The sequence below is a fragment of the Amblyomma mixtum genome, chromosome 9 (assembly GCF_055824585.1).
Source record: "Amblyomma mixtum isolate Tamu chromosome 9, ASM5582458v1, whole genome shotgun sequence".
Taxonomy (NCBI): Eukaryota; Metazoa; Arthropoda; class Arachnida; order Ixodida; family Ixodidae; genus Amblyomma; species Amblyomma mixtum.
The window spans coordinates 79413051-79698741 of NC_143020.1; the positions used below are offsets into that span (position 1 = coordinate 79413051).

General features: G+C 45.6%; 8 protein-coding genes across 21 annotated transcripts in view; all 8 read left to right on the plus strand.

The window, feature by feature from the left end:
* LOC149329850 (uncharacterized) overlaps nucleotides 1-21246 on the plus strand; it is a 27178-nt gene extending 5932 nt beyond the window's left edge. Inside the window, exons 3-22 of the mRNA XM_089560579.1 lie at nucleotides 789-893; nucleotides 3367-3441; nucleotides 5867-6004; nucleotides 7571-7621; nucleotides 7709-7765; nucleotides 8136-8198; nucleotides 8299-8361; nucleotides 8591-8653; nucleotides 8898-8960; nucleotides 10817-10843; nucleotides 10945-11001; nucleotides 11589-11615; nucleotides 11717-11773; nucleotides 14616-14642; nucleotides 14727-14783; nucleotides 16196-16255; nucleotides 16325-16396; nucleotides 16700-16759; nucleotides 18445-18501; nucleotides 21058-21246. Of these exons, the coding sequence (XP_089416705.1) occupies nucleotides 789-893; nucleotides 3367-3441; nucleotides 5867-6004; nucleotides 7571-7621; nucleotides 7709-7765; nucleotides 8136-8198; nucleotides 8299-8361; nucleotides 8591-8653; nucleotides 8898-8960; nucleotides 10817-10843; nucleotides 10945-11001; nucleotides 11589-11615; nucleotides 11717-11773; nucleotides 14616-14642; nucleotides 14727-14783; nucleotides 16196-16255; nucleotides 16325-16396; nucleotides 16700-16759; nucleotides 18445-18501; nucleotides 21058-21204 (1326 nt within the window). The 3' untranslated portion in view covers nucleotides 21205-21246. The remainder of the gene's footprint in view (nucleotides 1-788; nucleotides 894-3366; nucleotides 3442-5866; nucleotides 6005-7570; nucleotides 7622-7708; nucleotides 7766-8135; nucleotides 8199-8298; nucleotides 8362-8590; nucleotides 8654-8897; nucleotides 8961-10816; nucleotides 10844-10944; nucleotides 11002-11588; nucleotides 11616-11716; nucleotides 11774-14615; nucleotides 14643-14726; nucleotides 14784-16195; nucleotides 16256-16324; nucleotides 16397-16699; nucleotides 16760-18444; nucleotides 18502-21057) is intronic.
* A 15731-nt stretch (nucleotides 21247-36977) lies between these two features.
* LOC149329851 (uncharacterized) lies at nucleotides 36978-75240 on the plus strand. The gene is made up of 16 exons (XM_089560580.1): nucleotides 36978-37056; nucleotides 44628-44875; nucleotides 53563-53667; nucleotides 59089-59163; nucleotides 61679-61816; nucleotides 64164-64226; nucleotides 64330-64392; nucleotides 65839-65865; nucleotides 65964-66020; nucleotides 69635-69661; nucleotides 69746-69802; nucleotides 70749-70808; nucleotides 70882-70950; nucleotides 71307-71366; nucleotides 72103-72159; nucleotides 74893-75240. Exons 1-16 carry the CDS (start codon nucleotides 36978-36980, stop codon nucleotides 75049-75051), a joined length of 1344 nt encoding a protein of 447 aa, XP_089416706.1. The 3' UTR covers nucleotides 75052-75240.
* Nucleotides 75241-80184: 4944 nt separating this feature from the next.
* LOC149329852 (uncharacterized) lies at nucleotides 80185-109335 on the plus strand. Of its 4 annotated transcripts, XM_089560581.1 has the most exons (28): nucleotides 80186-80433; nucleotides 83845-84082; nucleotides 85140-85244; nucleotides 85528-85602; nucleotides 87449-87550; nucleotides 88829-88888; nucleotides 92301-92354; nucleotides 92877-92903; nucleotides 92988-93044; nucleotides 94078-94104; nucleotides 94171-94227; nucleotides 95043-95069; nucleotides 95161-95217; nucleotides 97382-97408; nucleotides 97492-97548; nucleotides 98011-98037; nucleotides 98121-98177; nucleotides 98833-98859; nucleotides 98944-99000; nucleotides 99616-99642; nucleotides 99727-99783; nucleotides 101548-101574; nucleotides 101654-101710; nucleotides 102950-103009; nucleotides 103088-103156; nucleotides 105418-105477; nucleotides 106700-106756; nucleotides 108398-109333. In XM_089560581.1, the coding sequence occupies exons 2-28, from the start codon at nucleotides 83849-83851 to the stop codon at nucleotides 108509-108511; spliced, it is 1662 nt and encodes a 553-aa protein (XP_089416707.1). In that variant the 5' UTR covers nucleotides 80186-80433; nucleotides 83845-83848; the 3' UTR covers nucleotides 108512-109333. The 4 variants fall into 4 exon arrangements, with proteins under 4 accessions (XP_089416710.1, XP_089416707.1, XP_089416708.1 ...); XM_089560584.1 differs by lacking the exon at nucleotides 85140-85244 and having other exon boundaries at nucleotides 80185-80433; nucleotides 108398-109335; XM_089560582.1 differs by lacking the exon at nucleotides 88829-88888 and having other exon boundaries at nucleotides 108398-109334.
* A 1753-nt stretch (nucleotides 109336-111088) lies between these two features.
* LOC149329853 (uncharacterized) lies at nucleotides 111089-148137 on the plus strand. 2 transcript variants are annotated; one of them, XM_089560586.1, is made up of 15 exons: nucleotides 111089-112030; nucleotides 113256-113393; nucleotides 116929-116980; nucleotides 117652-117677; nucleotides 126370-126429; nucleotides 131013-131069; nucleotides 131994-132056; nucleotides 134717-134779; nucleotides 135744-135803; nucleotides 137616-137687; nucleotides 138364-138435; nucleotides 139681-139752; nucleotides 141980-142144; nucleotides 143841-143915; nucleotides 147578-148137. In XM_089560586.1, the coding sequence occupies exons 2-15, from the start codon at nucleotides 113265-113267 to the stop codon at nucleotides 147704-147706; spliced, it is 1095 nt and encodes a 364-aa protein (XP_089416712.1). In that variant the 5' UTR covers nucleotides 111089-112030; nucleotides 113256-113264; the 3' UTR covers nucleotides 147707-148137. The 2 variants fall into 2 exon arrangements, with proteins under 2 accessions (XP_089416712.1, XP_089416713.1); XM_089560587.1 differs by lacking the exons at nucleotides 116929-116980; nucleotides 117652-117677.
* Nucleotides 148138-150371: 2234 nt separating this feature from the next.
* LOC149329854 (uncharacterized) lies at nucleotides 150372-168670 on the plus strand. Of its 3 annotated transcripts, XM_089560588.1 has the most exons (15): nucleotides 150372-151553; nucleotides 152725-152962; nucleotides 156056-156160; nucleotides 157013-157087; nucleotides 157848-157985; nucleotides 159093-159143; nucleotides 160685-160747; nucleotides 160847-160909; nucleotides 162051-162077; nucleotides 162175-162231; nucleotides 164271-164297; nucleotides 164391-164447; nucleotides 164603-164662; nucleotides 166746-166840; nucleotides 167619-168670. In XM_089560588.1, the coding sequence occupies exons 2-15, from the start codon at nucleotides 152729-152731 to the stop codon at nucleotides 168160-168162; spliced, it is 1596 nt and encodes a 531-aa protein (XP_089416714.1). In that variant the 5' UTR covers nucleotides 150372-151553; nucleotides 152725-152728; the 3' UTR covers nucleotides 168163-168670. The 3 variants fall into 3 exon arrangements, with proteins under 3 accessions (XP_089416714.1, XP_089416715.1, XP_089416716.1); XM_089560589.1 differs by lacking the exon at nucleotides 156056-156160; XM_089560590.1 differs by lacking the exon at nucleotides 150372-151553 and having other exon boundaries at nucleotides 152826-152962; nucleotides 156085-156160.
* A 1348-nt stretch (nucleotides 168671-170018) lies between these two features.
* LOC149329855 (uncharacterized) lies at nucleotides 170019-200173 on the plus strand. 5 transcript variants are annotated; one of them, XM_089560594.1, is made up of 17 exons: nucleotides 170019-170173; nucleotides 173668-173905; nucleotides 176258-176362; nucleotides 177470-177544; nucleotides 178518-178655; nucleotides 181311-181370; nucleotides 181496-181570; nucleotides 181647-181703; nucleotides 181788-181844; nucleotides 183124-183180; nucleotides 187212-187274; nucleotides 190858-190926; nucleotides 193918-193944; nucleotides 195592-195639; nucleotides 196101-196160; nucleotides 197325-197381; nucleotides 199757-200173. In XM_089560594.1, the coding sequence occupies exons 2-17, from the start codon at nucleotides 173672-173674 to the stop codon at nucleotides 199850-199852; spliced, it is 1278 nt and encodes a 425-aa protein (XP_089416720.1). In that variant the 5' UTR covers nucleotides 170019-170173; nucleotides 173668-173671; the 3' UTR covers nucleotides 199853-200173. The 5 variants fall into 5 exon arrangements, with proteins under 5 accessions (XP_089416720.1, XP_089416722.1, XP_089416723.1 ...); XM_089560596.1 differs by having other exon boundaries at nucleotides 181499-181570; XM_089560595.1 differs by lacking the exon at nucleotides 170019-170173 and adding an exon at nucleotides 173138-173321.
* A 113-nt stretch (nucleotides 200174-200286) lies between these two features.
* Nucleotides 200287-228131, plus strand: LOC149329856 (uncharacterized). Of its 3 annotated transcripts, none has more exons than XM_089560599.1 (13): nucleotides 200652-202319; nucleotides 205709-205811; nucleotides 209333-209407; nucleotides 212224-212361; nucleotides 214292-214333; nucleotides 214441-214467; nucleotides 215779-215835; nucleotides 219387-219449; nucleotides 220681-220707; nucleotides 223203-223250; nucleotides 224287-224346; nucleotides 227058-227114; nucleotides 227751-228130. In XM_089560599.1, exons 2-13 carry the CDS (start codon nucleotides 205749-205751, stop codon nucleotides 227883-227885), a joined length of 792 nt encoding a protein of 263 aa, XP_089416725.1. In that variant the 5' UTR covers nucleotides 200652-202319; nucleotides 205709-205748; the 3' UTR covers nucleotides 227886-228130. The 3 variants fall into 3 exon arrangements, with proteins under 3 accessions (XP_089416727.1, XP_089416725.1, XP_089416726.1); XM_089560600.1 differs by lacking the exon at nucleotides 200652-202319 and adding an exon at nucleotides 202338-203352; XM_089560601.1 differs by lacking the exon at nucleotides 209333-209407 and having other exon boundaries at nucleotides 200287-202319; nucleotides 227751-228131.
* A 9316-nt stretch (nucleotides 228132-237447) lies between these two features.
* On the plus strand, nucleotides 237448-261364 carry parvin (beta-parvin). Of its 2 annotated transcripts, XM_089560591.1 has the most exons (14): nucleotides 237448-237675; nucleotides 239639-239987; nucleotides 241987-242378; nucleotides 247027-247283; nucleotides 249343-249432; nucleotides 250718-250891; nucleotides 252597-252740; nucleotides 254958-255073; nucleotides 255339-255397; nucleotides 256636-256655; nucleotides 258210-258271; nucleotides 258352-258420; nucleotides 258664-258838; nucleotides 260883-261364. In XM_089560591.1, the coding sequence occupies exons 1-14, from the start codon at nucleotides 237638-237640 to the stop codon at nucleotides 260954-260956; spliced, it is 2019 nt and encodes a 672-aa protein (XP_089416717.1). In that variant the 5' UTR covers nucleotides 237448-237637; the 3' UTR covers nucleotides 260957-261364. The 2 variants fall into 2 exon arrangements, with proteins under 2 accessions (XP_089416717.1, XP_089416719.1); XM_089560593.1 differs by lacking the exons at nucleotides 237448-237675; nucleotides 239639-239987; nucleotides 241987-242378; nucleotides 247027-247283 and adding an exon at nucleotides 248670-248828.
* Nucleotides 261365-285691: the final 24327 nt, after the last annotated feature.

Below are 285691 nucleotides of genomic sequence, written 5' to 3' on the forward strand. Positions count from 1 at the left end.
GTCTTATAGAAGCTATTACCAAGACCAGTATTAAATATGGTTCATTTCCAACCAGAGGCTTTTTTTTAATGGAAAGTATTTTATTCAGTTTCTGCCTGAAGAGCTGTGTTATATATTTTTGCTTTTCAATGAGCATTAAAGGTGCACTGAAGAGGAATCTGAACTGGTCTTTTTGCCGCGGGAACTCAATCTGCATGTTCCGAGCATTCTTAGAAACTTCGATTTATTGCCCTGTGTGGCCGATTTCCCTAATTAAATCGAATTAACGTCCGGCTCCCGCCTTTTTTTTTAAATTCTGCCTCGTACGGTGGGCGGAGTCGACCGACGCGGGGAGTGCCTTTCAGCCAGCTCCGTGGAGGCTTTGCTTTCGCTTCATATTGTTTTTTAGGTTTCCATGAATAAATAGTTTCATTTGCAGATAATGTAACCGCAAAATAAGCCCGCAGAAATAAAAATACGCGCGGACTATTTGCTTCTACGGACTACTACGTATTACTCCGCCGATGGCAGAGCGGCAAGCCGCCACGGGACTGGGTGAAAGGCACTCCCCGCGTCGGTCGACTCCACCCACCGTACGAGGCAGAATTCAAAAAATAAAGGCGGGAGCCGGACGTTAATTCGATTTAATTAGGGAAATCGGCCACACCGGGCAATCAGTCGCAGTTTCTAAGAATGCTAGGAACGTGTAGATCGAGTTCCCGCGGCAAAAAGACGAGTTCAGATTCCTCTTCAGTGCACCTTTAATAAATATAAGCACTGATTACTGTCGCTAAATATTTGCATTAAAGCTCAGAGAAGACAGATCGACAACATTGAGAATTGAGGACACGAAGATCATCTGCCCGAAAGCAGTCGAGGGGAAACCTGTGCACATACCTTTCGGCGAACTCAAGGTAAGAATGGCCCACTGCTTCCCACCTTATTAAAACTCGTCACTGCTCACTTGCTGCTGTCAGTCGCACTCGCTGCTGAAACCGTTCTCGTGTTCTAAGACAGAAAACTACAATTGGCCGATGTGGATCTATATATAAGCTGTATAAATGTCTGTGTGTACATGAAAACGTTAGTTGGAAGTCAACGCTCGTATTTTGCAACTTGTCTTGTCTCGTCTTGGAGTGACGCTGTAGGAGTAGGTATGAATGAAGAATGTGACCGCAATACACAATTAAATATACATATTCTCCACAGCTGATGTACGCAACAGTTCAGATGTCCCTTTACCGCATGACTTTCCTCTATATCCCAAGAATCGTTTCGTAGTCGACACCAATCCGCCCAACCACACACTGTCGTCAATTGCATGAAGAACATTGTGCGTCACAAGTTCCCAAGCCAGAGGTTCTGCTTTCCAATAGCACATTCTCGCTCTTGCAAGTACCGTAAAGCTATCAAGATCCTCAGAGGTAGGAAAGATGTCTCTCACCCCTCGAGAGATTTTTAAGTTCATGTTTTCGTATTAACCCCACTACACAACATAAAAGTAGACGCCGTCACCTAGAAATTCCTGACGGACGCCATTCATGGTAGCAGTTTCGACCACAGTAACAATTTCACTACATTATCGCAGTTATTATTACCCTAGGGTACTAGAAAGCAACGCAATTTGATGTTAATCATTGGATACAAAAGACTAAAGTCTTGTCACCTCTGACCATACTTGTCTGTTAGAAGGAAAGTTCTCGTTGCTGAGCAAACAACTTCGCTGATTCGGCGGCATGCCCTATGTCACCTCTGCCACCTTTTCTTGGAAAACACAGAAAACAGTAACGCTGTAAAACGAGCGCAGGCTTTGGCGAAATGTTCTAAGGAAAATGCGCCACCAGTCCTGGTAGTGCACCAATGTTTCCTACTTGGCATTTAGCTCAAAGAGCAACCTTCTTCTTTTTGCTTTTTGATGATGCATCCGTTGTCTGAGACAGAGCGGAGTGCATCCGTTGTCTGAGACAGAGCGGAGTGCATCCGTTGTCTGAGACAGAGCGGAGTGCTTTTTGAAAACAAACACGCGCTGGCAATCCTTGTCAAAGTCGATGGATCGACTCTCTGCGTCATAGAGACTGGTCCGTTGTGGTGGTGAAAATGTTTCATTTCAAGTTTAGGAGATGAACTGAGGTGATAAGTGTCCCTAGTCTGGGATTTCATTGGCTGTTGCCCGTGCTCCTGGTCCTTGAGACTTAAGCTGAACAGAGGCGCCTCCCATCTTTCATTCGTTGGCTGGGATACTAGTTCGATTTCCACTTTCTCCCCGCAGAACCAGCATCTTTTACTAAACGATACTGGTTACATGGCGGGTAATCTAGAAAGTTGAATAAACATCTGAGTTTGAAGTACCATAAGGGAAAGCTTACTGCATTTGCTGGGGCCTTTAGCTGGAGGAGAACACCTTTTGCGTTCGAGTCTGTGGTGTTGCGGTATATCTGCATATGTTATGACCAAGTTTGAGTACTATCTCACCGGAAAAAGAAAAAACTCGGGAGAAAATGCTGAGGCAACTGTGTATAAAAACTCATTCCCCCTCACCTCTTTATAGCTAGTTAACCAAACTAGGGGTTTTATTTGTGCTTTGTGCTTGCGAATTGGTGAGTGTGTAGTAAGGTTGTGTGGGTCGCCGCTAAGGCGACGGCAGAGTCCTCGGCTTTGATGTGGAGCGAGCCTTATTTTGTTGCTCAAACATTTTGTCAGAGAAACGCTATAATTGTATCGCTGCGCTCTGAGTCTTCTCCTAGGCGCCTTGAGGGACTACTTGTTACAAATCCTGGAGCAAAAGCATCGCACTTTAAACAGTAACTGTGATGCCAAAAGAACGAAATAAGAGAGTGGGAAAAGAATAACGTCGTATTTCTTGCGTCTCGTAACTTGCTTTAAGTAGCTTCTTGAAGAAAATAATAAACATTCTCGCTAGCTTCTCTACAAAGCCCTTAATTGAGCCTGATAAGACTGTTTAGTATGGGTTGTTAGGAGATGTGGGTTCCAGCACGGTCGTCTGTGAGCTACAATTCATGGTAGTAATTATAAAAATTGTTGCGCCATCTGACCCAACCATCTCGAGTTTTGCAAAAAAATTAGGACGATTATTCGTAGAATTACAACAAATAACCCACAACATAGGAACGCAGTGGCATTATCGGTCAAGTGTAGAAGCATTACGTGTTCGAAACTTGTGCATAAGTTTTCCCACCACATTTCTGCTGCGATTTCATTGGGGGTGGACTTCGGCGCTGTAGTCTACGGGTAAAGTAACTGCTCTTTCCCGAAATACATAAAAAGCATTAATTAAAGTGGTCCCCTCTGCGTGACTCTATCTTCGCCGCTGCCAAAATCTCCTCGTACTTCTCCTAGGAGCATCTGACCTTGTTGTTTTTCTTCCAGACACACCTTAAGTGGTGTTCTTGCAACACAAAGGACGATGCTACTAAAGACATTGATCACCTACCTTCCGTACCGGTAAGCTTTGATTACAGCGGTTGCCGTGACTCAGTGGCTTTGGCGTTCGGCTGCCCATACCTAGGCCGGAGGTTTTATCCCGACCGCGGCAGCCGTATTTCCATGCGTGCCAAATTATTACCAGCAATTCGGGACAAAGCTCCGCCCAGTGCCACTAAGCCTATTGGTCTATCACACTCTTGTTCTACTGCTACTCGTTCACTCGCTTTTCTAGCGTCAAGGATCATGTCAGTGCGCTATTTTTCATTGTTAAAAGCCATGCACCACGCGGTGGCCGCCAAGAAAACTTGAAGCGCTTGTCTGTAATTCCTGGTAATCACAATGACGTCCGTGCGCGCGTTAAAGAACCAAAGATGTTCTAAATCACTGCGAAACGCATCGCTGTGACGCTCCTCAGTGCCCATGCGTGGCTGTAAAACTTTGAACGCCACAATTGACAATTCGTTCTCAACCTAGATCATTAACGCTGGTGTTATTAGTGTCATGGTCCTCAGAGTAATACATCCATGCAGACTACATGGTAATACAGACTACGCTTTCAGGTTGCTGAAGCGGGAAAATGTGAAGTAAATGCGCGTAGAGTAGCTGTCTGCAGCCACAAGCTCTTCAACGAAGGCATTACGGAAGAAATCAGCTCTTCACTTTTAGCTGCGAGTATCATCAGGCAAATTTTTATTAATTTATTTCAATTAAATTCAGTCATTAGTTCGTCGTGAGGACCTCAACGACGAGCTAGCATGTGCACTAGTATAGTGGCCTGTTGGGTTCTCACTAGTAGTGTTCTGTAACTATAAAAATACAAAGAACGCATATCTGTTCATTTTCATATGTTTCCAGGCTACTTTCACGAAGCGCTCGAGTGATTCTATTTCGGGATTTCCGTGTTCACATCTTCTATGTTCATTGTCCAGAAAGGTTTTCAAGCATGAATCCGACACTTTGAGACTGCGATATCGGTGTTTAGATTTCACCAATTCGTGCTTTTTATTTTTGCCATCATCGACAATATTTCCATTGGTAGACAATTCAAAAAAGCGTTGCGAACTATGGCTTAGGTAGCGGTAAAAAACAGTAGACGTCGAGATAGCTGAAACTAATCTTCCCCATTGCTGCCTCAGATCTGTTTCAAACCACTTCGATGGTGCAGTCTCCGCGCTTGCTCAGTGGTTATGGTGCTCGGCTGCTGACCCGAAAGATGCGGGTTCGATCCCGGCCGCGGCGGTCACATTGCGATGGAGGCGAAATTCTAGAGGCCCGTGGACTGTGCGATGTCAGTACACGTTAAAGAACCCCAGGTGGTCTAACTTACCGGAGCCCTCCACTACGGCGTCCCTCATTGCTTGGGCAGCTTTGAAACGTTAATAAGCGCAAACCAAACTTCGATGGTCCGTAGGCCCGTACAGCGAACTTTTAAAGGACCCCGATTGCATTTCTTTTTCAGAAGTTGATGTTCTTTAGTTAGTTTTCGCGTCATCGTTACACTACTCGTGCTTTAGTTGACGCTGATTGTACCTCACTAGCCGGATTTATTGTTGGTACCTAAAAATACCTACAAGTGTCCCATTAATTATTCCGCTTCGCCTCCCATAGTTTGCATCTTGTCAGTGCTGTTGAGTAAATTGCACACTGAAGCACCGAATACGTTTGTCAATCGTAAGGTGTAGCGCTTCGCAACTTGCTGTTTGGACGAACACAAGACTAGAACCTATTTTTCCCAATTTTAATATTCTCGTATTTCTTAGATCTCTGATGAGAATTCCTGCATTCTGCAGACTTTTGTTCCAAAGCCATTGTTTTTAATAATGACTGCTCAAATTAATTTCTTTGGCTGCTTTAATACGGAGTACATTATTTCTGATTCCTTCTGCTAACTTAAGCTTACACTTAAAGGTGCTGTTGGCCTTTAGAATATTACGAAGCGCGGAGCCCTTTACAGGGCCTAATTTGTGCATTGGGAAGCTGCCATTACCCTAAACACTCCTATTGGGCCTGCATTCACATTCAGCAATGCGCTGTCAACGACTGAATAGACGAGCCGAAAGACGCGGGTTCGATCCCGGCCGCGGCGGCTGGAATTTCTTTGGAGGAGAAATTCTAGAGGCCCGTGTACTGTGCGATATCAGTGCACGTTAAAGAACCCCAGGTGGTAGAAATATCCGGAGCCCTCCACTACGGCGTCCCTCATAGCCTCAGTCGCTTTGGGACGTTAAACCCCATAAACCAAACCAAACCAAACCAGACGCTATTGTTAGCCAGGAAGCTCATAATGCGTGTGGAGCGTTTTAATTGATCTGGTGGCCGCAAACTGGGCTGTAGCGGAAGTAAAATGGGTGCTGCAGCTGAATGGTTCTATAGCGAAATCCGGCAATTTCGAACACTGCTTTTTGCTGTGTAGCGCTCTCAGCTTTTATTCTCTCTTTTGCAGGCCTCTGAGAAGATATGTGCATGCCCCATTTGCAAGCAGAACATGACCAAAAAGGAAGTATCGCAGCATGTGAAAAACTGCCGAGAAAAACATAACGAACTCCTTCAACAACGACTGCACGAAGCCTTCTCCTCTCAGGTACCAGTCTTTCTTTTTTTCTCGCATTACTTCTAAGATACTCCCTCACAAGTTGTTTGGAGGTACATTCGTAAAAGGTGCCGTTGCGTCACTATAATCTTATTATATAGAGCACTGAATACTCCTTGAGGCTGCTCAAATGACTATTCTTCGCTATAGGCCACCACGATGGCTCAGTGGTTATCGTGTTCGGCTGCTGACCCGAAATAAGCGGGTTCGATCCCGGCCGCGGAGGTCGAATTCGGTTGGAGGCGAAATGCAAGAAGTCCGTCTACTTTGCGATGTCAGTGCAAGTTAAAGAACCCCACGTGGTCGAAATTTTCGGAGCCCTTTACTACGGCGTCTCTCAAAGTGTGAGTCGCTTTGTGACGTTGAACCCCATAAAACCATTGAACAACCCATTTTCGTATAAAGCTGCAAAATTTTTGAAAATCGCAGGGTGCAATTCCACTGCCAATTCGAACTCTTTTTAAACTTCGGAAGTAAAACACAAGAAAGTAACTGCCGATTGTTACTGTTGTTCACCTTATGTCTACAAAATTGTCTACGAAGGTAAGGGACATATAGTGTAGTATGCCTTAATTCTGAAAGAAAGTTGAAAATTTCTTTCACCTGATTACTTGTGTCTTCGTGAGCGTTATCGCCCTAATGAGACTCAGTCTAGCTTGAGACTGCGGCTATAGTGGTTAACTTGGCATACCGAATCGCGGGTGGTTTCAATGTAATTGCATCATATTTAAGTGTTCATTTAGGTATTCATTCAGGTATTTAGGTACAGTGATTACAATCAACACGAGAGTACAAGTCAATTGTGTAACTAGTAGGAACAACTATTATAATCTTTGGCGGTGATTTATTTTTTTTTAACACCCACTGCACTACGCAAGCAAAAGCTAAATTTGTAGCTGTAACGCACTACACAAAACAAGCACTCGCGGAGTCTAAAGAAAGCGGCGTTTCGTTTCTAATTTTACAGCCAGACTCATTAATTATGCTTCGTAGATATCCTCTCGGCTCATCTGCTGACTAATGGAATAAGGAACACGCAAACATGAGAAAGTCCTCGCCTTCTTCTTGTAGTCCCGCGCAGCAATTTTCTCTTAGTACTACACTGCGCATTCTGCGTATGAAAAAAAGCTACATACCTACCATCGTTTCACAGCTCGCGAGCTGCTGTAAATACGTTGAGAAAAACGTGAATCGAAAGGAGGTTCCAAAACCATCAATACTCTCTCTCGCACCGCGGTGGGACTTTGGGCCATTGAGAGTAAAAACGATACATATTATATATATACCTTGATTTTTTCCTGGCGTAATGCAGTTTTCTTTGAATGTAGGAGTATACAAGCAATAAACAACCTGCAAGCACTTCAGTACTTTTTTTTTTCTGGAATCGTCTTGTAGCCAGTTTTCTCTTTTGTACTGTAGGTAGGCGGGCAATATGATGCCAAGACTACCAGACACCACACTGTGCTATATGTGCTAATCTAATTATCTACGCTTTCCGTGCTTTTGTATTCTGGTCGTAAGTTTTTTACTTAATCATAATTTCGTCTATCCGCATAGCAACGCGTGCCAGGCCAAAAGGTTTCCGACCTAAATGTTCCCTACCAACAGGTAAGTTAACCATCAGCAAAGGATTGTTTGGACCTCGTTACTTCACCTAAGGTATATAATCCAGCAGTTATCTCTGCTTTCTTTCAGGTTAACACCGAACAAGCTGGCGGAGTGCGTCCGAAGGAGTGCACTGGTTCTTCAAATGTAAGGGTTCCAAAGGCCATCTCCAAGATAGCGAAACATTAAAAGACAAAAATTCTGGAGACCACGACTCCGAATTTTTGCGAACTACTCTTAACGCTTCCGTGCAAATGGAAGGGAGCGGGAGAGAAATGTATAAAACTATAACTATCCTACTATACTCAATGAACTTTCGCGGAAATTTTTGTTTCACTCACTTAAATCATATGCCCATATCAGCTGCTGCGATACCCTTTTTTTCTAGGCATACATTCAAACTAGTACTAAGTGGTCTGCTGAGCGTTTAATTAAATCTGCCAAATCAAACACATGTGCCTATCTTTGTCAATAGAATTACATATTTCTGTTGTGACCGGTCCATTTCATATTTCAGCCTGAAGACAACCGGACTGAAATGCTTTCAGAGATTAATAATATGAAAAGTGAAATAACCAAGGTACGTTGACATCTGCGGCGTGCAATTTTATATTTTTTGTTACGAAAAAAAAGCAGCTGCGCTCCATGCCTTGAAGCTGTCCTTGCCTTTTGTTTTGCAGATTTATCTGCTGTATGCGGAATCCCAGAGAGTGGTCAGCGATCAAGAAAAGAAAATTGCAAAGGTATGAGGAGCGGTCGACCGGAGTTCAGTACTCACCCACCACTGCTGCTTACGAAAATATTTTAAAAAGGCTCGTTTAGGAACCACAGCTTATTAGCCAGTAGATAGAGGACCTTTACGTATGCCAGATGTGCCTATGCGACCTACCAATAAACTGAAAAAATAGTTTTTGAAGTAAAGAGACTTTTTGGGGTAAATGCCTGAAGCAGTCCTTGCTTTTTATTTTCCAGATTTCTCAGCTGTGGGAAGGATCCCACTCAGTGATCAGTGATCAACAAAAGAAAATTGCCGAGGTATGTGGAGCGGCCGGCCGTGCACAGTTCTTAGTTCAGTACTCAGCCACCATTGCTGCTTACGAAAATATTTTAAAAAGGCTCGTTTAGGAACCACAGCTTATTTAGCCAGTAGATAGAGGACCGTTACGTATGCCAGATGTGCCTATGCGACCTACCAATAACCTGAAAAAATAAAGCTTTTGAAGTGAAGAGACTTTTTCAGGTAAATGCCTTGAAGCCGTCCTTGCTTTTTATTTTGCAGATTTATCAGCTGTGGGAAGAATCTCAGTCAGTGATCAGCGATCAACAAAAGAAAATTGCCGAGGTATGTGGGGCGGCCGACCGTGCACAGTTCTTAGTTCAGTACTCAGCCAGCACTGCTGCTTACGAAAATATTAAAAAAAGGCTCGTTTAGGACCCACAGTTCATTAGCCAGTAGATACAGCACCTTTACGTATGACAAATGTATCTATGCGACCTACCAATTACCTGAAAAAAAAATGGTTTTTGAAGTAAAGAGACTTTTTGAGGCTAGTGTTGGTGAACACCAGAAGAGAGGTGAATGAGGTCCACCAGTGAAGTAGTTAAGAAATTTCTAATTATTTACTTTTAGCCGCCGCGGTGGCTCAGTGATTATGGCGCTCGGCTGCTGACCCGAAAGACGCCGGTTCGATCCCGGTCGCGGCGGTCGAATTTCGATGGAGGCGAAATTCTAGAGGTCCGTGTACTGTGATATGTCAGTGCACATTAAAGAACCCCAGATGGCCGAAATTTTTGGAGCCCTTCACTATGGCGTCTCTCATAGCCTCAGTCGCTTTGGGATGTTAAACCCCATAAACCAAACCAAACCAAGCCTAATAGTTTATTTTATCTATTACACATGAGGGCCTGGTTGCAATTATAAATTAGTAGCTGGTCATCCTAAATAGCCACATTAGCTGTTTACTATTCAGAAACCGGGCCTACCGTCGCTGCTGTGGCTAACACATTTTGCCATCTCTCGCGCGCTCGAAAAGCTCGCGCCTGCGGCCCGCATGTACAGTGACGTCCATAAAACCGGGTCTAAATTCTTAAAGACATGCCACGTGACCTTCTCTGTCTCCCTCTGCTGGAGCAGCTCGGAGCGGTGGTCACTGTTGCACAGGCTTAAAAGAAAATGGATTTGTTTAGAGCGCTCGGATTGGTGGGTGTCGTGGTGCAAGATGACTGCAGGCGCTCCTCATTGTGAGTAAACTAAGGAGTCACGCAATACCTTGAGGTACTCATAAGGTTTTGTACAATTACGCTACTCCACAGTCTTTTGTTGTAAAATTTTGGCACTGGCAAATTTCCCGTCTCTCTGTATTCTACGTTACTGTGAACAGGCAGCCCAAAATTTATCTGCGCATGTGCATTTGCTTCGAACGTTCTGCGCTTGATGCACTTTAAATGGTAACCGATCCTAGGCTGCGCCAGACTAAGCTGACTCTGCGGTCACCGCCCGCGATAGGCCACAGATCAGTGTGGATACAGGGTTTCAGGCGCGTTATTCCCCGACTCTGGGTTCCCTGCGTTCATGAATATAATGCTAATATCAGTCCACTACTTCAACATGTAATTGTGGCACAAATTTTTTTAGTTTATCAATATTTTCTATTTTGTGAACTTGAGCGGTAGAAATACCCTTGCGAGCGCTTCTAAGCACTACTGTTTTTTTCTAATATTTTAAGCGTGGGCAAATACACCGTCTGTGTGCCGACTATGGCATGCCTTTCTTTTAGAGCGAAAAGCTCTACTCCTGCCATGCAGATCCTGAAGGTCATCTGGCGTTTAGATTTGACCTCTAACGGGAGGTGCGGCGCAAGTGCAAACTCGCCCTTCTCCTCGCCAGTTGTGGCATGTGATGTGTCACGTGATTCGCTCTTGCCCTTGGCAGTCACGTCTGCCTCTGCGCCGACCGCAGCTCTGGACTCTCGCTCTTGCACTTGTGGCACGTAATGCATCAGGTGACTTGCTCTAGCTTAAACAATTTGGTCTCGCTGAAGTCTTGAAACCAAAAAAATGAACCAAATCTAAACCGCGTTTTACCAAGCTTAACCGAGCTTTCCCTCTGTATACCTTGGTTCAGCTGAGATGAGCTAGAGGCCCTTTTTTTTAGCAACCGGATGTCAGCTTGTATTGTTTCTTTCGTTTCCTTTTCAGCTAAAAGAGGCACGTGGTCAAAAAGATGTGAGTCACCCTGCACAATCTGACCTATTCTGCGCCAACTAATGTGCAGAAAAAAATGACCCTCGTGTCAGACTTGCTAATGGCCGCCACATTTTTTGCAGAACGACATTCAAAAGCTAACCGAGAGATTACAGTCGACTCAAGTTCATATGGCGAAAGTAAGTGTTGCCGACTTTTCGTGGGATCATATATCTTTTCGTGATATCCGTACACTTTCAACACGCGCTCAAGCAAAAGAAGGTGAACTCTGTGTTCGGCGTCTATTAAAACTGCACCTGACTAGAATCTTTCGCATTTTATTGCACTAAAAATGTCAACACAACCTTTGAGGTACTTTCACAAAGCGCGCAGAAATTTTCATTTAGGAAGCGCACAGCATGAATTAATCAGTGTATGTTTAGCGAGCTCAAGTGATGGCCCACCTTAATTCAACTCAGCTAGGTGCGATCACGTATTGATATCGCTGTTAAGTACTTTTCAAATAGAACGTCGAAAAGGTTCCGAAGGTAGCGTGTTTCCTCGAATGGGAAGCCTATCCTCAAGCGTTTCTTTGCCCCAGTCGATGGCACAGGTTGCCGTATACCGTCCAAATGACAGAAGATCCCTTAATAGCGCTTCTAAGCGCCACTGTATTCACCCATGTTTAACAGTACGCAAATACATTACTGTCTTTGCCGACTATACTTTCTTTTTACCTTTCACAGCAAGATGTCAGCTTTTATCACTTTTTTTGTTCCCGTTTCAGCTAGAAGGGGCACTTGGTCAAAAAGACGTGAGTCACCCTGCACAAACAAACCTATGTGGGCCACTATATGCGCAGAAATGCTATTATTCTGTCAGAGTTGCTAATGACCATCACGTGTTGTTTTGCAGAACGAGATTCAGAACCTATCCAAGAAAATACAGGCCTATGACGCTCACGCGATGAAAGTAAGTCTTGCCTCACTTGTTCTCACGGTTCTATTGCATCGTTTTCAAGTTTCCTAATGCTATGCTTTAAACAAGCAGTGAGGCAAACATACGAGTTCTAACTCTGCGTTTATAAAAATTGCATTAGTTAAGGTTCGTTTCCTTGTATTGCGCAGAGAAAAGCAACGCAACCATTGGCATACTCGCAGAAAGCGTGCAAAGAATTGGATAGAAGAAGTCCGCAGTGCGAATAAATCAGTAGATTTTTAGCGTGCTTATGTGAAGACTCACTTTGATAGAGTCAGGCACCATCAAGCACTGACGACTTTGTTAAGTATTTTTCCCACAATTTCCCAAAGATTCCCATGGTACCGTGTTTCCGCTAATAGGAAACCTGTCCAGAAGCATTTATTTCTTTAAATAAATTGTTTGCACAGATTACCGTGTCGCAAGCCGAATTCAGAAGCCCACAGCACCGTTCCGCGGTGCTTGTTACTAAACTCAGCAGCAGATGTAATAACAGTACTCTTCCTCACATATCATAGGCGAGGAAATGAGTGAGAAGGTACGGCAGTTGCACTCGGGTGGGAACCAAGGAAATAGAATGTGCGAAAAGTATGCGGGGATACCATTGATGCTTGAGGAGGATACTTAGCTGGGAGGCCTTGAGTTCACTGGCTTCGTTCAACTGCATCTCGTAGGGTGCCTTATATGGAGCGTGCCCTGCAGATAATTTTTATTTAACTTGAGCAAACCAGTTAAAGAAAAGCAGTTCAAGGCACTGACCCCCGGATTGTGATGTTCGCTCTACTCGACAGAACGCTTACGCACGATAATTTGTTCTCTCTCGACGCAGCATTAGTACCTCCTTAAGCCATCCAGCGCGCGAAGAGTCTCTGGCACGAATTAGGAATATGTAGTTGTGTGGATCCTAAGAGGATGGCTTCACCGTTACAAAAACGGTCTATCAATTTTCTATAGACTTCTTATAGAAGCTATAGTTTTTCCACACATATTTTCTTCGGCATATTCCTAGTTTATACGACTTCTATAGACAATAATCTCCGAAAAGTGTATGGCCATATATCTAGATTGCCTATGGGATTTTTAAGGCGGAAGCCTTTAATGTCTCATCGTTGTAAGCAGCAGTTGTCGACAGAAAATGTCACGCTTTTCAATTGGTGGAAACGGTCGTGACGTCACAGTGCGCGAATTTCAAACGGGGCCAATTGTACTTTGGCTAGTAACCATGCAACCACTTGAAGGGATCGTATAGTAATGCTCCAATTAAGTGGGACTGAGCTTAGTTAATTGCTTAATTACCCAATTAGCTTTACTAGTCAGGTCATATAATAAATAAAACCGATTAAGAAATTCGTCGAGCTCAGGAATCGAACCCCGGTCTTCGGCGTGAGAGACGAGCATGCTATCCACTCCGCCATGCCAGCTCGATGGTTTGGAATGAACAAAGGCGCGTCTAGTGAATACGGTGTCTTCACTCACTCTCATCCTCCTCCATTCCCTTCCGGCGAGGTTTAGGTGTTCAACAAATCAGAGACAGGTACATTTCCTTTCCTCAAAAACCAATTTACTGACGAGCGAGGCGTAGAACCGAATGGGCGATGGCGTTCTATGGACTCCTTGGCAGCGTTGCAAGACGCTGTCGTGTTCCACTCTTAGGGGCATCAGTGACCACACTTTAGGTCAAAAAAGTGCCCCCCCCCCCTGAATTTTGTGAGACAGTTACTGCGTAATTTCCTTTCCTCAAATACAATTTTCATTTTCTTCATTACGGCTCCTCTTTATCTATCTTCTTTCACTCCCACTTCCTCCCTTCCTCTACGGTGCGGTTCAGGTGTCCACCGAGATGACAGAGAATTACTGCGCCATTTCCTTTCCTCAAAAAGCGTTGCGTTCAAAGGGCAAGGCCTCGCGCTGAACGGGTGGTGTTCCGTGGACTCCCAGGCAGCGCTACAACGCGCTGTCGCGTTCCACTCCTAAAGGCGAAGCTTAAGCGTAATTAATTAGCAGTTAATTACTATTCAAGCATTAATTAGTAATTAACCATTATTAGTTAATTGTCATCAATTAGTAATTAGCAGTCAATTATATGTGACGCCACCGGTGCCACAGAAACAGCGAAGGTGGTGCGGAAAACGCTTCCGCCTCTACCCACTTTAGACAGTCAAAGTGCCCCATGAATTTTTACTGACTATAGACAAGTCTAGAGGATTGGTATAAAAACGTCTATAGACTGATTGGTATAAAAACGTCTATAGGGCACCAGTCATCGTCGGGTCTCCACAAATATATTCGGCTGGACGCGCTCAGCCAGCCTGGCACGGATCAGCGCGCCGCCGGCCTTGCCGTTAAGCAGCCACGAAATCCAGTCTGCGCATGCTTGGCAGGCGTACTCTGACAGTCATCGTCCTTTGCTGCCGGACCACGATGGCACGCTACAAGACTATTGACAAGTCTGTGGACCGTCTATAGACGGCGTAAATAAATTCTTTAGAGGGTTGTAGCCTATCGGTGGCGCAGGAACGTGGCGTTTGCGCAAATAAGTTGAAACTAATTGTTGATGCTGTCAGTCGCTGGAGCAATCATGTCTTTCGCTTAGCACCCCAGCTTTCCAATGAACCTTTTGTTGTGGCAACAGTGCAGTCTGACGTATCCATACCTACAATGCTGCTGTTCTTTCTCTCCTGCTTCGCAAGTAATTGGGAGGTAAATAACATGTACGTAAATATATTTAGCAGTCTTAGGGCCGCACTAAGCATTTAAAATGATCTGTTGAGCAGCGGACGTTTTTAGTCCCGCCGGATGTAAATCGTAACATTTTTTTTTTTCATTTTTTTTTCAGGTGCAGGAAGCACTTTCGCAACGAGAAGTGAGTTCAATTACATGCGTCACTTTCTGCGTAGAATTTATGGCATTCTCTTCGTGTTTCTCATGATTGCCACGATTTTTGCAGCGCGACAATCAAGTGCTGACGGAGGCAGTGAACTCGATTCAAACTGACATCAACAGCGTGAGACATCTTTACTTACTTGTGCTTTTACGGTATTAGCAAGGCATATTCATGCTTCCCTTTCAAAAATTTTTCGTGCAGGTAAACTTAGCCTTCGACGAGTTTAATCCAAGGGAGCTTGGTTGCCTTTTTTCAAATTTATCTGAGACGCGTAGCCCCCGTCTTGGTCTCTTGTACCAGCATAATCAACGTTCTCTGCATAACAGCCGGTGTAACAGCACCAAGCTGCGTAGAAATTGTTTGTTTAATTCCCAACAATATCTACGCAGCTTTCTTCTGATGCAGCATGCTGATACCGGCACGTTCTGTATGCTGAAATTTGAAGCCTGTGCTTTCATGCGGCGTGGTGAAGTGCTTATAGCAAGTACTGGTGCATAGTCCCCTGAAATAAAGCTTAGGTGCTTTTTTTTGTATTCCCTTCTCCCTGATCTCGACTTTGATTATGCAATGCCTTGATATTAACTGAGGAGCTGAAGATTCAATTCTATTTGGAGCACTTTTTCCCATTTTTGACCTAAGCATATAAGAGGTGTTTTCTCGCTGGTTGTATATACATCCAACTGGAGAAATGTATTGAGGGCATGTCTTGCTGCCATGGCTGTTAGGCTGGCGTGGTATGAGCGTTTTATCCTGAGCACAGCAATCACATAACAGTGGTCACCATGACCAAATAATCAGGGGCGTTCGTGCATTATTAGAAGGTGGAATGGAGATATCACACCTCGTACTGCATCGATAAACGCCTTCGATGAACTAGCTACATCGTTATCTCTAACTAATTTGTTCGTCAGGCGCTCAGCAATTTTCCGACTGAGCAGATTCCTGTGTACATTGCATCTGGACATATTATCTGAAAGCTACAGTGAGCCGCCGCGGTGGCTCAGCGGTTTTGGTGCTCGGCTGCTGACCCAAAACACGCGGGTTCGATCCCGGCCGCGGCGGCTAGAATTTCTTTGGAGGAGAAATTCTAGAGGCCCGTGAACTGTGCGATGTCAGTGCACGTTAAAGAACCCCAGGTGGTCGAAATTTCCGGAGCCCTCCACTACGGCGTCTCTCATAGCCTTAGTCGCTTTGGGACGTTAAACCTCATAAACCAAACCAAACCAACCCGAAAGCTACAGTGAGCATTATATTAAGGTTTAGAAAGAAATAAAGACTATTAAATTACTGATGAATTGTCAATAAATTACAGCTTCATTCGATAAGAAATGAGACATTTATTTCCATCGCATCGTTGATTTAACATTGCCTATGCGAAGGGTGACATACATGTGTTCTTCAAAAGTTCGTGCCTCTGTTCTGAGCCCGAGCGAGAAAACCATCGCAGCAATGTCCACTCTTAAATGCGGGCGTATGCAGCACTAAGCTTTTGAAGAGGGCAAAATTGTAACGTGTAAAATTTATTTTTACAGGTCAAAATTCGGTGCGACAAGCAGGATGAAATGGCAGAAGCAATGATCTCTTATATGAGAGTAAGGGTACCTACTTCCCCGCCAGCGAGGGCCACTGACTTCGAATAACAGGAGCACATTTTTTTTCAGCAGGCAATGGACAACTCCCGACGAGAAGCTATGTCCACCATCACTGAAGAATCAGAGAAACGAATGCACCTGGTATGATGAACCTTCAAAGCTATTTAACAGTTAGGAAAATCACGCGTATCACCTAACTTCCGCCTACAGCTAAGCTTTCTTTTTATAAAGAGACAATAATCAAGAAGTTCCTCAAACTGGCACGAATTCTTAAACTCATTCAATGTGCTAAAGATAAAGCCAATTAACTAATTAAGGGCCTTCGAAACCTCGGTAGAACATACATATTGATAGTAGTGTTGTGTATTTCTCTGTCGTCACTCAAAGGAACAATCTTCTTTCTCTTTTATTAAATAAGTTCTTGCATATTCACTTATTCCTCAGATTGAAGCATCACAGAAGAATATGATGGACAGTATTGCGGCAGAAATCGACAAATTGCGAGTAAGTAAACGTGTAAACATTTTTCACGTTCTCTAGGCAAGGAAATCAGTTTTCTTTTTTTCTTTTTCTTTTTTTCATACTGAAATGGTTTCCTCTAAATCAGGCCACTTGTCGCAGAAGTCAGCTACCACACAGTTTGGAGTCCCGATATCAGTGAAGGCTGGCGTTTCGTAGTAGCTTTTATACCTGTATTTATTTATTCAAGGTACCTACAGCGCCTTGAGAGGCATTATTGTAGAGGGGGGGGGGGGGGGTAAGTACATTAACAGTAAAATTCAATGCAGCACAAGACAACAAAACAGAATTTAAAGTTACAGAAAAATGTTAAGAACTTCCAAAAAGATAAAAGCATTCTGATTTCACCCGACACGCAGAACCAACACTGACAACAGCATAATCAGATTATTGCATGGTCAATTGCAGCCTGGAAACTCTCGCTCTCAAACACTTCATTAGGCAGCAGGTTCCAGTCACTTATTGTGTTGGGAAAAAATGAATATTGAAATGTATTAATCCGGCAGTTATACCCTCTAATTTTCATGGTATTGTCCCTTCTACTCGAAACGTAGTGAGATTGCCTTAAATAGAGGCTTTTATTAATTCCTGTTTTATTATTGTAAATGTCGTACAAAAACTTTATTCTAAAAACTTTTCTTCGGTGGGATAATAACTTGCAACCAAGAGCTTCCCGAAGTTCAGAACTTCTAACCTTAAAATTATGATTCCCAGTTACGAACCTTGCTACCCGCTTCTGAACTCGTTCTAGCTTGTCTTTTAAAATATTTGTTAACGGGTCCCAACATACGCATCCATAATCGAGAATTGGCCTGACATTCGTAACGTACAATGTTTCTTTTAGGTGTGGAGTTGTATGTTTAAAATTTCTTTTAAAAAGGTTGAGAACGCGGGAAGCTTTGGCAGTTATCGCGTCGACGTGTGCGGTCCAATCCAACTTTGCTGTAAATGTGATACCGAGATACTTTACTCTGTCCCTTGTCTGTACAACAGATTGATTTAGATTATAGTTGCCCCATATCATCTTTTTTTTGTTTTTGAACTGCATGAGGTAACATTTACTGGTGTTGAGAGTCTCATCTTCCATTTGTCACACCACGAGAAACTGACTCGGAATTTCGACCTTAACCTTTCTTTACGCTGCATGTCCCATGCGAGAGACTAAACCGCAGACGTCACACTTAGTTTGAAATGTGCGCCGCAGCATTCCTGAAAGAACGGAAAGCTGCACAACAGCGAGGCGATAACTAAGCCACACGCTTGTCTAGAGGAGTCAAGGGAAGGGAAAAGATGGGCGCATTATGACGCAGATGGCGGAACCGAACAGGCACATAAACCAAGAAGCATAGGGGATGGCTTTTTTTTTTTAATTTGTGGTGTTCGTGAATTGGAGATTCATGGGGTAATCATTTTTTAAAGATAATTTATTAGAAAGCCGAAGAAACAACCACATGCCACCGGTAGTGTCCGAACCCAAGGCCTTCGAATTACCGTCGGATACTCCACCAACTGAGCTACGGCGACAGCTATCCAATATTCTGCTTTCGAGAGTTAGTTATGTATTCGGTATAAACTGGTCCCGAGCTATGTAGCCCCTATCGCCAATTGCATTGAGGTTTATCTTCATATAATCGTCCGCACTAATTGTTCGCGCAATATTCTCTTTGTAGGAGGAATTCAAACAATCAAAAGGCATCGCGGAGCAATCCTATCTCGCAGGCTGCCGTGTAAGTATCAACGTTCGTGTTTTCAGTGCTGAACTATGGTGTCAGACTCCTCAGCTTAAGTTAGGGAGCTTACTTGCTGAAAATCTGCTGACTGAGCGATTCGCCGTGTGGCGCGAACGAAAAGCAGTTCTAATATGCTTATGCGTCCACAACAGCATTTGCAGGGACGGAGGCTATTGTCAAGCATAATTCAGTACCACAAAGACCATCCACGAGGCGCTGTTTCGATTCATTTGTTTTAAACAGCTTGCAGTCCAATAAGACATTGTGTAAGGGGCATCTAGTGTATTTGTGAGCAGGAACAGGAATTAAAGTAATGGTGTGTGTATAGATTATTCAATATAAAATGAATCCAGAAGAAGGCGTGTTCCTGATGCTTTTTTATTGGATCTGATTCCAAGTCCATATCCTGTACAGTCTTGTTGTTGCGTGCCGCCGCAGAAAGACCGGAAACGATGTGGACAGGACGTAGATAGCATATAAATAGGATATAGATATGATGCCGATAGGGTATAGACAGGATATAGACAGGAAATAGACAAAAAAGGACTTTTTGGACGATGTAAACACTTTTTGTAGTGTAACTGAGCAAATTTTTGTAAGATGTCAAGACTTCCTGTGGTGGTGTAACTGAGCGAATACGTAATGCGGGTTGAAAATGGTTTTCACGTGGTAAGCCGATGTCAGAAAATGTTGTGAAACAATTTTAGCCGATGCTTTGCTCTGCGTTGGTCTAATTTATTATTCATTCATATTTTTTATTATTTGTACCTCAAAGGGCCCATTAAAGGGGTATTACATGAGGGGGTGGAATATTCAGCAGTACATTTCTTCGATGGACGATTTTAATGATGATGAGTCGGTCTGATCCACAATGGCTTTTCGCAGGTCATTCCAGTCCCTTGCTGTATGAACGAAAATGATGACAGATGCGCATAACTGCGGGCAGGGGGAGGATAGACGGCCTTGCCGTGCTTTGTGCGATTGTAAATGCGATGTGCAGGGCTGATAATGAGTTTAAGCTATGGATGACAATATAACTTATGAAACAGACGCAGTCTGGAAATTTTTCGGCGGTTTGCTAAGGTTGTGAGATGAGCATTGCGTTTTAGTTCAGTTACACTTACATGATAAGAATAGGCTGCGAAAATGAAACGAGCTGAGCGATTTTGTACAGATTCGAGAGTAGTGGAAACTTTATTTGCATGAGGCTCCCAGATCGCGCATGCATATTCTGATTTGAAACGAATAAGTGTTAAATAAGCAAGGAATTTTACTGCTGGGGGTGCTAGCCGCAGGGTTCGTCGCAAATAAACAAAAAAAATCTTATTTAATGAATTTTTTTGCTAAGGTGGCAGTAAAGTTTCGACCTTTGGCAGGCATTGTTAAAACGTAGTGAAGTGCCAATAATCGAACTGGTTTCTAGTTTTTCTTTATCATTTATGGGAGGAGGACCTCATACAATCGGGAGCATTATAAAGAACCGATCGTGCATTCGTTTTGTGAAAGGGTTACGGGCAGCCAGTGGAAAAGAACACGTATTTCGGCACAGATATTCTAATGATTTCCAGGTCTTCCCAACAGCATTATCTACGTATTGATGACAAGAGAGTGAGGGGGTAAAATAGCCTCCTATTTATTTATGTTCATGTACTGTCTTGAAATTCGTCTGATTTATAGAGTTGCTGGATTCTTGTATTTTTTAGAGCGCAGCTCATAAGCGCCCATTCTTAGGCTGAGCCACATGACCACGAAGGTGTAACCGAGCCAAGCCATGAATAAATTTTAAATAAGAATAGGCACTGCTGCGACTGCGAATCGCACCAGCGGCGCCACAAACAGGCCAGCACCGCTAGGCACTGCTCAAAAGCACAAGGCTATCGCAGCAACCGATCAGCCTCTCGTTAAACTGCAACACGCCCTCTCGCTGTGCATTGTACAAATCATCTCCTGCAATTAATATTGATATCGGACTAATATACACATTATCTCACGCTGTGAATTGCACATCGTCGTCTTCATCAACTAATACTAGTATCGAACTAATATCGTTCAATATTGAATAATATTATTCAATAATATCGTTCAAGACTCAATAAAGCAAGACAATGAGCCTACAGAGACTGAGAGCAATAGGCCATCGTCGCTGCCGACCACGCCTGGTGTTGAACTGCGACGCTCTCTGGCGTTGTGCAGTGCGCATCGTCGTCGTGTGCTACTAATACTGCTATCGAACTAATATGCACATTGTAGCCGCTGTGCATTGGAGCTGCGCTGAAGTTTCGCATTAGGGAGTAAAGTAATCATCCATAGCATCATTTATTTCGAAAACGTAATAGACATTTTTCAAGTAAAGTTGCATGTTTCACTCTCGCCCCACCCGTTTGATGTGTAGATTTTCTTGCAGCGCCTGATGATCAGTACCAGTGGTTATAGTGGTCTGCAAGTTACACTCGCCTGCGAGCGTCTTATACGGGATTACATTGATTCACTAATATTAGGCTATAATTCTCATGTCTGCCAAGCTGCATAAAAGTTTCTTTTTTTAAATTTCAGCTCAAAGAAATCGTCTTGAACCTAAAAACTTCCCACGACTACCTGCAAGCTTGCTTCGACAACTTGCCCACCATGCCTTTGCAGCGGAGCCGAGACCTTGGCACATGTCCTCAGGCAGGGGATGCAAGTAGAACAGGCTGGGTCTGAAATATCAATAAAACTGTTCCTCGGAGCCTTTCTTAGTCCGCAGCGCGACCTCCTGCTTGACGCTTGTCACCTTTGCCGTGGGAAATCCCCTCCCCGATTTTGAGAGTAAAAAGGGACACGGGAAATGCACGAGGAAAGAGGGGAAGAAAGTGTTATGAAAGTGGGAGGAATAGCAGAACAGAGGAAAAAAGAAAATGTAGGGAGGTTGAAAGGCGACTCGTGGCCTAGTGGCTTGGGCGTCCGTCTCGGGTGCAGGAGGTGTTTGGTTCAAAACGCACCGAAACCCACAGGAGAGTATCACTGTATTCATGGGCATATGTGGATCTACCTCTCGCTGTCTCACTTTGTAAAGAAAAAACATGCCTGACAAAATGTCCCTTATGGCCTGAGCCGCTTTGGACGTTAAACTCCATAAACTATGCCTGAAAAATTATTCGCTCTCCACCGCAGCTAAAGCTCAAAACATTGCGTTACGCACTCGTTACTATCCGGTGTTTTTATTATGCCTATAGAATGATATAGGCATTCCAACCAACTTGCAGAGGCTTTGTAAACACGGTACCGTAGTCGTTACACAGGAGGTGAATATTTCCGAAGACAAGTGGCATTTTGAACCTGCTATGCATTTTGTATTAAAGAACGTGAGTCGCCAAACGCCTGGAGCAAAATGTTTGTTTATATTTTATGAGGATCTATCGACCCAAAGTGACTCAGTCCATGAGGGATGCCGTAGTGAAGGGCTCCGGAAATTTCGACCACCTGGGGTTCTTTAACGGGCAGGAATATCGCACAGTACACGGGCCTCTAGAATTCCTCCTCCATCGAAATTCGACCGCAACTGCCGGGATCGAACAGGTGTGGGAAATATCTGCATCCCTACATGTTTCCTGCCTTCCTACACGCGATATAAGGCCCATTTCAAGCGAGTAGAAGTCAGCTTTTTTTCTCAGGTACCGGTTAAATGAGCTGAAAAATTTCCAGGTTCCCTTTTTTACATTATGGTAGCTGCGAAGGAAGCTTTAGTTCTTCAACTTCAAGCGGAATGAACAGGCAAAGCAAAAGCAGGCACTTCTTCTAGCAAGCACAGTCGCCTATAACAGCCATAGTGAACTATTGCTGTCACCATCTGGAGCCCAAATCCGAAACCTGGACGAACTTTATTTTAAGGTGTGGAGCCTCCTTTCTATACAACTGTTTCCCGCGCGAGTCGACAATGTCCTGATGAGATCTACCAAGGACTCCTGTATTCATGAGGGAAGCCAGCAACACATACCTTTCCGCGCTGTACACTGGACAGCACATAAGAAAACGCTGTGTATCACCCCACACACCACGTGCGGAATACAGCGGAGACGATGCCAGAGCCGTCTTATACATGCAGGCTAGTGTACGAGCAGAGCCCGTGCGAATGCGATGTAGCAATTTGGCCCTTTATCTTTTTAGTCACTTGGCCACACATTTAAAGGGCAGAGTTTGAATCTGTAAGCATCACAACAGGTTGAACCGCACAGACGCTTTGCATGCATAAAGCCGCCTCAGTTTCAACGCGCTTTCGGCTGTTGCAGAGGGAGGGCACGACTTCACTAAAGCGCACAGATCAGGCAGTGCTCAAAGAAGGAATGTGAAAAGCTGCTGCGCTAGCTCCTCTGGCCTTATTCACAGAATCATCAGCGAAAATTTGAAGATGACGGACATGCTTCTGAATGTGCCAGTACGAGAAAACTCGTTGAGGCCAAAGGAGAACAGCGCTTAGCGTGCATTTTAGGAATAGAGACCGTACAGTCGAGACTCGCAAATGACCAGGGTGGTTTCAACCGCTTGCTTTGTCTTTGAACATCAAGGCCCAGGGAACTAAGAGTATTAAGTGCGGCATAGGAGGCGCTGCCTCCTACTGTAAGGGAATGCGAACATCAGTAATATTTTACAAACTAAAAGCATTGTACTTCTCAACCAAATATGCACAGGTAAAATATTGTAACGTGGCGGCCGTCCCGCGCCACTGCCAGCTTCGTCTTCGTCACACTACCCGGGGCCTCCGAGCGATCGTCCCGATCGGTGACGAACAGACGGCGAAATGGCGATGGTCTTGAGTGAAGGATCGGACAATATGTAGAAGATGGTGCAGTGCTGGCCGCCACGATGAGAAAGATGAGAGAATGAGCCCCGGTCCACGAAGCATCCGGGCCGTAGGGTGCCAGGAGCTGACGGCCGAGGTCTCTGGACGCACCGAACGGCAGGAGCAGGGGGGCGGTGTCTTCACGTTTGGGTCTTGGGTCAGCGGGGTCTTGGGTCGGTGGGGTCTTGGGTCGGTGGGGTCTTGGGTCGGTGGGGTCTGGGGTCCGTCGGGTCTTGGGTCGTCATGTCGTGTGGTCCGGGTGGGGGACGGGGCTGGGGTGAGCGTCGAGGTCGGTTTAGGTCGGGCGGGCAGGGGCACGGCCGTGCGGCGCTGACCAGGTACTCACGGCCGACGTCCACGGCAGGCCCAGGACGCCGAAGCTCCGTGACCAGGATGGCGATGAATGGACCCCAGCACCTCACACCAAATGTAACGTGGCGGCCAGCCGAAGAATGAGGCGTGATGAACCATGAGCAGGAGATGATTTAATGGCCGCTGGCCTAGCGCGAGCGCTCCGTCCCGCGCCACTGCCAGCTTCGTCTTCGTCACAATATTTTTGAAATCAGAAATTAAAGTTCTATTTTAAATGATTATTAATCATGAAGTGTAACCAATTATTCCTTTGTTAATTTTGTTTGGCCGCTTACTTCATCTTGGCGCTTCATTTCCGCAGCCTCACTGTTGTCGCTAGCGCTTTGTTCTAGACCGCATTTCAGCTGCGCCTTCGCCAGTTACTTATATTGACGTAATACAGGCGGCCATCTGGGCGCACCTCCTCCGACGCGAGCGTCAGTAGCGAAACAGACTAACGGCGCATGCGGAATTTATCAAGTGTGTTACCGTGTCACGTGGGCACGTGAGAGGAAGGGCGAAGATTATTCGTCATTCCGCGCACTCTCGCAGTGAGCTATGTCACTGGAAATAGCAGCGTCGCGATGTGGCCCCCCTGCTGCTCCTGCCCAACTCGCTCCTGGTGCCGCAGAAAGAAATAAAGGAGACTCAACGAGCGCCTTCTAGGAGATGTGTACGTAATCACCTCTCTTCTCTTCCAACTTTTCCTTGTCTCAAGGGTCTCACTGAAACTCGAGACCTTCAATCAATTTTTTCTCGCCAGATAACACCTATAGTATGAAATTGTTTTTTTTCTTTTTTTAATTAAGACATTATTGTTTAGGTGTCCACTCAGTACAAAGATGACGCTCCCTCCACACCATAAGCTACCACTTGGGTGTAGCAGTTTATTCACCCTACCGCAACATTTTGAACGGAGGAGCTCCCATACTAGCTACAAATCACCTTGGCGTGTTGCCAGGCTCGTTTCCAGTCGACACAAGCGTAGTAGTGCAAGTTCGGCCTCGAGAGTCGCCGTTTGGCAGCCTCTCAGCGAACGAGAACATATAACCGGACTTCGCGCCTGTTATCACTTCTACCGCGTTCTAAATCGCGCACGAAAGGATTAAAGAAACTGGAAGCATATCGTTGGTCGCTAGGGAGACCGGCGGTCAGTACCGGCGCGTAGGTAGTTTCGGAGTCAGGCTATACGCTTCGCTTCGAGGCCAAGAAGGAGGTACACGCGGGGACAGAAGTAAACGGAGTGCGCCGCACAGGAAGGAACTGCGTGTCAGCGCCGCCTAGCCGAACCAGATGAAAGCTCAAAATCGCCGCGCGCATGTGCAGGCCCCCTACCAGCGCGATCCTCTGGTTGCTCCGCTTGCCTCGCATTCGGCCCGCGTCTATGTCACGCTGATGATGATCGCAATAGGGTGGCCGCTCCATGTGTAGAGAGCGGGCCGTTCGGAATGCACAGGCAGAAAAACAAAAGATGAACCTTTGGCTCACCCTTACAAACTATGAACGGTCGATCTTCATTTTGAAAGCCAACGTCCTTGAAGAAACCGACACTCCCTAGCCAACGCGTGAGTTCAAGGAGTATGCTGCACATGCGTTAATAATAAATTTGCCGTAATCTTAGTCTTGGTGTGTGTCTCTTTTAAAGACAATAATTTGAATTTGTTCAGTGACATGTACCCCAGCCTACTCTAGTTTTTTAACGCAGCTAAAGATTTCCAAGGTCTCGCACGCTGGTTCTTCAAATGCGAATGCAATAAGGTGAAGCAGTCTATGTCTGGTGAAAGCTGTTTTGTTGTCTAAGTTCAAAACCTGGTAAAGCAGAAAATAATACTATATTTTAGGCAGATAAGGAAACCCATATGCAAAGCACTTGTTTGTATACAAAGCACTTCTTTCAGAAGCGTCGAATGTATTCAGACCTTATAACTGTGAACAGTAAAGAACCTATTACAACTAAAGGGAGTCCTGGTATAAGTTACAAGTTACAGCTCGCACGCTAGCTTTCTCCAGAGCAAATTTCCTCAATCAACTTCAATTCAGGCTATTAAGCCATCAACGTGATCTTATATGGAAGCAAAAATAAAACGTACAGCTATAAAATAAACGCGCTCTTTAACAATATACACTGTTGTGACTCTACACCCCCTCCCCTTTGGTGCGTTCCCGCCACAGCCATCTTCACTTAAGCCATTGCCAGAGGCAGTGCAGGTGTTACGCTCGACTCCTTCCGCTAAAGCGCCGAAGCATCGGAGCGGCTCCTTGGTGCTGTATGTGTTAAAGACGGGGAAGCGCCAGGCAACAAAGAATCTCCAGACATCTGGAAACTGTCAATAGACAGGACTTCGGAGAGGCGTCGGCGTGGCGGCCCCGGTACCCCGAAAGCAGGGAGCGGCGTCAACAAGGGGACCCCCTGGTGGTTTACGGGGGGACATCCGCTGCACGGGAACGGTCTTCAGCTCAACGCCCATTAGCGGTGCCAAACCCAAACGCAACGCGACGGCATGGTGGGTCGGCGGCTGTTCTGTGTTGTTTGTGGCCAGCGCGGGTGCTGGCGTGCTCGCGCTTCGGTAACGGCTTCCGGTCTTCCTGGAACCTTTCGGCGCAAGTGCGACGCCGGCCCTCCGTCCCCGCGGCTCGCTGTGAAGTGCAGGCGTCGGACTCGTGTTTCGGCTGACGAATGGCTCGAACTCAACGGCTTGTCATCGTTGCCGCGAGGGATCGGCCGGACAGCATCTTCGAAGAAGTGGCGAGGGTGAACTGGGGGACGTCCTTGTGGGCGGACCACTACGAATGGACACGTGACCCAGTTCACAGTGATTGGACACATTTTTGATTAACCAATTTCCCCAACTAGGGACCTGGGGACAGGACACCCTATTTAAGCCGCTGTTCGGCATGGGAAAGAGGCTTTTTTCTTCAATCTTGTAACCTTGTCTACCTACTTTCCTTCTTGTCTCACCTTTAATCATGTATTAAACCTTTATATTTTACCTGTTACCTTGTCTGGGAAGTTCGTTCTATGTGCCGGCAGAGAGATGGAAATTATGGTATGGTAGGGAACACAACTGGCGCAGTCGACAGTACCTGCTTAGGCTGAGCGGAAGAACTTCACCGGGGACAAGCGACAACGACGACGAGAGTGGCGGAGGGAGCGACCGAGCTACCAAGGAGACCCACCAGACCTCCAGGCTCATATGACCCAGCCGGGGCACCGACAGCGACGCTTCGGTAGCTAGGCGAGTACCCGTTTGGTTTCTTGTGTTTGCGTGTAATGTCAAAGCCTTGGGTTTTGAGGAGTGACATCGCTAAAGAAACCATAATGGCGAATCCGGGTGTAGATGGGGAAGGGGGAGAGGTGCCGGCGCTAACAAGCGAAATGGTAGAAGGCCGTAGTAACGCCTCGCTACAGACGGCGTCCCTGCAGCAAGAAAGGCTGCTGGAGTTACAATTTAAAATTGCTGAAAGGGTCCTAGAAACAGTACGTTTGCAATCGCAAAGTGGAGTCGCGTCCGTCGAGGGGAGCAGCCGCTCAAGTGCGGATATGCGGTTGGAGGAGGACCGGAGACTAAAATTTGCTAGCCTGTTGAAGGGGGTACTCGCGACAATGCCTACTCAAGAAGCACTAGTGCCGGGTTGGTTCGAAGACATCGAGGCAACATTGGAATCCTACGATGTACCAACAGAGTGGTGGGCCGGACTTGTGTTGCCGCGACTCAGTGAGAGGGCGCGGGGACTCCTTACACGTCTGTCTTCAGATGAAAGGCGAGAGTACGCCATTCTAAAAAGCAAAATTTTGCAGGGACTCAGATTATCAACTGCGGAGTACAAACGCCTTTTCCAATCATCCATCAGAAAACCGGAAGAGTCGTGGGAGCAATTCGCGGTCAGATTAGAGAATTATTGGGAGTACTATGTCGAAAGCAGTGAAGCAAACTCGTTGGAGAAAATTAAACAGCTGGTAGTCTCAGACCGTCTGAAGGATTGTCTCAGCGCAGACGCAAGAGCACACATTGTGCTAAATCAAAGCCAAAAGCGAGGATTCCTTAAGCCCGAAGATGTTGCTACGATAGCACAGGCATTCGAGGAGAGTGTCAGGTGCAGAGTAACAGCGGGAAGGACATCAAGTGCGAGCGAAAAGCAGAAAGCTGAAGGGACACTGACATCGCGGCCTTCAGAAAACACTAGCCCCCATTCGCGGCGCCGGAAACAATGTTTTAATTGCCACAGCTACGGGCACGTAGCAAAGGAATGCCCGCAGGGTGCATTATCAGCGAGGGAGGCGACAAAGAAAAATTGTAGCGAGAACAGAGAGGTCGTTGCTCGGGTAGCCGCACCACTTGAGGCGGGGGACGCGCCAGTGCGAGTAACAGAAGTCGGCGGGGCCAGCACAGTTACGATAAAGAGTGCAGGTCGAACATTCGACGCGCGAATAGACTCTGGGGCGGACGTAACCGTCATTCGCAAATCACTATGCCCAAGGTACGACAGCGCGGGGTCGACTATCAAACTGACAGGCGCGTTTGGGGAGCAAGTAGTTGCCGAGCTGGCATACGTGCCGATGTCGACTACGGAGGGCGCTCCAGGTGTCTCATTTTACCCCTCGGAGAAGGGCATACTGTGTGCAATCACCGACAAGTTGGCAAAGGGCATAGACGCGCTGATAACCCCTAATGATTACGAGCAGCTCTTGGAGGACAGAGTGGCAGCACCACCTATCGGCGAGCCTGAGGGCGAAGATGAGAACTTAGACCCAGGGCAGGAATCGTGCGAGAACGAGAGCGAGGAAGTAGTGCGCGCAGGCGAGGTGACCGTCGAGAGCACCTCGCAAGAGGCAGCGCAAACGACGCGGCAGACATTCCGCGAGGCGCAACGGATGGACGAAACGCTGAGAGAAGCATGGACACAGGCGAAGGAAGGCACGCACGGCATGCTCGTGCGCGACGAGTTGCTTTATCACCGAGAGCACGTCGCCGGGCACGAGGGCTGCCAGCTCGTTCTGCCATCAGAACGCCGCAAGGAAGTCCTAGAAATGGCCCATGATTGTCAGATGAGAGCCCCTATGCGAACACAGGACCGCGTGCCGATCTCACCTTTAGCTAGACCGGGCGTCGCATTCCAAGTGGTAAACATGGACTCTGTAGGCCCGCTCGAGCCGCCTTCCGCTAGAGGACACCGTTATGCTGTATGTGCAGTGGACGTCCATTCAGGGTGGCTAAAAGTAATAAGTTTGAAGGCCTTGACTGCGGGGGCTACTTGCGACGGGTTACTACAGATATTTGCGCAACTAGGTGTCCCAGAGACGATCTGCTGCGATCAGGGCACAAATTTCACAGCTAAATTGACTCAGGAGCTCCTTGCAAAGCTAGGCCCAAAGGGCATTCGACGAGGTCAAGGCTAGGCTAAAGTCCGCGACAGCGCTACGCGCGCCAGATCCCACGCGAGAATATGTTCTCGCCACAGACGCGTCCGACCTCGCCGTCGGCGCGTGTCTAGCGCAACTCGACGAGGAGGGTATTGAGTGCCCCGTGGCCTTCCTGAGCAGGAAACTGAGTCCGGCCCAGGCCCGTTGGGCCACCATTGAAAGGGAGGCTTATGCCATCATTTGGGCACTAGATAAACTCGAGGAGTGGGTGTTCGGCACTAAGGTGCGAGCATCACCGACCATAACCCTCTTCACTACCTCACCCTTTGCAGTCCACATAGTGCTAAGCTCACTCGACGGTCGTTGGCTCTGCAAAAGTACAACCTCACAATAGAACACAAAAAGGGGGTCCAAAATGCCAACGCCGACGCCATGTCAAGGCTTGTGGGTGCCGGCTAATCTCCAGCGGGATCTCTGTGTGTACGGGGGAGGGGTCAAGTAGTTTTTTTTTTCTTTCTCTCTCTCTGTCTCTCTCTCTTTTCTTTTGCGGTATGGGGAGATAAGTGGGAGAAGGCTTTGACTTTGCACGCGGCGCGGGAGGCCATCGGGAACTCCCGGCCGCCGGGGCTCGGGCTTGTCGAGCTATTCTGGTGTGTTGTGTTGCACGCTAGGAAAACCATGCAACACAGTTGGTGCGGAGGTGTTACGCTCGACTCCTTCCGCTAAAGCGCCAAAGCATCGGAGCGGCTCCTTGGTGCTGTATGTGTTAAAGACGGGGAAGCGCCAGGCAACAAAGAATCTCCAGACATCTGGAAACTGTCAATAGACAGGACTTCGGAGAGGCGTCGGCGTGGCGGCCCCGGTACCCCGAAAGCAGGGAGCGGCGTCAACAAGGGGACCCCCTGGTTGTTTACGGGGGGACATCCGCTGCACGGGAACGGTCTTCAGCTCAACGCCCATTAGCGGTGCCAAACCCAAACGCAACGCGACGGCATGGTGGGTCGGCGGCTGTTCTGTGTTGTTTGTGGCCAGCGCGGGTGCTGGCGTGCTCGCGCTTCGGTAACGGCTTCCGGTCTTCCTGGAACCTTTCGGCGCAAGTGCGACGCCGGCCCTCCGTCCCCGCGGCTCGCTGTGAAGTGCAGGCGTCGGACTTGCGCCGAAAGGTTCCAGGAAGACCGGAAGCCGTTACCGAAGCGCGAGCACGCCAGCACCCGCGCTGGCCACAAACAACACAGAACAGCCGCCGACCCACCATGCCGTCGCGTTGCGTTTGGGTTTGGCACCGCTAATGGGCGTTGAGCTGAAGACCGTTCCCGTGCAGCGGATGTCCCCCCGTAAACCACCAGGGGGTCCCCTTGTTGACGCCGCTCCCTGCTTTCGGGGTACCGGGGCCGCCACGCCGACGCCTCTCCGAAGTCCTGTCTATTGACAGTTTCCAGATGTCTGGAGATTCTTTGTTGCCTGGCGCTTCCCCGTCTTTAACACATACAGCACCAAGGAGCCGCTCCGATGCTTCGGCGCTTTAGCGGAAGGAGTCGAGCGTAACAGCAGGGTTCTGCTAAAGTGCTGCTTCTCCGAGTACGCGCTCCCATGCGACCTCCTGGAAAGAAAGCTGGCACCCGACACGAAGGACGGACGGAGTCTAGACGACTCCTGCTTCCACTTGCCTCCACTGCGGCGTCACTGTCACCACCTGTTTTCCCGACTTAAGGGATTTCCTTTAAATGGGTGGAGACACCACATTTTGAGGCTATAAACAGCGTGCTATGGGATTCCTCTGTACGCAAGGGCACTCAAAACCAGGTGTTCGACACAACGAACGTATAAAAAATATTTTAATTCGGTTTCAAAGATTACCTAAATGCTCACCCTCACGATCTAGACCTATCGCTAGCGCAATCAACGCGGACGTCACTACGCTGGTAGAGTAACCTAAGTTTTAGTGACGTCATATCAAAATACAGTGCCGTACGATGAGCAGGGCACAGCCGCCGCCATGAGGCACGAGTGACGAGCCACGTGAGCGCAGTTGACGCATCAGCGAGCCGCATGTGCTGTGAACCTCCACTCGCTCGCCTAGTTTTTGTCAGCGTATTGCCGAACTAGCCATGTTTACTGGCATTTGGAAAGTACTTCACATCCTCACGCGAACCCGCGAAGGCGATATTAGCTTGCGGTCAAGAAAAAGTCGATGTCCTCATTGGAATCAGATTCGTCAAAATCCGAGCTGCTGGCACTAGCCAAGCCATAGTTTTTCATGCGCTGGTCAGCACGTATATCAGAAAGCAGGCGATGCAGCAGTAGGTGCGTCACAAATTTGTGGGCCCACGTGATCAGGCAAAGTAGTTGAGCATCCTAGATAGTGACATCACTGTCTAACTCGGAGGTCAGAAACCGAAACCGACAATCGTTCACCTAAAAATGCAACATTAAATTATTCATGATTTGAACAGCGCGAACTACAAGGGACAAGAAAAGAAGGGACACAGGACGAGCGCTGACTCGCAACTAAAAGGTTTATTCACTGAAACCTTCTTATATGAAGAAACAATCAAAGGGAAGAAACAACACAAAAAAACCAAAAAGCATGAAACGCAACATTCGTCAGGTGCTCCCGAGAAAATTCATCTCCCTATCGCAAAGGAAAACAGATGGTTTGCTGACGCAATTCAGCACCTGACGAATGTTGCGTTTCATGCTTTTTGGTTTTTTTGTGTTGTTTCTTCCCTTTGATTGTTTCTTCATATAAGAAGGTTTCAGTGAATAAACCTTTTAGTTGCGAGTCAGCACTCGTCCTGTGTCCCTTCTTTTCTTGTCCCTTGTAGTTCGCGCTGTTCAAATCATGAATATCTACCAACTCGCCCAACTGAACGTTTTATTAAATTATTCACTGTGAATATATGAGCCTTCGAGTGTGTGTCATGCTTCGTGGAGCAATAAGAAACGCTTGAAACACAGAACGCGCCAACCACAAATTTGGTGTCTCCACCCCTTTAAAGGCTAGCTGAAGCAGTTTTTTTGAAAATTCGAGGTTATTCAAGCTTCTCTGTCAAGCTTCTAGATAAAGCATGAAAAGTATTTTTGCACTAGCATTTAAAATGGTGTCATAATCATGGATTAAAACCACAACGATGTTTAGACGGGTCAGTACTGAAGTCAGTCCTGATGTTTAGTCCTGAAGGGTCATCAGCTTACAGCCCAATTGTGGGTTAGAAGGTGACCTGATGAAGTGTCACTGTCGGGAGATGTATCCCACTGACCCAGCCAAGGAAGACGATGAAGAGGGGAGCGCCGTTAATGATTATCCAGCTTCGGCAAGCTTGTAAAGCCAGCCAATGAGCGTCGTTGGCTCCATCCAAAGGCGGCGCCCAAGACGAAGTCCCTACGATTGGACAAAAAGGCGGGACGACAACGGAAAAGGCTATTTAAAACGTCCGATACGTTCAACGAGCAGCGTTTCCCTGAGACCCTTCTCAGCTTTTACTCTGTCATTGATTGCAACTAATGGTGTAAATATATGAATATAGTTTTCCCTTGTTTCTCCTACTCCCCGTCTCCGGCCCACGTTCCTTCCTCAATCGGTAAAGCGGCGGTGTTCCAGGACCCGATGCCTGGTGGAACACGCTACTATCTCGGCAAAATATATCATTAAAATGAGGCACAATGCGCCGTTTTTGCCACGCCACTTGCGTCGACATAGCCTGCGATGCCGCAATGAGCAGGAAACATTTACAGCATAAAGCAATAACGTAGTTCTCAATCTACTCTTAGTAGTCTCCTGATTTCTGTAAGCTGCTGCTGAGTGCGTGAACGTCTCATTTTACAATGCTGCTCTAAGATAAGTGAAGATTACCCACAATTTAAATGGGCGCTTGCTTACATGTTCTAGAGAGCTCGAGGAGCCTCCAATTCTGTATCAGCAGCAGATGCTCCATGGCTTGGTGGTGTCAAGATTGGGGGCGCGTGTGGATGGAGTGAAAACGGCATCTGCAGATTACTGGGAAATTGCGGAGCATTAATTAAATTATCACCTCAGCATCGAAAATATGCAAAAGGAGTCCATGCACGTGACCTACAAGTGCTCACCTCTGATCTATGATAAGAAGGCGGTATAACAGTAAAGTATTACAACCACAAATTTTTTGCGAAATCAGTGTACAAAAATATTTTCATTCACAGATTTATGTGCTCAGGAACAGGCAGGTAGTGAAAGCGTTCAAGTAAACGTGCACATCGAGGTTCCGGAACGTAGAGCCATGGATTTCGCCAACTGTTCCCGAATATTTGGAGGGATATAAAGCATACGAACGGTCGCGGACAGAACAATATGTTAAACGCTTCCGTTTTCAAACTCTCCGGTCGCCTTTCATAAAAGAAATACAAATGTTGGCTTCCTCGATAGGTAAGGTCAAAAGTAAACATTACTTGCATGTGCATCAAATATCAATTACTTTTCAGCACGAAACGCGTCAGAGGACTTTGGCCACCGAACTGTGGTACATATTAATCTGTCCGTGACTATGCGCTTCGGACCACCGAATGGTCGTGCCACGCAAGGTCTGTTCATAATATTTTAGGCATTAAAGCATTGGCAGGTGCAAGTTGGTAGTGCCATTGCTGCCCCATGAACATAAGTAAATGTAAATTGCTGAATTGGCAAATTGGTTTTTGAGGAAAGGAAACGGCACAGATCTCTCTCACAACTCGGTGGAACACAAGTAACTCTTATCCCTTATTTCGTTCTTATTTTGTCCAGTGCAGTGAATATACCGCATAATCATTTCAGTCCAATTTACACATGGAGTGAAATGAATGATATTCTGAATGGAACGAGGTCTTATTTACAAACCACCGAGCGATCATCCGAGAGTCACATCTGACACCTCAAACACAGGCGTTTAAGATATTTTTCCGGCTGCTATATGCGCCCAGTTACAACGGCATACCAGTGTACTAAATTGACTGTAATGATCTACAGTCGCATTGTGATATCAGCGGAGCAGTTCGAGCTTTCGCACGTTCCAACGGAGTATCAATTCTCCGCGCGCAGTGCGTTCTTTGTCTCTGAACCATATCGCCTTTTCGAGGGCAGCAGCGGCAAAACTTGCAATACAACGGTGGCCGGTGTCTCAAAAAATCAAGCGCGCACATGTAACTGACGAGAACGCACCTCATGGCCAACAAATAACCAGCACTTCAAATTTACGCTGATTATAAGGCGAGTGGCTGCATGTTCCGACGAGATTAACTCAATCCGGCCAAACCCGTCAGGTAGCTCTCTGACCAAGGGTTCTAACACAACAACGTTTTTATGTAGAGAAAACTGTTGTTCTTTGCAATGAAGTGTACATGGCGAAAAGCTTTTAGGCCGGAGCAACCATATCTTATTTAAGATTGCCGATGACAAATATCAGCTTAAATAATTTCTTTCTAGTGTTTGTCCACTGCACCATTTTGGCGCTTCAGTTACAAAGCCGCTAAATGATGTCGCTCGCACTTAGATGAGACCGCATTGGAGCGCTTGGCCTTGGTGACCTGTGCCACTTCACCTCGGTTTGGGTTTCTTACCTGTTTATATCTAGCGTGGAATGTTCATCCCTGAGCCACCCAAGCGGAGGTATCGACATTACAAAGGCATAAGTACCAGAAAGACTCTCGCTCCCCACCGTTTTTCCTGTATTTTCTTCAACCGTCGCTATTACTGAGCTTTCTTTTTGTATTGCATGATTTGAATTGTTCACTACCCCATATGCCCCGGAATTCCTTCCTTAGGCGCGCTTCTCTGCGTCTCGGTACCGATACGGCTACTGATACGGCTCGGTAGCCAGCGTGGTGGATCACCAGTTCAGGGAAATCAACTGCGCTTCGATAAAAACCAACATCCTCGTGGCTGAGGAAGCAGTAATTGCACTCGCCATCACCCAGCAAGCCCCATGCACACATCATTACAGACTCTCAATAGGCGTGCAGAAGGTACAGCAGTGGACGCATATCCACTGCAGCCATCCACATACTCAAGGTGAGGACCATCACCTTTACGAGATGCTTCATCACATGGGCAGAAGGCCATAAGTCTGTCATAGGTAACCAACGTGCGGACGCCAACGTCCGAGCATACGCCAACCGAGAGGCGCGCACCGAAGGGAAACTGGACGCAGTCACTAGACGGTATGGAGCCATCTTATAACACCCACGAGCCTTCAGGAGGACCTACCCCCTCCACACAAAGACCTTGGTAGAGAGCAGTCGGTTGCCTGGAGACAACTGGAGGCTAATGCATACCCCAATCTGAGTTTACTAAGCAAAATCTATCCTTCCACATATGACAGCAAATGCCCGCTATGCGGTGAACACCCAACGCTTTACCATCTTACATGGGCCGATAAACAACACACCAACACCGGAGCAGTGGGAGGCTGCGCTGTCCGGCTCGAAGCCTGAAGAGCAGCTCAAGCTGATGGAATGGGCTCACAAAACTTCAAATGCCACTGGGGCCCTGGACTGAGGGCTCCACCTGCGCTGAAAGAACCCTTATAACAATAAAGTTTTTCATTCATTCATTCTGCGACCTAAAGCAAAGTTGATGACTTCTATCAGCTTCCTCTTTTTTTCAAGTTCAAGTTGTGCCACATCCCAGACCTACATTTGCAGTTTGACTGCAAATCACGAAACACTTTTTTGTCCTCCTATTCTATCAATCCCACGATATTTGCATACGTCCATCTGGAACTGGGTTTTCTGATGCACACGCTTCATTTTTCGTTTCTTTCGACTTCTCATTGGAACCTAGAAACACTACCTGCAGCTCAACAGCCGAACCCCTAAACCCCGTCCCATTTTTCGGAATAAGGTTTTATACTACTGCTACTTCGACTTCTCATTGTCTTCTGGAGCCTGCGTATCGTCTCTTCTACCTTTTATCCACACCACACGGCATCTGCAAGCCTTAAACAGCTGCAAGTTCTCCGATTTAATACGGTTTCACTCTGTACTACAGGCCAGGACAGCAGATGTCCCCCCCCCCCCCCTAAATTGGTCATCTGCGGTGAAGTAATGTTGTCCGCCATGAGGCACCTATCGACAATGGAAGTAACTACTGTTGCAGCGTCGCAACAGCGACGGACGCAAATCGTAACTGCACCCTCTGCTGACAGAGGCCGCAAGCAGACACGACACCTTCCTAGGACTCGGCGGTCAACTCTACACCGCATCAGCGTCTGACCGAGCCATCTGTTTGTGCGATTAGATAAAATCTGAACTCGGCTGTAAACTCTTCATCCACTTAGAGACTAGCACCGCCTCTACGGCTGTGATAAAATTTCAGTTTGTATTTTTCGCCAGTCTAGCCATCTAGAATCAGGAGACATTCGTTACTCATTTTGAAATGAAATAAAACAAGGAACCACCGTCAAGAATAGGGCTGTGTGAACACCGGAAGCCGTCACGACCACAATCTTTTTTCTCGGAGTGCTGTTTGTTACGCTAACTTGACCAGCAAGTGGTGGCAAATTACGTTCGTAAAATACTGAAAACACTGGAAAAAAACCTACCAAAATGTTTTGGAAAGGCTTATTATCAACTTGAGCAGACATTTGCTCTTGTGTGCAGCAGTGAGAGAAAAGTAGCACTCGAAATGCTGTGCCTAATATGCAAAAAAATTCTTTAACCCTTTCAATAAAAATGGCCTGCCGCATTCATTTCTACGGCCGAAACAATAGACGAGCCCGCCATATTCTCTATATTGGCTGACCACGATGCCGGTATATACCGATCCTACATGAGCGAGAAAATAGTTCCACTTGGACATCATCGCGTGGCGCTTTCCAGGCAGGAACGGATGAGCGAAGTTTCTAATCTGAACTGTTTCTCTTGATACAACGCGGCTAGACGTGTGCAAAAAGAGCGAGATAGGAAAAGACCGTTGTACGTTTATCACTCGTTCCCATGACGACGGAACGGCCGTGTCAGGCTTCGGCGTTTCCGCTGTTAGACTCGCGGCAGCGTTCCGACACGCCTAAGAAAGGTGGGTTGTTTTCTCAAATACTTTGCGCGCACAACATCACGCGTTTGTCGTCTGTTCTTATTAAAATTAAGGTTGCTTTCCACGAGTTTTCCGGGTGTGCAGTCATTTAAATGAGTGTAGCTTCAGCATTCGGCTACAGCGGCGCACGCGACAGCTTCCGCTGCTCAGATAACGCACGTCGTGTCCCTGATTCCAGCATCGATCCGTTTTTTTAGTCAAAACATCACGCAAAAAAGGCAGAGTCTGCTCCCGATATAACACGTCACTGCTAATACGTCTAAACTTACGAAAAATTCCGAAATGAGCTTCTTCCATGGTCTTCAAGATACATAATAGCTACTCAATGCTTGACTCGCTGAAGGTTCTCCCCTCTTGCGCCGCCTAAACATCTACCGTTGCGATTACCGTGTTTCTTTATCCGAGTGCGGGATATATTTTTTCCCTTGTCTTTATGGAGGCCTTTAGAGGGCGTGCTCACAGGTTTCAGCGTTTTGCTATAACTTTCATGGTTCAGGAGTGACCGCCTGCAGGCGTGGCTTTAACTAAACCACATAAATCCAGTAAACTGGCGTAGCAAAAGAAGTGGAATAAAACTGCATTCGAAGGTGATCGCCGCGAGTTCGCATTCGCAAGGGGCAGTGCTTGGGTACTGTTTAGATGTGGAGTTCGTTGTGGGGCGCATCCGTTCTGCTTCATCCCGGCATGAGTCACTAAATTTTGCGAGCGGCAGTTTGGGCTGATAAGAAATCATTTATCGCAATTAGTTTTGGGCTATGTGTTTCTGGGCACGTCGATTCTGTGCGGAGGGATTGATATCAGGGTTATTATCATTTTACTGCACATATATGCGGCGAATATCAGTACCTAGATGGATGCATTTTTTGCATTGATTTTAAAACAGCGTGTCTCTCTTAGGCAATTAGACAGAATTGTGGAAAATTAATAGCAATATCAAGCCTAATCTGGGCACGGTGCTGAGTCCTACTAGTAGCGGGAAGCTACCACATGGCCGGTGTTACAAGAGTTTTAATAGGCTGACAAGCAAATTACCCACCCTTAGATTGCAATCGTGTCACCCTCGTAATGCCATCTTCTATGCTCTTCGATATGAGAATCACGTCGATTTCCACTTGGTTTCCCACTTAACTCGCAGCATCTTATAACGCTCGATTGAATACATGGAGGCGAGAGATTTTTCCAAGTGTTCTCAAAAAAACAGATGTCATGCGGATATCTGACAGCTGACTTTCAGGGGGTAGTTTCAGTGCTTTGAGAAAAGGCCCTCTATGTTTGAGGCGGCCCCAGGAAGAATGAGGCGTATGTGGCAGCGGTCGGAGTACGGGGCAGGCGACCTCGTTACGTGCCTAGAACATTGAGGAAGCCAAGCGTAAGGAATGGTCGACACTCAGTCTGGAGCGATGGTTCACGAGATGGTTCTGCTCGAAAACAAATTTATAGTCCATCTATGTTCCTCTCATGGTGAAGCATGCACGACTGCTTAAATATTAATATTTATTTGCAAATACTGCCCCCTTCGTTAAAAATATTGAAGGATTGAGTACTACAAAAGTACTACGCAAAAGAATAAGGTATTGGAAAATAGCGTGCAGAAGTATTCTAAAAGAAAACTTTGAAAGTGACCCACTGCTCCCGAAACCACCACGGAAATTTCAGTTCGATGATCATAGGGGAAAAAATGGTCCAGTCTAAACGAAACGCCGAAAGGGCGCAATAATCTGCACGGAAGCGTTTCAGGTTGAACTCTCTGAATGATCAATGAATTTAATGAGCATTGCAATGGTTGTTGATGCCTGGGCGATCTTTCGCAATAGGGCTCAGTGGTCCCCGATGCATGTGTATCTTAATGGCTGCAGGAATATTTCATTGGCTTTTGACGAGCCCGAAAAGTTTCGGCCAGAATGATTCATAAACCAAAGTGCTTTATTCTGTACAAACTCCACCTTATCAATGTTACTAGCACAAGGAGGATCCTGAGATCAGACGCTTATCCAAGAACGGAAAACATAAGGGCTGTGTATTTATCTTGTCTCCTCTACTGGGTTTTTATGAAGTACTGGGTTTTATGAAGTACTGGGGTTTTATTGTTTTCTGAATGCCATAGCCCTTATGGTACTTTTTTGCCGATTTTGGTTAGACTCGAACGTCACTCCCGGATGTTTTAATTCCTCCATGCCTGTTAGACGCATTTCTTGTTATAGTAGCAAGCAATGTTTGCTTTTCTCAGAAGACGTCATGATTATTGTTTGCTTTTCAAGTGTTTTGCCATCTGCCATTTGTCGTGCCGTCATAAAATAGAGAAAACGGGTTATGTAATGCCTGTTGGTAAGCAGGCTATTTGGAGTTAGAATTCTGTGCAGCCACTAGCTTATAAACTCAGCTTTAAATATGTGTTACCAGTTACATTGATGGTTTTATTTGTGCAATAATTCAAGAACTTCCGTCCCAGTGGTCAGCTGTGGAGTACATCAGATTTCGCCCAAACTGCAACGCATGCTCTGGCGCTAAACGGTATAAATTGTGACCTGGTAGGATTCTCAGGCGAAATCCATGTGTCACGGGACTGAAATAATTTTTCTTGCACTTTTTCAATTTTTCTCATACTATGACGGTAATAAAACAAATAAAGAGCCAAAATAACACTTACTACGCATAATTTTGGCAGGAATGCCACGGAAAAAGTACATGTTTGACAAAGACCAAAACATTCGATCAGCAGCTGGCAGGATAGTTGATCAGTGGATGTGTTGCAAGAAAAAAGTAGAACAGGATACACGTATGGGGAAGCACGATTTGATATTCCAAACATTCCTTCGCGTTGCCATGATTAAGCAGGGAAGTGAATAAACGTCTATTGAAGAGTATGGTGGCTTCAGCACATGTGGGAGGGCCCTCAGCCCAGGCCTCCGGAGGCTTCTGCCGACCTTCTGGCGATGAGAGGGAGCGCTGCCTGGTCGTCGAGGCATGCGCTATTAAAGAGGCAGGTTTACTTCCTCCATATCACTTGTTTAAACATAAAACACGTGTGAATTTTCTTTCTAGAAGAATGAAAATTTCATCCTCGAAGCCTTCTCTATTATTCTCACCTTGTCTGTGCATTGCAAGAATAACAGCGAAGACCCCTTCTTCCACGCAGTCCTCTAGTTGCTGGTAGTGGCGAGGAGCCATGCGAGTATGATGATTAGTGTCTCACTTTGCAACCCTTTTCTATTATTACTAAGGATTGGATAAGAATCTTTGACTCGGTGCCGCCACACCATGGTGTTACTTCTAGACCCTAGTGCGGGTGGGTGGTGGAAACATTTATTGCCAAGCAATGCAGAAGGGGCAAACCCTGACTCCCCCTACGCGGCACGAGGCAGCCCTTAGGGGGTTGCCCTTAAAGGGCAAAGGACAGTCCTTGGTGTCACCCAGACTTCGCGCACTTTTACGTGGGAAGCTCCCAGACACCCTTAGAGCGTGTGGGGGTAGCGGTCTCGGACTCAAAGGAGATGCCCTCGACTCGGCGTGGCAAGCTCAGCGGAGACCAGCTACCAAGTGACAAGAGGTTTTTGGGCGTTCGGTGCCCAGCTTTCGCTGGTCGCAAGCCAGAGAATGGGTCGGAGCCAAAGGTTCACAAAACAAAACAAAGTTTATACAGCAATTGAGACGATACAGAGGATTACACAATCACTAGTACAAACACATACCAAGTGATTAACAAACAATGCAATTCGTGCAAAGTTAAACTCGAGAGAGAATCCAATACCAAGGCAATATTGCACCTAAAGTGCACTAACGCAAGAGAGAGAGGTAAACAAGCAAAACACAATTTGTTCACCGGGCACTGCGGCAGTCCGACGACCAGAGTTCCATGACGATGCCGTCCCGCAGACTGGCGACCGTTGCCTCGTTGGTCCGATGCTGGCCGAGTGGTGTTTTTCCCGGGAATCGAACGGGCGCGCTTCGATGAAGCTTAAACGGCGGTCCGGACTGACTGATAGCGGTCAACGCCTTCTTTTATAGGCTCGCTTCCACGTCTGTTTGTTCTACGCGCCAGAGTAGGCGCGCACATACACGCAGCATTTGCAGTGCTGTCTCCCTTCCTTTCTCTCGCCGGCCGCGCGTCCTCATTGGTTAAAGTCAGGAGTCGTTTCGCGAAGGTTCCAGCGTGTTCTAGCGTGGCGCCGTCGTGGCGGCGTAGCCGACGTCCGAGTGCAGAGGAGGGCGACGTGACTTAGTGCACGCAAGGCTACGCCGTTTTCCTCCGGTCAGCAGTAGAACCGACTCGCATGCTCGAGAATCTTCGGCGTGGATGACTCATTCCTTCGGCGCACGCCGTGGCGATGGAGAGAGAGGCACGCGCTCGGCGGGGGCTTTCCCTCTCTCCCGTTGGGCTCGCGCCGGCGAGACGCCGTGCGCGCGGCGGTTTTTCTTTGTTTGTTTTTAAAATGCGCCGAATTTTGTGACAATTCTCCAGCTTACCAAGGAGCAGAGAACACACAGCTAGATGAGGACATCTCGATAGCGGAGGTATGGAGAGCAATGGAGGTATGGAGAGAGAACTAAGAACCACGTCGGCAGCGGGGGCAGATGGGGTAACCAACAAAATGCTAAGGAACCTAGATCTAGTCTCGGTCACGGCAGTCACAGATTACCTAAATGAGATATGGAAACGAGGTAGTCTACCTTCACAATGGAAACATGCCAAAGTAATCTTTATTCCAAAACCCGGGAAGAAACTTGAAGTGGGCAACCTCAGGCCGATATCGCTAACGTCCTGCCTGGGGAAGCTGATGGAACATGTCATATTAAACAGACTCCAGGAATACGCAGAGGAAAGGGAGGTATTTCCTGAAACGATGCTAGGCTTCAGGAGCAAGTTGTCCACGCAGGACGTCATGCTCCAGCTCAAAGCAGACATCATATACCCGCCCAACAAAGGGGGCGCCAAAACTATACTGGGCCTAGACCTACATAAAGCCTTCGATAACGTCAAACACGAGGTCATACTAACTAATCTGGCGGAGATTACCCCTGGAAAGCGGACCTACGATTACGTAAGGGACTTTCTAACCGGAAGAACCGCAGAAATAAATCTAGGAGATATCCAGTCAGAAACTATTAAGCTGGGAGATAGGGGAACTCCGCAGGGCTCAGTGCTCTCTCCTTTCTTATTCAACCTGGCGTTGAAGAACCTACCGCCGCTATTGAAGACTGTCGAAGGTATAAACCATACGCTATATGCGGATGACATAACAATATGGACGCATACAGGAAACGATGGGGAAATAGAACAAAATCTCCAACACGCGATCGATATTGTCCAGGAATACGCAGAATGGGCAGGACTAAAATGCTCGCCAAGCAAATCCGAACTTCTGGTGATCCGGGGGGCTAGCAAACGCGATACCAACGCAGGAGGCATTCACGTACTGGTAAATGAGACTCCGGTAGCCAGAGTTGACAAAATCAGGGTCCTAGGACTTATAATACAGGACAATAGAAAGAACACAGAGACAATAAACAGGCTTAAGTCCACAATTAACATGACAACCAGGCTCATAAGGCGAATAGCTAACAAAAGACGGGGAGTCAAAGAGAAAGATCTCTGCCGAATGGTTCAGGCTTTCGTGATAAGCAGAATAGTTTACGCCGTTCCCTACCTCAAGCTAGGGCTGGCGGAACAGAACAAAATAGATGGGATCATAAGGCAGGCATATAAAGCAGCATTGGGGCTGCCCCACTGCACTCCTACGGAAAGACTTCTTAAACTGGGGATCTACAACACCACCACGGAACTATGCGAGGCACATATATTTGCGCAATTAAGGAGGCTTGCGACCTCACCCCCGGGGAGAAAGATCCTGAGCAACCTAGGATTACATGATAAAATTCCGGAAAGAAACGCGCAGGCAAAATTACAGACCAAAGTTAGAAAATTACTCACTATTAAACCACTTCCAAAAAACATGCACCCTGCTTTTCACGAAGGCAGGAGGAGAGCCAGAGCAAAGGCCCTTGAAGCCAAGCTCGAAGGCTCGGAACACACAACCTATGTAGACGCGGCGGAATACGAAGGAGGCGACTCCTTTGTGGTCGTGGCCGTGAACGACTCGGGTGAAACATTAACGGCCGGTTCGGTCAAAACAAAAAACTCAGGGACAGCGGAGGAGGCGGCTATCGCCATGGCAATGGCCAGCACCAAAGCAGTCACCATAATTAGCGACTCCAAGGTGGCTATCAACAATTTTGCGCGGGGTATGATCTCCCAGGAGGCAGAACGAATATTAAGACATAAAGACTGGGACCAAAGAGAGGTGGAACTAATATGGGTGCCGGCACACTTGGGGAACAGGGGAAACGAGTTGGCTCACAGTATAGCTCGAGGTTATGTCAGCCGAGCAGTGAGCCGGGTCGAGTCCCCAAATTTCACGAGAGATGCATTCATATCATTTCACGAATACACCAATCAGTTTAAACTGGAAAGGAGGATCTATCCGCCACCAGACAAAAAGCTCGACAAAAGCCAGGAGGTAACGTGGCGTCGGCTCCAGACGCGAGCCTTCTTTAGCCCGTCGAGACTAGCACACATGTATCCAACACAATACAACGCTACTTGCAAACAATGCGGCGAGATAGCCGGATATGACCACATTTTATGGAGCTGCAAAAAGGCGCCGCCACCGGCGGACCTACTACCAGTCCCTTCTCTAGAGCGGTGGGAGGCTATACTGGCCAGCTCAGACCCGTTGACGCAAGTCCGGGCCACTGAGTGGGCTCACAAGGTCGCCAAGAGCCATGGGCTCGAAGCCACCTAGTATAATACCCACTAGGGCTCAGTGCTGACAATAAACGTTTTCCAATCCAATGTGACACTTGGAGAGGTATCCGCTTCAAGGCGTTAGTAATTATCTGGCGCTGGTCAGCAGCAGCGCAGCTGGCCAGGAGAGTCTCCCAGTGTTACTCCGCCGTGGTTGGGGATGGAGGGTGTGGGAAGGTAGGGCGCGTGAGAAGGATATGAATAAAGTCTCCTGGCTTCACGCAGACCTTACAGGAGGAAAAGGACTGATCGGGGTAGTGGGTATGGAGAAGAATAGGGTAGTAAGCAGTACGGGTCTGGAGTCAGCGCCAGTGGGAGGCCTGGGTTAGGGTTAGAGAGGGAGCCGGTGGTGCGTAAACGCGCCGGGTATCTCGGCCTAGAGCGCGTCTCGGCTCTCACATTTCGTGCCTGCATATAAAGCATATTCTGACGAAACTTCCATTTCCCGAAGCTTCGGAGCCCTTCATCTTCATTTAGCTGCTACTGCTTCGACTGACGCCGGGTAGCTCTCTAGTTATGGCACTCGGCTCGGCTGTCGCATGCTGTTGGGGCGAAATTCTAGAGTTCCTCAGGTTCTAGAGGCCCTCATGTTCTAGAGGCACTCAGTTCTAGAAACCTCAAAACCGCAGCATACACAGGCTTCACAGTGGGGACAGCTTTATTCTCACATTGATCGGCATCACTGGCGCTGGGTTATTGGTCCTGTGGCACTAACGCGATACTTACCTGTGAATCTCGTCTCTTTGCCCAGAATCGTGCAGTGCGATTCCCTTCAAACCAACGTTACGAGGATTCGGACCTCTCATACCTGAAGACTTCCAGGTGATCTTCCACGATAACTTGCCCCCGGATGTTCTCTGCGCAAAGTGCGACAACGTGTCCGCCCTGCTGCACCGAGATCCTCGAGGTCATGGTTACTGTACTTCCTGCCTCAACATGTGCACCAACCTTGGCCTGTTCCGGTGTTATACATGTGAAAAGGCTTACCGGATACCAGAGGTAAGAGGGATGCCTCAAATCCTGTGCATTTACATAAAACTGGTTGGGATTCAACAGCGTCAACTCTGACAACGAATTAAGTTCTCCGGGCTTCACGTAGAGCAGCAGCTTCGGCGGCAGCGAAGAAAATTCAGGGGGCACTTCGTCTGTCTAAAGTGCGTAGAGTCGAAAGCGTTTTCCGCCCCACTTTGACGGCCTCTGTGGCACTGGTGTCGCCACCACTGGACGACGCCACACAAAATTTATTACTAATTACTAAGTAATGAGAAATTATTCATTAATGGCTAATTGCTGATTAATGACTAAAATTCAGGGGGGGAGGGGGGCACTTTGCTGCGGTGAGGCGGTGAGGCGAAAGCCGCACGCGCGGTGTTGCCGCTTGTGTCACTGATGTGTTGTTAACGTTAGGCTTCGTCTCTAAGAGTGAAACGCGACAGCGTCTTGAAACGCTGGCAGGGAGTCCATAGAACGCCATCGCCCGTTCGGTTGTACGCCTTGCTCGTGGGTAAATTGGTTTTTGATGAAAGGAAATGTATCCGTCTCGCATATCTGGGTGGACACCTAAACCTCGCCGTAACGGGAAGGGAGGAAGATGGGAGTGAACGAAGACACAGTATTCACTAGACGCGCCTTTGTTCATTCCAAACCATCGAGCTGGCATGGCGGAGCAATAAAGACAAAAAAAAGTGCTGGCATGGCGGAGTGGTTAGCATGCTCGTCTCGCACTCCGGAGACAGGGGTTCGATACCCGAACTCGACCAATTTACTCGGTTTTATTTATTCATCTGGCCTGACTAGAAGTTTTAATTAGGCTAATTGGGTAATTAAGCAAATAACTAAACTCAGTCCCACTTACTTGGAGCATCACTATACGTTCCCTTTAATTGGTTGCATGGTTACTAGCATGGTTATAAATTCGCGCACTGTGACGTCACGACCGTTTCGACCAATTGAAAAGCGTGACATTTCTGTCGACAACTCCTGCTTACAACGACGAGGCATTAAAGGCTTCCACCGTAATACTAATTAACTGCTAGTTAATGACGCTTCAGCTTCGCCTTTAGGAGTGGAACGCGGCAGCGTGCTGTTGCGCAGGGTGTCCACGGAACGCCACCACCTGTTCGGCGCGATGCCTTGCCCTTTGAACGCAACGCTTTTTGAGGAAAGGAAATGGAGGAGTAATTCTCTGTCATCTCGGTGAACATCTCAACTGCACCGTGCAGGAAGGGAGGAAGTGGGAGTGAAAGAAGAAAGAGAAAAAGGGGTCGTAATGAAGAAAATGAAAATTGCATTTGAGGAAAGCTAATTACTCAGTAATTGTGTCACATACCTCGGTGGACACCCGTCATCCGTTTGTAGAGGAGGGGAGCAAGTGGGAGTGAAAGATGAAAGAGGGGCCGTAATGAAGAAAATGAAAATTCTATTCGAGGAAAGGAAATTACGCGCTAACTGCCTTACAATCTTTTCGGGTAGACGAAGGAGGACAAGAATTAACCAGCGCAACGATAAACAACCCAAACATAGAAGCAGCTGAAGAAGCCGCCATTGCTCTGGCAATATCGCACGGCAACGCAACAGGACACAACCTCACTATAGTGACGGACTCCTGGACATGAGGGGACGAGGGGCAACGTGGCAGCAGACGAGTTAGCTCGAGGATACATCAACCGAGCAGACTCAGCACTTTGCACCACAGGCACCTTTGACCCAGTTACCCCCACGTACTCAGATATACTCGATCATTACAGGGGTCAGCGGAAACGCTACCCAGCCCCACACAAAAGGCTCACCAAAGAGGAGGCGGTAGACTGGCGCAGACTACAAACCGGTACCTACCCACACCTGCACAAACTACACAAGATTTTCCCTACACAATATGCAGACGAATGTCCGTGGTGTCAGGGTAAACCTACACAAGAACATATCACATGGACCTGCCCTAAGGCAGACTTAGAGCCAAGAATAAACCAGAGTGTGATGCAGTGGGAGCACTTGCTGGCCAGCGAGGACGAGGAAGCGCAACGATTCCTTTTGCGCCGAGCCACGATGGCAGCAGTCAAGTGCGGCATCCGGGACCAAGGATCGACCACGGCGCCCAGTGACCCGTAAGGGTCAAGAACACCAATTTATTGACAATAAAGTTTTTTCATCCATGCATCCAATCTTTTCGGGCCCCAAATTCCACACTAACGAAGAAAGTTGCAACGAGAACGGTAATAACATACTCTCACCGGGCCTGTGAATATTATCGTGCAGGAGAAATATCACCTCTTGCCCCCAAATTCTAAGACGGACTCCCGCCGATCCAACTCGCACAAACGAAATCTGGGCTCCTGGTCACCAGGTTCTACGAGGCAATGAGGCCGCTGATGCGGCCGCCCGAGCGCTCACACACCGGGCTCCTCATCCTAGCTCTCCTGGGTCAGAAGCTCATAAACCACTTCTGCGGTTCCGCGAACTATTAATTCATTACTGCGACAGCCACCGCCTCTATCCGGCACCTGCCAAGGGGCTGAGTAACGCGGAGGAGCGAACTTTGCGGCGCCTGCAGACAGGAACTCTTCTCTGTCCTGCCATAGCAAAACATTTTGATCCCAACGTTAATGGGTGCTGCCCGCACTGTGGAGAGATCTACGACATCTTTCACATGGTGTGGGCATCTACTCAGAATCCTCACCTTCCCTCTTCCCCCATCCCAACCCGAGAGGCATGGGAGACTGCCCTCCTCAACTGCTCTACACTGGAGTCCCAAAGGGCTCTAGTAAAGCGGGCGCGAGACGGGGCCTCGTCGTGCGGTGTCGCGGACTAAGGATACCGACCATGCAGCGGGGTTTTCTCACCCCCAAACTCTCTTTGAGTATTAAAGTTCTTCGCCACCACCACATCTCGGTGGACACTCGTCAAAAGCGTGAACACTCTGCTGACAAGCTTCTGCTGACTGCCTTCTGACAACAACGATGAGGAATTAAAGGCTTTCTTTCACCTTAAAAGGACATCCTCGCTCATGCAAGTGCCCCGTGCACGCAGCCCCGGATTCCCGCTACCTACGTCGAAACAAGGTGGCGCGCTGGGTCGAAAGAAGGCGCCGCCAAATGCATTCAATCGGCGCTAAAGAAAACATGCTGAAATGACCATACGGTGTCACATCCAGCGTGCCTGCGGATCAACAGCCGCAACAGTTAATATTAAGGCGCTGGCGGCGGCGTTCGACATCAGTCGCGTTACAGGATGATCATGGGCGTATAGTCGCCGCGTCTACCATAGGATGGAGCCACTATTGTAAGGGGAGTCGAACTGAGGACGTACACTCTCGAGACGCTGCCCGAAAAGCCACTGCACGATAAGATGCTAGAGTGAGGTTGATTTGTTCCTTATTTTAAACAAAATATCATTAGCTGACGTTTGTTCCATCAGTAATTCTGCACTCTTCCTATCTGTCAAAGTAACGCCTGTAATTCTGCTTTCCATATGGCTCGCCGCGCAGTCCTGAACGTAATCTCAATCCTTTCCGTTTGCCGCCAGGTTCCCGGCCCATTCGTTGGTCACTACTAGGGTGCCTCGATGCCAGCGCTGCTTTTCAGGGTGGGGACACCCACTCCTTTCAGCGCCATCTTGGTTCTTACGAATGCGCTGGGTGCGTTGCGGCGGCAGGTTAGCTCTCGGTCAGAGAAAAGGGGGCGGGCGTGTAAAGCCAATAGCACCGTGATGTAAATGCAAATTTTCTTCTTTGCCGTCTGGTTAGCAGTCTGCTTACATAAACAGTTAGTTTCCAAAGAGGGTGTGCGACACACGTCCCGTGTATCGCAACCTGAAGGTGGCAATATTTTCTTGCGAGGTTACCCCTTTTTTTGTAAACTTTCTTCACTCGTACGCTTCCCACAAACATCACTGGAATTATTAATACAATTATTATTACACTTGGATGGAGTTTTGAGTTCCCAGCTCTTGTAATAATAATTGTGTTTGTTATCATGGATTTCTAATCATATTTGTGTAACTAGAAGAAAAATGAAATGTTGCATGAGTAGACCGACAGCAGTTCAAGTGCCTATCGAAGAGGAAAAAATGACTAAGAACATTTTCCAGCAATCAAACACAATTTATTTACAATATTAAGTAGTCATTTCACCTTATAAGCTATCAGAAAAGTTGCCTTGTTAAAATGTGCTTGCCTTATTGTAGGCTCGTAGCTGCTACAGTCTTGCTAGCAGAACACTCGGCTGGTTTTTCAGGAGTGTTAAGCCATCGCAGATATATGCGAAGCCGTGTGGAGACAAAGCGCTCAACAATTTTTCCCATCACATCTTTGTGGGGACAACGTGGGTTTTCTGGCAAGGTTACATGCTTTCCAATAATTTCCTTCAGTGCTTTCAAAGGCATTCTCAGACTGGTTAGATCTTGAGCTTCAGCAAAGGACTTGAAAGCATGACAGGGGCTCTTGGCAGTGTTCGCGGACATGGAGGCTTTCTATGGCTGGGCCGAGCTGGAAAAATTAAAAATAATAAAAATCATGAAAATGCGACAAAAGTATAAGAGTGAGCTGGAAACTTCCCTGCCCTGAAATGTAAATATCAGGTATACAAATGGCGATGTTCCTAACCATTTGTCCGCGCACAAAGAAAATGTTATTTTTAAATGTACATACAAAGTTTTACGAATTGGAAAAAACAGCGCAATGAAAGACGACACAAGAGAAGGACAAACACCAGCGCTTTGTTGCTTTGTTGCTTAACAAAGTTGCTTTCAAGTGGCTATGCAGCAAATGCTTGAGCAGACTTATGAATTAGCATGCTACGAAGAAACATTATCTTCCACAAAGACCTATCAGATCTCTATAATGAAGTTTCATCTCTCAAAGCACGCAGTACCACGCAGGGCATTTCATTTTGCTTCGATATTGGTTTGCTCCTGGGGAAGCTGACAAAACATAATATACTGATCATAAGTATCTATACCCCTTATAGACAGAGTCGCTTTGGGATATTCAGTTCATTTCAGTTCAGTGCATTTATTTCAGTCATGTACAATGGCTGAGGCGAAAGGAAAAAAAGCCGCGGAATATTAAAGCCCATATTCCCAGGAATATTAAAGCCCAGGAATATTGAAGCCCATAACCAAACCAGACCATCTATGCATTATCAAAACATATCTAAAAACCACCTAGCTGAAGCTTCAAATCTTGTACGAAGTTTGTGCAGTCTCAGGACATTATACATAAATTCATGGTGAAAAAAATGGAGGACAGCAACTTTGACAAAAAAGCCTGCTAACAATTAAAGCAACAAATACATAAAAACAAAATGAATATATGCTTGCACCGCTCAACTCGCTTGTAAGTTTTGTTAAACGTATTTTGTTTGTTAAATATGCACATTACATGCGCGAAGAAACCTTAAACGACTGTAGTCGGGGGAAAACAACAGCAATAAATTTGCACACGAACCATGTACTGCATTCAAGAATTGATAAGAGAAGAAAGGGAAAAACACTTCAAATATGGCTCCACTGTTTAGAAATTTCACACAACGTTGATAGTTAAAAAAAAATTCAGATTTACGTACGCCTGAAATCGAAGAGAGCAGGCAAGGCATTCCACTTGAGGAGCCGTCGTCCATCCTGACGATTCGATTCAAATTAATCCTGCTCGAAGTGGAGCTGTAACAATGGCAAACCAACCACAGTGTGTCATTGTACGACGAACCAGAAAGCAGAATCGTAATGCACTTGCCTCACGCACACCGGAGTCGAACAAATAAACTACTAATGCCTTTACAAACCAACAAACGAACTCATCAAAGAAACAAGTTCTCAAGTTCCCCGACACTTCTAGCTAGAAAAAAAAAGCTCAGTTCACAACCGTCTAGTATAAACCTACGCTGTTGTAACAAGTCAAACCGATCACACCATACTGCCGCCTTATTACTTCAAAAGGCACGCCAAGATTACATTCTGCTTCTTTATGAAAATTAAAATGAATAGAAAGGGACGTAATCTTAACGCTGTGTCACAAAATCATGTACCTTACCTCGAATATTTTCGTTGTGTCCGTCGGTGCCCAGTTGTCGCGTTTTACTGCGCTGCCCATTCCTTCCTTCGTTCAGAGTCGCGGGGGAAACTAAATACCCGTTGCCCTCTCGCGTTCGGTCCAGTGCACAGAGGGACACAAGAGCCAGTCATGTTTTGTTAACAAGCACGCACATCACAAGGCGCTACACAAAACACGAGCTGTCGCTCCACAACGCCACCAGGACAGTGAAACAGAACGCACGCGCGCAGGTTCGTTGAGGTCGACGGCCGGCGGGAAAGAACCAACATGGCGCCGAGAGGCGGCGCAGGGTGATACAAAGGCTGTCCCCACCCTGAAAAGCAGCGCTGGCATCGAGGCACCCTAGTCACTACTGGCGAGACTGAGATTGATACTTCTTATTCAGACTGTAAAAGGTGGTTTTGGTTCTGCTGAATTTCGGTCACTCGCGACGTTCGACGAGTGTCCAGACCAAGCTTTCGGTGTTGTTGTTGCCTCTAAAACGACGGCAAATACCCACGGTGGGGGATTGGCCAGGGTTTGGTGCAAATCCAAACTGGAAAAGACTCATCCAGCGTTCGGTGTGCAAGCGAGTTTCACATCTCGGGATCGTCGTCTTCTTTCACCAGTGACTGAGCATGGCTGCTACGATACTACAAGACAGTGGTCGAGACGAGGGAAAAAATGGAGAAATGCCTTTTGCCTGATCAGTCCTTGCCACCAAGAATTCATGGCATGCCAAATGTACTCTACTTAATTCTTTCTCTCTTGGTTATTTCATTCGGTTATCCCTCGTAAGCGGTGACTATCTGCCCTAAGATTATGTCGGGCAGCTTCCAGTGCTTTTCTTCTTATCATAAACTGCCCCGCCCTACTGAGAATATGAAAGATTAGATTAAATTTCGTTATAATACATTCTAGCCCCTCTGGTGAGCTTTCCTTAGATAGGTCCTCCATCATTCTATGCCACTTACAACCTTGTTACTTGCCAATGCTGTGTAATCAGAACATGAGAATTCTAAGGCATGTCCAGTTTTTATTCTCAACTCTTCCCTATCCAGATCACTGAACATCTCCTGTACATGTCCTGAACACCTCCTGTATGGGAGAGACCATGCCTCTATAATGGTGGATTATACTTCCCGGTACGTTTATATGCGCCTCTTTGCACCCTGGTTCCGCAATGCCTGCGTGACGGCTAAGGCTTCGACGGACGATGCAAATGCATTTTCTATGAAGGCCGTACAAGGGGGTTTGATTAAATTCGGTGCATTTCTCTATATATATGCAATAGTTGTCACGCTGCTTACGTAAGGAGGATGTAAATGCGATTATTGACGTCATACGGATATAATAGTAAGGAAATTAAATGTGTATAAATATTGCTTAAAAGGCACCACCTTCTCTCTTCAGACTGACCGCCGACGTTTTTTTGTTTTGAAGCTACAATTCGTTGATTTGAGCTCATTATACTCTTCATTTATCATTTAAAGGAAGACGAGAACAACAGGGTCTCGTCTTTGTTATCCATAAAAAAAAATTCCCCATCTTTATCGTCATTTGCTCCGAAGCAAAATACGTATTCATTAACAGGAAAACGATTTCAAAAAATTGCCGACGATTGCGTTACTTCCTAAGGCGAAACTTGAGCGCAGCTCATCACCTGTTTCAGGTTTTCGATTGATTTAGGCAAAGAATTCGACGGCGGCGATTGTATGCTTCTGCTTCGGCGGGACGCACCTCTGGATTCTGGCAGCGACGGCGCTGGGCCTCTGCTCTGGCAGCTCGTTTAGTAGCAGTGGCACTCGAAGGATTTCCCCCGGCTGCCTCGCTCATGGCTCAGAAAGAACTGGCAGAGAATAAGCTTTTTATATAGCCAGGTGGGTCGCAGTGGCGAACGGCGGCGGCTATGCCTTTCGGCTCGGGCGGTGCACATATCGAGATCCGCCGCCACCGATCCTGCGCTCTCATTGCCGTCGCACAGGGGTCGCATTGGAGGAGGAGCGAAGAGAGCAATTTAGTTGTCGGGAGATGGCGCGAGGAGCTCGCGCAACTAGAGCAGCGCGGTGCTCCGGCTGCGGAGCTGGTCACGACGGACAACGGCAACGACAGCGCCGCGAAGCGCAGAAACGGGCGCCAAAGAAGTGAGCTCTAAAATGGAACGTTCCTTTTTTTTGCTACGCGTTTTAAACTACTCCCGCGAAAACAAAAATTACTCCGTGTTCGTCGTCTGGAAGTGAATGGCAGTGTAGCTCTGTCTAAGAGATGCGTGCCAGAAAAAATGGCTTAGCTCTGCCGAAGTTTGCTTTTTTTTTAATAACCGGCGCCGTCGAAACCTGCATTCCATTCTTTCTTACCTTTCACCGCTTACACAAGCTTTGTTCCCGGAGAAGGCGGCGTTTTTGAAAAAGGCTGCGATATATTGGGTGCAGCTTCAGTTGGTCATCTTCAGTAGAGGGCAACTTCAGCTGGTTATAAGTGTCTTATAGGCGCCAATACCAAGACCAGTATTAAATTTGGTTCAATTCCAACCAGAACTTTATTTTTTTATTGGAAGGTACTTTATTGCATTTTTGCCTAACCAGCTATGTTATATATTTTTGCATTTCAATGGTCATTAAGAAATATAAGCACTGATTAATGTCAATTATTTGCATTCAAGCTCAAAGAAGACAGATCGACAACACTGCGAATTGATAACATGAAGATCATCTGCCCGATGGCAGTCGAGGGGAAACCTGTGCACATACCTTTCGGCGAACTCAAGGTAAGAATGGCTCACTGCTTCCCATTTTATTAAAACTCTTCGATGCTCACTCGCTGCTCTAGCTTCCTCGCTGCCGAAACCGTTCTATTGTTATATGACACAAAAGTACAACTGGCCCATCTGGACTGTACGGGCCTATATGGAAGCTATATAAATGCCTGTGTGTGTATTAAAACGTTATCTGGAAGTCACCGCTTGTATTTTGTCAGTCCTTGCGTTTGTCTGGGATTGGCACAGTAGGAGTAGCTGTGGATGAAGAACCAGACCTCAATACACCAATAAATATCTACATATTCTCAACAGCTAATGGCTGCAACATATCAGATGTCGCTGTATTGCATAACGTGCCTCGATATGCAAGAATCGTTTTGTACACGGCATCATGCATTCAGCCCCACCACGCAGTGTTGTCAAATAATATTGGTGGCAAGCCACAAGTTCCCAGGCCAAAGGGTCTGCTTTTCAGCAGCCCATTATCGCCCTTGGAGATGCCCATAAAGATACCAGGGTCATCACAAGTACGAAGGATGCCTCCCACCCCTTGAGAAGTTTTTAGGTTCGGGATTCTCGTATTAGCCCTGCTACGCCGTTTAAAAGTTGCCAACGTCACCTGGAAATTTCTGACGGACGCCTTCATAGGAGCAGTGTTGACCACAGTAACAATTTAACCCCATTTTCGAGGTTGTCAACCCCTTGTCCCTTGTGTATTGCAACGCCTCGCCCTTTGCTGTTAATCATTGGGTACAAAAGACTTGCTGAAGATTTGCGGGGTCGCAGCGGAGCACCAGAGTAATACCCCTGTCACACGGGCAAGTTTAGTGACACTTTCACGAAGTGCACTTCTCCAGAACGAGTGACACTTTCGGGGCGCGCTGCTACACGGAAAAATAAAGTGTCATTCGGAATTGATGGTGGTGACGATGGCTTTTCAAGTAAGGCACAAAAAATATTACTTTTCGCGCTTCAAAGCTTTAATGTACAGTTAATGTACACTAGATTGCAAACTGCAAGCACTTTTTTATGATTATCAAGGAGCTTTGTGCAATATTGTAACGGCTGCACCGTCACACCGAAACGGTTGCAGATGGTTGCTACGGTCGCCACGCTAGCCGCCATAGCCATACCGCTGCGGCTGCCTAAAAAATTATTGCAGTTGAAAACAAGAATGTTGGAATGTGTGCAGTATATATATTTAATGGCAACGCAAATAAGTTTACATGAACAAGAGGGCAAAAAAAATTTAGCTGCGTTCAATAAAACGCCATTTTTATTGCCGACGTTGTATTCTAATTTCGAAACGCTGCTACCGAGGCTATACACTTCGCCCCTCGGGAAAAGTGAAGTGAGTTCCCCAAACTCACTTCTTGCCGAGTGCGTTCAGCAGCGAGTGTCATTAAAGTTCATCGTGTGACACGATGCGAATGACACTACAGGCGAGTGTCACTAGTTGAAAATGACACTAAACTTGCTCGTCTGACAGGGGTATTAGATGACCAGCGTGGCAGGCTTCTAGTTCCGAACTGCCAGTGCCGGGCGTGCGCTCCGAGCGCGCGCTGTCCATCTTTATTTTCTTCTATCGCGGGAACGCCGATCTCAGCGCCTGCGCTTTATAGCATCGCCGGGCGCTATAGGGCCCCCCGCCTAGACGGAGCGTCGAAATGTACGCGACGACGGGGCAGAGATGCAGTATCCACGGAAGGCGAGCAGGCGGCTATAGAAACAGTGTCCCCACTGGGTTGCTACAAGGTTCGGTAAGTTCATGTCAGAGGCCGGGAAGAGCTGTCGGGTGGAGTGCGCGGGCTCAGGTGGACGAGCCTGCCTGCTGCGCAAGGGGCGAATGATGCAGGGTGCCGAACTGACAATGGACATGGGGGCAGGGGAGGCCATGGTCGGGCCGTCACCGACTGTAGTGCTGCCCGCTGGCACAAGTGTCATCAGTGTCGGAACGTTGTAGGTGATGTCGATGGGAATCTGACGCGCCGTGTACGCGGTCACAAGCACAGGAGCGGATGAAACGGCTCCATGGACTGACAGCAGCTGTGATGTGACCGTCGACACAACGGTGACAGCTGTGTCGATGCCGGAGCAGGTTGCTGGGCTCAATGCCAGGTGCTTGGGTGAAGCGGGAGTGACAGTCCGGAGTAACTGGCCAGTGCTGAGTTGCGGGTGGGCATGGTCGGCTGTGGGTGGCGGGAATGGGCATGAGGTGGCGGCCCAGCTAGCGGTGTCAGGCTGCTTTGAAGATGGAAACACCGGCGGAGAGCAAGAAGAGCCCACATCAGTGGACTGGTCGGGCTTGAGAGCAAGCGCTGACGCCGGGTCAGGAACCTTTTCAGGTAAAGTGGGGCTGGTGGCAACCGCCATGCTTGTTACTGCTGTCACCGGGTTGGCCTTCTCATCCTGCTCCTGATGACAATTAGTGTTCAACAAGGGGAAGCTTTGGGCCAGTTGGTCAGACATGTTGGGGAGGAGGGATAACCGCAAACTTGACAGGACTGAAGATCGAGAATACCGCTCGTCCTGTCCTCTTCTCGATCTTCAGTCCTGTCAAGTTTGCGGTTATCCCTCCTCCACAATTAGTGTTCTGCGGACCTTCTGAGGGGCTGGGAGTGTGACAAGCAGGCTTGGTCGTTGTCGAGGGCTCTTTAGCATCAGCGGGCGTCGGCTTCAACCTCGCAGCAGAGGCCGGCAGAGCTGTTGGCGGTAGTGACGAGGTAGATGGAGATGCCGGAAGCCTCGGCACGGCTGCTGCCGCAGAGTCGTCCTTGGCTGCAGGAGGCTCTGGCGACAACGCCACTGAAGCGCAAGGAGGCAGGACCAGAGACGCGGGTAGGATAGTAGTGGGAGCAGGACGCGAGGCGAAGCTCGTGCGGATCCCACCTGGTGTGGCGTCGAGAGGGACGGCCGGGCTAGAAACGCTGTGCAGGAGTGGCGGCGAGGCGGCGAGGGGCTGCTGAGGCGGGCCGGGTTCTGATGAAGGCTGAGTGGGCGCGAGCGAAGCCGGTGCAGGGCCAGAGGCTGGCGGCGGCGAAAACGGGTCCGCTGCGTCGTAGAGTGGCGGCGGAACATAGTAGGCGCCGAAGTCAGCCAATACGGCCGCACGCAGCTCATCGTATGGCCGGCAGCCGAAGGCAGAGTAGGTGAGCCGACGCAGGAGGTCGGGCGGGAGGATGTCGCAAAGGATGGCGTGTTTAAACGGCTGGATGGTAATGCCGTTCAGGTACATCGCAGCCTCCAGTTGGGCGAACCACCCGCCGACGCCTGCAGGCCGGAACGCTGGGAGCGGCGGGCCGAAACTTGGGTCCTGCCAGTACGCCATGCTAGGACGCCGCTGGGATAGAAGGCACGGTTCACCGAGTCACCACTGTTGAGGATTTGCGGGGTCGCAGCGGAGCACCAGAGTAAGATGACCAGCGTGGCAGGCTTCTAGTTCCGAACTGCCAGTGCCGGGCGTGCGCTCCGAGCACGCGCTATCATCTTTATTTTCTTCTATCGCGGGAACACCGATCTGAGCGACTGCGCTTTATAGCGTCGCCGGGCGCTATAGACTAAAGCCTTGTGACCTCTGAAAAAGCTCGTTCTCTCCTTCCTTGTCCGTTTCGAGGAACGCGTTCGATGCTGCGCAAAACAACTACGCTGATTTGGCAGCCTGCTCTATGTCACGTTTGCCTACTTTTCTTGGAAAACACAGAAAACAGTAATGCTGCAAAACTAGTGCAGGCCTTAGCGAAACACTCTGCCTTAGTCTTACATTGGCAGTGCAAAAATGTTCTCAGCTAAGCATTTCGCTCAGAGAGCAACATCTTTTTTTTTTGATGATGTGTCCGTTCTCTGTGAGTGGGCGGAGTACTTTTTGAGAACGGCAACACGCGCTGGCAATCCGTCTCAAAGTGAACGCATCGATTCTTTGCGTCATACACTCTGATCTGCGGTGATGGTGAAAATGTTTGCTTGCCATTTTGGGAGAGCAACTGATGAGTGTCCCTATTGCGGTATTCCATAGGCTGTTGCTTTTGCCCGTTCTGTCTCAAATAGTTCCTCCTGGTCCACGATATTCGAGCTGAATAGAGCCGCGTCCCACCCTTCAGTCGTTGGCTGAGTCATTAGTTTGATTTCCGCCTTCCCCAGCAGGACTGGCATTCTTCACTCAATGATTCTGGTTACGTGATGGGTAATCTACACGAAGGACTAAAGCTCTGAGTTTGAAGTAGCGTGAGGAAAACTTCCTGAGGATTCTGAGGCCTTCAACCGGAGGCGGATACTTTCTACGTTCGAGTCTGCGGTGTTACGGTATTTATGCATATGTTATGACTATTAGTATTCTAGCTGGCCGGGAAAAAATATTGATCGGGGGCGAAAATGCTCGGGCGACCGTGTATTAAAACCCTTTCCCACCCCCCCTTGAGAACTAATTACCCAAACTAGGTATTAGACCTCTGCATTGAGCTTTGTGTTACCGGTAATAGGCGCTGCGAGCGGGGTAATCCTCCCTTCATCGATTTTTCGGTATGTTGCTTGTGAATAGGTTATTGTGTTGTAAGGTTGCGTGAGTGGCCGGTAAGCTGATAGCAGCCTCCGCGGCTCTGGTACGGAACACAGCTTTTATTTCTTTGCTTAAGCATTTTCTCAGGGCAAGAAAACTTAACTTGTGTTTCTAAGCTTTGTGCTTCATCCCTTGGAAGACTACTCGTTATAAATTCTGGAGCGAAAGCACCGCACTCTAAAGAGAAGCCGTTACGCCAAGAGAACAAGGTGAGACCAAAGCACCACAGGTAATCGGCCCATTATTGCAAATGAATGGCTTCACTGTGGTCTCTTGTAGGACCGACATTTGCCAGTACGTTTCCAATATTGGGCGAATTACCTATGCTGTTTTGGGAGAGGTTCCCGAAAGTAACGGCAGATTGCTTGTGTCTGGTGGCCTCTTTATTGAGGCATTTTGCAGGACAACATTATACATCCTGACTAGCTTCTCTGGAAAGTTCCTAATAAAACCTACTGGAGATTGTTTTTTTTTTTGTACGCTGTCAGGAAAGATGGGTTGCAGCACAGTAATTTGTGAGCTAGAATTCATTGTCGTTATTAGAAAAATTGCATTCAACTTCTGGAGAATTACAATAAATAATCCACAACATCAGCCACACAGCTGCATTATCGATGAACTGTAGAAGCATCACCTGTTTGAAAGCACATGGTTGAGTTTCCCACCAGATTTCTTCTGAGATTTCATTGTGGTTGCACTTCAGCCCTTCAGGTTAAGTTACTTCTCTTTGACGAAGTACCTAACAGAGCCAAAGTTGTCCCTTCTTGAAGGCCCCAGTAGTACTTCTTATGTCCCTTCTGCGTCACTGCCTTTTTGCCGCTGCCAAAAACACTTTGTACTCCTCCCAAGACTATCTGATCTTGCCCTCTTTCTTCCAGACTCACCTTAAGTGGTGCTCTTGCAACAAAAAGGACGACGCTACTAAAGACGATGATCACCAACCTGCCGTACCGGTAACGAACATTTAGCAATAGTCATTTTGAGTATACCAGTCGCAGTGGATCAGTGGTTTTGACGTTGGGCTGCCCATAACAAGTTGGGAGGTTCGATCCCACCCGCGGTAGCCGTATTTCCATGCAGGACAAATTACTACCAAGAATTCGTATCAAAGCTCCGCCCAGTGCCGCGTCAAGGTTGATGTGAACGCGCTATTTCTCAGTGTTGAAACTGGCAGCCAAGAAAACTAGAAGAGCTTGTCTAGAATTCCTGGTAATGAGAGAGACGCCTGTATGTTGTGCGCACGTGTAAGAAACCCAGATGTTCTAATCACTCCGTAACGCACCGCTGTGGCGCTCCTCAGTGCCCACGTGTAGCGGCGGAAAGTTAATTAAATCCCCCTAATTCACAATTCTTGTTGAGCATATAACATAAGCGCTCGTGGTATTAATGTGATCCTGAGAGTAATACATCCACACTGACTGCGTAGTAACGCAGACTACGCTTTCAGGTTGTTGTGGCGGGAAAATGTAAACTGACTGCACCTAAAGCAGCTGTTTGCGGCGGCCAGCTCTGAAACAAAAGCACAACAGAAGAAATCATCGCCTCATGTTTATGGTGAAAGCATTCTCCGGCTAAAATATTTATTCATTAAATTCAATTCAGCCATCACTTCGTCTTGAAGACCAAAACAACGAGCTAGCATTTGCACTAGTAGTGGCCTGTTGGGTTCTCGCTAGTGATGTTCTGTAACTATAAAAATACAAAGAACGCATATCTGTTCATTCTCATATGTTTCAACATTACTTTCACTAGTCAGCGCTCAAGTGATTCTATATCGTGATTGCCATGTTCACATCTTCCATGTTAATTGTCTGGAAAGGTTTTCAAGCATGAATCCAACACTGTCAGACCGCGACACTGGTGTTTAGGTGTTCACCAATGCGTGCTTTTTATTTTTTCCATCATCGAAAGTAATTCCATTGGTGCTCAATAAAAAAAAACGTACTATCATTTAAGTAGCCGTAAAAACAGCAGACGTCGAGGTAGTTGAAACTAATTTTCCTCATTGCTGCCTCAGCTGTGTTTCAAACCACTTCGATGGTGCAGTCTCCACGGTTGCTCAGTGGTTATGGAGCTCGGCTGCTGACCGGAAAGATGCGAGTTCGATCCCGTCTGCGGCGGTCGCATTTCGGTGGAGGCGAAATGCTAGAGGCCGGTGGGCTGTGTGGTGTTCACGTTAAAGACCCCTAGGGGGTCGAAATTACCTGGAGCCTTCCACTACGGCGTCCCTCATAGCTTGAGTCGCTTTGGAACGTTAAGCCACATGAACCAATAATCGATGGTCCTTAGCCGCGTACGGCGAACTTTTAAAGGACTCCGCATGCATTTCTTTTTCAAATGCAGATATTTTTTAGTTATTTTTCGTATCATCGCGGCACTGTTCGCGTTTTAGTTGACTCCGATTGCACCTCACTAGCCGGATTTTATGCTGGTATCTAAAAATGCCTACAGAAGCCCCAGCAATAATTTCGTTTCGCCTCCCATAATTTCCATCTGGTCAGTGGTTTGGTTTGGTTTATGGGGTTTTAACGTCCCAAAGCGACTAAGGCTATGAGAGACGCCGTAGTGGAGGGCTCCGGAAATTTCGACCAGCTGGGGTTCTTTAACGTGCACTGACATCGCACAGTACACGGGCCTCTAGAATTTCTCCTCCAAAGAAATTCTAGCCGCCGCGGCCGGGATCGAACCCGCGTCTTTTGGGTCAGCAGCCGAGCACCATAACCGCTGAGCCACCGCGGCGGCATCTGGTCAGTGCTGTTGAGGAAATTGCACACACTGAAGCATCGAATAGGTTTGTCAATGATAAGGTGAAGCGCTTCGCAACGTTTGCCTAATTTAAAGATTCTCGTGTTTTTTTTTTTAATGTCGACTAGAATTCCTGAATTATCCCGCCTTTTGCTTCAAAGCCACTGTTTTTAAGAATAACTGCTCCAATTCGTTTCTTAGCCTGCTTTAATGCGGGATAAATTATTTATGATTTCTTCTGCTAAGTTAAATTTGCAGCTAGACGTGCTGTTGTGACTGTTCCAGTTAGACGGGTTGGAGCCCTTTGCAGGGCCTCATTTGCGCATTGGAAAAATACCATTAGCTTAAACATTCCGATTCGATCTGCGTCCGCGTTCAGGAGTTTGCTATGAATCACTGAATTGGCCCTCTTGTTAGCAAGTAAGCTCACAACGCGTACGGAATGATTTTAATTGATCTGGTAACCGCAAACTACACTGTAGCGTCCTTAAAATGGGTGCTATCGCGAACTCCTGCAATTTGAGACACTGCTTTTTGTATTGAAATATACCTGCGCTTAAAAGACACGGACTGAAAGATAGAGACACACACACATAGCGCTCTATCTTTCAGTCCGTGTCTTTTAAGCGCAGGTATATTTCAATATGGCAAACCAACTCGCCCAACAAACCACTCTGCTTTTTGTAGTGCGGGAGTCCTCAGCTTTTATTCTTTCTTTTGCAGGCCTTTGAAAAGAGAAGCGTATGCCCCTTTTGCAAGGAGAAGATGACCAGGAAGGAAATATCACAACATCTGAAAAACTGCCGAGAAAAAGATAACAAACTCCTTCCACAACGACGGCACGAAGCCTTGTCCTCCAAGGTAGCAGTCCTCGCTTTTTTGCATTACTTCTATGATGCACCCTCACAAGTGGTTTTGAGGTACAGCCTTTGTCAAAAGGTAGGAGCCCAGGGGGTTTGCTTTTGAAGCACACTGTCTGGTCCGTAATGCATCTCCAGCGCTCCAAATTTGCTGAAGGTAAGAAGATTTCTGGTCCTGCCTCCTCCAATGGGTAGGACTACCACGAATGTTGCAGGAGTCCCACTGCGAGGCTTAGAAGCAAACCCCCTGGGCTCTAAACTTTTGACAAAGACTGTACATTCGTAAAATGTGCCGATGCCCCACTATAATTTTATTATATACAGTACTAGGACCCCTTGAGACTGTTCAAATGACTATTCTTCGCTATAGGCCACCACGATGGTTCAGTGGTTGTCGTGTTCGGCTGCTGACCCGAAAGACGTGGGTTCGATCCCGGCCACAGCGGTCGAATTTTGACGGAGGCGAAATGCAGCAGGTCCGTGTACTGTGCGATGTCAGTGCACGTTAAAGAACCCTAGGTGGTCTAAGTTTTCGGAGCCCTTCACTACAGCTTCCCTCATAGCCTGAGCCGCTTTGTGACGTTAAACCTCATGAAACCATTAAACCACACATTTTCGTATGAAACTGTAAAAAGTTTTAAAAATCACTGCCTATAATTCCATTGCCAATTATACCTCTTCGGAAAATTTCAAATTAAAACACAAGAAAGTAACTAGCGATTGTTACTGTTGTTTAGTTCATCGTTAAAAAACTCTGCAAAGGTATGGGCCATATATAGCAAGTATGAATGCCAGCAGAAAGCTGAAAACTTACTTCACATGATTGCTCATGTCTTCGTAGTAAACGTTATCGCTCTAATAAGATTCCGCCTAGCTTGGCACTGCGACATTGATGACAAACTTGGCACACCGAATTGCGGGTGTTTTCAATGTAACTGCGTCATACTTAAATGCTCGTTTAGATGCTAATTGTAATAAATGTCACCGTGGTTACAATGCTTACAGTCAACACGAGTGTACAAATCATTTGTGTGAGTAGTAGGAACAACCGCTATATTCTTTGGCAGTGATTTATTTTTGTTTCACACACATTGCGCTGCGGAAGCAAAAGCTAAATTTTTAGCTGTAACGGACTACTAAAACAAACGCTCTCGAAGTCTAAAGAAAGCAGCATTTTGTTTTTAATTTTAGAGTCGGACTCAGTAATTATGCTTCGTAGATATTCTCTCGGCGCAACTGCTGACTAGTGGAATAAGGAACGCGCAGACATGAGAAAGTCCTCGCCTCTTTCTTGTAGTCCCGTGCGGCATTTTTTTTTTAGTGCTACACTGCACCTTCTGCATATAGAAAAGGCTACATACGGGTCATCGTTGCACAGCAAGCGACCTGCTGTAAATAAAAAGCAAAAAACGTTAATCTAAAGAGGTTTAACGCTCTAAATATTCTCGCACCGCGGTGGGACCTTGGGTCGTTCAGAATAAAAATGATACATATTACATACCTTGATTTCTCTCTTATGTAATGCAGTTTTCTGTGAACACAGGAGTATGAAACACTTGAACAACCTGCAAGCTGTTCTGTACTTTTCTTTTTTTCTGGAATCTTCTTCTAGCCAGACTTCACTTTTGCACTCTAGGAAGGCGGGCAAAATGATACCAAGACTACTAGACAGCACCCTCCGCAATCTGTACTAAGCTAATTATCTGCGCTGTTCGCGCTTTTATTTTTTGGTTGTGAGTTTTTTACTTGATTATAATTCTGTCTATCCTGATAGCAACGCGTGCAAGGCGAAAAAGTTTCCGGCCCAAAGGTTCCTTACCGACAGCTAATTTAACCATCAGGAGAGGCTTGTTTGGGCCTCTTCGCCTAAGGTCTACATTCCAGCAAGTATCTATACTTTCCTTCTGGTTGACACCGAACAAACTGGCGGAGTGCCTCCGAAGGAATGTACTGGTTCTTCAAATGTAAGGGTTCTAACGGCCATCTCCATGATAGTGAACCTGGAAGATCAAAAACTGGAGACTATGACGCCGAAATTTGGCGAAATACTGTGAAAATTTCCATGCAAATGGGAGACAGCGGGAGGAAACTATATAAAACTATAACGGTCTTACTATATTGAACGGACTGACGTGCAAGTTTTTATTTCATTTACTTAAATATTTTGCCCATATCTGCTGCTTCAACACCTTCGTTTCTACTAAGTACTAAGTACTAAGTTCTCAGTTCTACTAGGTACTAAGTTGCCTGCTGAGCGTTTCTTTAAATCTGAGAAATCAAATACATCTGTCAGTCTTTCTTCATAGAATTACACATTTGTTATGTGACCAGTTCATTTCATTTTTCAGCCCGAAGAGAACCGCACTGAAATCCTGAGAGAGATTAATACCATGAAAACTGAAATAACCAAGGTACGTTGGCGTTAGCGATGTGCAGTTTTCTATTTTTCCTGAAAGAAAAAAAAAAGCAGCTGCGCCGCGAGTCTTGAAGCCGTCCTTGCCTTTTATTTTGCAGATTTATCAGCTGTGGGAAGGATCCCAATCAGTGATCAGCGATCAACAAAAGAAAATTGCCGAAGTATGTGGAGCGGCCGACCGTGCACAGTTCTTAGTTCACTACTCAGCCACCACTGCTGCTTACAAAAATATTTTTTTAGCAAAAAAGGTTATGTTAGTACCCCCGAGCTCATTACCCAATAGGCAGAGAACCGTTACGTATCACAGGTGTATGTGGCCGACCTACCACTAATTTTAAGTTACACTTTTTAAGGCCAGTGTTCGCGGACACCAGAAAATTGGCGAGTAATGTTAACCACTGAAGTGATTAAGAAAATTCTGATAGTTAACTATTTAACTACGACACATTGGGGCCTAGTTGCAATTAGAAATTAGTAGCTGGTGATCAGAAATAACCATATTAGTATTTATAATTCAGAAAACGGGATTGCGTTCGCCGCTGTGGCTAATAAATTTTGGCCATCTCTGGCGCAACACGAAAAGTACGCACCTGCGGTTCGCACGCAAAGCGACGTCCATAAAAGCGGGTCTAAATTCTTAAAGACATGCCAGTCACCTTCTCTGTCTCCATCTGCTGGAGCAGCTCAGAGCGGTGGTCTCTGCTGCGCGGGCTCGACAGAGAATGTATCGTGGTTAGAGCACTCGGTTTGATGGTTGTCGCTGTGCAAGCTGATTGCTAGGCGCTCCTCAGTGTGTAAACTAAGGGGTTATGGAATACCTTGAAGCACTCAAACGCTTTGTAAGAGTACGCTGCGCCGCACAGGCTTTTGTTGTAAAATTTTTTTCGCTAGAAAATTACACATGTGGTTAAATCTCACATTACTGACAACAGGCAGACCTAAATTTGTCTGCGCATGTGCATTGCTTCTAACGTTCCGCGTTTGATGCACTTGAAATAGTGGCAGATACTAGGCTGCGCCCAATTCAGCTTCCTGTTACATCAATATGTAATTTTTGCGCAATTTATGTAGTTCAATAATATTTTATATTTCGTGAACTTGTCAGGTAGAAATACCTTTGCGAGCGATTCTATCCGCCACTATTTTTTTATTTTTTTAAGAGTCAGCAAATATACTGTCTGTGTGCAGACTATGGCATACCTTTCTTTTAGGGCAGATCCTGTGATCCATCGTGAGATCCTCAGATCCATGCAGATCCTGAAGGTCATCTGGCTCTTAGATTTGACCTCTAACGGAAGGCGCGCCGCATGTGCAAACTCGTGCTCCTCCTCGCCAGTTGTAGCATGTGATGAGTCACGTGATTCGCTCTCGCGTGTTTCCTCGAATGGGAGCCCTGTCTTCAAGCGTTCCTTTGCACCAATTGGAAACATTGATTACCGCGCACAGTGCGCAAGACAGGTAGAAGCTCCCTTACTAGGGCCCCTAAGCTCCACTGTTATTGCTGTGTTTTAGCGCTGCGCAAATGATCTCTTTGCCGACTATACATTTTTTTTTCATTTTTCAAAACCAGCTGTCAGTTTTTATCGCTTTTTTTGTTGCCGTTTCAGCTAGAAGAAGCACTTGGTCAAAAAGACGTGAGTCACCCTGCTCAAACTGAGCTATGTGGGCGAAAATATGTGCAAAAATGCTATTATTCGGTCCTGGTTGTTAATTACCACCACGTGTTTTGCAGAACGAGATTCAAAACCTATCCAGGAAAATAGAGTCCTATTACATTCACGTGACGAAAGTAAGTCTTGCCTCACTTGTTCTCACGGTTATTTTATATCGATTTCAAGATATCCTGATACAGTATACTTCCGTGCACTGCGGAATCAGGTAACGGCGAAAATGCGACTGGCGAAAAGATCCTTTTACGCACGACAGTTTTCACTGAACAAACATGACGGAAAGAAAACGTGGCAAATTGCCAATGAACTGATGGGTAGAGAGAAAAAGGCTTCCGTTGATGAAGCAGTAAAAAAGAATTTTCCAAAAGAGAACGTGAAAGTGCTGTGTGATAAATTTAATGACGTGTTTATACACACAACCGAAAAGTTGCGGAACATAGCTGTCAGTAGGCCTGTACCACATCGACCGAAGCGGACATGTGTGCATACTGCATATCTGCCACTGATATCAGTGGACGAGCTATGGAGCATTATGTGCAGAATGAAGCAGTTCAATCCACCTGGGTATGATGGCATTCGTCTGAGAGATCTTTGCAGAAACTTTGACGCTTTGAAAAAAGTGCTTATGAACATATTGAATGGTATATTCGAAACTGGTGATATCCCCGAAGAACTTAAGATATCGGTTGTCAGACAAAACTATAAACACGGGAAGAAAGGTGAGTTTATAAATTATAGGCCGATCGCAATACTGTCATCAATAGCACATATTATGGAAAAGCATGTTGCATATGTTATGGAATCATTCTGCGAAAAATACTCTTTGAACAATGATGCGCAGTTTGGCTTCATAATGAATAGAAGTACGACTACACTTCTTGAAGAATTTTCTGACGATGTTTACAATGCACTAGAAAATAATCACATCGTGTTAGCCTTATTTCTGGACTTAACTAAGGCATTTGACACAATAGACCATACACTACTACTCGAAAAATTAAGCTCACTTGGGTTCCGCGGTCATTTTAACAAGTTTTTTGTCAATTATTTTACAGGTGGATTGCAGTGTGTGATGCTTTATAATACGCACGGAGATTTAAAAAATGTTAAATTCGGTGTACCTCAAGGAAGTACACTTGGCCCACTACTTTTTAACATATATGTATCCCATTTGGGTTTGTTACAGCTTAAGTCAAACGTTTTTCAATACGCTGACGACACAGCGCTAGCGCTTGAAGCTACTGATTATCGTACAGGCGTGGAGTCATTTCAAACAGATATAAGTGAAATCGTTGACTGGTTCTCGCAAAATTTCATTTTTTTAAACGTGAGCAAAACAAAACTGACATGCTTTAAAAACCCTCATAAAATTGTTGCTTTCAACCAACCATTGTATGTTCATACATCCCATTGTTACCAGTGTAATTGTAAAGCTATGCAAATAGAGCGAACAGTTCTGTATCTGGGCATCCACTTTGACCAACACCTTACATGGAGCGACCACATCGTCTACCTCTCTCGAAAGATAAGGGCCATTTCGGCTATGATGTATCACCTTCGTGGTAAAGCTCCGCTCCATCTTAGGCGACTGATCTATACAGCATTAGCAGAACCTGTTGTAAAGTACGGCATTACTCTATACGGTAACTGCTCCGAATACAAGAAAGAAGCATTAAACGCTATCCTAAAAAGAATAGTGAACACTATATCGTACGGCACATAACTACACTCGGTTGACATGAAAGAGAGATACAATGAGTAGGCATCCTTCAAATTCGTGAACTATTTCACTTTGTTGTGTTAACACAGTATTATTATTCAAATGAATATAAGACTCCCGTAAAAAAAGATGCGACCTTGAGAAAAACGGAACATTTTTTTAAGCCACGGGTTTACACAAACTATGTTAAAAAGATGCGCAGTTATTATGTACCGGCTCTATTTAATGAAATTCCCGATGAGTATGTATTGCAAGTAACAAACGTAGGATGATGACTGACATGAGAAATTGGTGTGCAAATGTATTTCCCTGTGTATAGCTTGAGTTCTTTCGTATGTGCAATTTTGTGTTCAAAATTTTTTGTTTATTTTGTGTTTTGTTTTTCTATGTTAGTATGAGTGTTTAGACAAGTAATGTATGCATATGGAGGTATTTCTCCACCGGCTGCCTGATCAGCCAACAAGCAAAATGTGCTTAGGCAGATCAGAATTTATGAATGTGTACGTATACAGACGAATAAAATTTTGATTTGATTTGATTTGACTTTCAACAAGCTCTCAGGCTAACATAGCAGTTCTAACTCTGTACATTAAATTGCATTAGTTACGATTCATTTCCTTTATATTGCTCTGAAAAAAGCAACGCAACCACAGAGATACTATCCAAAAGCATGCAAAAAATTTCGTTGATGAAGTGTTTGTTCAGTGTGAATAAATCAGTAGGTGTTTGGCGTGCTTAAGCGATGGCTCACTTCGAAAGAGTCTGGCACGAGCAAGCACTGATGTCACCGTGAAATGTTTTTCGGATAATTTCCAAAAAAGTTCATACTGTCCTGTGTTTCTGCAGATGGGAAGCATCTAGAAGTGTTTCTTTTCTTTTAGATAAATCGGAGGCACAAATTGCATGTCTAAAGTCGAATTCAGCAGCACACAGCACCGTTCCGTGGTTATTTTTACTAAACCCAGCAGTAGATGTAGTAGCACTACTCTTCCTCACATATTATAGGCGAGGAAATGAGTGAGAGGGTACGGCAGTTGCAGTCGGGTAGGAACAAAGGAAAGATACTGTGCGAAAAGTATGCGGGGGTGCCATTGGTGCTTGGGGAGGGTATTTAGCTGGGAGGCCTTGAGTTGACTGGCTTAGATGAGCTGCTTCTCCTAGGGTGTCTTATATGGACTGTGCTCTGGAGATATTTTTTATTCAACTTGAGCAATACAGTTAAAGAAGAACGCAATACAAGGCACTTACACCCGGAATGTGATGTTCGCTCTGCTCAACAGAACGATCACGCACGATAGTTTGGGCTCTCTCGACGCAGCATTAGTACCTTCTTAAGCAGTCCAGCGCGCGACGTGTCTCCGGCACGAAATGGGAACACGTAGTTGTGGGTATCCTAAGAGGAGGGCTTCACCGTTATAAAAATGATCTATCGACTTTCTATAGACTTCGTATAGACTCTAATGTTTTTCCAAGGATATTTTCTTAAGCATATTCGTAGTTCATAGCCTGTCTATGCACAATAGTCACCAAAAACTGGACTGCCATACATCTAGATTGCCTATAGGATTTTTATCAACTATAGCCAAATCTATAAAATTTCTATAAAGAACAGCTATAGACTTTATTGACAGGACTGTGGACAGTCTATAGATGGCCTAAGGAAATTTTTGAACGGGTTGTGGCGCATCGGTGAAGCAGGAACGTAGCGTTTGCGCAAATAACTTGCAACTAATTGTTGATGCTGTCAGTCGCTGGAGCATACATGTCTTTCGCTTACCACCCCCGCTTTCCAATGAACCTTTTGTTGTGGTAATAATGCAGTCTGACGTATCCATACCTGCAATGCTGCTGTTCTTTCTCTCCCGCTTCGCAAGTCATTAGGAGGCAAATAACATGTGCTTAAATATATTTAGCAGTGTTTGGGGCACACTAAGAATTTCAGATGATCAGTTGAGCAGCGGACGGTTTTAGACCCGTCAGATGTAAATTATAACATTTTTTTTCTTTTTTCAGCTGCAGGAAGCACTTTCGCAACGAGAAGTGAGTTCAACTACATGCGTCATTTTCTATGTAGCATTTATGGCGTTCTCTTCGTGTTTCTCATGACTGCCACGATTTTTGCAGGCCGACGATCAAGTGCTAATGGAGACAATAAACTCCATTCAAACTGACATGAGCAGTGTGAGGCATCAGTTTTACTTGTTTGTGCTTTTGCGATATTAGTAAGGCATATTCATGCTTCCCTTTCAAAAATTCATCAAGCAGATGCATTAACATGAAGGCAGGTAGGGACGAATTTTGTGTGGACGGGTATCCGTCTGAAATTTGCAGCCTGTGCTTTCATCCGGCGTGGGGGAAGTGCTTATAGCAAGAAGCGGTGCTTTGTCATCCTGAAAAAAAGTTTTCAGCATTTTTTCTATTGCCTCGTCATTTATTTCGACTTTAATTATGTAATTCCTTGAAAGTAACAGAAGAGGTAAAGGTTTCATTCTATTTGAAGCACTTTTTTCCATTTTTCACCTAATGATGTAAGAGGTGTTTTCCCGTACGTTGTGCATCAACCTTGAGAAATGTATTGATAGCATATCTTGCTGCCATGGTTGTTAGGCTGGCGTGGTATGAGCGTTCTAACCTGAGCTTAATGATCCCATCCAAGTGATCACAGTGATCAAATAAGCAGGGGCGTTCGTGCATTATTCGAAGGTCGCCCGGAGTTATCACACCTCGTATTTGATCGAAAAATGCCTTCTATGAACAAGCTATCTTGTTATCCCTAATTAATTTGTTCATCAAGCGCTCAGCAATTTTCCGACTGAGCCGATTCCTGTGTACATGGCATCTGAATATATTATCTGAAAGCTACAAGGAGCATTATATTAAGGTGTAGAAAGAAATAACGACACATTACTGATAAATTGTCAGTAAATGACAGCGTCATTCGATAGGAAATGAGGCATTTATTTCTATCACATCGCTGATTTAACACTGCATATACTCAAGGTGACGTACATGTGTTCTACAAAAGTTCGTGCCTCTGTTCTGAGCCTAAGCGAGAAAAAATGCAGGCGTATGCAGTACAAAGCTTTCGAAGAGGGCAAATTGTAACATGTAAAAATTTATTTTGCAGATCAAAATTCGGTGCGAAAAACAGAATGAAATGTTAGAAACTACAATGTCTTATATAAAGGTAAGGCTACCTACCTGGCGGCTCGCGAAGGCCATTGACTTCGAATAACAGGAGCGCATTTTTTTTCCGGCAGGCAATGCGCAACTCTCAGCAAGAAACTATGTCCACCATCACCGAACGGTCAGAGAAAAGGATGCACCTGGTATGATCAACCTTCAACTCTACTTAGCAGTTAGGAAAATCCCGCATGTTGCGTTTATGGTCCTAAAATTATATTTGAGGAGAATAGGAACGCTCGATAATTTCGTTTGAAGGCTCTTAATGGTTGGCTGAAGTCAAGAGACATTAAAGAGACAATAATCAAGAAGTTCCTCAAATAGGAACAAATCCTTAAACACATTAAGTCTGACAAGGTCAAATAACTAATGAAGGGCCTTCGAAACCTCGCTACAACATACATATTGATAGTAGTGTTGTGTATTTCTCTGTCGCCACTCAAAGGAATAATCTTCTTCGTCTTTTTTTAAAGAAGTTCTCGCATACTCATTTATTCCGCAGGTTGAAGCAGCACAGAAGAATATAATGGACAGTATTTCGGCAGAAATCGAGAAATTGAGAGTAAGCAAAAGTTGTAAACATTTTTCACGTTCTCTTGGCAAGGAAATTACTGTCTTTTCTTCTTTTTCTTTGTTTTCATAGTGAAATGAAATAGATACCTCCAAAGCAGGCCAGTTCCCGCAGAAGATATCTACCACACACTTTAGAGTACCGATATGAATGAAGGCTGGAGTTTCACGGTAGCTTTTCTACCCGTAGAGAAACTGACTGGTAATTTCGACGATTTTTTACGCTGCCTGTCCGATGCGATGTCAGGTTTATTTTCAAATGTGCGCCGCGGCATTTCTGAAAGAGTGGAACGAAAGGATGCAAGACAACGAGACAGTCACTAAGCCAAAAGGTCGTCTAGAGCAGACATGGGACGGGAAAAGAGGCGCTTGTTATGGCACATATTGCGGCAACCAACAGTCACCGAAACCAAGAATAGGGAATGTTTTTTTTCCTTTTTTTGTGGTGTTCGTCAATAGGATATTCATAGAGTAATCAATTTTTAAAGATAATTGATTAGAAAGCAGAAGAAACAACCACATGCCACCGGTGGTGTACAAACTCACGACCTTAGAATTACCGTCTGATGCTCCACCAACAGAGCTACGGTGACGGCTGTCCAATCTTCTTCTTTCGGAAGGCATTTAAGTATTGAGTGTAACCGCGTCCCGAGTAGTGAAGCCCTTATCGTCAATTGCATTGAGGTTCATCTTCATATAATCATCGGGCACGAATCTTCTCTTTGCAGGAGGAATTCAAGCAATCACAACACAGCGCGGAGCAATCCTATCTCGCAGGCTGTCGCGTAAGTGTCAACGTTCACGTTTCAAAAGTTGTACTATGGTGTCAGACGCCGCAGCTTAAGTTAGGGAGCTTACTTTCTGAAAATCTGCTGACTGTGCGATTCACCGCGTGGCGCGAAGGAAAAGCAGTTCTGATATGCTTTTGCGTCCACAGCAGCTCGTGCATGAATGGAGACTATTGTTAAACCTAATTCCCTGCCACGAACACAAACCTTGAGGCGCTGTTTCTATTTATTTGTTTTAAACAGCTGGCAGTCCCGTAGAACATCGTGTAAGTGGGCATCTAATTCAGTATAGTGTATTCGCGAGCAGAAAAAGCAATGAAAATTTCATTACATAGCCAGAGATATTTGAACACATGATAACAGTGAAGAGTCGAACAACGGGAGAAAAGGGAGCCGACAGTTAGAATCCTCCTGAGTGACCGTTTTGTAATTCTTATTGTTTCCATATATTGCCACCGTCTTTAGCCCATCATACGTCAAGCAGCCTGCCACAAATTGCGTGGACAGGAATGTAGCGCCGCTATAACCCGGTTTGCTTTCACTAAATGAAAGTGTCAGCCCACTGTTTTCGTGTAAACGTGCATCGTGCATCGTGCATGTAAACGTGCATCGTGCATCGAAAGCATTGGCACTGCTGGTCGGGCTTGACCTCGCAGTCTTAGCAACCTTAGCCATGCTGAGAGGAGAGACAGGGATTACGAAGCACAAGCTGCACCCCCAGCAAAGGGCGTTCGGAACACATTCAACGGCTCCCTGCCTTAAGATGTGCGTTTTAATTGTTGTTTGCCTATGGTTATGTTTTTAGCATTGATACAGACAGTGTCATTAGCGCTTCATACTTTTGCGATAGTTCGATAAACGAAGGTCTCAGCCCATATCCCACCGATAATTTTCGACAGGTTATATGTGGCGTCGTTGTTCGGGCGCGCAGTTATTGGATAAATATCGAGAATATTCAGAACGACACTTGAAAAGAGGATTTTGCTGCACTTGAGAACAAAAAGTGAATGACAAGATATTTTGTGTCCGTAACCAGTTCTTTTTTCCGATAGGAGTCGAATGACGGAACGTCAATTTTATGTGTGATGTAGGCTGCAGTGAGCATGCGTGTGTTTCAGGAATGAGCTCACGAGTCCTGGTAAAGGTGTGTGTATAGATCATCGAATATAAAAGTAATCTTAAAGAAGGCGCGATGCTAGTGCTTTTTAATTTCATGTTATTACCAGTCCATATCCCTTCCAGTCTTTTTGTGGCGTTCCGCCACAAAGAGACTGGACACGATATGGACAGGATATGAACAGGATGTAGATAGGATATAGACAGGATATAGGCAGGATATAGACCAGAAAAGGACTGTTTGTAAGATGTAAAGTCTTTTTGTGCATTAACTGAGCGAATACGTAATACTGCTTGAAAATGTGTTTCACGTGGTAGTCCGATATCAGAAAATGTTGTGGAACAATATAAGCCGAAGCTTCACTCTGCGTTGGTCTGATAAATCTTATTTTAATGAATTTTTATGCTAAGGTGGCAATGTTTCGACCTTTGGCACACATTGTTAAAACATAGTAAAGTGCCAATAATTTAACTTGTTTCAGTTTCTTTTTATCATTCATGGCAGGAAGACCTCATACAAGTGCACGCATTATAAAGAACCGATCGTGCATTCGTTTTGTGAAAGGGTTACGGACAGCCGGTGGAAAAGAAGGCGTATTTCGGCGCAGAAATCCTAGTGATATGCAGGCCTTCCCAACAGTATTCTCTAAATATTGATGCCAAGGGAGTGAAGAAGTAAAATAGGCGCCTATTTTATTATATTCATGTACTCTTATGAAGATTGTCCGATTTATAGACTCGCTGGATTCTTGTATTTTCTAGAGCGCAGCTCTATAGCACCCCTTAACGGCCTGAGCCCCGTCACCGCGTCGGTGCAACCGAGCCAAGCCATAAATAAATTGTAAATAAAAATAGGCACTGCCCCGACTGCGAATCGAACCCGCGACGCCACGAACAGACCAGCACCGCTAGGCACTGCCCAAAAGCACCAGGCTATCGCAGCAGCCGATCACGCCTCTCGTTAAACTGCAACACACTCTCACGTTGTCCATTGCACGTCATCTTCTGCAATTAATATTGATATCGGACTAATATACACATTATCTCACGCTGTGAATTGCACATCGTCGTCTTCATCAACTAATACTAGTATCGAACTAATATCGTTCATGGACGTCCTAAAGACTCAATAAAGCAAAACAGTGAGCCTACAGAGAATGGGAGCACTAGGCTATCGCCGCTGCCGACCACGCCTTGTGTTGAACTGCGACGCTCTCTGGCGTTGTGCAGTGCGCATCGTCGTCGTGTGCTACTAATACTGCTATCGAACTAATATACACATTTTAGCCGCTGTGCATCGCAGCTGGGTTATAATTTTGCATTAGGGAGTAACGTAATCATGCATAGCCTCTTTGTTTTTTTGTTTTTTTTTTTGAAAACATCATAGACACTGCTTTTTCCAAGTAAAGTTTCATGTTTCACTCTCGCCCCACCCGTTTGGTGTGTAGATCTTTTTTAAGCACCTGATGACCAGTACCAGTGGTTATAGTTTTCTGCAAGTTACACACGCCTGCGAGCGTTTTATACTGGGCTATATGGATTCACTAATATTAGTTCGATAATTTTGACGTCTGCCAAGCTGCATAACAGGTTCTTTTTTTTTTTAATTTTCAGCTCAGAGAAATCGTCTCCAACCTAAAAACTTCCCACGACAACCTACAAGCTTGCTTCGACAACTTGCCCGCCATGCCTTTCCAGAGGAGCCGCGACCTTGGCACATACCCTCAGGCACGGGATACAAGTAGAACAGGCTGGAGTCCGAAATATCAATAAAACTGTTCTTCAGAGCCTTCCTCAGTCCGCAGCAAGACCTGCTGCTTGACGCTTACCACCTGGAATGAGGGAAATCCCCTCTCCGATTTTGAGAGCAAGGAGAGACACGGGAAATGCACGAGGAAGGAGCGGATACAAGTAAAAGAGGCTGGAGTCTAAAATATCAATAAAACTGTTCTTCATAGCCTTCCTTAGTCTGAAGCGCAGCGTGCTGCTTGAAGCTTGCCACCTGGACAGAGGGAAATCGCCTCTCCGATTTTGAGGAGGAGGAGGGCCACAGGAAATGCACGAGGAAAAATGGGAAGAAAGTGTTATCTAAGTGGGAGGAACAGCAGAACAAAGGAAAAGGGAAGATGTAGGGAGGTACGAAGGAGACTAGTCGCCTAATGGCTTGGGCGTCCGCCTAGGATGTGGGAGGTGTTTGTTCAAAGCACGCCTAAACCAAGAGGAGGGCATCGTTGTAGTACTCGTTGTTGTGGACAAGTCTGAATTTACCTCTGGCAGACTGGCTTTCTAAGGAAAAAACATGTCGGTGAAAAGGTCCCCCATAGCCTGAGTCGCTCTGGGACGGTAAACTCCATAAACTGTCTGTGAAAGATTATTTGCTCTCGCACTACAGCTAACGCTCAGAAAGTTTCGTTACGCACTCGTAACTATCCGGTGATTTTGTTATTCATATAGAATGATACATTTCATTCGACTTGCAGATGAATTGTAAATGCATCCCCTAGATTTTTTTTCACAGCAGGTCAATGGTTCCGAAGACAACAGGCATTTTCAAACTGCTATGCATTTTGCATTACAGAACAACTTTGCCCAGAGTCGCCTACTGCATGGAGTAAAATGTTTTTTTTTTATATTTTACCGGGTTTGATGTCCCAAAGCGACTAAGGCTATGAGAGACGCCGTAGTGGAGGGCTCCGGAAATTTCGAACACCTGGAGTTCTTTAACGTGCACTGACGTCGCACAGCACACGGGCCTCTGGAATCTCGCCTACATCAACATTCGACCGCCGCTGCCGGGATCGAACTCGTGCGTACAATATTTGTGTCCCTAGAAGTTTTCTACCTTCCTATACGCCAAAAAGGCCCCATATCAAGCTAGCAAAAGTCAGTTTTTTTCTCAGGTACCATTTAAATCAGCTCCGAAATTCTCAGCTTTCCTTTTTTGCATTCTGATAACTTCAGAGGAAGCTTTATTTCCTCATTTTCAAGCGTAATGAACAGGCAGAACAAAAGCAGGCACTGCTGGGAGCAAATTTTTAAATTCCAACCCTCTTTACCCCTTCTTTTTTTTCTGTGTGGATTGTCATTCTACTGTTACCGTCGTTATTAGCGCAAATTGAGCTGTAGCTGGTGATGGTGAGTGTGTTTGGTGGAAACACGAAAAAAAGAATTCCTTATTCTTGATTTGGGTCATCTCGTGTACACAAAAAAAAAAAAACAGGGAAGTTCGGAGTGGTACCGAATGAAAGTTTAAAACTCGCTGTGTAGCTTCGTCCGAAAGATGGATTCCTTTAAAAAATAAAGAACATGCTTTTGCTGTCATCGTTCTCTCTTTCGTAGGACTTACTTTTCGTTGTTGCTTTGGTACTCTTATTTTTTTATTTCCAAAGAAAAAAGTTTTGCTCATCATGTATGCGTATTACCGAAGGTCAGCCTGAAATTTTCTGGAGGTAAGAACATTCTATCTTTAGAAATGCGCCTAGGCCTTCCTCGCGTATATTTCTCTGGCCCGGACCGTATTTCAAGAAAAGAGAAAGGAGCGGGAAGGACTCCAATATTCTGTCCCACTCCCTTCCTGGGCCAGCAGGCGGAGATCATATCTGTGAACCCCCCCCCCCCCCCCCCCCCGTCCTTCCCTTGCCTCTTGATTTCTTCATTAAGGCGTCCACTTCTCAATGACGGTTCATTTGAGACAAACCATGTTTTAAAATCTGGCCTACCCTCTCTTGATAGCAATTTGCAACGCCATAGACGCTCGCAATATACTGTACCCCGGTAATTTGAAAGCGAATAAAGTCGTGTCTAGCTAGTATGGACGTTTCGACTCCCGAGCAAACTCTCCATAAAGCGAGGCGTCCGTGGTACCAAATCGCGAAAAAATAAATATTTAAAAAATAGCTATTACTGAGGTCTTCTTCTCTGCATAATGGTGGTGAGTGAAGTTGAAATCAGACAAATCTGAAACCAACAATCCAATATACCCAGTCGCCATTATGCTTTAAATATTGGGGTGCCGCTTGACACACCTATTCGTCTATGATACACTAACGGGTTTCATAAGCCTACGTGACTCAAATCATATATACTACGACTGTTTTGTTTTTGTTTCCTGCGAGAAAATGCCTGTACAGTTCTTAGGTTCATTTAAACTGTTACTTTTTTATTATTTACCGAAAGTTTATTTGAAACATCTGTGAAGTTCAATTGCTCCACCGTAGCGACACTTAAATGCTGAATACGGTTGGTCGGTCGGTCGGTCGGTCGGTCGGTCGGTCGGTCGGTCGGTCGGTCGGTGGGTTTAACGTCCCAAAGCGACTAAGGCTATGAGAGACGCCGTAGTGGAGGGCTCCGGACATTTCGACCACCTGGGGTTCTTTAACGTGCACTGACATCGCACAGTACACGGACCTCTAGAATTTCACCTCCAAAGAAATTCAACCGCCGCGGCCGGGATCGAACCCGCGTCCTTCGGGTCAGCAGCCGAGCACCATAACCACTGAGCCACCGCGGCGGCAATGCTGAATACGGTTCACAAACCAGGCACATATCAGGAATCTGAACGATCTGCATGGCTTTAAACAGAATCACCTAAAACAGTCAATAGTCAACTCTTGCTGTAACCATCTGGAGTACAAATACCAGTCCTGGAGGAAGTTTAAACGAAGGTGTGGAGCCTCCTTTCTACACAACTGTTTTCCGCGCGAGTAGACAATGTCCTGATGGAAACTGCCGGGGACTCCTGTATTCTTGAGGGAAGCGAACAACACACATCTTTCCGCGTTGTACACTGGACAGCACATAAGAAAACGCTGTATATCACCGCACACACCACATGTGGAACACAGCGGAGACGATGCCAGAGCCGTCTTATACATCCAGTCAGGGGTACGAGCAATGCGATGTTGCAGTATGGCCTGACACCTTTTTAGTCCCTTGGTCACATATGTCTTGGATTAACATCAGAGGGTTCTCACATGGCCGAGCACCGTTTCTCTGAAGAGTATCCTGGCATCTTGAGGGACCTTTCTTGGTGGTTTAGCTGACAACACTGTATGGGCGAGACTGCGCCGCATCGTTGCCTATGACCCCTATATGTGAGGGCACCCTTTGGAATCTCTTGAAGAGACCTCAGCAGTGCATATTATGCACCACGCGTAGAGAGCTAATAGACAAGGCGTCAGTCGAGAACCCACGCTGTAACCTTTGAAAAGAAGAGTTTGAATCCGTCATGATCACAATATGTTGAGCCGGACACGATCCTAGCTTGCGTAAAGCCGCCTCAATTGCAACGCGCTTTCGGCTGTTCCGGAGGACACGACTTCACTAAAGCGTACAGACCAGGCAGTGTTCAAAGAAGGAATGCGAAGAGCTGCTGTGCTAGCTCCTCTGGCCTTATCCACAGAACCATCAGCAAAAATTTCAAGATGATGAGCATAATCTGCTTCTGAATGTCCGAGTACGAGAGAACGCGTTGCCACCAAAGGAGAACTGCGCTTAGCATGCTTGTTCGATTCAATTCAATTCGTTTATTTTCCAGAGCGGTACAAATACAAACTCTGAATGGTACCCTGGACTAAAATTTGCACAGAGCAACTTGACGAAGGTCCAGAGGCCACCTTACAGGACAGCAGTCGACATAGATTAACAAAAGAAACTGCGCTCATCAAACATCACATTGAAAATTTATGGTAATGAAGCAGGTTCCAAAAGCATACATACAGATGAAACAAACAGTGAGACAATAAAAAAAGAAAAATCATTTGTTGACATGGAAGCACACGGCCAAAGGACAATTAGTTTAAAACTAAGGCAAGACACAATAAATCAGGGTTAAACGTGGGAGTTCAGTTGAGGTTACAGAAATAATTTTTAAATTCTTTCTTAGATGGAAAAACCCTTTTGGATATTTGTTTAAAAGTGATGGAACATTATGTTAGGAATACATACCATACAGTTGAGACTCGCAAATGACCAGGGTGGTTTCAACCGCTTGCTTTGTCATTGAACATCAAGACCTAGAGAACTAAGAGTATTAAGTGCAGCATAAGAGGCGCTGCTTCCTAGTGTGAGGGAATGCGAACACAAGTATATATTTTAAAAAGAAAGCATTGCACTTCCGAACCAAATATACACAACTAAAATATTTTTGAAATCAGGAATTAAAGTTCAATTTGAAATGATTATTAATCATGAAATGTAACCAATTATTTTTTGTTAATTTTGTTTGGCCGCTCACTTCATCATGGCGCTTCAATTCCGCAGCCTTACTAATGTCGCTAGCTCTTGGTTCTAGACCGCATTTCAGCTTCGCCTTCGCCACTTACTTAAATTGACGTAATACGGGCGGCCATCCGGGCGCACCTCCTCCGACGCGAGCGTCAGTGGCTAGCCAGACTAACGGCGCGTATGGAATTTATCAAGTGTGTTCCCGTGTCACGTGGGCACGCGAGAGGAAGGGCGAAGTTTATCGTCATTCCGCGTGCACACACAGTCAGCTATCTGACCGGAAATAGCAGCGTCGCGATCTGGCGCCGGTGTTGCTCCTGCCCAACTCGCTCCTGGTGCCGCAGGAAGAAAGAAGGAAGGAACGAGCGCCATCTAGAAGTTGTGTGAGAGTGAAGACACCTCTCGTGTCTTCCTACTTTTTCCTTGTCTCGTGGGTCTCGCTGAAAGTTGAGACGTTAAAGCTTTTATTTTTCCCGCCAGATAGCATTTATATTACGGCATTATTTCTCTTTATTTTTTTTCTGTTATGACTATTTTTTAGATGTCCACTCACTTCAAAGATGGCGCTGCCTTCGCACCATAAGCTGCCTCTAGGGTGTAGCAGTGTATTCACCCTACCGGCACGTTTTTTTTTAACGTAGGGACTTCTATGCTAGCTACAACTGGCCTTGGCGGGTTGCCAGGCGCGTTTCCAGTCGACAAAAGCGTAGTATTGCTTGTTCGGCCTTGAGAGTCGCCGTTTGGCAGCCTCTGCGCGAACGGGAACATATAAACGGACTTCGCGCCGTGCCTGTTTTCGCGCCTGCCGCTTTCTAAAGCGCACACAAAAAAAAATAACTGGACGCATATCGTTTGTCGCTATGGGAACCGGGGTTCGTACCGGCTTGGGTAGTTTCGGAGTCAGGCTAGACGCTTCGCTTCGAGAAGGAGGTACGTCGCTTTTCTGTCTCCTTTCCTAAGATTCGTGATTGTCATGCTTCCTGCCTGCATCCTAAACTCTACTTCATGAAATCGTAACTGCATTATTTTAGGAATGCCGTGAATGAACAGGCCTTTCTTTAAGCCGACTAACAAGTCACCTTTTTCGCGAGCGTTTCGTAACAATAACAACATTGTCACTCGTGCCGGGCGACCATGGTTTTTTGTGTGTCCTACAATTACATGATTAATGGCGACGCGGTTTAAAAAGCGGAGTTTGTAATGAATTGCAGCAATCTTACCTCCAGGTCAACCGTAGCCTGAAGGCGATCTGGCGGCGCCAGGAGCCAAACTTTTTTTGTAGGTCGTGCACTTGGCCTCGCGAAATCCAACTAGCTACTGTCTTTTCTAGTAAAAAGCGCGCTAATGCGCCTGCTATTAAAGAATAGCGGGTTCGCATTAAAACATAGCGCGTTTTTCTGCGCTGTGTCAAATTGCAATAGTTAGGATGACGCCCTTGAGGGTGCGTTTTTAGTCTTCTCTCTTTTTTTTGCGGTAAAAAAAAGGCTTGCAGCCGCTTTTTTGTTGCTGCTATCGGCTATAATTGAAATCCGCTAAGGTGAACCCGTTCCCTTGATAAACTTTCCATTATTTGGATGTTTTGGGAAACATTGAAAGCATCAACCTTGGGTGTAATGCTTGGCGAAATGTAAGAATCTTTTTCGCTTCTGATAGCCGTGGAACCTTTCTGAGCTTCGCACAGATACAGCCAGCGCGGCCTGCATTCGAAGCGTCGGCACAGGCTCTGATAAGTTATCAACGCTACGCGGTGACTTATCTAAGGAAGGCGCCTTCTAGACTGTTGCAATCAGAGAAGCATGTTATGTGTTCCCTTCTGTGAAGGCAAAAATAACGCCTGTAAACGCCTGTCTGCCTTGATGCCCGACATTCTTCTTGGTCTACGCGTCTGTCTGTAGTAAGATATTAAGCCATACTGCTTAGTATGATAAGTAATCTGCTGTTCAACAAAATTTGGCAGAGACACTTAACACTGCTTGCGCGTGGAATGCCAAAGTATTACTGTCCCTGGCTGCTCTGACATCCATCCTTGCGTTACAAAACCCTTAGGTGTGGTTTTTCTCAAGTTGTCGATACTTCTCTTAAGTTTTATCTTTAATTGCTCCATGCGCGGGGGTCAATCTTCTTTACTCCATCCGCTTTGAAGTTCCTTTTAGTTCGCTTTTGTAAGTTTGGCGTCTCATTTTTTAAAATGTGCTTAAAGTGGCCCCGTCTATAGCTGTTCGAAACAATGCCTGTCGTACAATCTGCTAATTATGTATCGTTAAACGCGCTAATTTTGCATTTTGTGTGTATATAGTGTGCGTAGTCGTGTCGCTTAGGGCTCATAAGTTTCTGCTGCTCAGGCTATCGATTTCGTATTATAGTTGTGCTTGACTAACGCGCACCAACTCCCTCATGAGCGATTTTTGAATGGATGCCACTAGCTAACTGAGAAGTGAAAAGAGTCATTGCATTTATCGATGTCGTTACACAGCGCTGCTACTGGGTTAAATTCAGGACGTTTACTGTGCTTGTGCGCATTACATGTTTAGGTACACACGCAAACACATGTCCCAATAAGGCGCGTGTTCTAACCCTGGTCAGTACATCATAAGGTCTTCCGTTTTATTTATTTCTAGTTTTGCGTTATGGAGCTTAAACAGTAGTTAGAAAACATTCTAAAATGACCGTAAAGAAGTTCAGCAATCAAAAATCAAATAAGAAAATTCAAGGTTGCCAAAGACTGAAGGTCGCAGAACACACTAAACACACAGGCCAAATAATTTTGGAGCCTTTGGCCGCCGCTCTATCATTGCTCCTGGCATGAGCGATGATGTCTTGTCCTGTTGCTGCCTCTGCTGGCGCGGAAGTCGCGGGCTGTAGCGGCTAAGATATGCACTTAAGCTACTGGTATAGTGTTTTTTTGTGCCTAACTGTCTAAAGGCCTTCATCGAGGTTAAATGATGTCAGCATTTGTGTCGCATGTACTACAGGAAAAAAAAATCTGATATCCAGGAATGCCTGTTCATTTGGGTGCATGTCAGTTGAACAACAGAGAGCGTGGAGGACTTGGAAGGCAAATAACAAAGGAAGAGCCCCTTAGAATGGTTTGTTCTTGTTTTGTGGGGCTTGGCGTTCCGAAGCAACTCAGGCTACGAGGGACGACGTAGTCGAGGGCTCTGGATAATTTCGACCACTTGGGGTTTTTAACGTACATTGATATCGCACAGCGCATGGACCTCTGCGTTTCGCCCCCATCGAAATGCGACCGTCGCGTCCGGGATCGAACCCCGGTCCTTTGGCTCAGCAGCCGTGCCCCTCAACCATTTGGCCAGCCCCCCCCCCCCCCCCCCCCCCCGCCGCCCTTTAAAAAATAAAACTAACTTATACCTGTAGTGGTGTAACACATTGGCTTCAAGGGGAATAAACATATTCAATACAGGACTAAACTTACCTGCATAACAGAGGACCATGAAATGCGAACAGTTGAACAGTTCATGTAAACAAAATACGATATTACTTGTTTGCTTTCAGCCGTAATGCCCAGCTTACCTGATACTTGTTTTGAGGTAAAGTGTCTATCAAGGTCCTTACATAAAGCGATTGTAAGGAATACCTTGCTGCAAAGCAGAAATTGCGACGTATGCATCTTCGCGTTTCTTTCCCGGAGTGAAGTCCATAAAAGCGGGATGAGAGCCTCAAAAATTAGGAGTGTTTTTTTTTTTAAATCCGCCAAATCCACTGTGACAGAAACCGGGAAAAGTGCGGAAGTTTTTTATTCACACTCACTCATTGGACAGTTGCGTGATATTTTCTAAAATCCTAGTTGTATGGCCCATTCAAATTTTGATAATTTTTCAAATGATATATCTATGAGCGAACTTGGAGTTACAGCTGAACTGCTGTTAAATTCGGTGTGGTTCTGTCTCATTTCGAAAAAAAAAACTCCTCGAATACAGGGGCCTCTGTAAGAACGCAAATAATCCGTGAAAAGCAGCACAAAAATTAATAGTGTACATGGCCTCCGAGACCTGCAAACTTTTTGTCCTTGTCCTATATGTTTGATAAGCCTTTGAGGCCCAGGTGCAGTCCGAGGCTGTTTGATAGTAATCACGTTAGACTTACACTACCCATGTTAAAGTGTTCCGAGGCAGTTTATTTTTTAACGAAGCCTGAAGTAATTCATCAGCTTCGGGACACACACTATTCACCTATCTTACGAAGTCATGTTTACTCTCACGTGGGATGGGATAGCTGGCCTGTTCCGACAAAACCACTTCTGTAACTTTCGAATCGCTTGAGACTGTTTACCTTTCTCAAAACGTAATGCTTCTCTGCACTCTTGTTTCAATACTCGTGCAGAACCATGTCAGGAAGGGTGCTCATCCGTGGGTTCACACCTGAGATCCCCGAAGACCAGGCTGTGACCTTCTGCGACGATTTACCGCCAAACACTATGTGCTCACAGTGCGACAACGTGTCGGCCGTGCTGCGCATAGATCCCAGTGGTCATCGCTACTGCCCTTCCTGCTTGAAAATGTGCACCAAGCGCAATTCCTTTGAGTGTCCTCAGTGCGAAAGGCAATACCAACAATCAGAAGTAAGGAGCAAGTTTGATGCAATCTTTTCGATATTTTTAAAAGTCGCTTCGCTGCCTTTAACACTTCATGGTCTTAACGCTGTCATAAAACACTGCGCTGCTCCTGGAATCAGAGGAAGAAGCACATCTGCTTTTTTTTTTGGCCGAAAACGACATTCTTGAAGACACCGACACTCCATAGCCAACGCATGCGTTCCAGGAGCATGCTGCACATGCGTTAATATCAAATTAAGAGTAATATTAGTCCCGTTGAGTGTCTCTTTGAAAGACAATAATTTGAACGTCTTGTTCAGTGACATGTAGCCCAGCCTCCTCTAGTTTTTTTAACGCAGTTAAAGATTTGCAAGGTATCGTGCGCTGGTTCTTCAAATGCGAATGCAATCAGATGAAGCAGAGTATGTCTGGTAAAAGTTGTTTTGTTGTCTAAGTTCAAAAGCTGGAAAACCAGAAAATAACACTACATTTTAGGCTGATAAGAAGACCCATATGCACGGCACTTGTTTGTATACAAAGCACTTGTCTCAGAGGCACCGAATGTACCCAGACCTTATAACTTTGAACAGTCAAGGCGCTCTTGCAACCAAAGGGGGTACTGGTATAAGTTGCAAGCCACAGTGCGTAAGCTAGCTTCCCCGGAGCTAATTCCCTCAAGAAAGTTCAGTTCGCGCAGGCTATTAAGCCATCAAAGTCATCTTAGCTGGAAGCAAAAATAAAATGTCCATGTATAAAATGAACGCGCTCTTTAATAATAGACATGTGCTTTTAAGCCATTGCTGCCATATGGCACCGTTTCTAAAGAATGAGATTTCTTGTTGTTTCTGCCTGCGATCCTTTTACTTCACAATATGTTAGCTTTAAAACCGGATTCCCCAGGAAGATGGTGACAACACAAGACATGAAACGAATTTGATCTGTTTCCGTTAGCTGGCAGAAATTTTCTTTGATTTTAAGCAATTTCTTAGTCATTATACGAAGTACTTTTGCTTTTTCCATTCAAGTCAACATCCGGCAGATGGTATGTATGTACATGAATAATATTTTTTTTCCTTCATTTAAGCTCAAAACAGATCAATCAATTCGAGAAATAATAAGGAAAATGAAGATCATCTGCCCCAACTCTGCTCATAGAAGGCCAGTGCATATCATTTTCAGTGAACTCAAGGTAAGAAATTCTCACCGGGGCTAATCTCTGCACTCAACTTTTTTCTTTATAATGAGAAACTCTTCAAACGCTGGAATACTGGCCATGAGTTCACACAAATTAAACGCAATGCATGCAACTCATCTGCGAGTAATTCAAAGCTGATATTTCGTGCTCTCACTCCATCAAGTGAAACTGCAAACAAACCACTGCTTTACTTTTATCTGTTAATCTGCACTTTATCTAGTTCACTGAACTGACGTTTTCCTATTACCGAAATCATTTCTTTCAATTCTCCTTCCAGGACCATCTTAAACAATGCTCTTGCGGCCAGACTGCTCACAACCCAGCCGTCAGTCATCAACCTGCTTCTTTTCAGGTAATAGCCAGAGCATTTCTCCCGAAAATCGGGTTTTATTTAGCCAGTGCTTCTGGCATCGATGTGATAGCTAAAAGAGCCGCAGCGGAAGAGTATCGATGCGGTAACTAAAATAACCGCAGCGGAAGAGTATCGATGGGGTAACTAAAAGAACCGCAGCGGAAGAGTATCTATGTGATAACTAAAAGAGCCGCAACGGAAGAGTATCGATGTGGTAACGAAAATAACCGCAGCGGAAGAGTATCGATGTGGTAATTAATAGAACCGCAGCGGAAGAGTATCGATGCGGTAACTAAATGCGCCGCAGCGGAAGAGTGGCGATGTGATAGCTAAAAGTGCCGCAGCGGAAGAATATCGATGTTATTACAAAAAGAGCTTGGCGAAAGAGTCTGCAGATCGTTAGTTGAGTCACCAACAAAATGCGGATGACAGGTGCTCAACAGATTCCCGCAGTAAGAACGAAGCGTCATGTTGCTGTGCAGAAGAACTTAAAGAGAACGTACGGATTTTGACGTCCAGCTTACCTTAGGTTCAAATGTCGTAAACGCCCTTTATGACTTGATAATAAAATGAAGGCCTGACTTTCCGCCTCAGGCACTGCATCGACTGCCACTCCCTCATAGTCCCGCATAGCCTGAGTCGCTTTGGGACGTTACACCCCCGTCCCTCATGGTTTGCAAGCAGTCGGAAGAGCCACAGCTAAACATATCATTCAAGCACACTTCCCGCTGCCTGACTTCTGACTTGCGAAACGGCCAATAGAAAGTAGTCGCAGTGTTTAAGGGCGTTTGTATCTTGCACGTTCCTTCTACAACCCACTGTAAAAAAAAAATCCGCGAAAACAACACGTTCACGATCAGTGTTGCAAAACAAGGCAGCATCATTTCATTGACATTTATATATTTATTGCATAAGGATCTGTAGTCAATAAGGGCGCTTATAATTTTTTTTTTGAACGCAACCGAAACATTACAATTTACTAGACGTTAAATCCACCACCTGATGGACTACTTTACATTACATTCGTGCTCTACGTGTTTCCTTTGATGTGCTTTGATATGACATCCTAGTCGTAATCAAGAGGAAGAAATGGGCTTGGCAGGGCATGTAATGCGAAGGCAAGATAACCGCTGGTCATTAAGAGTAACGGAGTGGATTCCAAGAGAAGGCAAACGTAGCAGGGGGGGGGGGGGGGGGGGGGGGGGCAGAAAGTTAGGTGGGCGGATGAGATTAAGACGTTTGCGGGGATACTGTGGCCGCAGCTGGCGAAGGACCGGGTTAATTGGAGAGACATGGGAGAGGTCTTTGCCATGCAGTGGGCGTAGTCAGGCTGATAATGATGATGATTATGATGCTTTCAAGGCAGATTCATGGCTAGAATGGTTGTCTGAAGCACTTGTCATGCATGGTTTATTGTAGCTGCGTTATGCTGCGCATTATGTCGTTCATTATAGTGTGATTTCTTCTCCTATGTGAAAAGGAGTAGCCTGTGAAAGAACTTCATCGACAAAGCGGCTGGCTTACAGCCTCACAAGCGGCTGCTGTATATCTACGCGCTTTCGTCGAGAACTCCATAGTTCTCGGATTGAATGTGATCGCATGTCTTCTGTGCTCCGACAGTTGGAAGAAAAGTTTTTCTCAATATTGGCACTGCTTTCAGCAATATGAATCGATAAGTTGCCAGTGTGTTCCTTTTCAGGGTCGTATTCGATGTGAATAACGGATTTAAAAGTTGGAAGGAGCAAACTAAAATCTAGAGATAAGAACCCAGCTGTCCCACTAGTACAACTCTTACTCTTGCTTCGGAATGCGTTATTCATTTCTTTATGTATTTTTTTTACTGCAGGCATCAGACGCCTCTCTTAGAGAAACTGCGTCTGATGATATACAGGATGATACTGAACTACTGACAATGACGGTTAATGCGGCTCGAGAAGACGTGATGAACGTAAGCCTGGCCTATTTGTTTTCACGCTATGCAGAAATGCCTCAACCATGCTTTCGTCGTTGTTATTTCAACAAACATAAAAATGAAAACAAGCCTAACACGATCAGAGTGCAGGGAAACTCTCTTTGGTCTCGCCTCATCTGGAAACAAAAATCAGTGCATACCGTTTTTCAGAGCATTGAGCTATCTTTAACAGAAAAGCGTTTCGCATGTTACATCAATGATCCTTCTTTACCTGAACTCAGTAATAAACTAGAACCCTGAAGCGCCTGCTTTCGATCAAACACTCTTAACCAGATGTTCTACTAACCTTTGCTGAAAAAAGTCTTCCGCGCGCACAGCCATACAGGCTGCAGGAGCTGCTATATGTGTCTGCTTTCATGAATTAAATTGCGAGTAATGTCACAGGTGTCGCAGCTTTCAATGCACATTTGCCCTAGTGACCGGCTGCGATGAACGGAACGATGAAATTTTCAAGAGATGGCGAACGATTGACGCGTTTCCGAAAATTCATTACTTTATCTATGCTGTCAGTACTGCCTCGGCATCATTGATCTGCAAGCTGACATTTTCGTATATCTCAGTGCTTGTACGCCTAACATGCATTTTATTTTATTTTTAATTCTGTTTCCACCATTCATTTTTAGGCAAGTATGCAGAGCTGTTCACTCAAAGAGTACCACTGTCTAACTTCTTTATAACAAGTGTTTTTCTTGCTGTACTCCTTTAGCAAACGAGGAAATTCTGACAGCGTATTAAAGAATTTGTCTGTGCTATAAAGCTGAAAAAGAGACGAGCAAACAGTAGGCATACTATCTAGGTGTGCTTTCTGTTTTCAGTTTCGTCTTTTCTAATGAGGACCTGTAATTATCCTCCAGAGGCTGAGGACACTTAAGGCTTGCGGGTTTATCTGAGGGTAAAGTAAAAACTGCAAGACGCAATCCTCAGATCGACCATTGTTTTCTTATATTTCACCGGGTTCATGGAAAAAGCACATGGGCTAATTATATGTATCTCTGACATAGAGCTTCTTGCTGTAACTGGCAGATGCACCAATCACAACTTCGCGGCCGCGGAACTCGTACACAGTACGCATTCTCGCTCTAATGCCTTGCTTGAGAAGACCTCCACAAACCGCTGGACTGAATGCACGTTTCTTGGTTCACATGTTTCATCTGCTTTTGAGATGAAAAGCAATAACTGCTGCAATAACTGCTCTAATAACTATGCCATTTCTAGCAGCACCGGTCGATTAAGTTGCCACCATGTTTCTTCCAGATCCAGATTCATTGTGAACAACGCATTGAAAATATAGAAAAAGCCATTTCAAAATTGGAGGTAAGAACTCATGAATAAGACGCCCTTCTCTATGTGTAGCGTCATTGCTGCTTGAAGCACTCAGCTGCCCATTTGTACGACTGTTGTTTCCACCCGGGACACCTCGAATCGTAAAAGGGGCTCTGAAGGGGCTCTCAAAAAAGTTGCGATATGCCTAGGATGTTAAAGGATGCCGCTTCACAAATATTCTCAAGCAAGAACTTTATTAATGCGTCTTGTGGAAACTGAGTTATCTCCCGTCAAAATTTGAATTTCCCCGTCTTCGAGCCTTTCTATCTCCTCTCGTCACTTTTTGCGCGCTTACATGTCGGCGTCTCCACCGGCCCCACACATTCGGTCCTTCCGCCAGCTGCCGACGTGCGCGGGAGAAGGGCGCAGGGATGAAGCTTTCGGCCGCTGACGTCAGAAAGAGGCGTCACGGCGAACCAATGGCAGCCCTCCACTGGTGACATAAAGAGCGCGACATGACGCGTTGCGCGCGGATTCGGGCGAAAGCTCGGCACTGCAGGTCGCCGCGAGGCGCGGGAGCGCGCGTTTTATGCGAAGAATACTAGCCGCACAACTGAGCTCTTCCTTGCTGCGCCACGCACGGCCGCGTAGCTACCACTTGACCTACATCGGCGCACCACGTGATATGACGTCACAACAGCTGTGAAAGCTGGGGCTCAACTCGTGCGCTCGCTTGCGGACGCGCAGCCTCCACCGGCGGCCTAACTCCCGCTCCTTCCGCTAGGGGCGCTGACGTCACAACAGCTGTGAAAGCTGGGGCTCAACTCGTGCGCTCGCTTGCGGACGCGCAGCCTCCGCCAGCGGTATGCTTCGCATCCTAGGCTTAACCATAAGCTAAGCCAAGTCATTTTTTGAAATTGTATTGTAAATTATCGGCTCACTTTTGAGGTCCAGTACGCGGCATGAAAACTCGGTGGCCTGTACTCTGCGTAATGCAAGCGTATTTTAGGCAACATCCAACACCCTTTTCTGGGACCCTTTATGTTCTTTCTTTACATCCTGCTTTCGTGCTGGTATACGACACTTTCCTGAGCAATACTTCTCTATAAGAACTGAATCCATAGTAAGTCAACAACCCGTGGTAAGCACTCTTAGTAAATATTTCCACATGCACTCTCAGGGGTTGAAAGTTCATCAGTAGAGTTACTTGTGCTAGTTGGTATTGTAGATTTAAGTCCATAGTTTTCATTGTTTAAGCTATTAGTTCATAGATTTAAGTCCACAGCACTGTTTTCGGCCTTTTTCTTGGTTTTTTTTGGCCTTGTGCCGTTGCGCTCGAAAACTACGAACTTAAGTCGAACGTTAGGTATAGCAGTTTGGCTGTACATCATGAATGCACCTTTGCCTGATTTAATACGCATTGGGTGCTTGATATTCTAAGCAGATTCTCTTATCGGAAGGCTGTCGGGAACAAAGTTTTTATGCGCAGCTCTTGAAAGAGCCAAATCGGAGCAAATCGCAAGTGCATTTACATTGCTTTACATTTATAGTACATTTATATAGCCGGCGTTTAAAAATCGCTGTCATGCTACTCTCTAAGGGAAAGAGAATTTGGGAGATAAAAGTGGAAGAAGAGCGGTGCGGAAACGGTAAAATAAAATAGATAAAAAGGTGAGAAGATAAAATTCGGCCATTAAATGAGCTATTATTTGCATCGGCGAATATAATATTGCATATCAAAGGATGAAATCCATCCTCCGACAAATGGGTTAACAAATTTCACTGCGTGGGGAATGAATGAGGGTAGCATGAAAGGTGAAACTAGAGCTTGTCAAGGTGACCAATGTCGTTTAAATATGCAAACAAGAAATTCATTAAAACACTGTCCACCGCTAGAGGCACAGGGGAGAGCTCCTCCATAAAACGCTTATTGTACGCACACTCGTCAGCATACGCAGGGCAATAAAACACGATATTTCACACGGTTTCGATCGAGTCGCAGTTGCCACAAAGCGGATTGTTCATTTCACCGAAAAGGTATCGCAAGACGTTTGTAATTGCAGCGTTCCTGCGAAGTCCGTGACAAAATGTTCTGAGATGGCGAGGAACTGTGACTGGGAGTCTGGTCGACTGAGTAATGAAACTGGAAGCCGATACGTTTCTTCAGAAGCGAATTTTTAAGCCACACAATTAAAAGAAAAACTAGCAATTAAATTATTTTAAAAGTGAAAATGACATGCACAAAACAGTTTTTACAAAAATACCCGGAAAATAATCGGTGTTTGTTTACGTTAGCGATACTACTGCCAAAATAGTTATATTTGCCACCACCAATATCGTACAGATGTTTGCTACAGATGCTTACTAGAGCTGCAGATAATTTCTACGGATTTCAGTAGTTTGGATTGCTGCATTAGAGTGCCTTTTGTCGATGACAAATCTGGTGTCAAGATTTCTCGTTCATAAAAAAAAAGGCCATGCATTCTATGAATTCCGGTGGAAACAACCTTCCCCTACTGCTGCTACTTCTTAAACTAATGAATTTTACTTTTATTGCGAAAGCAATACTACTTGCACTTTCATGCCTTTGCCGTGCCGCACCCGGTGACCACCATCGTGCCGCGGCGGTGACCACCATTGACCTTCATTTGACCTTTATTGCATTAGATTGCATTAGATTGCATTAGATTGGATTATATTGGATTAGATTAGATTGGATTGGATTGGACTGGACTGGATTGTATTGGATTGGATTGGAGTGCAATGGATTGGATTGCATTTGATTCGATTGGATTCCATGGGATTTTTCTGTTACCTTTGGATCATTTGGACTTTTCATGCCAGCGCGTGACGTGAAGAACGGCATGTTTCTCTCGAGGCCCGAGCGGCGTAAGCGCAGTCCTCGTGGCTAGAGCGAAGCGAGAGCGCAGCGAACGTTGCTTAATCCGCGACCCGCGAGCATGCCGGAAAAGAGCTGGGCTCATGCTAAGGTGCATGGATCCAGCGTTTGGATCTGCACCAAATCCTGCACAATCCCCCGCCGTGTGTATATGCCATCGCTTCATAGGCAATAACAGCGCAGTACGGAACGCTGGATCGAGGCATCCTAGCTCGTCCTAGGGTCTCTTCTAGCTCGTGCGGCGCTGCGATGGGTTGTTCGGCGCGGCGAACAACCCATCGTAAGTAGTGAGGGCGCTGCACCTGCCCGCCCGAGCGACATCGTGGGCGGATAGTAGTATTTGTCCGAGACGACTCAAAGAAGTAGAGTCTCCACAGTGTGCTACGCTACTATTTCAAAGCATTTCATGCCTATGTGCAGTCTGGACCGCGAGAGAGAATTTTTTTTGTACAGTTCAAACAGTAACTTTCTCTGAGAGATATCAGCTATTATCCAATAAGTGATACAGATTCGCTCATTCATATGCAGTGTGTGTTTTACTAACTCTACCCATTTGTTACACAGAGTTCCATTGCTTCTGGAACGGTGAATACCCAGGAAAATCAAGAGATCAGAACCGTAAGACTTTCTACTGTCGTCATACTCTAGAAACTCGGTACGAAGCAGCAGACACTCCTTGAGGCCTGCGTACTGTGTGACGTCAGTGCATGTTATAGAACACAAGGAGGCCGAAGTTATCCGGAGCCTTCCACTACGGCGTCCTCATAGCTTGAGTTCCTGTGGGACGTTAAACCCCGTAAACCAAACCGAAGCATCAGAAACGGCCTTGCCTTCATATTAGCCTTTTTTGCACAGCTCTGGCGCCCAATTGCTAAATGTATTTGCTATTTACTTAAGAAAATGCTTTGTGATTCAATTACATGGCATTTCAGTTTAGCCTCACACTGCCATTCCCTTAAACATGAAAATACGAGTATATTTTGCGTGCGCGTCTCCTATGCTTACATAAATTTTCAAGCTCCGAAGGATGGAAAATTAGTCGTACTGGATTGCGTTTTACTCTCCGTGCAGGCATGTCCTTCAAGCGGTCTGAGTTTCAGTGTTATCACCTGCTTTAATTTATTTTGCTTTCTTTTTCAGCTCAAAGAGAAACTTTCCCAGAGTGATGTGAGTCATTACCCAAAATATGATGCCAATGTACAAAATCAGTTGTCGCGCCTTTGTTTCTAACTTTGATAATCTATTTTTCAGGAAGCCATTGCTTCCCTGATGGCATATGTTCAGGCCAATCAAGAGGACATATTTACAGTAAGGCTTTCTATACTCATGCTACTCTTAACCTATAGTCACAGAGTACTGGTAACGGGGTCACCTTCATTATTGTCCATTTGTTTCAAAATTTCACGCCAAAGCTTTCCCTTCTGCCTAAAAACTGCACGCCGTTTAATCATATATGCGTCCAGAAAAGATACCCTGTCATACCTTAAAACATGAACCCACCTGTGCTACGAACCTGTAAACTTTCACAGAATGTAGGGTAGATTTGACGCATTGAAATGCAGACTACCGTACTTACCTGCGTATAGCCCGACTTGATTTTACAAGCCGCACACTTCAAACTCGACGATCAACGAATACGCGATTCACTACGAAGGCAGCTGCAAATCAGGTTCAGAATCGTGGTTATTTGTATTTCAACGCAATACAACATATTCAGGAGGACCCTGACTGTAAAATTAATGGGTCCGCCTTCAGGTAGCTTCAAGCGCAAAAAAGAAGGGGGAAAGACAACAGCAACAATCTTATTTTTTAAAAACACCGGCTTCCTGGGTGCTTTTCTGCCTTGATGTACCCTGAAACACCCGGTGCCTCTATTACTACTCAAGTTTCACGCTCTATCTCACGAAAACTGGGCAAAAGATCTTGAGATATGGCGTTTATATAGATAAACGCATAGAAATAGTTAAACAGTTAACTATTCAGTATTAGCTAACCAGCATCTTAGTTGTATTCTGGCCTACTACCCCGCTGGCAAAGCTATCCTGAACAAAGCGCTATTCTAACTTAAATAGCCTGTTCTTAAATTGTGTTTAAGTGTTAGGTGACCGACCCTGTATATAAGTGTCGGCCTGCGCCGGTCGGTTCAACTGTATATTGGCGGCTCACCTTCCGGTGACGTATTGACTTTTCATTTTTTCCTTTTTTTTTGTTCTCTTTGTCAGAAGGAGGACCTGCACTGTGTGCGTAATATATAAGTAACTGCAATAAATTTCGTGCATACCATACATTCTGGTATCCAAATGCACAAATAGTCAGATCGTTTCGTTCTTTTTTTTTTCAGCTCAAAGCGCAGCTTTCTCAAAGAGATGTGAGTAAACGCCAAATTGATGGTTTCTAGCTTGTGTCCTACTAATTTTTCCTATTTATTACACAGCGTGTCATTGCTACTCTAACTACGAATACTGAGACAAATCATGAGGACATGAGAAAGGTAAGACTATTCTATCCTATCATACTTTGTGCACGGCGTGCAGAGCGCTAGAAGCGGCCCCGCCTTCATATTAGCCTTTTTATCGCAGTTCCCGAGCGCAATTACTAAATAACTTTCTTTAGGCCACTGCTTTAAAGTTTAAAGAAAAGCCTTCACCATTTGTTCCTCAACAATAGGGCTGTTCAAATTTAACCCCACACTGAAAATATTCACTACCATTCACTTAAAGTTAATTGACCAGTTCTGGTCTGCTACGAATCTGAAACTTTTCTACAACTGAAGGCTGCAAAATTACTAGAAAATAGAAGTAGCGTCAAAGCAGACAACACACTGAAAGCTAGCTTTTTAGAAAGCTTCTGCACGTTAAAGAACCCCATGTGGTCGAAATTTCCGGAGCCCTCCACTACGGCGTCTCTCATAGCCTTAGTCGCTTTGGGACGTTGAACCCCATAAACCAAAACCAAACCAAACCATCTTTTTAGAAAGCTTTTCAATCTTTTTTTTTCAATTTTTGTACAACCCTCCCGTGCATGTGTGGTTCTTGCTATCCCTCTTGACTGTTTCCCTTATATTCATTCGCATTCGCGGTGAATAAATCAGTTGGAAGTTGCGCCTATCCCGTCTAGCTTTCTGTGCGTTGTCCGTTTCGGCGCTACAACCCTTTTCTGGAAACATGCACCAACTAGCCCCCCCACAAGTATTATTCTGCAAAATTGGCGGCGCTGGAACACACTTTACTGGCCCAGAGTGCGTTTGTTTTAGGTGGTCCTAATGCCAAAGTTATCAGCTGCTCTCATTCACTTTCTGTTTTTCAGCTCAAAGAAGAGGTTGCCCAGAAAGATGTGAGTTATATTACCCAAAATATCATGCAGATGTAGCACGAGTTCAACGACTACGTCTGTCCAACCATTCTAACCATTCAATCTTTTCCAGCTCAGCATTGCCTCTTTGAAGCTGTGTGTTGAGACCAACCAGAAGGACCTAAAAAAAGTGAGGCTTTCTACTCTCACCCTGCTTTGAACCTTGGACACATAACGCTAGTAACGGGTCACCTTCATGACTGCCTATTTATGCCAGCTTCCTATTTCATTCCAAATATCGAAATCAAAGCGTCATTAAACGATAGCCTAGTTCAGCATATGATCTTGCTGAAAACGGTCCCTGCCATACTGTAAAACATGAAACCACACCTGTGAGCTGCCAGCCTGCAAACTTTTATGCAATGACGATTGCAATATTTTGTGCTTCGGAATGTGCACTGCCGTGTTTAATGGCATATAGGTCGACCAATTTTTAAGGCCGAAGCCTTTAATGCCTCATCGTTGTAAGCAGGAGCTGTCGACAGAAATTTCACGCTTTTCAATTGGTCGAAACGGTCGAGACGTCACAGTGCGCGAATTTCAAACGGGCCAATTGTACTTTGGCTAGTAACGGTGCAACCAATTAAAGGGATCGTATAGTGATGCTCCAAGTAAGTGGGAGTGAGTTTAGTTAGCCTTAATCACTCAATTAGCCCAATTAACCTTTCTAATCAGGCCAGATAAATCTACAAAATTGAGTAGGAAATTGGGCGAGTGCGCGAATCGAACCGCGGTCTCCGGAGTGCGACACGAGCATGCTAACCACTCCGCCATACCAGCTCGATGGTTTGGAATGAACAAAGGCGCGTCTAGTGAATACGGTGTCTTCGTTCACTCCCATCTTCCTGCCTTTCCGTTACGGCGAGGTCCAGGTGTCCACCGAGGTATGCGAGACAGATGCATTTCCTTTCCTCAAAAAACCAATTTACCGACGAGCAAGGCGTAGAACCGAACGGGCGATGGCGTTCTGTGGACTCCCTGGCAGCGTTGCAAGACGCTGTCGCGTTTCGCTCTTAGAGGCGAAGGTTAACATCTTAACAACACATCAGTGACACAAGCAGCAACACCGCGCTTAAGGCTTTCGCCTCACCGCACTTTAGGTCAACAAAGTGCCACCCTGAATTTTTACAAATCTCACACTCCAAGCCCGGAGATTGACCAATGTGGGATTCACGGCAAAAGCCAGGCTGCTGCAAGCGTAGAAAAAGAGAGGAAAAGACAAAACTAGCTACGCTTTTTTTCAAAATTTCTTACAGGTGTGCTCTCCCGAACCTTCACAGACCCTAACACTTGCTGCTACCGTTATTGCGCAAGTTTGTCGTTCTGTTTTAAGGCAGCAGCGCTAAAGATTTCGAGATATGGCCGCTACAAAGGAGGGTACATAGTTCAACCGTGCCATCATTGTCGACCACACGCTTGTCCTACCAGCTCAGCCGCCCGGTGCGTCAATCCAGTCGCTAATGGGACACCATTGGAGGAGCGCAGTGTACGCAATGTGCGCGCCGTTTCCTTTAGCTCGCGCTCAGCAATTTAGAGGGAAATTGTTGCAGTGTTCTTGCTTCGCTCCCTCGCCGGGATCGCCGCTCTTCTGAGGCTAGTTTCGAAGAAATTCGCCGAAAATCAGACGGAAAACTTTTTCAGACAAGCAATGAATCTACTCCCAGTCCTTCCGGCCTCGCGGCGAATCATACCCTGTAAAGGTCTTGGTAGCATTAAGCGAGCTGTAATTCTATACGCGAAGGTGTCCAAAGCTTCAACAGCAGGATACGAGCTCTCTGAATCCTACCACTGCGCCAAGTACTGGGACAGTAGAGGGAAGACCTTATCACGAGCGATGACAACGCCAAGCTTTGTTTGTACCGTGGGAGAATTCCTTCCGTCGAAGTACGATATCTGTGACACTGTAGACGTTGAAAACGCCTGCCAAACTTTACTGAAACAACTGAGTAAATTGAGATCTCGCGCCATATCTCAACGTTCCTCGGAGCGACTCGCATCAAGCTCGGCGCATGGTGCCACACGCAAAGAGTTTCCAACTACGCGATTGCACCTCTGAAATGCCGTCCGCTGGGCCATCCGGCTTATCTGAACGCTGGCGGGTGATATACTGTTCAGGTACGCCTAGTCGCCTTTACACATTTATCCCCTTACCTTGGTGCTCGAAATCAAGGGCTCAACCTATGTCACGTATTGACCAATAGAGAGAAAAGGCGATAATTCCCGTGTGTGCCTTTCTTTTTGACGGTTTACGTATGTGCGTGAGATCAGCTGCTTCCATCTATTTTATTTTTCAGCTAAAAGAGGAACTTCATCAAAGAGATGTGAGTCATTTCCTAATTCATGATGCAGATCTGCCAGTTCAATTCTAGGAACTGCGTTCTATCGCTAACTATTCACTTTCTAGGACTGTGTTGCTTCCCTAAGGGAGATGGTTCAGATCAACCAAGAAGACCTGAAGAAAGTAAGGCGTTCTTCCATTATCCTACTTTTTCCGTTAGACAGCATTCGCCTCACAACTGCCTTTTTATGATTGCTCTTGTAGGCAATTACCAAATTATTTCGCAAAGTACTTAAATAGTTCTGTCCTCGCCAGTGTTGCTAGTGTTTTGATCCAGTTTTCTTTGCGCTAACCTCAAGGAATTCGTAATAAATAATATCTGCGTTTGCAAATGTTGTTTCAAAGCTACACCCGCTGTCATGCAACGTCACGCCGTTTCAACTTCAACCCCTCTAAAAAATTCTTCTCTGCCATACACTCAAAGGACCAACCTCTGCATGTTCTCTACGAGTCCGCAGCTCGACCGCCGAGTTTGCGGCAGCTGACCGTAATAAAATGCTTTAGTTTCCGTACGCATAAATTTGTTTTAGACCTTTTAACACCCATGCTACCAGCCGATTTAATTAGTTCTGTTCTTTTTTTCAGCTCAAAGCGGAGCTTTCTCAGAGAGATGTGAGTCATTGTGCAATAGGCGATGCATATGCGCGAAATTAATTACAGTGTCTGTGCTCCTACCTTCAACCATTCTTTTCCAGGATAGCATTGCTTCTCTGACGGCATGTTTTCAGAAAAATCAAGAGGACCTAAATATAGTAAGGCTTTCTACTGTCCTCCTATATTGTAGACTAAGCAGTCAGACCCAGTGACGGAGACTGCTTGGAAATAGCCTATTTATTCAAGCTCCCGAGCCCAATAAGCAAATCTGATCTGTCATGAGCCCACCTTTACCAAACATTGATGGCAGAACGTCACCTTCTGTCTTTCAACAACGGGTGGTTTAACCTAAGCTGTCTCTGGCACTATTCGTTACCATTAACTTGAATTTGACAGATGCGCATACCTGTTACGAACCAGTAAACTTTCGCACAACTAAGGGTGGAAAATTTGCCCCATTGAAATGCGTCCCAAACTCGGATACAATTCAAGAATGAAGCAGTATGTTCCCCTCAAAGGTGGCCCGGTAGCCAATTCCATAGGCCGTTGTAATGAAATCACGGGTAATTCCTTCACACCTGATACACGACAACAGAAGAGAATATTAAGTGCAAGGGAGTTAACCGCGGATTAAGGAGGTTAAGCACGACGTCGGTATAATCATCCGACGCTATCGGTTAAAGAGCCTACTTTGAAACGTACGTTCCTGGTCTGTTCCTTAGCTTTACTCGACAATAGTTTCCTTGAGCACACTGCATTAGGCGGTGCAAATGCCCACGTGGTCACCTTTTTTTCATTCATTTTTCTTTCCAGCTTAAAGAGGAACTTTCTCAGAGAGATGTGAGTAATTTCCTAATTGGTGGCTTAAATGCGCAAGCTCAGTTACAGTTCCTGGGTTCCTAAATCCAACCGTTCATTTTCCAGGCCAGCATTGCTTCTCTGACGGCGAATGGTCAGTCAAATGAGGCGGACGTGACGAAGGTAGGGTCTTTAATGAGTTCCTACTTTTTATACTAAGCAGAGGGTCCTAATAAAAGGGTTACGTTCAAAACAGCATATTTAAGGCAGCTTCGGAAGGCAATAACTGATTGCCGCCGCGGTGGCTGAGTGGTTCTGGCGGTCAGCTGCTGGTCCGAAACACACGGGTTCGATCCCGGTCGTGGAGGTCGTATTTCGACGCAGGCGAAATTCTAGAGGCGCGTGTACTGTGCGATGTCAGTGCACGTTAGAAAGCCCGAGTTGGTCGAAATTTCCGGAGCCCTTCACTACAGGGTCCCTCATAGTTGCTTTGGGACGTTAAACCCCACAAACTAAAGAAATAATAAATAATTATGTTTCCTGTACCGAATTTTTCACATATTGCAGCCAGACCGGACCCTTTGTCATTCAGCGGCAGGCCTTTCTGCCCTAAGCCTTCGCTGAAGTTATTCATTGTCATACCGAGAAGCATGAATGTGCATTTGATTTGCGAACATGTAAGTGCCGAAGGTGTGAAAGATTGGCCGTATTGGAATGCGTTTTAACTACCGCGCATGCATTTGTTTCGGACAGGTAGAATGCGCGTGCATTCATAAGCTTTCTTTTCTTTTTTTTCAGCTCAAACAGGAACTTTCTGAAAGAGATGTGAGTTACTAGTGAATATGTAACTCATATACACCAGGGTATTTACAAGACCTGTGTTGCTAACTCAGATTATTCATTTTCTAGGCTTGGATGGCTGCTCTGGCGGCGAATGTTTCCAAAAATGAAGAGGATACGAAGAAAGTGAGACTGTGTTCTCTCATCCTGCTTTGTATGTGGAATATAATTGGTGGGGTAAATGACCTATCGCCGCGGAAGGAATCGCCAGTTAATCAGACCAACTGCCCTCCGCTGCGCACTCCGCAAGACGGGAGGGAGTGGAACGATGAACTTCTCTACCGCGACAGCTGATTGCACCACAGACGTGATAGGCCCATACCTCATTAGCCGCAGAATCACTCTGTAGATCGGACAGCAAAGCACTTTACTCTGAATCAAGTTGTAACAAACCAGTTTAACGCACGGAGTTTAACAACAAAAAGCTGATTACAAAATTAAGGCACTGGAGCGACACGACTGAGGAATTGCAAAATACGGAGATAAAAACAAAGGTCTGTGGTATGCTGATACTAACTAAAGGGTAATACCAGCATACCGACCAACAAAAGTTGCATAATCGTACGCAGTTTTACGCGACTGAAGAGAGCAGTACAAAAGTACAAGATGAGATGCAGTGATCGAGCTTCAAGGGCAAAGAAAGAGCTCGAGGCAGCAGGGGAAAGCGGTGACCTGCGTACGGAGTGGCGAGGTCTGGTCACAAGGACCACCGGCCGACACTAGTTCGATGCGGTACGATGCGGCGTTCCGAATGCGGGTGAGCTTGGGCTGAGCTTCTTCGGAGCCGCCGCCACCCTTCTCGAGGTATCAGAGCCCGGCCAGAGGTGTCCTTCTCGACCACATCCCTGGTAGAGCTCACACACTTTAGCAAGCACTAAGTTCCGCCAAGCAATCTGCTCGGCTCGCATTTCTCGGCCCCTGCATCCTCGATGTAAAAAAGAGATCCAAAAGAAGAGATGTAAAGATCTTAAGAAGATATCTAACAGACCTAATACGCTCAAGGTGGACTTCGTAAGCAAAACAGTAACTCAGAAGGAAGTTGCGACCAAATGGGAGGCCCAAGTCACAACTACAACACCTGCACCCTTGGTGAGGATGGGTCGCGAGAGAAAGCCCCTCCCTTTCCATGAGCAGCGACAAAGCAGGGTGCCGGGCCGTCGGCGGCCAAGCGTTGCGGTCAAGGTCGTTGGAGCAGCCGCCATCTTGCAGGTCGGCGTGGCTGCCCTTGCCATCCGGGTGGCTGTAAAAAAAGTATAGCTGTGCACGCAGCCAGGTGCCCGTGCTGGTGGAGGCGGCGAAGAGCCCCTGATTAACACCGAGCGGCGTGAGGGTGTTCGTTCATGGAATGGATCGACAGACCGCTAGTCCGCGGCAAACATTTATACCCTCGCCTTTAGACTGTTGTTTTTCTTTAGTTGTTTCCTTTATTCGCTGACCTCTAAAGAGCCACTTGTACTACATGCGCCCCGAAAGGCCAAATTAAGGGAAGGCCAAAAACAGGCACAAGCTTTGTAACACTATGTCATGGAGACAAAGCCCTAGTGACACGGTCCCTTTCCAAGTAGCCTGTTTACGGCAGGTTCCGGTGGCATTTATTGATTAATGTTCCCTGAACCAATTTCTTTTCAAATGTTAAATTCAAAGCTTCATTCTTTGTCCTTAAACGACATGCTATTTTAGCCTGTGCCCTCACTGACAGTGTTTATGCCGTGATCAAAAGCATGAACTTTCATGTAGCATGGAGGCGTAGAACGCATAATCTTTCACGTGCCGAATGTTGAAATTTTCTACCCTGAGAAATTCATTTTCGCAGATGCCTTTGTTTTGTGACCTGAACGTCGATATTACCCGTTGCTTTCGTTTATTTTGCTTTCATTCTTTTTTTTTCAGTTGACTATGGAACTTTCACAGAGAAATGTGAGTTATTGCCCACTTCTTGATGCATATTCATCAGTCTGAAGCAGCCGTGTTCCTAATTGTACGATTGGGTTTCCAGGGTAGCATTGAGTCTCTGAGCTCGACACTGAAGACACTTCAGGACACCGTCGGGAACGTAAGACCTGTATTCGCTTTACAATTTTATACATGGACCGGAAGAACATCAGTGTTGTGATGGCTGCAGTCAAATAGTACTAACTAGCCTCACATAACCAGGGAGCAGTTACATTTATTGTGAACTGGCCATAGTTACAATTAATCACTGTATTCTGCATTGTAGCACGAAGCACTGTCCCAAACAGTTGTGTCCGAGGTCTTGCATGCTTTATCGCCGTCTTGTCGCAAAGTCAAACTAACACCCTCTTTTTAACCGCTGGACATAATTTCGATGTGGCACGACCAGATAAATACGAAAAAGAAATCTAAGGACGCCGTCTACTAAGAAGAGTATCTTTGCATTGCATGGCTATAGAGGGCAGAGATGGAAATATTAGTGCGTGTTTTCGTGGCCTAAATTGTGAATAGTGGGGCATGCCCGTTTATTCTTTCATTGGTTTTAATTTGATCTGTAAACAAAAGCACGCAAGAAATCGCGAATGGTACACGCCATCCCAAATACCTAGGACTTACGCCTCATTCTTCCAGGAGCGTCACGTCACCATCGCTCTGCGTAGACATTTACTTATGCTTTCCTCTAGCCGTTAAAATGATTCTAGTAGTACTTTGTTCTACTTTACTTCTTTTTCACCTGTCATACTTCCGCGTAATTGTGAGACGCTGTGTTTAAATCAATCCGTTAACATACCTTCCGTCTATACTATACTTTTTGTTATTTTCCTAGTACCGAAAAAATAACATTATTGCGAAGCCTTTAGCTGTGCTCTCGGGTTTAAAATTACCCAGCAAAGCTTTCGCACTTGATTGTGTTTATGGCCATGGACCGACCATTGACAAGCCTGTGAAGTGCTCCTGCGCTCAGATCATGCCCTTTGTCCAAATATGCCAACCGAAATTACCTTTCAAATGTTATCTTAGGACCAACACTTTTACCAAGCGCCAATCTAATTTTTCTCAGTGCTCTCATCATGTCTCATCACATCAGTAACTACACAGAATAGTGATTATTAATAGAACACTTCCTTTAAAAACAGAAGGCCCGATCAATAAATGATACTAACCAGCTACTCCTTTGAGCATGGTTCGCATTTCTTTCAACCGCCTACACATGTTGCGCATTAACCACATCCTGGTTTGCTTTGTTCAGGATAAGTTGAGATGTATAGCAAACGCTGTTGCAATATGAGCACTACTTCATTTCCATTTCGTTTCAATAAGCAGTCCCTGCTTCTTCCAGGCCCACTTGCAATTGGAGAAACGCATAGAAACTGTCGAAACAGCGAGCTCTGCCCTGCAGGTAAGACTCCAACGGCCACCACGCGCAGTGTGTACCATTCGAAACAGGTTTTTACCTTTACTTTCTCTTTTGCTGCAGGCATCACTCAACTCTCTCCAGCAAACTCTATATGCGACCAAACAAGAGGCCCAAGCAGGAACGCACGGGGTAAGTACTCCCGGAAGCTGTAATAATTTGCTCTGTTAAGGCCAAAAGTCCCGTATCAGGGGCATGTCAAGGTTCTAGGCGCTTAACTTCCTCAAGCAACACATGGACTATAAGATAGAACGTATAGCGGAGGGCTCCGAGTTAAATTCGATTGCTTGGCTCGCTTTATCATTCGCTCCTATGACACAGTTCACAGGTCTTCTAAGCATGATATGCTTCAATCTGTCGTTTAGGGGTAACTCAGGTGAACATTGTCGTGAAACCAGGGCGAGGCTCACACCAAAAGTTCACCCGAACCGAAAACCGAACCTGAAGCCAAAATTGAATACGGTTCCTTCCGTCTGATTGGCGTCGAACAGCGAACTTTACCATACCTTTTTGCAGAAAAAGTATATCACCACCGCCAGAGTAAAGAGAGCACCTTTGTTTTTCGGTGCCTCAGGTCACTTCGCCTTCTCCTTTGGGCTGTGTGTTGTAAGTGCTATATGGGACTTCCTAACGAACGCAGAGGCACATGAAGGGCCAATAGCGCTGCGGGACGCTAAGCTCTGGATAGAGTGGAAGGTAGTGGCTCATCAGTGCGCAGAAATGGCCTCAGGCACCAGGCGCACTTCCTTGCTTGAAAAAAACAAAAGGCTTCTGAAAACGCTCTCACGGGACCTGGCCGAAACCCGACAACGGCACGTAACCGTTTCTCAGAAATCTTAGAATGGGCTGCGCCCTTTCCTGCAATTTCCTGAAACACCTATTCTCAACGACGAGAAAATGTGTAAATTTTGTTTGCCTCGGTACCGTACAGACAAAAAGAAACGGAAATCTTCCACCGCGGACTCGGCGTCGTTTTTGCCGCGTGATCGACAGAATGTTTACCTGAGTTCCCTCAGAGTAAAATCTAAAAGCGTGATAGAAAACTGATAAATTAATCGATCTCTTGTAAACACGTTTGTGATGACATTGCTGCGTCGGTTTCGTCGGTTGCGTCACCTCATCTGGTATGAAGGGCTTAATCTGTTAGCATATTGAGCCCTTTTATTGAGTGAAGTTAAGAATCTAGAGCGAAACAAAACTGCGCGAAGAAGACGGGACAAAAGAAAGGCACGAATACACACACACAAAGCGCAGTGTGTTCATGGTTAGAGCGAAACAAAACTGCGCGAAGAAGACGGGACAAAAGAAAGGCACGAATACACACACACAAAGCGCAGACAAAAGAAAGGCACGAATACACACAGACAAAGCGCAGTTTCTCTTGACTGGCACGTTGACAGTGCGATGAGGTTAACATAGGTAGTTGCCGCTTGTCCCTTGTTCATAGGAAGAGTGGTAGAGCCCAGAGTAGAAGAAATGTATCGAAGTAAGACATGATGTTGTCTTACCGACTAGCCCAACATCATGTCTTATTAAGAATCTAGACTGTCGTGACTTGAAAGCCTAACTTAAACTACATCTCAGCTTAGATGTATTGTTGGGTGATTGCATATATATTACTTTCAATGGCCGATTAAGACGCGGTTCCGACACCAAATAGATATAGTGCTAACAATGATGGTAGCACGTATTAGAGCACTACAAAATAGTCGCGCAGGAGAGCAATTACGTGGGATTTGTTCATATTTACTATATACAAGGGAACAATTTTGGCCAGGAGGTATATTGCTAAATTAAACTAAACCGACCGTTCCTTTACCCTCTGTTCATCTTTGCTAAACACCCCTATCCATAAAATAAAATTCACTGGTTTTAACTAATCGACTTTCGGCAAATAACTGTGTACGTGAAATTTTAAAACCGCAGCCAGGCCCCCTACTCCAAGGTCAACAACCTGCCGTTAATTTCAGCCATCTGCGTCATGCCATTTATTAAGCCTTGGCTCAATTTCGTGAAACGCCCTTCATAAAGTAACTGAAAATTAACAAGGCGCTTCAGGAAGCCTCACACCGGTAGCCATAGATTCCACATGAAGATTTCGTATGAGGAATGCCATTTTCCTTCCGTCTCTACGCAGTTGAGACCTGTGCAGAGGATGAACAAAAATATAAACGGCTAGTGAGTGTTATGTATTCGTATACATCGTCGGTCTGTCAACGGAGGTAAGCTCTGGAAACCCAGTAACTAAGGCACCTCCTGGTCATTTCCTCATTGCGCATTCTATTCACCTTATCTTTGATATTGAAGGTCACTGTTCTCCTCATAAGTATTCCTCCCATCAGTTTCTAAAAAATATATATTTTCTAATACTCCGGACACCTTGTATTACGCAGGCTTACGAAGCACTCAAGAAAACGAGCGACCATTTCTCGGCTGTTATCAATCAATTGCAGGTATGTGAATTCTTCAAGTACTTTCACCTTTTTGGTAAACGCACATGTGCGTTTTATTTTCTGGCTTGATATTTCTTAGTCATTCTTCCCGAGAGCGCTGTCCATGCTCCACTGTCGATGCTGGCAGCCAGATGGTTCAAACCCCGTATTGATGAAGGTTGTCATTTGGTGCAAGATTAATAGGGTAACAGGAAAGCTCAGTGGTGCTCTCCCTCAAATTATATTTATTATAGCCTACTAGCGGCTCACCACAGCAAGAACCGCAAGTATCAAGTTTTTTTTTTAGTTTAGTACGAATGCATTCCTCGCGAGCAGGACAATAAGCATGTAATAAATTTGCTCAGAAACTGCACACGTCTCTCTGCATAAACAGCCTACCTACTCTTACCATATGCAGCTTCGTAGTCATAACAAACCTTTCTACCAAGGCTTCATTTGCTACGATCGTACTGTATATACCTAAGACTGCTTTTGAGTTACATGCACATTCGCCGTTAGTAACGTCCTGTTTTCATTCTGAGTTCCGGAGTGCACTTATAATTTGAATCGCAGGTTGCACGATTATCTGAAGTTTCTAACTCATCCCAGCCTTATGGCGCTCAATCATGTTTTGTTTTTGTTTTTGTTTTTTGCCAGCGCTGGGCAGTTCGCCCAACGTCCCTTTCTTTTTCGGCTGACCAAATCTTTTCCCATATGCCTTGATTAGTGTTTCAGATCTAATGACCTTTCATCACCAATACTTGCGTCACTCAAGGACAAAAACACTTATTGCGGATTCGCCAAGCCAATCAGTTACAGATGCGCAAAAGTATAGGGGAACGCAATGTTAGCCATCTGTCTACCTAAATCCTGTAGCAGTTTTGAAAACTGAGCGCACGCTTCGTCCTATTTCTGACGGGCCGCGGCTCTAATTCGAAGCCCAGTGAAGATTCCTCAGATCATAAAAATGCCGGCTGACGCCAAACCAGCAGTTCTATGTGAGCTGTCCTCCCGCTTTTTGGAGCAGACGAGATAAAGGCGCAACGAAGGAGGTCTTCAATAATCAGAACAGCCGCAAGTAAATCATCACCTATCAGCGATACGGGCTTCTCTGTTTCCTTTCGTATTGCTTAAAACTGAGTGTTGAAGCATGAGATTGCACCAGAAATGAGTATAGCTCTCTCAGCTTCAACTCCCATTTTATATAGCCCTAGTTGTTATCTGCGAAATCTATTTGTTACAGATCAACACCGAGCAATCGCGATGCAGCATGCAACAATGGGCCGCCGAACTGCATCAGGTACAGTATCATATTCTGGGCTCAGCTAGGAGTCGATCATCGCAGCTTGAGATACGCCAGTTTAGTTGCTGTGGTTTTTTGTATTGTACACTTCGCAGTCCGAACACGAGGCGGCGTCGGTATCTCCTGCTCTACCGAGCGATCGCAGCTTTGATAGCCTCATGCAGATGCCGCGAGGCCGCAGATTCATTCCCCACCGTAGCTCCCGACCCAAAATGAAGCTTCTCGCGCACCTTTTCCTCATACACCTGTCATGTGACATTAATATGTGCCGTGAACAATTATTGTTCTTGGCGGTTTCCACAGACCTCAATGCCGCAGCCAATCGTTTCCTTCGTGCGAGAGCGATACAGTTAAATAGCAATATCTCCAAAAAAGTTAAAGTAAGTCATGTGTAGCGTAATGGACAGATGATTAATCAAGAAGGAGATGCACTGTTGGTGCAGTGGCTGGTTCGGCCCTGCAGCTGCAACGCAGCATCCGCAGAAGTGTAAGAGAAGCGAGGAAGTTATAGCAAAACAGTTGCTGCGTCAATCGAGGTGCAGCCAAGACCCCTTTAAAGGGTCGCTTTCTCTTCTTATTGCCGAGGCTTTGGAAACTTCGCTCAAAACTTATGAACTTCTAGAAGTTCATCATTAATGATGACCTGATTTCAAAAGTATAAATAATTGAAGTACTAACAACAAACAATGTCAAAGCAGTCTGATGAAGTTGGTGATTTGGATAATTGCTTATTGTCTATGAACAAGAAAACGGCGTAAATATATGTTATTTACGATACTATGAGAGTGTAAGTTGTTTCTGTCGATACGAAGCATCGCTTCGCGATCTCCAGAAGGACCCTTTAAAAAATCTTTGGTAGTGAAAATCCCTTTGAGCACTCGATTTGACGCGCTGAAGCATGGTACATACCGCATTACAAAAATATTCTGTTATTACTTGGACATAAAAGCTGTATCATGTAACCTGAAATTTATCTACATGTGAAAGCTGAAGTTCGAGAACACGCAGGATTCGCTTTTCTATTCGTTTCTTGAACAGCTCTCGGCGGTTCAGTACGTAACGACCTCTCGCTCTGTCACCGTAAATAGGTAAATATCTGTAGCCTAGCAGTTGTGAATGCAGTGGGTTTGACTAAAATGTAATTACTCAGGCATATAGGCACGTGTTCTAGCTTAAATTCATCAAAACACAAGCACAGTATTTTCTATAATTTTTGGAACCTGGCCTTTTCTAACCGAAACCTAAAACTTCCCTGAAAATAATAACCAGCTACGGTGCGGGCATCAGAACTCTACACACAGAATTTTAACCATGGAGACACCGTAAAATTCTGTCTGCAAGATCGAGAAGTTAGCCTAACGGACTTTAAATTTTTGAAACAAAGCTACACATATCAAAATCTCGGTCCTGTAGCGGAAAGTGTCGCTTCACGATATTTTTTTCCTCGGGCACATATTGCGTGAGATTTCGGTATTTTTGTGTCAGTTATGAAAAGCTGCGAGAAAGCAGTTTGCACATTACTACTGGAAAGAACTATGCTTTCAAATAGCATAAAGTTGCTTAAATCTTGAATATATTCAGCTTTTATCTGGCAATTTCCTACTGTGCTAAGCTAGATGGTTTTTTTTTATTTTTCAGCTTAAAGTAGCGCATGACGCACTACATGCTGCTTGTCATCATCTAGACGCTTTGGTTTGTCCAGTTCATCAAGGACAGCACCAGACTCATCAGCCTACGTCGAGGCACCAGTAGACCGTTCTGGAGCTGAACACATCGAAAACGGAAGACTGATTTTCTTTCATAACCGTTAAAAAATCGACCGGGCCTTCGAATCATCTTGCATATGCTTGTAGCTGTGGCATTGTATTCATTAGATATGCATTCCGAATGAAAGAAACTGCACGTTCACTTCTTCATGGCCTTTCGTATTTTAAAGCTGCAATCTACAGAAACCCCGACTGCGCCGAATATAACATTTGCCTCATCAGATATTTTCTGCGCTGTAACCATCTCCCCGTGGTAAGAACTCTTTTTCAAGTAAGTCCAGAGCAAATAAAATTAAAAACAAGACTTTTCATCAAAGACCTCCTCGTTTCTTTAATCATGTTTAATTTCATTTGTACTTTCGTATCTATAGTTGTATGCAACTTAAAAACTAACAGTTGGTAACATGGGGCCATAGTCCGTGGCGTCCTGTATTAACTCCACTGGCCATAACAACAATAAATGAAAACAGCTTTGACATGTTTAAGCATAACAAGAAAGGCATAGGCATGACATTCTTTCAGCTCAGAAAAGAAAGATGTAACAGGCCAACCTTTTTGCCGCGGAAGCATTCTTCGCGGAGGTTCTGAATGTGGACGGAATTAACTGCAGAGTTAAGTTCTATCCGTCGGTAGTAAGGCGACTTTTTTTGTTATTCTATTGATGCCAACGGCACAAAGAACAGGAAGTAATATATCCATAAAAAAGATGCATTTCCAGCCACGGTATCCCTACTTTAAAGGTGCACTGAAGAGGAATCTGAACTCGTCTTTCTGCCGCGGGAACTGGATCTGCACGTTCCGAGCATTCTTAGGAACTTCGACTTATTGCCCTGTGTGTCCGATTTCCTTAATTAAATGGAATTAATGTCCGGCTCCCGCCTTAATTTTTGGAATTCTCCCCGTACGGGGGGCGGAGTCGACCAACGCGTGGAGTGCCTTTCAGCCAGCTGCGTGGAGGCTTTGCTTTCGCTTTATTTTGTTTTTTAGGTTTCCGTGAATAAATAGTTTCATTCGCAGATAATATAGCCGCAAAATAAGCCCGCACAAATAAAATACGCACGAACTATTTGCTACTACGGATTACTACGTATTACTCCGCCGATGGCGGAGCGGCAAGCCGCCACGTTGCTGGGTAAAAGGCACTCCACGCGTTGGTCGACTACGCCCACCGTACGGGGAGAATTAACAAAAAAAAGGCAGGATCCGGACGGTAATTCGATTTAATTAAGGAAATCGGCGACTCAGGGCAATGAATCGAAGTTTTTAAGAATGCTCGGAACGTGTATATCGAGTTCCCGCGGTAAAAATACGCGTTCAGATTCCTCTTCACTGCACTTTTAACGTCCAGATACTATATGGTCTCGTGTGCAATGTCATGCCGTTCAAACAAAACGTATTGCTGAAATTTATCTTTCTGGGAGCGGGCTAATAAAGAAGAAAATGGACTCCATCGAAGATTTATGTCGCACAGCCCACCGTTTCGAAGCCCACTCAGTTCTTTCGTGAGGACCGCGGTGTGGGCGATATGTAGCTCAGCTTTTAAAAGCACATGCGGTAAAAGTTGCCGTCCTTAGGCCGTGCTCTCAGTGAAGAGGTTTTAAAATATCCCCAGCAGCACGTCTAATCGGCCCAGTATCGGGAATGTATTGGCAAATGCAGGTCCAACATAGGGCCTCAGTGAAACCATCCATTTCCAATATTGGGCCAACTACCTGAGCTGCTTGGAAACGACCTTAGCGTAATTGGTAGGCGACAAACAACGGGAGTTCGAAGTGGCTTTTCGAATACTTGCGTCTGGTGAACACAAGAGCGTAAGTGACCCCTCTGTGGCGCTAACGCCGGGGGAAGTCAAGCTAATTACGAACATGCACTAGCGCACATGTGTAACAGAGCTCACTCTAATAGGATTGCTCATGTATATTGGTCTGGACATGCGCGTGAACTTGTACAGGTGCGCGAAAAAGTATCGGAGAGCGTGCCTTTTCAAACTGTTTCTTCAAGGAGTCCATTTCCATGTTTCACCTAATGCACCTAAGAGCTTAACTTTACCTATTACGTGATGTGTAAAACCACCAGTCTCTTAACTGCAATTATCTTTGCAAAAGCTGTGCTGGGTGAAGCGCAACGGTAAATCCGCTTAGCAGTTGTTGAGTGGGCTCAACATACATTGGGGTTATGTTGGCATCCTGTTGTCTCAACATGAACTCAACAAGCATCAACATCAGCTCAAAACTTTCGAGGAGGCACTTTGATGATCTAAAGTGCGATGAGGCGAAAGCCTTTCCCGCAACGCTCTTCAGAGATCTTACGCTAGACAAGAACTGTATATGCGTACGCAGGAAGTCAGCGTAGCATAGTGGCTAGCACACTCAGATGTGTGGCGCCATCTCTTTTAAACGCCACAAATCACAAACGTTTTATGCAACGGACGGACGGACGGACGGACGGACGGACGCACAGTCAGGACCGCGGGTATAAGCCATTAAAGGCCTTTGCCTTAAAACTTGTTTTTAAAAGGACTGCCACCGGGGTGTGTTGCATGGCGGTTGCCAAAGCGAGGAAGGTCGAACAAGCCTGCGGCCTCCACGGTAGAGGTTACAGGAGCGCGCTGAAGGAACTTCTTCGGACCGGGAAACCGACTCCTATCGGAGCTATGGCGAAGATAGAACCAGCTCCGACCGTGTTAGTTTTCGAACTGACATGATAACTTTGCCTCTCGACTGCGTGCACAAGCGCTGACTTTGTCGACGACGGCGGCCGCCTTGAGCGCGGCCCGAGTGGCGCTGCATGTCTAAAGCACCTGCATCTTTGTTTATGTTACACAGAGCGCTATTTCCAGCCACAGGGATATAAGAGGGCTACTGGGTTATCATCATGTAGGGAATGTATAACAGTTTCAATCCGATCTGAATGAGAGGTCTATTTCTTTTTCGGCGCCCCGATGAGGTGCCACTTCATATTGAAAATGTGACATACGTTTATGTTGAATATTGCAAAATTAGTACCATTTTCCTGAGGTTGACAAAAATAAGCGTTCGGGCGTGTTGCATGGTGAGTTTATAAGATAAGAAATCCGTAAGGTTTCAAAGTAGGTGGACAGGGTGCACGTTTTTCATGGAGACCGGCTCATTTTGCACCACGTGCTTTCGGCGCCATACAAGTGCAGGCTCCACACGGGCGCGCCGCTCTCGTTTCCCCCTTCAGCCTCCCCGCGTCGTTGCCGGCCGACAAGATTACGTCACAGCTACGATTGTCTCTGTTTATCTCCCCGCCCGACACATACTCCAAGTCCGGAGCGCGCCTTTTCCTTCTATCTTCCTCCTCCCTCTCACCTCTTTCTCCGCTCCGGCTCCACTCCATTTCTTTACAATGGCCCCTCCAGTGCTCTCATGTTAAAAGATTTTCCCGGACGCTTATCATTCGTCGCTATCGAAACCTACGGTACGTACCGGACTGGGAAGTTTCGGAGTGAGTCTCGACGCAACCCTTGAACGCCGAGAAAAAGGTACGTCGCATTTTTTGCTTTCTTATGCTCAAAATTCACATCCTTGGGCTTTTTATGCTTTTCTTGTTCAAATCGCAACTACGTTTCTGTTGGGAACACTGTGGCCGACTAACCGTTTACACCAAGCTTTTGCGTAGCCCTTTTGCAAGCATAGGATGGAGCCGTCTTCACGTGCGGCATCCATTCACGTTTTGTTGTATATCTTAAAATTGGAGCAATAATCAGTACGTATCCTAAAACACGGTGTCTTCAATGGATGGCGGCAGTATTATGGACAAGTCAATCGTAACTTAAACGCGATCTCGTGGCGCCAGAAACCAGCGAAGCTTGCAGTACGGGAGTAATTACTCATTGGCATCGTCCCAAGCGCGGCCATGCGGCTAGAAAGAAAACCGCAAGGCTGCGTGGGGGGGTATAGAGTATTTATTCGCTTATCAAAAATCTGCTCCCCCTTGAAGGGTTCTCTTAAACATTCGATCAAACTGGTGAAGCTTGCTTTCTTCGCCGCAGGAGGCGCGTATTGTACAATCGATGATAAGCGACTGCACGATAAGCGATGATAAGCGATACAAACAGGTTGTCTTTTGACATTGGTGACGGCCTTCTTCCAGGCTTCAGTAACTGCGTGGGGATTTGGTTTTTCACGTTGTCACTGAAAAATCAACCCGTATGCAAAAATTATTGTAGCTAAACCATTTAGTAAATGTTCGGTGATGGGGGAGATGCTCTTAATAATGGTGAAAATGGCCCTCACGGGAGGTCCATTTGAAATACGTGACACCGTTGATTTTGGGAGAAGGAAACGCGCATAACTGGCTCCGACGGCCAGTGGACAACTCAATCGCGCTTTCAGGCACGGACGGTTGTGTACACCTACAAAAAAAACTTCCTTTGCACGATATTCCGTGTTTAGCAATACTAAATTACCAACCATTTTGTTTAGTGCTTCATTCAACTCAGCTCAGAAACGCAAAAGGGCTTAGGTGTGGCCACGACGCGTGACGCGTAACTTTCTCTCGAGCAAAACATCGATTTGGGGTAGAACAGCTTCACCAATATGGGATCCTGATTGCTAATTCCAAATTGTTCCCGCCTACATTTTTAGATTTCAGCTCCGTACCTCTTTTCTAAACAACAAGCGCTTTCCCCTCATTGATAATTCACAAAGGTGTTTTGCAGCAGACCAGCTTTTATATTATTTATTTTATTTACGGCACTTTTTCAGATTTCTTCAATGGATACGCGTAACTGCCCCGTTTGCAATGAAACGTTTCCCAACCAACAGTTCTTCACGCATATTAAAGCTTGCAAAGCTCCTCAAAAGCCGCAACCAACCCAGCTGCGGAAGGACCCCAACCATCAGGTAAGTTCACCCATATCAGTTTCTTTTTTCTTGGGCAATCCATGAATATAGAACCTTACCGCGATCAAAGTGTCGTAGTAGACCGACAATAGCTCAACGGGAGAAAGGACCGAGCGTGCCCGTGTGTAGACATCCTCGACAACGTTATCTTCTGTGCTGCTTGAGTGATCAATGCGGCCCTTCACAGAGCGCATTGAGAGCGCCAGTTGTTGCAAGTTTTTCGAGTACGCAACGCGTTCTTCGCATGAATTAGCATCATAATCATGTGACCAGACCATATATTTGTCCCATTGTCTCAATGCGTGAAAAAGTGAAACGAACTCCAGGAGTTCTATTTATAAATAAAAATGTGCGCATGAATTTCAAAATGCCATTTATAAATTAAAAAGACCAAATGTTACCTTAAATAAAAAATCTATCAAGTGAACTTTGCATATTATTAGTGTGGTGTTTTGTCTACGAAAGTTTGATTGCTTAACGCGAATATAAGCAAGACGCCAGCACGTACAGCTCTCTCTGAAGGCGCGAAGCTGGCATCGCTTTACCAAACCGAGGTTGAGACCACCGCATGTGCGATGCATTGGGGCGGACGGAGCATGCTGTCACATGTTCTCATTAAATTTCCTGAGCTTCCATTTTTCCGTATAAAATGAGCTACGCTATGGCTGCGTTGTCGCATGAACACAGCTAGGACCATATTCATGGCACTTGACATCATTCGTCATTGGTGTTTGCATCTACTTGCGTGGTACCAGATGTGACATTTATCTCCACGCGACTTTGCAACACAAGTAGCAACACATTGTATTTTCAGCAAACTCTAATGGGTTTAATAGCTATGGTAACACTGAGAAGCAATAAAGATTTGATCTCCGAGGGTATTGCGCTGCGTATGTTTGAAAATACATTTTAGGAGTTTTTACTTACAAGGAAGAAACATAAAAACGGCTCACAGTATTCAACAGCGACCACTGTTAAGCGTAGAACACTTTAACACTGCGGTTTATCTACCCGAGTGAGAGATCGAGCTGCTAGCTTCAGTATACCCATCCTTACTTCCATACTAGCGAAATGGCGGAAACACCTGTTACTTAATTGGGTGGTCGCTCACATAATCCATTCTTTTTAGTTTCCTAATCGAACAGTGGTTATTGCAGAGCACAAAGAACCAAAACCAGTCGTCTGGCCTTTTCCACCCCTGGAAGGGATGAAGTGATTTTGAAATATCGGGGAGTCGATGTCGGGGAAAATAGCGTCTTCGCAGCGCTGCACAGCAATAGAGGCCTGGCTTTCTGCATTGCCTTGTTTCGTTCAGACCGCCCCTAGAAGTAGCTCGATCCCGTACACATCTCACTCACCGCGTCTACTTTCATTACAACAGAAAAAAAATTATCTGCCATGTGACTTGTGCAACCCCAACATACCAACAACGAACACACGTATTGGATCTGCTGACATGCCACACATTCACTGCGCTACCAACAAAGGCAGATTGCTACCCACCAAAGTACCTTATTCTAGAGAGCAAAGCCGCTCTTCCGGTTCCACTGCGCCTAATACTGGAGCCACTGCTACGTTGCCCACATCGCGTACGTATTGAGCTTACGTATTGGGCGATATGGGCTCCTACTGAACGACTTGATACGGCTACCCGGGCCAAAGTCGGAAAATAAATGTTGCGTTTAAGCGCTTACTCGCGACAAGCCTGCACTTCGCCCTTATTTTTTAGTGTTATACCCGCTCTCGCAAGTTGACGGTCGCACTGACAGAGCATTCCATGTCAATCAAATCTGACGGTCTCACCCTCTCGGCTCGGGTGCTCTGGGATATGTCCAGCAGTTCTGGCATGCACAACTTTTCCTATTGTTATAGTCGCCAGCTGCGTCCAGGATGCAGGATCTGTGGGAAAAAGCCAGCTTTCCGATCCTCGGGATTGTGTACGTACAAAATGACGAGTAGTTTTTTTTTTTTTTTCACTTGTGGCACTGTAGCTTCAAGCGGAAAACTTGAAACTTTAAGATTTGGTTCTTTCGGCTAGCGATATGCAGGCCGAGCACTGTTCTCCGGCAGTTCCGTGGAAAATGATCAGTCGTCGATGTCTGCACTTTTCGTACGCGTATTTTTTTTAACCATCTTGAATCTGCTTCATGGCGAACGTCAGAAGGACGAAGTTCATGGGTTCCCAATCTCGTCTTAGCAAATTCATCGCGCTTGCAAAAAAAATTAAGAACTTGAGGGTCGCAGTCTATACTGACATCATCTACAAAGCATGCGATTCCAGTGCCGCTATCGGCTTCTCTCTCTCGTGTTACTTTTTATAGTGAAGCGTTGAGCTGACTAAGTGCTCCTTAACTATGATCGTGTACTGAGTGAAGTTAATAGGAATCTCAGCGCTAATAAGTGATATGTTCACTGGCACTTCCAGATTACCAATCATGCCTGAATGGGCTTCCAGAAAAGTCGTCAGTTTATGACGAGGATGGGGAATTTGTAGAAACAGAAGCCTTCCGGGTCATCGATTTCTGCGCTAGTAACGTTCGCGGACGTCTTCAAGGGAACAACCGAGGAAGATTGAGTGCCTTGGAACCATTTGTATGTTTTGCACATGATACGGAACTGGTTTGGAGGGGCTGCGTTTCTAAAGATAGGTCGGCAGCTCTTCCAGATTTGCCAACAGAAATTTTGGTTCGATGTTGTCAGCGTCTTCTTGTGACATGAAAAAGTGCCGTCAAACTTTCTTCCCGAGAGCTACTTGTGGGCAGTCACGCGTCAAACTTTTGGTCGGGGATGATTTTCTGTCGCACCACGGCAACCATGTATCCAGCGGTTCTGTTTGGTAGGTTAGTTCGGGGGCGCTGGCACAACAAATTTGTGAAGGTTTCTGCTGGCAAGATTCTTCCGCTTGCCGGATTTGCTGCAGTTCCGAAGCCGTACGCTTGCGTCGTCCCGAAGTGCTTTCAGCTGCTTGTTCTGCACTGTGCAGACACCCTCAGTAACTTCGTTTCTTTCGCACCCAAGCAGCCAATTTCTGCAGTGAATTTTACTGGACGCTGCGATGCAGCAGAGACTATTTCTTTTACTTGGCAGCGACTTGCACAAGACCCATATGGCTTGCACGTCGTGTACGAAGCATTCCTTGTAGCGTGTATACAGGAATTTCTTCTTTATGAAATTTCACTTTCCTCACCCGAACAAGAGATGGGCAAGGAATGGGCCTCCTCGATTTATTACGCTCAGGCACATGACACATGGGCTAGTGACCACTGCAATCCAGCCTGCACTCACTCGGTAGGCGGTGTGGTTCGGTGGGCGCCACCGCATCTGACCATGGTACGACTTCCTGCCGGAAGTGTATTTCCGGGTAGCTACCTGGCAAGCAGCGGGCTGCCTCAGCAGATTAAAGTAAGAGGCCCACTTTGTACTCATCACCGCCATCGTTCTGGTGATGAAACCGAAAGAGCATTAAGAAGAAAGTATAATATTGACACCTCCGCCACTGCTGAGCCACCGCTTGACCATGACATCTTTATTCCAGGACAGGCCGGCACTGGGCGCGCCAGCTTGCGGACTAAGGCAAGCGATGATGGGTATGTACAGATGAAAAAGGTGAAAGTTCATGCACCGCGCTTAGAATCATAAATTATTTAGCAGTCATACGCGAATACCAATGGATGAATCATGTATTCTAATATCTTACTTGTCATTTAAGAAAAGAATATATATAACGAAACTTAGCTGTCTACGTTCCTTTCAGATTGTTCAAACCAAAGTTCTCCATCGTAAACAGGCTGAACTGACGCGTGTGAACAGTCCTCTCTCGACTCCCTCTTGCTTGACTCAAAATGCTTGAGCTTTTCTTAATCGCGCTTACTTACATCACGCCCCATGCTCAGCCAATAGTGTTCATCTGCATGGACTTGTAGTCATGTGATTTTATAGCGTGACGTAGACATTTGAGGAAGGCACAACGCGTAGAAGGGCCAGTTCTTATCTCCTTCCAGTAGCAACCGAAAAGAGCTATCGAATTCCGTCAATCTGCAAGTTTTCGAGAAAAAAAACATTATCGATAATAATTCCTTAACGGACACTTTCGTATTATACCCCTGCCAAGTAAATATCAAACTTATTCTCGAAGCATCGAAGTAAAACGCTCTTTAAGAACACATGAATTTCGCGTATCTCTATCTGCTTCGATTACTTTCTTTTAAGCGAACTGAGCGCCATGCATCATAATTCCTCTTCTCTTTCCATTTCGCAGGTACAAGAGGTGCCTTTAAAGAAAATGTAAGTGATTGTCCATTTCCTCAGGCAGATTCATTAATTAATTCCAATAGCCGATATTCCAAAACACACCCAGTGATTTTACAGCACTGGATAGAATTGCTGATCATGACACTCAAGTCAATGAAGACGCGAGGGACAAAGGTCTTGCATGTGTGTTTTAATTATGTGTAGAAGTTCGCATTATCATGTGCGCCTTTAAGGCGGAAGCCTTTAATGCCTCATCCTTGTAAGCAGGCGTTGTCGACAGAAATGTCACGCTTTTCAGTTGGTCCAAATGGTCGCGACGTCCGAGAGCGCGAATTTCTAAAGGGGCCAATTGTACTTTCGCTACTAACGCTAGTAACCATGCAACCAATTAAAGGCATCGTATAGTTTTGCTCCAAGTTGGATTGAGTTTAGTTCATTGCTTAATTAATTAGTTAGCCTAATTAAGCTTCCTAGTCAGACCGAGAAGGAATTTGGTCAAGCTCGGGAATCGAACCCGGGTCTCCGGAGTGCGAGACGAGCACGCTACCACTCCGCCATGTCAGCTCGATGGTTTGGAATGAACAAAGGCGCGTCTAGTGAATACGGTGTCTACGTTCACTCCCATCTTCCTTCCCTTAAGGCGAGGTTCAGGTGTCCACCGAGATATGCGAGACAGATACATTTCCTTTCCTCAGAAACTAATTTACCGACAAGCAAGACATAGAGCCGAACGGGCGATGGCGTTCTGTAGACTCCCTGGCAGCGTTTCAAGACGGTATCGCGTTCCACACTCAGACGAAGCTTAAAATCGTAACCACACATCAGTGACACTAGCAGCAACACCGTGCTTATGGCTTTCGCCTCTCCGCGCTTTAGGTCAACAAAGTGCCCCCCCCCCCCCCCCCGAATTTTGATATTGCCCTAAGCATAACTACAAAAGAAAAGCTAACCCGACCTGAGCAGATTTGCGTATGTCTCGGACTCGTCTCCTCTGCAAAACAGGAAATCAGTACACAGTACCTATGCACAGCATCGAGTCGTTTCGTCTATTTTTTCGGTTGTCCTTCTCTGTCCCGAATTGAGTTGAAAACAAGAACCCAGTCGCACCTGAAACCAATCAGACAATCTGAGCCACAGTAAACTAGTGTTTTAATGGCGATTCTTTTATGGCCACAGACTTACATTTTCACAATCCTATACTTCTTACGCCCTTTCTGCATTTGTACATGACGAGGTCCTTGAAACTAACCAAGTGAAATGAATTGCAGAGCAGCTTGAACAGCTGCCCACATAACGCAAAAGCTGCGCTTGAAAACAAGACTCCACCACAAATTGGCTAGTTCTGCAGAGATGTAATAGGTTCTAATCAGGTACATTTCAATGATCATCGATATAACAAAAGGAAATTAAAGTAACCAGGTAGCCGTAGCATCAAGCATACCATCCTTATAATTCAGACTAATGGTTAGAAAAAAGCTTCTATTTCTTGGCTTCACTCTTGGAGCCTAAAGAACGCAAAAGTCTTCTTCGGATGAAGAATGAGGCGTACAAATTTGCGCGTCTCTTTCCATTTTCCTCAAATTTTGGAAACTTGTAAAATTCAGTATTGTGCCGGCTCTAGTTACTTTCAGGGTAATAGTTTTAAATGCAGTCTAAACATTATTTTTCTATATTGTCACGTTGTAGTGACGGCAGTCCAGCGGTCAGGAAGACACCAGAAAGACTTGTAAACGAAGCTCTTTATTTGGGCTGACATGCGCCCTCAAAAGAACTGAATCACTCGGCGGCGGCGTAAGCAACAGGCGTGCTCGGCGGTCGTCGAACTACGAATGTCCGCTGCTCGCGGCATCGCTCAATTTAAAGCCGGGAACGAAACTTCCAGATAACAGCTCAAGATCATCTACGGTAATCTGGAAAAACCTAGATGCAGCCTTTCATGGCTGCGAACAATCGAGATTAGTCTGGTCGCTTCTCGCGCCACGAACAAAAGTGATAACCACCCTTTCCTGCTGCCTTGAGCGTGAACGAACACACACTGCAATGATACGTGGCATTACCCCCCTTCCAAAGAAGCATCGTCTCGATGCTTTAAAATGAAAATAAACACGGACAATGAAAATTTCCAGTCCTTTAGCGTTCATAATATGGCTTCAGGCGTACGACATGTACGACTTCCGGGCGTGTGCGGCGTCGCTGAGATGCTGTCGTGCCGTCGGGGATGACTTCGTAGTCGAGGTCACCGATGCGACGGAGAACCTTGTACGGGCCAAAGTAGCGTCGCAGCAACTTTTCACTCAATCCACGGCGGCGAACTGGCGTCCATATCCAAACACGATCACCTGGCTTGTAATGCGTGTCTCGTCGGCGCAGATTGTAGCGCCGGGCGTCGGTGTGCTGCTGGTCTTGAATGCGAAGCCGCGCAAGTCTTCGGGCTTCCTCGGCGCGATGAAGGTAGGCGGCGACGTCGAGGTTGTCTTCGTCAGAAACGTGCGGGAGCATTGCGTCGAGTGTTGTCGTGGGCTTCCTGCCGTATACCAGCTGGAATGGGGTAAACCTGGTTGTCTCCTGGACGGCAGTATTGTACGCGAAGATCACGTAGGGCAGAATGGAGTCCCACGTCTTGTGTTCGGTGTCGATGTACATGGAGAGCATGTCTGCGATGGTCTTGTTCAGACGCTCTGTGAGTCCGTTGGTTTGTGGATGATAGGCAGTTGTCCTCCGATGGCTTGTCTGGCTGTAGTTTAAAATGGCTTGCGTCAGCTCCGCTGTAAATGCCGTCCCTCTGTCTGTGATGAGCACTTCGGGGGCGCCGTGTCGCAGGAGAATTTGCTCGACAAAAAATTTTGCGACTTCTGTTGCGGTACCATTAGGCAGCGCTTTTGCTTCGGCGTATCGGGTCATGTAGCCGGTGGCCACGATGATCCACTTGTTACCTGACGATGAAGTCGGAAAGGGGCCGAGGAGGTCCATTCCTATTTGCTGAAAGGGCTTAGTTGCAGGTGGTATGGGGTTCAGGAGTCCGACCGGTCTAGTCGGAGGCGTTTTGCGTCGCTGACACTCACGGCACGTTTTCACGTAATGGGAAACGTCGGTAGCTAGCCGCGGCCAATAGTACTTCTCCTGGATGCGGTGCAACGTGCGAGCAATCCCGAGATGCCCTGCAGTCGGCTCATCATGACATGCCTGCATAATTTCTTGCCTAAGATTCTTGGGCACGACAAGAAGATGTACTGTCCTGTTGGGCGCGAAGTTCTTCTTCAGGATGACATTATTGCGAAGGACGAAGGACGACAGTTGGCGCTTGAACCCCCGGGGAGGCGATGCGGTCTTGCCTTTCAAATAATCAACTAGGCTTTGCAACTCAGGATCCGAGCGCTGCTGCTGCGCGAAACTGCTGGCGCTTACCGGTCCTAGGAAAGCATCGTCGTCTTCTTCTTCCGGTGCTGCGTCTACGGGGGCTCGCGATAGGCAGTCTGCATCGGAATGTTTGCGGCCAGATTTGTAGACTACAGTTATGTCGAATTCTTGAAGACGCAGGCTCCAACGAGCAAGGCGGCCGGAGGGATCTTTCAAATTGGCCAGCCAGCAGAGAGCATGGTGATCGCTCACAACCTTGAATGGTCGTCCGTATAGGTAGGGGCGAAATTTCGACGTGGCCCAAATAATGGCGAGACATTCTTTCTCTGTCGTCGAATAGTTGGCTTCGGCTCTCGACAGTGAACGGCTAGCGTACGCGATAACTTTCTCCTCTCTGCCATTTTTCTGAACGAGGACCCCTCCTAAGCCCACACTGCTTGCACCGGTATGAACTTCGGTTTCGGCGTTTTCATCAAAGTGCCCGAGCACAGGAGGGGACTGTAAGCGGCGCTTCAGCTCGTTGAAAGCTTCCTCTTGCGGCCTTTCCCATTTAAAAGGCACGTCAGCCTTGGTAAGTTGGGTTAAAGGTTCAGCGATGCGCGAAAAGTTCTTGACGAATCGCCGGTAATAAGCGCACAATCCAAGGAATCTGCGTATAGCTTTCTTGTCATTAGGCTGTGGAAACTCTGCGATCGCAGCCGTCTTCTGGGGGTCTGGGCGAACTCCATCCTTGCTTACGACGTGACCAAGGAACAGCAGCTCCTCGTAGGCGAAGTGGCACTTCTCTGGTTTCAGTGTCAGGCCTGAAGACTTGATCGTTTCCAGCACTATCCGAAGCCTTCTGAGGTGGTCTTCAAAGTTTCAGAAGACAACAACGTCATCTAAGCAGACGAGGCAAATCTGCCACTTCAAGCCTGCGAGCACCGTATCCATTATTCGCTGGAACGTCGCTGATGCAGAGCAGAGGCCGAATGGCATCACCTTGAACTCGAAGAGTCCGTCTGGCGTGATGAACGCAGTCTTCTCGCGATCTCTTTCGTCGACTTCAATTTGCCAGTAGCCGCTCTTCAGGTCCATCGATGAGAAGTACTTAGCGTTGCATAGCCGATCCAGTGTGTCGTCGATGCGGGGGAGGGGGTAGACATCCTTCTTCGTAATGCTGTTCAGGCGGCGGTAATCGACGCAGAAGCGAAGGGTGCCGTCTTTCTTTTTCACTAGGACAACTGGTGCTGCCCAGGGGCTCCTTGATGGCTGGATGACGTCGTCACGTAGCATTTCCTCAACTTGCTTGCGAATAGCTTGGCGTTCTAGCGGCGATACGCGGTAGGGGCTCTGTCGCAGTGGTCGGGCGTGTTCGTCTGTGACAATGCGGTGCTTGGCAAGCCGGGTTCTTCGCACATTCGATGCTGATGAGAAGCAATCGCTGTACTTTTGAAGAAGACTGCTTATTTGTTCTTGTCTGCTCCGTGGTAATGCCGGGTTGATATCAAACGTTGGTTGATGGCCTTGGTTAGATGGTTCTACGGGTTGGTCGGATAGGGCAAATATGTCTCTGATGTCTGCCAGCTCGTCGAGGAAAGCGATCGTCGTACCTTTGTTTAGATGCCGGTATTCTTCGGTGAAGTTGGTTAGCAGCACCTGGGATTGGCCATTTCGGATTTGGGCGACTCCCCTTGCGACGCCCAGTCCTCGATCAAGGAGTAACTGGGTGTTCCCCTCGACGACGCCTTCGGCAGTTTCGACGTCTCCAGTACCTATGCAGGCGAAGACACTTGATCGGGGCGGCACGCTCAGTACTTCGTCAAGGACGTTTAAGGCAACGCGATGAGTCGCTGTCGTCGCTGCAGATATGGCTTTGTCCGTGGAAAGCTTGATCGACTTGGATCGAAGGTCGATGATCGCCCGATGTTCATTCAGGAAGTCCATTCCTAAAATCACGTCTCGCGAGCATTGCTGTAGGATCAGGAAGGTTGTCGCGTAGGTTCTCCCATTTACAGTAACTCTCGCGGTGCAGCGTCCTGACGGCGTAATCAGGTTACCACCTGCGGTGCGGATCAGCGGGCCATCCCAAGTTGTTGTTACCTTCCTGAGTCGGACAGCGAGTGGCCCACTCATGACGGAGTAGTCAGCTCCCGTGTCCACCAAGGCAGTAACCGTGTGATCGTCGATCATAACTTCAAGGTCACTTGTTCGCGTTTTCGTATTGTACGTTGTCTTCGGTGTCCGATCTCGGCTTCGTCGAGTAGTGGGGCTGCGGTGGGCGTACTCCGACGTTACTTCACTGGGCAGCGGTAAAAGCTTCAAGTCTGGCCGCGTCGTCGTCGTCGGTGTTGTCGTCGTCGGTGTTGTCGTCGTAGTCGAAATATGGTCTTGAGTAATCGTCGATGGAGGATCTTTGTCATTGCGCTTAGAAGCAACCTCACCTCCAGAGGCTGCTTTATTCAGTTTAACCTTCGGGGGCTGGGGGAGCGTCCACGCACGGCGTAACCTCGGTTAGGAGATACAAAGCGTGGTGACGATGGCGACGGAGAACGTGACAGGCGGCTCGGCGATGAGCATCCTTCCCGACGCAAAAACTCCTCGATTTCGGCTGGCCGCTGGCCGGGTCGGGGTCGTCGAGCGTCGTAAGAGAACCCTCGGATGCCCAGTCTTCTGTATGGGCAGTGGCGGAGGACGTGACCGGCTTCGCCACAGTGAAAGCATAGTGGGCGCCGCTGGTCGGGAGTTCTCCACTCGTCGCATTTCCTCGGCTGAGTGCGACGCTCGTAGGTCGGGCGGGTTGGGGCAAGAGGGCGGCGGTCCAGCGCAGCTGACTGAGAGCGATAGGGGCTTGGGTCCCGTCGTCGAGGGGCAGGACGGCGCACAGCTGCGGCGTAAGTCATGGCTGGGGGCTGCAGAGGCTGCGTGGGTGTCGGCACTACACCCAAGGCCTGTTGAACCTCGTCCCGGACGACGTCAGTGAGCGATGAAAGTTGCGGCTGCGTTCCCGTTGGCAGCAATCGTTGGAGCTCTTCTCGCACAACTTGACGGATAACCTCCCGCAGGTTATCGTTGTTAACGGTGTCCAGGCAGTTTGCTGAGAAGACGCGCTGCTGGCGGTCATATTGGCGGGCTCGGGCGTCGAGGGTTTTTTCCATTGTGGATGCCTCTTCTACGAATTCCGCGACGGTTTTCGGTGGGTTGCGGACGAGGCCGGCAAAGAGTTGCTCTTTAACTCCTCGCATAAGCAACTTCACCTTCTTTTCTTCCTTCATGTTCATGTCGGCACGACGGAAGAGACGCTTCATCTCCTCAGTATACACTGCAACGGTCTCGTTTGGGTGTTGTATGCGAGACTGTAGCAGCTGCTGGGCTCTCTCCTTTCGCACGACGTTTGTGAAGGTCTTCAGAAGCTGTTCCTTGAAGGTTTCCCAGTTGGCAAGGCTGGCTTCCTCATTCTCGAACCAGACTCTTGCTGGTCCCTCCAGAGCGAAGAAGACGTACCTAAATTTCATGGCATCGTCCCAGTTGTTGAAGACAGCCACACGGTCGAACTGCTCCAGCCATTCTTCGGGGTCGGCGCCAGGCGAAGCGTCGAAGGTTGGTGGCACCCGGGGCTGCTGCAGAATGATTGGAGTGGTCGTCTGGGGCAAGGTCATGATGGACGTTGGTACTTGCTTTCGCTTCCGGGTAGGGTCCGGCAGGGTCCCGAACTCAGGTGCGTCCCCTTGCAGGCGTCGGCTTGCGCGGTGGACTGGACTCAGGTCCTGCGGTAGATGACTCAGAGGGCTGGCGTCACGACTTGTTGGGGGTGTCCGGAACATGAAAGGCTACCCAGCACCTCCACCAGATGTCACGTTGTAGTGACGGCAGTCCAGCGGTCAGGAAGGCACCAGAAAGACTTGTAAACGAAGCTGTTTATTTGGGCTGACTTGCGCCCTCAAAAGAACTGAATCACTCGGCGGCGGCGTAAGCAACAGGCGTGCTCGGCGGTCGTCGAACTACGAATGTCCGCTGCTCGCGGCATCGCTCAATTTAAAGCCGGCAACGAAACTTCCAGATAACAGGTCAAGATCATCTACGGTAATCTGGAAAAACCTAGATGCAGCCTTTCATGGCTGCGAACAATCGAGATTAGTCTGGTCGCTTCTCGCGCCACGAACAAAAGTGATCACCACCCTTTCCTGCTGCCTTGAGCGTGAACGAACACACACTGCAATGATACGTGGCAATATACAGACCATTGTAGAACTCCTATCTCTGTCGAATGTCTACAAGCTCGGATACTTCATTTTTAACCATGCCGTTTATTGTACCACCATGAGAAATATCTTTGCCATATTTCTAAATAACTCCATTCATTTGATCCTTTAAAGCATTCGAACAGAATCCAAGCAGATAACTTCAAGACGCAACACATTTGCTCCAAGTGCTTTATTCTCTTTCTTCCGTTCAAGGTCTGCAACTTCTAACGCATCTTTAGCACGCTTCTCTGGAGTCTGCGTGGAAACAGACAAAAAATTGGCGGAGGCTTAGCTTTGGTTAAGCCTGGTAGGTTGCGAAAGCGCGCAGCGGCTCCAACTGAAGGAACGCAGTGCGCCGCATCTACAGGTCACGCGTGACTACCGGCTTTTTGAGGAAAGGAAATCGCGCAGTAATTCTCTGTCATCTAGGTGGACACCATAACAGCACCGTAAAGGAAGGGAGGAACGCCACCACCCGTTCGGCGCGATGCCTTGTTGTTGCGACTGAAAGAAAAAGAACTTCTAGAACGCCGCCGGGCTCGCCATTCTGCGGCATAGGCGCATTGCTTAGCCAACCGCTCTTGCCTTTCTCTTTCTTCATTTGTCTCCTCGGCACGGCGCCGGCGTTTGCGCGCAGCACGTCGCTCCAGCGACGCCTTGTACAACTCCTCAGACATGACTAAGCGGAGCGCGCCTGCGGAGCCCCGTTTTCCTCTCCTAGGGAGCGCCCTCACGCGGCGGGCCGAGGAGGCCGTCACGTGGTAGCCGCCGCGCCAAGCGAACGAACGACTACGGCCGAAGAGACGAATTGGGGCCCCTGCTCTCCTCTGGTCGTGACGTCACGCTGTCACGTGGTCGTGCCACGTGACAGCGAAGGAACGACCTCCGCCGACGGCAGAAAAGTGCTAGCAATATTGCTTTCGCAATAAAAATAAGACGCGTGACTTGTTATCGCCCAAAGACATTTCCAAGACATAGTGAGTCCGGCCAGGGCCGCGTATTAGCATTTCCAACCTCTTTCAGCCTCTCTCTATCACCACGTCATTCAAAAAATGCGTGAATGACTTCGAAAATGTACGAGTCCGCATGTTGGTTTGAAGTGGGAGGTTACGTCTGCTTACATGGTATTTTCATTTCCTTTGCAGCTCGACCAGCTCCTAAGAGCGCCCCGGCCAGAGACAAACAGGAAAGGTGGATTACCCAAGGTGAGAGGAACGAAGTTATACACAGATAGTTATTGAAATACTCAGCCAAATTGCTCTTCGGAAACGTAGCAGCCAGAACGGTCGCACCTCTCTGTCTAGCATGATGATGGGCGCCTCATTACTGCTGCGGTTTTCATGCGACATCCTTCAAGAGTCCGGAGTCATGCAGGTAACCTTAGCAGTGCAGCTGTTTAGGCGTTTCCGCATCATGACGCTGGAAGATTTAGGATTCAGGGTTTGTTAGGATCAGAAGAACTGCATCGAGGCGGCGAAGATAATCAGAAAACTGCCATGCTGATCATCATGCCGCTAGCATTAAGAAATCAAGTTCTACTGCAATGGAGGAATGTCACATGGGCGTTTATTTAAGAATTACGACATACGCAGCCCCATAAATTCAATTTGCTGTCCTTTTAATGCCGACGACGCGTTCGTGTCCTTGCTGTCTTCCATTATGGTCCTCTGGGACGATAGCCGCCACTGTTGAAACAATGCGGTGAGAATGTGACGTTCATGGTGCGAGGAATAAGTATTATGACAGGTAAATCCAGTGTCAGAATCTCATAACGGCGGCGAATGGCGTGCTTTGTTCGAAGTTCTTCTATGTCGCTTAATTTTTCAGTGAGATACTAAAAGAAAAAAGCGCGCTCAAAGGAGATGGAAACGGAGACCCACGTACTCCGCACTGTGGTTGCGCGTGCATTCTTACGTCCCGTTTTGGCGCGCTATTGTTCATTGAATCGCCGCCAGTACCAACTCACCCGGGTAGCATTTCTTGAACAGCAACAAACGTTGTTACAGCACTGCTCTTAGTGGTCCGTTCCTAGTTTAAGGGGCGTTCCTCGCCGTCTTTGGGGTCATCAGCAGCCTGACTACACCCACTGCAGGGCAAAGGCCTCTCCCATGTCTCTCCAATTAACCCTGTCCTTTGCTAGTTGCCGCCACTGTATCCCCGCAAACTTCTTAATCTCATCCGCCCACCTAACTTTCTGCCGTCCCCTGCTACGTTTGCTTTCTCTTGGAATCCACTCCGTTACCCTTAAGGACCAGCGGTTATCTTGCGTTCGCATTACATGCCCTGCCCAAGCCCACTTCTTCCTCTTGATTTCAACTAGGATGACATTCACCCGCGTTTGTTCCCTCACCCACTCCGCCCTCTTCCGATCTCTTAACGTTACACCTATCATTTTCCTTCCCATAGCTCGCTGCGTTGTTCTTAACTTAAGCTGAACCCTCTTTGGTGTAACCGAGCGAAAAGCACAGCGGAGGATGAAAGACCATGATAGGGAAGGAAAGAGATAGGGCAGCCGCGTGAAGGCACGATAGGCGACGGCGACCGCAGCACCAGAGCGGCGACCGCCGGGTTCTGCTTGCCGATGCCCTTATCGGTATGGTATGCGTCCTTCCTGACACGCTCTATCTTACAGGTACCGACCCACGGGGCAGAAATGTGGACGCTAAAGAAAAGGGCTAAGCTTACGTTAAGGAAAAAGCAGCGAGCTATGGAAAGAAAAATGATAGGTGTAACGTTACGAGACCGGAAGCGGGTAGAGTGTGTGAGGGAACAAACGCGCGTTAATGACTTGCTAGACGAAATCAAGAGGAAGAAAGGGGCTTGGGCAGGACATGTAATGCGAAGGCAAGATAACCGCTGGTCCTTAAGGGTGACGGAGTGGATTTCAAGAGAAGGCAAGTGTAGCATGAGACTCCGGAAAGTTGTTTGAATGGTTCAAGAGGTTCAACGTCCCACAGTGAATCAGGCTGTGAGAGATGCCGTAGTGCAGGGCTCCGAAAATTTCTTCCACCTGGCGTTCTTTAACGTTCGTTGACATCACACAGTGCACGGACCTCTCTAGAATTTCGCCTCCATTGAAATTCGACCGCCGCGGCAAGTTAGGTGGGCGGATAAGATTAAGTTGGCGGGGATACGGTGGCTGCAGCTGGCAAAGGCCAGGCTTAATAGGAGAGGCATGAGCGAGGCCTTTGCCCTTCAGTGGGCATAGCCAGGCTGATGATGATGACGACGACATTCCTGATGGCGCTGGCCCTTCGCCCGAGACGAGCCTCATCGGAGGCAAAGTTAGAGCGTAACGCAGTGCGCGCTGCCTTAGCCGGAACCCATAGCCGCCTACGTACGGCACGGTGTGTTCCATATGCGGTCGTCTACGGTTCGAGTACCACGGCAGCTGCCCTCGCAATTCATTTTAGCGAGAAGCGCAAGCGCCGGCCAATTTTTATCTTTTCTGTAACGAAAGAGACAGAATTGGTCATGTCGTTTTTTATGTCTTTCTTTCGCTCTGCATAAATGTCTGTTTGAGCACGGTAATAGTTAAGCCCACTTAGCCAGCATGTAAACAAGTAATGCAGAACAGTGGCCGTACATCGAGTATGAAGAAAACTAAGGTTATTTTCAGCTGTCTCGAAGGCGAACAACCGTACTCGATTGACAGCCAAGCACTCAAAATGTAAGAGAATGGATCTACCCATGGCACGTAGTTAGATCAGCGGCTCGACAGTGAAGTGCCTGATAGAGTGAGTGAAGTGGATTTGGCAAGTACTCTCTTGCAATAAATGCCAGCTTATCAGCATAACTCAAGAAGAAGGTATATAGTAAGTGTCCCTTCCATTAATCACAATAGGGCATAAATGTTGACGCTAAAGGAAACGCTGCAATTCGGTTGATCACATCGCAGCGACCTACAACAGACAACTCATAGAGAACGTGAAGAAGTAGAAAGAGGGCAGAGCTGGTCAGGGAACAAGCGGCCATTAATAATATCCTATCTAAAATCAAGAAGAAGAAATTGGCTTGGGCAGTTCATTTATAACGAAGCCAAGATACCCGATTGTCTCCAAGGGTAACCGACGCATTCAAATGCATTCCAAGGGAAGGAATACGAGTAGGTCGGAGTGCAGAGAATCTGACAAGCACCAACGTAATTAAATAAATTTAAAGCTACCATGCAATCTTGATCTCCTCGCTTGCAACCATGCAAGCAACAACATCAGCACGATCGTAATCAAAATCAGAATAATCGTAAAAGGTAGATTCTAAGTTTTCGCTTCGCTCTTGTAACCTAACCGAAACATCATTCCTCTTCGCGTCTTTTCCATATGTCCGTAGGCCATTACAAACAGGGTACACAGGGCACACGCCGAAAGTTTATAACCTAGAACTCAGCCCTGTGTCCTTCAAGAACTTGAGAAGTGTCATCACAGCTAACCTCTGTGACAGTGGAAAAACACATTATGCGGAGGATGTAGCTAGAGTTATGTGCCAACTAAGTGCAATTGTCCCAACGCACCTTCCTCACATTTAGTTCAACTTAGTACATTGTTCGCACTTTTTATGCCTAGGGCGATCCCGTTATTCGTGTTTCAAGGAAAGACAGGTTGAATAGTTGAAACTAACAACAAAGCTTGCTTTCTTATGATTATATGTTTTGTTTTCTTCACCTGATTTATATAAACTTGAACAAGACACGCAGGAGCTTTAGTGAGTGGGAACTTTTGCAGCGGCTGGTCATTCCAACTCTGAGTCTTCAATTTCAATTTCATTTATTTTCCAGAAAATTCTGGCGGCTGCCTGGACTAAAAGCTGTAGGTATACAGCTTGACGAGGCCCAGGCAGCCGTTACAAGGCATAGGAGCAGACTTTGTTGAGAACATTGACATGCACACAAAAAAATAAAAACGAACACATAGTCAGGTTACAGTTTTCACAAAAAACAGGACATCCAGAAAGCACAAAATCATCAATAAATTACAATAGGGAAATACAGAAAACATCTTTGCATAAGATACAAGGGAGCAGCTGTACTTGGGCGCGAATTATACGTCAGGAATTATCTTTGAAGAAATAATTCACGCAATGATTTCTTAGTAGGGTTATTTATGTCTTTATATCTATTTAAAATTACTGGGAGATTGTGCTGTGGGCCCAAGTTCTGGCCCAAGTTATAGAGGCCCAAGGTTACATGGGCCCTAGTTATAGAGGCCCTATTTGCAGTTTCCACTTTTGGGCCTCCTGATGTATATATACCCCATAACCATGTACTGTAGTGTAACAATGAAATAAACTTGATTTGATTTGATTTGAAGCCAAATGTGAAATTTTAATTTTACTGCACTGTGTAAAACAAATCGTATATTTTTTTTTCTTTTAACTGGTACTGCCTCTACCAAGGAAACCAAGGAAAAATAGACCTCAATGAGTGATGCGTTCAGCTGTTTGGAAACATAATTCTTGCTTACAAACAAAAAGGAAAAACGGCTCGCAGTAGCCGAAAGCGATCGCTGACTTGCTCTGCTTTACTTACCTGAGTGGCTGATCTAGGTACTAGCTTCAGTACGAACCCTGATTTCTGCAGTAGCGGCATGCGGACACGAGGATCGCCTTATATATCGGTTGCTCAAACTAGCCACACTCTTTAGCTTCCTCATTCGGCAATGGTTTAAGTCAAATAACCACATCTGAAGAGTCATTGCTTATCGACATCTCGTTCACTACATTGGCCGTGGATCGTGCGTATGTAGAGGCAGGCTTTTGTCATAGTTTCCTCTTTCTACGACTTTATTTTAAGGAGACCCCGCCAAGTGTTACTGACGAGCCACCTCAGTGCTCTATGGATCCCCAACCGGTAAGTGTCTTTTGTTTTACTTTATTTCGCTGTGGCAACTTGAGTACGCGACAGCTACGCTAAGCGTTTGTTCGGCGAGTATGCCTTCGACTAGTGAGCTCAAAGCCACAGAACCGATGCCCGGTTGCGAAGGCTGCAATTTAAATTTAATTTTGTAATTCAAAAGAGCCCTCGTGCTGAGTGAAGTAAGCTTTCAATTGCTTCCGAATACACAATTCGAATAAGTTGAGCATATCAGTTGGAACCAATTGGAACCCCCAAATGAACTCAATGATTATTGTTTTGCCTGGATGTCTACCTGTATGTTCGCCACAGGTTTTTTAATCGCCCCAGCGCTTTGAATGGACATGGCCAGCGTGGCATATGTGCCATACACAACTGTACATCTCTCCAAGATTCGTGACATATTTTTCACTGGCATCGCGTATAGCGCCACAATCTTGAAAATTCGTCCTTTCTATGCGTGTGGGGAGAAAGGAAAAAATATTAACTTCCAACAGGCACAGCTGTTGGTCTGATTCTTCAACCCATCCCATGTAGCAGCACTCGCCACCTTTCTGAAATGAAAACGTAAAGCTGGAAAGCGCAGTTATGGTGTTCTCCTAGCTCACCGCAGATAGTCACCGCCAGCGAAAGGGGTGGAATGCCAACCTAATTGTACCGGCAAAACAAACATGGGCAAAAAGCACTCCACTACGCTAATCTGGCGTCTTCCTTGGACCAAAACAAAACGGTTATCAGCCGTCCAAGACATTTCCACGAGTCGCACCACGGTAGTTCATTAAAATTTTCTTCTTCTTAACACCTCTCTCGATCGCCACTTCGTTTGAAAACGCGGCAATCAGTTTGAAATGTGTTTGTGCGTCTGTTTGTTTGAACCAGAATGTCATGTATGCTTAGGTGATATCTTTATTTATATTACAGCTTGATGAGCAACACAAAGGGGCACCGCAAGAGATAAGCGACCTGAAAAGCGAAAACGCAAAGGTGAGAGGAACGAACTTCCACGTAGATATTAATTCCAAAACTCAGCCATAATCCTTGTTCGAAGTTGCAACAGCCAGACAGAACACAGCTGGTAGCGTGACAATGGTGGCCTCCTTTTTTTCGTTGTTTTCATTCGACAGCACTCAAGAGACCGGCGTCTTGCAGGCAGCCTTAGCAGTTCAGATAATTTGGAGTGTTGGAAAAATGACGCTGGAGGCTTTGTAGTGCGGGGTTCGTTATGATGCGTACAGTTACATCAAAGCGACGAGGAAAAACATGAGACACTGGTGATGATTATAGTGAGAGTATCAAGAACTGAAAGGTCTACAGCGTAGAAGAAAAAGTCTCATAAGCGTTTGTTTAGCAATTACGGCAAACGCAGCCGCCTGTATCCGATCAGTGACCCCTTTTTATCCAATGGCGCAATCATGCTCCTTCTTTCCTCCCGTTACGTTTTTCAGGGAACGTATACATCGCAGATCCTCACCACGAGAGTGAAATAATTAACGTATAATAATTGGAGGAAATGCATTTCGCAGGTACTCGCCTGCATCAATACAAACATACCACTATCACTAAAGAAAGTATATGCTAGCTGTCGCTTGCCAGTACTCACACTATGAGGCATAAACGTTGAGGCTAAAGAAAACGATTGAAATTAAATTAAGAACAGCGCAGACACCTATGGCAAGGTAAATCATAGGAGGACGTAAAGGGACATTAAGGACGCAGATTGGCTCAAGGAACGGGTGGTAGGTAATTATATCCAAGCCAAGGTGAAATGTGAAATGAGCCTGAGGCATGGCATGCAGTGCGGAGCCAGGATAGCCGATGGTCTTTAAGCGAATACGCTTCAAGAGAAGCAAGCTTATTAGAGGCTGGCCGAGAGCCAAGTGCTTGGAACGCGATTGGAATTCTTGTGGAGGTAAGGAGGCTGCTCTCGGCACCGGAGGTTAATTGGTGGGGTAAGCGGGAGAAGGTTTTGTCATCGAGTGTACATATTTAGGCCGGTGATGATAATGACGATGATAAAGGTGTTGAGCTATCCGCATTTTCTTTATTTCTTTCGAAGGTTTTTAAAATTAGAGCGAAACGGTAGAGATTTTTGGAGTGATTAATTATCGAACCATGGATACCTAGTTTTAGTTCACTCTTCTCCTTTCAAATGATTTCGTAAGCGTTATAACACTTGCTGAGCTCGTCGTATTCTCCTACTACAGTTAATAATTTATTACTTAATGTCATCATGATGCCCTTTCGTTTCGGTTTCATCAACGGAACGATCACTGCGAAGCATAAGGTGTGCGTAGGTCATGTAAGGCACGAATAAGTATCTAATATAGCCGCTTATACGTCGCCTTTTGTCATTATGACTCTTGAAGAAGGCTGGCTTAAGCCGTTGTAGTGAAATAGAACTACGTATCAGTGGTTATATAACAGTTTATGTAATACTCTTCAATCATCACAGCTATCGTTTGTGTGATAACCCAGAAACCGAAACAGCGTCATGAAGAAATTCCAAAATTTAGCAGCCGTGGACGAATACCAATTAGTGAACCGTGAATTCAAATATCTAGCACGCAATTTAAAGGAAGCAAATCTGCAACCAAATATTAAGCGTACACATTCCTTTAACGTAATGCTGAACAAAAACTCTCCATCCTGAGGAGGCCCTACTAATGCTGCTACCTCCAGGTCTGCGCCTCAATTGACGCAAAATACTCTGCCTTCCTTCTCGCGCTACCGCTAGCTCTTTATTAAGTTCAGTTGCATCGCATCACACACTTAGCGAATAACGTTCACCTAAAGGGCCCTTGACCGCGTCCGCCTGCCCTTACAAAAATTTCTTTAGTGTCCATACACTTCTGTCTATATTCTGTCTATAATGTCTATAGACAAACCCTAGAGAGCATCCTATAGGCAGTACAAATCTTATAGACAGTCTATAGACAATCTATAGGTTTATGGCCATACGCTTTCAGCAAACTTCTGTCTGTAGACAGTATAGACTATGAATAGCGAAAAATTAATATCTATAGGAAGGCAATAGAGTCTATAAGAAGTCTATAGACTGTCTATAGACGAATTTTAAAGGGTGCTTTGGTACTGCGACAAAGAGCCTGGGCACAGACACAGCGTGGGAAAGGACGATTTCTGTTTCCTGCCAATGGCAACTAAGAGGAGCAATGGAGATTAATTACCTCCATGTTTCCGAGAAAAGAAAACCATCTGTTGTTTTTGGGCTGTGCTTCACAACTCCGCCAATAGTGCCACTCGTCGCCTTTGTGAAACGAGAGCGTAAATTTGGCAAGCGCAGTAGTGGCGTTCTCCCAGTTGCCCGCAGGTAATCACTTTCAGCGAAGTGGAACGGCAGCCGAAACGTCAACAAGGCAAACTTGGCTAGCTTGGAGTAATGCGCTAATCTCGCATTTGCCTGGGAACAAAGCAGAGCCAGTTCTTGACAAGTAATCTCCTGTCCAAGATATCTCCACGAGTCGGATCGAGGTCGCTTATTAACATTCTGTCCCGCTTACGGCCGCTCTCTATCACCACTTCATTTGAAAATGCGGAAGTGAGCTCGAAATGTGTTTGTGCATGTGTGTCTATGTTTAAAAAAGAAGCTCTTGCATGCTTACGTTGCATCTCTATTTATATTGCAGCTTGCTGAGGAACTCACAAGGGCAGAGCAAGAAATAAGCGACCTGAAAAGAGACAAAGCAACGGTGAGAGGAACGAATTTGCATGCCGATATTTCTTTCAAAACTCAAACAAAATTCTTGTTCGAAAGTTTAACAGCCAAAACGTACGCAACACTGTGGGTACTGTGACAGTTATGTCTTCTTTGTTATTCTTGTTTTCATGCGACGGACTTCAAGAGTACGGAATCTTCCAGGCAGCCTTAGCAATGCAGCTAACAGTGCGTGTTCGCATAATGACGGTGCAGGCTTTGGAACGTGGGATTGTTTAAGCTCGGAAAAGTTGTATCTAGACGAAGAAGAAAATCACGAGACGCTGGTGCTGATAATAAATGTACCAGCATAAAGAAATGAAAGTAAGTTCTAACAACGTGGAAGGAATGGCCACAATCTCGAGTTTCGGCATACACAGTCGCCTGTATTCAATTTACGGCCACTTCATATCAAATGGTGCGTTCCTGCTCTTTCCTCATAGTACGTTTCACAGGGAAGGTAGCCGCCTCTGCAGAAATAGTGTGGTTTGAACGCGAAGTTTGTGGTGCAACGGAAATATATTATGACGGGTAAATCCAGCGTTACATACTCTCGGCAAGCATTAGCCAGAACTCCAGCGAAGCGGCGCTCATGGACGAGAGGTGATCTATGCACGAGCATGAGCACCGCATGTGTGAAGAATCTATCGCATAGATAGAGAGATGAATTTATTAAAAATAAAGGTTGGTTCGAGGCCTAACGGGTGTAAAGAAGGTAGGGCAGGGCGAGATGGGACTCACCATGGAAGCCTCACGAGCGAAGCTATAGAGTGTGTCAAATGTCTCTCGCCGAAGATTATGGCCGAATCCAGTTCTCGTAAGACGTTTCCCAACTACTTTACGTGCTCTTTGCCTGCTTCTTGATTGTGTAAGCCAATTTTTCTCCTCATCGGTCTTGTGCTTATAAGTCTTAGGAAATAACTGTTCTTTTTATTTATTCAATACATCGTATTACTCAGGATCAAGACGCACTCAAGGGTACAAGAGAACAGCTGACGGCTACTATAAATGAATTAAAGGTAAGTGAATGTTGCAAGCATTATCAGCTTTTGTGAACAAGTCGACAACCAATTTTTCTCCGTGCGTTGTTCTCTCCTTTGATGTTTTTCACTGATTCTTCTTATCCTTCATGTCAGCCACCTCCCAGTTTAGGATCCCATATCCACGAAGGCTTCCGCTTCGTACCAGTTTCTGTACCCAAGCAAAACGCAACGTAAATTCTGCATTGTGAAGCATGACTATCAGTGCTGTATCTCAAAGTCGCACACGCTATAACATCCCTAAACGAACAGCGCAAAACGGTGCATTAAAACGGCACCACAACTAAAAATTCACGCGGATCTCTACTTATGTAGCCTACACTATCCTGTTGTATTAATATCATCGTGAGCGACAACTCATGACTGGTTTCCCTTTGCTTTGTCTTAAAGCATCGTGAGCTACAACTCATGACTGGTTTCCCTTTGCTTTGTCTTAAAGCATCCTGCTAAAAGGTTTGTCACATATATGTTAGTCGTTTGTAAACACGTTAAAGAACCCCAGGTGGTCGAAATTTCCGGAGCCCTTCACTGCGGCGTCCCTCATAGCCTAAGTCGCTTTGGGGCGTTAATACCCCATAAAATATTAACTATCTAAACATGTTTTTGTTGTTTTTTAGTACCGGACAGCCCAGGCAATTTTCGCAAAACTGTGCACGATTTCCTGAAGCTTTGTTCTTTCATAACCATGTCGCACCTCCTCTATGTGTTCTACAAGCACGGCAGCTCACCTGACACATTTTTACAGATCAACTAAATCCTCAGCGGTGGAGGTGGGTATAACTCGGACCCATTCCCTGGGGATGCGAACCCCAAGGGAGCGTCAGCGACTGCCATGCGACTTGTGAGGGCCAGTTCCGGCCGTCAGGTCCGATGCCTGAGCGGCGACAGCCCTGAGTTTATACTCAGATTGGAGCCACGGAATCTGGCTCGCGAAGTATGTACAAATTTAAGATAGGTATTCAAATACATGCTACTTACCTCCGCACGCGTGTGCGTACATGTCCGGCTACCGACGCGCCGGTTCCTGCTTCCGGAGAAACCAGGTCCCCGCGGGGGTTTATAGTTTATAGTTTATAGGGGGGTTATGCAAACAATTTCAATTATTTGTGCGAGAAAATGCGCTTAAGTTTTGATGTCATAAAGTTAAGAAATATGCTTCCAGGCAAAATGTTGTTGTCGCTGGAAGCACTATGGGTGAACTGCTGCACACAGGCAATAAATATTTATCATTTCTACTGAACTCACCAAGGACAAACTTCGTACCGTAGGTGCAACGCTTGCGATCTTTATTTCTATATCTTTTACTTCATGACACGGGCAAATACTTTTGTAATGAGATCAGGCAAACGATTATGAGTTAAAACCTAAAGACACCTTAACAAAAGTCATCATCATCAGCCTGACTGTACCCACTGCAGGGCAAAGGCCTCTTCCATGTCTCTCCAATTAACCCTGTCCTTTGCCAGTTCGGCCACTGTATCCTCGCAAACTTCTCAATCTCATCCGCCCACCTAACTTTCTGCCATCCCCTGCTACGTTTGCCTTCTCTTGGAATCCACTCCGCTACCCTTAAGGACCAGCGGTTATCTTGCCTTCTCATTACATGCCCTGCCCGAGCCCATTTCTTCCTCTTGATTTCAACTAAGCTATCATTAACCCGCGTTTGTTCCCTCACCCACTCCGCCCCCTTCCGATCTCTTAACGTTACACCTATCATTTTCTTTTCCATAACCGAAATAGCGGCGCACAAAATCATAAGGATATTTGTTTTGACCTTCTCATTTCCCCCAGAATACAGAAGAAGAAAACAAGCGTTTGGTCGTGGAAGTAACTGACTTGAAAAAGCGCCTAAATGCATTAGAGGTAAGTTTTTCATATGTCCTCTTTCGACGATGGATATGTATCTGAATGGTACGTATGCTTTGCATACCATGGTGTTAACCCCAACACGCCCAGAGCCGAAAGATGAGGTCATTGATTTCAGCTCGTTCCTCTGGCAAGAGCTCTGAGAACGTGTTTAAGAAAGGAAAAAGAAAATATGCAGGAGTCGGGGCAGTCCTAAGTGTACGAGTACGTTGAATTAAGAAGATAGTTTGTTTCTTTCGATTCTTATTTTATATTAGAGGCTAACTACGTGTTTTCTGAAGATATTTTCTTTTTGGAAAATGTTTCGTTTCTTGTATTCATGCAAACAATGGCAAATATTTTGCGAGGAAAGGCGCTCAAGTGTTGATGTCATATGGTTATGAAATATGCTTCCAGGCAAAAGGCCGTTGTAGCTGATAGCGCTATGGGCAAACTGCTGCACACAGGCAATAAATATTTTTCATTTTTACTAAACTCACCAAGGACGAACTTCGTACCGAGAGTGCAACGCTTACCATCTTTACTTCTGGATCTTTTACTTCATCACACGGGCAAATGCTTTTGTAATGAGATGAGACATCCGATTATGAGATAAGACCTAAAGACATCACAACTGAAGTAGTGGACTGCAAAACAATAAGAATAATTCTTTCGACCTTCTCATTTCTTCCAGAATACAGAAGAAGAAAACAAGCGTTTGATCGTGGAAGTAACCGGCTTGAAGGAGCGCCTAAATGCATTAGAGGTAAGTTTTTCGTCCGTCCTCTTTCAGACAATGGATTCCATACCAGAGAGGTACGAATGCTTTGCATACCACAATCTTAACCCCGACACACCCAGAGCCGAAATAAGAGGTCATTGATTTCAGCTCGTTCTTCTGTCAAGAGCTCTGAGAACGTGTTTAAAAATGGCAAAATATGCAGAAGACGGGCAGCCCTACAGTGAATGAAGAAGAAAGGTTGTTTCTTTCGATTCTTATTTTATATTGGAGGCCGACTACGTGGTTTCTGAAGAGATTTTGTTTTGGGAAGAATAATTCGTTTCTTGTATTCATGCAAACAATGGCAATATTAATCACCTATATAATTTATTGCTAAGTAAACGATATGAAAGAAAACGGGAAAATCGTAACGCATTCTTTGATATCACAGCTAATTTACGGCCCAAAGCTAATTACTAGCCAACGCGTAACAACGACGTCTGGTATGTGCCATCCTGCCGTACTAATTATGGTCGTCAAATGCTTCGACATATAATTCCCACTCTTCTTAATTGGCGCAATGAGCCCTGAGGACCTAACGATACGGGTTTTTTTTTTTTGTCTTACTGCAAGTTTTTTTTTTCCTTTACCCCGTTTTCTTTTGTGATTTTTATCCTTTATTTTCCATTTTTCAGTGTCTTTGAGCGTTTCGTGTTTATCTTGCCGACTTCACTTATCTATTACTGCAAGAGGGTGTTCACTAATCTTTATTGAATATGATGTTTACGTATGCACTGTAGTCTTTTCATTTTTCTGTCCCTGTGCTGTTGCTGCCGGTTTTTATGTACGGGGGTGCGCCCCTCTGTCAAGCCAGTCATAGGCTTTTTGGGTGTACCCCTAACCTCCCTGACGTTGAAATAAAGGTATTTGCATAAATAAAGGTATTTGTATAATATTTGTGCGAGGAAATGCGCTCTAGTTTTCATGTCATAAGGTTACGAAATATGCTTCCAGGCAGAAGGTCGTTGTAGCTGATAGAGCTATGGGTAAACTGCTGCACACAAGCAATAAATATTTCTCATTTCTACTGAACTCACCAAGGACGAACTTCGTACCAGGGGTGGAACGCTTATGATCTTTATTTGTATATTTTTTACTTTATGACACGGACAAATATTTGTGTAATTAGATGAGACAGCCGGTTCTAAGATCAGCCTAAAGACAACATAACTGAAGCAGCGGCGCACAAAACAATAAAGATATTTGTTTCGACCTTCTCATTTCTTCCAGAATACAGAAAAAGAAAACAAGAGGTTGGTTGCAGAAGTTGCAAGCTTGAAGCAACGTCTAAGCACATCAGAGGTACGTTGCACATAAGCGCCGCTGAGGTGGGAGCATTCACTATCTAAAGGCACTAATGATTTGTATTGCGCAAGCTTGGCTGCGACATTAATTTGAGCCCAAATATTTTGTAATTGATGTTAAGGCAGTTTCTTCCCCGCGAACGAATTGAACGCGTTGACGAAAATTTCAAAATATTGTAACGTAATTTCACATTTCAAAATTCAATGTAATTTCAAAATATTTCAAAATATGAAAGGGAGAAGCAGCGCATAAGGCATGCTCAGTGACGAAAAAAACTGCGTTTCGTGGCGGTTAATATGTGTCGCTTACTACCCAGATAGTTACCAAAGAAACTTTCACACTACAATATATAATGGGTATTTTGGTTTCTTACAATTCTCTGTGCGGCAAAAGAAGAAATTTTTGGTACATTGAGGAAGAAAATATAAATCAAGGCGAAAAAAGCCTGTTATATTCGCCTATGATGAAGGAAACACGTTTACACGGGAAGAGTTATAACAATTTTCCATTCCTAACAAGTTAGCTTTCGTCCAAAGGTGCAATGGTGTCCAAAGGTGCAAAAGCGCCCGTCCTGTGTGTCTCCCTTCGGTCCGTGTCTTTTTAGCGCTATGTGGCAAGTAAACCATCACCAACTTGCCCAAGCTTCTGCTCTGCATTTTTGATGGACTTACTTCTTCAAGGTTTCATTTCGTAACGACTTAAAATAATACAGCAGTGGGATTAGAGAACAGCTTACGAGGTGAGACAGAAAAAGGAGCACAGCAAGGAAACTGTCATGCAGCATAATGACAAAAATATTATGAAATTCCCAGTACTCACGAAATTCACCCGAATAAAACAAGATACTGGCCTCGGAATAGTAAGTGGCTTCAGGAAGCGTCTGCATGCATTCGAGGTGTGTGGACGGCAAATCTTGCTTCAGCTTACGTATTGGCTACATGAAAAGTGGGCCGGATTAGTGTCCCAAAATATTGGCTGCAATATTCACTACAAAGGAACAACCTGGCGATTTATGTTCAGGCGGTTCCTTCCAAGCGAACTTTGACCACGTGCTGAGGAAATTGAAAAAATATCCGGGGGAGAAATAGCACTGCTGATGACGAAGAACATTTTGGGTTTGTGGGGTTGTTTTCTTTTTACTTAGCAAGTTATCGAAGATTTTTTTTTTTTTGGTTCGAAGCATGACTCGTATTAACCTATTAACATAGTTAAAAAAAATGGCTTTTGTGAGGAAAAGAGCCCGTATTTTTATAGCATTTATGGCAAAAAAAAAGTGCCCTTCGAGGCAGAAAGCCATTGTAGTTGGCCGCCCGCAAGGAAAAGTGTCTACACACGGAGACCATTGAGTACCAGTGTAATTTTCATTGCTATCAAGCTGACACAGCATGAGGTTAGGACTGACGGGACAACACTGAAGAGTTCAGAGCCTTCTGGAGCTCTGATTTTTTCAAAAGAAAAAATGCAGTAATTTATTTATTTATTTATTTATTTATTTATTTATTTATTTATTTATTGGTACATAGTGTCAATCCCATATGGGATTGTAACAGGAAGGGCATAAGTTGAACAGTCTAAATAAGTAAGCACAATAAGGCAAGGAAGCATAACACAAAGGTAAACAAAGGTAAAGGTAAATCCGCCAGTCTCATTATCGCAAGTTTCAACCACATTTCGCCGCTTCAAGTACCTGCCAAGTTTCGATTCGACGTCATAAAACACGAACAATTCATTCTCAACGTCTCATCAAGGCATGTCGGCGTCATCACGAAATACAGATTGGAGACGGGACGCAGCCAATAAACGCAGCGGCCAACGTTTATTTTAAGAGTTCTCTTCATTTAATACTTCAGCATGAACTCACCGCAACTCTGGAGTCGCACGCTAGGCTCATAACCAGGCAGACTTCTCCTCTATTCATTAAAGTCTCTCTCTCTCTCTCTCTCTCTCTCTCTCTCTCTCTCACCCACGTCAAGATAAACCATCGCTAAACTCGTAACGAATAGCGTCATCATTTCTTCTATCATTTCGGGAAGCAGTTAGTGCTGTTCACGCGCCTTACCACTTGTCTAAGCGGATATTAGTTTTGAATAGGTGTGCTATGTTTGATCTGATTGAAGGAATTTTTTTTCGGTGATTTTTTCTCGTTTTTTTTTTGTATCACTTGTAACGTTCTTTTTGAAGCGTAAATGTACACAATTAATGCTGGATATGCTTCTCCTTTCAGGTTTCCCCACCGTCCCATCAGCAAAGAAAAAAAACGGCGCAGTGCTCAAAGTGCTTTGGTCTCTTCGATTTGAAAAGTTTGGCATTACATAAAACGGATTCATGCCCGAAAAGAAGTCTCAAATGCGAGGATTGCGGGAAATACTTTGAAGCCTGGACAATGGATGTGAGTGAATGCTTCCCAAAACACGTGTCCTGGGTATCGACGACGGCTAGGTTACGTTTGCGAGCACCTTATTACCCGATTCACTTGCGTACGAGCTGACCTATTCTTTTTTTGTTTGCAAATTGCCCGGCCTGAGTTCAGGTTTCGACCAGTATGCGAATCGTGACGTAATCAAGAAGAAAACACGGCTATAAACACAAAAAAATGAAGAGTGAGGTCGTCGCAAGCGATTGTACTGCTGAAAATGTTTCTTCTACCTGCCATTTTATACATCACAAATGCAGCAGTCCGGTTATCGCTTTCCTCTTCCCCGCTACGGCGGGCATGGAAGAAATAACATGCCTACGCCGGAAGAATGTACCGGAACAACAATCGCTAACATTTGCAGAAAATTTGCTTAGCCCAGGGACCTTCCTATGTCTCTGGACCCTCCTCTGCAATCAGCATACGAAAATTCCTGTTTGATAGAAATACAAAAAATGTATATATACTTTTCCGTTTCTTCTGACTCCCAATTCACGGCACATCCAAACTTGGCGGTGTGAACTACGCAGAACTCCATGCAGAGCAGGTAATTAGCCCGATACTGGAAATGGATGGTTTCACTCTGGTACTATGCTGGACCAGCATTTGCCAATATCTTTCCAATGTTGGCCCGATTATCTCTGCGGCTGGGGTACTTCGTCTCTTATAATAGCGACGCTTTGAAGCAAGATACGCAGGGCGCCAAATATTAATCGTTGTGCTGGGAACGGTTAGCAGCGGCAACCGTACACTTTCCTTATCCTATGGCCGAGAGAGAGAGGAAAGATGTGATGCTCTAAAAAAATGTCGAATGATTCCACCAGTGTTCCCCACTCTGCTCCCTACCCTGGCAGAGCATGGACCAAGCATGGAACTCTGTCTTAAGCAGCCTTGTTGGCACGAATAACTGCTCCAACCCAGTCTTTTGAGTTGCCCGGTGGGCTTTACCACTAAGCCGTCGGCGACCAATCTTGGCAGCTTTTAAACCACTTTTCAGTTTACACGAGATATCTTTTAAAAATGCGTCTTATAAGCCGCCGCGGTGGCTCAGTGGTTATGGTGCTTGGTTGCTGACTCGAAAAACGCGAGTTAGATCCCGGCCGCGGCTGCCAAATTTAGGTGGAGGAGAAATTCTAGAGGCCCGCTTACTGTGCGATGTCAGTGTACGTTAAAGAACCCCAGGTTGTCGAAATTTCCGGAGGCCTTCACCACGGCATCCCTCAAAGCCTCAGTCGCTTTGGGACGTTAAACCCCCCCCAAACACAACCAAAAATGCGTCATATACTGGCCAAAGCGACGAGATAGCGCTTTCGTGTGCAGTTTGAACCAGCGTCGTGTCCCTAAACTATGGGAGGATTGCTGTGGTTACGACATTGATGACTGAGCGGATGTTGAGAAAAATGAAGACGGTCACCCCTCCTTACGCATCTTGCGCACTGCTCGAAGTAGGACTACAGTTGCCCTGGTGAATTGCACGCTGTGCCGGGAATCCTGAGCGGACGTTGGCAGCTCGTAGCATAGGTTGCTCGAGCTTTACGGCATTAAATGTTCTTTTACAGCGTTAGTGGCATTCTCCTTTTTTGGAGAAAAACTCGTGGTATGTTTATGCCAGCGCGTGCGTCCATGCCGTAGAGTAATACTAATCCTAAGTTTATGATCATTTCTGCCACAGCTCCACCTCCAGGATTGCATCAAGAAGCCAATAACCTGCGATAATTCCAAGGAGACCATCGAGTCCTGCCCCAGGGTAAGCTGTGTAAAACAAAGGCGTACAATAATTTCCATCGAATTATTTAGTCTGATCTGACAAAAAGACGCCTAAGCAGTTGAATTACCTGTTTTCCTTGCTTAATTATTCAGTTAGAACAATTCATGCTGGTGCACCTTTGAATGGTGTTCTTATCCTTGTCACGTTTTCTGAAATTAAAAACGACTCGGTGCGTATACGTAGCTGAAATATATATTTTGAGAACGCGCCAAGGATTGACAAGATATTATTGCGGAGTAAGGGCATGATGGTCACGTGCGTTGTAGGAGCGACTGGCTACGGCGGTTAGAGCCAAGTGCGTCGAGAGACAGAGCTGTTATCTCGCTATTTTCACAATGCTGTACAGAATAGTCTGCGAGGAAGCCTTCCTTAAGTACTATAGGTGTTCACAGTGGCTGTGCAGACTTGAAGACATGCCAATCATCACAGTCATCAAGAAAGATACAGTCGAGCCAACTTATAACGGCAGCAGTGATGACAAGCGCTAGATTATTACGAACGAGGGTGGTGCTACCGTCAAAACATGTATTAGGGCAATGGCACTGCTTCTCAGATACAGTGAAAAAGTGTGGCCGCATAACTTGGTTAGGGTGAACGGGGCAGTGCCACGAACACCACCCCGCAGTCAAAACCCTCGTGCAATGACCAAAAGAGGGCCTCCCAGTCCCAGTGACGCAACCTACCCCCTCCCGCAATCATTCTCCCCTAACATTCTTTGGAAACAACATGGCGACTCGAGAAAGTAGTAATGAAGGCGGGACATAAACAATGCAGAAAAAAACTGTTGGTCAGATGCGTCCATCAAAATGTATGAGTTTGGAGGCGACCCTTGCGCTGGAAATGATCACAGCAAGCTTCGCGTTGCCGTCCTTCTGTGCACGAATATGGACGGCAGCGACCGACTGCTGTCGTTATTGATCTGTAAGTCTCGCAGGCAGAGGTGCTTTGCGAACTAAGCTCTCGTACGCTACACGCATCACAAAACCGCTAAATGACCAGCGACTTTAGTTCATTTGACGAGTGCGCCATAGGCATTGGTGTGCCACTAGGCAAATGAAAGTTGCCCCTGGTGATTGATAGCTGTGAGGAGTACCACGTGCTGCCCTCTATGATTGGTATGACCAAGCTCTTCTGCCACCGAATGTGACGCGAAAGACCAGCCACTCGACATGGGCATCATTCACGCTATGTTGCGTCGCGCAGCAAGAACTAACGCGCTCTCGATGTCCCATCTAGAGACGAGATGCCGAAATTTCGCTTAGGGTTTCTTCGTCTGCCACCATGAAAATGATTAAAGGCGCTCGGATGGAACCGATGGTGGAGTGCATCCGGAACTGCTTCAGTGGGGTATAGCTGTATGAACGCGGGGATGGCGGAGGATGCAGTCGAACACCCCCGTGCTCAGACGTACTTGTTATTGGCTCAATGTGTCATGCATGCAAAGCTGGTAGGATATGAGGCCGTTTAGGACCACTTGGTTTGCGCGAATGGTAACGCCGATATGGCCGAGTCATCATTGTAGGCGAAATATAAGCACTCATCGGTTGCCAAGAATATCATTAAGACGATGACCAGCAGGCATACCTACCACCAGCTGCAGTGAACGCTTCAACTGAGATTAGTTAGCATCCCCAAAGCCGCTCGTTAACAAGTGTCTCGGCGAGGTTAGCTCCGAAAGCGTCGTGATAGGGTCTGCACAGAAGAAGAATGCGGCCGTGGGGATAAATAAACGCCCCTTGAGTCTTACTTTCTATATTCATGGGCGTCCGGAGGGGGGGGCAAGGGGGGGCGGCTGCACCCCCCTGGAAAATCACTCCCTCGAACCGTGAGTGATGGCCGCACGCCAGGGGCCGTGGTGGGCTCAGCCAAAAGGGTAAAAGCAGCTCCGCTTCCACGCTTTGGGTCACATCTGCGAAATGCCGCGTCCGGGCACGCGTCTTTATGCCGTTTTCAAACCACGCCATCGTTAGCTCTGTTGAAGGCCGACCTGTTGCAGACATACAGCGGCACCGGCGAGCATGTGTTTCAAGCCGTCTTGAAATGGGTGCCTGTTTCTTTGATCTCTAGACAGATAGCGACACGGAGGCAGACAGTGCACAGTGCATCTTGTTTTCGCCTTCGTTATGCCGGCCACCGATGAATTCTTCAGGAGGGAAAGACAAATCAGCCGTGTCCACCCCCGCTTTGTCGGGCTGCTCATGGGCAAGCGGGCGATCAGTTGGCGCCGCCGCCGCTCGCTGTGCCTCCGATCCACGGGAGAGCGCAGTGCGGTAGAAGCGCCGCTATCAGAATCTTCGGCAAAGGAGATTAGCATCTTTTGTTCACGGCGACGCAGTCTCCAGAGGCGCCCCCACACCAGCGTCCCTTGCGTCTTCTCCGAAAACCAGCGCCTTTGGTCAACGCAGCCCGATGGCGCCTTCCTGGCTCGCCTGTCACCTCTGGCCGGGCCTCAAATGACAACAGCGCCCGTGTACTGTGCGAGGTCAGTGCCCGGTAAAGAGACCCAGGTGGTCGACATTATCCGGAGCTCTGTACTACTCCATTCCTCATAACCTGAGTCGTTTTGGGGCTCTGAACCCCATAAAAACACACAAAACAAATTTTCCTACCAGAGTGGCGAGTGTCCCTTCCCCTTGGAAGTCGCACGGAAGTAAGCCCTTGCACGTGTGCGCGCCTCTGTATTTGTGCTTCGGTGTTTTTAGTGGCCGTTTGTCAACGAAGCTGAGAACAACCAAGACAGTGGACGAGAAAACTACGAGCGGCGAGCAGTGTGCGTGCGGTTGCTCGACTGTGCGGATGCGCGAGCAAGATGGAGCGAGGTGTATGAAGCTGCGAGCGTGCATTTATCTTGTAAATAAGTTTTCGTTGTATGTATAGACATCTTTTGTTTTCAACGTGCGCGTTCAACCGTTTTTTCAATCAATGTGTGTGACGAGTGTGCACCGAGAGCGTGTAATGAAGCACAGAAATGAATTTATCACCCGTGTAATCACGCAATTCGCCCAGAAAAATCCGTGGAGTCTACAGTTGCTGTTCAAGGAAGACTGACTGAGTGACTGTAGTTGCGTGTTTGTGACCATATTGTGCTGTGTGCTGGTCATCAATCCGGGTGAGTCGAGAACCCGTATGCAGCAATACTGAGCACTCTTCTCCACGAAGTGACAGTATATTTTTGGATTTTTTATTAATTTTAATTGTTTCTTCGTTGATAAACTGCAATGTATCTCTCCTAGCCACACTTTAATTTGCTGTTTGTAATTTTTATTTCATGTGTGTATTTCACTTCTTTTTTATTTATATATAAATAAATAAATTCATACCGCAAATAGTGCCTTTTTGCTACGAACATGCCCCCCCCCCCCCCCTCCGGCGCCAACAACCAATGGGGCCCCCCCCCCTGCAAAAAATTCTGCGGACGCCCTTGTCTATATTCGCCTGTAACATGCGAAGTCCACTTACTACGAACCTCGGATACAACGAACGCTATCAGCGTGACCGTCAGCTTCGTTATAAGTGGGCTCGACTGTATTAAGCTCGGGTTAGGACTAGCGAATCCGTTTCAGAATGCACTCAAAATGTTTAAAGTACTGAACAAGCTGCCGTACTACATATTAAGTCGTAGTTATTTTGGCTTCTTGCAGGAAGGGCAAGCAGCAGTGCTTCAGACCCAAGTAGAAGTGGATGCAAGGTTTCAGAAACTGGAATCCGAGATAGCCAGATTCCAAGAGCCGCTTGGAAGACTTCTTGAAGAAATAGCAAAGCTTAAATAGAACTTTTGCATTGCCCACATCTGCGCACTTAGAAGCATTTCATTTTTTTATATTCTTGGCCTGAATTCTTGGTAGTCGACAAATACATGTTCAACAAGGGGAAGCTTTGGGCCATTTGGTCTGGCCCAAAGCTCGTCTGGCCCATTCCTCCTCTCCAACATCACACATGTTCAAGCTACTCGAGGAAAAGTTTCACTGTTTAACATGCGTTTTGGCAGGGGGAAATATATTTTTGTTTTTCGCCATTGGACTAGTATTCAGGCTGAATATTGCTCTGTAAGCAGCGCAATTAGCAATTTAGTTTAGAGTACCGTTAGCTTCAAATTACACCATCCCTGTAACATCTATGAATGCCGCCGGAAAACGTTCACACCTCAAAACAAAATAAAAACGACAACGAACAAAAGACCAAGAGAAGTGGCACTCCATCACACATGGTTTCGCTGTTCTGTCCTTCATTGACTCTGAATTCGTCTACATTTTTTTTTTTCTAAACGATTGAAATCCCTACAAAAGAATGGTAATTTACGGAGAGTCTACCTTTCTAATTTCAAAAGGCCGTAAGGCAGAAGGTCTTCAGAAGTTCGAAATAAAGTGTGGTATCGCAATATAATAGACAAAAATCCTAAGAAAAAATAATATATTACTTGAATATAAAGTAGGATATTAATGAGAGTTTGCGGAGGATTATAAACGCGATTCTGATTCTAGTCTAATTTAAGCACTGATTCTAACCGTATTTTCTTCGCTGTGCCTTTGCAAAAATGCATTGCGAATTCCCAGAATATAGTTCTGGGACACCGAAATCAATATAAGCTGAAGAAAATATAGGAAATCCTTCGTTTCGCAGGTAAGAACAATGAAAGTTATGCGGAAAGAGATGATGTACATCTCACATGCACAACGATGCCTAGTTTTGCAACTTCATTGCACAGTTGCAACCATTTTTGTTCCAAATTGGGGTTAAGGGGTTTTGTTTGCACCACGATAGTAAGCCTTTCTCCTCCTCCCTTCTCTCACCAACTGTGCAGAAGCGAAACATATTCGTCATCCATCTTGCAAAAGAAGCACAAGGAAAGCCATCTGGCCGGGCCAATGGAATCTGCACTATTTTTGCCTAATTCTACTCCGCTCCTTTTAAGGCGAAAGCCTTTAATGCCTCGTCGTTGTCGACAGAAGGTTGTCAGCAGAGGTGTCACGCTTTTCGGTTGGTCGAAATATTTATGACGCCAGAGTGCGCGGATTCAAAGTATTGAGGTCACCCACGGATTCCTAGCGCCCCCTTTTGGAGCACATGACAACTAATGAAATACTTGTCGTCCGCTCCGACAGGGGCGTAAGGCGTCCGTGGGTGACCACATTCATAGTACCTCATTACTGCGAACAGAGCCATGGATACAACCGAAATCATCCAAGCAGAAAGAGAGTCGTGCTGCAGAAGCAATCAAAGTCGGCAGTCAAAGTGTGTAGTGGTAATGGGTAGTCAAAGCGTGTAGTCAAATAAAGCACTAGTACAGCACGAACAGTCTCGCAGTCAATGCCAAACAGTGCGCCAGGAAAGGCTTCCGCCTTGTTAGTGAGTTAGCAGTAAGGCTTGCACTCAACTTAAAAGCCGTTGTCTGTCTGTTTATGCGGTCCCCGGTAAATTCTTGAGCCGACATATGTATCCGTACTTGGCTACGTACCCATCGGATGGTGAGGAAACTGCCCACCGTGGCAGGTGGTTGGTCGCGATGATTGGTCGCGAGAGATTGTTTCGTGAAGACCTGTGTCTCCAAACCCAAGGAAAACAAGTCCCACCGATGGCAGCACCTGCTATTGGAAGCCAGTGGCGCATTGCTTAAGCGCTGCACCACTGCGCAGGAAGTGGTAGGAGGACTCCCTGAGATATATCGTAAAGTCGACAATGACCAATTCGGAATATCTGGGAATTCGCCCATTATACGTATCCGAAGAACTTCCATCCGTGAACCATTCTACCACGCCCCCCCCCCCCCCCCCCTTCTACTTGGCCGCCGTCTCAGCGCACTTGCTCATACGCAGCGGACAATGCAGCAGACGACGCCGCTGCGCCCAGCGCTACTACTAGCGGCACCGGGCGGCCAAAGACTCCCAGTAGACCTTGCAAAAGCGCGTGACTTCGGACACGTTTTGAGGCGCAACGAAAACAGCGCAAACTTCACGAAGGACGCAGAAAGGGGAGACGAGACACAAGCACTGACGAGGCACGACACTCTGATAGCGAAGGCCTCTCGTGAGTCTTCCTACCTTCATGTTTCACACGCTAAGCGCTCTGACGAAACCAAGAGAGGGCGCTAGAAACAAGTTATAATATTTGTACGGAAAACAAATATGAGGCGTTATTTTTTTAGGCACAAAATATTAAATCACGATAATTGCTCAATCAAGTTAACCATTATTATTAAAACATTATATCTGCAAGTGGTTTTTCAGAGTAGCAGCAATTTGGTGCCTTTTGAATCGCGCTTTCATGGAGGAAGAAAAACTAAGGAGAGGCCCTTCGTATTCGCAATGCATTGACAAGAATGTGGCGGAAGTGACGTCAAAATTTAGGCTTAAAAAGTCGGGCCACTAGCAACGGCGTACGGCGTCGTTAGCGTCGTTGTTGCTAGGGGCCCGGAGTGTTTCTCGGTGGCGGTGGACGGGCTTTCGGCACGGTGTGTTCGGCCTTGCGTGTTAAAGTCTACATGCCTGGCGTCGTGACGTTACGCACGCATCTAGGATTGCTTTTTAATGCAGCAAATAACCGCTCATTTGATATTTTGTTCGTCAAACTTGGTGTCGTTACGCGGAGCGATCGATGCATTGAAATGAATCTCGCGAAAAGATGGCACTCCGGAACCGCGCTTCGACACGCGAAGATTGTTTTGGTTGTTGATTGTTTTGATCAGCGAACTTTCGCACCTCACCAAACAGCACAGAAACATGAAGCCGCTCTCGGAGATGCTGAGCTGCGTTTCGAAGGCGACACGGCGGGTGTACAGAGGGCAAAACGCTTGTCTAGAACATATTGCGGGCGAGTTTCGCGAGGAACACGCGATATCTAGCGATAACATTTGGTTAAAAATAGCCTGTATGTAAGCATGTGCAGTTAAACTCACAGGACTCCATCGCCATTTTTTTGCCTTCCTGGTCGTATCGGCTTTGGGAGCTGAGGAACACACAGTTTGGTCGTTCTAGACATGCGTTTTGCCCTCTGTACGGTAGCCCGAGGAGGAGGATGGTCAGCTGAGCTATAAGCGGCGCGCAATGTCGTCTTTCTTCGCCTGGCGTCGGAAAAGGTTCACCACACCTGTGTGCCGGTCTGTGTCTAGGTGCGTGTTTGCGGGGAGGGAGGTGCAGGAGTGTAGCGGCGAGCGGCGCGCTTTTTTTGATACCTTTCTTTTACGAAGCGCTTGCCAGCCGCGCGCGTAACCCGCCCCGTAGCTCGGTGGAGAAGGAAGATAGTGAGGAAAGCCGAGCAGACTTCCGGTTTCGGGGTGGCTTCACAAAAATGACGTCAGGGCCTCTCCTTAGTTCTTTCCTTCCTCCATGCGCGCTTTCAAGTTGATGTCGCTGGCAATAGGTTTTTCCACGCGTTAGGTCCTTTCTTGCGTTACCATGCAGTACATGATCCTGGGTCGCTTTGCGAGCGAGAGCTGATAAAAGCTCGTTCTCTCCCGTCAGTTTTCGCTGCGAACGCTGCTGAATGTGCCTGCGAAAGGACAGAAAAAAAAAGATCTCCCGCGAGCTTATCATTCGTCGCTATAGAAACCGCCGGCTTCCTATCGGGCCCCCGGTAGTTTCTCGGTTACGCTCGACGCAGCGCTTGGGTCTCAAGAGGAAGGTACGTCGACATTTTCTTCCGTCGGTCAAAACTCAAAATCCGCATGCTTCCTTCAGTCTTGTACTTTTCTAGTTCAATCACGACTATGTATCTCTCAGCAACGCCGTGAGCGACGGACCCTGTTTGTGCGTTGAGTTCTCACGTAACCGTGTTGCAAGCGTAGGATGCAGTGTTTGCCAACCACGCTACCCAACCACATTTTGTTGCATCTCACGATGCTAGCATTGATCACAACCAATCCTAAAAAGTGGTGTATTGAATGTATCGCGGCAGTCGTGTCGCCAGCTCGACCGCTTCCTAAACACGACCCAACGCTTGCATAAACCAGTCAAGGTCAGTTTCGTCCCTGCTATACAAGTTGTTTCAGCTAAAATTTTACACAATTTTTAAAAATAGGATTTTCAGGTTAAAAGAGCACTTTTTTCGACATTGCACTGTCAGGGATAAAGCACATCACAATACAACCATACAACCAATACGTGCTAACTAGAAGGCTGGTTAACTAGTGTTGAATTCAACTATTTCTTTTCAACTATTTCTGTTAGGCTCGTTAATTATTGAGAGGCGTGTAGCTCGCGGTAAGCAATACGCATATCAGTTTTTAGAATTTCGAAAACCCGGTTTCCCTCAGCGCTCCGGCCCAACAAATTTTGGCAGTTTCGACGAGTTACGTGCACTGCAGAAGTTGCTTTGCCTTTAATCCTCTGGGGAGTACATGTATTTTTGCGCTTGGTGGCCAAAATGTGTTCGGCTGCTCTTTGAGTGCTCCAAAAGGAGGAGTGAAATATGGCACTGCATTCCTTCCGGTAGGATATTTCTACAGACAGCAAGGTTTCTTTTTACCTTTGTCTGTTGTTTAATAGGAGCATTGAAGCACATAGAGTCAGGCATGTTTTGAAAGTGGCCATTTTAAGGTCTAGCAGAATGCGATAGAAGGGCTCTAAAGCATTTATTATTTTTGAATGGACGCTGAGAAGAAATCACTTCCAAATACAGCCGCCCAGTTCTTGTCCTCTACTGCCGATTTTGCTCCACATCAAGTAGTCGTCACAGAACAAAATGTTTGACCACTTCGCGCGAAAGTACAAGAATCGAGTTTATAACACTTCACCTTGTACACCTATCTCAAACAGTAAAGTTTCGGCGCACTTATATGTCGAAATATTTGCAGGATCATGCCAACCAAGGTGCTGGTCCGTGGTTTCGCACCCGATATCCCCGAAGATCAAGTTGTGGCCTTCTGCGATGACTTACCGTCAAATGCTGTGTGCGCACAGTGCTACAATGTGTCGGCCTTGTTGCACAGAGATCCCAAGGGTCATTTACACTGCACTTCCTGCATGAAGATGTGCAGCGACGGGGATATCTTTGAGTGCCCTACGTGCGAAAGGAAATTCCACGTCTCACAGGTGAGGAACAAGTTTGTCTGTCTTGCCGGGATTTTTTTTTTCTTTCAATGATTCGCTTCAGAGCACTAAACTCTCGTGGACTTGAAGCTACTACGCGACATTGTGCTCCGGCTAGGAATCAAAACACGAAGAACACCTTCTATATATGAAGTTATATGAAGGTATGAACGTCCTACTCATAGTATAAAGATGCCAAAGATTGCTCTAGATTGAAAGCCACATTTGTTCAGAAACCTGCGAGCGCACGGCTTACGCACACGTTACAGGAATACGCTGCCCGGGCATTGATACATTGTAAGGCGGAATCTTGGACTCAGAAGGTTTTCTGTTTGAGACGTTGCTTGAAATATAGGTTAGCATTCTCTTTGATTAGTGCCCTTCTTGTTTACTCGCAGCCTGCAGTGCTTTATAAATAGTTTACCGTTATGCTGCTTCCAGGTTTCATTCTTTCTTGTTGGCATCGTCTCCACACGTTAAAAGAAAAACTTTCCCATTAGGCCCGTAAATAACAGCTCTTTTATCGCTAGTAGCCCTCTGACCGATGGACATCTTATGTACAGAAAGTATTGGAAACACTGTATACACCTACTTCAAGCCGCGACGCCACGAAGTTGCGGTGGCGCTGATGTCAGTAGCGACTTTCGTACGCTAGGCAAAACAGGTTCCGCCCGCCGTGCCTACCGCAGCTACTGGAGGAACTGTGCGGCTGCATCATGCCGTCGTGCTACACAGGCAGCGTGTATTGAGCAGCTGGTCATTGTGAGCTGCACGTACAAGTAGGAAAAGAAAATTAAGTGTGCCTGGATAGGTTTCACGTAGATAAATACCTCTGCAACACTAGGCCGCGGTCGAAAATCTCAAAGTCTCAGCCCTGACGCTGTCTCTAGTTATATGCAGCTGAGATTTCGTAACACGGAAGCAGCTACGCTCCATCGCCGATACATTCATCAGTACAGTGTGATTAGAACTGCAAAAAAAAAACAGATTTAGCGGCGCGCGTAATTATCGCCATACTGGAAAAGCGCGAATGACGGCGATCAAGAACGAGGCAACGCAAACATGGCGCTTGCCCTGTATTTGGGTTCCTCCTCGCGCTGTTGGAGTTTCGCAAATGCAAACCGAATCGCCCAGCTTCCTGTCCGAAATTAATTATCGGCCGGATCCTTGGTGCGCACGGGGCGCCGACCGGCTTTTTCGCGAGCAAGGAAATCCTTTTTGTTGTTGTTGTTGTTGTTGTTGTTGTTGTTGTTGTTGTTGTTGTTGTTGTTGTTGTTGTTGTTGGTGGTGGTGGTGGTGGTGGTGGTGGTGGTGGTGGTGGTGGTGGTGGTGGTGGTGGTGGTGGTAGCATGCCATATTTTAAAGTGCGTGGAAGTGATACGGTTATCCAAGGCCAAGTTTACGTCATTTATTATTTACTTAACATTATATTACTCGAAAGCATAAAGGCCCCGTGGCGCAGGAAAGCCGGTGTCGGCGTTGCCGGCGGCGTGGCCGAAAACTTAGGAACAACCATTTACAAGAGGCTCCCATAGATGGCGCCAGCCACACCAGCGGTGCATCAGAAATCCCTGTCCCTCGATAATTCGAGTTGCGAGTCAGACACAATACCGCAACGCCACGCGGACAGGTGCGTACGGCTTTGGTTAAAGTGGGGCTTTAGATGCATGTCTTGTGTGGTCTTTTGCATAATTGTTGTGATTGTGAAAGGAGAAACAGTTTCCGTGTTTGCATGGGCAAGAGGAACCGCTGTTCATGTCATACCCTTAACGGCAAAGCCTACGTGTCCCTCAATTTTTTTCTTTGTATGACAGATATCAGTTTTTTTCTTCGCATGACAAACATAGCTAAATCGTGTAGAAAAAATTCTGCTAAGCTGCTTCATTCTTTATACAGTTAGGATAGCATGTATTTCTCTGCACGAAAAGCAACTTAAGCACGTATAGGTGTTTTCATTGGTTGATGCAGCCTACGTGATTCATGAAGTGAAGCGGGATCGCAATCTTATTTGCAAGGAAACAGCCGCTGGCAAGCATTGTCCAAATTGCAGCGAGCTTTTTGTCTTTGTTTTCGCTATCACGTGGCAGTGGCGGGAAAAGTATATCATAAAGGTCCCGAAAACAACTGCGAGCATGTCTAGCTGCAGCTTCCCTATGCAGTTTCCGGGCGAGTGCTATATTTTGACCGGAGCCGCTGTGTCTTTCAATCACTTGCATTACTCGGCTACCGATACATTATGGCGGTGAGCTGACAGAAATTGTCGGGTAAAACACTCTAGTGAAATATCGGGGATATATGATGATTGCATGCAGCCTCAGCTGGCAATTTAAGCCTGGTAGGTGTGTCAGCAGACAGCGAGGGTTTCTCCTAACAATTTCGCCGATGCAAGATTACGCCACCTAATTAAGAGAGCCGCAGACTGGTGAACTATTAAATAAATTGTTGCAATGCTTTTTTTTTTATTTGCGCCTAACTCTCAACGCGGGCCCGTGCACATCGATCCAAATTACTAAGTTCAAGGCACCAACCACACTTGTGATTCGAAGAAGCTATAAACGCGCTTGCAAGCCTTCCAAACCCCGCACACAGGGCCTCTTTGCCACACCGCTCCCTGGCCGTTTGACAACCGCGAGCCCACCAGCCACGTGTATTTAGAAGTTCCAGCGAATGCACCCTTCTGCCTATTTAGAGCCGAGTCCCATTTGGCAATCCTCTTGGCGCTGTCGCTATATTTGCGGCGTCTTAACGCGAATAAATAAAATACTCAACCGCCTAAACCCAAAATAAACGCACACTGCTTCCGCTTGACGCTTCCAAACGTTGGGGATTCTGAAAAAAAAAAATTCCCTGTTTTTTATCAAATTACGATCTTCTTACTTCAGCGTGCCTAGTAATAAAATTCTGTTAGCCCGGCAGTTGCAAAAAAAACAACCCTAAACCGCTGATGGACCGTTCCTGCGTTAGTGGTGAGAAAGTTTCTTACCACAAAAAAAAATTGTTTTCATTATACGCAGTAATCTGAACTTTATTATATACTCCAATGTCCCCACGATATGTAAATGTTTCTGATTTCTACGTATTTTTCTTATGCTCAAGCTTATTGTAGATCGATCTCCCCGGGACAGAATCAAAACGATGAAAGTTTTTTGCCCCAACGCCGCTCCTGGAAATCCTGTACAAATAACTTTCAGTGCTCTCAAGGTACGTATATAAGGTTTCTTGGCGCAGATTTTTCTGTGCTTTGAATTTGTCTCCTCTTTTTTTGCGGTATGCGTCAGACAAACACTGCGATGTTTGCTCGAAACTATCCCAGAAATAAGTTCTCTGCAAGCACCTCACATGTGAAATATTCGTATCCCTCATTTTCCCGGCACCTATTTTCTAATTTCAAACTGCCGTTTTATAAGTGTCTTCTAGCGGGTTATACATGGTGCATTTAATTGATTTTCGAACTAAGCAAAACAACGAAAACAGCGGAAGGAGGACACAGTGCGCTCTGTGTATGTACGTTCTCTTATGAAAGTGGTGTATAGACAGTCTGTTGACTTCTTCTAAACTCTGCACCCTCCTATAGATAATTCTTGGTGTCTATTCACAGTCTATAGACTGTCCATAGACAAAAGCCTTCTAAAATATATGGCCATAAGTCTACACATTGTCTGTAGACTGTCTATAGGATTTATAATGGCTATAGACTATTCGCTAAGATTTGTATATAGCCAGTCTATAGACTTCAAAGCCAAAACTCTATCAACAGTCAATAGACTGTACAAAGGAGTTTTGTATGCCTGCCCAATTTCCTCTGTCCCCGTTGTTTCGCGCAGTTTGAAAATGGCGTTTTATAATTTACTTCAGACAGTTTGTCCTCCATAATTTAACTGGTTTTAATAATATTTCTAATTCAATATGAACTACCAACTCGCCCAACAGGTAGTTTTAATGGTTTTAATAAGATCTATTTAAATTTGTTTAAATTTTGTGTGCATTTTTTCACACTCCACTGAAGTAGCATTTTCCTGCTGCTGATAACATTTCTTTTAATTCTCCTCCTAGGCCCATCTTAGGCGATGCTCCTGCGGCCAGACTGCTAACGCTCCGGCCGACAGTGACCAGCCGGCTCCTCTTTTGGTAACGCCATCCGTATTTTTCTTCTGCCACTAACACTTTATTTAGCAGTTAGTTTTTGTATTGATATGACAACTAAACTATACTGCAGTGGAAGAGTTTGCAGAGGATAGTTAAGTGAGCAACAGAATGCAGTCGAAAGCTGCTTATTACAAAAACAGGGCGACTTTTCCCGGCGTATTCAAATGACATCGGCGCAGAAAGCATTTTATTTTAACGTGCAGGCCAGGAAAGTCCGGTTAACACCGATGGGATCTCGTATAAACAGTTGCTTGCTTTCACTTACTAGTTATTCATCTGACTGTAAAATGAAAACTCGTCTTTGTGCCTCTGCTTAGGTACTAAATTCGCTCTAATGTTTTGGTCACAAGAAAGCGAAAAACACCCGCCCAGATAATTTCCGCGAACTTCTGCTGTGTCCTTACTAAGCCAAGTACAGGGGTACTGGATTCGACCTGCGCTTATCTTTTTTCGGACTGCTTTATATAGTTATGCTCAGAAACACAAAAGTACTTAGACGCTTGGTCATGGCGCCTGACACGTGAGTAAGGTTCCCTCGTGCTAAACATCAGTTTTCGGCACAAAAGCTTTAGTCGTATGCGATCATTGCTTGCTAATCTTGTAGCTTGATTCGTTTTTTTTTTAAGATATTGGCTCTATATCTGCTTTTTAAACCGGAAACGCGTACTACTCATTGCCAATCGACAAAGCTATTTTGTAAATACAATTTTCCTTATTTATTTTCTCCACGGCGTCTTTACAGTTTTCTTCATTGAAGATGACTAAATGCCCCTATTGTCATGAAGAGTTCACGAAGAGACTCGTCGGCCCGCATGTCAAAGACTGCAAAGCTATCCGAAAGCCCCAACCAACACCGAAGCAACAGTTTCTCAGCACTAAGGTAGGTGCAGCCTTATCCATTCTTTGTCCTGAGTAGTCCGTTTATATAGAAGCCTCTCGCAACAAAGGGTGTCATGAGAAACAGAAAGGAACTCAAAGGAGGTGAGGTCCGAACTTGCGAGGCAGTGGCCATTATCGACAGTCTTTTGGACAGCTTTCTCGATGCAATCGACCCTTCTCAGAGCGCTTTGGCAGCGTCAGTTGTTATGGACTTATTGAGTACACATCGCGTCGTTTCCCACGAAATGTCGTTATCATCACCAGACCAGGGCCGGGATAAAAAACTTCCATATATGCCACTGTCCAGCAAGTTCAGACTTCCGTATCAATTTCCCTAATAGACGCCAGAGTAAATCCAACCGAAGGATCGTATCACTGTCATGGCAACGGTATTAGAAGACAAAAACTTCTGCAGTACTTGGGAAGTTCTCGCTTCCTTACTGAGAGGAGGAAAAAGGATGCCCATCTACCATTTATTCCTTCAGGCTCGATCAAGCCAGTGGCTTCCCGACTGCCGGGAACGCTACAAAAGCTTTTTCTCCCCTTCATTCCTGAAACCCCGCTCTTACCCACGCGTACGCATCCCCTGTTTGAGTAGTTTAACAACAACGCTTCGGCTCGAAATTGCAGTAAAACAAAGGTGAGAAAGACTACAAGTATGAAGAGCTGCATGTTTACCTGGTGGAGATGATTGCCCACTAGTTTTAACAATTGGCGATCACGGAATTCCAAGGGTATGCTAAGGCATGTCGAATGAACTCAAAATTAAGCTGGTCCTCACTTTTCCTTGTTTCTTCCTTCAGCGCATTCAGTGGGTGCCGATAACCACAGTGCGACGCAAACGTTTCTATAAAGACATACAGTTTGGGCTGAAGAGAGGCCCTCTTAGCTAGAAGTACTTAATGCATGCCTCATGGCCCTCTTGCCACTAGCGGGCGTTGAAATCTACGAACCTCATACTGCAGCCGTATTTTTGGAGCTGGCGCTACGTTTCCCGCGAAAAGCCATCGCGCGGTTGTCGTCAGCGAGTTATATAGGCATCTGGTGCTTACAATCGCAGGTTGCTGCTTTACTGCGTAATCATTAATACTCTTCTCTGTCCTTCCAGAAACCTTCGAAAGATTCCACGCTTCCCAATCAAAATGTTCCGTCCCGAGAAGTAAGTGCTTCTAGATGAGTTCAGACGCATAATTTCCTCTTCGCACTGGGCCTTGCATAATTTCTTCTCCAGAATGGGTCTTGCTGCCTCAGTGGACACCTGTAGTTGACTTTTGATTGGTTCTGGACACGATGGCAATATTCACAAATAATTAGGATGCTATTTATGAGCTCCAGCCACATGTAAACAACTCACCGATTCAAGTTCATTTTGTTCTCTTTTTCTCGAGGCACCAACCGCGAAAAACCAGTATGCGAAAAGGAAGAACGTGCAAAACCAGAACGCTGTCACCATATTTCTTTGCCCATAGCGTATGACAAAATGAACCAAAACCAACCCAAACCTTTTTCATGTCCAACATTCCCAAACAAAAATTTTAAAACCAAAAATTGTACGATACTCCCATGGAAATATTGAAGTTAATGGCGATTATCCTAACATGCACCAAAATCTTTCTTTTAAAGTGTTTCCTTCGATCACATCGAACAGTTAAGACTGCCATAGAAAACCAATGGGGAAAGGTTTTGACGATAGCATAAACGTTAATAGCAAAAAAAAATACAAGACTCCCGTTGGGTGGTCTGCGGATATATTGAGTGCTATAGTGAAATCTTCCATTATATAAAAAATTGCGTTCATAAAGGGTTTCCCACTCAAAATTTTTGTGTCCAGAATTGTTGGGTATAATTTGCCATTTTGTTCGTACCCCACAGCATCAGGTAAGATAAAATGACTAAATCATCGCTTTAAATGGGCTACTGTATGCTCTCACCCTGTTCGCTTCTGTTTAGTCCTGCGTTTCCTCAAGCAAAATGATGCATAAAAGGCTGTGTGGCATCTGATTTGGACTCTAGTGTTGCGCATAACATCAGCGGTGATCATTTCAGGTTCTTTGGGGGGTTTCGCTCATCAAAAGAAGAAAATATTGGTTACAACCTCATAAGCAAGCAGCAATCCATTAGTGTTACCTTCCTGTAACAGTTACCCCTGCGTAGTGGGCGAAGGGTTAAGGTGCTCAACTGCTCAGCGCTACGATGCCAGTTTGATCCCGGTATATATAGCGGTTACCGCGTTTCGAGCGAGTTAAAAAACAAGGCGCCCTTGTATTGTGCGATAACATTGCACTTCAAGTACAACATTTGGTGTAAATTAAACCGAAGCCCATCATTAAGCATCCATATCGCCCATGTAACTTTAGGAGACGAAACCCTTTAAATACAACCCATTTTCACCGCCTTACATTGTTAATCCCTCGTACATTCCAAATTACCTGCTCTGTGAATGCAGCTTACATGAAACCAGCCAAAGAGCTACAGCTATAGGTATAAAAAAACTTCTATGAAACGTCAGCAAAACAGACGTTTTCAACACCACGCTTTGTTTACATATAACGAATACCCCTCTGCGGCCTCCTTGTTCGGCTCTGAGATATTCATCAGCCCCCGTTCAGCTAGGCCTGCTACATTTGCATACATTCTTTCAAAGTCAGAGTCTCACTTTCATTCTCAATACTGACGCAGCCCTCTTCTTCCATTTTTCAGCTGGTTGAGTTCATGAAAGAAACTCTGTCCGAGATTCGTTATCTGAAAACTGAAATTGAAGAGGTGGGTGGATGGAGGGCTTCGTGCGGTTCTCTAATTTTTCGAAAGGCTGAAAACGTACTGTGTGTTAAAGCCATATCCGCCTCTTTTTTTTTTTTGCAGCTTCATCTCTACCGTAAGGCATCCCAGTCTCAGATCAATGTTCAGAAAAACGAAATAGCAAAGGTAAGCTGAATGGGCTGCTGGGCATAGTTATTCGCTTGCTTAGTAGTCCACCCCAATCTTCGTTTGGCAACGTGTCTTTGTTTTCTTTTTCATAGAATAAGGCTCCTCAGACCCCGAAGCCTACTTTACTGAAAGTTGATGAGAGTAACAAATACATATGACCTTTATGAGCAAATTTTCCACCTAACATTAAGTAAATGTTTCGAGAAGAGTTAAACTATTTGCGAGCATCAAAGCCAACTCCAAGGCGTAGCTCAAGGCAGCCTCTACCCGGTTCGAGCTCCTCTTTAAGGCGTCAGTCCGTAATCAGTAAACATTATGTAATGGCATATTGCAATCAGTAATTCAGAGCGTGTCCGTGAATCCGGGAAGGAGCACAATATCCGTGGGGTCCAATCATAACTTAGGATATATCAATTGCTATCGCCCATTGAAACGCGCTCTTCGGATTCGCAGAACGAAAAAACTCGCTCTCGGTTCCTGCTGGAACACAAGTTACTGTTCAATCACTGGGCACACTCTTATCTTAATTATGGAGTTGGAATGCCACGAAAGTAGTTTGTTTGACAATATTATGCTGCACGTTGTTTTATTTTCACTGATCCAAACATACTATGCTAAAAATTTCTACTTATGCATTTGCTTCGGTGTAGCGAACTTAACGCACTTTGATCCGCGGATCAGATAGTGGTTCACGGCAAATCAAGCACTTTTAATGGGTTAATCGTATTGGAGACAAACGTTTAAAGTCATAGTGCCTTCTAAAAAATAATTCCATGTCGTCGTCTAGGCGGGTAGCCCTCTGGCTACCCTCTTTCTGTTGGACATTAAAAGTTTTCCTATCCTATCCTATCCATGTGTTTCTGTTTTGCCCCCTAAGGCATAATTATTGAGCTCTTGACATTTGCTGAGGAGTTGTTGAAAATGGGGCATAATTACCCCTGTCAGCCCTTTTCCGATGTGCCGTTTGCTGCTCTGATGAAATTATCATCACCTGTGCCTTAGTGCGCCATTAATACTGCCAAACTTTTACGAGTGCGTAAAAACTCATCATTTCAGTCTAGCAAGCATAGCATGCCTTGCCTTAATATTTCAGCGGTCACTTTTTATGTTTATTTCTGTCTTTCTCTTTCTTTTTCAGCTAAAAGTGGAACTTTCTCAAAAAGATGTGAGTCTCAAATGACGCACTGAATTTTGTGTGCGAAATTAATTGCGACGTCTCTTCTGTTCCTTCTCACCGCTCATTATTGCCATGCTCGTTGCAGGAAAAAATTCAACAGTTATCTGTGAGATTACGCTCGACTCAAGGTGACGTGGAGAAAGTAAGACTTGTCAGTTTTGCTTACTGTTTGCTTATGCCTTCTACATTGATGCTTTTACTTCAATAAACAGTTCAGTAAACAAGCTTAGAACATCCTTTATTGCCTGTTGAAACTGCCTAAACCTTGGTACGTTTGATTTAGGGCGCTGGAAACCCTAACGTACCCCTTGAGGAATTCTCACAAATCACCACGCAATTATTTTTCTCAGTAAATATTTGCTCACTTGGTCTTTCTTTCTTTGTTGATGTTTGCCCGGCTGCAAAAGATGCATTTGTAGGCTAAAAGCTGAACATAAAACTACTAGCGCCAGTTAATAAAATTAGGAACATCCTTACCGAAAAGGATAAGATACCATGGCACCGGAGTGAATGGTGGCATAGCATAGACTCTTGGATCCATGCGTGAAAATCGGTGTTGAGGTAGGCATTTTACTTGCGAAATCAGCCGGTGACGGCGACGTACTCTTTGCGATTCGCACGCGGTACCCTAACGACACAGGCCAGCTTTTTTTTCCTCAGCGTCCTGTTAAGCTACCTTATCCACAAAACACTTAGCCCAATGCTGAATTCCCTAACACGAGCTACACTTTCACATTTGCCGCCGCGGTGGCTGAGTGGCCGTGCTTCTCGGCTGCTGACCAGCCGAAAGAGACGGTTTCTCTCTCAGCAGCCGAGGTCGCAATTTGAGGCAGGTGAAATGCTAGAGCTCCGAGTACTGGGCGATGTCAGTGCACGTTAAAGCTTCCCAGATGGTCGAAATTGTCGGGAGCCTTTGGCTACGGCATCCCTTATAGCCCGAATTGCTTTGGGACATTATACCTTATCAATCGATTTTAAAGGAACCCTTAACATTGCGTGTTTGGATAGACATAAATAAAAGCGCAGTAAAGGCTCTTCCATTCTTTACATCGCGTGGGTGAGGGAAGTAGTAAAAAAAGAGGCAATGTGCACATGGGTAGCAAGCAAAAAGCGACGTAGAGTTCAGGTATGTTTGGAGGCCAGGGGTTGTTGTGAACGATCAGCCGTTTTGCGTTTACTGAATTGGCCCGACTGTGCGGTGAATTGGTAGCGCACTGGGCGGATTTCAGTTGACTGTGCATGATCATCCGTCTTGCAATAACTGTCTTGAGTAGAGTGCCTTCCGCAGAGTTCCTTGGATTCATTAGTAACCAAAAAAGTGAGAAAATTACGTGCATAAAACAGCTCATATGTACAAATCTCTGTCGTGAGAGTGAGGCGTGCATCTCTGTAGAACGCCAGCACTGGTGAGTACACTGCTAGGCTAGGCGCGACAGTCAAAATGCGGACAAGAATTAGAGTAACAGCAGTACTTGTTTTAGAGTTAGAGCCAACTTACAAGGCAGCGGCTTTTTCCCGTCAAAGGACCTCTTTCCAGCCAATGGCGTCGGCCGATTCTCATGACACTGCTAGTGTGACAAAGCAGGGAGCGGTAGATGAAAGGGGATAATCCTTTCCTTCTATGGTCGAGGGTAGACCCCTCTCTCCATTGTGGCGCCGCTCCCTGCGCGATAGCAGGGTCGTCAGAAACGGCAGACGCCATTGGATGGGAAGGAGTGCTTTGACAAGGAAAAGCCATTGCGTTCCTGAGTTGTATCCGACGATAGCTCCCTGCCACTCAAAGGGTTTGCGGCAGAGCTTGGGAGTATGCAGTTGAGCATAGAGCACGCAATTCAACGCGTTGCTTACGCGAGTACGGAGAGGTTGGAATAACTAGTTCACGAGAACACCTTTTCAAATCTCCCGTCAGTCGCCAGTGTAGAAAAGTTGCTCACTTACCATAGCAGCTTTCTTGCATGTTAAAGCGCTGATACCATTATTTCCTTTAGACATGGTTGTTCCCCCTACACACAGATTTCATTTACCCTTCTGCTTACTGGCGAAGAAACAGCGGATGTGCACCAACAAGTTTAGAATTCTTAGGGGCGCGCAAAAAGCACCATGTACTGGTAGGAAGTCAAGAGCTGGTCATTGCTTTGCAATAGCCAAAGGCAAACTTTAATTTTTTTGTCTTTTTTGCAGTTGAAAGAAACCCTCTCTCAGAAACAAGTGAGTTACTAGCGACAAAGTGAACTATGGCAACTTAGTTGCAATCTCTTCTTTGACACTTCGAGTTCCTCATTACTGCCTTGAATTTCACAGGACGAAAATGAACTACTCACTCAAACTGTACTTTCGCATCAAATTGACATGAAGAACGTAAGATATCATTTTTTTTCCTTCGTGATGCTTATGTTGGTGGCTAGGTGCCTGCATACGCTTCTTTCAATGATATTTGTGCAAGATGCACGTAGTTAGTTGCAAGCCTGTGCGGTAGCAAACACGTGCCTTTAATTTGAGTATATGCTTTGCAGATTCAAGCTCAATGCGACAGTCACCACGAGGTGATAAAACAAATGACCTCAAATATGCAGGTAAGGCTAACAGCCTCGTTTTTCGCTGGTGGCACTGACACCGATGAACTGCAACATTATCCTTTTCTGCGGGGAATTGTGAAGATAACGTTTACAGAAATAACTTTGACGAGGATAATGTTGCAATAGGTTATCCGCTGATAACGTGTCCACACTCAGCCTAAAGTGGGCGCTGCGTAATCTTTTACTTCCTCACTCGGCACAAGAAAAAGGATAGTCATTGCAAGCCACGTGGCTGATAATTCTGGGAGTCCTGAGAGCTACTGTCAGCACTTTTCTTTTTCTTAGCCTCTGCAATTTTTCGTCTGGCTATCAGACGGGCAAGGTGCTAGGCGTCATCATACGTTCGTTAAATCACCAGTTTTAACTACGGTTCGCGTATAATCATTGCTTGTTAAAAAGTGCACCAGACCAAGAAAAGTTTTCTTCACGAAGCGAGGACTGCTTGCACGGCAGTGGCGGCATGTATGTTATTAAGCGGTCTTCCTTTTTGTTTCTAGTTCGTTTGGTTTATTGGGGTTTAACGTCCCAATGCGACTCAGGCTATGAGGGACGCCGTAGTGAAGGACTCTGGTAGTGTCGACCACCTGGGGTTCTTTAACGTGCACTGACATCACACCGTACCCGGGCCTCTAGAATTTCTCCTCCAAAGAAATTCTAGCCGCCGCGGCCGGGATCGAACCCGCGTCTTTTGGGCCAGCAGCCGAGCGCCGTAACCACTGAGACACTGCGGCGGGGTTTGTGGTTTCTAGTGACAGTTTAACAAAAGCCATTGACGTTTGCTCTTGAGGTGCTTGTTTTGGTGGTGTGCATGCGACACGGCCATTTCAGCATCAGTGTTTCAAATAATTTGAATGTGCGGAAGTGTCACCTCGCCTATTCAAGCACCAAAAATTTAACGTCGCAGCGTCAATATTGTGAGAATGACTGCCCCAACGCAACTCCAGTACTCCGTTGCCGAGAAAGGCGGCATTGTGACCGCTTATCTTAGCACACAAATGCACGTGGAGCTGGCATTCGGGGTTTATGCATGCTGCCCAACATAAGGCCGTCGTGTGCCGACTCGTCCTACATTTGTATCTATAGACAATTGATTCAAGAAAACGAGATCAGTCCATGTTGAGAAAAAAAAAAGGAGCGACCATCCACTGCAATCGATGATTTTAACATCGATGTCTTGACTTACGTCTCCGTCAGACCGGGTGCAAGCGTCAGGGGAACTACCAGCGCATATGGAGCGAACTAGGCGTCACTTTGGAGGTCCCTTTTAAGACACAGTTGCTACCCATATCATGTGTTTTCACCAAGAGCTGAGACCACACAATTTTCAAAATTTTTTAAAAAATATCAAAAGCAAAAAATTACTGACGCCCATGGAAGCTGTGTAGCTCCGAACGCAGTGCTTTATCGACTCACCCCCCGCCGCGGCGACTGAGTGGGTGTGGCGCTCGGCTGCTGACCCGAAAGACGCGGCCGCATTTCGTTGAAGGCGGAATTCTAGAGGCTCGTGTACTGTGCGATGTCAGTGCTAGTTAAAGAACCCAAGGTGATCGAAATTATCTGGAGCCCGTCACTACGGCGTCCCTCATAGCCTGACTCGCTTTGGGACGTTAACCCCTAAACCAGATGCGTCGATTCATAAAAAGGAATCAAATGTTGAAAAGTAAGAATGTGACCTTCCTACATTCAGTTTCCGTGCAGTCCTCAAGCAGAGACCATGATGAGAGTAAACGAACTTGAGCGGAACGCCTGCAAAGAAAACCGTGGCGTACTATAAAAGGTCACGCTTACGGACAAGAAATGTGCCATCAACCGTAATAGACAGACGCCAACAAGATACCTAAAACGCCAGCGCGAAAACGAAGAATAGCTCCTAGATAACAAATTTAAACGGGGTTGGTTTTCTTCAACGAAAATCTCGCTTTTCTGTACGCGGGTGATTTGTTTTACTGGTGTTCGAGTTGACGCTGACAGAAGTCACACTGTTTAATGAGTTCTAGGTACATGGCGTATCATAATCTGTATCCCCAGCGATTTTTTTTTCGCCTGTTACGCTATGACATTTAAATGCGCTATGTTCAAGGAAAACAATTTCTTCTGGCGGACAAGCTGTCAAGAGGCTTCGTCACGGGCTCAGCAGATCACGCCGGCTACAACGACGACGTCGAAGGATACGCAGTAAGTGTAGTCCGTTCCCTCACCACCGATGCCACGTGGAAAAAACTGGCCTCCGAGACACTGAACAACAGGCAGCTTGTCACTGTTCTAGGACACCTGGAGAAGGGCGAGCTAACTGAAGGGCCGCTGATGTCTTCCGCCACTAAGCTATCGGAAGCGAGAGTCCCCTTGTTAGGCTTACATATCGTCATTCCGGCCAGTATGAAGCGAGAAATGTTGGCAAGAATTCTTGAAGGTCACGTGGGAATTAATAAATGCAAATAAAGGGCATGGCACCTGGTATACTAGCACGGGATGAACACTGATATCTAGACGTTTGTACAAGCATGTGCTGCATGCCAAAAAATACGCTTACAGGTTGCCACAGCAGCCTTTGATTATGCGTCTGATACCAGGCTAACCATGATACCTCGACGGCTATGCAATTTTCAACAACAGATATCCGTCGTACTTATATTATGCCCTCTTCAACTCTCCCTTAGTCCAACAGCTCGCAAACACTTCAGCGAAAGCGCCTGTGGATGCAACATGTGCCATACCTTCTAGATATGGCATACCTATAGAGGTATGCACTGTCAATGGATCTCAGTTTTCAAGTAGATAATTTGCAATATTTTCAAAGGCCTACAATTTTAAACACGTAACTTCCAGCCCACATTTTCCCCGCTCCAACGAACTCGCCAAGAAAAAAGGGCACAAGTGGTTAATGGAAACGAAAAAACTTGAACAAAGCCAATGAAGCCAAGCAAAACTTATGTCGTGGTGTTCTTGCCTACAGGTCAACTCGAGTGGAATGCGGCCGAGCATCAACAGGGACTTTGCAAGGGCGCTCACAGCAAACAACGCTGCCAGCCGTGCAGATTGAACAAAGCCAGCTGGTTGACATGAACCAGCAAAAAGACCACTCAAGAGGGCCAAACTCACCGCTCTACGGCGACATGTTCAGAATTGAAGACAGTCCATCGGCAAGCAAGCCTCAGGTTCTGCGGTCGTCTAGTCAGCTAAGCTCTTATGCAGTCGAGACGGCATACGAACAGATGTTGCGACGCAACTATCGCGAGCATCTAGAGTTGTTCCCACCCGACCCATATCCAGAACCTTTTCGCCTCAGCAGCTCTCGTTACGACTACGAAGACAATTTCCTAGCTTGCGCTGCCCCTACGTGGGCACGGCACGACCCAGTCGTGCCGCAAAACTCAACTTTCACGCCGAGCATTGCGCCGACATGTTCCGAGTCACCGGTGACTCCTCGGAGGTCTACAAGACTACGGAGACCACCTCGACGATTAGCGTATGACGAGAACTTTCAACAAATACCGTGACTGAATTCAGTGGTCTGATCTTTGATTTATTTTTGATGCCCAAATGGTATTTGTTTTCATTGTCTCTTTCCTGTTTTCCAAGCTAAAGAAAGAGTTGTCCTTGTCCTCCGATTTTTATGTTGCCGTTTACAAAGGGGGATGAATAATAATCTTCTCCACAATCAGGGCAGCATGCAGGGTGCCTTATGTTCCTGGCGAGCTACAAGTTACAACCCCAGTGAGGAAACACTGCCCTCCCCTGCGTGTCATGTACAAAAACCGGTGAACAATAAACGCTCGGCGACTGACTTTCACGAGCTAATGACGCATTATGGGCCAACGACCGACCGGTACGATACGCTTGGGCAAGAGCGGAAGCCTAAATGTCTTTTGTAGCAACTTACGCAGACATTTGCAAAACGGAACACGACGACAAAACTCAACTGCCGCCATTGCCTCCCCGCGTGCAAATAGGTTTCCGCACGGACCTCGTTCCGTACACCAAGAGGTATGCCGGGTGTACATGACCAGGGGATAACTCTAGAAGCAATTCTTAATATTGTTACCAAAACTAATATTTCGCGTTGCTTGTTAAGAAAAAATACTAAATCGCATTAATTTATGTGCAAGGATTTAATGCTATACTTTATCATTTTAGATTATAATACTTTTTTTTGTGTAGATAGTCCAAGTCGCAGCACTACTATGAAATGTTTTCAGTCGTGCTTTCACATTGATGTCGCTGGCAGTCGGCTTTTGCAAGCCTTTCCTCCTTTCTTGCGCTACCACGCAGTACATGGCCCATTCGTCACTCTGCGGTCGTCAACAGATGAGCGTCCTTTCTCTCCGGTCTCTCTTCTCTGCGAACGCTGTTGAGTGTATATAGGTGGAATGCGTAACAACTTAGACAGGACACAGAAAGAAACACAACAGTTCACGAGCGCACGCTCTTCTGAACTGTTGAGTGCGCGCAGAAAGAAAGAAAAAACAACAAAAAGATCTCCCGGGAGCTTATCATCCGTTGCTATAGAAACCAGCGGCTTCTATCGGGCCTCAGCAGTTCCGCTGTTATGCTCGTGCAGTGCTCGGGTCTCACGAAGGAGGTACGGTGCTTTGTTTTTTGTTTTTGTTTGTTTTCCTGAAAAGGGGGGGGGGGGGGGGGGGAATTGACGACATTCGAATGCCGAACATGTGCGCGGCGCATAACACGCTTTGGCCTTATTCATAACATCCATGGCCTACGTCTACGCGATGCATGCCGGGATGAGGTGCGTGAGGTAGCTCAGTAGGACGAGACAATTCTAGCAGGACCCTGCATGATTCCTTCAAGCTTTCGGCTTCCAAAATCCACGCCGGTACTCCGCTATGTTTTCCACATGCACTGGAGAGCTCGCCTAACAACTTTTTTTTTTGCACGTGAACTAAACCTTAACACTCCACACGCAGACGCTTGCAAAACGCAACACGACGACAAATCTGAACCGCGCCACCACGCAACGCAAAAAAGGTTTTCGCGCGCTAAGTCCGCTAAGCGACTTGCCGGGTCTACAAGGCCAAGAGAGGGCGCTAGAAAGAAGTTATAATAAATATTACTAAAACATGCGTGAGGCGCTCTTTTCTAAGCAAAAGATATTAAACCGCTATAACTACTAAGTCGCATAATTTAATAGCACGAAATATTGTTTTCTCTAAGCAGTTTGTCAGAGCCGCTGCACTTCATTGGCGTCTTTTCACGCGCGCTTCCAATTGATGTCGCTGGCGATAGGCTTTGCCAAGCGTTCCGTCCTTCATTGCGCTACCATGTAATACACACACCTCGGTCGCTTCGCGACCCGGCCCTGATAAGCGGTCGTCCTCTCTGGTATATTTTCGCTGCGAGCGCTGTTGAGTGTGCGTGCAAAAGGACAGAAAAATAAAACAGAAAAGATCTCCCGGGAGCTTATCATTCGTCGCTATAGAAACCGCCGGCTCGTATCGGGCCTCGGTAGTTCCGCTGTTAGGCTCGACGCAGCGGTTGGATCTCAAGAAGAAGGTATGTTGTTTTCTTCTTAACTCTGTCAAAACTCAACATTCGTATGCTTCCTTCAGACTTGTACTTTGCTTGTTTAAATCGGAAATACCTATCTGTCAGCAACGTCGTGAGCGACGAACCCTTTTAGTACGCCGAGTTTTCACGTCATCTTTTTGTAAGCGTAGGATGCAGCCATTGCCACCCAACCACCTTTGAGTGCATACCTCATTATTCAAGCATTGGCCACAACTCTTCCTAAAAACTGGTGTGTTTAATGAATCGCGGGGCAGTCCTGTCGCCATTTCAACCGTATCTTAAACGCGATGTCGGGTTTCTAGACACCAGTGAAGGCTAGTTTCGTCCCCACTATGCATTAGGCCTCGCGAAATCTACTTGCTTTCTTTCCTGAATAGCAAAGCGCACCGATGCGTCGTTACTTAAATATAGCGTATTGCCGTTAAAACACGCCTCGTGAAGCTCAGCCGTGTGTATTCGCGATACTGAGGAGGACCTGCTTGCGTGGTTCGTGTCTTTTTTTAATCTTTTTTGGCAAAAAATAAAACGCTCACCACTGCTGCCTTGCTTCTGTTGTCAGCAACCAGTGACATGCGCTAATGCGAGCACAATTTGTTGGTGAAACCTGTATACGTTGGAATCCTGTAGGAAACATTCAAAGCATCAAGCATGAAGTCCGTTCGTGGTGAAACTTGATAACGTTCGTACTTTCGGTACGCCTCGAAATTATTTTTAGCCTTGTGCAGAAGCAGACAGCTTGAAGTACAGGCACACCTTCAGTGTCGGCGTATTATCGTGTTCAACGCTACGCGTGACTTATCTGGCAAAGGCGTCTTCTCGATTATTCCGGTGGACGAGTCATATCGTGTGTTCGCCACTGTACTAGAGAATAAAAACACATCTGCTTTTAGTTCCGCGACGCCTGTCGGCACAACTGTCGTTGTTCTTGCTTCTCCTGTGTGCAGCATTCAAATTTAAGCCCTATAGCTCTGTCAGATACGTTATGCTGCGTATGACCGCAATCTTGATTATGTGAATCAGTTCTGTTTATAAAAAAATTCTGAGGGCAGTTAAGTCAGCTTACGTGAAGGAATTCGAAAGCATGTGTTTTGAGGAAAGGAAACGTTTTGGGGGAAAATAAAGGGCGCAGTAGCTCTCATATCTCGACATCTTGGTGGACACCTCAACCAACTTTTTGTGACCCATTTTGTGACCCATTTTCTGGCCTATGGCAGTGCTTTTCGTGACCTTAACTAAGCACCTTTTCTATGACAATGTCTGTGAGTCATGGCACATGACTCGTACGACCAAGACGCTATGCACCATTTTTGTACCAAGTGTCACAAACATTGGGTCATGACTGCTGGTGCCACCAGCTGATGACGTCACATCAGGCGACACTTTCTGTGCACATATTTTGCGTCCAAATTTCGCGCCCACGTTTTGCGGACACTTCCGGTGTTGACATAGCCTAGTAATGTTTCGCATTAATAAATATGTCTTGTTCCTACTGCACAAGCACTAAAACCTAGGCCATAGTTTTTACTTCATTTAATTTAGATCAAAACGTGCCCAGTCTGTAGCACGACGAAACTCCGTGTCTACCACACGATCGACTACAAGCGTGTCTCTGAATGGCTAAACCCCCTAATCATCACGAAGTCTTGAGAAAACAGGGCATATGGCGCGTCGTTGCGTCGTTTAGAGCACACACATATGCTGCTCATGTTATCGATTTCTCACCACAGTTGAACTTTCCTATCGCACATTAACACACCTCGTACGTAGCTAAGGAGTGGAAAGTCTAGTGGATCGAAACGTGAACTGCACTCCGTTAATATTTGGTGGAACTCATGGAGGGTTCCATGCTCAAGCGCACTGCATACTCTCGCGATGACATGTTTGAATCAGGCATCTTTGCCAATCCTGTTTATAGCATGAGGCCTTCCTGTGTTTTTAATTTTGCTTCTTCGAACCCAGTGGCTACTAAACATCCTAAAATGCCTGGCAAAATTAGCTTTCAGCCAAAGGCGGCTGATCTAGCATTGCGCCTTCGCACTGGTTAGTTTTGAGGGCTATGGCTCTCTCAGCACTTGAGCGCCGTGTCGCTATCACTGCCCCCGCTGCAGTCACGTGGTGCACAGTATAAACATTCGGATTGACTACGAATGGAGTTTTTCACATGGAGACCGCCTCCTTCAAGGCTAAATGATGTCGGCGTTTGGTGTTGTACGTGGTCACTGAAAAATTCCTCCGCAGTAAAAATTACTCCTATCGAGAGAGGCCCAAACTGTTAAATGCATGTTGTGTGAGAGGGGCGGAGAAGACTTTTGCGAATGACACAAGTTTCCCGGGGTAATCTTAAAATGGCTCTCCTGCGATACTGTACAACAGTTCAGGTAGAGGCCTTCTTCTCTCATCTTTAGCCCGCACTCTTCTGTGATTCACCAAATCGCAATGCACTATAACGAAAATTCCTACAGTTTCTTTTTTCATGAAAGGAATGTATTATTTGATACATGTTTGGTTTTCCAGTTCTGGTGTCCCAACGTCCATTCATTTTTCTCTTTCCTACCACACCGCTGTACAGGTGCACATCTACAAAGGTCTGCATGGGCCTCTCTTGTAAAGAAATTATTTGAAAAGTCTGTATTGTCCATAGAATTTTGTTTTTTACAATTTATAGACAATGTATAGACAAATTGTATAGTATAGTTTTTAGGTAATACAACTGCTGTAGACAATCTATAGATATATAGCTACACACTTGCAGTAGGCTTGTAGTAGACTTTACACACTTGTAGTAGTAGTCAGTAGAGTATGAGCAGACAAAAGTAAATATGTATAGGAAGGTAACTGTCTATCAGAAATCTATAGAGAGTCTAAAGACCATTTTATAAGGGCTGCTTTGCGCCTGGTTTTATATGTTCACCTCTGCAGATGCCGAAAATCGTGGAACAGGCCAGTGTCCCGCGTGCAGAATGCCCTGCAATTCACCAATAAAATCCTAGGCTCTACTGGATAGCAGATAAACAGCCATGCATTTGCAAGTGCAGCTGATAGCATGATAGAATACCTGTCTCTTTGGATGCTCTGAAAAGAGAATGGAATATGTTAGTGCATTTCTTCCAGCCGGATCTTTCTAGTCAGCAAGGTTCGTTTTTACTTTTTTCTGTTTGTTAAGGGGGGCATTGATTCACGCAGAGACAGACGTGTTTTGTAAGTAATCGCTTCAAAGCTTAGCCGACTGCGATAAAAGGTCTATGAAACATAGTTTATCTTGAAAAGAACGCTGACCGGAAAGCACCTCCATAGACTGCCTCCTGAGTAATTTCTTCTTTGCTGTCAATTTTACTGGAGATCAAGTAGTCGTCACAGCACAAAATGTTTATTGGTCCGCTTCCCGCGGAACTACAGATATCAAGTTTATAACGCTTTAGCTTGTACGCCTATCTCAAACAGTAAAGTTCTGGCGCACTTATGTGTCGAAATATTTGCAGAATCATGCCAACCAAGGTGCTGGTCCGTGGTTTCGCACCCGATATCCCCGAAGATCAAGTTGTGGCCTTCTGCGATGACTTACCGTCAAATGCTGTGTGCGCACAGTGCGACAATGTGTCGGCCATGCTGCACAGAGATCTCGAGGCTCATGGATACTGCACTTCCTGCATGAAGATGTGCAGCAACGGGGATATGTTTGAGTGCCCCACGTGCGAAAGGCAATGCCACGTCTCACAAGTGAGGAACAACTTTGTCCCAGTCTTACCGGGATTTTTTTTTCTTTAATTGATTCGAATCTAAACTTTCATGGACTTGAAGCTGCTACGTAACATTGTGCTCCGGCTAGGAACCAGAAGGCGAAGAACACCTTTTATATGTCGATGTATATGATGATGAGAACATCCAGGTCAAATGTGTAATGGAATCTCCCAAGCCGGAGTAGATTTGTAATAAGCGAGTAATTCTCTCCTCACTTCGAGTTATTGATCGATTTGCTCTCGCCCTACCACAAGCTTGCCGTGCCGGTGAGCGTAGAGCGATTGTCCGCTGAAGCAGTGGTGCTGGGTTCGAACGCGGGAGCAGGACGAATTGTTCTTTAACTACAAAGTTTCTGAGGAAGCTGTATGCCTTCCCTTTGTATCCCTTTGGCTGCGCTTGGGTGGGTACAAATGAGTGGTTATTCCGTCATTATATGAACCTCATATTCATTGTCTAAAGGCGTCGAAGGTTGCTCTAGACTGAAAGCCATTTTTGTCCAGAAAACTGCAATTGCTCGGCTAACGCGCCTGTTACAGAAACACGTTTTCCGCGCATTGATTCCTTGCATGGAGTAATCCTGGTCTCCGAGGTTTTTTTTTGTTGTTGTTTAAGGCGCTGCTTGGAATATAGATTAATGTTCTCTTTGATTAGTGCTCTACTTGTTTACTCGTAGCCTGTTATGCTTTATACTTGGTTTGCCCTGTTTCTGTTTCCAGGTTCCCTACTTTCTTGTTGGCATCGCGTCCACGTGTTAAAAGCCAAAATTTCCCATTACAGGCGTAAATAACGTGCCTTTTTTCGCTTGAAGCTCCATGCCCGATGTGTGACTTATGTACAGGAAGCATTGAAAACACCATAATGTGATTGCCTGAAACTTGCCTAAACTTTCAAAAAAGGACCTTCTGGCTAGTTCATTGCAGTATTTTGTCTTTTTGCTTGACTCGAGATACAAAATATCTTAATCCTTGGTACACTGCACACTGCGAGAGTATGCTTTAAGGCAAGCAGCCCTTGTAGGGTGATAGCTCTGTCGTCTGTCTTAACCTCGCAGTTAATAAATCAGGTAATATTTTGCAGTTTTAAACACCGCAAACATAGGGACACCAGTGACAGACACACAAGGCCGAGCGCTGGTCTTCTACATGTCTCTCATGTCCTTGTTTACAGGGTGTACTGTTTTTCATTACTAAATGCCAGTCAACTAGCCCGAACTTCTGCTCGACATGAGAAAGAAGCACCCTAGTGCGCAAATATAAGTACTGACTTTTCCTTTCAGCCTTCATAGACAGCTGAATCAAGTCTACCGTCCTTCCTCATTGTTGAGTAGAATAGGCCCGGCAGTCACTGTGAGATGTGAACTATACTAGTTGAACTTCGAACAAAGCACTCTAGCTTACATACTGCTGCTAGCATGTTGCCGAAACATTCAACTGTTGCCACCCTGAACAGTTCGGAGTATATTTCGCCGCGGTGGCTCAGTGGTTATGGCACTCGGCTGCTGGCCCGAAAGACACGGGTTCGATCCCGACCGCGGCGGCTGAATTTCGATGGATGCGAAATTCTAGAAGCCGTGTACTGTGCGATGTCAGTGCACGTTAAAGAACCCCAGGTGGTCGAAATTTCCGGAGCCCTTCACTATGGCATCCCTCATAGTCTCAGTCGCTTTGGGACGTTAAACCCTAATAAACCAAACCAAATATTTTGCAGTAAACCCTGGCAGACATATGTAGTCAGACGCTGTAGCTAGTGCCCTCCCCAGCCTATGTAGAACCGATTCTCGTTTGACAAATCCCCTTGGCGCTGTTGATATTTTTGCGTGGATGTAACAAATTAAATAAAACACTAAGCCCTACAAGTGCAAAAAAGCGCAAGTAGTTTCCGCTTTGTGGTTCCAAACACTACGGTTTCTGAAAATAATTAAGTTGCCTGTTTCTTATCAAGATACACCCGGCCAAATCTTTAGCTGGTGTACATGACGGCCGCGTTTTCCGTGCCTCTGCAGCTTATGGCAGAGAAAACTTGCGAAAATATAAAATCTAAGCACATGTAGCAGCTCCCTAAGTCCGTGCCTAATAAACAGCTTTCCGGAAGTTTGCTTTATCTTACAAGTTCTTTATTTCAGCGTGTGTGCGTAAGAAAAGTATGTTGGTCGGCAGTTGCCCAAAAACGATCCCGAACCACTGATGGACCCTCCTTGCGTCAGTCGGGAGAAATTTTCTTAAGGAAAAAAAAAATTTCATTTTATGCAGTAGTCTTTGCTTTCTTATTTACTTCAAAATCCTTTCTATATATAAATGTTTCTGATTCATACTCATTTTTCTTGTACTCAAGCTCACTGTAGATCGATCAGCGCGGGACAAAATCAAAACGTTGAAAGTTATCTGCCCCAACGCCACTCCAAAAAATCCAGTACAAATAACTTTCAATGCCATCAAGGTACGTGAGGTTCCTCAGCACTGATTTTTTTGGTGATTCGACAATTTTTTTTTTCGATGTACGTGCCTTAAACCGTGCAATGTTTGCTCGGAACTAATCCAGACAAATTATCTGCAAGCACTTCAGATGCGAACAGTGCTTATACTGACTTTCCAGGCACCTCTTTTCTGATTTCAAACTGGCCTTTAAAATCGAAAGCCTTTAATGCCTCATCGCTGTCGACAGAAGGTTGTCAGCAGAGGTGTCACGCTTTCGGTTGGTCGAAATGGTTATGACGTCAGAGTGCGCGGATTCGAAGTAATAAGGTCACCCACAAATTCCTGACGCCCCCTTTTGAAGCACAAGACAACTAATAAAATAGTTGTCGTCCGCTCCGACCAGGGGGCGGAAGGCGTCCGTGGGTAACAGTCTCGCAGTCAATGCCGAACAGTGCGCCAGGTATGGAAGAAGGGCGCCACGGAAGGCCTTGCAGCACTTTAGAGAGCCTAAGTGCCTCCTGAATTTTTTTATGAAAAGTGTCTTCTGGCGCGTTGCATGGTGGAGATCGTTCATTTTAAAACTTCCCACAGCAATGAGCCCCTGTAAGAGGAAGAAGGACACACTGCGCACTGTGTACATGTGTGTCGTCCTCCCTCTGCGCTTGTTGTTTCGCACAATTTGACACGCTGCGCTTGTTGTTTCGCACAATTTGACAATGACGGTTATGCTTTACATCAGAGGGTTTTTCCTCCATAAACTATTTAATAGGATTTCTGTAATTTTTTCTCGCAATCGTTTCGTGGCCAGCCGCCGCGGTGGCTCAGTGGTTATGGCGCTCGCCTGTTGACCCGAAAGACGCGGGTTCGATCCCGGCCGCGGCGGTCGAATTTCGATGGAGGCGAAATTCTAGAGGCCCGTGTACTGTGCGATGTCAGTGCACGTTAAAGAACCCCAGGTGGTCGAAATTTATGGAGCCCTTCACTACGGCGTCCCTCATAGCCTGAGTCGCTTTGGGATGTTAAGCTCTCATAAACCCATAAACGTATTTCGTGGGCATTTTTTTTTTTCACATTGCTCTGAAGTACCCTCTTCCTGCTGCAGAAAAGATTCCTTTTAATTTTCTCCTAGGCCCATCTGTCCCGTTGCTCTTGTGGCCAGATCGCAGAGGTTCCGGCCGACAGTGAGCAGCCTGCTTCTCTTCCGGTAACAGCATCCGTAATTTTCTCCGACTCTTAACTACCTAACGGATTGTGACGAGTCAGTTCCGTCGTAAGCTGTCATTCCCAGCTCATGATGAGTACAGACTGTCGTGTGTTCTCTGGCATTCTGTGTCCGGTTAAACTGAATAGTGCTGCTCAAAAGCATTTTTTTTTTTGTTGATAGATGGAAGCATGGTTAAGAAACTATTTTGGTAGCATTTGCGAAAAAAAAATGGTTCCGTTAGGAGGTCAGCCTTTTATTTAGCGGTTACTTCTTTTATCGATATGACTACTAAACTATACTGCAGCGGAAGAGTTTACAGTGGACAGCTAAGTGAGCAACAGAGTGCAGACGGAATTAAGCTGCTTATTGCAGGAACAGAGTGACTTTTCCTTGGGAACTCTCAGTTCATCAGCACAGAAGGCATTTGAAGTAAACGTGCAGGCCTGGAGAGTCCGGTTATCATCAATGAGAACTTCATAAACGGATCTTTGCTTTCACTTTCAAGTTATTTTGAAATAAAATCTTATTTCAAAATAAAAACTTGCGTTTGTGCCTCTCCTTAGGCGATAATCTCTAATGTTTTGGTTGCAAGGAAGTGAAAAATCTCAGCGCACTTTATTTCTACAAACTCCTACTCTGTACATACTGAGCTCAGTATAGAGGTACTGGGATCGGCCTGCACATTCACTGTTCTTCACTGCTTCATGTAGTTCATTTCAGAAACGGTGAAGTGTTTAGACGTAACTTTCTCTCGGGCTAAACATCAATTTTTGGTAGAAAACCTTTAGTATTCGGAATCATTGCTGGCAGGTATTAAAATATTCTCGCCTTCATTGTAATTTGATTCGTTTTGAAGATTTCGAATTCATAATTCGTTTTTGGACCACAAGCGCGTACTACTAATTGAGAATCCACAAAGCGATTTTGGAGGCAAACTTTTTCCGGATTTATTTTCTATACGTTGCCTTTTCAGTTTTCTTCAATGAAGATGGCTAAATGCCCCCGTTGTTATGAAGAGTTCTCAAAGAAACTCATCTTCCAACATGTCAAAGATTGCAAAGGTCCCCGAAAGGATGACCCTACACAGAAGCAACAGGTACTAAGCCCTGAGGTAAGTGTAGCCCTGTGCACTCTTTTTCCTGAGCAATCCCTTAATATAGAAGCTTCCCGTGATAAAAGATGCCAAGATAAACAGAAAATAGCTCAACAGGAGTGAAATCCGAACATGCGAATGAGTGGCGTTTCTCGACAGCGTCCTTTGAGGGTCTTGTGTAATCCACACAACCCTTCTGATAGCGCTTTGACAGCGTCAGTTGTTATACGCTTATTGCACACACAATGCTTCGTTCCCACGAAATGGCGTTAACATCTCGTGCAAATTCACCTGGTAGAAAACTTCAATATATGCCACTGTCCAACAAATTCAGACTTCAACCCCACTTCCGCTAATAGCCGCCAGAGGAAACTTAACTGGTGCATAGAATCGTTGTCATGACATAGGCATCAGAAGAAAAACCTTTATCCCACAGCGCGCCTCTAATCACTGCCGGCGAAAACAGGACAGTTTCGTTTAAAGGTGTTTCAGACAATTCAGTCATCGCCGCAACACCTCGGGCTTTGTGTCAGTGCAGGATTCATTGATATTTAAACATCAGTTCTCCTCCCACCACCAGGTGCGCTGAAGTGGTTGAAACCGAAACTAAGCAATGTTTCCTACGCCTAACCAAGCCATGTAATTATGTATTGACTAAATGCGTGAACCGGTGACGTAAATACCACCCGTTTTTTCTGCAGAAACTTCCGTACAAAAGTACGAAAATTGCATATCTAAATTGTAGAACCGAAATGCCAGTGTGAAAAAAATTTTAGTAAGTCAACTTTTAGCATTATGAAGCGTATTTTATTTATCAGAGTTTTAGACTTTGACGCGAATATTAAGAAAACACCAACGGTGCTGACGACACGCCGAACAAAAAACAGGTCGTCAGTAGCCGGAGGGGGGGTCCATAACTAACATCAACGCGAAGTACTGTTGTAGGCAGCACAGAAGGCGGCAAGCTGGCAGCGCTTTACCAAGTCGCGAATGAGGGCGCTGTATTCGCGGCGCATTCGTGCGCAAGGACCACGCCTTCACTCACTTAGCGTTTTCAAATTTCAGGGGTTTTCATTTTTTGTCGCATACTAGCTACTAGAACATGTCATGACCAAACACTTATCGAACTATTCAGAAACGTATAACTTGTTATCACCACTACAGAATGGTTTCCGTAGAGGTTTGTCTACGATTACACAGTTAGTTGAGCTAGTTCATGATATTTCACAAACGATTAATTCCCGCGAACAGATGGACTTAATTTACCTAGATTTCGCCAAAGCTTTTGGATAAAGTTTCCCACCCTAAACTTCTGCTTAAAATCAACACTATGTTTAAAAATCCCAAACTAACGACATGGTTTACTTCGTATTTAGAGTGCCGCCACCAGTACGTTGAAATAGACGGACATACGTCCAGCTTATTACCGGTTTTATCTGGTGTACCACAGGGCAGTGTCCTTGGACCGCTTTTATTTCTTATTTTTATTAATGACTTGCTAAGCCTTGTTTCTGTCCCTATAAGATTATTCGCCGACGATTGTGTCATCTACAATAGAACAAATTCTCCCAGTGATGAAATGAACATACAACACAGCCTAGACAATATTACTAAATTGTGCGATGACTGGCAAATGACCATTAATCCCTCGAAATCTGTTTGTATGTCTACCACTGGGAAGAAAACTACCTTAGAATTTCCTTACCGTATTCGTGATAATGTGCTCGGAAGGGTAGATGAACACAAGTATTTGGGACTAATATTTACCAGCGACTTTAGATGGAATAAGCACGTAGAGGACACATGCAATAAGGCTAATGAAGTGCTGTGGAGTCTGAGGCGCAACTTACATAGTACAACTCCTGAAATTAAAAACTTGGCTTATAGAAAACTAGTTAGACCTATAACTGAATACGCTAAAATTGTCTGGGATCCACACACGCAAAAAAAAACTGTAAAAAACTAGAAAGGATTCAGAGGTTAGCCTCTCGATTCATATTTAATAAATATCGCCGTGTTCACTCCCCCTCAGAGCTGTGTCACCTTGCAGACCTTCCCAAGTTAGAATTAAGGACCAAATTCGGCAGGCTCAAGTTTCTGTTCCTTATTATCAGTAACGCAATTAAAATCAATAGGACCGATTAGTTCGACATTCGTTCTAATGAATCATCTAGACATCGCCTTAGCATGTATATTCCGCCTCCAGTAACTCGTAACGATGCATTTAAATATAGTTTCTTCCCCAGAGCAATAAAAGAATGGAACATGCTTCCCGATTCCGTAGTTCAATCTTCTTCGCTCAGTGCATTTTTGGTTAATTTAGACTCTTTTATTTATTCCGGGAGCGCGGTATGCTAACATGACTGGGTTAAGTCCGTGTATCGTGTTTCGTGTCTTTATATAGTGTTTTACTGTGTAGATGCTCTTGTGTGTGCGTGATTATGTTTTTTGTTGCTCTCTTCTACAATGTAATAGGGCACTGTGTACACTTCTCTCGTCCTCTTTAATGACTTGTCCGTGTACAATGCGCTTGATGACAGATTTGTTGGTATTTTTGCTTTCTTTTTTTTCCCCACCACTCCTGTAATGACCCTTCAATAGGGTTAACAGCATCAATAAACAAAAATAAACAAACAAACAAACATATAGTTGTACTATTCCTTTCCACCGTAGGTAAACAAGCAAGGTCACGATACCCCGAAGGCTTCCGACCAGTCACCCAAGCTTTCTGTCGTAAGAAAATCCGTGCTAGTTTCCTTCCCGTTTGTCACAAACCGCATGTCAGTGCGACATCGCCGATGCCAGAAGCATTCGTTCTCAGTTCTATTATTTCGTAATTCTTGTGTTGTGCTTCTCAGCAGGCAGCCATGGCACATCCCGCTGACCAGGACACTCCAAGTCAGGATGTTCGTATTTGGGATGTAAGCAAATCGGTACGCATCAATAGTTCATGCGTAAACTACAAGTTCCTTGTTTTATCAATGCGTTTTATTATATCTTACATGCAAGGTCAGTCCGGAAGGCGCCGATGGAAAGCCTTCCGTGCAGGACAGTCCCTACTTCAAAGTGAGTGTGGCTAAATCGTAAAGCAGCTGTCGTTTGCTGCGTCAACAAGAGCCATCCAGTGATTTTAATGTATTTACCTTCCAGATGAGATCGGCGCAGGAAGAAGGGAAAACACCGCCGAAATTTCCGGATTATCTCACCGTAAGAGCATTAACCTTTATTCTGATGGTGGTAGAATCGGGCGCCTTTTTTTTCAACTTGCGCACTCCTAGTGGGCTGATTCCTATTTTTGTTTTGTCTTTACGGAGATACTGAAAAAAAAAATGTGCCAAAGCGCTGCGCATGAAGAAGCAGCCATGAGCAGCTCTTCGTCCCGTGCTTTTTGCTGAATACAATGTTCGTGTAATATTCAGTTCTTCTGGTACTCTCGCTTGCTGAGTATTTCCAGTGCTTAAACAAATGTTCTCTGAGGCTATTAATTCCAGCGTTATTTCATTATTTGTACTTTGAGAAAAGATGAACCTAATTATTCAAGCTCTCATCAAATATTGCTTTACTGCGAATATTCTTCTACTTGTACACTGTATCGATAGAAGCCTGAAGAAGACTGGGAGGAGATTTTGCGCGTACGAGTTTTCGAAAACAGGGACTTGTCACCAAAACAGCCTATGTTTACTTCTGCCTGCGTGTTACTCCAGATGGGAAATTTTATTTTCACGCCACTCTGTAAAAAGCCGCCGCTGTGGCTCAGTGGTTATGGTGCTCGGCTGCTAACCCGAAAGGCGCGGGTTCGATCCCGGCCGCGGCGGTCGCATTTCGATGGAGGCGAAATTCTAGAGGCCCGTGTACTGTGCGATGTCAGTGCACGTTAAAGAACTCCAAGGTGGTCGAAATTACCGGAGCCCTCCACCACGGCACCCCTCATAGCCTGAGTCACTTTGGGACGTTAATCCCCATAAAACCAAGCCACTCTGCAAAACAAATAACACATATTGCTGTCTCCACCCTGTACTGACTAGAATTGCTGTGTTGACACTGATATGCAACAAAAAAAATTGTCTCATCGAGTAATGCGCTGCGGTTCTTTGAAAATACAGTTGAAAAGTTTTTGTTTGCGGGAATAAAACGCAAAAGTTGTTGACACTGTCTCAGAATGATCAATGTTAAGCTCAGCTGACTTTTGTTAACCGACTAGGGAGAGATCTAGCTCCTAGCAGACTTTGCTTTTAGCTTCAGAGCAATCCCTTACTTCTGCAGTAGTGGCATCACGGAGTCGACGGTTATCTTATTGTATGGCTGCTCTCGCCCAATCCGTTCTTCACTTCCAAATCACATCTCTCTGTTAATCGTTAAGATGTATCTCGTTCTCTGAACAATCAGTATTTATTTCCTCGTCGTTCCCTAAAATTGACCATGCGTACTCAGTGTCTGGAGGTAGATTCTTCTGACGTTTTGATGCTCCTACGACTTTTTTCTAAAGGGAAGTCCACCCTGTGTCAGTGACGAGCCGCCTCAGCGGGCTGTGGATCCTTACATCGTAAGTGACGTTTTTTCCCTACTTTCTTGCACGTGGCAGCCAGGGTATGGGACAGGCGCCTTCCTGGTTGGTTCAGTGACCATCGTGTTTGGCTATTGACCACGAGGTAGCGGAACCGAAGCCCATACGCGAAGGCCACATTTCAACAGAGGCGACGGGATCACTTCAGCTCCGGCTTAAGTGTATGGCGCAATAGCGTAATGGGTTAATTCCCACATGCAGTTAAAATTCGATCTGAGGAAACTCGTTCTTACAAAGTTCCCGATCTAACGAACAAATTCTGATTCCCCGGCAAGTACCCATTGGGCTCAGTGTCTAAATAACCCGAAATAACGAAACAAACGACCGCTAAACCCGATTTAACGAAGATTTTCCGGCAATAACTGACTAAAAAATACGGTTATTTCCCGTTTATTTTGCCCAAGATGTCTCTCAACTTGTTGGCACCGTGCCGAAATATGACGTCTAAGCGCCTAGGTCGCGGCCCGGCCCTGGTTTCATTCTAGCGGGGCCGCAAGCTGAGCCGCTGCACGGAGCAAAGGACTGGGCATTCAGCGGCGCTTCTTACCTTGCCTTGAAATCCGTTTTACCAGGTGGCGCTTTTAAGCACAAGAGATTCGGGCCGCTTTGGAAGAATTTTCATATGCGCAGGTGCGGATTGTCGGCAAATACGATGCTGCGGTATAGCTTCTAGGTGCCGTAACGTTGCCATTTCAAATTTCAAAGAGTGGAAAGGTTTTACGAATTTTCCGATTTCACGAAATAGTTCGTCGCTGTTCTTCACTCCATTAAATCGGGTTTTAACTGTAATCAGAACGTCATTCTCTGCATTGCATTCATCGATCCCTGGGAGTTCTCATACCGCTCCTGGCGCGGTGGTGCAGCGGCTAAGTGATGTGCCATGCCCTGCGATGGCAGGTGCTCCCAGCGGTGGGCCTTGTGCGAACCAGGTCCCCCTTCCTGAGCGACCAATCACTAATTTAACTAACACCTGGCACGGCGGGCAGTTAGTTTACTATCCGGTGGGCAGCTTGTAAGGACACTGCAAGATCACGTGATCTAGCTGGCCTACCTGCCTTCTGGGTCGCTCTCTGTGAACCACCTGCAGAGGTATGCTGATGATCTTTCGCTCACAATTACGACGTCGACAACACCTGCGCCGGATTTTTTGCGTAACGGCGCCATTAACGCTGTCGCATTAAGAGCGCCATTGTACTGTGTGATGGCAGAGCGCGTTGAAAAATCCAGAGTACTCGAAATTCATCTCGGAGCCCTACACCACAGCCACACTTTATCTCTGCCTACCTTCATCACCTACATGATTTCTTCGCTGTGTATTCACTGTAATATGTCCCAGAAGAATATAGCATCACTACACAGAATCAAACAAAGGCCAGTGTCTCTGCACAGGCGACAATTCACCGTCCATGGCACAAACATCTCCTTAGCATGAAGCCATGCCTTGGGAGGCATCGTCGATGTGTGCTTTAAAGGTTTTTGCAGCAGATGAAATGCACATTCGCGTAAGACGTTTTAAAACTTTGGCATCAAGAAACTCCAGAAAACGTTGCTGACACAAAGGTACAGGAAACAAAAACTCTAAGTACCTGAGTCATCTTCCTTCTGGAGGGGCTATACAAGTAATCTAAAGAAAAGCACGCAGTGGGGAAATAAAGGTGCAAGACCGCCGCGGTGGCTTAATGGTTATGATGCTAGGCTGCTGACTCGGAAGACGCGGGCTCGATCCCGGCTATGGCAGTCGATTTTTGATGGAGGCGAAATTCTAGAGGCCCGTGTACTCTGCGATGTCAGTGCACGTAAAAGAACCCCAAGTGGCCGAAATTTCCGGAGCCCTCCACTACGGCATCCCTCTTAGCCTTAGTCGCTTTGGGGTGTTGAGTCTCAATAAACAAATAAACCAGAAATAAAGGTGTCCGCAACTTCCTTCAACATAGCGGCCCCTCCCCAAGCCTGTGCAGCGGTGCGAATAGGGAAGGTAAATGAGCACTAAGACTCCTGATAAGCACAGCTGCTAAAATGGACTGATTCACCGATTTGGAAAAAAAAAGAATTCGAAGCAAGCTGATGCAGAAATAAGTGAACAAGGCCTATTCCACCGGACTCTAGGGAAAGAAGCAGGTTGTCACTACGCATGGAATCCCATTGGGAGCGCCATACGAAGGTAGCAAATATTTTGTGCATCACCTGCACTTGTTTTCTCGCATATTAGAGAACCTGGAAGACATAGACAAGTTTTGAAAATAAAAAAAATGTTGCAAACTTGAGCCCGAGCAAACACCAACAGTTCCTTCCCCATCCAAGCCAGGGTTTGACGCCTTATGTACAATCGGTGAAACCCACTGGACTCCACTGCTGCGAATAAGTCGCAGAGGATCCCCTAGGTACTGAAGGACGCCGCAGTCCCAGCTTATGCCACCAAATTAACTTTTGAAAATTTTAAATAATTTAATAGAGCATCATCTCTTAGTAATATTTTCGTCACAATCTGTCCTCTTTGTTTTTACAGGGACAGCCTTCATGACATTCTGGATTTCCTATGCAAGCATAACCGCACTGTGAAGCTTCGCGGCGCGGCCACTATGAGCGCGCTGCTTTCTCGGCGCACAAAGGGGAAAGAAAGTTCGCGTGGCCGCCACATGACGCGGTGGTTAGTGACGTCACAGCTGTCAATGCAGAGCGCGGCTGCCGCATGGTTAGCGTCATTCTGTTTCGACATGGAAGGAGAGGGCGTTATTCTCCTGTAACGTCCTCTTCTGTTACTCTCCTGGAGCGCCAATCCTATAGCGCAGGCCACAGGAATGACGCAGCGAAGTACGCTGCCCAGACGTGCGTGTGCACGCACAAGCGTTCGCACTAACACAAAAATGCTGCTGCACGCTGTATAACAGCCTGCCGTTTTTTGTCTTTTTTTTCGAAAATTTGTCGTGCGCTTTGAACGGGCAAGACCATCGTGGTCTGTGTTAGAGCACTGCACGGGCCTCAATCTGAGGCCCAAGCCCGGCCCAGGCCCGAGACCTGAAGCCCGAGCCCGGCCCAGGCCCGCGGCTTCAAGCCCGGGCCCGGCCCAGGCCCGCTAAGTTATCGCTCTAGCGGGCGCGGCCCGGCCCGTGAATCCCGGAGTGAAGCCCAGCCCGGGCCCGGCCCGGCTCGTTTCACAGTAACGCTTGTGATATGCTACTCACTCTGAGCAAGTAGACTGCTACTAGACCGATAAGAAACTGGCCGACAAAGGTTCTGAAACCACAGTTTGGCTTGCAGAAAGTTGGTTCTTCTTAACCCAGAAGGAAGTGATTAAGAGTAGTGTTCGCCACGCCCGTCTTTTGGACAGTGATCTCGTGTAGGTGATCTCGTGTAGTGATCTCGTGTAGGCCCGCGGGCCGGGCCGGGCCCGGGCTTTCGGGCGGGCCCGAGCCCTTGCAGTGCACTAAGTCTGTGTGTTAGAAGGAACAATACCTCTTGCTGAGAGCAGTAAAGTTTTCTTTTCTAGGATATAGCTCTATACGCCACAAGCCTAAACACTGTAATTTGTTTTGTGAGAGGGAGGAAACACAGAACACTTCAAACAAAAATAGGTTTTGGACTGTGTGCTTCGCAAAACCTCTAATTGCACCTGTCGTCGCCAGTGTGAAATGACAGTGTAATGTTGGCAAGTGGGGTTATCGCGTCCTCCGAGCTTACCGCAGGTAATCACTTCTAGCGAAATGTGCGAGACGCTAGCTGAACTGCCAGAAAAAGGCAGACTTGGCCAGCTGGGAGGAAAATATGCATTTTTGGCGTCTTCCTGGAAACAAACAAAAAGATAAGAGTGACGCCCACGTCATTTCCACGACTAATACCAGAGTCTCTTATCAAAATTCTGTCCGTCTGTGTGTCTCTCACTATGTCCAGTTCGTTAAGAAAATGCGCGAATGAGTTTGAACATGGGTGTCTGTATGCGTTTTTGTGTGCGTGCTCTTGCTTGAAAAAAAAAGCTCATGTATGCTTACGTGGTATCTTTATTTGTAATGCAGCTATATCAGGAGCTCGAAAAGGCCCGTCAGGCGATAAGCGACATGACAGCCAAATTCGCCAAGGTGAGAGCAGTCAAGTTACACGCACATGTTTATTTAAGTATCCATTCAAAATGTTTTTTTTCGAAAGTGTAACAGCCATATCCTATGCAACACACTGGGTGGTGTGAAAATGGGTGCCCCTTTGTTGCTGCTGTTTTCATGCGACGGCAATTAAGAGTCCAGAGTCTTGCAGGCAACCTAACAGTGCAGCAAATCGGACGTGTTGACCACAAGAAGCTGGAAGCTCTGGTATGCCGGCTTTATTGAGCTCCGAAGAACTTCATGAAGACGATGAAAATAATTAAGGCGGTAGAATAAAAAAAATAAACTTTTACACTATAAACAAAGGCCACAAATGGGTTTATTTCAGTGTTGTAAAATAGGCAGTCAGCTTAATCAAATTATTGCCCTTTTAATGCTAATGGCATATTCGTATCCGAGACGTCTCTGGTTCTAAATTCTTTGATGTCATCTAATTGGCCAGCAATACACCTTCAAAGCGAAACAGCACGGACAAATGGGGCTGAAGAAGAGACGCACAAACTTCGCGGTCTGTTTGTACGAATCCCCAGTTTCTGCGTGTCGTTTTCCTTGGACGATGCATCAGTACCAACTCACCCAGCTAGCCATTCCTGTACAGCATTAGGTTTTTCTTTTTCCTTTTCAGCAATAGGCAATTCGAGCTGAGCGTTTTTACGACCAGCGGAGAGGAGCGGACGACTTTGCATGCGCGCGTCGCTGGGCCGGCCAGCGTTTTTGCGGAGCGAAGCTTACGCCCGCTGGGAAGCCCTCTCCAGCGGAGCGATACGCAGCGCGCGAGCGTGCGTAAGAGTGATCGGGCGTGTGTGGGTATTCAAGGTGGCAGCCTCTTTTGTACGTCTAAAATGCAACACTTACCAAATAATTAACTAAAAACACAATCTACCGTTAGTAAACAGTTTCAGTTCATTATTAGCAGGCTTAATTGATATCCTTTTCACTCTGACTCTAATTGTGACCGACAGGTGGAGCAGAAGAGCAAGCGACTCTAAAGTCACTGGAACTCTGAAAGTACCGCAACCAGCGGGCGGCGCGCGGGCAACATTGAGGTGTTGTTGCCAGAGGTGGTCCAGCGCGGCGAGCGCGTCGTCTGCTAGGCGAAGAAAGTCTCCCTTGCAGCCGCCTTGTTCAACGGTTTTGCACAAAAATTGATCGATGAAAGTATTGATGATTGAGAGCTTAGATGAGGTGAGGGTTTACGAAAACCTTGAAAGCGTCGCACGACAGCTGCGCTGCCTCTCGTATTCTTGAGCCCACGGATGTGAGCTAACAACGCAAGAAGCAGGCTTGTCATATCGCTTCCGTGAGAAGTTCGCAAATGCATGTTTTCGGGACCCGGAAAACTTTAAAGCCAGCAGGCTTCGTACATACGAGCGGGATATAGCAAAACGTTTAGTAAATCGGTTCACTTGGAAGTCTGCTGCGTATAAAACGTTCCCTTTACGCTTACTGTTTCCTGACGCCTGTTCTTCCCTCCGTCTGGTCAGTCGCCGGTCGGATGCTTGTGGGAGGCAGTTGGGCGACGCCAAGGTCGACGAGGGGGCCAACGCTCTGTGTGGCCAGATAGCCAGATATCATGCGGACGCGCTGTGCCTGTATTTCGATGGAGGAGAAATACAAAAACTCCCGTCCGCAGTGCGATGTAAGTACGCGTTAAATAACTCCAAGTGGCATAAATTCCCCCACTGCGCTCCACTTGGGCACCCCTCATAGCTAACGTGTCACTTCGGGACGTTAGATTCCGCAATTTATTATTTTTTATTTAAGCCTCATTAGGCAATTTCGATGACCAGCAGGAAAAAAATCTCGTAAAGCAACGTCTCCGAAGCCGTTTATAGTTGTCCCACGCGCACGAACACCGGCACACGACGCACAGAGACACGCACACGCACACAGACACACGCGCGCACATCACACATGCGCGCACAAAGACAGACGCGCGCACAGACCCACACGTGCGCGCAGACACGCACACGCACGCAGGTATACGCTCAAATAGAGGCACAGACACGCGCGTGCATACGCACACAGACACACGCACGCAGACAGACAGACACACACGCACACAGACGCGATACTGAACGTGCTATTTCGTAAAACACTCCGTCCAACCACCTCGGAAGCACTGCGCCCCGTCGGCTCCTAGAGCGAGTGGACCATCTATGGCGGCGCCTAATCACGTGATCGCAACTGGCCAATAGGCGGCGCGGCGGCAAAGAGAAAACAGCTGCGGTACTTTCAGAGTTCTCGAGAAGACGTGCGATCCGCCCGGCTAAAATTCTTTTCTTGCGTGCCTCTCCGCTGTTGCATCAGCTCGCCCGCTCCGCCCCGCTGGCCGTAAAAAGGCACAGCTTAAACTGTCTAATGAAAGACAGTCCTGGTTGCAGAGTATTCAGTGTCTTCCATGTGCTTTGCATAAATATCTCTGGGAGCATCGGAATAGCTATGCCCGTTAATAAAGACTTACACAGGCGAAGCACTAAAGTAGGCGTAGGAATCAGAATGAAGAAAACCAAGGTTATTTTAGACAGACTGTGAAGGGAATACCTCTCCTTACGAGAGCTAGTGACCGCAGATGTACACCATAAGAGTTAAATAACTGACAGAGAAAGAAGTGGACGAAGTGCGTTTTTCAGGCACTCTCCTGACATTCAAGGCAGCTTACCAATATAAAAATGAAGACAAAGATTAATGAAAAACAAACCGCACAAGGAGCAACAAAAGCCGCAGCCAGAAAGAAGCAAAAAATAGATGACATGCCGTACATTCACAAAATATGCGTTCACCTTAAGTATGTAGGATCTCCCTGCAATGTTAGTCATAATCTCGGCCCCACACAAAACTAGCAAAACGGTGCAGAAAGAGCTTCCGAAAAGAAACATGACTGCAAGATGCGCGATAGAGTATCAAAGGAAGTTTGTGCGCTGCAAAGCAGACGTAGCGCATTTGGTGCCACTCTCATGCGGAGAGTGCTGTATCGGCCAAACTGGCCGACGCGTAACTGAGCGTCTGGGTGGAAATTATCGCTAGGTAGGGCAATACGGTTATGGTGGCAAGACATTGTAGTTCGTGCAAGAGTGCAGTCCTATATTTAAGGCTTGGCCGATTTTGTATTAACACAGGAATCGGCTAACCCGAGCGGTTGTTGAGACGAATGAAATTCTTAGATATGGCCCTCGTTGCGTGACTGCTCCTTCAGTTGCTTTACTAGATAAATAATTGAAGTTCTTTATGAGGAACAAATATGGCACGGTCGCGTTTGGATTTCGGCACGTGTGGCATTAAAGTTGCTGTATTTGTCACGTCTGAATGATCATCCTGATTGTGAAAGCGTATATTCTTTGTTGCAGTCATAATAAAATCCCGTTAAAATTTGCTCCTCTTTGTGTCTGCTTTCATTTGTTATCTTGTGTGTGCGCAGTTATTGCCAAAAGTCTCTCTTCATGCCTCTCACAATCAACACTTGATTCGAAAAATACCGTAATGAGTTGGAAAATGGGTTTCTGCATGTTTTTCTGCTTGAAACAGGATGCCATGTATGCTTACGCGGTGTCTTCATTTTTAGTTTCAGTGTGCTGAGCAACTCGAAGAGGCACAGAGCGAAATAAGCAACCTGAAAGATGAAAACGGGAAGGTGAGTTCAATGAAGTTGAGCACATATTTATTGAAATACGTAGCCCAAAGGCTTCTCCTAGAGTGCAAAAGCCTTACGCAACACACCGGGTAGTATAATGGTAGGCGACTCTTTGTTTCTTTGTTGTAGCTGTTTTCAAGCGACGGCATTCAACAGCCCAGAGTCTTGAAGGTGACCTCTGGAGTTAAGCTAATTGTTCGTTCTGGCATCATGATGGTGGAGGCTTTTGGATAAGGAATTTATTACGACGCGAAAAACTGCACAAAAATCGGCGGAAATCATAACGAGACTATCAACGATACTATTATTAGAGACTAGCGAAATCTATAACGAGACTACGAGACACTAACGAGACTACGAAAACAACGAGAAAATCATAACGATACATGATGATTGTGATTGCATCAATAAATGAAGTTTCTAGAGCATGTAAGCAAGGCTCTCATAGCGCTATGTGACCCTGTGTAACCGCTGTGTCCTAGGATAAAATAGGGGTTCGCTTAGCTGTTATGATATCCGCGTTCACCTGAATCCAGTTTATGGCCCTTTTAATTCCAAGGGCGCATTCTTGTTTGTTATTTCTTCCCATTATGTTCATTTTGGAAGATAGCTGCCGGTGCATAAAAACTTCGGTGAGAACGCGGTGTTCATGATTCGACCAATTTGTATCATAACGGGTAAATTCGCCGCCAGATTAACAAAACGGCGCATAAAGCGAAATCTTCTGTGCTAAGTTATTCTGTGTCGTCTAGATGTCCAGCATTAGACCTTCAAAGCAAAAGAACGTTCACAAAAGAAAGGAAGTCCATAGACTCAGCAATCTTTTTGTGTGTCTTTTCCTCCGTCCAGTTTGTGCGCGTCGTTTTCCTTTGAAGATGAACCATTAGCGACTCACCGGTCTAGTCATTCTTGCGCCACGGCAGATCTTTTTTGGTTATTTTCCACAAACACAGACGGTACTTGTAACGGAGTTGTGAATCGCATGTACTTTGCATAAATGTAGGTTGGGCCAGTGCAATAGTTTAACCTAAGCAGAACGATTAGTTACAAATTAATGGAATAAAACTATAAGGTAACGTTCAGTAGACAAGGATGGGAACAGGAGTTCACGATAGGCTGCCAGACATCGCAAAAGGTAAGAGAATACACCTGCTTACGACAGGTAGTGAGCGCAGATCCGCACCACGAGAGGGAAATAAACTGATCAAATAGGAATGGGGTGGAGTGGAGTACATTTAACAGGTAATCACAGATCATGAACACCAGTTTACCCTTACAATTCAAAAGAAAGCATTCCACAGAGCTCTCTCTGGTTGTGAAAAGGGATCTAATTTAAGTTCAAGGCGTGGTATACAATATCCCCTGCTCGAAGTGCTCGGTGTCGTACATTGGCGAAGCCAAGAATGTCCCCGAAGGAAAGACACCACAAAATGAAGTCAAATAACTGAACAAAGATCGAAAGGCGGTCGAGGACCCCCGCGAGGCGTGTGACCACAAGACTGACCTCGAGATGACCATTGTGCTGGATACCGAGCCGCGCCCGCGCAGAAGGCTTTTAGGTTAGTTATGATATATTAACCAGACGCGAGGAAATGTTAACCGCTCCCTTGGAACCGTTCCCCCCGCTTACATCAACGGTCTACGGCCAGTAACCCAACGGCTGACTAAACGAGGACTTAAAAAAGGCAAGCTGCAACTACCCCGCAGTCGCACGTGATGAAGGAACCGGGGAAAAGTAGTGTGTTCTTTATTTTTATTTCTTGGTTGGCGTTCTTTTCTTGCTTAATGTTTACCAGTGTGACTTAAGTGGACAGTATGTAGTAGCTGTATTTTTCTAGTACTCAGATAGGGGGCGGAAATGTGAAGGCCAAAGAATAGGCTTGAATCCGAAGTTAGGTCAGAGCAGCGGCCTAAGCCAAGGAAAACGATAGTGGTGACGTAAAAATGCTAACAGACCAGAATGGGTCAAGGAACAAACTTGAGGTAATGATATCCTAGGTGAAATCAAGAAGACAACATGGGCATGGGTAGGGCAGAGCTTGTAATGAGAAGGAATGACAACTGATGGGTAGCGTCATTAAGGGTAACGGACTGACCTCTCAGGGAAGGCAAGCGTATCAAGGGAAAGCAGAAAGTTAGGTTGGCGTATGAGATTAAGAAGTCTGCGGGGATACGGTGGCCACAGCTGGCACAGGACAGTTATTGGAGAGATATTGGAGAGGCATTTGTTCAGCAGTGGGCATAATCAGGATGATTGTGATGATGGTGATGAGTAATTGATGAGTTGATGAGTAATTAAGTGTATTTCAAGAAAAGCAAATAGCAGGAACTGGCAGAGAGTCACGTGGCCAAACGAGATTAGCAAATTTTCACGGTTAAGATGACCGCTGCAAGCGCAGAGTGTTAATTTTCGTTGAGTGGCGAAGGCCATTCTCCTGGAATGAGCGTAGTTAGGCTGACGATGATAATGGTTGTAATGAATAAAAAACAGCGATAACAAGACTTAAACACACAAGAAGGACCTGCGCCCTTTGTTGTTCGGATAATCGTCAGCAGCAGCAGCAACTTTATACGCTGCCTTTTTTTTAGATTATTGATCCTGTACCAATACGCCCCACTCACGGTCTTTCTCCTTTTTCCTTCATTGATTACAAAGGTTATTAACTATTGGCTTTTCGTTTCTGTGTGTCGCGGTTTTATTTTTAACTTTCATTCACGTGCAGGAATTTTTTCTCGTTCTCACAGCTTTTGTAAAACAAAGATCAATAGATGTGCCTGCCGTTGTGGCAAAATTTTACTTAGTCTTGCTGCATGCAATTGAGTCATTTCGGCAAAATCTTCTAATCTGCAAATTTCTCTTTAAATATAAACGCAAAACGCTCGTCAGGAATCCTTGAACTTTCTACTACGGCTGCTAAGTCTTGATGACTTCGTTTTAGACGATGTGAGTGTCCTGTGTTGCAATTCCCTTTCTCTTTCTTTTTTTTTCAGCTAAAAGAGGAGCTGCGTAAAAAAGACGTAAGTTCTCGCTTTGCTGAAGCAAATGCGCCAGTTCACTTCGTTTTAACGGCCATATTCTGTAGCGCATTCATTCATTTTCCAGCCCTGCATCGCACTGCTGAGCGCTACACTTCAGACACATAAGAATATTGTGTCTTGCCTACTTATTTTATTCTTGTGCACAAGGACATAGTGTTTTCGTCGCTGTTACTGTCGCAATCATAACAAATCAACCAAAAGCCAACCCTATCTTGCACAGTTATAAATATGCCTTGGAGTTATCGCATCTACGAAAAAAAAATCGTCGCACAGCACTACGCAGAGCATTCAGCTATCATTACGTGAAACAGTTTTTCTTGTTAGATCGGCGTTTCCCCTCGGTTGCGAACTGAATCGAAAACAAGAACCCAATTGCACCTGACACCGATCAGCCAACCTGAACCAAAGTAAACTGTTTTTATTTTTTAAGTGCAGTTGTTGTATTGGCACGCATTCACATTTCTACCGCTTCTGCACTTTGTGCTTGTTTGCGACACTGGCAGACAGCTGTACACATGATGTTGTCTTTCGCGCTTACTAATCAAACCAATTATAACAGTTTCAAGTACAAGTGCGCGTACAACGGAAGAGTAGCTCACGAAAAACAATGCTCTACAAAAAAAAAAGCTTTGGACTTCAGTACGTATATGTACTGAGTTTCAGGCATGTCGCAAAAGATAGCAACATGGCTACTTCTTTCCAAAACAAAGTTATTCCGTTTTTTTTTCACCCCTGTTATGGGATCATTGCTCTGTAAGCTATAAATTTGCATTTGCCTTCATGTTAACTGATGTTATCCGGACACGCATTTTGTTTCGCTTAGCTGTAGCCTCGCTTTCTATTGCATACGTTTTTCAGTCATTTTAGCCCTAGCTTAAAACGGTCATATTAAAATCTGTTGTCGTTTAACTGCTCCCAGGCTCGCAAGCAGTCGGAATAGCCGCAGGTAGGACACCATTCGAATAGATTTTCCACGCTTTGCGTTCTTTTGATCAGGGTTGAAAGCTGTCAATAAAAAGTGTGCGCACGGTCTGAGGGCGCTTGAATCTTGCGTATTTCCTAGACAAGCAAGTAGAAAACACCTGCGAAATGGCATCTTCAGGCAACCATTGCTTTCCCAAGCACATAGCTCCTCTTCATTGAAGTTTCTTTATAATCATAAGTAAACAGAGAACATATGAATTATATTTAACTAGGGCTTTATTGTACAAAAGTGTCAGGCGTACCACATACAACTTCATGAATTACACGTTCGTATCCTATTTCATGATGACTGTTTGAAACGACCTCAACATTCCGCTCATGAGTGTGTGCTTCTTTATTTTCGTGTGTCAAAAACAGCTTATTAATTAAAACGCTATAAAGATATCAGTGCCACATTCAGCAGCCCCGTCAAATTATTTGCGAGTATGTGGCTGCTTGGAACTGACTTAACCGAACATGGTAGGGAAGAGATAGTAACAGTGAGCTCTAGAACCCAGCTGCCCACAGATTAGAAAGTTTGCGGAGATAGATTGGCTGCAGTTAGACAGGATAGCGGTAATTGCAGAGGATATAGGAAAGTCCTTTGTACTGCACTGGATGTAGTTAGGTTGATGATGATGATGATCTCATGCCTTTCTTCAGGAAACTTTGTCTATGATGAAAGAAGAGGCAGAAAGTCGACAGCACGAGGTAAGCACTCTCGAAACCAGTCTCGGTGTTCCCAGTAGATCGTATATTAGAGCTCTTCGAATGGCATCGTTTGCATATTTATTCGATTTAAAGGGCACTATGAGCTTGAAATTTTAAGTATTTGTTCATATTGGAAGGCAGTTATGAGCATTTGACGATACACGCTGTGGGGCTAGTTGGTTTACCATGACTGTAATGAAGGAAATTCAGCGCAGTTTTTCGAGCGATAGACACAAAAGTACACTTGACAGGTCGGGTGCCCCTTTCGTCTTTTGTGTTTTTGTCTTCGTCGTTCTGTTAATAGCGCTGAATATTTGCGCCAGAGTCAAGAGCAGTGTATATTGAAATGTATCTAGCCTTCATGCGCCGGTTTTAAACGGATGAAATGAAAGAAAATCTGCCGCTCAGTTCTATTAGTATTAGGAGAAAAATGAGGTCTCGTCGTTCACGTATTGATGCAGGCTCAACTGGCAATTAGGGACCTCAAAGGGGGTGTTGCTGCTTCCTTCTCTGCATTCCAGGTAAGCAAAACTCACAATATTGCTCGTGTCGTCACATTAATAAAAGTTTTCTTGCTGAGGCATTCCTTTCCTACGGGTGTGTTATTGCCACGATGTTTACTTTAGCTAGGTTCATGCCTCTGCTTCGTTTATGTTGAGATTTCGTTAGGCTTCCATGCTAAATTTTGCATAGAATGCAGAAAGGGTTTAAAGTGTGCAGTTTTCAGAATTATAGTCACAATGGAAGTCTCCGTTTCAGTATTTTAGCTAAGAATCTTCAAAACGCACAATACCTTCTTAGCGTTTGTGCAGTGTGTGTCTTATCGCCTGGTATTTGGTGTACATAACGTAAGTACTGAATGCAGTGGTGCCCTTGTCCTTATCGCATAATGATCCTTGCTATGTTGCTGTGCACAAAAACATACCAAGACCGTTCTGTGCAATTAACTACAACAGTGCAGAAAAACAGGCATATTTCAAGCATCCGTTCCGCAATAACCAAATCCCGGCGTAAGGAAGAAATAGCAGCAGTTCGCAAATTCATCGAGTGAGGGTTACCTCTAGGAAAATATTAAGGCGAAAGCCTTTAATGCCTCATACTGTCGTTAGCAGACGCGTCGGCAGCCGTGTCGACAGACGCGTCGGCAGCCGTGTCGACCGACGCGTCGGCAAGAATGTCGACAGGCGCGTCGGCAGCCGTGTCGACAGACTCGTCGGCAGATTTGTCCGCCTTTCGGCGTCACTGCTTAAAAAGAAACTGCGCCGAGGGTGGGAATTGAACCAGGGCCTTTGGCATTTGAGGAGGAGACTCTACCACTCCGCCACGAAGGCTCAAGGTTCCAGCATGAATAAAGGCGCATCTAGTGAATGCATAGGTTTCATAAATAAAATAAAAGGAATAAAGTCAAGAAAAGGAAAATTAAGATAAGAAAATAAGCAAAAATAAAAACAATAAAATAGGATATGAAAATAAAAATAAACAATAAAAACAAGACAAGGAGCAAAAATGAAAAATGTCAGGAATAAAAAGTAAACAAAAACAAACAGAGCGCCAGGAAACGCTCGCCTTGCAGCACTTTAGAGAGCCAAAGTGCCCCCTGAATTTTTTAAAACGAACTTTCCTTTCCTCTTCTTTTCTTTTCTAATCCATGACATGCACTTAACCGAAAACTATATTTCTTGCAGGATGAATGTGACAGGCTGAGAGCCGGTATTGATCAATTGTCTTCCGACATAAAGCAGGTATGGTGGAAGAACCGTTACCTTTCACAGTGTTCTGCTTACGCCAGGTCTCCGTAACTCTCGCATTGAAGATTACAAACGCGCGCATTATGCGACACGTGGCAGGAAGTACCTAAATCTTTCCTCGGCAGGTTTAAGAGCATTCACATTTCATGCAGCCAAGTGTCGATTACACAAAGGTTAGATTAGCTGGCAACACCCGAGAACTCCTGTAGACATACCAAATTAAAATCAGCTTCGAGAAGGAACAGCTGCTCACATTCCGGTGATGTAATAAAAAAATAAGCTGTTCCCGGCTTTAGTTATAAAATTATATAGGAAGTGGCAGATACACGTAATAATTAAATTTCATCTGCGGCGTTTCAATTTCATGTCTTCGAGCGTGTATGCTACAACATTTTATGCTTCCACATTATCCCTTAGATGGAGCTCCAGGTAATTTTTTTATGCGTTAGCATTACAGTGGTCTGTTCAAGCGAAAATGGCGACCACCACCTATCAGTAGCAAGTGGCAGGTGTCCGAAACGCCTACGAACAACCACAGTACGCTACCTATACGTACTCAGCATGCCACCTCAGATATAATGAACCTCTGATATGTGGTAACCTCGGACGTACCGAACTTAAGTATGCCATCTTGCCGGGACCTCTTCAGGTCAACTGGCGTTTTGTCTCGGCTCCCTCTTTCTGCGGTGGAAGAAAATAAACACCAAACTTCGTGTGCTAATGGTCAAAAGATCAGGGGAATCCCCTGAGGTCGAGTAGATTCGTAATAAGGGAGTAATTAGTCATTGGCATACCCCCAAGCGCAGCCATGCGGCTGCAAAGGAAAGCTATACAGCTTTCTCAAAATTTTCATATTTGAAGAAAAATTCGTCCTGGTCCGGAGTTCGAATCCGAGACCACCGCTTCACCGGAGCAGTAGCTCTACCAACTGTGCTAACCGAGACGGCTAGCTTTTAGTAGGGCGAGAGCGAATTGATAAATAACTCGGAGTGGGAGTAGAGTTAGTCTATAAGATCACCAGATAGGGTCTTGAACTGCTTTTGGGTGGCTCTCAGACGTTAGGATGCCAAAATATTATAGCTCGTGCGATAACCTCCGTTATTACGATTTTTCGTGGTTAAACTCAGATATTACTGCGCCTCGTATGTAACCAATTTTGGTCCGCTGACTTCGGATATAAGGAATCTAAGCGTACCGCCTCGCATAAAACGAGCTTTAGTGCTTCAGTACATGATATCACGAACGCTTGGTTGCTACCTCGTGCAATTCATCCAGTGCGAGGATTGCCTAAGAGTTTTATTGTATCAGAACTGGCGCAACAAGGTCAGTCAGGTAGTGTGGCTTTAAAAGTATTCCCGCTACTCGATTCAAACTTGTGATGTCAAGGTCGGAAAGGACTCCATGATCTCTGTTTAGATGTAAATAGCATCATACCTCAGCCTCAGAGATCGCAGGCAAAACTGTCTTGACGAGCCGCCGTTTGTTTGCTAGAACAACCAGTGGTGCCGTCTGGCATTTATTTATTTACCTTGCTTATATTATAAGAGCTCTGTTTTCAGTGAAAGTATCATCTCTTTCGTTAGAAATGCATGGCACCTTCACTTCATCCTCAGTGTTCATTTCACGTAAATTAAATCCCGATAACCACAAACTCTAGCCAAGATTAAAAAGGACAAACCTTGAGTCAGGTTCATACACTACGTTCGCATATGATTCCAAAGTGACAGTATTTGTAGCTATCATCAAAAAGAGACTATAGCGCCTCCAAAACTTCGCTCACACCATGACTCGGCGCAACGTGTAGTAGGATGAGGCTAAAGGAGAACACCTATCCTAGCACCACTGTTGTCGAAGTAAAAACGCTTATTCCGGCATCAACTACTGCATCCAGCCACAGCGGTGATTTTCTGGATTTCATATGGATTCGTGACGCGCATCACTGGGTATTCATCTGTAGCGGCAAGGTCTGAAATAATGAATGGAAGACAGTGAGAACATTTGGTCCCACTCCACAGGTTTCAGTTCTTTGCAAGACAGATGCATGTTAGAGTGAAACATTCTGCTCACACCATCTGGTGTCGTGTTGATGGCTTTTGAGTCCAGCGAAGAAGTTTTTGATACAGCTTTTACCCATTAGTTTAGGCAACGCCACCTGCAAAATGCCCATTTTATTTATTTTAATTTTATTGCGAAGAGTACATCTTTTATCTTTATTTCCTACACCTGAAACTCTTTCTAATAATTCAGGCAACTGTACGTGCAAAATTCACATTTGGTTCATATTAATTTTATTGGAATGAATACATCCTCAGTCTTTATTCATGCACGTGAAACTGGGACTTAACATATTTTCTTGTTTTTTTTTTCAGGTCACACAAAGTTTTCAACAACAGTTAGAAAGCATTGTAGATATCATGTGCTCACCTGGACGAGAACTATGTAGACAGATCTTCGAACAGCCATGAATAGAAGAAGCCGTCCAGCAACCCTGCATTGACGCGGTAGTTTTTTAAAAACTTCATGAAGAGCCTGAAACTACCTGCAAATCACAATAGTAGGGTATTTAGATTTGATATGTTGATATCTTATAATCACATTTTATCCTTCGGGAGATCCCGAGTTGGTGCGACACTGCGTCTCTTCATTTTTGTTTGGGCACAGCGTTCCTCGATGTTCAAACTAATAAAATGTTTGCAATTGCCAACAGCATATGTCGCAGCGGAGGTTGAAACATTTGACTGCTGTTCATATGATCTGCTGGCTTGTAGCTCCGCTTAGCAACGCTCTTTTGTTTGAATTCCTTTAATTAAAATTATTTTAAAGGGGGTAGAGGGGAGGGAAGAGAAGGTAGGAAAAAAGTACTCGTACGCACTCGCCTCTCTTCTGCCTATATAATGTGTGCTTGCGTGCATGCTTGCGTGCGTGCGTGTGCGTGTGTATGCGTGCGTGTGTGTGCGCGTGTGTGCGTGCGTGTGTATGCGTGTGCGTGTGTGCGCGTGTTGAATCAGTCAGCTTCGAACCAGTATTGAAATGTTTAACACGCAATACAATCTCAGTACACCTAAAGTTGCCTGCCATTCACTTTTTGTTAGGAGAGAATGTTGAAAACACAAACGCCTAGCTTCCCAGCCAAATATTTCAGAGCGGACATTCGTTTCAATATCGCACTAACACGGGGTGCTTTGTATTTTAGAACACCCTGATTCAGTCCAGGCATTGTGCACTGCCTCATCATGCACTGCCTCATTATGCACTGGACATTTTATTTGAAGTATAAAGCTCGAACAGTGTCTTTCTGGGACATGCTTTCTGCCCCCCGTTTCCATCCTACCTGAATGAGCAAGTTCCCGTTCAGTTCACATTGCACCAAGCCATTGCTAATTTCAAGGGCATATCAGGACACCACATGAAATTTTTAAAAGCTTCTGGGCGACACTGAGTTGTTAGGACCACATAGAGGACGAAAATAATTGTATCTTCGTTGCTGTAACTTCGAGCCATGAATGCAAATTTATTTACTTATTTATTTCATTTTACCCTCAGGGCCTTGCAGGCATTGAAGAAGGGAGTGGGCAGAAAATATAGACCGAACAATGGAGAAAAAGGAAACGGGTACATAAAAGGTTAATCCTGTGTATACAATGTTAGCTAGGACAATAAATACGTTAGTGCAGAACAAAATCGTCAGAGCCTATACAACAGCAGCCAAAGCTTTCCGAAAGTTACCATTAGTAATAGATAAAATTTCATCAGGAAGCTCGCTACATTCCTTAGAAGTACGGGGAACAAATGAACGTAACAAAGAAACTCTTTTGCATAAGGGGATGACAACTTTGTGGGGATGATCAATGCGGCGCGATAAGTAATAGTTCGTCCTAAGTAATAGGGTCTATGGAAGAAATTATTGTGTAGACTGGAGGGATAATATAATTTGTGAAATAGGGTTAGCGGACAAACTTTTCATCGCGAAGCCAATGTCTGAAGACTAAGGTTAGCTTTCATTTCCGTTATACTAGCTCCTCGGTTATAGTTAGAAAGAAGGAAACGAGAGAAGTTATTTTGAACACGTTCATGCTAAGTAATCAAGTAGTCATGGCTGGGATTCCAGACTGCTGTTTAGTATTCTAGCTTCGGACATATTAATGCTTTGTGAAGAACTGATTTCAAAGACGATGGTGCGCGAGAAAAATTACGTCGCAGATAACCTAGAGTTTTGTTAGCGTTATTGATTATGTAATCTGCGTGAAGCCTTCAAGTTAGGTTAGATGTAATGTGAATGCCTAGGTATTTAAAAGAATGGACGCTTTCAAGTGGAATGTCATTCAAATAGTATACGGGAGACGGATTAGCAGTAAGGGATACGCGCAAGACCTTGCATTTGTTAAAGTTTAGTTTCATTAGCCACTGATTGCATCAATTAACTATAGCTGTAATGTCGCGCTGTAGGATGTTAATATCATTATCGCTTTTAATCTCGCGAAAAATCACACAGTCATCGGCGATTAAATGTATGTTAGATGACACATTGAACACTCCTGCCACTTTGGAATTCTTTCGAGCTGAGCGTATTTATAGGGATGAGAATTTTATGTTTGGTAAACTCCCGAAAAAATCTCGTTTATTTTCGGCAGCCTCAACTTAAGCGAAAGCACCAGTATGGTGCGTCTGTTTCAGTAGCCGAAACCCCAGTAGTTCAAATTTGACCGCGAGCGCTATCGTCTCGCATTCCTTTCGCGAGCGGGTACTGATAAGCGCCCTTTCTGGCACCAGTGTTCTCACCACAAGCACCGCTTAGACAGCGCTCAAAACGAAGACAAAAAACAATAAGATATCCTGCGAGTTTATCTTTCGTCGCCATAGAAACGGACTTCCTATCTGGCCTCGCCAGTATTCACTTTAGGGTCGACGCAGCGCTTGGGGCTCAACAAGAAGGTAAGTAGCTTTTACTTCTTTCTTTTTTGCTGAAATTCAAAGTTCACAATCTCCTCTGAGGACTCCTTTTAGTAGCCTTGCTCTAACCGCAGTTACTCCTCTATAAAACTGCCGAGAGCAAAGGGTACTTTCTGCACACCCAGTTCTCGCGTCAGCTTTTAGCAAGCGTCAGATACAGCCGTTGTTACCCGCGCCGCACTTTTGTTGCATATCTTACGAATAGACCAAAATCATCACGCACCTTAAAGTGTGGTGTTCTAAGTGGATGGCAGCAGTCTTGTCACCAAGTCAAACGTAATTTAAGCTCGATCTCGCCGTACAAGAAACTAGTCAACCTTAGTTTTGGCCCTGTCATACACTATACTATCTGTATGCCTCGCGAAATCGCTTCCCTTTTTTGAATACCAAACGCACTTATGCGCCCGTTGTTTAAAATAAGCGGATTGGCGTTAAAACTTTCCTTATCCAGCTTGGACGTGTGTAATCGCAGTACTAGACATGTCCTTCTTGTCCGGTGCGTTGTATATTAACGCGATAGCTTGAAGGCACGCGTTCTGCAGAAAATCCGTTGTCGTCGTCGGCGTTGTAAGCCAAAAATGGGCCGAGATAGGGTGGCCCACCTGGCCACCCTGCCCCTGGGTTGCAGGTGGGCAACCTAAGTGACGTGACCTTCTGATGTCACGACATCGTACTCAAAGGATTGCGAGCAAACTGGCACATCATTCAACCACTGCTCCACTGCGCCAGGAGTGATATGAGGACTCACAGGGATCTATGAATGTAAAGTAGAGAATGACCAATCCTGCGTATATGCGCATTAACCCATTAACGTTATCTCGTCATAGCCTTAAAGCAGAGGTTACGTTCACCCTGCAATTTTATTCTTTTTTTCTGCGCAAGAAATCATTCGTCACTGTTTGCTTATTACTGCAGTCGACTATAATTGAAACCCGCCAATACGAGCACATTCTCTTGGTAAATTCTGTACTTCGTTGCGACGCCGTGGAAAACATTCAAAACATCAAGCTTGAAGGTAATTTATACTGGATGCTGAAAACGTTTATATGTTCGATGATCCTCGGTGCTGTCTTGAGCTTAGTGCTGAGAATACTAGCTTGGAATGCAGGCAAAGTGTCAGTGCAAGGGCATTATAGTGTTCAACGCTAGGCAATAGCTTATCTGGCAAAGGCGACTTCTCGGTGATTGCAGTGGACGAGGCGTATCATGCGTTCGCAATAGTACTGCAAAAATTATCTGCTGCGTTTAGTTTCGCGACGCCCATCGGGATGCGTTGCATTGTTCTTGCTTGTCCATCATTCAAGATTAAGCTCTGTTGCTTTGCCCGATAATTAACATGATCTGCGATAGCATTCTTGGTGTGGTGATTCAGTGCTATGTATGAAATAAAGCTTCCCTGTTGTTACAAAACACATCTAGGCCGTGAATTTTTGTTTTCAAGATGTCGATTCTTCAAGAAAGTTTCGTTATTATTTAGTTCCTTGTGCTGGGATTCATTTTTTCTGTCCCGCCCATCTGACAGAGATTCGAGAATTTAGCCAACCCGAAAATTAAATTGGATTCAAAACTGGCCCTGTCGACAGCTATGCGACATTCCATGGCTATAGTACGATCGGCTAAAAGTGTGCTTCTTAATCCCTTTTTTGCGCCCTAATTGTCACAGAGTCCGCATAAACCAGTGCATATTGTATGCGCATTCGCTTAATTTAGTGGTCGTATGTTGCTCAACCTATCCATTTCACGTGAATTGTGCTTTGCAATCTAACACGCACTCGCTCATATGCAATTAATGAGTGACAGGTTCTAGTGGATCGAAAAAAGGATGCAATAATTGCATTTGAGCGGCGTGATTACACTCCTGTGTTGTTTAGTGAAATTACGGGCTTTTTTTTCATCTCCTATTAAGTACAGCCTGAGACCTATATTTTATTCAGGCTTCTTGGAGCTTACCGGGTGATTAGCAAACAGTTCTAAATTCCTGGGAAGAAACTCAGCATTCTTTTTTCCTCGATCGGAAAGAAGGAAGTCAGCTTTGTTTTGTTTTTTTTTGCCTTTTCAATTGTTCAATGGGGCACGAGATGTAGATAAAGTCAGACGTGCTTCGAAACTCGTCAATTAGTTTTAACAAACTCAGATCGAAGTCCTCTGAAGCATTTTATTGTTGAACGAACGCGAATGAAACAGATCTACTGAGCCAGTTGCTTGATTCATCTGTCCTCTGCAGTAACCTTGACTGTAGAGCACGTGACCATCGCACCAGGTGTATTACATCCCTGTTAGGACGAAACAGTGGGAATAACCTTTAAAGCGCTTTCGGCTGCGCACCTGGCAAGCAGAGTATTGTATCGGTGCCCTCGTGTGTCGATTGTGTGCATAGCGGTGCAGATCTGACCGGTTTTAGGACATTATTAACATATAAGTGACGCTACGGTGGAGCAATTGCCTGCAGAATAAGCAGAGTTAATTCCACCTGTAGCATACAACAACTCAACTCAACTCAACTGTCGAAACGCTTACACTATGGGTCATACTTAGAGGGCACACAAGAAATGGTTAATCCGGCTCTTAAAGGGTAGAAAAGAACTTTTCACCGTGAAGCAGAAGCCCGGCTTCAGGTTCTGCCACTGGAGCTCTTTGTGCGTTTCTTTTTTTTTTCGCTCCACGCTGAAACCTACTTTCTTTGAGTTAAGAGCCGGTTTAATCATCTCTCGTGTTCCCTCTAAGTAGAGAGAGAGAGAGACTCTTTAATGAAATACAGAGAATTTAGCCGGCGTTAAAAAATCGCTGGCATGCTACTCTGCATAGGGAGGGGAATTTGGGAGATAGAGACAGAAAGAGAGCAGCGTGTAAGAGGTAAAAAAAAAAACGAAGATAAAATGCGGCCACGAAATCGGTACTAAGGACGCAACGGCGAGTATTGATGTAACCTATGGAATGATGGAGTGCATAGTCCGACAAATGGGCTGACGAAGTTCACTGCATGAAGAATGCATGAAGGTAACGTGCAAGTGAATTTAAAGCTTAGCGAGATGTCCAATGTCTTTTAAATATGTGAATAGAAAGTTCATTGCAAGTCTCTGTTGCCTAAGGCAGGCTAAGGGACCTAAAACTTTGTCCATCGTTAGGGGCACTGGGCAGAGCTTCTGCATGCAATGTTCATAGTACGCACGCTCGTTAGCATACGCAGGGCACTCAAGCAGGATATGTTCCACAGTTTGACCCATACTGTGCGTGCAGAACCATGCCAAGCAAGGTGCCGCTCCATAGTTTCACCCCGAAATGGCCGGAGATCGCACTGTGGCCTTCTGTGATGATTTACTGTCAAAGGCTGCTTGCACACAGTGAGACAACGTGTCGGTCGTGCTGCGCAGAGAACCCGAGGGCCCTGAATACTACACTTCCGGGACGAAGATGTGCACCAACGAAAATTTCTTTCCGCGTCCAGAGTGCGGACAGGAACTCAACGTCTCACAAGTAAGGAAACAGCTTGGCCCAGTTTTTTCGTTTCATCATCTTATTAACTTCTCAATATCTCACCTCCCTTGACTCTGTCACTGCTTGACAGTCAGTTCTTGACATTGTCACTATGTGGTGTGCCCCTGCTTGGAATCTAAGAAAAAACACTTTGCATATATGAACGCATAAGAAGATATAGATGTGCTACTCATCTTCTATAGAGCTAAAAAATATTGCTCCAGACTGAAAGCCACTTTTCTTCAGAAAACTGTTTCTGTGACCAGTATGTTATAGGAAAAACTTTGAAATCACTGCGAAAACCGGCATTGAAGCCATGCGAAAGCAAAACGTCCACATACTATGTCGACGTCCGTAGCTGTTCTGACGTCCATGTACTATATCCACGTCCATAGCTATTTTGAGGTCTAAGTGTATTTTTCGCGTTTAATGTATTAACTAATTACAACTCATCAACCAAATTTTTCCCAAGGCAACATGTTATCACAAACTATCTATCGCAGTTACACTTTCGCTCATTTACGTAAGAGAACGACGTAATCGTGCGGACAAAATTGCGGACACTTTCTGCTGGCGCTACATGGTCCTATAATGTTTTCGCATTAATAAGGGGCACGCGCATTTATAGATGACATTGAAGAATTTTCGTCTCGGGAAAGCTTCTACCTGCGTTTGGGATGCTGTTCGGAATGTTTTATTCGGTGGCACAAGATCACATTTCTAGAAGAGAATATTGTCTACTTCATGAAATATTTTTGTGTTATGTTAATGTTCTCTTTTCTGCTCGTGAACTGCTTATTGACTCGCCATCAGCTCCTCTCTGAAGTTATGGGCCTGATGCTGCATGCAAAGTTTCTCACCTTTTTGATGCCATCGCCTGAGCACGTTTCATGGCAATATTCGGCATTAAAGGCATAGCTAATCGCAGTTTTATCGTTCATGTCTCGCTGACCAATGCGCGACTTACAAGCACGCAATAGAAACATATAGTGATTCCATGAAACTTTCATTAACCTGCAAAAAAATCCACGTGCGACCCCATCGTCTTCAGCCTTTTCTTCCCTTCCCATGGTTGAAGATGAACATCAGCTTTGGACAACCACAAGCGTACGCAATAGAGAAAGTAGCGCAGATTCGGCAAGGGTTGTTTTGTTTCCTGACTTGACCTCGACACTGAAAAATAAGAAAATGCCGGCAGCTGTAAAGGAATTGTAAAGATTTATTATTGAAGGCCAGCACTCCAAAAATACGGTATTGGGTTGAAGAAAAGCACCCAAGCACACAATTATTAAAGATTCATTCTTCCTAGCCGTTTCTCTCTTTCCTCTTTTTGCTATAAAATGGGACTGACGTAACCGTGTGAGGGGGGTTTCACTAGCTGACTTAAGATACCACTACTGCTCTTTACCCTTTTTAAAAACTGATTTCTGTACAAAAGCAAGAAACACCTTTCCAGTATTTGGATGTGTCAATCCAAATAAATGGCTCGATAATTCAGTTAATTTAGTAATGCCATGCACCGTGGCTGACAGGATATTTTCCGGCTTTCAATACGGCCGTTTTCGCAGAAATCGAGATATTTGCAATTCAATTAAGAAACAACGCAGTAAGTCATATCATCTTTAAAGCAAACAATGTTTTAGTTGAAGAAAACAGTGAAAAGAAGTTCTGCCCCGGAGTTCAGATGCCAAATTTATTTTAAAAGAGTCGGATAGCGAAGTTGTTCTTCCGTCTGCCGCTCATAACGAACTGGCGTCATTCACCGTTCATCAATCTTTCGGGCATCTGAATAGTAAAACTTTTGCGCCGAGCGACAGTTAAGAATGACTTCCCGAACATACCCATATTATGACAATTTCTTACACTTCGGATCACGACACCAGAAAAAAAAAATCTTCAAAATAACGCCGCCATCTTTATAAAATGATTTTACGTAACTATCTTTACAGGCCCATATAAAGTATTGAGAAAATGGCACGCCTTCTTTCCATGGCAGAACTCATATCTTGCTTTTCTGGCTCCGCTTTTTAATTTCCAACTGGCATTTTAAAATTAACTCCACAAACGTATTACAATAATGAGAGTCATTTTTAATCGCAATGTGATAATTTTGTCTCTGAATGGAAAAAACAGCGCTTCGACAGGGAACAAAAAGGCAAAAATTCAGAGGGCACTTTGGCTGTCTAAAGTGCGTAGAGGCGAAAGCGTTTTCCGCACCACTTTCGCTGCTTCTATGGCACTGGTGGCGCAACATATAATTGAGTACTAATTACTAAGTGATGACAAATCACGAATTAATGGTTAATTACTGATTAATTTCTGAATGCTAATTAACTGGTAATTAATGACGCTTAAGCTTCTAGCGCTGCCAGGGAGTCCACGGAACGCCACCACCCGTTCGGCGCGATGCCTTGCCCTTTGAACGCAAGGCTTTTTGAGGAAAGGAAATGGCGCAGTAAGTCTCTGTCATCTCGGTGGACACGTGAACCGCACCGTAGAGGAAGGGAGGAAGTGAGAGTGAAAGAAGACAAAGAGGGCCCGTAATGAAGAAAATGAAAATTGTATTTGAGGAAAGGAAATTACGCAGTAACTGTCTCACATATCTCGATGGACAGCCGTCAAAATTCAGGGGGGGAGGGGCACTTTTTTGACCTAAAGTGTGGTCACTGATGTGTTAAGCTTAAGCTTCGCCCCTAAGAGTGGAACGCGACAGCGTCTTGCAACGCTGCCAGGGAGTCCATAGAACGCCATCGTCCATTCGGTTCAACTCCCGCTAGGCGGTACATTGGTTTTTGAGGAAAGGAAATGTATCTGTCTCTCATATCTCGGTGGACACCTCAACCTCACCGGAAGGGAAGGGAGGAGGATGGGAGTGAGAGAAGACGCCGTATTCACTAGACGCGCCTTTGTTCATTCCAAACCATCGAGCTGGCATGGCGGAGTGGATAGCATGCTCGTCTCGCACGCCGAAGACCGCGGTTCGATTCCCGAGCTCGACCAATTTCCTACTCGGTTTTATTTATCTGTATGGCCTGACTAGAAAAGTTAATTAGGCTAATTGGGTAACTAAGCAATTAACTAAGCTCATTCCCACTTACTTGGAGCATCACTATACGATCCCTTCAATTGGTTGCATGGTTACTAGCCAAAGTACAATTAACCCCGTTTGAAATTCGCGCACTGTGACGTCACACGACCGTTTCGACCAATTTAAAAGCGTGACATTTCTGTCGACAACTGCTGCTTACAACGATGAGACATTAAAGGCTTCCGCTTTAAAAACAAGCGGCATTAACAATTCAATTTATTAGAAAAGGTTTGGATAATATACACTTTCAGTCTACAATAAGCAGCGCAAAAGGTATGGATAATATACGCTTTCTATCTGCAACAACCAGCACATGAGCTTCCCCAAAAACGACGCACTACTTTTGTCTCTTATCATATTGTGCACATTGTTTCACACTGCTCTAAACAGTTTCCGCAAGCAACAAAAAAAATGATTTTATTTCTCGCCCTAGGCCCCCCTGAAACGATGGCCTTGCGACCTGATTGGTGACGCTTCGGCGGACAGTGATCAGCCTCCTTCTTTATCGGTAAGGAACATGCATATTCTTTATGCAATTAACGTTTTATTGAGCCACTACTTCTTGCATTGAGATGATATCTAAAACAGATGCCTCGCAAGAGACTGAAATGGCTAGTAGTGTTTCCAAAAAACAAAACGTCCACATACTATATCGACATCCGTGGCTGTTCTGACTTCCATGTACTATATCGACGTCCATGGCTACATTGACATCGAAGTGCATTTTTCGCGTTTTTTGGCGTTTAATTAACTAATTATCCCTCATCAACCAAACTTTTCCCACGTCAGCATTTTATCACACATTATCTATCACAATCACACTTTCACACATTTATCTTCAAAGAACGACATTAATAGTGCGGACAAAATTTGCGAACACGTTTTGCGGACAATTTTTGCCGACGCGACGTAGCTATATGATGTTTTCGCATTAAAAAATTCAGGCGACATCGTTTTGTCACTCCCAGTGCATTCCCAGCACATCACCACAGGAAGAATTTTACGTGAAGGTGCAGGCCTAGACAGCCCGGGTATTGCTTACGAGAGTCTCGTAAATGCCTTTTTTACTTTCATGCCATTAGACGTCCAATGGCCCACTCTCTGGGATATGCGTTGCTTAGGTATGACGTGTGCTGTTTCTTTAACTGTTCCCTAACACGGAAAAACAGGCTGAATTTTATTCTTAAAAACACGGCCAAAGTGTTAGTTATATATTCAACACCAACAATTCCCAAAGCTTATTCCTCCCATCTGGTCTGCCTTCCTTTGGCACCTTGATCAAGAACATCGCTGTACTGCGGTATTTCTGGAAATGTCATTTTAAGTTTGAAAATTGTAGAAGAGTCCTATGGCAAAAAATTCCTTGGGTATGTGGTCCCTAGAGTTCGAAACCATTTTGGTGAAGTCATAAGATCATCATCATTATCATCAGCCTGACTATTACAACTGCAGGGCAAAGGCCTCTTTCATGTCTCTCCAATTAACCCTGTCCTTTGCCAGTTGCGGCCCCCGTATCCCCGCAAACTTCTCAATCTCATCCATCCTCCTAACTTTCTGCCACGCCCTGCTATGCTTGCCTTCTCTTGGAATCCACTCCGTTACCCTTAAGGATAAGATCATACTATACCATATATATTCAGTGAGCTCCCCGATTATATTTTTTTTTACTTAAGCACTCTCAATGAGATACTTAATGCTATTGCAATGTTTGAAGAACTGTGAACCCTTATTGTAATTTCTAATCAAAAATTATGTGCAACAGTAACACACGTTGTTACGGCTGCCGGACGGCGCCCTACAAGCCCAATTGTAGCTTTGGAGTGTCCCCGTTTCGTATTATATTTCTTCTTTGAATAAAATATTGTTTTGTTACTATTATTATCTGCACTTTATTCATATCATTACTGAACAAAAACCTGACCTTGTGCCTCAGATATCAGCAGAACAGTTTCTCTTATTTCCTTACCTCCAAGAAGGCGAAAAATCTAGGAGAACTCAATTTATCCGAAGTTCCGACATTTTTTTAGCGAGCCGTACTGGGCTCGGCCTGCACATCTGCCATTTCTGACTTCTTGGTGCTCTTCAGCTCAGAAAAGAAAATGTGCTTAGAAATGCAGTCACGACACGCGACGCTTGAGTATTTTCTCTTGCTAAACATCAATTTTGGGCCGAAAAGCCAAATTCATAAACTGCAGCTGAGATGAGACAACGACGTAGGAGGAACAAATAGGCGAGTTTGGAGCTTCACTGAGCACTTAAATTTTATTTTAAACTCTGGCGCTTTTATAGCCTAGAATTTAAGATTATCTCCACCTTTCTTTTTGTCTGGCGACAGTGCAACCCCTCCCCCCCTTCCCAGAAAAAAAGCTTCTTTCTTCGATAAGGAAACAGACGCATTGCTGACATACGGATGGCGCATTCAGAGATCTTATGAGTCATTCCGTATTCATTTCTTTTTGTTTATTTTCAGTACGTGCACATCATGAAGATTGCCTGTGCGTGTTTTGCATTTCCCATGTTTTTAGCGAAACGCTAGGTTGTTGTATGGGGTGCCTGTTGGTGATGATGCGTGCTGTCGTGAGCAATCGATCAAACTGGATTTTATATGGGGTGGAGAATTGGGCGAGTCGGTATTGATCATCTGTGACAAAAGGAGCATGAAAACAAGACGACGGACGAAGACAGAAGACAGACCTGTCTTCGAAAGTCGTCTTGTTCTCGCGCTCATTTTGTATATGGGGTCACTGGTTGCGAATCTTAAATTGCTTCGGCCTTCGTTGTCATCTCATTTGGCTTTTTTTTCTGATTTCGACTCCGTCCCTCCTTTGTGGAACCTATGCACGACGCCTTCATACGCACTTCACAAAACTATCTTCATAATAAGACAGTAATTATTGATAAGCCTCCACAAAATCGCAGTCTTACGGCTACGGATGAAATCTATACAGCTTTCACAGAAACTTCGTAGTAAAAGAAAAATTCATCCTGGTCCGGGGTTCGAACCCGAGACCGCCGCCTGTCAAGGGCAGTCGCTGAAAGAACTGACATCGCGATAGTCCGGGCAGTCGCTCTTCCAACTGAGCTCGTCTTGGTCCGGAGACCAGTGCACAGAAACTTTGTAGTTGAACGAAATTTCTGTGTAAGTTTCTGTGCAAGCTGTGTTGCTTTCCCTTGTAGCCCCATGGTGGCGCTTGGGTGAATGCTAATGCGTTATTACTCCCTAATACAAATCCACTCGACCTTGGGAGATTCCCCAAACATAAGAGAAAGCTATTTTCGAGACAGGCATTAACTGTATTTATTTTCTATACTGCTCCTTTTCAGTTCTCTTCTATTAAAATGGCTACATGTCCCCGTTGCAAAGAAACAGTCCCCAAGAAACTCATCCTCACGCATATCAAAGCTTGCAAAGGCCCCCGAAAGCCGCGACCAACCCAACGGCAACGGGACCCCAGCCCCGAGGTAAGTGTAGCCTTATCCATTTCTATTTCTCTATCGCCAGCAATTCCTAAATCTCAACCGCAGCGGTGGCCTAGTGGTTAGAACACCAGCCTCGCATGCGGGAGATGCGGGGTTCAATCCCCAATGCCGCCGCGTACCCACCGGTGATACAATGGGTACAAGCTTTCCCCTGGCCTGGTGCTCGGTTTATTTACTGTGAAATGTTTGCGAAATGGGTCTTCGACCCCACCTTGAGTAAAAACGAAAATACCTTGCGCCATGGCGCTCTTTCTCCGCAGATGCCCTTGCGCCATAAAAATTCATCATCATCATCGCCAATTTCTGAATATAGAACCTGCTCAGGCCAAAAGGTGCCGTGGCGAACAGAAGAGTGCTCATTGCCACGCGGCAGCGCGCAGAGACAACAGACGAGAAAAGGACAAGAAAGCAAGGCGCCTTGCTGTGTGTCTTTTAAGGCGAAAGCCTTTAATGCCTCATACTGTCGTCAGCAGACGCGTCGGCAGCCGTGTCGACAGACGCGTCGGCAGGAATGTCGACAGACGCGTCGGCAGCCGTGTCGACAGACGCATCGGCAGATTTGTCCGCCTTTCGGCGTCACTGCTTAAACTGCGCCGAGGGTGGGAATCGAACCAGGGCCTTTGGCATTTGAAGAGGAGACGCTACCACTCCGCCGCGAAGGCTCAAGATTCCAGCATGAATAAAAACGCATCTAGGGAACGCATAGGTTTCATAAATAAAATAAAGGAATAAAGTCAAGAAAAGGAAAATAAAAGTAAGCAAATAAGCAAAAAATAAAAACAAAATAAAATAGCATATGAAAATAAAAATAAAAAAACAATAAAAACAAGATAGGAGCAAAATAAAAAGAATATGAAAAATAAAAAGTAAATAAAAACAAACAGTGCACCAGTAAACGCTTTCGCCTTGCAGCACTTTAGAGAGCCAAAGTTCCCCCTGAATTATTCTTGTCCGTCGTCTCTGCGCGCTGCCGCGTGGCAATGAATCTATACCAAGTAGCCCAAGTGGCCGTTCTAACACAGAAGAGTGCTCAATGAAAGTGGCATCCAGGCATGCCGAGGGAAAGAGGATGTCGACAATTTCACTTGTGCAGCTGTGTGATACAAGAGTCAATGGGCAGTGTAAGGCGTTGTTCATGACGCTATGACAGTGCGGGCAGTTAAAGGCATCTTGAGTGCAGTGGCGTCGCTCGCACAAAACGGCGTTGCCATCACGTGATCAAGTCATGTAATCTGGTTCAGTGAACAAATACGTGTGTACGTAGTTTATCACGTGAGCTTGAAGCACTATAAACCAAATATGCTATTGCTGAGACTTTTTTTGCTTGTTAGGCATTAGCGGAACGCGAAAGGATACATTAGGCAGAGTGTTCCAAAGCAGCCAATGAAATGTAGAAATGTATAATGAGATGCAGCGCAATGAATATTACTTCGACCTTCTTCGTCTATTGCTGCATTTCCGGCACTAATTTATTTAAACTTTCATCAACAAAGATTTTCTGGAGGAAAAGTGCGCGATAGACTGGAAGGGGTCAGTCGAAACAACATTGCAGCTGATTTTTAGCGAATGCTATTTTTGAGCCAGCCGGTACAAAAAGTCTTCGGGCATTGCTTGTTGGTTGTTGTGTGTGTGTATGCAGAGGAGGGCGGGTACTCGTGTTTTTTTTTATTTTAATTCTTCACAGCGATACACTTTAGTTGGACAGTTTTCTCCCACCGTAAGTTAGCAAAGAATTTCATTGCACACTCGTGGCTTCCGACAAGCCTATTATTCTTTTTCGTTGTAAGCAAAACCATGCAGCTTTATTTCGCTCGTTTGTCACAAACCGCATACCATTGTGACAGCGATAAGTTTTTGAACAGCAATTCTCATTTTTGTTCGATTGTAATTCTTGTGTTTTCTTCCACCGCAGGAAGGCAAGGAAAGCCCCGCTTACCATGAGACTTCGTACCAGGTAATCCTTGTTTGTTTTCTTCTTCTAAGCTATCCCGTGCAGTTTGATTTCTCTTATGCCCGATATAATTTTGCGTCTTTAACTATACTTTTTCGTTTTTATACCAGGTCGATCTGAAAAGCTCCCACTACAAAGTGAGTACCGCTATACCGCAGCGTGGCTTCCCTTTGCTGCTTCGACAAGACACCTCTTATTTAGTTACTTGCATTATTTACTCTTCATATGAGAACGATGAAGCTAGAGAGAAAAACACCAGAGAAGTTAGCCGATCTATCAGCGTAAGAATATTAACGCTTTTTCTGAAGTTCATTGCCTCGGCAACTTTTTTTGTTTCAAACTGTGCCAACTTAGTGCATTTTTTCCTTGCCCTTTTGCCCATATGCACATACCAGAAAAATAAATACGAAAAAGCACTATGCATAAAGAAGCAGCTGTTAAAACTAAGCTCTCTCTCTCTCCCTCTCTCTCTCTCTCCAGCGTTTTTGAAAAGGTTTTCATATTATTCTGGTTTCCAGGTACTCTGTTCGCCGAGTTTCTCCCGTGCTTAAACACAGTTTGCCATTAATCTATTAAATCCAGCGTCATTTAGTTATTCGTTCTTTGGGAAAACACCAATTGAACTGTTGCCTAGCATCAGGTCTTGATTTGTCGTGAATATTTTTCTTTTTCTTGTATGCTGCTTTCGTAGTTATCTTTAACCCCCAACGGACAGATTTTTTTCTGAAATGTTACGAAAATAAGTCGTTCAGTAACAGTGCTGCCATCTATCAGCAAACCAAAAGATACTTAGGATGAGCCCAAGTCGCCTTAAAGCGCACGCAGAGTGCCAGAAAATCCACAAGTTCGACACGTCATGACCCAGGAATGACACTTGGCGTATGACGAGGCTGGCTCGTCAAAGTCAACTAAGGGGTTAATAAAGCACAGAGAAACATTGTGAGTGCGAATTTCCGCATTGCCTCTTTATTCAAACTCCGGGTGTTTACGTCTGCCTCTGTGATGCCAGATCTGAATATTTAATTTCGCAACACTGCGCAAAACAAAGAATGACTTAGGTTGTATTACGTCAACTGTACTGACTCAACTACCTGTCTTGACACTGACAAGAAACAAAAAAAATGGACGTTCAATTTTCGTAGTTAGGCCAAAAAGCTACTGTTCAGTCAGCATTACTTACTTGAACGGGAGATCTAGCTCCTAGCTTCGACACCACGCGGTCCTTATATCTGCAGTATCAAAATCACGGAGACTGTTGTTGCCTTATCTAGTGGCTGCTCACAAGAGCGACTCTGTTCAGCTTCCTAATTCGGCATCGTTTCGGTTAAATCACTACAGTTAATGGGTCAGTGTTAATTGACCCTTTTTTCACTGCATTGACCACGCATTCTGTGTATCTGAACGCAAACATTTCTGTCATTATGCTTCTTCTACGTCTTTGTCTAAAGGAGGACCCGCCCAGAGTTATTGAAGTGCCTTCTGAGTTGGCAACGGATCCTTACACAGTAAGTGCTTTCTTTTTACTTTTTTTTATGCGGGTGGTAGCCTTGGTAGGGGACGGCGTTCTCAGAAATGACTTAGTGTCCCTGGCGTTCTGATGCTGAGACCAATGTCGCGAAACCGAAGCCGCACCTCGAAGGCCGCTTTTCGATGGAGCCGATATGCAAAAGTGCCCGTACTCTGTGTGATGTCTAGGATCTTCGAAAAATTCAAAGTAGTCGAGCATCATCCGGAGCCCTCTACCTTATCGACTCTTTCTATAACCCTCCCTTCACCCTCTCCGTCATCTCTTCTCTTCTCGACTCCATTCATGTGTCCGTCTTGTGTGAGACAGTTAATGTTCCTCGCCTTTCCGCATAGCCACACATCCATACACGACCGACCAGCCGGGGACCGTTTGTCTTTGCGGTACACTTTAGATTTCGAATTAGCCCGTGTGCGAGTGAAAACGAAGTAAGCTGTAGTGTAGTGCACTCTCTTTCAGGAACATGTTATTCTTTCCGAACCCTGGGGTACATTTCTATTAATAAAAATGCCTAATATTTACAGTTGGCAACGGAAATAAATTCCTTCTTCAAAGCATGTGCAGTTCTAGCATTACGAATATTTTAAGTTTCAGTCTCCTCTATTTACTAATTTCAATACCTTCGGTTCCACGTTTAAACGCCGCCGCGATGGCTCAGTGGTTATGGCGCTTGGCTGCTGACCCGAAAGACGCGGGTTCGATCCCGGCCGCGGCATACAAATTTCGATGGAGGCGAAATTCTAGAGGCCCGTGTACTTTGCGATGTCAGTGGACGTTAAAGAACCCCATTTGGTCGAAATTTCCGGAGCCCTTCACTACGGCGTCCCTCATAGCCTGAATTGCTTCGGGACGTTAAGTTTCCATTAACCATAAACCAAACGTTTAAAGCCTCCTTACACTCCTAACTGCATCAAGTTACTATGTCTTCCAGTGGGAAAATCCTTCCGCTGCCCAGAGTAAGCATTCCGTATATTTTGTTATCGAAATCTACCCCGGGACATGGGCAGCATACCCAGACCCAGAAAGCGTGGGCGTTAGAAGAGCGCTTACTCCCATTTTGTTTCCATATAGGCTCATTCTTGATTATAGCGAGACTTTCTTAGAAGGTATTTGAGGTGGCTCAGGGGTTCACGTGAGTGGCATGTTGTTACTGGACGTGTAAGAGATAGTGGAGGGGAGGAAGGAATGTAAGCTCTTCGAAGATTGTTCTAGGTGCCTGAATCTCTTCATTAGCAGATGGAAAGCCGGTATAACATAGAGAAAATTTTATCGCGATTTAGCTTGTGGGAGTTCCAACCAACCAGAGGAAAGCCGTCAACAACTCTGTGCATAAAAAAGAGACATATTCGAAAGAGATCAGTTTCTATTCATAATTGCTCGTGTAGTTTAAATGCATAGTAGCGGCGTCGGTTGTGGCTCCGACGCGTAATTTGTTTTTAAATGTGTTCTGAACTGCTTGAAAAGCAACACCTTTCATAAAATTCTGTCTGCAAGGCTATTTATCAGACAAGGAAAAAAAATGAGGAGCTCGTTTGACATACATATCAAGGAGGCCAACAGCCACCAAATCCAAGCTGCGTAAAGGAATTCGGAGGTCGCGGGTTGTGATCCCACCGGCGGCATGGTTGTTTTCCTTATGCTTTATAATTGTCTTTAAACGACCGAGTAATCACAGTATTATTCTCCCATTGAGCGAGAGCGCAAATTTTTAAAAAAATTTCCCTACGTACCTTTGTTTCGGTGGTTGTTGGCTTCCGTCATATGCATGGAAAACGAGCCCCTCATTTTGCCTTCTTCTGTCTGCAAATAGCTTATCGAGGGTCTCGGCTCTGGCAGCCTTGATGCCATAGGAAGCATAAGACGGTTCTCGCACAGCTTCCACCCTCGCCATATGAAGACGTTTCACGACACACTCGCGGTAATGCAGGACGTGCTACGTCCACCGCTATGGACGATGGTGGCGCTGTTGAAAACTCTCAAGGTTCGGTTACACGCATACTTGAATACCCTCGAAAGCAGAAGATTGAACGCCCGTCGCCGCAGCTCAGTTGGTAGCCCACCGGACGCGAAATTCGGAAGTCGTGGGTTCGGATTCCACCGGTGGCATGGTTGTTTTTTCTTCTACTTTATAACTGATTGCCTTTGAGCAACCTAATAACCACGTTATTGTTCCCTCATCGATCAAGAGCACAAATAAAAAAAAAACATTCCCCTACGCACCTTGGTTTCGGTGCCTGTTAGCTTCCTTCATATGTCTGGAAGGCTGTCATTCCTCTTTTTATAGAGGCGCCGCGGTGGCTAGTGGTTATGGCGCTTGGCTGCTGGCCCGAAAGACGCGGGTTCGATTCCGGCCGCGGCAGTCGAATTTCGACGGAGGCGAAATTCTAGAGGCCCGTGTACTCTGCGACGTCAGTTCACGTTAAAGAACCCCAGGTGGTTGAAATTTCCGTAGCCCTTCATTACGGCGTCCTCATAGCCTCAGTCGCTTTGGGACATTAAACACCCCCCCCCCCCCCCCCTAAAACAAATCTCCTTTTTGTAGAGGTAGTTTTGGATACTTTATGGATTTCGAGTGAAAGTATGCCGCAAAGTGAAGCTTCGCGGAGCATCCGCTATGATCGCGCTGCTCTCATTCGCTCGAGAATGCTCGCTCGGTCATCACATGGTGTCATATAGTCACGCCATTATGTGATACGGGTGCCACAACTTGCTATATATCTATAACGCTGTTCTTTCATGGAATGATTCATTCTGTAAGTTACATGGAAGTAGACGGCGATATTCCGTTGGATAAGGCTGCTCTGTGTCGGGCATACCGATCGAGAGCTCAAGCGCTTAGCCGTACCCGCATGGTTTGAAAACGACGTGCCGCAGAATTGGCTCGACATCGATGGGCCCCACAAACACATCCACGCTAGCTCGATGTGGCTAAAGACTACAGCTCAGTTGGCTCACAACGCCACACACTTTTGCAAACATGAACGACACAGCGCTGTGTCGTCCTATCTTGCTCAGTCTATGTCTTAAGGGTGCGCTGTTTTTTCCAAATATGAACTGCCAACTAGCCCGTTCGACCACCCTTGCAGGAACAGCTTTTTCGATCATGCGCTTCGCGAATCAGACGTGTCACCAACTGTGTGAAATTTTAATGGGAAGTTGGCAAGAGCAGTTATCGTGCTGTCCGAACTCGCCGCAGGTAATCGCTTTCTGCATAACGGGCGCAGCGCTAGGTGAGCCATCGGCAAAACAGACTCGGCGAGATAGTAGGAAGATAGCGTGCTTATCTTCCTTCTGCCTGCAAAAAAAAAAACTTTACTCGGAGAACAGGTTATCAACCCTCCACGTCATTTCCACTAGTCGGACCACAGTCGGTTATCGAAATTCAGTCCCTTTTTGTGTTCCTCACTGTATTTCGTTTGCAAGAGGCAGGAATGAGTCTGATAATGTGCGTTGATAATGTGCGTACTTTTGTGTTTTTGCTTGAAAAAAGAGACCATGTCTGCTTACTCGGTATCTTTATTTATATTGCAGCTCGTTCAGGAGCTCCGAGAGGCACGGAGTGAGATAAGCAGCCTGAAAGAGGAAGTTGCGAAGGTGAGAGGAACGAAGTCGCACGGCGGGATTTATTTCAATAATGCGTCAAAATGCTTGTGCCAAAGTTTAAAACTCAGCACGAACGCAGCACACTGTGGACGTTGAGCATTTCTTTGTTGTTGCTATTCTCACGTCGCAGCATTCAAAGGGCTGGCATCGCGTAGACGACATTACAAGTCTCTCAAGCAGCATAGGCAATTGGCCCAATACTGTAAATGCGATGGCGAAGGTCGGTCCAACAAAGAACCAGAGTAAAACTATCCATTTCCAATATTGGGTCGCTTGCCTGTTCTGCTTGCAAAAGCAGATTTGGTGTGTTGGCATCATGCGGCGTACTGTCAAATTCACTGATGTATTTCCTTCCTGAAACAAAATCGTGTTCAATAGAAAACCGTGTTGAGCGAAGTGGTTTATGCTTCTTTCGTTTCTTACGAGACCGACGGTCTCTTGAGGAAAGGAATAGATTCCAAGAGAGGGAAGGCGTAGCAGAGAGTGGTGAAGATTCAGTTGGGCGGATGAAATTAGAAAGTTTGCGGACTTGCGATTGGAAAGTTGGAGAGGCAAGTGCTATGTAGCGGGCATGTGTTATTGATGACGATGCCTACGGCGAGGACGGTGATTGTGATAAAGGTCTTAAAATATTGCTTTCTCCTTTGTGCGTGACCTTAACTTAATTGATAACTTTGTCTGGAATCGTAGGTATAATTATTGGATTGAAGGCATTTGATAATTGAAACGAAAATTCTTCATCCACAAGATGCGGAATTAACACAACCCAAGTGCCGATACCATGCCTCCGTCCCTTCTAATGCAAAATGCTCTTTGAAACTCCGACTGTTAATTGGGGTTAGTAACATCATGCTGCATGTCCAGCGAATAGCACTTATCTGTATGGCGTCGCGATGACGCGCGCCCCATCTTACAATGGAGCAAAAAGTCTGGCAAAAGATTCATTGTAAAAGAACCAGTTCCTTCCATCTGCCAAAGACAATGAATCGGCGCTATCGAAACCAAGTATTCGATACAAAGCATCATCTGATCTTTTCCCACAACAGGCACGTTCAGGCTATACCTCGTAGGAAGATATGTTCAACATCTCAAAACATTAATGTAAAACACTCGTTAAGTACCAGTGAACTTTCGCGCCCATCTGTTCAGTGTCTCTGACTTTGTTTTAAACTAAGTGAGCGCCAGGGGGAATAATTCTTTTTTCTCTCTCTCTCTTTTTCAGCTCAGAGAGGAGCTTTCTAAAAAAAATGTAAGTTATAGTCCACCTGATGGAGAGGTCGCGTCAGATAATTTGCTGCGTCAATATTCCTCAGCACACCCATTCATATTCCTGCATAATATTTTATTCTGAGAGTGATATTTGAAGTGATTCAAGATGACATAGGCAACTCCAGCCTTCAATAGCTGTTTACTGTTTAACAGAAGTACATGAACAATATTTTTATGGGTGTCAATGGCACAAATATAATAACCCAAATAGACCTAGCCCTATTTGTGCATGGCTAGATATCTCTTGACTCGGCTCATCTGCAAAAAAAAAGAAAGAAATAAAAGAAATCAGTGCGCGATACTTTACACAGCATCAAGTTACCAGAGCGACGTTTGGCCTGTTACATCGATGGTCATTTTTCTGAGTCACACTCCACTGAAAACACGAGCCCATTGACGCCTAATATATATCAGGCACTCTGGTCAATAGTTCAGGCTCGTCTTGTACTGAAAAGGCTCTGTCGCGTGTGCATGGCCAAGCAGATTACAGGGACCGTCTTTTTTTGTGGGCTTTCATGCTTAAGTTGAAGACAAAAGCTACCAGGTTTCTATGCTAGATTTCCTCTTGTCGCCGGCTAAACAGATAGGGAGAAGTTAGATCTCTTTCAAAAGATGACGAAGGGCCCAAGCTTTTCTGAAACCCAGTTTTGTAAGCTTTGTTGTCAGGTCTCTCATCTCATAATTATTCTGAAAACTAGACATTAGTGTTCGCGAGCGATGGAAGGCTTCCATGATCCCGACACACCCGGTCTTAGCTTTGATATTTCACCACTGATACTTTGAATAAGTGCGTGATGTCACACGTTTAAATCAAACAGCTGAATTTTTTCTCGCTTCTTACTAAATGTAGTTTTTTTATTAGGTCACCCTCTCAAAAAGGTTAAATTACATTATGTACAAGCCTTTAGGCGCTCCCGAGATTTCCGCCAGTCAGCACTCAGACAATCGTAGTTAGGCGTACCATTCGAATACATTTTCCGCGCTTTGAGTTTTACCTGCGTTCAGGGCGGTGTAGCGGTCAGTGGAATAAGCTTGCAGTGTTAGAGAGCGATTCAATCCACCACATTTCCTGTCTAGGCAAACAGAGAACCCGTATTGAACAGCCCCTTGACCCAGGTAGCACCGAAACATTGCGATAATGCTACATTTTTGTTACGCTCAAATGTTATTTCAATGTCCTTAATGTCCTTTTTTTCAAATGCTTTTGTAATGTTACATATAAATGTTCGAATAACTTTCCCGAAACATTCATGAAACATGTAAAAAACATAAATGGAACGAAATTTCTCGAAAATGGTGAAGCAGCCCCGCACAAGCATGCGGGCCTGCCAGTGGTGACGGCACACAACTTACAACACCTTGCAAGAACCAACAACAAGAGCGACACCTTCTCCACTATACACTACAGCACTGCAACTCGTATTCACTCACCTCCAAACAGATATCATGCCGCCGAGCTTATGTACTCGCTATTGCAGGATGTTCCATGAGTGACAGTGGGGAATGGGTGATAACTAAAGTTTTGTGACAAAATAATGGGGCTCTTCATGCAATCTATGGCGAGTACTATCTAAGAGATGTGGTTACAAGGTACTGTTAGTTGAAAGACATCTTTACTCTAAGAACAGTGAGAAAATGTCTAGACATCCGTGTTCGAACTAAATTTGCAATGTTGTTTTATAGTTGCGACTCTAACATTATAATAAAATTTAGAAGATTATATTAAAACAACGTTTGTTTAGAATGTGAAAGTAACGTTTCCTATGTAACTTATAACGTTATATGTTAATTTTTAATGTTAATGTAAAGTTACTATGCAATATGTAACATTACTCCAACTTACATAACATTTTTATAACACTATTCTAATGTTCGGTGCTACCTGGGGAGGACAGCCGTTGTTTTCCAATGCACACAGCTGCTTTTCAATGAAATTTCCCCATGTAGTCATAACATAACTATGCAAACTTTGCATTATCAACGAGGACTTCATCAGAAAAGCACCGGGTGCTACATGGAATTCCTTGATAAAAAATATTGCTGTACTGATGGACATTAAGATTTCACGTCCAATTTCATTATGTGTTTTTTTTTATATATACGACCTCGACCTCCCACAAATTCGTGCCTCTTGGTTTCCGAGTTTTAACGACAGATAGATGAATAAGAAATTTCTTAGGATATCACGCCCCCTTTCGGCAGCCTATGTCAAATAAGTTGCCGATACGTCCCTTCCAAAGCCAGATTCATTGCGAATAATGAAGCGCAAAGGTAGAAAAAGTGAACTGAAGAATGGACAAAAGAGTGCAGCATGTCCACTATATTAGGAAGCTTACGGCTGTGAGGTGACCACACTGGGCGCAGGGCAGGGTTAATTGGAAGTCATTTGCAGATGCCTTTGTCCTGTGTTACACATACTAGACTGATGATGATGTTGAAGATGATAGTGATCATGTTCCCACATCCTTTCTTCAGGAAATTCTTTTGACGATCAAACAAGAGGCACAAAGTGTACAGCGCATGGTAAGCATTCTCAAAGCCTATGTCCATTTTCCCAGTTCAGGGTCGGAAGCCGTCTATAGCAGCTTGCTCTCCAGCGTCATTTGCATTTTTATGAACGCGACCACGCCAAAAGTCCCACTCGGCTGAAAACTCGGCGTCAACCTCGCCTCGGTGTTGGTGTTGGCGTTGGTGGTAGCGTTGGCGTCGACGTTCACGTCGACGTCGGCATTGTCATTAGCGTTTGCATGACTAGAAAATCCTGGTCGGTCGAGTGTGCAGTGACGTAGAAATTCAATTTCGCTGGGAAAAAAAGGTGCTCAAACGTAATCGCACCGCTAGCCTTTGTGCTGGGAGCCGGGTGCGCTATCTGTACACCACAGAGGAACGTTCCTTCAGTGCCTCAAATGGAGGTATTTTACTAGCACGTCACGCCCCATAGTAGACGAATTACATTAGACAAACACTTACTTAATTGGACTCACTCATTAGCGTCACCAAATAACATCCAAAATCATGTGCAATAAAGCAATATGGGATGAAAACCAAGCCTGTCGATGTCTGCAAAAGGGTACGCCAGGGCACCCCGAGAGACCACAGGGGCACCTCTTTCTTCTTTTCTTCTTTCACTCCGTCCTTTATCCCTTCCCTTACAGCGTGGTTCAGGTGTCCAACGAGATATGTTAAACAGTTACTGCGCCATTTCAGTTTCTCAAAAACCACAAACCAAATAATTTTAACTCTGTTATAATATTAAGGTGAACTTAAGTAACCTCCAATATTTTCGATTCTAGAGGCATTCCTGGCTTGGCACTTCAAGCAACTGCACATATCGGAAGCTAGCCCTAGCAGAACAGCTAATTGGCCCAATTTTGGGAATGTATTCGCGAAGGCTGGGCCTTCAAAGGAACAGAGTGCAACCATCCATTTTCAATATTGGGCCAATTACCTGTGCTGCTTTCGACAGCACTGTGTCAAGAACTTCCTGCTAGCTATTACTCTCATTATAATTTGATTTGAAGAGGAAAAAAAAGACCTAAGTGTTTATATATTGATGCAGGCTGAGCAAGCAAAAGCGAATCTGAACGAGCGTGTTGCATCTTCAGTCAATGCATTCCAGGTGAGCAAAAGCGTCTAATATTACTTGCTTTTTCGCATTAGTAATGATTTTTTTCTTGTGCTTTTCTTTTATTTCGGTGTGTGATTTTCGACCTCTTATTTTCGCATGGCTTATTTTCACATGCTTTATGGTTGTGCCATCTTCCTGTTAGGGTGTTATTTGGCTTCTTTTCTGAGCTGTGTATGTTTATTGCAAAAGGGCATATAATGCAGAAAATTCATAAAGTCTGCCGTTTTCACTAGATGAACAAAGTGGGCGTCTAGATCCGTTTGAGGTAGTGCGCCTAAAACCGTAAAGACCCAAATACCTTTCTATTTTCTGTGTCTGCAATGAGTCTCAACCTTTGTCTTCGACCTTAGGCATTCTGTGGATTATATTTTCTTCATTTCATCATGATGGGCATACTTTTACCCCGTTTTTTTTTTTCCTTGTGGCTATCTCTTCCAATAAATTTATGCTGTCAACTGTGAAACTAACACTGAAAAAAAATATTTCAGGATTAAATCAGGGACAGAAATATGCTATCAGCGCGCAAAGTATTGTATATAAATCAACAGCCATTCGCCTTTTTTTCAGTTTCTTTACGCGTTGTAAAAGACCGCTAATTAGGGCTCAACACACGATTCTTATACCAGCACACAACTCACTAAGGGTGTCGAAACTTTTTCGCGTATGCGAAGACCACCAACTTTTAAAATGAACGTGCTAGAAACCTCGATGTATAAGTTGTCACTTGGTAAAAGTTAAGCCATTTTACACGTATTCGCATTGGCAAGAGGAAACCGAAAGCAAGGAAATATGAAAACATAGATGTGTTTACGACAGTCGTCAAGTTTTCGCGGTCTTGCGAATTGTTTCTACAGTGTTTACACAGATTGCCGTGCATATTACAGGCGCCTTATCTCGAACGTTCGCCATAACCTTAAAGTTCATCGCGGCCGCGAGCCATGGTGATTCCGGCCTTTGACGACTACCATTGGCCGCTATTCCCTCTGAGTTGCTTTACAGTTAGCCGCCGCGGTGGCTCAGTGGTTATGGTGCTCGGCTGCTGACCCGAAAGACGCGGGTTCGATCCCGGCAGCGGCGGTTGAATTTCTTTGGAGGAGAAATTCTAGAGGCCCGTGTACTGTGCGATGACAGTGCACGTTAAAGAACCCCAGGTGGTCGAAATTTCCGGAGCCCTCCACTACGGCGTCCCTCATAGCCTTAGTCGCTTTGGGACGTTAAACCCCATTAACCAAAACCAAACCAAACCAGTTTGCGAGGACAAGGACGCCCAATGAGGAACTTTCTCTGAAAGCCCTTCGCTATCGCCCTAATTGCAGGACTGCTGTTACCACCACGGGACAATAAATGGCGTAACCTCCACCAGTCGTCCTTAAAGGTTTCGCGCTTATTGTCACCGTAGCATTTTTACATCTCTTCTAGGAGTTTTGTTCTGGGCATTCACCTTTGTCTTTCAGCCTTCGGTGTCAGTCGTATAGGTTTACATGCGAATCACATTCTTTCGCGTACTGTGCTTGACGTTCAAGAGCTGTTGTGATGTGCAGTCTTTCGGGTCGACAAGAGGAACGAGTGAAATTTATGCAGTTGAACCAGCTTCAACCTAACTAGTTAATACCAACTGGCATTCTGATGTAATGGAACAGTTAAAGATTGTTAAGGCTGAGGTCACTGCTAGCTCATGGACAGACCAGCCTTGCATTATACTGCAAGCAATCGACCGATTTCTCTACCCTCAATGCCCATACGCACAGCTTGTGAGGGAGCCATGATGTATGTAGTCCTTATCGCTTTACAGCTTCTCAGAACCTTGAGGAAACTTTGAGACAGACACTCTATCTAGTGGCATGGTGGCACATAATGCGATGGTTTCGACCATCGGTATTTCTCCTGGCGTGTTCAACGGGGTGCATTTCGTAAGATTGCGTGTGAGAAAATTACCTCTACCGATATATTTCTTTTTCACATGATACCCAAGTCCTGCAGTTGAATTCTTATGGTTTTTTTCTTCATAATGGAGACCTGTGAATACACAGACTTTGGTACAAAAAAAAGTTTCGTCCTCTATTGCGTCTTTGGTGCCTTCATAAATTTCTCCTCCAGGCATGGTTGCCATGTAGCTTTGGCAAGGAGTGCAACTACCGGCATCCTCCGCGGCAGCCCTAGCGTGCGTTGAAACTTTCAGTGAAGTAGGGAAAATTTACACCGTTACTTTAGTAAAAATATTAATGCCTATATTTAAGGGCCTAATCCCTTTTCCTTGCAGTTCCATTTCACCATTCCTATCATTGCTCAAAAGAGTCTGCCATCGTAAGCATTTCTAGTCATGTTCAATGTCATGTAGGTTTCTAGAAGCCTGGAAGCCTCTCCGAATTTTTGAACTCCCTCGGAACAGCGTCATCTCGCATACAAAAAGGGACAATTCCGTCCTCTTGAGATAATGAATGGTCTGTGCTGTTTCGCTTTAGGTAGCAAAGAGTCAGGCCACTGTTGTGAAATTACTGCTGTATTGCGTAAAAGCAGATATATTTCTGGTTTTCGTCCCAGAGCTTAAAGAACCGGACGCAAGCGTACGAAACATAGCTGCCGTTCGCGAATGCGTAAACTGAGGTTCACTTTAAGGAAAGTACAGAAAAGAAATTTTGTCTTAATGCATTGTTTTCTGATACACCGGGTATACTAAGCTGGAAATTTTATGTCTCTTACAGGAAGAATGTAGCAGACTAAAGGCCGGTATCGATCAATGCTTTGCCGGCTTGTATCAGGTATAGTAGAAAAATGATCACTTCCTTCAATATCTTGCCCATGCCAGGTTTCCATAACGCGCGCCTTGATATTACATAATTTCGCACTATGCCACACTTAGCAGGAAGCCCCCAAAGCTTTCCGCTAAAGCCCTAAGGACGTGCGCATTGCCTGATAGCGATGCGTCCGTTTCACAAAAGTGCTTTAACTTTGCAAGATAGGCTGACTTTCTAGTGGCTGCAGTTTCCCCGACACTCGTATCAAAATTGTGATGCAGCCATTAGTCGCACAGCTTTTGCGGGTGGTGTCATACCCTCGTACGTGTGTATGGAGGGAAGGGGGGGGGGGGGGGGGGGGGTCATACATCGCGCCTCCGGAAACAACGCAGACAGTGGAGCGCCATTTTTTCCCTTGATTTCATTGCGGCCGGCTGTGTATGTGCTTATGCAATGAACAGTGAAGCATCAAGGCTTTAGAATTTCTACCCGTAAGCAGTCTTAAATATCTCTGCCGAATTCTGTATTCCACACTACGCGATGCTGCCTGCCCAAATATATATTTAATATATTTTAATCCTACTGCATTAAATACCACCTCTTATGTCTTTATTTTATGTCCCGGAAACTAAGACTTACAGTATTTGTATGTTTTTTTAGGTGACAGAAGATTTTCAAGAAGAGCTACAAAACGTTGTGAATAGCTTGTTCCCGACTGTGCAAGAACAAGGTTACTCAAATTCGGACTACCATGAAGAGAGGAAACCGTCCAAGAGCGCAACAATGACACAGTAGTTTTAGTTTTTAAAGCTGTCTGGAAGCAACAGAAGTACTTTCAGAACCCATTAGTATAGGTCTTGTAGTTTAAAAGTTTGTTACCACATAATCATATTTTAACGTATCAAAGCGCCCGAATCAATGCGACACTGTAGACCCTTTTGCGCCTTTGAGATTTTAACACAGCACTCCATGATGTTACAACTAATAAAATGTTCGCAAGTGTCAGCAGCGCCTGCTTCAGCCATTCGCCTGTTGTGTGCACATTATTTTCCTGGTTTGTTTCTTTGCTTTAATGTATTAGCATCAGAACCTGAACTGGAGTGATTTTTGTCTAGTGCTGATTCTGAAGCCTCCGAGAAAGCGAGCAGAAAAAAAAAGCTACACTTAGGGCATCGAGTAGGATGCGACACCCCGGCGGCGCCAACAGATTAACTTCGCTAGCCGCTGCTTTTCACCATTCGGCTATCACCGCAGCTTTCCTCCCCGCGTGTTGTTAACTGCCAGCCCTTCGCGCTCTGTTGTTGTTGTTTACTTAGGTAAACATCACCGCAGCTTTCCTCCCCGCGTGTTGTTAACTGCCAGCCCTTCGCGCTCTGTTGTTGTTGTTGTTTACTTAGGTAAACAACAACAACAGAGCACGAAGGGCTGGCAGTTAACAACACGCGGGGAGGAAAGCTGCGGTGATAGCCGAATGTTTACCTAAGTAAACAACAACAAAGCGCGAGATGTACTTTGAATATCGTCGTCTTGGTCGTCTTTTATCCCTGAGCCGCAATCCAAACGCAAGAGCACGCAGGCACTTGTACGTGCGAGCCAAAGTTCCAACGTGTGGCCTGCTTTTGTGCGACTGCTTAGTACAAACGCAAGAGCACGCGGGTGCTTGGAAGCGCAAGCTAAAAGATCGAACGTGTGGGCTCGTTTGAATCGTACGCTTGACGACTACAGGACATCTAATTTGAACAAATTGGACAATATCCTGAATTATTTGAAATAATTAAAAATACACAAAGAAACAGTTTGTCAAAACTAAACTTAAATTACATTGGTGTGAATGAATTCAGTTCTTCAGCACACAACGCTCGAACAAAATCGGAGCCCACATGCTTACGCATCCGCCCTCCGCAATTAATGGCACTCATCGCCATTAGCTTTTTCTTTTTTTTTGCAATTAAGCATTTGCGCCCACTCGCCTGTCTCGGGCCGATAATGCAACTGGCGTTTCGCTATTTACTTTTTTAAAGAGCTGAAGAGGGGCGGAGAGCTTAAATCCTTAAGCGCCACTGCTTGTGCCGACATGTTTTACACTCAATGAGGGGTCAGCAAATCTCTAGTTGCGCTTCATTGAAATTTTGAATTTATTTTTCTAGGGTTGAAAACTCTGAAAACGCAAGCACCTATAGACTTTAAAATCAAAATCTTCTGATTGTAGGGCTTTTTTTTACTTGTGCTCTGACACGCTACCTTCCATTTTAGGACACCCTGATTCAGTGCATACGATATGCACTGCCGCATTAGACACTGGGCCCTTTATCAAAACCAAAGAGCCCAACGGGTGTGATTCTGATCCTCGATGCGTGGCCTGTTATCCGTCACCAGCGTTACAAATATTTTAAATACGAGAGGAATTCTTACCCTCAGCTCTCCGATAGTTCAGACATCTATGGATTTTTCATGAGGCGCACTACACAGTTTAACAGGCGCACGAGCTCTCATGGTCAAAAGAAAAACTTGACATGCATGCATTCGCACTACCTTGACAGCAGTTGAACCATCCAGCGTTAAAGCAGCGCGTATACAGTAATTAGAGGGACTGACAACAAATTCTTCTGAGCTTCGCCTCAAATACAGCTCACCTTCCAAATCTATGGCCAAGCGAAACACTTCCGACAATTTGGCATACCCAAGCGCAGTAAAGATGTACTAACGCGATTTTTGGTTGCGCCTGTATGTTGTAAGATCAGATATGGCCAGCTCCATCTATCGGGCCAGTGCACAGTGACGGCGGCGTCTGCACACACCACCCCCTCACCCACGAGGGTTCAAACTTGCAAGTATACACACTGCAAGCCTAAGACAGGGAGCATCACACGAACCATTTTCTTCCATGGCCGTAAGCTTTTTAAGTGATCCCACAGCAGTTACGAAAGGCGCACTACACTGTTACCAGCACCCAGTAACCATAGGAAATGTCCTGGCAACAAATATTGTTCTTAAACGCCGAAATAGAGGCAACACACAAGTAAGCTAACTGGGCTAGTCGGAGCAATTGCTCGTGTCCTGTCTTCACCTTACCTGTGTCTTGTGTTTCGCTCTACGTTTTTCGAAGATGCAATAGAGGTAACCCCTGAAATATCATCGCTAACCTGCGCGTTGTATAAATCCTGTGCTGTTTTAGTTACTTTGGAATGTGCACGTTTAGTTTACCAGTAGCCTATGCCAGTTATCGAAGCGAAGTCACCCAATAAAACTAAGGAAGGGGCTACTCATACAATAACACCCGAAACACCCCCGCCAGAGGATTTCGTATTGATGTCATGAATGGAATCACCACTCCCGTTAAAAGTACGGGAAAGATAAATGGTTTTCTTCGTGAAAGGCTTTAAAAGAACACGCTTAAAGGCGCCTCAAACAGTTAACCTGGTCAAGACCATGTTATCAGGTCTTTGGAAGTAAATAATGCCCGAATGAAGTATTCATTTCAACTCTCGAGGAAGACATGTTCTTACAAGCACAATGAGCTGTGGAGAACGACTGCAAGCTGTATGGTGGTAGTAGTGTGACACGTTTATTAAAACAGCCTTTATGTCAGGCGTTTACTCTTAACAGGTTTTGGGCCAGTGGGACTAGAACGCGTTGTAGGGCGAACTACCGGAGGGCGAGCCAGATGAGTCACTTTAGCGAAGAGTTAACGGGTGGGCGGGGACTGAAAGGCTCTGTGGCACTGTGTACAACAGTTTTCTATGACATTACTTAATGGTCGGGGGGAAAATATTCAAGTGGAACGAGCTGTGAAGACTTCATGCAATTTGAAACGACGTCCAGGTAATAGAGACGCCCTGATGAAACGTTGCTAAATAATATGTTTTCTACACAAAACGCAGTTATCCTGCTGCGTACTAGTATGTAGGGCAGTGATGCTTGCAGTCACCTGCCAAGCAGGTGACTGCCCAGGACACGCGGTTGACTTCAAAAGCATAGAGCTTTGTTATCGGCTGGTGATTACAGATTACACCGCAGATTAAACTAGGTCATGGAATCTATAATGTGTGCTAGAGAAATCAGCCGCACAATAGCACACTTTGCGTCTATAAGCCAATATCATAAGACGCGCGTTGTGGAGAATTTCGTCCCCAATAATACATGTGCATTGTGCATTGAGTGGACCAGAGCGGACATAGGTTTTCTAAGGACTCAAATACGAAAAACTTATGTGCAAAGTTCACATCGTAAGAGGCCTTTTTAAGCCCGAAACCACACGTGCACGACGCACAAGGAAATGAAACAGAAATATAGATACGACCAGGAACTGGGTGCAAACTACGCCTGGGACGCCCACTAAAAACCACCTATCGGCTTTCCTCCATCAGGAGAATTGCAGAAGAACACCGGCTAAGGAATTCTGCAGTCGCAGAGCGAGATTTCACGCTATATGCCTCTCTGACGCTGTCGGGCATCAACTTAGGCCTAACGAGACTTTCTACTGCGTGTCATGAGATGACGGATGCTCAAAACTGACTGGAATCGCTCATGTAATTTGTTCCACACTGCTCTCAGGGCACCGTTGGGCCAAGATTTATAAATTGCTTCCATTTACAACGTTCATGAAAAGGCTAACAAAAAGGCTTACTAGTTGGAAGGCAACGCAAATCTGAACTTTTTGTGCCCATTGATGGAAGCGCTTAAGCACCAGCAAAAGAGGTTAATTAAATTCACTCGCTCTGTGTAATTCTCCCCGTGACACTAAAGTATTAGTTCTTTCGCATCCGCAATGTGCAGCTGTTCAAGATTTTCTCACAAATAGACTTCTCCCGGCCTACGTCATAAGCGTTTCATTTCTGGTCTGTTGGGCAAAACATGCGGCGTCCAACATTATGGTGCAGCAGCCGTGATGTGTATCGAGGGTCTCTAATCGCTAGAAAAAGGCAGCGGGTAAACACGCGACAGGAATACGCGAGATAAATGCAGACATCAAAAGGGGTGATTGTTCCTACCTGCCAAACTACGCCCCTATAGACGCCCCGTTGTTTGCACACACGGTGAGTTCTACCGTGGATGCATGCGCAACTTTGCTCTGGTGATTTGCCGAACAGCAGCAGTTAAGTAAACAGGTTAAAATACTGGCTACATTGGGCACAGAAAGATCTACACAAAAAAAACAAGAACTGATGACACAATCTTTTTTGTTTGCGATCTGAGTTCAAGCATCTACACGCGGTCTCTTTCTCTTTTTTACATCAGAGCTGCGGAGAGAAAGTTTTCAACGTTCCACCTCGGCACTCCCATCATCATGATTTCAAGATGTCGCAGAATGCGCATTCGCGCACGCAGTATGCGTACGCTGAGCTCACACTGCTAGCCCCGTTTCCCACCTTACATCAGCACATATACAACAGATACATAGACCATCGCATCCGGCTTCCTATACAAGCACAACACAAAAAGAATTGTGGTCTGGGCACACCAGCAAAGTTCAGATGCCAGCTGTTACAGTCTACAGTTACAGTTAGCGGTTACCAGTTAAACTTAGCAGTTACAATGGCAGTTACCGTCTGCAATGCACATTTTAGCTGCGATTATTTTTTTTTAGCGTGTACCACTTCTGAGCAACGATTTTTATTGGCGTCACCGGTCCTGACGTAATCATCTTTCAGCAGAGATTGCTTAACCAACAAAGTAGGTGCGGCTTGAGCGAAGGCCGCGACTATTACTAGGTGCTACTAATACTAAGCTGTTGGAACCGGCTACGGAGGTAGCTCCACGTCTATGTAAAGTTCTGTACGAACTCCGGTTTTAGAGCGAGTCCGGCAACTGCTGAATAGAAGCGTAGGTGCATTGAAACTCTCAGGAAACGTTCTATTTTTTCCCCTCAAGGAGCACCGTTGCGATAATGGGGTCATCTCCCATTTTTTTTTCCCTCAAAGCTAGTTCACAATTTATTTGAGTGCAATCGTTGATCACCGTGATACTACAGAAGAAATAGTATCCGGGTCAGATTACGCACTACAAACTGTCCTAGCCATTGTCACCGGCTTTCCGTTACGAAGCCTGATTACCCACTCGTTCTTGAGCTTGCAAGTCAGAGGGGACGTATGCAGCTTTATCTCGCCTGTGATTAGCACAGTTCAAGCGCTGCGGTAGACGGTCAAGTGCCTGCTCTTTTTTTCCTTTTTTCTTCTGCCAGCGCTGTGAGCTTTACAGCACACTCTGCTGCAAACTCTGCTACGACGTCAGGTGAGCACTTGAACGCTAAAACGGAACTTTGGCTGTTGCACCTTATTGGCCCATTGTTGCAAAGTGCGTAGGGATTTCATTCCGGTTCAAACGCAGTGTTAAATGTCCAGTGAGACGGCCGAAAACTTCCCCACTTGTCTGCTGGCCAAGAATATGTTAACCCTGGTTCTCTTTGCTGCCGGTTTCTGTCGCGCTTGTGGGCGACAAGCCTCCGAACTCGAACATTATCTACCTCCTCCGGTTTTGTGGAATTTAATCTTTTTTTAACTCGCCGTGTTTACAGCGGCGCTTCCACCCTCTGTTATGATTGAAGCTGTCGTCTGTAGGTGGCGCGGTATGTGGGAAACATGATTTGTCGACATTGTGGATTGGGAGGGCACAAATGCGCGAGCAGCTTTCGACGGCCACAGTGCACCCGCGTCTTACCCGCATATATAGTAGAATAGGCGGGCGGCGCCTTTGTCGATTAGCTTCGGACCCCACTTTCTCTTAGTTGCTTGGGACACACTCGACGACGCCCAGCCAAAAGAACACAAAAGCCAAGTTCATCAAGTTGATCAGGGTGGATGTTTGGGCGAGTTGGTTGCTCATAATGAAAAACTGCAGCGCTCGAGACAAGGACACAACGAAGACGACCACACATGCGCTAACTTTCAACTGAATCTTTAGTCAATGCACAAATAGTTTTTAAATACTGCGCAAGCATCAAAATATCTTCCCACAAGCCTACCACACCGCAAGTCACTTTTCACATTTTGTTCAATCCATCAAGAAAAATCATCTCCTTCTTTGATAAATATACAAACTGACATCGCACTGACACTGACATCGCACAGTACACGGGCCTCTAGAATTTCGCCTCCATCGAAATTCAGCCGCCGCGGCCGGGATCGAACCCGCGTCTTTCGGGCCAGCAGCCGAGCGCCATAACCACTGAGCCACCGCGGCGGGACTAAAAAAATGAAAAATGAAAAAAGAAATCAATAAACAAACAGTGCGCCAGTAAAGGCTTTTTTCGCCTTGCAGCACTTTAGACAGCCAAAGTGCTCTCTGAAATTTTTCTCTCCTTCCCTGAACTAGGATAGCGAGATCTCCCTCTGTCATTTCCATCTTCCACCTGACAGCCGTGGAAAGTGGCCGCCATCTACCACGGTGGTCACTGAATTCAATTTCGTTGAATGAAAAAAATGTATAGATTAAATTAAGCTACTTAGGTTAGATTTAATTCACTAAGTAATTAAGGTCTTCAGGCTGACTCTATGATTCCAAGGTACAATGCAAGACTATGTGGCGGAAAAAATTCGATAACAGCTTTTGCTATAAATATGTGGACAAAATTTTCAGAGCCTGTAAAACGCAAACCACCAGCTCACTATGGATGAAAATTGTTCCTTAACAATCAGGGAAAACAGGGAAGGAAATATTACTAGGGAATTTGGATATTTAGCTTACTTTTTTAAGGGGGCAAGAAAGAGCGACATGTCTAAAAATGCGATTTTCCTGGATATTTACCTCGCCTTGGTAGAGAAATGAAAGTCTTAGCAAAAAATATGTCCACAGCATTTGCTACTTTCACTGAAAAAGAAAAACGTAGCCCCAAACTTCATGAAAATTCGACCAAACTTAGACACACTATAGAGCTTCAGAAAATGCGCATGTATTCCATATGAGCACTCACACTGGTGAACCCTCTTAAATGGAAGTCAGTGCCACGAACTGTGGAAATGAAAATGAAACAAGTAACGATGAGAGCCTGAAAGAGAGCAGCTTGGGTGAGGGAAAAAACGCGGGTTAATGACATCCTAGTCGAAATCAAGAGGAAGAAATGGACTTGGGCAGGGCATGTAATGCGAAGGCAGGATAACCGGTGGTCCCTAAGGGTAACGGATGGGATTCCAAGAGAAGGCAAGCGTAGCAAGGAGCGGAAGAACGTCAGGTGGGCTGATGAAATTGTCAATACTACGAGGATACGGTGGCCGCAGCTGGCAAAGGACAGGGTTAATTGGAGAGATATGGGAGAGGCCTTGGCCCTGCAACGGACGCAGGTAGGCTGGTGAGAGGGATGATGGCGATACTGTTCATTTCACGAAAGCTTGTCAGAATATCGTATTAAAATGCATTATGGCTTTCTGTGTGGGTCCTCGTAAACTGCCGGCTATTCTGACGGAGAATGACATCGTCAAGTTAGGCAAGCAAAAGAAATGATCGGAATATCTGCGCATTTTTTCCTGCGCAACGCGAGTGCGCCGTTGAATTACGCCAGCCCCACTCCCCAACCTGTGCTCTTTCCCTGTTTTGGTCACAACTTCTGCTGTCCCCGAGTTGGGGGCGGGGCACAGCAGACCAGAGACGAGTTATAACGTCCGACCGACCTATCCACCCTCCCTTAAGCTTTGTCTTTTTTTTTTCTCCGCAAAGACTCCGGCATCACACGTATGGTTCCCTTCATAGCCAGCCCCCGACATGGGAACCCTGCGCTAAGCTACCCTCATCTTAGCATAGCCCATAGCTCCTCCTTCTCCCTTGACCACCTCTCGTCTATCAGCTGCCCCTACCTAGACCCACCAGACAGTACAACATTGGAGATCATCTCCATTGAGCATGCTGTCCAGGAATTCGCTCATCTTCCCCCGACCCAACAGTACGTCGTGTATACTGTCTCCGAAACCGCCTTCCGTGCTTTTCAAAAGTGAACCATACCCCCGGATATACACTCTGACCTAAATCTAGCATTTTTGGATCTAAGACCTCGTACATTAAGGACACATTAAGGTGGATCCATGAGCACTTAGGGATTGCTGCAAATAAGATATGTAATCATCTCGCCGGCGAGACTCTTAACCGGGCTTCAGCGATCCGCTGATCCAGTCCATCATTTTGTGACGAATGCCTTCTGACCGTAGAAGCCATATTGTAGTCCTACCTAGAATTCAGGCAGTAGCTCGCCGTTCTCCCTTCCCCACACCCCTGTCTCTCTAATTCCCAAGCTCACTCCCGTAAAATTCAGACCAGCACACTCATTACACCACCAAGACTCTATTTTTGCCATCTCCGCTCCTATCCGTCGTGCCACAACTGTCCTGAACTCTATACGGATCTTGCACACTGCCTTTCCTGCTCGTGAAGCAGATCAGCTCGACCAGGTGTGGCAGGCGGAGCTCATCTCGAGCATTTGATTTCTGCTCTGAAATGAAGTGCTTTGCTACTACTACTATTTTACGAAGCCATCCAGAACGAAAAATCTTACTTCCAAGTAAGCGACAGGAAACACGTTTTGGCGGGCTAGTTGGTTAAGCATCTTGAATAAACAGCTCGTCTCCGTTTATCCCAATTTATCCCGACGAGTTCATTTCAGTAAAGAACGCAGAAGTACTGCATCTACTTTAGCACTGAAATGTATTGGTCAGGGACTCTGCGCAAAAAGTACCTCTGTACGCTTTTAGTTCGACTGGGTTTTTTTTTTTCGCTTATGTTATAATTATATATTTTATGTTATCTTTATGTTATTTTTAGGTAAATACCTTGATGCGGTGCTCCTTCTTCTAAATTTCAAGTAAATTTTTTAATACAAAGCTTTATAACTAGTTAAAGGCATAAAAGGCAGTTAAAGGCATAGCGGCGGCCACTCAAGCAGATGGGGGGGAGCAACGAGGGGTCTGGTACGGGTCATGCCGCAGCAGAAGCCAGTGCTCCTTCGGCGTTACCCTTTCAGCGGAGCCGCAGGAAGTCGGGCCTCACAGCCGTTTGCCGGGGCAGGAAACGGTGCAACCCGGACACCGGCCTCCCCTTATCGCCGTTCATTTCCCGGCCCCGCGCGAACGGAGCGTGAACGCCGACATAGCCGAACGAAAACATTGTCCCCGAAGCGCGACGTGGTACGGAGGGAGGAAGGTTTGGATTGGCGCTTAGCTCCCCTTCTTTCGTCTACTAATGGAAGCGACATCTAGCGTCGTCAGTGCCAAAAGCCCCGCCTCGTGATACGCATTTGCTGTAGCGTTCCTACATGGTTCTGCGTTGGGATAGATGGCGCGACAAGCAGCAAGAATTCGCATCAAAGAACCCTTGTGGAGCTACGGTGCATGGACGTACCATTGAAGCGTGGATCCGGCTAGCAATGGTGGAAGTAGCAGTCGTCGACGCTGTTTCACAGTGCGATGTGCAGCTCGGACCGGAGACAGTTCCGGGAAGGTCTGTCGGCTCACGGCAGCATTTAGTTACTACTTCGTGGTGCTAATAAGGTCGCTTTCCTGTGCACTCATGTTTGGTGGAGTTTTTCTGTGCTGATTTATTGTGTGACACCGTCTTTGCAAGGGACCATGGATTACTCTGGTCGCCAGACTGCGCATGAGCAAAGGTAGTGAACTGTTCTTCATGTTTTTGTTGTGTATAACCTTTATGTTAGGCTTCGCACGATGCCACTTGAGGCGAAACAAAATGAGACAATAACTGTGTCTATCGATTTATTAATGCATATGATAAATTTATCACTGCAACTCACGACATTTTTCTCGTTTTCTGTTCATTTGATGTAATTAGGACCAAATGCATTTATTCCTTGAAATTCGTTAAACTGTAGAAGTGAACTGAGAAGAAATGAAGCGAGAGTCCGTATAAACGGGTAGTGATAAGTTGTAAAAGGAGTTCAGTCTCCAGTCTTATCACAGGCCCTTTAATTGCTAATGTGAGCTAAAGTAAGACAGGTTCGTGAGCCCATGTTGAATAGCATTGGAGCGCCACCTAACGCATGACGTCAGTATCAGGACCGGCGCAGCGAGCATGTGCACAACATACTAGTCGTTCGCCTAATGATCGGTGAAATCTCAGACGCGCTTGCTTGGATTACTGACAGTTATGCAATTTGTTCGTCGAGTGCGGCTCGCCGATTTTGTAGGTTTTCTCGTTACTAAATCAAACCGCTGCACAAGATGAAAAGGCAACAAAGAAAAAATATATGTCCAATGTACTCTTTCTGATCGGTTTTGTGTATAGGGCCTTTGCCGTCGTTCATTCTGCTGCTCGGCCTCCTCAGACAATCCCAGAAAGGCCACTGGTCTTGTACATGGAATATATTCACGACTATAGTGCACCGCTATTACCAGCCTGAGATTTAAACAGCAGAACTGACGGTGTAAGTGCGGAGGACAAAGAAGTCGGAATGCCATTACTTCAAACCCTGTCGGATGCAATGGGGGACATGTGGTGTTCCTCTAGAACTTGCTGTACAAATCCTGCTTCCATTATCCGACGCAGCTGACCGCTGTAGCTGTATGTACAATTCGAGTACGGTGTAAACGCTAACATCATAACCGTCACCCGCTGAGTAACTTCCTTTACTGGACAAAGCATTGTGGTAATGTCCAACGATATCTTCCCTGCGCCAGCCGCTTCCACACTATCTCAACAAACCGGCCCTAATCTTACCTACACACCTAACATACAGGCTCCCCCTGCTACGCAAACACCACGGAGTTGTAATGAAGGAGCTAATGAAGCCCTCTCAGGATAGCGTGAGGTATGTTGGCCGAAAGCATGGCCGCAACGTTTGCACCAAGCTGAATGAAAGAAAAGAAAAATGTGTCCGATTAGGATTACAGAAAAATAGACCGAGCAGGAGCAGACGCATGCAAGCTAAGCCAGCTGTAATGTTTCTTAACTACTAACTTCGTGATGCGCGAATTTCCGCAGTGACTTTGTTGTATGACGTTCAGCTGCGAACACGAAAGGGATCGAATCAGGTCGCAACGGCCTTTATTCGGTGGTGATATGCAGAAGAAAATGGTAGGGTTTTAAAGTAATTAAACCGAGTAGGATATGCGAAAGCACTCCAGGCAACACCACCTCAAAGGCAAGCGCACGCAGAGGGGGAAGGGAGGAGGGGGGGGGGGGGGGTGCGGTTCCGCACGTTGACCGAGCATTGCGCCAGTCCTTAGTCCTTCTGCGCGGGTGCTTCATCACAGGTCATAGGTTGAGGCTTCACACATACCTCGGGTTTTCCAGCTTTGCTAGTGATGTAGTGCGTTCGCATAAAAATCCGCTTCTTGAGATTCTCCGCACACTAAAAGGACATCATTTGGTCTAAATTAGACTGCAGCTCTCCACTACGGAATGCCTCATAGCCCACAGTGTTGCACTAGCTCGTCGAAATGCATTTATCATCCAAACTTAATGTTTGTACGTGTGAAGATATCGCTGATAAAGCAGCGCACGTAATCACACCTGTTCGCTTATGTTGGGACAGCTGCGAGCAAACTCAGAACAACGAAACGTTTTTCCTGTGCTGCAGTCCTCGCTTGCGCGCGGCGGTGCTTCTATTCCAGGTTCGCGGATGCGCCACCAGAAGGCGACCCCGCCTCCCGCCGCAAGATGTCCGCCGAGGAGATCCGAGCGGTGAGCAAGAGGCTCTTCCGGCGATCGACTCTCCTGGAGGCGCACAGCGTCGCTGCCGCTATGTCGGACACTGCGGCATGCTGTTCATCCGAAGACGAGGACCCGCCGCCGCCTCGCGTCGTGGGTGTGCAGGTGGTCCCCGAAGGCCCGATCTACGAACTGCCTCCGCCGCCGCGCAAGGTACCGCCACCGCCTCCGGTCAGAAGAGACTCGCTGCAGGCGCCCCCTGGGGAGTCCCTGCTGCCGCCACCTTCGCGGGAGCTGTTCCTATCTGACGATGTGAGTGAGGTTCACTATATGAGATTTGGTCCGAAGTATGGTTCGTGATGCCGTCGAACCTCGTTGTAACGACATGGTTTATAACTAAATAATGGGTATAACGAAGTAATGATGATTCCCCTTGAAAGCTCGGCCAGTATGTGCTATTTATTTATTTATTTATTTGCTTATTTATTTATTTATTTATTTATTTATTTATTTATTTATTTATTTATACTTCAAAGGTCCCAATGAGGGCTATAACGAATCTACGGCTATAACGAAAGAATCGCCAGGCCTCTTCAACTTAGCGAGGTTCAACTGTACTTGTTATACGCGGTGGTATGGACTGTGCGGAGTGGCACACTCAGGGCCATAAGAGGAGAGCGACGTGCACTTGCGCCTATTTACCTAGTCACGTGTGCGCTTTCGTTGTCTGATGGACCCTGCAATAATTGGTAGCTCAATAGCCAACACGACAGTGCGTACAATTTCAGCACATACTGAAAGGTAGTAACGACAGAATTTTTTTTTATGATTGCGATGGGAAGAGAAGGAAAAGCAAGCTTTAAAAAAACTGACCCTGAGTCCAGGGCAAAAAAATTAAGTTGAAATCTGAGCACCCATTGCAGCCAATATCTCCAGGTTAGCAGACGGGTGCGCCGAATATGAAATATAGAGTCCTCCATGAAGCAGGTATAAAGCAACTTGCAACTGTACTTGTTTCCAAGTTTTCCGCAACCCTGCTAAGCTTATTAGCTTAACATATCGTGAGTTGGCGTGAGGATCAGCTGAACTCCAGTTTTTGAACCAACCAGTGGGCTTAGAGTAATGCACCCAACGGGGACTTTTGCCACTACTATGTTTGAAGAGTTGTGTGGATGTATTTGCACTTTGTTAGAGCACATACAGTATGTTGCCCCACGACTGAAAAATGTAAATTCCTGATGAATAGCCAAGCTCACATTATATTTCAGGAGTCATTAACAGTGTCATCCTGACGAAGAAAACGGCTCTGAGAAGTACCAAGTCTCGTTACGACTCGAGCTTGTGTAACTCGCAAACATAGGTGCCCTTCTGCTTCCGCAAACTCCAACTTCTTATTGGGCTAGTTGTATTGTTATTGCTTGGCTACGCCGCAGTTACGCGTGAAGACGTATACGACGCGTGGGACCTTCCTTTGCCGTCAGCGATTCTTCAGTTGATAAAGGAGATTAAAAGTTTCGATCAGCACAGAGCCGCCGCGGTCGCTGACCCGAAAGACGCGGGTTCGATCCTGGTCGAATTTCGATGAAGGCGCAATTCTAGACGCCTGTGTGCTGTGCGATGCCACCAGTGCACGTTAAAGAACCCCAGGTGGTCGGAATTTCCGGAGCCCTTCACTACGGCGTCCCTCATGTGCTTAGTCGCTTTTGGGCGTTAAACCCCATAAACCATAAACCAATACAGGGACTGAGATGTAAAGAAACAGTGAGACCGCTAGAACACACCATGGGCAACTCAGTGCGTAACTGTGGCTGTATATCCTCATTTCTACACCAGCCGCTGGCTCTCCGCAACCTAGTTCGCTATTGGCCGATTCCGTTAACTTACTGACAACGATGGCACAGGTGGTCGTCATCATCATCATCATCAGCCTGATTACACCCACTGCAGGGCAAAGGCCTCTCCCATGTCTCTCCAATTAACCCTGTCCTTCGCCAGTTGCGGCCATCGTATCCCTGCAAACTTCTTGATCTCATCCGCCCACCTAACTTTCTGCCGCCCCCTGCTACGCTTGCCTTCTCTTGGAGTCCACTCCGTTACCCTTAAGAACCAGCGGTTATCTCGCCTTATCTAACGCGGTTATCTAACGCGGCACAAGTGGTGCGTGGGATAAAATCCCTGTTGTGAACTAGAACCAAATAAGGTGCGCCATTCCCCAACAGATAGAGAGTGGCAAGTCCACGGACCAGGTATTGAACTGGGTGATGTACTAACCGAACAAAGAGTGAATTCACTGTACACTCTGTCACTGCAGGAAGAGTGCCGGCCGACCTCGGCGCCCGCCGTTCCGCTGCCGCCCAAGAAGTTTCCCAAGCACCTGGGTCTCCGGCTGACTGCCACTGCTCCCACGGCTGACGGAGACGCGCATCCTGACCAGGGCTCCGCTGAGCTCACAGCGGAAGGCGCTACGTCACCGCCCCCTGTCGCCGCCGGCGTCAGACCAGGAGTCCGCTTCACCGCCGAGTCGCCCACGGTGGTGCTCATTCCGCTCAGTCCCGAGGACGTCAACAGTCCTCGGAAAAAGTCGGCCACGCTGGGAAACTTCTTGGACACGCACGAGACCAGCTGGAAGTTCACTCCTGGTCACCAGAAGGGGGCTCACCAGTCACCAGGAGCAATGCCCGAGAAAGACGCCAAGGAAGAGACGTGAGTGGACGAGTCGTTTTTGTATGGCTTCACGCGGAAGACGTCGTTCTTCATGTTATGAGAATAGAATCATTATCGCTGTTAACGACAGCTGTTTGACGTACAAAGCGCATCTATTTTTTAAGGCGAAAGCTTTTAATGCGTCATACTCTCGTTAGCAGCCGTGTCGGCAGCCTTGTCGGCAGATGTGTCCGCGTTTTGACGGGTGTCCACCGAGATATGTGAGACAGTTACTGCGTAATTTCCTTTCCTCAAATACAATTTTCAGTTTCTTCACCGTGGTTTCTTCATTACGGCCCCTCCTACTCTTTTTCTTTCACTCCCACTTCCTCCCTGCGTGTACGGTGCGGTTCGGGTGTCCACTGAGATGACAGAGAATTACTGCGCCGTTTCCTTTCTTCAAAAAGCGTTGCGTTCAAAGGGCAAGGCATCGCGCCGAACGGGTGGTGGCGTTCCGTGGACTCCCTGGCAGCGCTACAACACGCTGCCGCGTTCCACTCCTAAAGGCGAAGCTTAGGCGTCATTAATTAGTAGTCAATTAGTATTCAGTCATTAATCAGTAGTTAGTCACTAATTAGTAATTTGTTATTACCTCGTCATCAATTATGTGTGATGTTATCTAGTGGTGACGTCACCAGTGCCATAGAGGCAGTCAAAGTGGTGAGGAAAACGCTTTCGCCTCTACGCACTTTAGACAGTCAAAGTGCCCCCTGAATATTTGTGTACAGCCCTGCAGTGATTTGCCGATAGCAGTAAGGAGTGAAATTTAACATTTACAACTTTCCGGGACAAAAAATTTGAGTATTTAAAAATTTTAAGATACTGTTACGTAAATATTGAAGGGAATGGTTCATTCTTCTGAAGTGTAAAAAAATCTTTCTTTTAACGCGTTTTCATCGGTCACATGGAGCAGTTAAGACTGCCATGGAAAACCAATACGGAACGCCTCTGGCCCGTTTCACATGCATGCGATTCTCGCCTGCGACGCTGCGAATTCGGTCGGTCTGCGACTGGGGAGGGACGTCGGTCTAGCCGCAGACGGCCTGCGACCAAGTTCCGTCCGGTTGGAATCCAGTCGCAGCGTCGGTGTGTTCGCTCTGCGACTGACCAATGGGCAGCGCCGAGACGGCACGTGACGTGACGTCATGCGGGAGCAGCTGCCGCGGCCACGACCGGTCTCCAGGCGCGCGAGCAAGAGCGCACGTGCGTCGAGACCGGCCGCGGCAACAACTCGCACGTGACGTGACGTCACACGCCGTCTCGGCGTGAGGTCACGTGGGAGCTGTTCCCGCGGCGTAAGCAAAACTGTTTATTGTAATCAAAACATACGAAATATTGCCTTGCATCTAAAAACACGCTGGTCATAACATCGTCAACACATTCCGTGCAGCGTTTCTGTCGCGTTTAATCGTGCTGCCTATGCGAACATCGAGCAACCTTGCGTGTCCCCTCCGACCGAATTCGCTGGGTACGCGTTGCATGTGAAAGCACTGTGCGAAAATCGCACTGCGGCGTCACCGACTAGGCCGACTATTTTCGTTCTAGTCGCAGCATGTGAAACGGCCCTCTGACGATAGCAGAAACGTTAATAAGAAAAAAAAAATGCAAGACTGCCGTCGGGTGGTGTGCGGATATATTGATGTTTATACTGCAACCTTACGTTATATGAAAAAATGGCGCTCATAAACTGTTTCCCGCTCAAACATGCTTTTGTCCACATTAGTCGACTATGGGTGACCCTATCGCTTAGGGCCATAGGGGAATGCGAAAACATTGTGCACTGCTGCTGTTTCCATCGGCGCGTTTGCGGTTTGTTCGTCTGTGTAGTTTAGTCAGCGTTGGTCACCAAACCGCACACCATACGGAGCTGCGTGGTAAATGCCCATATATGCAGAATTGGTTACTCTCCCCTTAAAGGGGCTGTGAAACACTGCTTGGGGGGATACCGGCTATACTTCAGGTGGATTCTTTGTCACACAGATGCTGACTTGAGAAGAATTACAGGAATCGATGCACAGGAACGGAAGTTATTCAGAGAAGAAATTTCAAAATACAAGCAAACAAAACGCTGCCCTCAACTCGATTTTGGCGGGGCTTCCCACTCCTATTTCGCTCTCCCAATGACGGCACCTGGCGCAACCAATCAAAACAGCCAGCCAGAGCACGCCGCGGAAGTTTGTACTCCATGGTTGCCTGCTCTCTGTAACTCGTTCTTGCTGAGACTGGCAGCGTCCTTTCCATGCCAGAGCGCCCCTGGTGGTGTATTTTTATTTTACTTGCTTTGCAGGGCTTTTATCTAAGACAAACAAGTTGTTTTTGTTGATCTAATATAAAACGCAGACAGGTGACAAAATGTGTCTCTATTTATTCACACAATTTGCAGTATATTTACTGTTTTTCCGATCATCAAGCTCGCGCCAGGTGATGTCATATCCGCTGCTAAAAACCCGCCACTGTGTGGCGACACCATCAGAGCCATGAAGTTGTTTTTGGGAGGACATTAAAATATTAAAAAACGGAATATACGCGGTGTTACCGACGCTAATAGCACCATTACAACTCACTGTATGCAACCAACAGGCAAAACAGTTAACTAAGATTGTGTTTCTGGGCCCCTTTAACATTCATAGATAGAGGCGAGTCCTTATGCTACCTCCAGCACAGTGGCTCAGCGGTCAAGCGATGCGCCGCTGAAATAGCAGGTGGCTGTTCCATTCACAGCCACCCATATGTTGATTGTGCGACCCATGTTGCTGTTCCTGAGCAACTTCTAGCGCAGCTGGCGAGGCGCTCCTCCGAACTTACCCGAGCTTCCTCCTATTGGCTGCAGCTTGTGCGGTGATCCTCCGAGCTTACCCGAGCTTACCCGAGGTAGTGCCGAGTAACCGACTTTTCAAGTAACTAGGGTAAACTCGGGTAAGTGTGCACGCTTTCTGTGCACACTTTCCGTGGACGGCACGCATGAGCCAAGTAATGCTTACACACTGGTAACCTCCGTGTACATAGATTTCTGTCTGTTGTAAAGGGAAAAAAACGCGTTGTAGAATTAAGCCGACGCCCTGTAGCGCATAGTGCCTCGTGGTCTTCCCTCTTGCACCGTACACCAAAAATCCGAACAAATTATGGAAGACAGACAATGGCGTATCAAATACCTACCATCTTAAACAAATTTGAAGGCAAGCTAAACTTTGAATGCAAATTAAAACATTTAAATGCCAACTTAGGGAGCTATTGTTATGTTGTCAAATTAAATATAGTCATAATTGAACAGTGTTTTTCATGTTTTACTGTCGCCTCATAAAAGGAACACAAAACTCTGTATAACTTAAAATGACTTTCAGTTGCTTGTGTCTTGCTTTTGTCTCTCTTCAAACAGTATTATGAAGTTTTCACTGAAAATTTAAAAAGTGCATTATGTATTTGTGTATTATTTTGTACAGCAGTTATTTGTGCTAATTTGTTCAAGTTATTTGTGTAACGTCCGATTATGTGTGATTTGTTGTTTGTGTGTGCACCTGTATATGCAATACGTTTATGTACAGGTGTCAAATGTTGCGTTTTTTTATCTTTTGTGACTACCGCTGGGAGGCACGATTTATTATTTTGGTTCTAAGATGCTTGTTGTATCTGTACCGCTGTGAGCTGTGTAGGGTCAGAGGCCTCGTCAGGCACCATTAGCCTTTAGCTTCTGTCCCTGCATCAGACTGTGTTTCGTCTGATGCTGAAATAAAGTCTGAATAAAGTCTGAATAAAGGCCCTTAAAGGGATACTGAATAGGTTTTAGAAATCAACGAGCTTAAGAGGGCCGAATGTGTGAAACTTTCAGGTAAAGCATGCGAAGTCTTTTTGGGCTAGCACTTGAAAAAATGAAGTAATCGCCGATTAAAATCGGGACGCCCTTCAAGCTTCTCCGCAGCGCACAACGCCAAGTGAGGGGCGCATGATGACGTCATCGAAGGTATCGGTACACTTCCAATGCACAAACGCCTCCTTTGAAGGAAAAAAAACCAACACGACCGAAGGCGAACCCTGCCGAGAGTACTTTGGCAGCCCCTAACGAGTCAGGGCAGGGTGTGTCTGACGACAGCGGTAATTTGAAATCATACCTTCCGTGACGTCACGCTGAGTTTCTCTTCACTCCTCTGGTGCGTTGAGGAGAAGCGCAAAATTCAATCGCCGATTACGTCACTATTTAAATGCTAGTGCAAAAACACTTGGCATGTTTTACCTACAGCCTATATAGATTTGAATCCTTGAACATCTCGAAATTCTCCAAAAAGTGCTGCGGTTGCCCTTTAATGCAACCTTTCTCCGCTGGGGTGGCTCAATGGTTAGGTCGCTCGAATGCTCAGCCCTAGGACACGGGTTCGACCCCGGCCGCGGCGACCACGTTTCAGTGGAGGCGAACCGCAAGGCGCCAGTGCACTGTGGGATGTCAGTGCACGTTAAAGGGCCCCAGCTAGGTGGAAATCATTCCGGAGAGTTCCACTGCGGCGTCCCTCATAGCCTCATAGTTTTGAGACGTTAAATTCCACATACCATGCCGTTAATCAACCACATCAGAACGTCAGAGCGACGACAAGGTTTCTTTTTCCCAGCAGGTATGGAAGTCATTGCGTCTTTCTCAGGCGCTGCCGTCTATGCGCAGGATGACGTCGTCCTCAGACACGGACGACTTGGATGACCTGCCGCCGCCTCCACCGGAGTGCGGCGTCGAGGACTCCACGGATTCCAGCGAGAACATATACGAAGACATCAACCCGGTTTCCGAGCCAGGGGAGCAGCGTCCCGGAGGCTTCGTCAGTGTCGCGACCATGTCGCTGGTGCGGCCTCCCAAGAAGAAGAAGTCCGCCCTCACGTTGCAAGAGGTCCTCAGCTCCCAGGGCGATGCGACCAAGGCCAAAAGTGAGACTCCTCAGTTCCATTTATAGTAAAAATTTTTTCCTGAACATCGTATAAATGAACAGTCGGCAAAAGAGAGCAATCACCTTTCTTTACCAAATATCATGCCAGGGTCAGTATACCGATATATTCATAGCTGATGCACAGCTGATATGGTAGGTTTTTAATTTGTGTGTATTCAGCTGAACAGTCTGAAATCATAGGTAACACAAAGGCTACAAATAACAGCAAAAACAAAAAGGGGGGGGGGGGGGGGCGTGGGGTTGTGGACAAAAACTCAAGGTTCACAATAAGAAATTTCTGGGGGGGAAATGACCACAAGCTTAACCTCGTTACGATAATGCGAATTTCGGTGATAGGGTGGAGGAAAATGCAGCTTCCGGATTAAGTTTTTATTAAACATATTTGTAGGAGAGTTGGAAGTCTGTTCCGTTTATGCTGCCGCGGCATTAGCGCCTATAGGGTTTTCTGCGAGTACGTGTTGCAATAGCCGGGTGCAGTAGCCAGTAAAGGGATGTAGGAGTAGGTGGGTAGGGATGTAAGAGAATGCGCGTGCGTCCCGCAGTTACACATGGTCAGTTGCATCGTGACGCTTTTCAGAGAATCTTCAACAAAAAAGATAAAACGAACCAGGACACTGATGCGCAAACTGCGAACCGAAGCTTCATTCCGGTGTACATTCTTATATGGTGACGCTGGTGAACACTCAAGAATCGGTTACACGCAAACACAAACGCTCCCAAAGCAGGAAATTAGACAGCCGCCACCCCAGCTCAGTTTTCAGAACACGGCACGGAAATTCGGAAATTCGGCTCTGAAATTCGGCCTTTCATAGCCTGAGGCGCTTTGGGACGTAGTAAATCCCATAAACGACAAACCAGAACTTCATTTGATAGTCAGCGCTTGTCTCTGTCTCCATTCCTTACCGTTTTTGATGCGCTGTTGAGGCAAAGTCAATTCGCCTGAGCGGTGGTGCCACATCCTTTTCTCAGCACGGTTGCCACCTTTTCGCGCGTAAAAAGAAGAGCGCTGGTATTGTCGGCAGAGTTTAAGCTGCTTTATGCCGCACTCATTTGGACGCGCCCACTTAGTTGACTCAACTAGCATACGGGCCCAGGCTATACTTACGAGCAAACGGTGCCTGGATCCAGCGCTCCTTTGCTGATCCAGTGTTCATTCTCTGAATCGAGGCACCCTAAACCTAAGCTTGCCTCACTAGAATCTAACTAGCGCCATCCCTGGGCTGACAATGAAGTCACAAAAGACTTAGAGATCGGCTCACCAATTGTTTACTTTACCCATCTCGGAGGTACTTACGCGCAGTTTTTTTGGCCGCTCCTAGATAGCGCCACCTACCCGGAGCGTTGGCAGCGTTGGTTGGTGGTTTTGGTTGTTTTTCTTTGCCGGAACGTAGAGTGTGTAGGAGTAAACTGAAAATGGCGTCACCGCGGCCGAAGTCACCGAAACCTGTAACTCCTCAGAGGAAAAAGGACGAATCATTCTTGGAATACTTGGGTACACTTGGCCGGAGGAAGAAGATCAAGGAAGGTAGTAACCGATCCATTTGTCAGAAGTGTTGTCCGGTCATTGTATTCGCTCGAAGTAATCGAAATCCAGCGATCGTATGAAGGTGCCGCCTTTCGTGACCATGTATGGAGATGTGCTAGTTCAGCACTGAGGGCTTCTTTTTCATGACATCTTCGTTGTCATCACCCTAATACAGAGCGAATGCTCTTATGAAGTTGCAAGTGCAGTACACTGGTGTCTTCGACTTTTCGTTATGAGCCGGCGAAACATGTCGCGCCACACCCCATTTGTTTGTGTTGTTCATATAGTAGCTAACGTCGGTTTGGAAATTGACCATCACTTAGTTTCTTTTGTATTGCATGTAATTTGAGACCTGTGACGTTATCTTTTGACATCCTTTCGTTGTCGCATACATTTAGTGCCTGCGGGATTGCGTGGTCTCAATGAACACGCTCGTTCAGTGTGGACATACATTTTAGAAAGCGCTGTGGCGTTTCCTTCCCAATTATAGTAATGTTACCTGTTGTTTACGCAGTGGTCGAGCTCCAGGAAGAAGGGAAAAATGCTATCGACACACCAGGAAGTCCGACCCTTCCGGAGCTCCCGCCGCAGGATTATGTCCTTGGTATGGAGGCTCATCTGCAGTACTTTTCGCCATTTGCTATGCGCAGTAGTTTCGTTATTCCGCATGGATATTTGTGTGCTGTGCTGCTGCACCTACACATTTCGAAAATTGTGGTTGGACTTTTAGGTTTAAACCGAAAAACAGAAGCAATAAAAGTATGTCATATTCACTTTTCTGAATTCTTTTTTGGCAGGAAAATGCCTCTTTTCTTGACATGAACGACGCTACCAGCTGGTTATCGAGTAGTAATTACACTCCATCAGAGGAGAAAACTAACAAAACGTGGTAGCCAGGGAAAGTTTGGTAAAACAGCGTATGTGAGTTTTAAGGCATTGCTCCACTATCTTGCATGCCCCACTAGACTGGGAGGCTCACCTTGTAGCTCTTTGATGTAGCTCTTTTATGCAGCTCTTTTTACTGTCATCACCCTCTTAGGGCAATTACTTAATTAAGCAAGTTTCACCGTCTCTCCACAGCATCTAAGGACACAAAACTATGCATAAGGACTACAAAAAAAGTCTCGTGTTCTGACTACCATGACGGCTAAGCAGCAGTTTCATGGCAGTGTAATGAATCTAATGAATTGTTTGCCACGTTGCTGTTATGTTATGCTTGTGTTTGTTTGTATCAAATTATGCTGCACGGTATTTTCTGGGTGTTTTTTCCTGCCACTGTGTTGGATGATTATGTTGTAACTCTCTCTCCCCCCACTGTAATGCTAAACAGGTGGTATGGGTAATGTAATTAAAAAATATAAATAAATGTGGAGTGCATAAGTTACCCTGCCCTCTTGCTCAACCTAGAGTGAAATTTCAGCAAGGCAACCCATTTTTAGAAACCAACTTTCATTTCTGTTTCTTTTTTGTGTTTCCATAATTAAACTTGCATCACAACTGGCAATTGCATTTCCTTCCGCAAGCATACATATAAGTGCTTCAACAGTAATTTATGACCTTTTGTGCTTTATTTACAGACAAACTAATTTCTCAGGCTGATAACTATAGTCAAAACTCTAAATGACTTTTAACTGCACAGGAATACCACATTGTATCACTGATGAAAACCATTCATTAATCTGTAGGAAATAATATTTGCTGAAAAAGCCTAAAAACTGCATTCTGAATAAACACTGAAAAAAAAGTTCTCTGAATTCGAAAAAGAAATAAAAACTGAGAAGTCCAACCCCTGGTGATAACATGTTCTAGAGGTGCTCTGTCGTGCGCTGTTGATTTTGTGATGAGGACAACGAAGCCCTTGATTAATCGTTATCCTTATTGCCAAATAGATGAAATGGAAGAAAGGGCCATGATTGAACCATCGTCCTATGAAGATCCAAAGCTGAAGGAGCTGATTGCTGTGCTTATCGAATGGATCAACGATGAATTGGCCAGTCATCGAATTATTGTGAAAGATATTGAAGAGGATCTGTTTGATGGACAGGTTTTACAGAAACTTCTTGGTAAGTAACATAACATTATTGCATGTGCTAAAATAAAAGACCATGCACATCGAAGAAATAAAAATAATCTTACACTTTTCACCTAAAATTTTATTTCTACAGTGTCCGAAATTCTTGAGTAATTCACCTGAACTGCCCAATCATACTGTATGTCTCTGGCAGTTGTCAAGTTTAAAATTTCTTTAAATCAGCTTCCTTACAAGATCTTGTTTGAAGCCAAAACGTTTTCACAGATTTCGCTCTCGCATTCATAATTTAAAATGAAGCATTAGTAATGCTGCCTTCACTGAGTAAGCTGTGGAGAGTCACTTGCTGCCTTTTCAGAATGGTTTTCCACCCCCTTCTTAGTCAGCAGCACCTGTCTGTAGCTTGTCCTTAATCAACAAAAAAAAATAGACTAGGGCCTATTTATACTACACAGGTCTAGAACAGATTGTACTGTAGGGCTGACAAGCACCTCAAACTGTCCCTTTTGTGTGTGGTGCAAGAACACTTGTGCACACACCTGTCCAAAGCACTCCGTGTGAGGGGAAGTACACTTGTGTCATTTACCAGTGAACTAGGACTCAAAACCTGTCCATAAGGTGCATGTGTATTCTTATGGATCGTGTTTAAAAGCTGCATCGAGCCCGTCAGTCAGCGGCAATTGTTACAAATGGAGAACAAAGCACACTCTTCAAACGCTCTAGACAGGTGTGTGGATGACTGTACAAACTTAGCCTGAACTACAGCTTGATATAAAATAACCTTGCAGAGAAGCAAACTTTTAGGAAGAATAGAGAATGCTGCTGACCGTAAGCTCAAGAGAAGCAAGAAAACTTCGTACAAGAATATGCCACATTTTTTCTTTCTTGGTTTAAGCTTAATGGAATTATTTGTTTGAGGTGATATTTCTAGGTTTAAGCTGTTTAGTGGAATTATTTTTTTGACTTATGATATTTCTGGATTTAAATAAGGCTGCAGTGAAAAATAATGCACTCCTTTATTGCTGCACATTACTTCTGACAGCAGTACTGGTGAATAGGACTTTTCTGGTTTCTTTTGTACATCTGCAAAAAAACTACAAAAGTCAACAACAGCTCTGATTATTGCTTCAAAAAACTCTGGGGCATAAAATATAGCCTTGAGCTTTTGAGGGGTGGAAATGTTTATTATACAATAATGATTTAAAAGTTTGAGCAACCAGTTTTATTATTGCTCCATAGTTACTTCAGAATTTGTGAGAAACTTACTGAAAGGGGGCATATTTAATGAACCTTTCAAACATGTTCTTCTTGATAAAGGATAAACAGCACCGCCAACAAAGAAAATTGCGCAGTCGATATTGTTAAGCTTTATGCCATGTGTCAAAGTTTTGTTTGTTTAGTATGAAAACTGCCGAATGCTGAAACACTTAAATAACATACCCAGAATTTGAGCTGTTCGTTTGGTATTAAATACATTTTAAAATGTTGCTAGTTTTTATGAAGAGTAGATGCTGGCTCCAATGTTCCATGCTAGATGTTGCAGTTTTCTTCAGTTTGAAAACTGCTGAATAATAATAAAAGTTGTGCATGTCATATATCAAGCCTTAGTTGTTCATGAAGTTTTGTACTGGTTAAAAAAGGTTGATTTTTATATATCAGTTTATTTTCTAGCATCCCCAGGTTAAAGATACTCTGAACAGCTGGCCTGACTTTGTCACATCTTTCATTTTTTTTAATAGAAAAACTGACTGGAAAGAGGCTTGATGTGGTGGAAGTGACACAGTCAGAGGAAGGTCAGAAGCAGAAGCTGAAGACAGTTGTTGACTGCGCAAATCAGGTGCTTGGTCTTCCAAAATGGGGACAGTACAAGTGGAGTGTGGAAAGTAAGTATGGCAAATAGCTAGGAAAGTAGCCTTTACGAGTTGCGCATGTTCCTGCAGCTAATCATTGGTTACTGGAGGTCAGGAAAGCAGCGGCAGATTTAAAGGTGCACTGAAGAGGATTCTTAACTTGTCTTTTTGCCGCGGGAACTCGATCTACACGTTCTTAGCATTCTTAGAAACTGCAACTTATTGCCCTGTATGGCCGATTTCCCTAATTAAATCGAATTAACGTCTGGCTCCCGCCCTTTTTTTTTTTAATTCTGCCTCGTACGATGGGCGGAGTCGACCAACGCGTGGAGCGCCTTGTAGCCAGCTCCGTGGAGGCATTGCTTTCGCTTTATTTTGTTTTTTAGGTTTTTATGAATAAATAGTTTCATTCGCAGATAATATAGCCGCAAAATAGTCCCGCAGAAATAAAAATACGCGCGGACTATTTGCTACTACGGACTACTACGTATTACTCCGCCGATGGCAGAGCGGCAATCCGCCATGGGACTGGGTGAAAGGCACTACACGCGTTGGTCGACTCCGCCCACCGTACGAGGCAGAATTAAAAAAAAAGGGCTGGAGCCGGACGTTAATTCGATTTAATTAAGGAAATTGGCCACACAGGGCAATAAGTCGCAGTTTCTAAGAATGCTAGGAACGTGTAGATCGAGTTCCTGCGGCAAAAAGACAAGTTCAGATTCCTCTTCAGTGCACCTTTAATACTGCTGGGGAAGGTAGCCATCCCTCCCAAGTGAAAAATATTTGTGAAAGAAACTTTAAAACCTTACTTTATTGCAAAGCAAGTCCGAGAAATGTACTGCGCCACTCACCCTCATTTGTTCTGCCCAAGAGCCACCCGTAAATCTTCTCGTCCAGGGCAGATGTGAACAAAGAATCGGAGGCAGATGTCTTTTGCAGAGAATGTCTTCAGGCTGTACAGTGGCTACAATGCACTTTTGTAGTGGTCATTGTCTCTCTATTCCATGTTGTGTTTCAAGTTCATCAGATTGGCTTACATTACAGGAAGTATCTTGCATGAAAAATCACTAAACCTGTGCAAGCATAACTTGTTAACTGTTTGTGCGCATTGTGTGCTCAAGTGTTTCGGACCTCCAGTATGGTGGATAGAGGGACATAGCATGGTGTTGTCCAAGGGGAAGCCTTTTTCTAAATGTAAGCGGCGTTATCTGCTCATTACCTGAACCTACATTCAAGACCCTGATATTGCCTCCCACTAGTGCCCACTACCGCTTTCCTGAGCCTTGTAAAAAATTTCTGGCTGTGTCACGTGATGGGCTTTCGTTTATTAGTTTCCACCCATACACATTGCTCAACTTTTACAGCATTAGCTGTTACTAGCTGTTACACCGGTTTTGTGCATGCCTGCATAAAAGAGACCCCAGTAACCATCACCTTGGCAAAAGTGAAATCTTGAGATTGAGAACAAACAGGGACATTGAACACAAACACCTACTTAAGCGATCGCAAGCCCCACCCTGCCAGCAGAGAGAAAGGGAAGGAGGCTTTCAAGGTTCTGAACGTTTTCTTACATTCCTCCCTTCCCCTGCATCATCAAACTCCGAACAGAGATGTCACAAACTTGTAAACGTCCTCAGGGTTTTCTTTAATGTACTAAAAGCTCTTTAAACAAACCCTCAGTAATTCAGATGACCAGAGCAGTCCTGAACTGTGCCCATGTAAGTCTTTGGCTTTACACGCTTCTGAATTTGGATGCTGGTGGGCTCAACAGTCAGTTCAGTTGGGATCTCAATGAAGGACCGCATGATGGTATGATCGGCACAACCAGCAGTCTAATTGTGCGATGTTGTCAGCACTACACTGACATGAACACAATAGGCATGACGCCGATCGGAGGGCCCCATCAGCGAAGAACAGCGCAGTCTTAGGGTCTCGGTTTCGCTTTTGAGCTTTGCACCATCCTGGGCCAATCGAGTGTGGGTGCACAACAGTGCCGAGTTTTTCACCAAATAAAACTGCCTAATACGAACACTTTTTAGCAGTTTTGTGGGTCGCTTAATAATCCAAAATATTTCAATAGTTTAAACTTTGTTTCTGGCTCCTTGAAGCCCAAATTTATAAACTTCTACCATAATAAATGGACTTCATTAGTCCGTCGAGATTTTTGTTCTGCTCACAAGTACGTAATGGTGCCAGTTAGAGGAGTGCTGAGCTAAATGGAATTATAAAATGTTTTTTTTTTCTTTTCAGGCATCCACCAAAAGAATGTTGTATCCATCATTCACTTGCTGGTTGCTTTGGCCAGGCATTTCAGGGCACCTGTAAGGCTGCCTGAGAATGTGGTTGTGAATGTTGTTGTGGTTCAGGTGAGAATGCACTATTGTGTCATTGAAGTTTTTATTTAACCCAATGAGTTCATGTTTTTTTTTATTTTGCAAAACAAATTTGTATTCATTTCCATAAAGCATATCACAAAAAGGCTCAGTTCTTCCTAATATATCCATAAAATTCAGTCTACGCCTTGCGCACCATAGAGCTTGCACTTTTTACGTCGGAAAATGTGTTCATTTTTAATGGTAAGTGAAAATTGCTGTGGATGTTCACAGTTCTGGGATTGCCTTCACTTTTCAGAAACGGAATGGAATCCTGCATCCAAGGACTGTTCAGGAAGAGCTGACATCCACATACGAGTGAGTGCAAACTGTAAAGTGTTTCTTTACTGACTGCATTCTAGAAATAAGTTTTGTTTTACTCTTTGCTTCATATATTTTCACCTCCCTAAGGGTTTGACACTAATGCCAAAGAACCGAAATTTGTGCATCATTTTCCCCCATTCTGTCTAGTGCGAGCTTGTTTGCATTGTTTCGCATCAAAGGCCTGGTTGCTATTTTTTTTTCAAATTCTTGCGGAACATTCAGAATGAACATTGCACAAGGAAAATTGTTTTATTGCCTTACTTCTTAAGTACTTTTTATTTCTTTTTCTTCAAAAGTCCATAAAAGACATTACATGATGGGTTTGCATAGCTCTAAAGGCTGTTTATCCCACTTAATGCTATGGAAAGCGTATTTAAAGTCTTAATCACTCACAAGAAATGTATGCTTCACAAAGTGCATAAATAATCCATAAAGGTGTGTATTTTTTTCAAAAGTATTTTGGGATTCCGGCCTCTTAAAAACCTATTTTGTCGCTTTCAGTAGTTTCTAGTTTCTATTAAGATGTCCTCTGTTGGTGAACAGTTACATTCTAAAGCATATAGCAGGTGTGCAAAAGCTGTTCACGCTATTTTGGCAACTGTGTTTTAATATCTGATGTTGCCTGTTGTATCCTTATAGCATTCTGAAATGTTCCCATTACTCCTCTCATAGTTTCCAAGTACAGCTTTGTTTCAAATGCACAAAGTTCAGTTAATTCACATTAGAGAGAAGGCAGGAGGATGTGATTCTTGACAACACAAAACAAATTGAGCAAGAAGTGAGCGGTAAGCTCGGTTCACTGATCAACACTTTGTCAAGAGGCCCCCAGACGAACTGAGCACTGGATGGAGGCTGCCCTGCTGCCTTTTCAATTTGTTTTCTGTTGTAAAGTTCTGTTAACAGCAGTTTGCAGGGGTTTGACTACCAAGCTTGGTACCAGTGTGGGTGTCCTTTAAGTTTTAGCTGGGCTGTCTTTCTTATGCTCTCACTGATTTGGCAGCTGCTATCCTGTACTTACCCATAATCCAAACCATTGTGAAGGTTACTTCAAGATATTTCATGAGAATTTCCCTCTGAGGTCCATGTTGGAATCTGAGAATCAAAGTAGCTACAGTAATAATGGTTGATAAGCATTCAGTTAATCATCACAAAGACTATAAATTTATTTTTTGTCCTCTCAGCACTGAAATGTTTATCTCAAACACTTAATCTCTTTTCTTTTTTCATTTCAGTGACCTTGGTATGCGGGTTGGTAAGTATAACATGCATATATATAGCAATGGGAATAAGATAAAGGGATTCTAAAAGAGCGGGTAGTCGGGGGCAGGACCTCTGTTTTACTCCATGAAAATTGTAACCTCTGTCTTGAGGCAGAAGTTTTCACCATCTGTACGAGTGGTGTCGCAGAATGCTTGATAATTCCCAGTGCATCAGACAGCATAGCAGTTTCCCTTGTGGATAGCTTCATCCCACAGACGGGCTACAGCTCCTTCAAGCAAAGAACTTCCCTCAGTTGAATGGGCAGCAGGTGAAAGTTACTGTCCTGCAATCATATGCTCAACTAGCAGAAGGCAGTTTCGAAGGATGAAAATGCCTTAGAAGATGCAAACTCGAGGCAGTCCTTGCGGGCCACACTAGCTGTTGTTGGCCTCCAATGGAGTGTGCAGCGTAATGTCTAGGTGGGGGGAAATTGGCTGAAAGAAATGAGGCTGAATTCCCAAAAAACAATGGTTATATAAATCTAGTATATGCTTTTGTCAGTTCATCTCCAGCTCTCAGCAGTCCAGGAGTAGCACAAAGATGCAGGAGCAGTAATGCTGCTAAGCATAGGGCTAGAGTGCATAGATTCAATGCCATTGGGTAGTGCTGCAATACGCTATTGCACCGCTGCAGGTAGCACTCAAACGATGAATAATACCCATGCCACGCGGCCAGATTTAATTCCATTAAGTGCTTACTGCCTTCAGTCATAATGGCATTCGTGCAGTGCCACACGCATAAATTTAATGGCATTAGCCTTACTGCCATTCGCAACCTACTGAGTTCACCACAACTCATTCACCCGTGCAATGCATACTCTCGTTCCCATTCCACACACAGAAAAGCATGAGTTAACAACTTCCTAACCAGTAGCAAATAGTTAATTCGTAACTTTGTCAGATGAAACATCTATATATGCCGCGTTTTCGATGTGAAGAGCGCCATTTTAACCAGCCTTATTGACTGGTACTCTCGACTTGTGTGCTGACATGCGAGTTTATAGCTACTTTTTCAACTTGTATAGTAAGAACAGCCGTATTTTCTGAAAAATCATTTTTACATTTCATTTGACCAACATTCCCGATATATTGTGCTCATTAGCACTGTTTACATTCAGATGAAACTTTTGACTGCCTTGCAAGCGTTATCGTCATCCTCACTTTTGATAATGGCATTAAATGTGGGCGTGTAGCACCAACTCCGAAAGTAATGGCATTAACAGATTTGAGGCCCTAAGCATTTACTGCCATTTCTTGTGTGCGTGTGGCACGGGTATAAGAGTGTCATCTAATGATGCTTATATTCATCCTTCGAATGCCATCTGCAGTGCAGCATACTGCAGCATCATCCCGGGGCTCAAGTTATGCCTTCTAGCACCATCTGGCAGCAGCGCTCTAGACGCTGCCCTTGGCATTGTTGGGTAGTACTGTAGACACTGCCTATATTTTTGCAATCTTGTCCTTCTCATGTTGCTAGTTAATATGTCATACTGCATTACCAGCAGTGTTACATGATTGAACCTGACATGTTTTGCTTATTCATGCAGAGCGCGATGCATTTGATACCCTCTTCGACCATGCTCCAGACAAGTTGCAAGTTGTGAAAAAGGTCAGTGCTTCGTTTATTTCTGCTCTTGTCACATATGTAATTAGTGTCATGAGTTAAAAGTCTTCCATCTTACTTTTCAGTCACTTATGAGCTTCGTGAACAAGCACCTGAACAAGGTCAATCTTGAGGTCACTGACTTGGACACACAGGTCTGTATTCGCTATCTCATAACTAGGGGTCAGAACTCTAGGCATTTGCCTGTAAATGCCTAAATAGGGAATTGCCATGCTTGCCTGCCTTTTCTATCTTGTGGTAGGTTTATGCTAAACTAAATTTTTATGCTCCTGATCCTTGAAAATCTATTTTTCTACCTCTTTCGTACCAGTGATAAAATGCGTAGCTTTATGCATTGGTAATTCTGCACAAAAGCTAACAGTGCTGATGACCTTCAGTTCCAGGACGGCATCTACCTTGTTTTGCTGATGGGCCTCGTTGAGGGCTACTTCGTTCCCCTCTACTGCTTCTTTCCAACGCCTTCAAATTTTGAGCAGAAGGTTCACAACGTGTCCTTTTCATTCACTCTTATGACGGATGCAGGATTGCCAAAACCGAAGGCGAGGCCAGAAGGTGAGCCTTTGACTTTTGCGTGCACTTCGAGAAAGAAAACAAACGTCCACATGTTGCCGTTGAAAGCAGGTCTGCTGCTTTAATGATTATCGGTTTATCCACGCTGCTATTGCATGTTGAGCTACTAATCGTGCACAGGCTATGGATGACAATGATAGCATTAACTGCTTCACATGTGGTGTTCGCACAAAAGTTTATCTCAGTGAACAGGTGTGTTAGATAGATCACTTATTATTGTTTGCAGATTGAAATTCTTTTTTGTTTTTAGTGCACAATGTAGTGCGACTGTGCGCTCAAGCTTGTACGTAGATGATGAAGAGAACTGCACAAGTGATGTAGGACATCCACAACTGTTGGGATGACCAGATGTATCTACCTTGACTGTGAATAAGCTGAATAAGGATTTATGATTTAGGTTTAGATGCATTTCAGCACTTCATATGTTTGTGCAACAAGCATGAAATTAGTACAGTGTTAGGGCAGGTTTCATGTATAAATCACATCCAGTCACAAACTTATTGTGGAAGGGTATGGTGAGCCGACGAAAGAAACCAACGTGAGGCTGACTTGACCGGTTTGTAGTGGTGTTATATATCTTGCATGCTCGTGTTCATGGCTTCTACTTATTTGTCAATGCCGATAGCAGCACAGCTACAGAGGAAGTGGCTGTGTTGAGAACATAGTTAATCGATACTTTAGCCCAGTGAAGCAGTCATTTGCAGTTACAGCGTACATTGCTGATCATTTAGTCACCAGATTAGCGAAAAACTGAAGTGCCAAATGTGTATTTTCTGTGTGAATGCACCATTTTTGTTGTTCATTTCAGTGGTTCCTTGTAAAATTGCTATCTGAACTTATTTTTAGATGAAAAACAAGTTTATTGCTGTGGGCATAATGGTTAGTTTTGAATTTCAAAGCATGCCAGGGTAGCTGAAATAAATATGTATAAAACAGAAGAGGATTAAATTGTGTGCTCACTTGGTAAACAGTTTGACACATGCAGATGTCATAAGCTATGAACTCCATGCCGCTTTTTCATGTACCGTATTTTCCGGTGTATAAGACGCGGTTTTTTTTTTCAAAAATCTTGCTGGTGCGTCCTATACAAGGGTGCGTCTTATATGCGAATTTTCCGGGGTTTTTTTTGCGAGTTCAGAAATTACTCAGGTTCATGTTCAAGCTTTTTTCACCGAAAAAATATTACTACCAATAATGCGGTTGTAACATGGTTAATACTTCAATACGGAGACCGCCGTGCGCAACTTTTTTAGGTGAACTTTATCATGAAATGGCGGGGTTGACCACTTCCGGGATCTTAAACACGCAGCCGTTTCGGAGGCCCCAAGCAAAGGTAATGTGAAATGCCAAAAGATGGCGACAGTCGCGCTTCTCGCCATTGTCAAGACAAGCCAAGAGAAGCCGATGTTTTTTTTTAGTCACCCTTTGCAAGTACGTAGTGCAAAGAGAATGCTTCAGACGTGTTGCCTTTTCGATAGCGCATCCGAAGATGAAGACTTTGAAGGTTTTATGTAAAAATAATTGTTATGGACATAAAGAGAGTTCTTTCGCTTTTTTTTTCTTTTGTGCTAAAACGTGGGCTGGTATGGCGTGAGTGTTGCCTTTTTCGATCACTTAGCGTTGCTTAAGAACTTCTCACACGTACGGTGCATTTTGCGATGGTCGCATAAGCATGTTTTATTAAGCCTCACTAGCCTAACTGGGTAAATTGGGGTGCGTCTTATACACGGGTGCGTCTTATATACCAATTTTTTCAATGACAGCCTGCATATATGGTGGGTGCGTCTTATACAAGGGTGCGTCTTGTACACCAGAAAATACGGTATGTTTCCCTAAATACACCTACAGTTTTCTTTTTGGCTGGTTTTGCATTTCTGTTCAAGCAGTCCATCCTGTCTCGACATTGTCAGAATTTGATTTCCAGCTTGTTTCTTTATTCTACTAAAAGTTGTGAAATTTGTTTATCTTGAGCTATGTTCATTAAATATAGCTCCGTTGAACTTCACCTTTTTGGCTTTCTCCACAGATCTGGTGAACGCTGACCTCAAGTCTACTCTGAGAGTGCTGTACAACCTCTTCACAAAGTACAAAGACACGTGAAAGAATTTGTTCAGACACCTGGTGGTTTCTGCCTTTATAGGCTCCCCACTGCCATAAAATCCGCATTTAATGTTTTAAAGCATAAAACCTTTTGTGCTTTTGCAGAAAAGTGCCTTCTACAAAAGTCGAATAGCTGATAGCACTAGCCGCACTTTTACTTCATAATGCAAGTGTCGAGTGGTATTTTAATATAATGCATTAATTTGAGATTGCTGACGCTAATGAGTGGTACATGTGTACATAACAAATCAAAGAAAAGGCTATTTATGTTACGCTTTTAGCCAGTCGAGTCAAAATGACTACTGTTTTTTTATTTTATTGTAATCACTTCTCCTGTGCTGTCAGAAAACCATTCTTGTTGTTTTAGTGTGCAGGTCCACAATAAATGAACTTACTTTTGTTGGAGTATGTCTTTTCTCTGTGCTTCTTTGGGGTTCATAAACTTCAGGGTCATTTTCACTCTCAGTTTGCCTGATGCAAGGCAGTGTGCTACATGTGTATTTTATTTCATTACTCAAGTAAACGCAGTTTTTAAACATCATTTTGAGCATCATCCTTTCCACTGAACAAGCTAGCTGTCATTAATTTAATTGGGCAAAGTATATTTCCACTACAGTCTCTGGATATGTGGACAACCTTAGGCCTAAGTGCTTTTCTTTGCCTACATGGTAGAAATGCTAGCCACGTTCGCATGCATGTGATTGTATAGGAAGCAGTTGCGCATATGCTAAAGAGGATGGTATGAATTTTTTTGCAGAATGTAATGTTTGATAGAATGCTCAAAAAATCAGTTCACTCTCATTAGCAACTTCCAGATCCCAAATTTTCTTTTTTCCAAGTTCACATGTAATTGCGAAACAACCTAGTACAAAAATTTTCAGTAAGCCCAAGAATTGGGCCGTGTGCTGAATATTTCTTCAGCAAATGCAACCTTATTTCTAGCCTTCATATTTATCGAAAGTGAGTTTCTGGCAGTAATGATATTGACATTAGTCCTTCATACCTAATTCTTCCAAGGCAGCTGTCCTGATACATGTTTTTACTTATTTAGATTAACATATTTGGAATTTTATAAATGCAGTGGCTGTAGGTGTTGGCAGGTTAGTGACAACTAGATTTCATTACTAGGCAGTTAGTGTTTTCACTTTCTAGAATATCTTTTTATCATCAAACTTGGTTGTATACTACTAATACAGTGCTTTATGCCTGTGTTTAGCCTGTTTTAAATAGAGTTGCATTCGAGGGTTCCTTCATGATAGCAAAATACCTCAGTTAAGTGAAAGTAGCATTTCAAATGAAATGAAAATATGGCAGGCTAGTTAAAATTAAGTTTGTTTCAATCCTGAAGCTTGCATTTTTCCAGTTTTCATCACGAGTCAGCAGTATACGAGAGGGAACAAAATGTTTAGGTTGAAAGATTTAATTTTTTAGCACACATTGACATGCTGACATTTAATTTTTTTCTCAATAACACTCTCCTCTTGCCGTGATGGTGTCCTGTTCTTTCATACCACAGTTTGCATGCTGTCAGTAGAAGATGCATGTGGCTTACCAGCAATGCATTTATGTTAACATGTTTACTTGTACATGGTGTCAAGTGGCTTTGTACCATACATATGTATCACTGAGATAGAAAGCACACTGGTCAACTTGGCTAAACCGTTACTGGTTATTCACATTGAGACCATTATGGGCAACTGTCACAAATACACAAAATCGACTGAAGAGCCGACATCCTTGCCGCCACTGCATCTTCAGAAATTAATTGGTTTTTGAAGGTGAACTTTGTGTTGCATAATTATAGCATTACCTGTTTTATGTAACACCACACAAACTATTCATTAGTGGCATTGCAATCAGAATGTGAAAAATTCAGATGATTGTTCTGTTGCTTTTTTCACTACCCTGTGTGTGTATACTTCCAGAATTAATTTCATTCTAAGAAAGTAATTATAATCGAATTTCTTTCTCGTGCTGTTTTGGTTTCAACAGCCAAACGATGTCTGTGACGTCAAAGAGTACTTATAGGACATATGAGGCACGAAAAACCTGCTGCTTCATTCGTTTTCATTCCGGCTCTTGAGGAAGGCTGGCTTCAGTACTGAAGTGATATGCCTCACGTGACATATAACGACGTTTTGACATCACAACCATCGTTCGGCTGTTGAAACCGAAACAGGATGACAGAAATTTTTATCATAGATTATTATCGATTGTAGGTGAATGCCACATCGTGATTCATGCATAGCAGTGTCTTCTGCATCATTGTAAAGATGAAAACATGCCATAAAAATTAGGTGTATATACTCCTTTAAGCTTAAGTCAGTGCCCAAGTTCAGGTAAGATATGCAAAGCGCTGCCTCTTATCTTAGTATCGTCAGATGTTCCTTTTTTAATCAATTCAATCTCCTGAACATGCTGAAGTGGTTTTCCACAACGTTTATGCATAAACTGTATACCCTGCAGGCCACCATGGTACGATGTATGAGAAACGGTACACAATCCTGTTGTGTTTCTACCCCCCCCCCCCCCCCCTAACTCTCTTTGTGTGTTCCCGTCACACCTGTATCCACATAGGCCCCATTCCCAGAGGCAGTGTGTGGTTCTGCGAAGGTGGTCTTTCTTCATGCACGCGCTCCCATGCCACCTCCTGACAGGTGGAACCGAACACGAGGGACGCATTCGACTCCTGGATTCCTCGTACCACCACTTCTGCCTAACTGCCACGACGTGTTTTCCGGAGTTCCCCTTAAACGGCACCCAAGTATTGACGCTGCGACTTTGTGTGTGCATCTGCCAGGGTGACATGACTGCCAGGGTGACATGACTCAGCGCCTGCTGCCACCTGTGGAGACGAGCGTCTGTCATTCAACCGCACCTCGCTCTTTTGTCAACAGCGGGGTGACGCCGCAGCAGGTGTTCGCCTTTGGGGCATTTCCTTGGAACAAGATATGGAATCCACCTGGCCGGAAACGACAAGCCCGACAACACGCTCTCCTGGACACTTCCGAATATTCAAGTGCCTCAGCGGATGAAGCGAGGTGACGACGCTGCAGGTGTTCGCCCTTGGCGTTTCCTTGAAACAACATATGGAATCCACCTGGCCTGACGGGACACTTCCGAGTATCCAGGGGCCTGAGCCGAGGAAGACGACGAAGCGGTGAACGACCTTGGAGCACCCAGACGAAGTCCCAACGATTGGTGGGAAAAGGCGGGAAGATCCCAAGCCATTCCCGGAGCGACTCCCTGAGCGATTCCCTCAACGTTTTTCTGAGACTTCTCAGCTTTTACCTTGTTTGTCTCTTTTTGTAAATAATCATGTAAATAGGTGAGAACAGTTTTTCCTTCACTTCCCCTACTCCCCGTCTCCGGCCCACGTTCCTTCCTCCGTCGGCACAGCGGTGGTGCTCCTGGACCCGATGCCTGGTGTAACACGCTACTAGCCCGGCAAAACATAACAATCCATTCAAGCGAAGAAAATGATTTTAAAAAGCAGCGCCCAGAAGAGGCCGCTTTGCATTTCCCACCTGCCCTGTTATCAGCTGATGTTTCTGTGTTAATATTTCATACTACTTCATATGCTATGCTGGGAGGATGGCGTCCAACGCACTGGTGGCGAGAACACTGCAGTATTCATTTTACATAAATTGAACGCACCGTCATCCATTGTGCCGAACACGAGGACACTGTGAGATCAACACTTCCAATGGGCACCTAAATGCATAATTGTCATGCGTCACTGGGCTCTGACTACACATAGGAACTCCGACCAAGTACTCTGCACTGACGGCCATATTTAACACGATGCTATGCTCGTTGTTCCGTATGGGCTGTTTCTGGTGGTCTAAATGTTCTTACAACGCAAAGCGAGAAAGCAGAGCAAGGAACGGTAAGAAGCTTGGAGCCGCGATCAATGCCGGTTGCCCACCGTAGCTAACTGGAGGTGGTTAAATTAAGTGTAAGGGGCAAATTGTGCGCTCCAAGCTATCAAATAATGGTCGCAATCAACGGTTAAGGTCAAGAGATTGCAATATGGGGCCGCTTTGCAAACAAACGCGCATGTGCAGACAACGTGAGACGAGATTCCTGCTCTAGTGCAGAGTGACTACAGCTCAAGAATAGTGAAGGTAACACGAGAGTGTCCGCAAAAGACGCACGTCAGTAAACACCGGTTGAACGTTCGGTGGATTAAAAGCAGGGAAGTGATGTAAGGATAGCTTTTTGACCTCTAACTAGCTAGGTTAAGCATAAATGTTATTGGAATTTGTAATTCAAAGGTAAAAAAAGACTTAAGGAAAAGATTTTAAAGAAAAAAAAGTTGAAAATTTTGGATCCTGGGGGCTCTCACTACTTCCACGTTTCAAAACGGACGCATTTGCCAAGCATCCATCTTTTCATCATGCACTGAAAGTTGTAAAAAAATGACGAAAGGAATAGATCAAAATAGCTCAGAAATGCGAGAAATCAGCTGGGATACATTATAATAGAGCACGTCAGCCTACTCGAAGCAGTGATGGCTCAAGACAGAGCAAGTGTTAGGTGTTTGTCGTCTGTACTACGCCACGCGGACATGCCTGTTAAAAACACGTGAAAAGGTGGCTCTAGCCAGCGCCCCAAATCAAAGTGGGTGCAGTTAAAATCCATCCACTGTCTCATTTTAACATGGGACGGGCCTTTATCTTACAGTTTTGTTCCCGCGAAGTGAAATATTACGGTACAGATATCGATCTACGTGTTCTTGCATTCAAGAATTAATGCTTGCCGTTCGCAAAATCCGGGCCAGGAGTGAACTTTTACTAAAGAGGAGGTAAACTTCCTCGGATAACCCAACAAGTCTTCCCTGCCATTTTTTTTTTTTTTGCATAATAGGAAAGCTGGGACATAGACATGCACTCAAGGCGAGAGAAATGAAGGGAGAGGACGGGGTTATTCCCTGCGCCCCACGAGGAGAGATGAACCGGAATCTGCAACCACAATTTGCCCCCTTTCCCCGAACCAATCTTCTTGCGTTCAGACCTGTGTGTGCACGTGTATGTATGTGCGCGAAGGCTTGGTTTGAAGTGTTTGGCATAATTATTATCACCTTCATCCATGCAAATTACAAGGCTATTAACCTCTCCTGGGCCAATTTTGTATAAGTGTATAGGAGACGAGACCTTTCCTTGCAAGCTACACGGTGTTTCTTTGGCGGACGAGGCGAACGGACCGCGGGCTGGGTTCCATCTAACCGTTATTCTACGCTGCGTGTGGCTGCGTAGAAGCCGGCGCGTGCCTCGAATAACCCAGTGCATCGCCAATAATGGCGATGGCGCCGCTACAAGTGCCTCCTCCTGTGTGCGTTTATGCGTGCGAGTTCAAATAAAGTGAAAAGTTAGATTGGTCTCCTGATCTGCGGCGGCATTCATTTCAGATGGAATGCGACGTTTGTTATAAGTTTACAATGAATGCTTTGAGGATGCTCGAAAATTAGGGAGGGCACTCAATACTGCTTACGTGCTGTGAATGCGAAAGCCTGCACGCAGGGTGTTCGGCAGCTTAGCGCGTGGGGCTTTGCGGTGCGTTGATTGCGTACTATTCTAATGCAGTGGCCAGCGAAGCTGATCTGTTCGCGCCGTTTAACGTGTGGGAGTCCCATACGTCCCTATGGCTCAGGCTTACCTGGGCAACAGTTGTACGCGTCAACCTTCGGTTCGACATAAAGAGACGTCGCCGCTTAGACAAGATAAGCCCTTTGTGTAACTAGTTATCGTCATCTGCAGCCTTTTTGGCTCCACGAAAGCACATCTCCGGATGATCTCCATTGAGCCATGTCCGGGTACAAACTGCTACAGCTCCGATAAATTTCGTGCTCCCAGTCATCCAGAATTGGCGATGCTCCGAATATGATCACTCGCGAGTACTTTCCTTCAGGGATGTTCTGATGTCTATTGTGGTGTTGGCTGACGAATGTGCTCCTGTGCTCGTACACACTTTACACAGCAAACGCAATCCTCAGTATTAACAGCACTGGCGAAGTCCTTTGTGTATAGGCTATGATCTAAGTTATTCTCCCGTGTTCGCTAGTCCAGCAAGCGTACCATTGTTAATAAGACAACCGCCACGGTGGCTCAGTGGTTATGGTGCTTGGCTGCTCACCCGAAAGACGCGGGTTTGATCCCGTCGTGGCGGTCGAATTTCTTTGGAGGCGAAATTCTAGAGGCCCGTGTTCTGTGTGATTTCAGCGCACGTTAATAAACCCCTGGTGGTTGAAATTTTCGGAGCCCTTCACTACGGCGTCTCTCACAGCCTGCGTCGCTTTGGGAGGTTAAACCCCATAAACCAACCAACCATAAGAAGACAACAGTGCAATTCTTAACATGTTTTCGCAAGCCGATTAGTTCTGGAGTGTAAGAAAAGGTTTACGCTTAATGCAACGATGACCTAGGAGAAGACTCAAACGCGTCCCAGTCCTGTCGTTTGTGTCTTCTTCACTGTCGACTCACATTAGCGCAAACCTTTTTCACAATGTCGATTAGCATTGTGGCCACTGACTCAGTGGTCTTTATTCCCCGTGAGGAGTTTTCTCCAAGGCTGTCCTGTGCTCTAAAAGGTGAACTGTCTTCAACAAGTGCGCCTTCCTAAACTCCGTAGAGGTACGCCTGTTGCAGGCTTAATCGCAAGATGGTTTGTGGTTTGCGGGATTCAACGTCCCAAAGCGACTCAGGCTATGAGGGACGCCCTAATCACAAGAGGCCATATTTGGTTATATGTGCCATCGAATTCAACTTCCATTCCTAGCGCCATCTGTTGCTTAAGAGTTTGCTCCCGCCCAAACGATACTCCATTCCGAATGCATTTTACTGTTGTTTAGAAAGTGCACTGAAGACCAGAAGACTTACCATGCCCCTTACCATGGAAATTCTGTCGAGTTTGTCAGAAGTGGGATTGGTCACTATGTGCCCACCAAATCTTGTCCTCAGTAACGGCTGCTGTACACCACTGCTACTGCTATCCGATCAGTGAGCTCTTTCCCCAACAACCAGTGTGTTCTATAGCAATAGAGAACAGTGTATACTCGCTCACTACCTAGACGGTAGAGCTTGTGTGTCGTGACAAAATCGCCAACATTTCATAAGATGGTTTTGTCCTCGATTGTTCCAGGAGTGTACAATTTTCCGACATGTCAACCGCTGTCCACAAATGGACAGCAGTCGTTCAAGGTGACAAGTGTGCTGTTTTCCTCCAAGGGCGTACAACACTGCCCTTGTTGTCCACCTTCAGTCCACTGCCTCGGCGACACGGTTCGTTCACTCGGCGGTCACGAATATGGCATGGCTGAGGCTGTTCACATTCTCCGCAATGACCTTTTTGCTTTCTTTCGGCTTCGGCGCGAACGTTGACCGAGCAGTTATTCTGCGCAGAAGCTGCAGTGGCTACACGGACGAAGCCTAATCCATCTTCGAGGAGACAAGCTCTCTCCGAGGTGACCGTTAGCGATTCAGGGAAGAGACGGGCTGTTTTAGATGGACAGCTTCGGCTGTCCGCATGGCGCGTCGACATGACAAGCGACGTAAAGGTCGTTCTCCGGCACTGCAAACGTGCAGGTTGAACTTTATGACGTCCGTATTCGGAAAGGCTGACCTCCGGAGCTACACTGTTCCGAACAAGTATAAGTGAACAAAGATTCTTCACCCCTAAAGCGCCGCCTGAAAGTAACGACATGGCTAATACAGCATGTAAATGTGCTATACTTGCAGTCTTTTTTTAGCAATGCATTTGAGGCTAGGCAAAAAAGGGAAAGAGACAGCCTTTTGTACCCGTGCTTTAGTGGTGGATTGTTCATTGTTCGGGCTAGGAAGGCAGAGAGGTTAAAGGGGGGAATCTATGGAGCTGAATAATGAAAAACACGGCAGGGGTACAAACCCTTCTCCTTCCCTTTCCTGCCTAGCCTCTGCTGCATTGCCAAAAAAGTTGTCCGCGAGTATACTCACTTAATTTTCTTGCTTCCTAGAAAAACCCAATTCTCGTCGTTTGACCAGGACAGCGGTACAAAACCCTTCTCCTTCCCTTTCCTGCATTGCCAAAAAAAGGTATTTATAATGGAACCGAATTCAGCTCGCACAGTTTTCGGTTTTTCTCAACCTAGGTGCTTTTGATTGGTGAATACCAGCTTTTGCAAGAAATGCGACCTTACTCATTCTGGCACCGATGTGAAACATACCGGACAAGTCTCATCCAATCTCTCTTCAGCCTTGTCTGGCCTCCCTTCCGTCTTTATTCTGGCGAAATTTCCGGTTGCATTTCTACCGGAAGCTCAACCATACGTTGCCCCACCACCAGAGGTCCAAGCCCACTCTCACAACGGATCCGAAACTGGAACGTGCTTGCAAGCCGCGATGGAACCGACAAGGAGGGGCCGTGGTCGGGCGTGCTCCGGGGTCTCCCGGTTTAGGGTCGAAACCCGCTAAAGTAAACACAGATGGCCCGGCACTGCGGCTTCGGCTCTTGGCTCGAGCTCGCATGACGCGGTCTCTCCCACAATTTACACAGGGCCGCGCCACTTGTGCTCTCGAGCATGCGAAAGCTGAACGCTGCGTCGTTTTGTTTGGAGCACTCCGTGCGAGGCCTGGACGTGGGCTGGGGCTGAAGCTGACGTTTTCTTATGGCCGCTTCAGACTTTACCAGGCCTGAAAAACGTGCCCAATGGTCGTCAAAACTCCCTTGGATGTCCCATGGACATCCAAAACGTCCACGGGACATCCAGGGAAGTTTATTGCCCACTGGGACGGAGTCAGGGTCACATGAAGAGAGGGAACCATTGGAGTAGAGGTCGCCCTGTGTTTTGTATGGGTTCTTGTGTCCGTACGTTTGCTTGACCGTGGTTAGGTCTGAAGCTTGTTGAACCAGCTAGCACAAGTTAGAGTTGTTCTCATGGCCGTGCGGCTACAATCGGGAATATCTTTTATTGCAGTTGTATTGCCTTATCTATGGCTGATAACCGCCTTGCGTTGTACTGCCGTCTCGGACGGCTGTTTAACGTGAAGTCGCACATGCATTGCAATGCATCCCGCATATCATCACGAATGCCCAACTGAGGAACATGATCGTAATTGGTTCAGTGATGTTTAATGTATTTTCGTTGGATAATTGATCACTAATCTTCGAATCGCACACGCATTCGGTCCTTTTGACATCGCCAGGAAGAAACGGCCACCGATGGTAAGCATGCGTCTCGTTCTTTTACACTGTTTAGTGCTCCAAATTTAGTCAAGGAAACATAGAACTACAGTATTTTAAAGAACGTACGTAATAATACTAACAAGAATGATAACAGTTGTTTCGTATCGCACGACTATATAGGCTGGAACCACCTTCCTGCACAAGTTGCAACGACTAATTGTTGGTCTACTGATGCTATAGAGCGGTTTCACGAAACCGCTCTGCACCATTCAGTAATTGCACCGCTTACTACTGTATATTATTTTTGTGTTTGGGACCACTTTACCCCTCCGATGCCCCTGTGCTTATAAGAGGGCAGGAAATAGCTATAGTGGAATACAACTTAAAAAAAAAACACCAATTGATAACACTGGGCCGCGGTCCACGACGTCTCGTATTACTCCGTTGGCCAATCGCAACTGTAAACTAAATTAGCTTTTTAATTAATGCTTGACTACATCAGACAATCCACGTATCAAAATTTTAGAGCTCATAATTTTTTTCCTTGTGATAATCTTCTTGTTTACGTAGCAAGAAGCGTTTAAGTAACGGACTATTTATGTGGAGGAATCCTTTGCGTGGAGGCTGAATGTAGGCGGAGCTTCACTGCGGACTTCAGTTGTATCCGACTATAGCAAAGAAGTTACCACGACCATTAGAAAATTATCTTTGGACAGTCTATAAACAGTCCATAGACTTTTGTCTATTAGTCTACAGACAAATTCTATAGACTAGTCTATAGATAATACATATCCCAAGGACAGTCCATAGACAACCTATATATTTATGGCCGTACACTCTTAGTAGACTTTTTTTATAGACAGTCTATAGACCATGAAGACACAAAAAAAAATTGTCTATAGGAATGCAATAGAGTCGATAAGAAATCTATATACAATCCTAAGACAGTTTCTTTAAGGGGACACTGGTAGGGATGGCGTTCAGGAAGAAATTAGTGGGAATATGATATGCTCTCAGGCTGATCTGTGCAGGGGGTAGGATATATTTGGGGCCCCGTTCAAGGGAGGGTGTGAGGGGGGTATAAAATCTTAGCACTGCGTCACGTGTTGCGGAAAGGAAGCGACAGAGACGAATGCTCACAGCGCGATCTTGCACGAAGCGCGCTCCAAGCGCTAAAAATGGCTCTTATTATTTCAGGTTTCTCGCCCCTGCACGTTCGCTCAAGAACTAAAACGAAGGCAAAAAGGAGCCTGTTTGTTTCCACGGCCGACGCAAAACCAACAAAGCCGAACCCGAATGGGCCGTCGCCCCTTTGTGGCCCGCCGACGGGGCGCATAGGCGGTCTGCGCGCAGAGGCAGTGCTCGAGCAAGCATTAATACTACAGTTGCACCTCGTGATAACGAAGTTCAAGGAGCCCAACGATTACTTCGTTATAGCCGCAGCTTCGTTATAGCCCTTGTTGAGAGAGCTTCCAAGAGGAATCGTCATTCCTTCGTTATATTCCTTATTTCGTTATAAAACGTTTCGTTATAGTGAGGTTGCGTAACAATCGTCACAACACGCAAAGTTGCGCAGGGAAATGTGGAGGAACATAGGGAATGGTAATGATACTGAGCAGAATGTTTTCTTTCCCTTATTTTAACCTCAAGAAAAATTTAAAGGGCCACCTCGTATGATGCAACTCGCGGTAGGGTTTTTTCCAACAATCCAATCCAACTGTGAAGAAAAGTAGTCGCTCCATGCAGGAGACCCCGTTATGCAGAGAGCTTAGAGTAGGAAGACCTTCCGTTCTTATCGCTGTGTTGATTTAATCGCGTACTAAAGTGAGACACCTGCTGCTGTGGTTACATGATAATGTCGTTCCGGCGCCCAGTAGGGTGCCCGGATGTAGCGCTTGCTGCATACATGCCGAGCGGAGAGACTTTATTTTGGAACAGCGAAAATGCAGCTACGCCCGCGTAGACAGAGCCTATACTGAGCCCTCTATTAGCGCGTAGTTCACAACACATAATGCTTCTTTGGCACGTAAAAATGCAGCAATGCAAAGCGAAAGCACTACCTGTCTAAAGCTCGTACAGAGGGTAAAACACACGTCTAGAAAGACCGAACTTAGTGTTTCACACCTCTGAAGCCCGCTGCGGCCAGGAAGGCAAAAAATAACGATGAAATCCTGAGTTAAACTGCTTACGTCCAGACATTTTTAATTAAATGTTACCTCTAGATATCGCGTGTTCAGCCCGAAACACGCCCAGAACGCGTTCTAGACAAGCGTTTTGCCCTCTGTATACTGATACGTACACTGAGCTCTGCGCAGAGCCCCTGTGTACGAAGACCTCTCCTGTGGCGTATCGTACTGTCGAAACAGTACGTAAAATCCCGATAGCCTAAGCTTCAGTCTTCAGTCGGACACAACTCAGGAACGAAAGGCATACGCCCCTCAAAGGAGACCCTCCAGCTAATGGCGTCGGCCGATTTTCATGACGCCGAGGTTAATCCGATTGAGCCGTGGCTATTCCCCATATTCATTTGCGAACCTCTGCGATTTCACGCTATAGCAAGTCCAAAAGGATTGGTCGAGGGGTAAATGGGGAGAATCGGTCAAGGTGGAGAATCTGCCGGTGGCATTGGCTCGAGGGGCTCCTTTGAAGGTCATTTGCCGCTTCGTTCTTCAGTTGTATTCGACTATATAGACATTTTCCAAAAGAGGTCCATGGGCGCCGCCATATTGGGCTGTGCTCGTAGTACAGGCAAGAGTTGGGGATGAAGCTCCCTCACGTTCTCCACACAGCCCAGAAAACCGGTTTTCCCAGGGATCGTGAAAAGGTGAATACTGTTCAGTACGTACTGAGCCTGTACTGAGCTTATTTTGACTGAGTCCTCTAATGCGGCAGACCCTGGCGCGAATTTGGCGCTTAAATTTTCACTAACCCAATCCCAGGATGTAGCTGCACTGCCGAAGCGTGTGTTTTATTGCGAAAGCAATCTACTTGCACTTTCCAGGGTTACCGCCATCGTGCCGCGGCGGTGACCACCATTGACCTTCATTTGACCTTGATTGCATTAGTTGGATTCGATTGGATTACATTAGATTGAACTGGATTGGATTGGATTAGATTAGATTACATTAGATTAGAGTAGATTACATTGAATTGGATTCGACTGCATTGGATTGGATTGGATAGGATAGGATAGGAGTGGATTGGATTTGGATTGGATTGGATTGAATTGGATTGGATTGGAATGGAATGGTTGGGATTGGATTGGTTTGGATTGGATCGGATTGTATAACCGATGCACCACCACAAGTCTAACCACAAGCACCACCACCAGCTACACTACCAGCTGTACCATGGCGTAGGTACGGATATTGCTTTCGCAATTACCGGGCTTAACCAAGCTAAGCCACAGCGAATTTTTATGTATAGGCTACGCAATCCAGGTGCCGAAGACCGGCCGCTCGACTTCTCTACGATTCGCGATGCCTCCGCGGTTTCCCCATAGCAACAGCACGCGTCTTGTTTCGCCGATACCCGACATCTTCGCTGCATGCGGCGACACTCGAGACGCATCTTAGCCTCGCCGTAGGTGCGCAACTGGGGGATCGCGTTGCCCGCGTTGTCCGCGCGTTTTCCGAGAGAACCGGTGCGTCGCGATGCCGCCAGCTGAGACTCGCGTCCGGCCGACAACAGATCCGTCTTTCGGATCCCGGAGCGTGCGCGATGCATTGTTTCGCCGAGTACTGGCGTCACGCAGATGGCTGAATTCGCTGACGAGCACGCGGCCGTGGGGTGGACAGACGGTGACGGAGTGAGCAAGGAATGCTGTCCACGTGTTTGGCATCGCATGGAAGTTGCGTTGCCCTTGTGGACGCCGCTGAACTTTTCCGCGGGCCACTTGTTTGGACTTCAGCGCAGTCGTTTGGATGATATAAATCCGCACAACCCGTGCGGCTGGTCAGCATCACCCATTGTTTGGCGAATGTTTAGGGGAATCCCCCAAGGTATAGTATATTTGTAATAAGGGAGTAATTTCTCACCGGCGTCCACCCAAGCGCAGTCATGCGGCTACAAAGGAAAGCTATACAGCTTTCTCAGAAACTTCGTACTTAAAGAAAAATTCGTCCCCACCCGGGGTTCGAAGCTGGGACCACCGCTTCACCGGAGCAGTCGCTCTACCAAACGAGCTGGTATCTGGGAAAAATGAAGGGGATACTTAATCTCCGCCTTGAGAGTATGGCGCGATAGCGTAATGGGTTAATTCCTATGCATGCAGAAGGTCACTCTCTACTTAACATTCCTATAGATCCCTGGGAGTCTTCATACCCCTCCTGTCGTAGTGGTGTAGCGGTTAGATGCTCCACTGCTTTGCGATGGCCGGTGCTCCCAGCGGTGGGCCTTCTGCAGCCAGGTTCGTCTTCCCGAGCGACGTCAGTCATTAACTATAACTTGCCACGGTGGGCAGTTTGTTCACTACCCGTTGGGCAGGTTGTAATGACGCTTCAAGGTCATGTGACCTAGGGGGGCAACCTGCCTCCTACGGTGCCCTCTGGGCGCCACCTGACAGAGCCATGCTCGTGCTTTTTCGCTCGCAACGCCGACGTCGATAACGACAATGCCGACGCTGTATTTTCTGGGTAACCGGGTCTTTAACGCTATAGCGTTAAAAACCTAATAAATGGCGAAGAAAGGGGGAACTAAAGCCATCGAAGCAGTCGCCACCACTCAACTCCAAGGAGGAGTCCATGCCGATCGATTTAGACCGTCGAAAGTGTAACAGCATCCGCTGCCAGACGGCGCCTCCGGCGTGACGGGCTGGGGGTGGTAGGGTAAGCGTTGAAAGGAGACGTACAGTCTTTGTCAAAAGTAACCCGGCTGCACGTTTTCCCTCTCAGTCGTATATTAAAGCTATTATGTCAGCCCTCAAGCTCTAAATCTCTGTATGGTAAGAAGAACCCCTGTTCTCACCTTCAAATAACTTTTTGATCTTTAGGGAAGCCGTGATGGCTCTGTTATACAAATGAGAAGCAAACCATGGAGCCTGGTTACTTTTGGCAAAGACTGTATGTGTGTAACCTCTTCGGAGAAGAGCTGCTCCTCTGTTATTCTTCAGTCGCCGCGGTCTGGCTTTTGCGGAATTCGAATGCGCCAAGGACGAGAAACTCGGAGGAACGCCGGAACAGCCTGCATGAGTGGTATCGACTATGAATAAATGGTATTAAAACGTGCTTGTGTCTGCATAGCTAGCACTCATCATCCGATTAGCACTTATGTAATAGCCATTGTCTTTTTTTTTCCTTTCCTTCGGTGACCGCCGACCGAAGGGGTGGCTCGCTAGGTCGTTCAGCCACAGTGGGGTGGAATATTTTGTTTCTCTAGCAACTTTAGTACTGTATTCTGTCGCGGAATGGCCCTTGCGCTTTGGTCCTGCAGCCTTGGCTGCATGCAGTGTCACAGAAGTTGTTCTCGAGTTTAGACAAGAAGACACATCGGTTCCCGAGCAAACGTGTCCATAAAGCGAGTCGTCCGTGACAAAGAATCATCAAGAGAAACAAAGAGAAATTTTATTCTGGACAAAAACATAAAAACGCTTTATGATTACGGACTCTTTCTATGTATAGTGGTGGGCAGTGAAATGAGAATCGGGCAGTCTTGGAAGCTCATTAATCGGGCCGCCATTATATTTAAAATCATGTGAGGAAGGTTTAAGCACGTTTCAAGGTCCTAATGGCCCATTAGGCGCGTTATGGTGGCTCTTTGTTAGATGGGTTGACAGCTGCTGAACGTGGTTTTGAACGTAGCGCGCAGAGATCATTTCTTTCGCATCCATTCATGCAATGCGAAAAATGTTAATGGGTGTCGACCGAGCACCTTAGCACTGTAAAGCATGAGACCGCATACGCACAAAATGGCCATTACTACGGTACTTTCCACTTTAGCACTGCCTTTCCCTATTGTTCTGTACTTAAAATGCAAGGGGCGTAGCGTCTAGCGGAGGTACTCGGGATTTTGTTGCCGTCGATGTCCATATTAACGGGACAAAAACACGTGGGTTCCAATGGGTTCCGTTCATTTCCACCCTGTCCGTTGTCGAGACAGTGAGTTTCCATATTAACGAGACGCAAGTTCATATAGAAAGTTTGGTCACCAGAAATATTGCCTTTAATTCAGGTTTTCCCTGTTAACGGGAATTCGTATTAACGGTACAGGACTGTATTTAAAAATTTATCCTGATTCACTCATATATTTCCGCTGTATTTCACAGGACGAGAATTACTCTTCACAAGCCGTCATGAAGTTATACGAACGTTGCCCACTGCACCTCTGGGTGTCTCTGCGAGCGAATTCTTTTGCGACTCTCTGTGCTTCTAATTTTTGTTTACTTACTTACCACACAAGCGCACAATGCACACGCGATGATCAACCATCTTCATCGCAGCCGACTGCTGTTGTCAACGGGCTGTCTTGGAAGAAGCTTGCGTTGAACGTCGCCGGATTCAGGGAGGCATGACTGACTGACAGACAGGCAGGAAAGCAGGCAAGCAGACCGTCCGTGCAGGGAACGGGGGCCAGACCTACGTGAAGATTCGCCAGTGCGTGGATAATGAAATTCCGCCGGTTTCCCCAGCGTATCCGTTTCTTGTGTCCGGGCACAGGACGCGTAATTGAAGGTAATGACAGGGAAGAAACCACTTTGAGGGTACAGCCTATCTGTGCACGTGTGTTAGTGCCTATGTGTGTGAGCGTGTGGATGTTCCTGTTTCTGCGGTGGTCTTGTATATCGAGACCGGTCCGCCGACCCGTCTGCACGTAAAGGATGATGCTGTGTAGTGCGTTGGCACTGCGAACCAGGTCCCCTCTTTTCTCTTTTTTTTTTTTTTTGCTTGATCTTTTTTCCTCTGTGCGTCTGGCTGTCTGATCATGTCTACCTCTCAAGTGAGCCGCTACGGTTGGCTACTTGCTGCTAAGTGGCCGCTGGTCATGACAGCACGGAATCGCGTCTGACCATGGCTTCTTTGACGCTGCCTGTCAACAAAAACACAGCAATGGGTTTCCCTGCAGATGCAACCGGTGCATTTGTTTCGAGTTTCGACCGTGTACGGCGGACGTTTACCCTGACTTCCGCTCTGAAAGTCTGTTGTTATTCGTGCTCAGCAACTGTAGTACACTTTGGTGTCATGTCGCTTGGGCCTGTACGTACTTTGGCGAGGCGATGTCTCGACACAAGTATTAACAGCCAGTCTGTATAGGTTGCACGGAGGTGAGTCAAATTGTATCTCTGTGGTTGCAAAAGCTTTCATTCCGGATGTACCTTTCGACGTCGAAACTGTGGTGGGACTCTACGAAAGACTTAAATATAGCATATCCATCCCACCTCGTATGCCTTACAACACAGTGCACATCGAAGAGGAACAAAACTGTGCAAAAGAATTGTTTACTTTAAAATCAGGACTGCTGTGTCTCATAACTGCTCTCTCCATTTCCTCGTCCAGCACTTGCACGCCGTTCTGAAAGATAAGTGTTAAGTAACTGTAGTGTTTGTCGAAGAAACTGCGGGCACTTGGGTAGGTTTGTGCAGGGAACGGCGTAAGAAATGACAAGGGCTGGAAGAGATAAACGAGGCACCATGCGTACCGCAGTGTCTTGTCCCTCTCTCTCTTGCCAAGTAATTATCGTTTTTAGCTCTGTTTGTTTCGCTATGAATTACTAAAAATCACGTCCTGCCTGTGTTTGCAATGCCAGTCTAGGTTAATTTAGATGAAGTTATATCATGCTTTTAAGGCGAAAGCCTTCAATGCCTCATCGTTGTCGACAGAAGGCTGTTAGCAGGGGTGTCACGCTTTTGACGGGTGTCGACCGAGATATGTGTGTCAGTTACTGCTTAGTTTCCTTTCCTCAAATATAATTTTCATTTTCTTCATTACGGCCCCTCTTTCTCTTTCTTCTTTCACTCCCACTTCCTCCCTTCCTCTACGGTGCGGTTCGGGTACAGTGACCTTCGGGTGTCCACCGAGATGACAGAGAATTACTGCGCCATTTCCTTTCCTCAAAAAGCGTTGCGTTCAAAGGGCAAGGCAACGTTCAAAGGGCAAGGCATCGCGCCGAACGGATGGTTACGTTCCGTGGACTCCCTGGCAGCGCTACAACACGCTGTCGCGTTCCACTTCTAAAGGCGAAGTTAAAGCGTCATTAATTAGCAGTTAATTAGAATTTGGTCATTCATCAATAATTAACCATTAACTAGTAATTTGTCATTACTTAGTATAATTAGTCATTAATTATGGGTGACGTCATCCAGTGCCTCAGAGGCAGTCAAAGTGGTGCGGAAAACGCTTTCGCCTCTACGCACTTTAGACAGTCAAAGTGCCCCGTGAATATTTTAACAGATTAGGTCCTGTAATGTCGGCCTGTTTGCCTTCCGCCGCCTTGGTGCTAAAACGCTAGACTTCATTCATCTATTGTTTCGGTTAGGTCAAGTTAGGCCCTATGGAAGGTTAGTGATGCGGTTGTACATTACATGGTGCTTCTGTCATGCATGGAAGCGGTCGAGGTTCTCCTTCGAGACGGCATTTGACAGTATACCGAACTACAGGACCTGGGGTGGTATAGTAAAGCTGGTTCCCTACTTTCCCCTCTCCCTTTCTGTATGAAGCGTACTCGATAAAGTTCTTCACTACAGTGTTACAGTGCTTCACTAAAGGGCTTCACTAAAGGCTTCACTAAAGGCCTTTTTCGTTGTATCCATTGAGCATTGTCCAGCGCCAGCGTTTGCTGTCCTGTCCGAAAGAATTCCCGAATCTTAGCTTTCCATCAGACTGTCTACAACTCCCAGTTACAATATATTTCCTTTGGAATACACTATCTTACCCTAGCTCACAATCGAAATTATGCCATCTGTAATCCATTTCCGCCCTCTGGCTTCGGTGAGTATATTAGAGAGTTTTAGAGTAAGGCGACCCTGTCGGTTAGGGAAATAGGATCACCCTATTCTATAACGGCCTAATCTAATAATGGCGAAATAGAGCGGCCCTAAGCGCTGGATAGGGTGGGGCAAAGTGGCAGACTCCGGAGAAACCACCAATTCTTCGTTGCCGCTTCACTGTGTCGCGCGTTGGCGACAGAAGAATGGGCCACGCAGCTTATTATTTGTCTCAGGATATGCCCGCACCACAAAATGTTAGCGAGAAAACTCCACAAATTTCCAGACTGCAACTGGATTTGGGCAGCTGTAGGCTTAGCTAGTAAGCGTTATTTGGTCAGATTTCAACGAATGGTGCATTGATTCGTTTCTTTCGTTCTATTGACAACTTGCAAAATTATGTACCCTGGTCACACCAGCAGTTTCAACGCCCATTGAGTCAATGGACATCAAATTCAATTAGGGTCGACCAGTGCCACGCGGCAGTTTTCAAATGATCACTGAACTCGATGGACGTCGGCTCAATGGAAGTTTGCGAATGGCCATTGGATTCTCAAGGGCCATTGGGAACAGCCTCGCATTCGCCATACATTGAAAACAGCACATAAAACTTGAAATAAACAAAAATACCGTTTGACTTATTGGAAAAATTTAGGCGATATTAGCCATTTCATAAGTAAATTTTTATTCAATAGTCAAAATGGCAGCTCCTTGGAACGACCGGTGGTCCGATCATAGGTCAGATGTGTGTCACACGTAAACAAACAGCAGCTGTTTCTGTTGTGGCGGCGACGTTGTGTTCCACTTTGTTTATCCCATTTTCGCCTCTTAGTACACATTGCGACAACCGAGACCAAGAAGTGCCCGTTAAATGCTGCACCGATAGCAGGTATGAACGCGACAAACACGGTCACGGTCACCGCCAGCTTCGCCGGCTAAAAGTCAATGCTTGTGAAACGAAGTGCACATCGCTGTCGACCGTCGCCCCGCCATCGCTTTCTCTAGATTGTGCCGAACTGTGAAAAGTTTGAGAATAGCTTTTCTGAACAGTTTCAATTAAAAATAACACTCACTTCAACATTCCGCTCATTTTACTCTGCTTCACTTCGCAATTCTGCTTCACTTCGCCGCCTCGGGAACCTTCGTAGAGTGATGGTACCGGCGGAAGGCGCCCGGCTAGTTCCGGCGGCTGCCGCCGAACTTATGGGCTGTCAGTTTTGTCGCGCAGTGCTCTTACCGTAATATTACGTTGTGAGTGGCGTTTTTCACGCAGCCACGGCTATACTTTAATATACCATCCATGGGCTCTTGTAAAACCCGCAATATGTGCAGAGAACATAGAAGCAATCGCATTTTCTCTGTACAGTAGTGTTCGAACTGTGCGGCCAAAGGCAAGATAAACCTACATTCTCTTTAGATTCTTAGCTTAAGAAGGAGTGCATAACCAAGTTAATTTAAACCTCATTGTGGGCTAGTTGGTTTCTCATCATGCAGATTTAAACCAAAAGAGACATTAGCGCTGTAGTGGTGTACACTCTAAACACGAATAGGCCTATATGGGAGTTAAAAAGGAGTAAGGTGTCCTCTTGCGCACAGACTGTTATAAAGTGGTGTGCACTAGAGAACAGCTGACTCCTTTCTAACCCCTTTCTGTTCAGAGTGTACACTTGCTTCTGGGTTCCTTCAATCGCTCTCGTTTCCCGCGTTGCTTTACAGTAGCAACAGAATCGAAGTTCGCACTCAAACACCTTTGAACGAGGCTGTGAAAGTTTTCAGTATACATTTCTGCCCCTGTGATTTCTAATAAATTCTAAGCAGAAATAAACCTATATGGGATTAGAAAGGGAGTAAGCTCTACACTAGTGCACTGCGTTGACAAAAAGGTGTGCGCTAGAGGACAGCTTTACTCCCTTTTTTACTCCTTTGTTGTTTAAAATGGAGCATCAGCGCTGGGCGGTATCTTTTAACTGACATACATGGTCTGATCTGAAAGTAGTAGGACTCATTTTTTTTAAACTAAATTAATTCAAGAGAATAGTACAAACGATTACAATTGTTCAAGGTAGCACCCTTCCGCACCTACACGCTGCTGCCAATGAGTTTTACCGTTTTCGTACGCCTCCTGGAACGCCTGGACCAGAATGCTGTTTAGCTCCCTTGTCACGGCATGTTGAACCACCTCTACCGATCCGTGATGTTCCCCCTTGAGCGTCGATTTTTATTCTCGGGAATAGAAAAAAGTGTGGCGGGGCCAAGTCGAGGCTGTAGGGGGGCGGAGGCATCGTTGCCGCCTTGTGCTGGGCAAAAAATCGGGGTCCTCATTCACATGATGAAGAAGATCCTACCGGTTGGCCTTTTCCTCCTCTGACAACACTCCCGGCACCAACTTCGCGCACGCTATCCTCATGGATAAGTTTTCTGTCACGACCTCAAAAACTTGGGTTTGAGGAATTCTCAAGTCATCAGCAATCATTCTGATACTCATTCTACGATCACTGTTAAGTAAATGTTTCACTCGCTACACATTTTCGTTGGTCTTGCTGGGCGAAGGGCGTCTGGAGCGGTCGTCTTCCTCCACTCTTTCCTTACCTTTTCGGACCAGTTTGTGCCACTCAAAAAACACCTGATCTCCTCATGAAAGCGTCACTCTCCTTAATCATGTTGTGAGTCTCTTTGCCCGTTTTACCAAGATTTACTCAAAATTTGACCGCGTATCGCTGATCCAGTAAACGCTCGATGATTCTGCGTGACGAGACGTTTCGACAGGGGTTCACAGTACAAGCGACCTCCTCTCTTCAACGGCCGAGAGCCGACTGCCGATTTTCCCCAGCATTCCCAATATCCCCCTTCAACGATCCAGCACGCGCAGACCCCCTCTCGTCCGTCCCTTCGCCCAGGAAAAAACCAGTCCTACTACTTTCAGAACAGACCCTGTAAAATGTGAACCACCCTTGAGGGCAACATTTTTCAGCAGCTACCTCTTCACGGTCAGTGGCGATCCTAAGGAAAGGTCCCCCCCCCCCCCCCCCCCCCTTTTTTCAAGCCTTTGCACATCTTCCCGAACGTCCGTTTTCGGCCTCTCATAGGGCAAGATGTGATTTTTGATGTAGAACTGGAAAGCTTTTTCGTCTGTGATGCGTCGAGTAGTCCCCTACTTTGTGTGTTCACCGCGCTAGCAGCTGTCTTATTGCACACAATTCTACGTTCTACAGGTTGGTAGTTATAAAAGTATAGTTAGTAGTGATTTTCAAGGTATCGTTGTCCTGCCGTGCCTCCCCATCTCCCCCCCCCCCCCCCTCCTCCCGTTGTCGTGCGCGCATTGCCGTCGGGGTGGCAAGGAGCCACCCATTGCTTTACCCCACCATGGGACACAGCGACGCCAGCGAGGGGATCTTCCCCTTTGATGGCTTGACAAGGAGCGCCCACCAGTCGCCTTGTCAGGGAGGACCGAGAGCGGAACTAAGCCCCTTCCCCGAACTGAGTAAGGAAGGCCGCTAACCCCGTTCCTGAAATGCCCGGGCAGGTGCTTTGACCTTCCCGGACACGCCTTGGCGGGATATCTGGTATCGATCTGTATCGTTCGCCATTTATTTTTCAACAACAAAGGGCACAACAATGGTTGTAAAAATAAAACGTAAAAAAAAAAGTTGTTTTGTTTTTTGGCATACAGAAGTCCGTCACCCCCTCCCTAGAACCAATCTCTGGGACCTCCACTGTTCACGGTACATGTACTTTGTAAGAAATAAAAAAATATATATATTTCCGCCGCGGTTCAATGTGTGCAATACTTGCAAGGAGTAGCTGCCGGATGCTGACTAAATTCGGAATCTGTAGTGAACCTTACGGCGACGTGGTGCTACATCCGAAGCCGACAGTCACATTTGTGACACCGAGGAAGTTGTTGCTACGGCTTCTCTTGGAAGTCTGAGCACTCAAGTCGGTTCTGGAAAAGTGATCGCTGATAAAAAAATACTTCCTTCCATCCTTGTTCACGATTTACGTCAGTCAAAGTTGTTGCCAACCTGGGGTACTCCAAAAGAAATTAGAGGAGCTGAAATGTGCACTGCAGACCTGTCACTGCTACCTTGTGTGCTTGTTTATTTGTATTTTGTTTGTAAAGGCAGCAAGATGCGACGGCGCATGTGCTGAAATCAGGTGGAAAGCGCGGTCGCTGACTGCCGACTCGGCGTCACAAGAACTCGCACTTCTTGAAACGCTGGCGTACGCGAGTACCACGAATAGGATCAGCGAGTAGTTTTCTCGGTATCCGTGTCTGTCCTGGGTGCAGGTGTACTCGTCGCTTTTCTTGCCGCGATTAGAGCCACCTCAGTACGTGTCTCACCTTCCGCTCCACGCTGTCATGTTGCTATCCCTAGCGTCACCTGTCGGGGGCCCCCCTCCCCCGTCCGCTAGAAGAAATTATGTTGGGACCAAGTCTTCCTGAAAAGCTTGATATTCCACGTGGTAAGCGCTTTGCTTCAAAGCAAAAGCCAATGAATCGAAACTAACTCGCAGTCTCTTAGTCACTTTCTGCGCACAACAAAGTGACGACCTCTTCTTTTGAAAAGGCCAAATGTTGGCTTCGGGAGCGGTGAAAACAGAAAGAAAAAAAAAGAACAGAAAGTAACGCTCGGACACGCGACCGACCTTTTGCGAATTCGTCTCATGCGCGGTCATAATCAGCAGAGCAAGAGCGACGGCATGTGACGAGCCTCAGACAATGCCAGCGTTATAGAAGGTCGCTTTGCTTAGAGCACTTGCCGGTTGTCTGGAAGGCGCCGACACGACGGCGACAGTTTCTTCGGGCAAATATCTAATCAGGGCGACAGTCACCATAACGATGTCCGGATGATTACCCGCGAAGATAATTGCGACAACGCAAATTAGGTGCCGCAAAAAGGAAAAGCCAATTGCCGGACTCGGAAGGCGACACGAAAAGGCTGGCAACAGAAACAAGACAAGAGTAAAGAACAATAAAAAAGATGCGATGACCGCTAGTGGCGATGAAAGGGGAACTTGCCTGATGATGGACAACATGTTATTGTGCGTGTATACGATGAAAGGTCATGCGAAATGGTCCCCGAAACTGCGCTGCAAGTGTAGGGAAGCTGGAATCACTGACGCGCGCGAAATTTCGCCGCAATCTTTGTCTCGCTGGCATTTCTACTGACACGTCACCTTCCGATGTCGTCGCTCTGGAGGCGTCCGACAATGTCAGGCGTCCCATAATTCAAGGAGAGCTGCTTGAAAGTCACTGCGCCGAGAGCTACTTGTCATTTCCTCCTACACTTTCAAGGTGTCCATACATATTCGATTCTAATTCGTGTTTTCTTGTTGCCATTAATGCCGCAGAGAGGCAGTGTGTTGTCGCCGCGAACATGTTACACAGTTTTTAAATTTCATGCTCGAATATCAGAGACATTTAGAATAACATGTCCATCGTTTTCGGAAAAAAATAATTTGAACATGTTAAGATACTGTTATGGAATCTTCACAACTTCACCAGCGCTGCGACGAGGAACAAAGACAGAGAAGGAAGGACAGGGACAAGCGCTACTAACAACTGAAAGTTTATTTGAAAAAGCACAGATTATATGCTCACAACTGACAACCCAAAGCGCCTGCGCTTCTCCCAAAAAGGGACACAAAAGAAAGTTAGGAATCTAGACACGAAATTTCACACTCATGGATGGTTACAGAAGGTGTGCTAACGCACGTGTCGCTGTTCTTGTGAATGTGATAGGCTTCACACAACTCCCTAGTCAACTGACCTTGATGTCTAAACATCTTAGCCCTGTTAAGAAGAGGAAGGCATGCTTCTTTATTAGACACCTTGGACACACCGGGTTTGTTCAGATGACAATCTCTGTAATGAAGGGACAGATTTGATGAAGGAACGCCATTCAAAGACGCGTAAGCACGTGTTTATTCATTTCCCAGTTTGGCCAATGTAATTCTTGCCGCATTTAAGAGGTATGTCATAGACCAGTCCCTCTGCACATGGCACAAAAGGCGATTCAAGTTCCACATGGCATGCATTTTTTCTTTTTCCTCTCTTTTTTGCTTCTGTTCTCGGGCTCTTTTGTCAACAACAACACAAACCTTGCCTAGCTTATTGTGGACCGAAAAGAGCACTTTAACCTCATATCTAGTGCCAACCTGCTTAAGCCTGTGGGATAACTGATGGATGCAGGGTATTACCGCATACTTCGTTCTGTCATTACCGGAATTTCCCTGTGGTTCATGTCTGCCAAACGACTTCAACTTCTTCAGGATTTTGTTGCTAGCAAGCGCTATCACATCATTGGGGAAGCCCGCTAACCTTAGCCTATGAACCTGCTGTTCGAAACTACTGCCTAAAGTATGAACACATGATTTAGTAAGTGGAAATCCTAAACAAGACACTGCTATGCCGCATTTTACTATTTTCGAATGTCCAGACCGATAATTTAGCAAAGGTTTTTCCGACCGCTGTAGGAAGGACCAACAAACATGATTCACCTTTTTATCCAATCTAATATCCAAGAGTTGCAGTTGGTTTTCTTCCGGTAAATCAAAAGTAAATTTCATACAAAACCCACAGTTTTCAAAAGTATTTAATATGTCATCCACCTGTGCCTTGAAGGCATGCGTTTCAACAAAAACGAGACAATCGTCCA

Excerpts from the sequence above, each read along its gene's own strand:
- LOC149329851 (XM_089560580.1), top strand. The coding sequence starts at position 36,978 with ATGACGACGGAACGGCCGTGTCAGGCTTCGGCGTTTCCGCTGTTAGAC. Across the intron at positions 69,803-70,748 it reads TTCAAACTGACATGAGCAGT|ATCAAAATTCGGTGCGAAAA; the intron begins GTGAGGCATCAG and ends TTTATTTTGCAG. Across the intron at positions 70,809-70,881 it reads CTACAATGTCTTATATAAAG|GCAATGCGCAACTCTCAGCA; the intron begins GTAAGGCTACCT and ends TTTTTCCGGCAG.
- LOC149329852 (XM_089560581.1), top strand. The coding sequence starts at position 83,849 with ATGTCAGGAAGGGTGCTCATCCGTGGGTTCACACCTGAGATCCCCGAA. Across the intron at positions 84,083-85,139 it reads GGCAATACCAACAATCAGAA|CTCAAAACAGATCAATCAAT; the intron begins GTAAGGAGCAAG and ends CCTTCATTTAAG. Across the intron at positions 99,643-99,726 it reads AGGAACTTTCTGAAAGAGAT|GCTTGGATGGCTGCTCTGGC; the intron begins GTGAGTTACTAG and ends TTCATTTTCTAG.
- LOC149329853 (XM_089560586.1), top strand. The coding sequence starts at position 113,265 with ATGGATACGCGTAACTGCCCCGTTTGCAATGAAACGTTTCCCAACCAA. Across the intron at positions 138,436-139,680 it reads AGCGCCTAAATGCATTAGAG|AATACAGAAAAAGAAAACAA; the intron begins GTAAGTTTTTCG and ends CATTTCTTCCAG. Across the intron at positions 143,916-147,577 it reads CCATCGAGTCCTGCCCCAGG|GAAGGGCAAGCAGCAGTGCT; the intron begins GTAAGCTGTGTA and ends GGCTTCTTGCAG.
- LOC149329854 (XM_089560588.1), top strand. The coding sequence starts at position 152,729 with ATGCCAACCAAGGTGCTGGTCCGTGGTTTCGCACCCGATATCCCCGAA. Across the intron at positions 157,088-157,847 it reads ACCAGCCGGCTCCTCTTTTG|TTTTCTTCATTGAAGATGAC; the intron begins GTAACGCCATCC and ends GCGTCTTTACAG. Across the intron at positions 157,986-159,092 it reads AACAGTTTCTCAGCACTAAG|AAACCTTCGAAAGATTCCAC; the intron begins GTAGGTGCAGCC and ends CTGTCCTTCCAG.
- LOC149329855 (XM_089560594.1), top strand. The coding sequence starts at position 173,672 with ATGCCAACCAAGGTGCTGGTCCGTGGTTTCGCACCCGATATCCCCGAA. Across the intron at positions 173,906-176,257 it reads GGCAATGCCACGTCTCACAA|CTCACTGTAGATCGATCAGC; the intron begins GTGAGGAACAAC and ends CTTGTACTCAAG. Across the intron at positions 196,161-197,324 it reads CTTCCTTCTCTGCATTCCAG|GATGAATGTGACAGGCTGAG; the intron begins GTAAGCAAAACT and ends TATTTCTTGCAG.
- LOC149329856 (XM_089560599.1), top strand. The coding sequence starts at position 205,749 with ATGTGCACCAACGAAAATTTCTTTCCGCGTCCAGAGTGCGGACAGGAA. Across the intron at positions 205,812-209,332 it reads AGGAACTCAACGTCTCACAA|GCCCCCCTGAAACGATGGCC; the intron begins GTAAGGAAACAG and ends TTCTCGCCCTAG. Across the intron at positions 212,362-214,291 it reads AACGGGACCCCAGCCCCGAG|GAAGGCAAGGAAAGCCCCGC; the intron begins GTAAGTGTAGCC and ends CTTCCACCGCAG.
- parvin (XM_089560591.1), top strand. The coding sequence starts at position 237,638 with ATGGATTACTCTGGTCGCCAGACTGCGCATGAGCAAAG. Across the intron at positions 239,988-241,986 it reads AGCTGTTCCTATCTGACGAT|GAAGAGTGCCGGCCGACCTC; the intron begins GTGAGTGAGGTT and ends CTGTCACTGCAG. Across the intron at positions 258,839-260,882 it reads ACCGAAGGCGAGGCCAGAAG|ATCTGGTGAACGCTGACCTC; the intron begins GTGAGCCTTTGA and ends CTTTCTCCACAG.